Source organism: Myxine glutinosa, chromosome 11 (genome assembly GCF_964187855.1).
Source record: "Myxine glutinosa chromosome 11, kmMyxGlut1.1, whole genome shotgun sequence".
Classification (NCBI taxonomy): Eukaryota; Metazoa; Chordata; class Myxini; order Myxiniformes; family Myxinidae; genus Myxine; species Myxine glutinosa.
The window spans coordinates 22,886,857-23,175,214 of NC_136271.1; the positions used below are offsets into that span (position 1 = coordinate 22,886,857).

A 288,358-nucleotide genomic window follows, 5' to 3' on the forward strand; every position below is an offset into this window, starting at 1 on the left:
TCCTACTATCCCATGTATTCTCACATGAGTTTTATATCATAATTCTGGTAGAGCAGCGATTGGGTGTTCCAATGTGTAAATGGAAAAGCATTATTAATACTAAGCTTTTACCATAATCTTAAAAGAAGTGTTGGTGTCCCCGTATTTTTTTTCATTTTCTTTGTGACTTACAGTATAAATATATTATTTTGAAATGCAACTTCACTGCTGTTCTTGAATTCATGTATTTTTCATTGTGAATAAATACATTAATAATGTCAAGACTGGACAACCCTCCCATCCACTTTCTGAATAATCCTCTCCAAGAAGTTCTGTCACTCAAGCTTTTGGGTCTCACTATCTGCCATGATCTCTCCTGGAAAAACCACATTTCAAATCTGGCCTCCAAAGCCAGTCGCCGACTGGGCATCCTCCGTCGTGCGAAGTCCTTCCTTGGCACACCTGAGCTCCTCACCACATACAAGGCTTTCATCCGCAGCTCAATGGAATACTGCTCTCCCCTCTGGGCTGGTGCTCCTGCCTCACACCTAGCTCGCCTTCGCGCTGTTGAAACCAAACATTCAGAATCATTGGAATCTCCCGCGATGAAGCTAACTCCGAGGGCCTCTCACTCACTCACCGCAGGCAGGTTGGTGGTCTTTCCGTCTTCTACCGACTCCTCTCTGGCCTTGCCCCCCCAGCTCTCTCTGGGCTCTGTCCCGCAAATATTCCTACAGGTCGCACAAGATCTGCCTGCAACCCTCTTTTGGTTAAACTGCCAAAATCAAGACTCTCTGCTCACCTTCACTCCTTCATTCCTCTTTTCTCCCGCCTCTGGAACAAACTCCCTCACTCTCTTCAATCCCACTCCACCCTCCAAGTCTTTAAAACAGCTGTTCACCACCATCTCTTATCTTCCCCCATCCAAAACCTTGATCTTTTCTACCCCTGCTAATTTCGCCCCAATTCCCCTTTTTGAAATACCAACTTCTGTCCTGGAAGTCCTTGGTGTCCTTGTGTTTTATACTTCTCCCTCCCCCCCCCCCCCCCCATTCCCATGCCTCCTCCCCCTGGGCCCTCTCCCTTCCACACATCTCCCTGCTCTCGGATGTTGTGTTTGTGTGCTTCCCCTTTTCTCCTCATCTTGTCTTCCGCTCCCTCTTTTTGTGTATTTTGTTTGTCTGGTCGATTTGTTTGTGAAGTAAATGTTAACTCTTTCACGAGCCTCGATTCAGTATACGAAAAAAAATATATATGTATATATTAACAACAATTTGTGGATAGTTGTATAGTATCATGTGTTTGTCATTTTGTGTGCCATTGGTTTAACAATTATGACAACGTAAATCTTCGTGTCCCCCAGTTTTACGTATGAAACTCATTTCTATGAAGTGTAAATTCAAAATAAGTAGCCATGAGGGGAAAATGATAAATATATTCATGAGATTAATCATTCCACAAAATGATGATGAAGCATTTGGATAACAGTGGCATGTTGAAGAAGAAATTACGAACACTCGTGAAGAGGTTGGAAATCGCGTCCCTCGACATTTTTTACATTGTGAATTTTCCCATATAAAACTATCACATCAGATAAGCTCAAGATCTCGCGAGATCTCGCAGATAAGCTCAAGATCTCGCGAGATGTCGCGAGATCTTGGAGACGACGTCACGGATTTTCGAAGCTCCACACGGTCTCCACGTTTTCAAAGTTGTCATTGTTCACAATTGTATTTTGTCGAAACTGTATTTATCATTCGGTGTGTTAACCTATAGTGTGCTCCTTGGAGGTTTCTCGGTGTTTATCTTTCATAAATTAATCGTTTCTGTTTGCCGTGCAGAAACGATTGCAGCCTCAGGCTTCCCCCGTCGAAGTTTGTTCCTTCCTTCGCTGTTTTTGCTAGGTTTTTCGATTTTCCCTTCTCCCCCAAACTTCACCGAACATATACTCTTTGTCTAACGTTGTAACCCCCCCCCCACCCCCCCCCCCAAAAACAAAACTTGTATTTCCCTTTCTCCTCGTGTGCCTTTGTCCCATTGTGCGCCTCTGTCCATGTGCGCTGTCCCGCCCCGCCCCCATTATCCCCTTGCCTTCCACCTTTTGCCCTGTTCAAGTGACTCGTGGTTGTCCATCAAGGCCCTCTCCCCGTTGGTATTTCTGTGAATAGAAGATTGTTCTTCACGGTTCTGTTTAAATATGTTTAAACTTTCCCCCGCAGTGTTTTATTCAGTGGTTCATTACAACACGCTGTTTTTCTTCCTATTTAAAAGGCTCCTTTCAATTTCCTCTTCAACTCATTTCATTTCAAAAAAATATTCAATCTCTTATAATTCTTTCTCACTACATGCTCTAAATTCTCATTCATTCCACCCCTCCTCCATCGTTCTTAAACGGATCGCTAACTTGAAAATCACAACAAACCCAATTGGTTATAAATGTTCATCTTTCATTAATCATCCACTTTCTAAATGTCCCCCTTGCCCCTCCCCTCCAAATCTCCCCCCCTTGCCCCTCCCCTTCAAATCTCCCCCCCCCCAACCATCCCTCCAAAATTCTGCCTCCTCCCACCTCCTTCTCAAAGCTGCCTCCACCCCACTTCGTCTCCCTTCTATCTCATACCTCCAACTCCCCCAACCTTCTACTCTCCTCTGCCCCCCCTCAAACAACCCCTCACTGTGCCTCATCCCAGCACCATCAAACCTTTCGTCCTCCTCATCCTTCCCTTTCTTGTAACTCTTCTGTAATCTCTGACACACTATCAACTGCTCTTCCGACCCCCCCCCCCCCCCCCCTCTCATCCTTCATCTGACCTTACCGCTCCCCTCCCCTGTCCTGCACCCGATGCTCCTCCTCCCTCCTCATTAACGGTATGGACCTCAAACATCCGGGGACTTCGCTCAAACCTGATTGATTCAGGTTGCTTCTGACAATCCAGACTTGATCTGCTTAACAGAAACTTTCCTCCTTCAAGATGTCTCTGATTCCTTAATATCTCTTCCTGGTTACTCCCTCCTCCAGTATGATAGACCTGATCCTCGTCCTGGTGGTGGGGTGGCTATCTTTATCAAAAACTCTCTTCCTCACTCTCCTTGCACTGCACTCTCTCCACCCCACCCCCAGGAGTACCTCTGGCTACGGCTTCCTCTCCGCTCCCACCTTTTGTTCATATGTGTTCGGTACCGTCCTCCAAACAGTGATGACTCCATTTACATTTCGCTGTCGGACAACATGGACCAACTTCTATCAACTCATCCAAACTCTCTCTTCCTCATATGTGGCGACTTCAACTGTCATCATGCCAGCTGGCTGGGTGTGGGTTCATCTCTCACCAGCCATGGCAACTCAGCAAAGGACTTCTGCGACTCATTGGGACTGACACAATCTGTCAATTTCCTGACCCGGATCTTAGTCAATGGAGTATCTTCTCTTCTGGACTTGGTGTGACGAACTTCCTTGCAAATGTCTGCTGCTCTTCTTCTGCTCCAATCGGTACTTCTGATCATGTGCTTGTTAAAGTGGACATCTCTTTGGCTATTCTCAGAGAGCCTCCTCAGCGCCGACGAGTCTGGCATTTCACTCAGGCTGACTGTCACGTGTCACGGTCTGCAAGCAGCCATCAATCATCTGGACTCATCTCCCATCTCTACTGCCTCTGACATCAATTCTTCCTGGGAATCGTCCTGGTGGTGGGGTGGCTATCCTCGTCCTGGTGGCTATCACCTGAGCTCCCACCCCCCCCCCTTCACATGCCTCCCCCCCTTCACATGCCTCCCCCCCAAAGCCCTCTCCCTCCCACAGATCTCTCGATGTCTCCATGTCTCTCGGTCCCTGCTCTCAAATGTTGTGTTTGTGTCCTTCCCCCTCTCTCCCCATCTTGTCTACCGCTCCCGATGTTATTTGTTTTATGTGTCTGTTTGTCTTTCTGTGTGATTAATGTTCGCTCTTTCACGAGCCTCGATCTTGTATACAAAAAAAAAAAAAAAAAAAATTCTTCCAAAGCAAACTGATCTCTCTCATGCACAGATTTATCCCATCTCGCCTTCAGTTGTCTTACCCTTCCTCCCGTCCATGGTACACTGAATCTTGTGGTGAGGCAGTTGCCCTGAAACAACTTGCCTTTGCCTCTTGGAAGGCTAATCCAACTGAAGGAAATCTCAGTTCCTTCCACCAAGCTCGGAACAAGTGTGTGTCTACCCTCAGAAGTGCCAGGAAACACTATCTCTCCACACTCAAGATTGAATGCTCAAACCTGTCTCTTTCCTCCAAATCCTGGTGGCGTCTGGTCAAATCCGTTTCTGGTGTTTGTTCCCCCTCCATCCCCTCCCTTACCTCAAACGGCTACACAGTTGACACCGCACGTGACAAAGCCGAATGCCTCAACTCTGTGTTTGCCTCAAAATCTTGTGTCCCAAACCCATCTCTCTCTGTTCCCACCTTTCCCAGTCGAACCCAACTGCTCCTGGACTCTGTGTCCTTCCCTCCTGACAAAGTGGAGAACTTTCTGTCAAACCTCGTCTCTGATTCTGCAACCAGACCAGACGGCATCAGCCCACGGGACCTAAAATCCTGCTCTGCCGCTCTATCTCACCCTCTCTCTGTTCTTTTCACCCTCTCTTTTGCTCAAGGTCATCTGCCAGCATCTTGGAAATCAGCATACATTACCACTTTACACAAACAGGTGCAAAAACAGATCCTTGCAACGACAGACCAATCAGCCTGCTTCCAATTATCAGCAAAGTCATGGAATCCATCATTGCTTCGGATATCAAGTCCTTCCTCTTCTCCAATGGCTTGATCTCTGATCATCAATTTGGATTCAGACCAGGTCATTCTACTCCGGACATGCTGCTTCTGCTGTCTCAACAATGGATGGAGGTCCTCAATGCCAAACAGGAAATCAGAGCTGTCTCACTTGACATATCACGTGACTTCGATACAATCTGGCACCCAGCTCTGCTCACCAAACTCTCCTCCTATGGTATCCATGGAAATCTCCACTCATGGCTTGCGGACTTCCTCTCTGGTCGTAGGCAACGTGTGGCCCTGAATGGATTTCTCTAATCTCCCCTTCCTGTTCTGGCTGGAGTTCCCCAAGGTAGTGTTCTGGGCCCTGTGCTATTTCTGGTCTTCATCAATGATCTCTCCGACTCTCTGGAAAATCCTCTCTATCTCTTTGCTGATGACTCCACTATCTGCCACTCCATTCCTCATCCCTCAGATCGGCAGTCTGCAGCCTCCTCACTCTCTGCAGACCTGGACAAAATCACAGACTGGTCAAACAAGTGGAACATGTCTTTCAATCCTGACAAATCTCACACTCATACAATGTCTCTCCGAAAGGACCGACTGGAAAACCCTCCCATCTACTTTCTCAACAATCCTCTCCAAGAAGTTCTGTCACTCAAGCTTTTGGGTCTCACTATCTGCCATGATCTTTCGTGGGAAAACCACATTTTCAAGCTGGCCTCCAAAGCCAGTCGCCGACTGGGCATCCTCCATCGTGCGAAGTCCTTCCTTGGCACACCTGAGCTCCTCACCACATACAAGGCTTTCATCCGCAGCTCAATGGAATAAAGTTCCCCCCTCTGGACTGGTGCTCCTCCCACACACCTAGCTCGACTTCACGCTCTTGAAACCAAAGCTTTCAGAATCATTGGAATCTCCTGCGATGAAGTTAACTCCGAGGGCCTTTCACTCACTCACCGCAGGCAGGTTGGTGGTCTTTCTGTCTTCTACCGACTCCTCTCCTGCCTTGCTCCCCCAGCTCTCTCTGTGCTCTGTCCCCCCTCCCCCCCCCCCCCCCCCCAATATTCCTTCAGGTCGCACAAGATCTGCCTGCAACCCTCTTATGGTTAAACTGCCAAAATATAGGCACGGATTACCAAACGAGCTCTTACTCCGAGGCGTTCAATCAAATGGCGCATAATACGCGTGGGGGTGCAAGAGGGAGAGAGGAAACCTTACCTGAACGGCTTCCCCGATGCAGTCTTCACCTGTAATAAATAAACTCACACGAAAGGGAATTAAAATGTACAAAAATAAACAGGTTTATTAAAGAAAATAAATGCCAGCAAATAAAGAAAATGCACAATGAACTAAATTCCTAATTTGGAGTGCTCCCACAACCAGACTCATCTGCAGACAATGGTATAAAATAACTGGAAAACAAATGTGTAATTTATGTAGGACTGTGGAATGATCATGTCGGTTGTTATCTCCATTTGTGGGTTTCAAAAAGTGAGAGGAAGTTCTCCCAGAACTCAAAATATCCACCTTCTTTTTCGGTAAAGTATCATTATTCATGAACCAAATTGTCTAACTTCGTTCGGCCTTGGCTGCCAGCTTTGTTCGTTTCAACAGGTTCATGAATCTTTCTCCTCCAGCATTAGTCCCCCATGCTTCATGCGCAGAATACACTTTGTGGTGGAGGACGATTCCCTTCTCATCTGAGCTCCAGCTCATGTACTATTCTCCGATTCATTTGGAACCTGATAGTGGTTGATTATAGAATGGGCGACACCTTTTTAGGTTTGGTGTGAGCTCTGTCCTATCGTGAGGCAGGGATCCCCTCCCTTACTGGAGAAAGTACAGTCATTATCCTTTTCAGCTCACATTCCTGCTGCTCGGTGTGGCCGCACAGACTTATGCCTCAGCCTACGAGGGTCTGTGTCCCGTTCGTCATTTTCTGTGACTGATTGTCACTGTTTGGCATATTGTCACAGTCCCCCCGACACCCCCCCCCCCCGCCGCCCAAATGCAGAGCCACTCTTTAAAAATAACAAGTTAACTAGAGTGCTGCGATCAGAGGTCCCTGATGGTTACCGATATAGCCAACTCGTAATGTCAGCCAATTGGTCGCACTTGAAATTCGGCCTCAAAATGAAAACAAACGTATTTTGTTTACACTTAATGCCTCCCTTCGGGAACCATAATAAACTAGCGGGGTCACCCGTGGGAATCCCACGGGCATGGATGTGTGTGACATTTCGACATATTGAGTTAGATGCTGCACCTGCACATTCAGTTATATAAAATGGTTACTGGCAATAATTGATCACATCCACAAATGATGTAATCCACACAATTTATGTACTTTACATAACGTTAATAGGAATACATACATGCCCGTGTAGATGGGAAATACAGTTTGTTTGAAAGAAATCACAAATATCAGAAGAAAGTTTTAAAAATTTAGAACTATTCTCACTCAGAGTTAAACAACACCGTAATATTATGCGGTTGCTTCAACGTTTTCGTTGAATTATATGTCATCATTGTGAGATTTTTTTGGAATTTTTTTTTTTGAAATGAGATTTTTAGGCAAAACGGCAAAAAAGCATCAGAACAGCTGTGAAACAACATCAAAACAGCAGTGAAAAAGCATCAAAACAACAGTGGAAAGCGTCAAAACAGCAGTGAAAAAGCATCAAAACAGCTGAAAAAGCATCAAAACAGCAGTGAAAAAGCATCAAAACAGCAGTGAAAAAGCATCAGAACAGCTGTGAAAAAACAGCACTGAAAAAGCATCAAAACAGCAGTGAAAAAGCATGAAAACAGCAGTAAAAAGCATCAAAACAGCAACAATAGTCCGGTGATTTTTCAATCACCGCAACTAAATGTGTCGGAGTAATTAACTATTTTCCTTCGTGACCTCCTTTTGTTGCCTGAATGGTGTCACTGCAGGACCTCCGGGTAAACAACATTACGGGTGAAGATTCCACTGCGGCCATCAATTTTTCCCTGTTGGCCATTACTGACTACCTTTACCTTGACATCCTCAAATCGTTTAGCACGCGACAATGCAACATATAATTGGCCATGGCTGAAGACGGGTTCTGGTAGGTAAATCCCAACTTTGTGTAATGTTTGACCTTGACTCTTGTTTATTGAGAAAGAGAATGCCACACGAACTGGAAATTGATGGCGTTTGAGTACGAATGGTAGTGTTGTATCGGAAGGTGCAATACTAATCCTGGGTAAAAATGTGCGTGTTCCTTTGTGACTGCCAGAAATTATTTCTCCATCTATTATGTTTGGCAACAATCTTTTAACAACCAATCTTGCACCATTGCACAGTCCCTGTTTCGGATCAAAGTTACGGAGTAACATGATGACAGCACCATCTTTGAGACGAAGTTTGTGCAATGGCATTCCAGAAGGAGTTAATTGATTTAGGAATTCCATAGGATAATTTAGTGCCTCTTCAGGGTCATCACAGACAATGGAATCAGCGCTGAAGTACGTCTTTTCTTCCCCAGGAAATGCATCCAGTATCTCATCGTTGATCACAAATGTGGATTCATTCTTTGGACACAACACGGCTCGTTGTGCCAGCGCATCATAGTTTGAATGGATTTCGTTCAAATTACCAAAAACAGCCTCTGCTAAAGACATGTTGTCTTCTACACAGATACGATCAGGCAGTCGTATTAAATCTGAGTCAGGAATTGTTTCCACAGTCCCATTTCCAACCGACAGTAACCATTTTGAGAATTCTTCGTCATCATTAGCTCTCATGTTTGATTTTAAGTTCAGCAGTTTGAACTTTGGCCACAACTTGCTACGCTTGATGCATGTGGCGATGATTGCTGCAGGTGCAGCGCGAGGTACAACGGGCAAAACCTGCCTGAAGTCCCCACCAAGAAGTAAGACCTTTCCACCAAAAGGAATGTTGTTGCTGGTTACATCCCGGAGACATCGATCAACAGCCGCTAAAGCATATGCTGGAGCCATAGGTGCTTCATCCCAAATGAATAGGTTGGCCTTCCTTAGAGTATCTGCATCTTTACTCGTAGGTGATATGTTGCATGTGGAGTTTTCCAAAATGGGCACTGGCAATTTAAATCGATGGTGCGATGTACGGCCCCCTGCTAGCAATGTTGCTGCAATGCCCGAGTACGCCATTGGAAGAACCAAACGACACTGGCCTTGCAAGATGTGCAGAAGCGTATTATAGAGAAAGGTCTTGCCACTTCCGCTCGGTCCATCAACGAAAAACAACCGGTTGCCTGTGTACTGGTCCCTACAATGAACCTCATCTGTTTGTAGGACCTCATCTACAATTTTGATTTGGTCATCATTTAGTAGTTGTCTGTTGTTTTCACCTTTTTCATGTTCATCTCCCGGTACATACTGATAATCATCGCTCGAAAGATCTTCAACAGTGTCTGGAGGTACTGGTAACTGAAATGCTTCCAAGGTCTGTCCATGTCTCAGGAGGAAGGACTGTATTTCTCGCAATGCCATGAAAATACTTTGTTCCAAGATATGGCCGCTGTGCACAAAATCTTCGCAAAGGTCGTTTTTATATTTTTCCCACAGTGCCGACGTGTCTGTTGGTGTGCAGAATATGCATAGGGTTGCAAAAAGAGATCTCAATTGTTGTGGCATGGCAAAGATAACTCCATCAGCTAAGGACCTGTCCCATTCTGTATCATCTTCTGTTAAATGTAATTTCCTGGCTGCATCCTTGTATGTTTCACAAACTGCTCCATCTACGGTTCTGAGATCTTCAAATGATGTTTTAGCAGGGCAGTGCAGCAGGAGTACACGAAGATGAAAGCGCTCAATGTCCATAGGGCTTGCCGAAACCATGCGTCCGATAACCTTGTTGCCGCCCCGGCGTCGAAGTTTCCATGTCTTTCGTCCATCTTCAAATACGTAATATTTTGGAATGTCATGGTACAGATAACTTCGTGCCTCAGGGTCTCTCTGGTTTAACTGAAACCAAGCTGTAAGTGTTGTACCCCTATGTCGTACAATGGCTTCTTCCTCGTTACCATCCCTGAACACAACAGTCTGCAATTCAGGTAAGTGTACCGCAAGTCTGGTGATGGAATGGGACTGTTTGTGCATTTCAAATTCCATCAATCTCCATGCTGCCTCTGGGGCACTGACATATCTACAGTCCAAATAGGTCTTTATTTCGTCCACCTCCACTCTCCCGCGCTCTCGAATTTCGATGCTGGCACAGTCATGTCCCTTGTACACATATTTAAATAAGTACTTTATACTCTTTATGCTTGCGCAAACCTCAATGTTGATGTGTGCTCTGTACTTCTTCAGTAAATAAGCATTGAATGGGACGACATATTGGCAATCAACATCGGTTCCATGAACGGTTATGGTGGGTCCATTTGGGGGACGCTTGTAAAGGGCATAGCCATCTATGCTCGCAAGTGTCTCTGCAGCATACGCTTTTGGAAAGCCTTTACTGCACACTCCATCTTTCACACAAATCGAATGGCGATTTAAATTGCCACACGGACCATGTATCATGTGAGACTTCACCAAGGAATGGATCTCTGGTGACTCATTTGAATTAGGAATTTGTGCGGAAACAATTCTGTCAATGTCTTCAGCGGTACAAATTTTATCTTCTTGGCACAGCATGAGTAATATGTGGGCATGCGGTAGGCCACGCTTCTGATACTCGACGACGTAGAGAAATGCACGTACTTTGCCCAACACGTGCTTCTTCGTTATATCGTCGATTAACTCTTTTAATTTCAGATGAAACACGCGTGCCACTAAATCTGGTCTGCCTTCAGCTCGTTGGTGTTGGCCGATGTTTTCTTGTATCTCTGTCCATTTTGGATTACACGTGAACGTGATGAAAAGATCTGGTTTTCCGAATTTGCGAACAATGGCCATAGCATCTTGGTAGTTCTGCTGCATAGCTCTGGGACTCCCTGCAAAACTCGACGGCAAAATGACGATACGACCGACAGGACGTTGGTTATCAGCAGCAACGTTCTGGACGTGGTCCAGTAGTCCTCTGTATTCCATGGCTCTAAGGGTTTCCTGATTTTGTTTGAAGTATTGCAGTCGATTTGCTTCTGCCTTGCAATATCCGTCGACAACATACTGCTGGAACAATTTCCCCGAAGAATGGATAGTGCTGAATTCATTTCGAATAGCCAGTCGGTAGGCATAGAATTCACGATGAGTTACCTTGTTTCGAACCGCAGTCTGTCGCTGGTGAGGCATGTTTATCATCCATCCAGGCTCGCCATGTGGAAAGAGAATGGGATATGTCATGGGATCAATGTGAGAGGAAAGTGGAGAGAGATTGTGTAAGCCCTGGTCATGCAAATGAACCTGGAAATCCCTGTTTGCAGGTGGTTCACCATCTTGTCCACTAACGAAGACAGCAGCAATTTCATCAGCAGTTGGTATGTTGTAACGTCTTTGGTCGTCTGCACACAGTCGACGAAAATGCATTTCCAAGGTAGAAGGGAGGCGATCTTCAAGGACAGCTTTCCTGATTTCTTCCTGTTCACGCTCGAACATAGTCTTGTAACATGTGACATAAGGATTAACGTCAGATAGTATGTTGTGCAGTTCTGCCATCAATTCTTGCAAACATCTGTGATTCTCAGGTCGATTCATACGTTCCTTTGTAGCTTGAGCTGTATCCAAAATAAATAATTGTGCAAATTGTGCTTGTTCATGTACATGTGATGGATGTAATGGACCACAGCGATGGTAAATTTGACCGTGGATTTTGAAACAGTATGGTCCATTTCCTGGAGGAGATGAGATCTGAGCACCCATTGATGCAAAAGCTAATGCCGAATTGTAATTCCGGATATTGTCTCGGAAGTTGCGACATTTTCCATCGTCACCCTGATAAAGTTGTTGCAGTCGAGCAGGTACGGCAAATAGTGGAGGCAATTTAACTTTTCCCTTGGAACAACACAGTGTAAATCCATCCCCTTGTCCTGTTGATTCATTTGTGAAATGGTGTGCAGAACAGTACACACATGGTGACGTCATTGGACCGCATTTATGCTCTTGAACAATATTATCGGATACTTCGGCCGGATTCATTATGGCTGCGGTTGTATATGTTTGCTGAGCACTCCAACGTCTTTGTTGCTCAGCATGCCGTGCGAGTCTGTGTTGGCGTTCATCAACGGTCTCGTTCTCGCACCTCATCGTTGTTGCAGCAGCATCCTGTGCGAGTCTGTGTTCACGTTCGTCGAGGGTCTCGTTCTCCCTCCTCATCGTTGTTGCAGCAGCATCCTGTGCGAGTCTGTGTTCACGTTCGTCGAGGGTCTCGTTCTCCCTCCTCATCGTTGTTGCAGCAGCATCCTGTGCGAGTCTGTGTTCACGTTCGTCGAGGGTCTCGTTCTCCCTCCTCATCGTTGTTGCAGCAGCATCCTGTGCGAGTCTGTGTTCACGTTCGTCGAGGGTCTCGTTCTCCCTCCTCATCGTTGTTGCAGCAGCATCCTGTGCGAGTCTGTGTTCACGTTCGTCGAGGGTCTCGTTCTCCATCCTCATCGTTGTTGCAGCAGCATCCTGTGCGAGTCTGTGTTCACGTTCGTCGAGGGTCTCGTTCTCCCTCCTCATCGTTGTTGCAGCAGCATCCTGTGCGAGTCGGTGTTCACGTTCCTCAACTGTCTCGTTCTCCTGTCTCATTCGTTTTCTTGCTGCAACCTGTTCAAGTCTGCATTGACGTTCGTCGACGGACTCGTTCTCCCGTCTCATTCGTTTTCTGGCTGCATCCTGTTCAAGTCTGCATTGACGTTCGACGACGGACTCGTTCGCCCTTCTCATTCGTTTTCTAGCTGCATCCTGTTCAGGTCTGCGTTCTTCATCCATTTTGGAAATGGAAGTTTCCACGCACCGCATGAATTGTCACGATCCTCAATAGGAAGTGTCTCATAATTATCAAATGACAAATGGCAAGTAAATTACATTGTGAAAATTTAATATTTCAAATAGACCTATTTAAAGTGTATGCGCAAATAACTAATAAATAAAAAAACGAAGAAATATGTCTCGGTAATTTCCTGAACTCGGTAATTTCTCGGTAATTTTACTTCCGGCTAAAAATGTTGAATGAAATAAAAACGAAGAAATATATGTCGTTTTGTGACGACTGTCACCAAAGGTAAACGGTGAATTCACTCGGTTTATTCGGTTCGGCTCGGTTTAAAGAAAAAGCGATAATGTCGAAATGTTGACGTCTGTGTCATGTTGGGCGGTGTATGATACTTGTTGGCTGTTGGGCGGTGATATGGTGTATTTTTAAAAATATATCTCTGCGTTTTCCCGCGTTGCTGACACCGAGTCTAAAACCATGATGGTGAGTTATATTGGAGATAAAGGCGTGAGAGAGACTCAATGGCCTTGAAGTTACAGGCATTTGAGAATTCATTTCGTTCTATAAACGGCAACTTTCATCGGATTTTCTTCTCGTTTTTTTTCAACCGAGTCTAAAACTATGTTAGCGACTGTGAAAAATGAAATGATATATCGAATTTAAAATAGATATCGACACATTGCCGTCGGTGTCATGTTGGGCGGTGTATGATGCACCATGACGCGATTTTAAAAAATATATCTCTGCATTTTCCCGCGTGTGTGGAATGTTTGTGGAAAATTAAAGATTTCAAATAAACCTATTTAAAGTGTATGCGCACATAACTAATAAAAAAAACGAAGAAATATCTCTCGGTAATTTCCTGAAACATATTTTACTTCCGGCTAATATGTTGAATGAAATAAAAACGAAGAAATATATGTCGGCATCATTGTTGACGTTTTTGTGACGACTATCATCAAACGAAATAGTAATATATCATAACGGAAAAGCAAAAGCGAATTTTTAATATATATCGACACATTGCCGGCGGTGTCATGTTGGGCGGTGTATGATACACCATGACGCGATTTTAAAAAATATATCTCTGCATTTTCCCGCGTGTGTGGATTGTTCTCAATTATTGCTGACACCGAGTCTAAAAGTAAAACCATCGATAAAAATGAGATCATATGGTGAGTTAGATTGGAGATAAAGGCGTGAGAGAGACTCAATGGCCTTGAAGTTACAGGCCTTTGAGAATTCATTTCGTTCTATAAACGGCAACTTTCATCGGATTTTCTTCCCGTTTTTTTTCAACCGAGTCTAAAACTATGTTAGCGACTGTGAAAAATGAAATGATTTATCGAATTTGATTTGAAATAAAACTGGGGGAGAGCAAGACACCACGGGCCTACAAAACAGGACTCAAAGCTATGCGAGTTAATAAAATGGTGGATATTTGTTTATAGCCACTCCCAGAATGGGTGGAGCTATGGGTGGAGCTACTCTGCAAACCGAGTAAGCCACACCCCGGACAGACACCCAACAGATAGACAGACAGACAGACAGAATCATCTACGGCTATTATAATATAGACTAGCGGGGTCACCCGTGGGAATCCCACGGGCATGGATGTGTGTGACATTTCGACATATTGAGTTATATGCTGCACATTCATTTTTACAAAATGGTTACTGGCAAGTCATCAGATCCAGAAATGGTGTGAATTTAGTTATTTCACATAATATGTGACCCCTCACTCCTCTCCACCTGACACTCTCCTGTCTCCACCTGACACTCTCCTGTCTCCACCTGACACTCTCCTCTCTCCACCTAGCACTCCTCTCCTCTCCAAACCCTCACATCCCTCTCCTTTCCAATCCCTCACCTCTCCAATCCCTCACACTCCTCTCCTCTGCAATCCTTCACACGCCTCTCCAATCGCGCCTCACACTCCTCTCCAATCGCGCCTCACACTCCTCTCCAATCGTGCCTCACACTCCCCTCCAATCACTCCTCTCCAATCGTGCCTCACACTCCTCTCCAATCACGCCTCACACTCCTCTCCAATCGTGCCTCACACTCCTCTCCAATCGCGCCTCACACTCCTCTCCAATCGCGCCTCACTCGCCTCTCCAATCGGCTTTCCCCGTCTCGTTTCTCTCCTTTTTCTCCCGTCTCGTTCTTTTTCTTGCTCCAAATCGGCCCGTCGGAATCGGAAATCGGCCCGTCTCGCCCGTCGGCCCGTCGGAATCGGAAATCGGCCCGTCTTGCTTTTGTGCTTGTGCGTAAATAAATTGTGTTCATGACACCATTTCTGGTGTTGGGCTAGCGGCTAGGGTGCCGGCTTAGGATCCTGGGTTCGAATCTCGGTCGATCGCCGAATTAATGCCAGGGGGGTTGACTCAGCCTGTCATCCTTCCGAGGTCGGCTAATTGAGTACCAGTTCACTGGTAATTCCCTGTTTGTCGTTGAAGGCGGCAAAAAGGGTTGGCGTCAGGAAGGGCATCCGGCCGTAAAACATTGCTTCAAAAAGGGGACAAAAAAACAACAACTACCACGGTCCCCGAAAAGGCCAACCCCCGCTTTGCGGGGAAAAATGGCCTCTAAACGGTGGTTTTTACACCATTTCTGGATCTGATGACTTGCCAGTAACCATTTTGTAAAAATGAATGTGCAGCATCTAACTCAATATGTCGAAATGTCACACACATCCATGCCCGTGGGATTCCCACGGGTGACCCCGCAAGTTTGCATTGACGTTCGTCGATGGACTCGTTCGCCCGTCTCATTCGTTTTCTTGCTGCATCCTGTTCAAGTCTGCGTTCTTCATCGATCGTCTCATTCATTTTGGAAATAGAAGTTTCCACGCAGCGCATGAATTGTCACGATCCTCAAGAGGAATTTGTCTCGTAATCATCAAATGATAAATGGCAAGTAAATTATATTGTGGAAAATTAAAGATTTCAAATAAACCTATTTAAAGTGTATTCGCACATAACTAATTTTAAAAAACGAAGAAATATCTCTCGGTAATTTCCTGAAACATATTTTACTTCCGGCTAATAATGTTGAATTAAATAAAAACGAAGAAATATATGTCGGCATCATTGTTGACGTTTTTGTGACGACTGTCATCAAACGAAAAAGTAATATATCTTAACGGAAAAGCAAAAGCGAATTTTTAATATATATCGACACGTTGCCGTCGGTGTCATGTTGGGCGGTGTATGATACACCATGACGCGATTTTTAAAAATATATCTCTGCATTTTCCCGCGTGTGTGGAATGTTCTCAATTATTGCTGACACCGAGTCCAAAACCATCGATAAAAATGAAATCATATGGTGAGTTAGATTGGAGATAAAGGCGTGAGAGAGACTCAATGGCCTTGAAGTTGAAGTTACAGGCGTTTGAGAATTCATTTCGTTCTATAAACGGCAACTTTCATTGGATTTCCTTCCCGTTTTTTTTCAACCGAGTCGAAAACTATGTTAGCGACTGTGAAAAATGAAATGATATATCGAATTTTTAATATGTATCGACACGTTGCCGTCGGTGTCATGTTAGGCGGTGTATGATACACCATGACGCGATTTTAAAAAATATATCTGCATTTTCCCGCGTGTGTGGAATGTTCTCAATTATTGCTGACACCGACTCTAAAACCATCGATAAAAATGAAATCATATGGTGAGTTAGATTGGAGATAAAGGCGTGAGAGAGACTCAATGGCCTTGAAGTTACAGGCATTTGAGAATTCATTTCGTTCTATAAACGGCAACTTTCATCGGATTTTCTTCTCGTTTTTTTTCAACCGAGTCTAAAACTATGTTAGCGACTGTGAAAAATGAAATGATATATCGAATTTAAAATAGATATCGACACATTGCCGTCGGTGTCATGTTGGGCGGTGTATGATACACCATGACGCGATTTTAAAAAATATATCTCTGCATTTTCCCGCGTGTGTGGAATGTTTGTGGAAAATTAAAGATTTCAAATAAACCTATTTAAAGTGTATGCGCACATAACTAATAAAAAAAACGAAGAAATATCTCTCGGTAATTTCCTGAAACATATTTTACTTCCGGCTAATATGTTGAATGAAATAAAAACGAAGAAATATATGTCGGCATCATTGTTGACGTTTTTGTGACGACTATCATCAAACGAAATAGTAATATATCATAACGGAAAAGCAAAAGCGAATTTTTAATATATATCGACACATTGCCGGCGGTGTCATGTTGGGCGGTGTATGATACACCATGACGCGATTTTAAAAAATATATCTCTGCATTTTCCCGCGTGTGTGGATTGTTCTCAATTATTGCTGACACCGAGTCTAAAAGTAAAACCATCGATAAAAATGAAATCATATGGTGAGTTAGATTGGAGATAAAGGCGTGAGAGAGACTCAATGGCCTTGAAGTTACAGGCCTTTGAGAATTCATTTCGTTCTATAAACGGCAACTTTCATCGGATTTTCTTCCCGTTTTTTTTCAACCGAGTCTAAAACTATGTTAGCGACTGTGAAAAATGAAATGATTTATCGAATTTGATTTGAAATAAAACTGGGGGAGAGCAAGACACCACGGGCCTACAAAACAGGACTCAAAGCTATGCGAGTTAATAAAATGGTGGATATTTGTTTATAGCCACTCCCAGAATGGGTGGAGCTATGGGTGGAGCTACTCTGCAAACCGAGTAAGCCACACCCCGGACAGACATCCAACAGATAGACAGACAGACAGACAGAATCATCTACGGCTATTATAATATAGATAGTGAGGATGGGACATGGGAGGCAAACAAGAATAAACATAGGGGTAATACCCCTGGCGCACACCTGGTAGAATGAACAGCATCCTGCGCTGACTAAAGGTATTTTAAACCAATTTCAATGGTTGCTAGAAGACAGGGCAGCATGTAGAATCACACTAACATAATCAGAAGACTTTAAACAAACAAAAAATACCTATTTTGGGGTGCAACCCCCCCCCCCCCCCCCCCTCTCTCTACCACCCAGAATACCTCCTCAGACCCCAATTTTTCCAATACCTTGAACAAACATTGGTACATCATCGGTGATGAAGGTTGTGGTGAAGTTTCATCAAAATTGTGTGTGTAGTTTCTGAGAAAAAAAAGTCAATACCTATTTTGGGGGCCGAGTCCCCCCATAGACCACCTGAGACACCGATTTTTTCAATGCCAGGAACAAACTTTGGTACAACATGGGTGATGAAGGTTGTGGTAAAGCTTCATCGAAATATTGTGTGTAGTTTCAGAAGAAAAAGCAAATACCTATTTTGGAGGGTCAAACCTGGATGCACTTTGATCCCCGGTAGACCCCCTTAGACCCCGATCTTTTTTAATGCCGTGAAGAAACTTTAGTCACAACACAACAAATATCATTTGTGCCAAATTTGGTCGCAATCCCATCAGCGGTTTCAGAGAAGAAGTTTCAGGCGTTCACGGATGCCAACGCTTTATTTTCACATCATGCAGCATTGAATGACCCGGATGTATTCAACAATGAGTGTGGAATTGCAGACTTGCAAGTGCTGATACGGGAAGGAAGTTCAGACAGAGCAGACACATTCCAAAATGGCTTTCGTCACCTGGACATGTTCTCTTGAAACTTCATGTGCGGCAATCAAAGTATGACCCACTCATTGAGGAAGTGGAACTGCTTGAGGCAAACCCTCAGTATGCTCAGGTGCGTTACCCTGGTGGTAAAGAGACTCCACGTGACCTGGCACCACATGGTGAGATCCTCCTGTACAAAAAACACCTGGACTGTCACGTGTGCAATCAGGGGGTTCTATCACACGATCAGCTTGCTATTACAGGTTGTCAGGTACGGTATTACAGATTGTCAGGTATTACACTTACAGATTTACAGGTTGTCCTGTTCTTGCTGAATAAAGCATACTTCGAATGATATCTAACAATCAAGCCTTTTTGATACACCCTTCGGCTTATATCAGGCACACATCCGGTTGTTTAACAGAAGAAGAAGAACACGAGGAAGAAGAACATGAGGCAGAAGAACACGAGGAAGAAGAAGAACACGAGGAGGCAGAAGAAAACACGAGGACGAAGAAAACACGAGGACGAAGAAGACCACGACGACGAAGAAGACCACGAGGAAGAAGAAGAAGAAGAAATATTGAACAGCAAAGTGTGTGAAACAGCACGAGGGTCTCGTTGCCGGAGCAACAAACTATTTAAAGAACGAATAAAAATGATCTTTTTGTTGTGACAACAAAAAATATTCCTACAATGAAGACGTTGAGCGGATTTTAAAAACGGGATTGAAAATCGCCTTTTTTATCGATACAGAACATTTGATGAAGAGGTCGCCAGGTGACAGGAAAAGGAACGTTATTTGTTGTGTAACAATCGGTCATTGTGACACTCTGTGGAACCGCGTATTGTTGTCCCCCGTCGCACCGCGGAGCGAAAGGGGGACTATGGTTTTCCCGTCCGTGCGTGCGTCCGTGCGGGCGTGCGTGCGAACGTGCGCAAAGGACCGAATTCTAATTTGGTGTGCGGGTGCAACCCACGTCAAAATCCAAGATGGCCGCCACCATGTATGTCTCACACCATGTATGTCTGAACCTTGTGAGCGGAATATCTTGAAAAATAAGCGAAGTACCAACTTCTAATCTGGTGTGTGGGTGTATCTAGGCATAAGGAAGAACGCTATTGAAAATTCGGTAGCCACGTCAAAATCCAAGATGGATGTTGTTGGTTTGATGTTGGTTTGATTTGGTGTTGGTTTGACGGATGTGTTGGTTTGACGGATGTGTTGGTTTGACGGATGTGTTGGTTTGACGGATGTGTTGGTTTGACGGATGTGTTGGTTTGACGGATGTGTTGGTTTGACGGATGTGTTGGTTTGACGGATGTATTGGTTTGACGGATGTGTTGGTTTGACGGATGTGTTGGTTTGACGGATGTGTTGGTTTGACGGATGTGTTGGTTTGGCGGATGTGTTGGTTTGGCGGATGTGTTGGTTTGGCGGATGTGTTGGTTTGACGGATGTGTTGGTTTGACGGATGTGTTGGTTTGACGGATGTGTTGGTTTGACGGATGTGTTGGTTTGACGGATGTGTTGGTTTGACGGATGTGTTGGTTTGACGGATGTGTTGGTTTGACGGATGTGTTGGTTTGACGGATGTGTTGGTTTGACGGATGTGTTGGTTTGACGGATGTGTTGGTTTGACGGATGTGTTGGTTTGACGGATGTGTTGGTTTGACGGATGTGTTGGTTTGACGGATGTGTTGGTTTGACGGATGTGTTGGTTTGACGGATGTGTTGGTTTGACGGATGTGTTGGTTTGACGGATGTGTTGGTTTGACGGATGTGTTGGTTTGATGGATGTGTTGGTTTGACGGATGTGTTGGTTTGATGGATGTGTTGGTTTGGCGGATGTGTTGGTTTGGTGGATGTGTTGGTTTGACGGATGTGTTGGTTTGACGGATGTGTTGGTTTGACGGATGTGTTGGTTTGACGGATGTGTTGGTTTGATGGATGTGTTGGTTTGGCGGATGTGTTGGTTTGGTGGATGTGTTGGTTTGGCGGATGTGTTGGTTTGGCGGATGTGTTTGTTTGGCGAATGTGTTGGTTTGGCGAATGTGTTAGTTTGACAGATGTGGAGCAAGGGACCTTTCAGAATACAAGACTTAATGCCACCTGGACCACAAGCCTTCCTTTTACTAAACGCCCTATAACACCTGACGACATCAGGTTCACAAATTACCGGTATGAGACATGCTCGAGTATCTCGATGCTCACAGAGAGCTTCACCTTTTAAAAGGTTTCCTGGAACATCAAATCTCGCGTAAAAGTCACTCAATTCGTCCACAAATTTGGAATCTGGAATATTAGTGGGCAATCTACCATCCTTGAGCCTCTCATTCATTCCCATCATATTGATATGCCTGAGTCCCCTCCAAGCATTACGAGCATCACCATCATGTAGTTGTTCTTCAATCTTATCCTTGTACGACCGTTTACACCTGCCGATGACAGAGGGCGATTCTTTCTTCACCACCCTGAGGGCGGAGTCATCCTTCTTCAGGAATGCACGCTTCTTCTTCATCCAACAAGCCTTCACTTCAGCGGTAACCCAAGGTTTGTTATTGGGAAACATGTGAATGGTTCTCTCTGTGGTCACGAGGTCCTCACAGAACTTCACATAATCCGTGATCGTCTCAGTAAGTTCATCAGGGTCGTCACAAGAGTCGAAAAATACATCCCAGTCTGTGCATAGGAAACAGCCCTTCAAACATTCGTTATCCTCCGCCGTTCTGGTTTTAACCATCTTGCAAGGAACTGGCATTCTTTTCACCTTTGGTCTATACGTAGGTAAGAGATGGACCACCTTATGGTTTGATCGTCCGATCGCAGGAGCACATTTCGCCACGTAAGCATGTTCAATGTTATCATAACATTTGTCCAACATCCTGTTACCACGGGTAGCAACATCCACAAACTGATCGAGCTGAGGGAGTTCCTGATCAAGATCACATTGATTGAAATCCCCAAGAATCAGGATCGATTGATCCACTGAACGGGCGGTTGCTCCATTGTAACTTTCTGCGATTCGTTCCGATGTGTATTTAAAGTCCGGCCCCGGTGCGTACACCAGAATAATAGTGCATTGACAAAATTCCCGTGGCAGGTAGTAGGGTCGGAAAGACACCGTCAGCATCTCCACGTCCTTGGAACAGTATCGTTCACGTACCGCAAAATGTTTGGCCCAATTCAAATTCACCAGCATACACAAACCGCCACCTTTGGCCTTGCCTGATGACGCGCCTCTATCGGCCCTGATCATCTCGAATCCATCAAAGGACACGTCATCCCCTTCACCAAGCCATGTCTCGGTGAAACACACCACAGATGAGGTCCGATAGTACCAGTCGAACCTCAGGAGGGCATCCAGTTCATCAGTTTTGTTCTTTATCGAGCAAGAGTTAATCAAAGTCAAAACAGGAAGCGGTACCTTGTGGTTTCTGCGTTTAAGCCGCTGACGAAGTCCCCCACGAGAACCTCGTTTTTTCTTTTCCTTAATTCTGAAAACACCATTCAATGCCGAGTTCACAACTCTCTGCGTAGCACCACCAATACCATTGAAATGCAGGTTCAGCAAGGCCTCGTGAGTATACGTGATCACGCCATCTTGGAAAGAACGTCCGTGAAGTGAAGAACAGATACCAGCCAACATGTGCAGTAGCAGCAAAACCCCGAAGCCATTTCCACAGCTGCGGAGGCCGTGAATCTCCATCCTCCATTTACCAATAAAAATCCACTCATCGAAAGCAAAGTGGCGACCAAACAACAGAAGAGTAAACGGTGTCACACGGGGTCAGCTACAGTGCAGCGCCCCCTCTGGCCCTCTGGTTTCCAGGGGTCCAATCATGACCCCAACTTCTGGGCACCGACCAACTGCTTTCTGTAATATCGAGCCTTGATCCCTCTGTTTACCCGCCATGTGGCTCACAATGACAGGCTGCTCTAGTTTAAAGTATCTACTGGCGAAATTCCATCTTGCTGCCCAGATCTTCCCTGACGTGGACAGTCCCTGCGAAAATGTTCAGCTGACCCACAATCCCAGCAGCGTCGGGGGCCATCGTTCTGCCGGAATCGCCCATATTGCCGGCCAGCTCCACCTGATCTTTGTGAGTTCTGCAGTAGCTTCTCAATTTGCTGCTGTTGGGCTGAAAGCTGTTCACCTAGTCTCTTAATTTCCTTCAGCAGTTCACTTTCAGCACCAGCTGTTTCTTGGACCATGACTTCTTTCAGTGTGCTTGTCTTGACTTGCGGTTTCTGACTAACACCTAACCACTGTTGGGCTCTATCTCGAGTGTCAAAGTAGCTCAAATTAGGGGATTCCATGTTTAGACGGCGAATTTCTCTTTGTAGGTTTTCGTCTCTTACAGCACCAGCTAATCGTCCCTTTAGTGTGCTTTCTCTGCTCACTTTAAAAGACATATCCATACAGACTATTCTATCATAGATTTCGACCAGCTTAAGTGAAGACGTCAGAAGGTCTTCATTATCCCTTTGGCGGTATGCGAAAAACTGTTCTTGGAGTTGTGATAGGGTGTTACCATCGCCAAAGACTTTCAAATGAACTCCCAATATTTCCTCAGGATCTTCAACTAACTCCTCTCCCCTTCCAATAATTTCCTGTCGAGCTTTTCCAGATAAGTGGTCCAGTATAAAAGCGACTTGCTGTTTGTTGTTTAAATTCAGAGTAGCCATCTGACAACGAACATCGGACACCCATTCCAGTATTGTAAGGTCACTCGACTTTTCAGGTTTGTCATGGAAACGCTCCAATTTGCGAGGAGACGACACAAATACTAAGCGTTCTTCAGTTGAAGTTGAACCTGCACTTGAGGCTGGCATTGGTAGTCTATGCTCGTCTTTGACCCGAAGCTCTCAGACGAGGTTGCAATTCTCTGCTATTGCATCCGACGCATCTTTTTCTGCTTCTGCCGACTTCCGTCTTTCTCTACTTAACTCTTCCATTAACCTAGCAATAGCAGCTTCCAATTCCTCTGGGATCGCCATTATGTCACAACAATGACAAGTATCAAATATACAGTGGTGGGAAAATCAAATCACTAATAGTACAGAGCAATTCCAAATTAAATTCAACACAGGCAGATAATGTAGATTTCTCTCACCAGCTTAGAAGGAATTTATCCAATTTCAGGAGTAAAGCGTTCACCGTATACTTAACAGGGTCCAAACACGCAACCAACAACAACCTAAAGATCCAGAATTTCCAATTTATCAGGAGGAATCAGTTCACTCCAAAAATGATCGTATCACCTGGATGGTCCGTCTGATCATCAGTCTTCTCCAGGGACGTGGCTCGTACTGGTTGCCACACAGACAGGGGGTGTTGTTGCATATCCCACTTCTGACACCATAATGTGACGCGGGAAGAATTAAGCAAGACACAGGATGGTGGTTGATACTTGCTGTATTCGAATACGCAGGTAATGAAAGAACCCTAAAAGATACAAAAGCACTATTCAGCAAAGATACTGTTACGGTTTTTAGAACCTTCACTTTGTAAATTTAGTAGTGAATTTCCTGTGTACATTTCCCCTTAATTGGCTGTTAATTGATCGCACCTTAGTTAGTCCATCGCATCACGTAGCAAATCATAGGCTTCCCTCAATAGTTATTTCATTATTATGTGTATCAGTATAAGGCTGTGTGTCCAATAGTCGATCTTACGTTGCACCAAAATCAAATAAGATAGATCCCCTTTCAATGGCCCCAGAACCTCCATTGCCAACTGCATTGCCAACTGCATTGCCAACTGCATTACCAACTGCATTCGCCGCCATTGCCATGTGCTCTAACTCGGGGAAGAAGGGCGTGGCCCGCCCATCGTCATCAAGAGGAGGAGTCAGCCAGCCCCGATCAACCAATCAAGGCTCAGTGGGCAGGGCTTGAGAGGGCGGAGAGAGGAACATCGAGAGGTTCGCCAAGATTCGAGGGTGTGGCCTATATAACCCGTTGCGAGGAGCCCCCACCTCAGTTCTGAGGGAGATGTGTAAGGGGCCAGATGAGAGAGAGAGTTTTGAGGGAGGTGCGCTGGACCAGAGGCAGATTCTGTGGAGTGTTGAGAGAACTTCGGAGACGCATGAGTCAGAGGACGCGCATGAGGCAGAGTACGCCTGAGGAAGCTGCCGGTGTAGAGCCGAATACGTGGAGCTGCCGGCTCCTCGCTTCCAGCCAGGAGCGGACCTGCTTGCCGTGACCTGAAAAAACCTTCCAGCCCGGTTGTCCCACCTGAACCTTCTTCTCCCTCCAGCCAATCCAACCTGCAATTCCCCATTCGTGTGAGTGAGTTAGTTCTGTCTGTATTGTCCTGGGGATAAGTTAAGCCTGTGTAGATAAGCTTGCTCTGTGTCCTTCTGCTCCTTCCATTTTCCGTATATTACTTTGATTACTTTTCTTCTCTTTGATTTTGGTTTGTGTAAATAATTAATAAATACCTGTTCCTCCATTCTTTGATTTCTTCTTTCTCATCCGATTGTTTTAGAGATTTCCCCATTGAGTTCCTGTGGTACGATTCGTCCAACGCTCAGGATCGGGTTTAGTTCTCTGTTAATGGCTCGAACTCCGGGTTGCTAAAAACCGCTCGGCAACTTGTCCATCTAAAACCGTGGTTCGAGCGGGAGTCTCTTCCCTGCTTCACGGTCAGGGGTGGCACTCAGGTCATTGGGACTTTTCATTACCCTGGCTGCTCCCGACCGGAAGGAGCGTCGGGATTTCCAGGACTCACGTCGGTCAGTAACAGACAAGGGGCTAACCCCCCCTTGGTAAGGGGAAAAGGCCGACGTTGAGATCCGTAACAATACATTGCAGGTAGCAGATTAAATACCTCAATCAATGGATGATATAATGGTTCAATGTTTACAATAAATACATCGAGTATGCAACCACAGGTGCATCCAAATACAAGTCTAAATCTAAATTTGCCTCAAAATCTTGTTGCCTCTAAATTTGCCTCTAAATTGCCTCTAAATCTTGTGTCCCAAACCCATCCCTCTCTGTACCCACCGTACCCAGTCGTACCCAGCTGCTCCTGGACTCTGTGTCCTTTCCTCCTGACAAGGTGGAAAAGTTTCTGTCAACCCTCGACTCTGATTCTGCAACTGGTCCTGACGGCATCAGCCCACGGGTCCTAAAATCATGTTCTTCTGCTCTTTCACTCCCTCTTTCTGTTCTCTTCACCCTCTCTTTTGCTCAAGGTCATCTGCCATCTGCTTGGAAATCAGCCAACATCACCGCTTTGCACAAAAAAGGTGCAAAAACAGATCCCAGCAACTACTGACCAATCAGCCTTCTCCCAATTATCAGCAAAGTCATGGAATCCATCATTGCTTCAGATATGAAATCTTTCCTCTTCTCCAATGGCTTGATCTCTGATCATCAATTTGGTTTCAGACCTGGTCACTCTACTCTGGACATGCTGCTTCTGCTTTCTCAACAATGGATGGAGGTCCTCAACGCCAAACAGGAAATTAGAGCTGTCTCCCTTGACATTTCACGTGCCTTTGATACGGTCTGGCACCCTGCGCTGCTCACCAAACTCTCCTCCTTTGGTATCCATGGAAATCTCCACGCATGGCTGGCGGACTTCCTCTCTGGTCGTAGTCAATGTGTGGCCCTGAATGGGTTTCTCTCATCTCCTCTTCCTGTTCAGGCTGGAGTTCCCCAAGGTAGTGTTCTGGGCCCTGTGCTTTTTCTGGTCTTCATCAATGATCTCTCTGACTCTCTTGAAAATCCTCTCTATCTCTTTGCTGACGACTCTACTCTCTGTCGCTCCATTCCTCATCCCTCAGATCGGCAGTCTGCAGCCTCCTCACTCTCTGCAGACCTGGACAAAATCACAGACTGGGCAAACAAATGGAACATGTCTTTCAATCCTGATAAATCTCACACTCTTACGATGTCTCTCCGAAAAGACCAACTGGAAAACCCTCCCATCCACTTTCTGAATAATCCTCTCCAAGAAGTTCTGTCACTCAAGCTTTTGGGTCTCACTATTTGCCATGATCTCTCCTGGGAAAACCACATTTCAAATCTGGCCTCCAAAGCCAGTCGCCGACTGGGCATCCTCCGTCGTGCGAAGTCCTTCCTTGGCACACCTGAGCTCCTCACCACATACAAGGCTTTCATCCGCAGCTCTATGGAATACTGCTCTCCCTTCTGGTCTGGTGCTCCTGCCTCACACCTAGCCGTCTTCACGCTGTTGAAACCAAAGCGTTCAGAATCATTGGAATCTCCCGCGATGAAGCTAACTCCAAGGGCCTTTCACTCACTCACCGCAGGCAGGTTGGTGGTCTTTCCGTCTTCTACCGACTCCTCTCTGGCCTTGCCCCCCCAGCCCTCTCTGGGCTCTGTCCCCCAAATATTCCTACAGGTCGCACAAGATCTGCCTGCAACCCTCTTATGGTTAAACTGCCAAAATCAAGACTTTCTGCTCACCTTCACTCCTTCATTCCTCTTTTCTCCCGCCTCTGGAACAAGCTCCCTCACTCTCTTCAATCCCACTGCACCCTCCAGGTCTTTAAAACAGCTGTTCACCACCATCTCTTATCCTCCCCCATCCAAAACCTTGATCTTTTCTACCCCCGCTAATATCGGTCCCCTTGTGTTTTATACCTCTCCCCCCCGCCCCCCCCCCTCCCACGCCTCCTGCCCCCAAGCCCTCTCCCTCCCACACTTCTCCCTGCTCTCAAATGTTGTGGTTGTGTGCTTCCCCTTCTCTCCCCATCTTGTCTTCCGCTCCCTCTTTTTGTGTGTTTTGTTTGCCTGGTTGATTTGTTTGTGAAATAAATGTTAGCTCTTTCACGAGCCTCGATTCAGTATACAAAAAAAGAAAAAAGAAAAAAAAAGTCAGACAGGGCTATAGCTGGGCGGCTTAGCTAAAAAATTCGGATCGATTGTGCCTTTTCCCTTAAAAGCATGAAACTTGGCACATGGCTAGAATACCCGAAAAGAAAGATTTTTAGTCCGGGGGCATCCCCAATTTCACCCCATATGGCGGCCATCTTGAAATCCAAGATGGCCGTCATAAAAGACCTATTTTGATGAATATCTCCATAATTAGAACAGATATCAAAATGGTTGAAGTGCCTATACCTACAGATCACTTGTATCAGTTATCGAGGAGCTAGGTAATCCATTTCTTGAAGAAACCGCTGACCTTTTGGTCCTTGACACAAAGGATATAGCAAGTGCATCAGTCGTACAAAGTGTGAAAGACGTGCAGAAAGTGGGAAAGGAGGCTCTGGAGTCATTTGTGCAAGAGAGGCTGATTGAACGCTCAAAGCCTTTGAATGATGTCGTCCCGCGCAAAAAGTTACCTCTGTTTGGCAGCTCATCAGTAACAGACCAGCTGACAGATAAACACAAGGTAGCCTCATTGAAGAGTGATGTTCAACTGTTTTCTCGCCTCTACATTGCCTGTCAAACCCGCGAGGGAAACCTGGATGAATTTTTCCGTCATGAAAATCAATCTTTCCCTCCATCTCTGTCCAAGGATGGGAAGCTTCGACCTGGTACAAAGAGCGACCTTTTGGACTGCTTAGAGGAACTTTCACCATCAAGCACACAGATGCCAGAGGTGACATGTGTCATACTTGACGGGGCAGTAATTGTTCAAAAGCTAAAGCCCGATGTTGGCACAGTCAAAACATTTGGCGAATATGCAGAAAAGGTCTTCATCCCATTTGTTTTCTCACAGTACAAATCTGCAACCCGACTTGATCTGGTGTGGGACCGTTACCTACCCGACAGCCTTAAGAGCATGACCCATGAAAAGCGTGGCAAGGGGGTTCGCCGACGAGTAGATACCTCAGTTGAAATTCCTGGACAGTGGCAGAACTTTCTTCGAGTTGATGAAAACAAGCGTGAACTCTTCAGCTTCCTTTCCAATGAAACAATTAAATCATTTGAAGACCAGCGCAAGGAGCTAGTTGTCACACTTGATACAGAGGTTCTTACTGCTCCACCACGCATTGATCTAGAATCACTCTCCCCGTGCACTCAGGAAGAGGCAGATGGTCGGATGTTCCTACATGCTGCTGATGCAACACAGAGAGGGCATAGTAAGGTCCTCATACAAACTGTGGACACAGATGTTGTCGTGCTTGCAGTTACAGCATCCCAGAAGCTTTCAGTGATGATATGGTTACAATTTGGGACAGGCAAGAACATGCGATTTATCTCTGCACATGATATAGCCACAGCTCTTGTCCCTGAGAAATATAAAGCCCTCCCCATGTTTCATGCACTAACAGGGTGTGACACTTCTTCAGCGTTTAATGGGCGTGGAAAGGTAACTGCATGGAATGTGTGGGAATCATTCCCTGAGCTCACAGAGGTACTAGCAGAAATTTGCCACCAGAGCACAGAGATAACTGAAACCTGCATGAACGTCATTGAGAGATTTGTTATTCTGTTGTATGATCGCACAAGTACTGCTACTGACATTAACATTGTACGAAAGAAACTGTTTGCAAAGAAGGGCAGACCTGTGGAATCAATTCCACCTCCACCAACACATGATGCCCTTGTGCAGCACGTAAAGCGGGCAGTATACCAAGGCGCACTATGCTGGGGACAAGCTAAGCCTGATCTACCAAGCCCCACTGAATGGGGTTGGCAGAAAACATCTGCTGGCCAGTTCAAACCAATATGGACAACACTTCCAGAGGCTGCAAAGATCTGCAATGAACTTGTTAAGTGTGGGTGCAAAAAAGGATGTACTGGTCGTTGCCGGTGTAAGAAAGCTGCACTTCCCTGTACTTCTCTCTGCGCATGTGATGGAGAATGCAGCAAAGACTAGAAAACCACAAGATGGCACAGTTACAGTCTGCGATGTCATAGACACTTTTAATCACTGAAGAATGCCAACCTGTTAAGAGTATTTATATGCATTCCCAGTATGCATGATACTATGCAAAATTAATATTTTCATATGACTGCTTAATATTTTATGTTGCCATTGGATTCCTAGACCCTAAAAATGTAGGTGTAGGCACTGCAACCATTTAGATAGCTGTTCTAATTATGGAGATATTCATCAAAACAGGTCTGTTATGGCGGCCATCTTGGATTTCAAGATGGCTGCCATATACTATTGAATATTTTATGTTGCCATTGGATTCCTAGACCCTAAAAATGTAGGTATAGGCACTTCAACCATTTTGATATCTGTTCTAATTATGGAGATATTCATCAAAACAGGTCTTGTATGACGGCCATCCTGAATTTCAAGATGGCCGCCATATGGGGTGAAATTGGAGATGCCCCCTGGACTAAAAATCTTTCTTTTGGGGTATTCTAGCCATGTGCCAAGTTTCATGCTTTTAAGGGAAAAGGCACAATTCATCAGTTAAGCAGCCCCACTACTAGACGAATGTGCAACCATGAGATACATCAGGGGCAGACAATGTCTACATACTATTGCAAGACGTGCACCAAGGCACACCTGGACAACCAAACCCCTTTCTTTACTAACATCAACCAACAAATTCAGTAACAGAACATGAGGATTGTTTAATTAGTTAATAGTATCAAATCAACACGTGTGACTAACCCACACAATCAAACTGGATAACTTGTACTCACATAGAATAGATCACATAAATCATGTACGTTTCAGTTCCGTTTACAATTGAATAAACTGCTCGTTAAGACATAACCATATTAGTTTCATCACACTAATGACGTGAGTAATCATTAAGGATCCTTTTTTTTTTTTTTTTTTTTTTTTTTGTATACTGAATCGAGGCTCGTGAAAGAGCTAACATTTATTTCACAAACAAATCAACCAGACAAACAAAATATATAAAAAGAGGGAGCGGAAAACAAGATGGGGAGAGAAGGGGAAGCACACAACCACAACATTTGAGAGCAGGGAGAAGTGTGGGAGGGAGAGGGCTTGGGGGCAGGAGGCGTGGGAAGGGGAGGGGGGGGGGGAATTCCTAAAGGAACTTACCCCCGTCTGACCAGGGTACAGTGCAAAATGAGAATGCTGGTCGATCCGTTCGAATCTCATGTCAGCAAACAATTAAATCTCCCGTTTTCCTGACGATGATCAATCCATGCGCCCAACGACGAAATGGCGGCAGCGTTTCGAACATGCCGCATGTGACGTATGGGAGAAGGCGCATGGGAGGAGGCTAAATCTGTTTCAACCAGGATGTGACGTATGCCACGAAGCGTACATGCTCAAAATTAATCACTTACAGCAAGGACGAGAGGTGAAGGATGTGTGAAAATGATGAAATAAATGTGCGAGAATTGGAGGAAAGGTGAGTAGAAGAATGAAAGGCATTGAAAGAGAAGAGCGAGAACGGGAAAGCAAAGCGAAAGGAAAGATGGAGAGGAAAGCCGTTAAGAAAGCATCAGAAGCTTTCATGTGGATCGAGGTTTTGGCCCTGGTCTTCACCAAACCGGTTTGACGTGGTTTCTATCTATGAATATTTGCGAGGAGGGTTAGAAGCAGAGGGCATGGCCCCAGCACTGATATTCAATGGAGAAAGTGTTTGTGTTGTGCTATGCGAGAAACGGATGTAGGAAAGGATGTAGAATATGAAAATGACACTTATGGAATTTCTACCGACACACTCACAATGCATATCCGCTTTACAGAGTATGGTATTATGAAATAACTAGGTTTATTCCATGTGTGTGTATCTCTTCCTCAAAAACCGCAACAATATTCTTAATACCTCCCTGTAAGTTGACTTTCAGAAAAGTTTCATTCCACTGTTATTATGATAAAATTAAGTTCAATAGCTTTCAGAAATTTCAGAAGCTTTCAGAATCATTGGAATCTCCTGCGATGAGGCTAACTGCGAGGGCCTTTCACTCACCAACGCATGCAGGTTGGTGGTCTTTCTGTCTTCTACCGACTCCTCTCCGGCCTTGCTCCCCCAGCTCTCTCTGTGCTCTGTCCCCCAAATATTCCTACAGGTCGCACAAGATCTGCCAGCAACCCTCTCATGGTTAAACTGCCAAAATCTAGGCTCTCTACTCACCTTCACTCTTTCATTCCCCATTTTATCCTGCCTCTGGAACAAACTCCCCCACTCCCTTCAATCCCACTCCTCCCTCCAGGTCTTTAAAACAGCTGTTCACCACCATCTCTTATCTTCCCCCATCCAAAACCTTGATCTTTTCTACCCCCGCTAATTCACCCCAGATCCACTTTTTTGAAATTCCAACTTCTTTCCTAAAAGTCCTTGCAGTGTCCATATGTTTTATACCTCTCCCACCTCCCCCCAAGCCCTTTCCCTCCCACAGTTCTCTCGATGTCCCTGCTCTCAAATGTTGTGTTTGTGTCCTTCCCCCTCTCTCCCCATTTTGTGTACCGCTCCCCTTATTTTGTGTTTTATGTGTCGGTTTGACTTTTTGTGTGATTAATGTTAGCTCTTTCACGATCTTGTATACAAAAAAAAAAATTATAATAATAATAATAATTTACCGACTGGTGCATCGTTCTGGTGGTACAACACGGAGGGATCCAAACGCCTCAATGTGGATGTCATGTTTTGACGCATGGATGCCAACTCTCCGTTGGTCAACACACCACTGTCAGATCCACCACTCGTAACTTGCACGAGTGCAAGAAATACCTCAGGAACAACCCATACACAAGCCACAGTGGTGGTCTCCTGCAACAACCCTCTCTACAAGGCCTTTTGAATGCCTCCAAGTAAGCCTGACGCATCATCCATAAATTTATGTTCACAACACTGCTCGGGTCCATGAGCCTGTGCTGCTCACATACCTTAACCTGGTGAACATTCATTCTGCTGACTGCAACCTCATTGACCTTAAATTCTCTGATCCTGATCTGAAAATTGTATTCCAATGGATGACATACTGAAAATACCCCTGCTTTGGCAACTGCACAATGCCTCTCCTTACCTCGGGAAACTGTGTTTGGTTGTCTTACAGTAAAGGATGTTCTCCTGTGTAGACGGATCCGCTATTCACCTCTCGAAGTAAGTTGCTTCAAGTGTTTATCCCGAAGTCTTTAATTCCCCAAATGCTACAAAATGTCCATGGACATCCCATATCTGGACATTATGGCTAATCCAAAATATTGCACAAAGCCATTCAAGGCCAAAGCCAATCCCAAGGTCCTGAAACTTCTGTCCCTCCAGGTAATCCAAGTTTGTCAATATCTACCGGCTACGAGACCAAGGGGAGCAGGATGAGGGTGAGCATGGAGCAGGACGAGAGTGAATGAGGAGCAGGAGGAGGGCAGAGCAGAGATCAAGAGGAGGGGTGAGCGGGGAGCGGGAGTAAGGATGAGTGGGGAGCAGGAGGAAGGGTGAGTGGGGAGCAGGACAAAGAGTGAGTGGGGGATCAAGAGGCGGGTAGAGTGGGAAGCAGGGGTAAGGGTGAGTGGGGAGTCGGAGGAAGGGTGAGTGGGGAGCAGGAGGAAGGGTGAGTGGGGAGCAGGAGGAAGGGTGAGTGGGGAGCAGGAGGAAGGGTGAGTGGGGAGTGAAAGTGGATATGGGGTGAATTAACGGGGGTAGAAAAGATCAAGGTTTTGGATGGGGGAAGATAAGAGATGGTGGTGAACAGCTGTTTTAAAGACCTGGAGTGAGGAGTGGGATTTAAGAGAGTTAGGGAGTTTGTTCCAGAGGCGGGAGGAAAGAGGAATGAAAGAGTGAAGGTGAGCAGAGAGTCTTCATTTTGGCAATTTCACCAGAAGAGGATTGCTGGTAGATCTTGTGCGACCAGTAGGAATATTTGGGGGACAGAGCACAGATAGAGCTGGGGGAGATAGGCCGGATAGGAGTCGGTAGAAGACAGAAAGACCTACCTGCCTGCGGTGAGTGAGTGAAAGGCCCTCACTATCAGCTTCATCGCAGGAGATTCCAATGATTCTGAAAGCTTTGGTTTCAACAGCGTGAAGCCGAGCTAGGTGTGAGGCAGGAGCACCAGCCCAGAGGGGAGAGCAGTATTCCATTTAGCTGCGGAAGAAAGCCTTGTATGTGGTGAGGAGCTCAGGTGTGCCAAGGATGGACTTCGCATGATGGATGATGCCCAGTCAGTGACTGGCTTTGGATGCCAGCTTGGAAATGTGGTTTTCCCAGGGAAGATCATGGCAGATATTGAGACCCAAAAGCTTGAGTGACAGAACCTCTTGGAGAGGATTGTTGAAAAAGTAGATAGGAAGGTTGTCCAGTCGGTCTTTTCGGAGAGACATAGTAAGAGTGTGAGATTTGTCAGGATTGAAAGACATGTTCCACTTTTTTGACCAGTTTGTGATTTTGTCCAGGTCTGCAGAGAGTGAGGAGGCTGCAGACTGCCGATCTGAGGGATGAGGAATGGTGCGGCAGAGAGTGGAGTCATCAGCAAAGAGATAGAGAGGATTTTCCAGAGAGTCGGAGAGATCATTGACGAAGACCAGAAAAAGCACAGGGCCCAGAACACTGCCTTGGGGAACTCCAGCCTGAACAGGAAGGGGAGATAAGAGAAATCCATTCAGGGCCACACGATGACTACGACCAAAGAGGAAGTCTGCAAGCCATGCGTTGAGATTTCCATGGATACCATATGAGGAGAGTATGGTGAGCAGAGCGGGGTGCCAGACCGTATCGAAGGCACGTCATATGTCAAGGGAGACAGCTCTGATTTCCTGTTTGGCATTCAGGACCTACATCCATTGTTGAGACAGCAGAAGCAGCATGTCCAGAGTAGAATGACCTGGTTTGAAACCAAATTAATGATCAGAGATCAAACAATTGTAGAAGAGGAAGGATTTAAAATCCGAAGCAATGATGGATTCCATTGGGAGCAGGCTGATTGGTCTGTGGTTGCAAGGACCTGTTTTTGCACCTTTTTGTGTAAAGCGGTGATGTTGGCTGATTTCCAAGCAGATGGCAGATGACCTTGAGCAAAAGAGAGGGTGAGGAGAATAGAGAGAGGGTGTGAAAGAGCGGCAGAGCAGGATTTTAGGACACGTGGGCTGATGCCGTCTGGTCTGGTTGCAGAATCAGAATCGAGGTTTGACAGAAAGTTCTCCACCTTGTCAGGAGAGAAGGACACATAGTCCAGGAGCAGATGGGTTCGACTGGGTAAGGTGGGTACAGAGAGAGATGGGTTTGGGACACAATATTTTGAGGCAAACACAGAGTTGAGGCATTCGGCTTTGCCGATACATACTTACGAGATTGATGCAGGAGCAGGAGTAAGGATGAGTGGGGATCAGGAGGAGGGGTGAGCGGTAGGGTGGTTAAAAGCTACATAGGGCAAAAAAAAAAAAATAGAATTTTTTCACTCCTAACCATCAATTGTTTTAGTATTGAGGTAAAACTTCTGCCTGTGAAATATTATTTGAATACATCAAGTTCTAGGGGTTGCACAGTGACTCGTGGTTGCCAGCCACTCATTGTTGCCCGATAAGCGTTGATTTCCTGCAATTGGGGAACCTCTTGCGATGTTCTGTCACAACTTGAAGCAGATACTGGGTTTGCTGTTCATCCCTTGTCAGGAGACGATTGTACTCTACAATGAGAGCAACTGCATACACCAGAGTACAGCTGCACTGTATTCAATTAACTTAAAAACAACTTCAAAATGTGCAGTACATAGCAAGGTCATAGGTCATAGGTCAACTGTAATGGTCAAAATCACAAGTATAGCAGAGGAGAATAAATAACCAACTCCAAACATTTATGCATGCCAAATATGTGAAATTACAAACTCCATATGCAACCCCGAAATTTAGCAAACCCCAAATGGTTTAAAATTTCACCATAAGGGTTTTTTCATACATACAAAATTTTTTAAAGTGGTATGAGGATGACTTTTCTAACTTTCATTTTGAAGAACCATCCGAGTGAGCGGGGAGCAGGTGGAGTGTGAGATGACTGACTTTCACTGGCCATGACTCTTCAATCATGTAATGATGAGGAAGTGAGGATGAGATGATGAGGGGTTTCGCTGTACTATTTAAAAAAAAATTCCGGCCACTCAACAGAACCCAGGGCCCAGAGCCAGCAAACCCTGTGGATGCCTACCCGACACAATCCTCATCCCATGGGCCCTGTGGATGCCTACCCTACACAATCCTCATCCCATGGGCCCTGTGGATGCATACCCTACACAATCCCATCCCATGGGCCCTGTGGATGCATACCCTACACAATCCCATCCCATGGCCCTGTGGATGCCTACCCTACACAATCCCCATCCCATGGGCCCTGTGGATGCATACCCTACACAATCTCCATCCCATGGGCCCTGTGGATGCATACCCTACACAATCCTCATCCCATGGGCCCTGTGGATGCCTACCCTACACAATCTCCATCCCATGGGCCCTGTGGATGCATACCCTACACAATCCCATCCCATTGGGCCATGTGGATGCCTACCCTACACAATCCCCATCCCATGGGCCCTGTGGATGCCTACCCAACACAATCCCCATCCCATGGGCCCTGTGGATGCATACCCTACACAATCCCATCCCATGGGCCCTGTCGATGCCTACCCTACTGTTACGTGCTCCTCCCTGACCCCCTGGTCTCGGTATACCCCCGAACCCCGGGAAGAGCCACGGCAGAAAAGAAATATATAATTCCGTGTCGAAATCAATTCGGAAACCACACCAATGGGTAGAGACAAACCAATAATATATTACAAACCACACAAGAATAACATTATCAATAATGATAGCAAATCCAGACAATCAATATATCTTAGGATGGTACCACCACTAAGTCACAGAACTCACTGCGTTCCCGGTGACTGAAACAAAACCCCTCAATGTCTCTATAACTCAATGGAGATGAGGCGACGGGACGATGGCGAGTAAGGAGGTGTAGGCAAGGCATGGACTGTCACGTGATCCACACCAACAGCAAACGGGCCGTGGAAAGGGAACTCCCAAAGACGCGATCCAGACGTGCACATGCACCGTTCAATCAGCGAACCGCAGTGCAATCTTTAGACGCCGCTTTAGTACACACTCAGCCCCGGCAGACCACCGGAGGGTGAGACCAGCGGACACGGCAGAAACCTTTTCCAGGTGAATGACGCGCGAGGGTCCAAAATGGCGGCCGGCTCTTGCTCGAGCCCAAAGCCTCTAGGCGAGGATTCTCCGGAACCTCAAGCCTGTACCTGACTTCGCAGGCGTTTCCCACTCCTCCCGCGATAACACCAATCACACGATTCCTTTCACGGACTCAAAGTTCCCTCGCGACGTTCGCTCAACCACGCTCCGTACGGAGCTTCAAGACACGTCTTTTACTGTCCTCACGCCTTCCTCTTCTTCACCGCCTTTTTCTTCCGGGTCGGTTTCCTGTATCCTTTTACGTTAACCTTTTTAACTTTAGATAGCTGTTCCTGAATACTAAACCTTTTGAGAATAATAATAATACATGATATCAGAAACATGTCAAGTGGGTGAAAACCCCAACAGCGGAAGTGACGAATCCGTAACACTTACCCCCCTCAAGAAAGAAAGTTTTTGAACACAGCAAAAACTTTCTTTGCATGCAAACTCTTTAAACAAACAAAAATAAACTCACAAACCAAATCACCAATTCCCGTGAGCAGCAATTCTCAACATCTCAAAAATAAAGCAACAAAATTTCACACAACCCACAGAGATTTCCAAAGTTAATTGACTCTGGACAAAGCGTCAGCCACGACATTGTCCCTGCCCTTTACAGGTTCAATTTCCCAGTTAGACTCCTGCAAAGCCAAACTCCATCTCATCCCCCTCTGATTTTATTTTTCGTTTCTTTTGAATGAAGGTTAAGGGGTAGTAATCAAAATCCAAAGTCAAGCAAATCTACAACACTTTTCCCGGGAGGCCGAGCTGAAAGCCAGGTTCCATGGTGGTTGGGTGGTGAGGCCTGGAAGTATTCACTACACGGACGCCTTTAGGAATGCGGAGTTCACGGTTAGTCCGTGTAGGAAAGTCCACTACATGGACGCCTTTAGGAACGTGGAGTTCACGGTTAATCCGTGTAGGAATCTTGGCTCGGCGGCTCCGCAGCATTCAGTGCTTCAACTTTTCCGAACTTTCACAATAATTACGATGGGACCGCTTGTCACTGTCACACATGTCACATGAATAGCGGTCTCCTTCTCGGCCACTACTCTGATAATCCTTCCTTCGGGAGCTGCCGTAACTCTGGGAGCCTCCATAATAATATCGATTGCGGCCACCACCAACACTACTCCTCCATTGTCCTCTTCTGTAGCCCCCACGACACCTATGAAATGCCTTCCCTACTGTTATGGTCCGACCCTCCAACTCCTTGCTATTCAGATCCTTTTTTGCATCTCTGGCGTCCTTTGAGTTTTCAAACGTGACAAAGCCAAACCCTCTTCACTTTTGTGTCTCCCTGTCTTTCATCAGCAGCACTTCCAAAAGCGGTCCATATTTGCTGAAAACAGAGGTCAGAACTTCTTCTTTTGTGTTGAAGTTCAGTCCACCTACAAATAACTTGTCAAATTTGTCACCATCCCTAACTGGTGTGGGGTTATTTTCCCTGCTGGGCTTTTTACCAACCATCGGGTTACCATAAACTTGACCACCGGCCAAATCATTCCCGATAACCAAAGATACTCCCTCTACAGGAAGAGTGGCTTGTAAACCTACGGTGACCGGTCCTGACACCAAATCAGACTCCAAATGGATGACATGAAGTGGAGCTCTAACACAGCCACCAACCCCCTGTAAACGAACACTATCACCAGTGTTCAGGCACAGGGCCCATGATGGTTCGTCTCCTCTGACACTGGCAAAATGCCTTCAAGCATCAAAGACTGATGTGCTCCTGTGTCCCTCAAGACCCTAACCGGTTTCTGGTTAGTCGAGTCTCCATCCAAGGACACAAACCCCTCTGAAATAAATGGTTGGTAACCCTTTTGAGGGCGATTCTTCACATTTGCCATTGCATTCGGAGTTGTACTAGTCGAATTCCACTCCTGATTTTCCTTTCCCAGAGCATAACAGTGGGACATCAAGTGTCCAGATTTATGGCAAAAAGCGCAAGTAGGCCCGGAGGAGAACCTCGTGGTCTGCCTCGAGCCCCCCGGAAGATACGTCTGCCTTGGAACTGTTGTCTTCTGATTTCTAGAAGTCGTGGTATCAGAGTGGTCCTCAGATTCATCTCGAGGCCGCCCCCATGAAATTTCGTTCTCCGCCCCTGATGTACCATAGTTCCCCTGGCTAGGTCTAGGCGAGAAGTTAGGCTTGTGGAACCCCATCCTGTGGGTTAAGGCATAGTCATCTGCCATGGTTGCTGCCTCATACAGATTTGGTACTTTCCTTTCCTCCAGATGAACTTTAATGTCCTCGTGGACACACTGCTGGAATTCCTCCACCAGGATCAATTGTCGCAATAGTTCGAAGTCTTTCCCAACCCCTTTGGAATCACACCACCTGTCAAACATGGTTTCTTTCATTCGGGCAAACTCCACATGGGTCTCACTCTCCCTCTTCCTGGCATTCCGGAATTTTTGTCGGTAAGCTTCCGGGACCAATTCATAGGCTTTGAGAATGTTTTTCTTCAATACCTCATAATCTGCACATTGGTCAATTGGTAAAGCCGAATAAATATCTTGAGCTTTACCCACCAGAACACTTTGCACTAATATGGTCCAGGACTCCTCCGGCCAGTTTAGCAGTTGAGCCACCTTCTCAAAGTGTGAAAAAAAATTGGCTACCCTCCTTTTCATTGAAGGGTGGAACCAGCCTCACATGTCTGCCAACATCCCAGGTGTTCTGACTAGGTGTCGAACCAGTCGGCATGGATGGTACCTCTCCCCGTTCTTTCATTACATCCAGTCTAATTTCCTGCTGAAGTGCCAATTCACGGTCCTTTAACTCCCTGTCGGCTTTTCTCTCCTCTGCTTCGAGTTCCCTTGCAGCTCTCCTTTCCTCTGCTTTTTTCTCTTCTAACCTTTCCTGGAGTTCTCTTTCCTGTGCTGCTCTTCTTTCCTCGAGTTCTCTTTCAACTCTCTTTCCTCTGCTTTTTCCTTTTCTACCCTTTCCTGGAGTTCTCTTTCCTCTCTCCTTTCCTCTGCTTGTTTCTCTTCTCTTCTCTCTGATGCTTTCCTTTCCTCTGCTTTTAACCTTTCCTGGCTCTGCAATTGCAACTCCAGTTTCCGGAGCTCCACATCTTCTGGTTCCTCGGGTAACCAATCCCAGGCTACCTCTTCCCATGTTCCTAATCCCACCATAGATTGTATCACCACTGTCTGCATCTCTGCCTTCCTCATATTAGTTCGGACCTCCAAGCTAAAATGTTTGGCCAATTTCAAGAGGTCCGATTTTACTAACGCTCTGAACTGTGCTTCACTAGGGGTCACTGCAAACTTCTCTGCGTCAAACTCCATGGTGACTATTGTTAACACCTGTTAACCTTCACACAATAAATTTAAAAAAAAAAAATTGTTTGTTTATGGAAAAATTTGGGAATGTTGGAACAAGTTCCAAATTTGGGAATTCTGGGAATGTTAGGGAATTCTTTCCCAGACTAAATTTAGGGGATTTTTAGATCCCGGACGCAGACCCAATTTCGAGCCCACAAGTCAATTGGACGAGCCCCCAATTTCTGTTACGTGCTCCTCCCCGACCCCCTGGTCTCGATATACCCCCGAACCCCGGGAAGAGCCACGGCAGAAAAGAAATATATAATTCCGTGTCGAAATCAATAAGGAAACCACACCAATGGGTATAGACAAACCAATAATATATTAAAAACCACACAAGAATAACATTATCAATAATGACTAGCCGAAACCCGTGGAACATCCACGGAAGGGAGGATGTGGTGTATGGATAGAGTGTACCATTATGGATGGCATAGGGGAGCGCTCATGGGATCTTCTTCTTCCATCCCATGGGCCCTGTGGATGCATACCCTACACAATCCCCATCCCATGGGCCATGTGTATGCCCACCCTACACAATCCCCATATCATGGGCCCTGTGGATGCATACCCTACACAATCCCCATATCATGGGCCCTGTGCCCAGTTGAAGTCTGGGTGGATCAGTGTTGTGACTGTGCTTGTGAAGAATGGCTATCACGTAGTACGAGCAAAGGTAGGCCTGTAATACATCACTGACATGGACACGTGTTGGCAGAGAAGATAAGGATGACGTTATATATGTTAACATCACGCTTATCTGCTCTGCCATGTCCTTCAATCTCGGGTGTTTATCCGGCACCAAAGGTTTATCTTTTTGCCTGTGAAACACCAGGGTGACAGTTTATAGCTGGGTCGGGATTCGAACCCAGGCTCAAGAGCTTGGAGGCGAGCAAGCGTACCTCTCGGTTTCGGTCTTGGCCATCTTGTCATTTTTTTAATGTCAAAACTTGATGTGACGATTGTTCTGTCGATGACGTCACGGCCGACATTTTTTGCAGGACTCCGGCACCTCCAGATTTGTCACTACACGCCGATAACACCACAACCGCCACTACTACGACTGCAGTGCTACATACACTACGACATATCCTTTTAACAGCCTTAATTTTTCCCGCCTTCACGTGGGGTCGGCCGAGGAAGGTTTTTGTTGTTGTAAGTCTTTCACGAACCAGTCGGCCAGGCTCGTATGCAAAACGTGGTCAAATTGCAGCGAATAACGGACTTTTAATAAAGTTTTATTACCACATAAATAATACGTTACAGCTTTATTGATTCATATCATTGCGAAAAGATCGCATTTTCGAGAATGATTCGAACCTGACCCTTTAATGAACGGACGCCGTGAGTTTGACGTCATCGATTCAACGATCACATTCGCTTTTATCACAACCCCAGGGATATCCACGATGACGTTTGTGTTTAATGGATCGGTGTTTAATAACCCTCGCGTGCCATATATCCCAAAGGTTACGCTCGCCGTGGTCGATCCTTCGGCCATTCCTAATTTATTATTCCTTCACTGATCACCGACATTCACGGGCAAAGTGTGCGTTGCGGTAGCTCAGCTGAAACGAAGAGGGGGGTCCTTTAAGCGTAACCCCCACCACCTCACCGGCTCGTATTCCGTCCGACATTCGGCGCCAGCAGCCGCCGATCGGCTCTCTCTCTCTCTCTCTCTCTCTCTCCCCCCCTTTCCTCGCTGCCATTGTTTCCGTCGCGCCATCGGGCTCCCTCATTGTTATTCGCGCGCTTTTCTCGACCCGTGGAGGATTTTTTTATAAGCGTCTGCGAGCCGCACATGCTTGCTGGCATTTTTGTTTCCATTGTGCGCGCCGGTTGGTGCCGTTCATTCCACCACCTTTCTCTTCCAGTCAGGATCGACTTCGTTCCTCCTCTCCACCTCACAAAGTGCGTCTCCCGCCTTCGTCCTTCACCTGAGCCTTCCTTCACTCTCTCTCACTCTCCCTTTGCCCTTGGCTGTCTCGGCTGTCACACGCAAACTGTGCGGACGTGCTCGGCCGCAGCGGACGGCGGGGAGACACGGCGAGGAGGACAACGGGGTGGGAAACCGTGAGGAGGATCTGCGGCGATGGGCTGGTGAGGATGTGTGCCGTTTATTTTAAAAAATAAATAAAAATTCATTCAGAGATTGTCAGACGGTGGATCGGTGATGTAAAAATGGACGATACCGGGGATGCAGATATACGGTGATGGGTAAAGAGCAAAACGAGCGGACGGGTTTGGCATTCGCATCGATGGAGGGTGTGTTGAGGGGCAATAAATAGAACAAGGAGCCGGGAAAAGAAAGGGCTCAAATGGAATTGGGAATTATAAAGAAAGGCGGGAAATGTCAGGCAGGTTTGTGGGACACGGTGGATGGAGTTGGACCTATTTAATGTGTCGGGTCTTGGGCCTAGTCAGAGGGTTGTTTAAGGAGGTGGATGGAATGGAAAGGTTGGGGGTGTTAGATGATGTGTATCGTAGGTTGAGGGAAACTGTTATTATGAAGTATTTATGAAGGCACCTGTTGTCAATGAGGCTTGAGAATATCCTGATATGTTTTTGTTTCAATGTTTTTACAGCTTGGAGAAATGTCTAAGGAGGAGAGAACATTGAGGAGCCAACATTGAGGAACATTGTAGAACATTGAGGAACATTGAGGAGCCAACATTGAGGAACATTGTAGAACATTGAGGAACATTGAGGAGCCAACATTGAGGAACATTGTAGAACATTGAGGAACATTGAGGAGCCAACATTGAGGAACATTGTAGAACATTGAGGAACATTGAGGAGCCAACATTGAGGAACATTGTAGAACATTGAGGAACATTGAGGAGCCAACATTGAGGAACATTGTAGAACATTGAGGAACATTGAGGAGCCAACTTTGAGGAACATTGTAGAACATTGAGGAACATTGAGGCATTTGGCAATTTCCAGCACCACCTTACTGGACCCATCTGTAAAAAAACAAAACAAAAAAAAACAGACGAGGTGCAAGATATAGTACGGAAGTAGGAACAATTGTAGAACAACGGTTGTGAGCAAGGAGTGGATGAAGACGGAGAGAAAAGAGCAAATAGAAAGTGTCTGATATTGCAACTGAAGATTCTGCCAAACTGGGTACAAGAACCAGCCTTCGGACAAGGTTGGCGAGAATCTGAGGGCAGTCGTCCTCAAGGTTTCTCGTCCCTCTCTGGTTCCGCTGGTCGTCCTCATCGACAATGGCACAAGCTGGCGTTTTGGCAGGAGCAGCAGCGTGCGGCGTTACTCCGACATCAGGTAGATTGCGCTATCCTATGGCCTACAAGAGCACAAGGTCCACGCATGGGACCTCCACATCCAAAGAGCAACGGCCAAATGAAGGGAGCTGGCCCAAAGAGTTTTCTGTTACAGAAACGAATTTTGCTGAGGGACATCTGAAACTGAAGCTGCAGAGCACCTCAAGAAAAGGGCACAAACAATCTCGGAGCTCAAGCTCGTCCCAGGGTCCAGCCATCCGCATCACCATCAAAGCCCCCGTGAGCACTGCCGACAGCACCGAGCAGCAAGGTGTTGTGATAAATGAAAACAGCTGGAAGAAGGTGGGATAATGACAGCTGCAGCCTGAGTTTCAAACTTTAAAACTTGTAATCTCTGTTTAGAGGATTATTGAGTTGGATTTTATGGGTTTGGTAGAAGATACAGAAGATATATACGTAGTGGTTGTTAAGTTTTGTGGTTGTTTGTGGTTGTTAAGTTTTATATCTGATTGTATGGTTGAAGTTTGTTTTCAGTTACTTTTTCAGTTTTTGTCTGAGATTGTGCGACTTGGTTTTGCCTGGAAATTATTGAGGAAAAGGATGGAATTGTGCATTCCGTGGAGATGGATTTGTTTATTTATTTTTTTGTATACAGAATCGAGGCTCGTGTAAGAGCTAACATTAATCACACAAAAAAAAAACAGACACACAAAACATACAATAAAGGGAGCGGGAGACAAGATGGGGAGAGAGAGGGAAGCACACAAGTACAACAGCAGAGAACAGGGACAACGGGAGATCTGTGGGAGGGAGAGGGCTTGGGGGGGGAGGCGTGGGAAGTGGTGGGTCGGGGGGGGGGGGAGAGGTATAAAACACATGGACACTGCTAGAACTTCCAGGAAAGAAGTCGGTATTTAAAAAAAGTGGATCTGCAGTGAATTAGCGGGGGTGGAAGAGATCAAGGTTTTGGATGGGGGAAGATAAGAGATGGTGGTGAACAGCTGTTTTAAAGACCTGGAGGGAGGAATGGGATTGAAGAGAGTGATGGAGTTTGTTCCAGAGGTGGGAGAAAAGAGGAGTGAAAGAGTGAAGGTGAGCAGAGAGTCTTGATGTTGGTAGTTTAACCAGAAGAGGGTTGCTGGCAGATCTTGTGCGACCTGTAGGATTATTTGGGGGACAGAGCTTGGGGAGCAATGCCGGAGAGGAGTCGGTAGAAGACGGAAAGACCACCAACCTGCCTGCGGTGAGTAAGTGAAAGGCCCTCGGAGTTAGCTTCATCGCGGGAGATTCCAATGATTCTGAAGTATCCGGATATATCATGTTTGAGTTAAGATTTCATATATGCTTGAATGTGTTGGTTTTCACCCCTGTCTATCTGTTTGTCTGTGTGCAGGATATCTCTAAAGGTTATGGTTGGATTCGGACGAAAATTGATGGACAGGTTTGGTGTGTGACAAGGACTCATTTATTCGATTTTGGTGAAGAAACAGATGCGGATCCAAAATTTTTAAGTGATTCTGCACCATTCATTAATAAGGTCAAAACGATACATTAACAGGATAACTCCAAAAGTTTTGGATGGATTCGGATGAAACTTGGTGGACAGGTTGGGTGTGTGACAAGGACGAATTGTTTCGATTTTGGTGACGATCCAGATCTGGATCCAGATGTACCGAATTTTTAGCTCACCTGGAATGAAGTTCAGGGGAGCTTCTGCGATGGCGCATTGTCAGTCAGTCCGTCCGTCAGTCCGTAAACACTTGAAACTTCTCCGAAACCGCTGATGGGATTGCGACCAAATTTGGCACGAATTATATTTGTTGTGTTGTGAGTAAAGTTTGTTCACGGCATTTTAAAAAAATCGGAGTTTAAGGGGGTTTACCGGGGTCAAAGTGGATCTAGCTTTGACCCCCCAAAATAGGAATTTGCTTTTTTCCTCTAAAACTACACACACTATTTCGATGAAACTTGACCACAACCTTCACCACCCGTGATGTACCGAAGTTTGTTCACAGCACTATGAAAATAAAAGTCTTAAGGGGGTTTACCGGGGTCAAAGTGGATCTAGCTTTGACCCCCCAAAATAGGAATTTGCTTTTTCCTCTAAAACTCCACACACAATTTCGATGAAACTTCACCACGACCTTAATCACCCATGATGTACCAATGTTGGTTCAAGGCATTAGAAAAATTGGGGTCTTAAGAGGTATATGGGGTTGGGGGAGGTGGAGTTGCCCCTCAAAATAGGTATTTTTTTGTTTGTTTGTTTAAAGTCTTATGATAGTTAGTATGATTCTACATGCTGCCCTGTCTTCTAGCAACCATTGAAATTGGTGTAAAATACCCTTAGTCGGTGCAGTATACTGTTTATTCTACCAGGTGAGCGCCAGGGGTATTGCCCCTATTAGTCCATGGGCCAGACCAGATATCGGTACCACCCGAGGTGGCAAAAGTTCCATGGTGCCAATTTATTTGTTACACCCATATAAGTAAAATAATATGTGATAGCAATTCCAAATGGGTAGCTTTTTCATTTTTCTTGCAGGAAAGCTGTTTTTGCATTAATCGCGATACCGCAACTCCGCGCTGTTGTTACTAGTATCATCTTCCAAATCATTTTTTTAGCTGAATAGACAATGTAACATGCTTAAATATCTTAGCAAATGGATGTTTGTAATAAAGACATGTATGTTATACTATATAATACATATTCTTGTATTTATTCATGTGTGGAAACTAACTTTTCTTCAGTTTTAGTGTCTTAGTTAAGAACAAAATATATGTTGGATGCTGGCAGTGTCCAGTTTTCTTCCGTATTCCGTATACTTGGCCACTGGTGGATACTTCCTGGTAGGTGAGGCAAGAACAAGAGGCTCTGCAATAATTATGTCTATTTAGTTAAGCAGAAAATATATGACAGATATGTAAAGTGCTGATTTCCCCTCATCAGTGGTGATATACATTTGCAGCCTGCAGGTTAGAATTAGTCCAGTCATGAATGCTTGATTTGCTTTCAGATATCAGTCCACTGGTTTCACCAGTCTAATTAAGTGTAATTAAATATAATTAAGGACTGGCAGACTACTAATTTGTGCAACATAGTAATGTGGATTGATAATTCTATGTTGCAGGTGAAAACTGACTGAACATGGCCTCTGACGGAGCAAGCAGCCTGCCACTAAAGCGGCCACGAGTGGAGTGAATCATCCACTGTTCCAATGACAATACAGACAAGCTGGTTTCACTACAAGACATTGACTCATGGAGAACATTGCTGAGGGCAGCCCAGATCAGAAAACATGCAGCAATTTTGAAACTAGCTACGAACCTTCCTGATGGACAGATTCCAACAATCCAGTACCACAGAAAATGTCGCAGTCTCTTCACCATGAAAAGACATCTTGATGGCATCCTCAAATGTGCCAGTGCCAGTGAACCTGCTCAAGACACAGGATCACAGAGAGCAGCTAGACAATGTGCAAGCACATCAAGGACTTATGAGGCAGAGTGCATTTTCTGCCAGAAAGACACCAAGTATGCTAAAGGACAGAAGACGAGAGAAATCCTCATACAATGTCGAGAACTGCGAGCTGACGCCACAATCAGGAATGTAGCCATGGAGAAAATGGACAGCAGAATCCTTGCCATAGTCAGCAGAGACCTGGTAGCTGTAGAAGGTCACTATCATAGGTCGTGCTATCGGTTCTATACCAAAAGAGAGGTTCGCAGTGGACAGGATGCAAGCCAAGATGATGATGCTGAAGCTCAGTATGGCGCTGCTGTGGATCAGGCCTACAATGAGCTGTTCCTGTTCATCAGAAGGGAGCTTTTTGGCAATCCTCAAGTGATGACAATGACTGATCTCTCTTCTAGACTGGTGGCTTCAATGAACTCTCTTGGTATTGCCCATGTAAGGGAATCAACCAAGAAACACATACGACGGAAACTGGAAAGCGAGTTTGCAGACTCCCTGCACATCTTCTCTGAGGGAAAAGGGAAACTCCTCCTGTTTCCAGACAACCTGTCCATATACGAACTTGCCAAACAATACCAATCGCTACAAGCAGAGCTGCATACTCAGAAAGGCCTCCATGCTGAAGATGTGGTCTCCAAAGCAGCCCTGAAAATGAGAGCCGACATCAAGAACCAAGATGCCCCTCAAGCCTGGCCACCGGAAGTCAAACCAGAAGCAGAGGACACTACCATTCCAGAGTCGGTCATGGTCTTCCTGTGCTATCTACTTACAGGTTCCAATGACCCTGATCATGCATCTCAAAGAGTCCAGCGGCTTCTGTGTTCACTCGGCTATGACATGGTATATGCTGTAACACGTGGACTGATAAAGCCCCCGAAGCACATCGTTCTGCCATTCGCTATCAAGTCACTGACCGGGAATGTAGAGTTGATACACATCCTCAACCGACTCGGCCATAGTGTGTCCTATTCTCAGATGGAAGAGATCGACACTGCTCTGTGTCTCCAAAAGCTCTCGCTATCAGGGAGTGATGTTGCCCTCCCAGGTAACATCCATCCTGGCATATTCACAACCTTAGCCTGGGATAATATCGACCGTCTGGAAGAGACCACCAGTGGAGAAGGAACATCTCACAGAGTGAATGGGATTGCCGTACAAGCAAAGCCAATCACCCCAGTGTCCACCAGAACCATGCTGACTGTAGGAAAAACAAAGCAGAGAAGTATTGATGCACCACCACCAATGCTACCAGCATACAACGCTGGACAACGAGTGGGACCACCACAGAGCAAAAGTGCAGATGCTGAATGTAATGAAATCGTCATCCAAATTACGACACTGATGTTATTCGCCTCATGGCCGCTACGCGACCCTTTCTCGGTTCCTATATATATATCAGCGCGGACAGGCGATGTAGATCCGTCACCACGATGTAACCCTAGCGATGTACCTCTAGAGCTCTCTGGGCTTCCCTTAGAAAGGTAACGTGTCTGCAATATGTATCACAGCTTTTATAGTCATACAGCCTGTCCGCACCTGTATTCACCTGTATGTATTATTAATACCATGTTTATTGGTTTCTCTCTAGATGATGTTGAGAACGAATTACGATTAAACCTACTTTGGGGTTGCTGTTGAATCTTGATTTTCACAACACTTAATCGTAATTCTTCTCCTGACATCGCATCGCTCCTGCACTGCTCGCCTCGGAGAAGAATGCCCAGCGGAGGACCCGTCGAGCTAGCTCCAGCAACGGAGCTCCGACTACTCTCGCTGCCGGCCTGCCTCGAAAGACGGGACGTCGCAAGCCTTTTCGCGGGACCGCGTCGACAAAAGCGACCTGCTCTCATGAGACCCGAACGCCAGAGCAGGCGTGACGGACTCCGGCTCGATGCCTGGAGCACGATGCTACTGGGCAACGTCCTGCGGTTGAAACCCCGTCGGAACGACGGACCCGCTTGGAGCCGCCGGCCTACCCGTCCGATCGCAGCTCGGAAGCACTAACGGCTCCGTCCGAGGGATTCATCCTAGATATGCGTGCCTCGGCCCGAGTTGAGATTCCTACGCGAGTGATGACGTCTCCCAAGTCGGCTATGCCTCCACACGGACGGCACACTCCGACCACTCGCTACTCAGTGGCCCATCTACTCCGAGTCACATCTCTCTCTCACGACCGGCTCCACTCCGACCACTCGCTACTCTGTGGCCCATCTCCTCCGCGCGAACGCGCGCTGCTCGTCGGAATCACGCCGTGCCTCTCACGACCGGCTCCACTCCGACCACTCGCTACTCTGTGGCCCATCTCCTCCGCGCGAACGCGCGCTGCTCGTCGGAATCACGCCGTGCCTCTCACGACCGGCTCCACTCCGACCACTCGCTACTCTGTGGCCCATCTCCTCCGCGCGAACGCGCGCTGCTCGTCGGAAGCACGCCGTGCCTCTCACGACCGGCTCACCCCGACCACTCGATACTCGGTGGAACCACCTCCTCCACGCGAATCGACGTGCACTGCTCCCATCGCGTGCTACTATTCTGGGAGGCCCGCGATCCCATCCTGATTCCGATCACCTCCTACACGTGGCACCCTTCGCGTGGCACCGCACCGTCGCTGGAAGGAATCACTACAAATGCACGACGCGCCAGTTGCGCGCGCCGCCTCTTCACTGGATGGACCCCTTTGCATGCGGTTCCTCTCGCGGGCACTCTGTGAGGCCGGCGATTCTGATCGCGGCCCTCTCTGCGTTGCCGGCGATTCCTCGCTGCTCGTCGGATCCCCTCTTACACACGCATCACGCGCCGCACCGTCGCTGGATGGAATCCCTACTATGCACGACGCGCCCGTTGCGCGCGCCGCATCTTCGCTGGATTCCTCTCGCCGGCCCCACTGAGTAGGGGATCGCCCGGAAACGCCTCAATGGAGGCTCGCTTGGGCCCTGGCGAGGACTCGTCGCAGCACGGACGAGTTTCTATGGACGTCGAGCGGGACCTTCATAGCCTTTCACGACACACGGGCATATGCTTCTAATGGTTGATCGTATACCTGACTACCATGTGTATTCTATAAGTGATCGTGCTTCTTCGTCCTTTGTTTTACTTGATCAAACGGCGTATGCGTTAACCACCTGCGACCATTGTAAAAATGCTGTGCATGGAATGTATGTGGACCGAATGCTTTCATTCTTTTTTTTTTTATATACACCCCGCGTTTCACCCAATTATTTACTTCGATAAGCTGTTGGATTGCGTTATATTGCGTTTATGTAGTGTTGGTGTAGAGCAGGCTTGACGGACTGAAAGGCCTCCTCTTCATCCTTCATGCTCGATGCACCTCATATGCGATGCTACTTCAGGGCGTCGTATGTGATCGCTCCTTAGACCCGACAGCCAGGCAGGCGGGGCGCTGCTTCGGGTCGTGCGGTCTGTCGCTGCCAGGCGTGCTCGCCCCTCGGCTCGGCGGGCTCGCCCGCTCTGGATCACCGGGCCGAGACGCGGCTTTCGGTTTCCCTCGTACGCGGTGCGCCCTAGATGATGCTTTCGCCGTCGGCCGGGTTCGTGTGCTGTGTGCCGATCTCGGGCTCGCTCGGGTGCTGCTGCGCGCGAGACGTTGGATTTCTAGTCCATGGGCCCGGACCCGAAATTTCACTAATTGGTACCACCCGAGGTGGCAAGTTCTAGTAATGATTTTTGGAAAGGTGCATGTATGTGGGATACATGCTGATGTGATAGCAATTCTGGACTGGTAGCTTAGTGGTAGTTATCAGCTATTTTATACCCGCACCCGGTGAAAGGCGTTCGACGGTTCGGATTGATTTAGTCCATGTGTGAAATTTTGGGTACGGGCCCATGGACTAATTGGGCATATTAATCAGAAAGTACTGAGACAACGTAGATCCCAAAATTATCGCTTTATGTCTTATTTTAAACATACAATCTTCACATAGTGTAATTTTGGAATACAACAGCTACTATAATACACGTACGTGATTGTTATGGAAATTGTCACATAAACATGTCACAACATGAAAAGGTCACAACACATATTAATCAAACGGTTTTCTGAATCAAGGGAAAGAAAGTCCAGAGGCTGTACTGAGCTCATCTGTGAGCCCATCTCAAGTACATGTATGCCACAATAGCTATAAACAGTACTAGTACTCAAATGTTATACAAAATGGTTGGAAATCACATACTAACAGAACTAACAGACTGTAGGCTATGTACCCGGTATGGTCAGGTAGTGCTTCACATAAAGATGAAATGACACAACACATTATCAAAATGTCTACATGTCTACATGTATTCTGAGGGTGTTTCCAGGGAAAGCACGTCCTGTGCTCTTCAGAATAATACTGAGTATGTCAATGTACCAAACTAGCGATATCATAGTCAGTCATCGAACTGCTCGTCTTCATCGGAGTCTCCGAGTTCGAAGGATTCTTCATCTTCCTGTTGTTTCTGGTTACTGCAGGTTTGTAGCTTGCACATGTCTGTGCATGACAGTCCATTGGTCAGGCATGTGCATTTTGGCAATTTGCAGGAACGCACACACTTGCAAGCTAAGAGTTCCAAGACCACATCTGGTGCTGGTGGTGAACGCATCCAGTGGATGGCGAGCTTGCCATCTTCATCCACTGTCCATCCATGCTCGGTAGGGTTTGGCACCGCTGGGCGAGCCTGCAGACAGCACTTCCATATTGCTGCCTGGTAGTTGGCTCGTAGGACGTGCATGAAGAGACAGTCTCTACATGGTGGCAACTGGCTGGACTCTACTCCTCCCCTCTTTGCGCAGAAGAGCTGGTAGCGCAGTTCGTTGACCTCACCAGTCCTAGCAGCTGCACTATACATGCGACAGATGAACTGCTGTACCTTCTCAAATAGTTCTGGGTTGACATCCCATGACTGACCAAGCTGTCTAAACGTCTCCTGGTAGTTACTGTCGTTCCTCACCAGCTTCAGTGCTATCAGCTTCCCACGGCCAGCGAATGCGCTCACAGTGTCACACCCTGTAAAGGCGTGTAGCCCAACCAGGCTGTCACACATGCTGTCTCCAATTGAGGTTGCCAGTTTGCTGATGTCGACAAACCGTGTGCGGTTCTGTGTGCCACATTTCTGGTAGAGGGGGCAGGGGATCTCCTTCTGGAAGGCTACACAGAGCACCATGACATCAGTGTCCTCAGCTGTGACTACGACTGCCTTTGAGCCAGCATTTGCAGCATGCAATGCATGCAGGAGCAGACGGGTATCCGCTTCTTCTTGTGTCGACTGCAGCTCTGACACTTCCACCCATTCATTTTCTGTTATCTTGTAGCATGTTTCCTCACAAGTCACATACAGTTCCTTGTCATGCAGCATCTCTTGGAACCTTGGGAGTTTCCACTGCTCCACCAGGAACTTGATGAGGCTGGTCTTGTTGCAGGCGCTACACAGGAACTTTCTCCATTGCTGGATGTTGTGCCCCCCTGCAAGGCTCTTGTACTGAAGGGCTGTGCTTGCACCACGGTTGAGCCTTTCAGCATCTTTGATCGAAGGCTGGCGGTAAACATCAAATACCACGTCAACCCTCTGACTCTGTCCACACTCATGCAGGACCCTAGACAAGGCCACCTCTGCTAGCTGTGCAAAGGTTTTGTTGTTTCCATTAATCTTTTGCACCAGACTCATCCCATCAATGATGCACGTCGAAGGTGTTGGGATAGTGTCTGCAGGAGATACATTCTTCTCAAGCTCCCTGGCAACTGCGGCCTTGTTCGTCTTTCGTAGGGATCCATCAGCATTTGCCAGTGCCCACGGTAACGGACCTAGTGGGTGGGCCAGGACATCCTTCATGTTCACCTTTCTGCTCTCAGCGACAAGGATCATATGGCTGAACAGTTTTCGATCTGCCTTCAGAACAACATCTTGTGCTTTCTTTCCACGGGATGTCTTTGTGGTGACATTGGCGAATGTCTTCAGGCTTTGCTTGGACATCTTGTCGTGGAATTTGACAGATGGTTGATCCTCATCTAACCTTGTCTTCTTGAATGTCTGGTACGCTTCTTCTCCTATTTCAAGCGCCTTCAGAAGGTCCCTGGCCACGTCGGGTGGAGCCATGGTGCCAGTGGACAGACCAATCAGGTCAGTGTTGTCAGGGAACATTGGATTCAGCCAGTTGTTTTCCATGAGATCTATGAGGGACTTGACAGCAGTTTCGTCTTTCCTGATCCTTGGAGCATGTATATCTGGATGAGACAGTTTGGAACTGCCCTGACCTATCATGTCCCTCAGTGCTCTCAGATACATGGTCCTGTACTCAGCTGTCAGGTAGTACTTGCTCACAGCCCCTGGTTTCAAGCTGAACCCCTTTGTCCCTCCTGCCGTCTGGGTGTCTTTGTTAACTGTCTCTTCGGTCGTTTGGTCGACAGGGATTCTTCCGAAGGGGTTGTTGGGCACTGGCACATTTGAGGATGCCATCAAGATGTCTTTTCATGGTGAAGAGACTGCGACATTTTCTGTGGTACTGGATTGTTGGAATCTGTCCATCAGGAAGGTTCGTAGCTAGTTTCAAAATTGCTGCATGTTTTCTGATCTGGGCTGCCCTCAGCAATGTTCTCCATGAGTCAATGTCTTGTAGTGAAACCAGCTTGTCTGTATTGTCATTGGAACAGTGGATGATGCACTCCACTCGTGGCCGCTTTAGTGGCAGGCTGCTTGCTCCGTCAGAGGCCATGTTCAGTCAGTTTTCACCTGCAACATAGAATTATCAATCCACATTACTATGTTGCACAAATTAGTAGTCTGCCAGTCCTTAATTATATTTAATTACACTTAATTAGACTGGTGAAACCAGTGGACTGATATCTGAAAGCAAATCAAGCATTCATGACTGGACTAATTCTAACCTGCAGGCTGCAAATGTATATCACCACTGATGAGGGGAAATCAGCACTTTACATATCTGTCATATATTTTCTGCTTAACTAAATAGACATAATTATTGCAGAGCCTCTTGTTCTTGCCTCACCTACCAGGAAGTATCCACCAGTGGCCAAGTATACGGAATACGGAAGAAAACTGGACACTGCCAGCATCCAACATATATTTTGTTCTTAACTAAGACACTAAAACTGAAGAAAAAGTTAGTTTCCACACATGAATAAATACAAGAATATGTATTATATAGTATAACATACATGTCTTTATTACAAACATCCATTTGCTAAGATATTTAAGCATGTTACATTGTCTATTCAGCTAAAAAAATGATTTGGAAAATGATACTAGTAACAACAGCGCGGAGTTGCGGTATCGCGATTAATGCAAAAACAGCTTTCCTGCAAGAAAAATGAAAAAGCTACCCATTTGGAATTGCTATCACATATTATTTTACTTATATGGGTGTAACAAATAAATTGGCACCATGGAACTTTTGCCACCTCGGGTGGTACCGATATCTGGTCTGGCCCATGGACTATTCGGTGTGCTGCTTTGCTCCGTCTGGGGATGCCGTTCGGCTGGAGCTCGCCGTCAAACCCGCCCGACCTACTTGATGACGTCATCGACTGTATCACGCGTACGCTTTACAGCATCTTAGACGCGTTCGCTTCGCGGCGTCATTTCGCCCGCATTTCGTCATGACGCCCGACCTACTTGATGACGTCATCGACTGTATCACGCGTACGCTTTACAGCATCTTAGACGCGTTAGCTTCGCGGCGTCATTTGCGTGATGGCGTGCTTCCCGCGGTCTCATCGGGGATTCGTTACCTTTCTATGTACTAACTGTCCTTTACGTAACGACGTGTACAACGTACCGCGGCGCTCCCTCAGGGTCACCGCGGTGGGAGTACACGGTGACCTCGTGACATTGAGCGTCGCGCCCGACTCCCTCGTCGCCTGCGCATGTAACGAGGACACCGTACTGCGTGCTCGTCCTTGACTCTGGGCTCGTTGTTATCGGACAGAGCTCTTGCCTCGTACAGTTCGAGACTGCGAGACGCCTCGTCTGATTCCGTTTCCCTATGGCCCAGTCTGATTGTGACTCAGCCTGACCCAGACTGTGAAGGTCGTCTGTCTTCGGTATGCAGCGCACTGCAGCCACCTCTTTAACAGCTGTTTTGTCTACCTCGTTATTCTTGCGGTTTGGATAGTATGTCCCAGGGATATGACCATGTTGCTAATCTGCCGCGCTTCCGTGAGGTCGCGCTGGTCTCACTGGGTACACCGTGACCCATGGCCCCTGCGACCTTTTGTTTTCTCGACATGGCCCATCCCTGTGATCGGGCCACCTCGACTCTTGTGGGGACCCGGGAGGTTCTTGTTGCTCGCCCGACTCCCTCCTCGCCCCTTGTGGGTTAGTTATGCGATGCGCCAATTGATTATGAAAGTATTTTGTGATAATCTTTATTGATTTATTAATATAGAATTATTAATCAATCAGTTGGCGTTACCTGGATGGATCGGTCGGACATCCGGGATGGCCAATCCATCCGGGCCTTCTCTGTGCCATTGCGTCCGTGGATGGTCGATCCATCCGCGGTCCGGCTGGATCCGTGCCATGCAACGATGGCGTCAACTGGATGGATCCGGGACGACGCTGGGACAACATGGTTTGTCCAGCCGGGACTCTCTCGGTCTGCCGATCTTCTCCGCTCCTCCGCGCGCGGTGCAGATGGACAAGCTTGCCATATGCATCCCGGCGGTCATGCGCGCTTCGCTGGAGAGGCGCGTTTCGACCGTTTGTGCGTCGTCGTATCCGGCCATGCCGGTCGTCCAGGCAGCCTTCAGAGGCCGCTCGTGACTCGTGCGATCGCTGCCAACGGAAGATTCGCGTGCCGCTACATGCGCTTGTACTGCGTATGTACCCTTGGGAGCCAGGGCGGGTGCAGACCTACTGTAATGGTCTTCTTACTTACTGTTATGGTTTACTGACTTACACATCTGCCACACCGACATCTGCCTGTAATGCGTTGCTTTGCGTCGTATGGCCAGTCGCTCTTCGTCATGGCACACCTTATGTAATGAGTTGCGAATCTCAAAGGTACACCTTCTCCATCTAGCTACTGAGCCGTTTCTCGCTGTTCAACGAGGTACACTTATCTACTCAGACTACCCCACAGGAAGACTACTACTACCCACGGGCTCAACGTCTTCTCCCTGGGATGACCACTGCTTGCTCGGTCCGATATCTTCTTGACTGGGACTTCCTCCAGATGTAACACGTCGCCATGTCATGTGACCAGATCCTCAGTTCTGATTGGTATACGTTTGAGGGGACATACTTACATACATACATACATACAGATGGACCAGCACTGTTCTTGACGGCATTGCCCAATGGGCTACGCCATTAACATTAAAGTACCATACATAATAATAGTTTTCTATTCGATTGCAGAGGTTGATGTATACCTACAATTCATCCATCATCTCTCATTATCATGAGGGCTATATCTATAGCTGGAGATTGATTGCTAACCGGGCTAACTGGCTGAAATGCAGTAACCCTGCCATCGGGATTGATGGCCCCTTGGACGTTCGACCGGCAGTGACATCTTTCCAATGTATTTCGTTCATTGCATTCCTATGTATTCCTCTGTATGTGTCTGCTGTTCTTCACCGCCGAGTTTGGATCTAAGCGCGGGGAGAATGTAATGAAATCGTCATCCAAATTACGACACTGATGTTATTCGCCTCATGGCCGCTACGCGACCCTTTCTCGGTTCCTATATATATATCAGCGCGGACAGGCGATGTAGATCCGTCACCACGATGTAACCCTAGCGATGTACCTCTAGAGCTCTCTGGGCTTCCCTTAGAAAGGTAACGTGTCTGCAATATGTATCACAGCTTTTATAGTCATACAGCCTGTCCGCACCTGTATTCACCTGTATGTATTATTAATACCATGTTTATTGGTTTCTCTCTAGATGATGTTGAGAACGAATTACGATTAAACCTACTTTGGGGTTGCTGTTGAATCTTGATTTTCACAACACTGACACTGCAGCTGAGACTCAGCTCGCCAAAGAGAAGAATCTTGTCTGGGTCATGGCACGCATGTCGCAACAAGAAGAGCAATCAATCAGCAGCTGGACAGGCTTCAACATCCGGACTCGAGATGACGTGACAGTCATTCCAGACAATGTAGGCTACCTGCCTACCATTAATGCTCCAGCGACACAAATGTCGACTGTCAATGAAGTGCTAAACCAGTCACTGAACATCATGCACTCCTTGGACCTGACAAAGATTGTCTGTGTCTTTGACCAGGCACTGTATGCAAAGGCTGTGGAGATTATATGGAAACACCCTGACAAGTTCCAAAACACCATCATCACCAGGCTCGGAGTATTCCACACCATCTGCACACTGATGGGAATAATAGGGAAGCGATTTCAAGATGCTGGATTGCGAGATCTCTGCATCGAGTCTGGTGTGATCGCAGAAGGTTCCATTAATGGTGTCATGGATGGCCGCAAGTACAACAGGGCAGTCCACCTACACAAGAATGTCTATGAGGCACTCACTCGACTGGCCTGGAAGGGTTTCCTCTCGTGGCTGGAAGCCACTCACGCCAACGATGTGGTCCACATGGATGAGACACTGAGGATCATTGACAGCCTCTGCAAAGATATCTCACAGGCATCCCTGAAGCAGGTCCTCGGTGACCGCTCATGCGCACGCATCATGGAACTGTTTGGAATATACCTCGAGTTCCTCAGAGGTGGAAACGGCAGCCTCTCAGCATTCTGGATGTCGTATCTGGACATTGTCGAGATCTTGCTGGGTCTCATTCGAGCATCAAGAGAGGGAGACTGGGTGCTACACCTGGCATCAATTCGTGCAATGATCCCATGGTGCTTCGCATATGACAGGCTGAATTATGCACGCTACCTCCCATACTACTATGCCCAGATGTCCCAGCTGCCCACCACACACCCAGACGTGTATGCTGAGTTCATGCGAGGGGGATTCTCAGTTCAACTCGGTCCCAACAACCCCTTCGGAAGAATCCCTGTCGACCAAACGACCGAAGAGACAGTTAACAAAGACACCCAGACGGCAGGAGGGACAAAGGGGTTCAGCTTGAAACCAGGGGCTGTGAGCAAGTACTACCTGACAGCTGAGTACAGGACCATGTATCTGAGAGCACTGAGGGACATGATAGGTCAGGGCAGTTCCAAACTGTCTCATCCAGATATACATGCTCCAAGGATCAGGAAAGACGAAACTGCTGTCAAGTCCCTCATAGATCTCATGGAAAACAACTGGCTGAATCCAATGTTCCCTGACAACACTGACCTGATTGGTCTGTCCACTGGCACCATGGCTCCACCCGACGTGGCCAGGGACCTTCTGAAGGCGCTTGAAATAGGAGAAGAAGCGTACCAGACATTCAAGAAGACAAGGTTAGATGAGGATCAACCATCTGTCAAATTCCACGACAAGATGTCCAAGCAAAGCCTGAAGACATTCGCCAATGTCACCACAAAGACATCCCGTGGAAAGAAAGCACATCCACAAAGTGGATGAAGATGGCAAGCTCGCCATCCACTGGATGCGTTCACCACCAGCACCAGATGTGGTCTTGGAACTCTTAGCTTGCAAGTGTGTGCGTTCCTGCAAATTGCCAAAATGCACATGCCTGACCAATGGACTGTCATGCACAGACATGTGCAAGCTACAAACCTGCAGTAACCAGAAACAACAGGAAGATGAAGAATCCTTCGAACTCGGAGACTCCGATGAAGACGAGCAGTTCGATGACTGACTATGATATCGCTAGTTTGGTACATTGACATACTCAGTATTATTCTGAAGAGCACAGGACGTGCTTTCCCTGGAAACACCCTCAGAATACATGTAGACATGTAGACATTTTGATAATGTGTTGTGTCATTTCATCTTTATGTGAAGCACTACCTGACCATACCGGGTACATAGCCTACAGTCTGTTAGTTCTGTTAGTATGTGATTTCCAACCATTTTGTATAACATTTGAGTACTAGTACTGTTTATAGCTATTGTGGCATACATGTACTTGAGATGGGCTCAGCAGATGAGCTCAGTACAGCCTCTGGACTTTCTTTCCCTTGATTCAGAAAACCGTTTGATTAATATGTGTTGTGACCTTTTCATGTTGTGACATGTTTATGTGACAATTTCCATAACAATCACGTACGTGTATTATAGTAGCTGTTGTATTCCAAAATTACACTATGTGAAGATTGTATGTTTAAAATAAGACATAAAGCGATAATTTTGGGATCTACGTTGTCTCAGTACTTTCTGATTAATATGCCCAATTAGTCCATGGGCCCGTACCCAAAATTTCACACATGGACTAAATCAATCCGAACCGTCGAACGCCTTTCACCGGGTGCGGGTATAAAATAGCTGATAACTACCACTAAGCTACCAGTCCAGAATTGCTATCACATCAGCATGTATCCCACATACATGCACCTTTCCAAAAATCATTACTAGAACTTGCCACCTCGGGTGGTACCAATTAGTGAAATTTCGGGTCCGGGCCCATGGACTATATGTTTTTATGTATTATTTTGCAACAATGCCTTTGAGGTGAATAGGACATCGTGGACTGATAGAATGACCTCCACGTAGTCCAGATTTAATGCCACTTGACTTTTTTCTTTGGGGACACCTGAAATCAGTGGTTTATACCACAAGCCTGGGGCTGATAAGTTGGCCGAGGGGTATGCCCTCCCTACGCTCCGGTATGTGTGTGCCGACCCTCGGATGGATGTTAAACGGGAGTCCCGTTTGCTGCCATTAGTTGGTGGATGTTAAAGATCCCACAGAGTCCATCGCAAAGAGTAGGTGATTTATCACCGGCACCCTCAACAAGTAGCAAATTCCTGCCATAACTACTTAATTTGGACGTCCGGCATGGCCAGCTGGTTTGTAAAAGACTCGTGCCAAACTTCCCCGGCCAATTCCACAAAAATGTGGTAATAATTTTTGGATGATAAATACGAAGACGATACAACGAGAACTCAGACTATTAGTCAGGGCCCTTAGGGATATTTTGGGGCCGTTTGGTTCAAATTATTCTAAAAGCACCAAATTTGGCCCAGATGTTGCCCATGCCATACTCTTTCGATTTTTGACGGGCGCCAAGACGGGCGCCCCCCCCCCCCCCCCGGGGGCCCGTCTTGGCGAAATACTAAATGGCCGCCACCCGGATTAGAGGAAAATCAGTTAAATAACCAAAAGGGTTGGAATCATGTACGATACCACTTTTCAGGGGTTTTCGAGGTCGAGGAATCCAATTATGTTATTTTGATGATTCGAGGTCAAGGTCAACCCTCAAGGTCATCTTAAAGGTCATTTTTGAGTCAAACATGTCGGTTTTTGAGTTTTTTGTCAAGATTTACGCGAGGTTCACCATTTTATGTTTCTGGGATGGGTAATCGAACTCTGACCTTATTTTTGACAATTAGAGGAAATATTTACATGTCTATTTCCTAATTTTCAGGCACATGCAGTTCATCAGTCTAATTACAAAGGTACGGATTTTGATGTTTTATGAACTGTATGCCATATCCTTGTGTTTAATTTTTGTGCGATCATGATCCGGGTTCATGTATACATGATTGTATACATGTCATAAATATGACGTCATAGGTCATGTGACCTGGCGGCCATATTGGATTTTATGAAAACCTTAAAAATGGATTCCTGCCTTCATTTTTCGATCGATTCATTTTGAACTTTGACCACTTATATATATATATATATATATTTTTTTTTTTTCTATACTGAATCGAGGCTCGTGAAAGAGCTGACAACCGCGAGGGAAAGACAAAGACAGTACATGGGGACCGCGAGGGAAAGACAGTACATGGGGACCGCGAGGGAAAGACAAAAACAGCACATGGGGACCGCGAGGGAAAGACAAAGACAGCACATAGGGACCGCGAGGGAAAGACAAAGACAGTACATGGGGACCGCGAGGGAAAGACAAAAACAGCACATGGGGACCGCGAGGGAAAGACAAAGACAGTACATGGGGACCGCGAGGGAAAGACAAAGACAGTACATGGGGACCGCGAGGGAAAGACAGTACATGGGGACCGCGAGGGAAAGACAAAGACAGTACATGGGGACCGCGAGGGAAAGACAAAAACAGCACATGGGGACCGCGAGGGAAAGACAAAGACAGTACATGGGGACCGCGAGGGAAAGACAGTACATGGGGACCGCGAGGGAAAGACAAAGACAAAGGCAATATTACGCCATGTGATTGGATGCATATCCTAATTATGACGTCATAGGTCAGGTGACATGGCGGGATGGACCGGTATGGTCCCCGGATCATACCGCCCTTGGCGCCCGTCAAAAATCGAAAGAGTATGGCATGGGCAACATCTGCGCCAAATTTGATGCTTTTGGAAGAATTTGAACCAAAATATCCCGGAGGGCCCTGACGCTATTGAGGATGTCAGGAATTGAATCAGAAACGAATGTGTCAATGTTAAACGTTCAGAGAAACCTACATACAATAATTTATATGTTTATGCATGTAAGTGTCTCGCAGTTTGACCAATTATCATAATAAAACTGTAAAATAAATATCCACACGATTTTGGACTTTTGAAGCACCCTGCAATATGAGAAAGTGATGTTTTATGCCAGAAAATATTCATATAGTCATGGAACTTTACTTCCATATTAATACGGTGTTGCATGCATTATACATTCCTACTTTGTTTTTTGGGTTTTATTTCTTTATTCGAGTCAATATAGCCCGACATTATTGTACAAGTGTTGTAATTGGGACTCGTCAAAGCATTTTACCTCAAACGGCAGTTATTATCTTTCTCGGGCCTTGGAGACATCCTATTTGCCCCTCGGTGTACCTTGTAGCCTTTCTTGCGCATCAAGATTGCATCTTCTGATTTTCCGATCATCCGGCTTTGTGCATCCTGCCCCTTCCTTCCCTTTTAGTGAACTAATATGAGTTTGGTTTTGGTATAATTGAATGTCATGTAGAAAGGTTTTATTTTTCTTCTCGGTGCTGTGCAGTGCATCTCTTGGTGCTAAACCCACCTTTATTGCAATGTATTTAAGCAACCTTAAATATACAATATATTCCATGAGTTTTACTTTAATGGCTTCAGCTTACTAGCTCGTAATTCACTTCCACCTCTTACAGTTGTCCTTTATGTCCACAAATGTTTTTTTTGTTGTTGTTTTTTTGTCGTTTTCTATCTTCTGCAGATAATTCAATGTAATAAGTGATAATAATTTTTCCTGATTTGCTATTGGCAGTTACTAATTCACTTTTGAAGGTAGCATTGTATCTCAGTTGGAAGCGTTGTTACCTTTGAGCTGTAAAGCCTGCGCGTTCGATCCCTACGCTATGGGATAAAAGTACTGAAAAAAGGAACTGCTTTTCTGATGCAGTGCCAGTAGGGGTGCTGTTTCTTGGAGCATTCAATCCTTTGGAAGAAGATTTAAAAATCTGGTTGAAGGCACGACCTGGTTTTTTTTTTGTTTGTTTTTTTGTATACAGAGTCGAGGCTCGTGAAAGTGCTAACATTTATCAAACAAACAAATCAAACAAACAAGCAAACAAAGTATATAAAAAGGGGAGCGGTCAACAAGATGGGGAGAGAAGGGGAGGAAGCACACAAACACAACATTTGAGAGCAGGGACATCGGGAGATGTGTGGGAGGGAGAGGGCCTGGGGGGGGGGGGCAGGATAGGTATAAAACGCAAGGACACCAAGGACTTCCAGGAAAGAAGTCGGCACCTCAAAAATGGTATAAATGGTTATATATAGCTGGTATAAAAACCGAGTTGAAGGTTCGAAAATGAAGGCACGGCCAGCTCATAAAGCTGCCCAACAGGCAAGGCTCAGGTGCAGCGTTGACACTCACCGAGTGGTTTTCATCTAAGTCTGTGCAGGTATAACATTCTAGGTGTTACGTACTCTCCCAAGCAGTGGGGGAGGGGGAGGATGGCAGGGTGGTGTTGTTGGTCAGATCAAGTGATTTTAAATTTGCATGTGTTGAGACATAACGTCATTTGCATCATCAGCATGTTTGTGATATTGTGTGGCCAGGTATGCATGTGGATGGACTGAGCTTATTTTTTTTTTAATTCATCAAATCATCATTAAGACCTCAGCACTAACTTGTATGAATTTACAATATGCAATAATCTATCTATAATTCCAGCAATCTCTGTGTGTGTGTGTGTGTGTGTGTGTGTGTCTGTGTGTCTGTGTGTGTGTTTGTTTGTTTGTCTGTGACCGCTGTTTCTCGACAACCACGGGTCCGATATACTTTAAACTTGCCAGGTATATTGCTGGGGACCCGAGGATGTGCCTTTTCAAGGTTTCATATTAATCGGACAAGTAGTTACCGAGCTATGTCCAAAAAACGATTCAACCAATCAGAGAGCAGCGAGCTATCACGTGTGCCGAACGTGCCGAACAGACTCTGCCTCGGACGGCACATTTGAGAGCGTATTCATTTATTTCACGTTGGCAAACTATGTTGGCGTTAAACTATGTTTTAAAACTAATTAAAACTAATTTGCGATTCTTTCGCTTTCCTGCGCGTTTATGCACGGGGATTGCACGCTATGGCGATTTCTTTACCAAACTCCGCAAGCCGTTCGCTTTGGACCAAACCATTTCATGTAAATAGAGGGGGGGGATTGTCACCGTACTCGCAAGCCGTTCGCTTTGGACCAAACCATTTCATGTAAATAGAGGGGGGGGATTGTAACCGTACTCGCAAGCCGTTCGCTTTGGACCAAACCATTTCATGTAAATAGAGGGGGGGGGATATAATTTTAGATATATATATAGTACGGGCATGCCCTAGTATTACAAAATACAGCACGATTCAGGTCGGTGCACTTAGTAGCCAATTGTTCATTGGGTTGACACTCGGGTCTTATCGGTTTTTTTTGGGGGGGGGGGGGGGGGTTTGTATACAGAGTCGAGGCTCGTGAAAGAGCTAACATTTATCAAACAAACAAATCAAACAAACAAGCAAACAAAGTATATAAAAAGGGGAGCGGTCGACAAGATGGCGAGAGAAGGGGAGGAAGCAAACAAACACAACATTTGAGAGCAGGGACAATTGCAAACATTTAGTATCCATGGCACGTTGATATCTCACCTATCAGACAGATAATTAAAGTGACGATTGGAAGTAGCAATTAATTCCTAAGTCTATCAACACTGGAGCTCCAAGGAACTATTATTGGCCCCACATTATTTCTGATTTTGATGAATGCCATTGCTGACTCTTCTTTGAGCTGCCCTGCTGCATTGTTTTGTGATGACCTGACTGCACTAAAGATGATTTGACTTGGAAAAGAAGAGGCCACTGGTTTTTACTCTTCAGCGAAGAGTCTGATGTGGAAATGAACAACTCTCTCGATCAAATGAATGTGTGAGCTGATATTTGGCAAGTGTTGTTCAGTCATGAGTTATTCACAGCTTTCTGCCTTGATAATTCCAGGTGTAAAGCATTAATTTTCAACAGGGTCAAACAAACTCGTACAATACCATACTTTTATGGCTCCCTTCTGACGAACTGCAACACCCTTGATCTTTTCATTATCACGTTCACACCAAGTCTCTACACTCTACAGGAATAAACATAAAAAATACAGCTCATGGAAGAGTGCGGTGACAGAGGGTAGAAGGCAAAGTACTGACGGTGGGGTAATAGGACAGCGAGCGGATACAATGAACGCCCGATGAATGAACAGAAGGAGAGACGAGCAGGAAGGAAACATACCATCTTGCAAATAGATGGGGTGAGTTGAAGTTGGGAGGCCATTGGGGTAGTTAGGATTGACGACATCATGGGTATTGTTGAAGGATGACCTGAGGTGGTGGTATACAGATTATTTGAAACCCAGGAGGGGAGAATGTGATTGAACAGATTGAGGAAGGAGGTTCCACAAGCATATAATGCATCATAGAATACTTGAAGCTTTGGTGCTCTTTCATCGCACTTACCATCAAAAGGCACCTGACTATCTTGAACCACCTTAGGCCTGAACACATTGTGGAAGACACCCAGAGACCAACTCAAAGGATGGTAGCACTACCATGTAGACCAGTGGTGGGCAACCTAAGCTAATCAGAGAGCTGCAGGTCCAGCCGTCAAACAACTTAAAGGGCGGCAAGGGACCATTTGTTGCAATTACAATCCAAAATGACAGCCAAGTTTATTATGTTGAGTTGATCTGTGAACACAGTGAAAAATGCTAAATCCAGTATGTATGCACGCATTAAATTTAAACTGAATGCTAATATTATACACAACTAGAAAGTGTAAGTTACAGCCATTTATTTGCATTTGGGTAGGATCGTCATGGAGCATCACCTTTACATTTGTCGACGCAGTCTTTGTAAAGAGCTGGATTTTATGCCTACGCTCTACAACGGAATTAGGTAAAAGATTCTGTGGTCTGATGAGATGCAAAATTGAACTCTTTGGCCTGAATGCCAAGCACTATGTCTGGCAGAAACTGAGCACAGCTCATCACCCATCTAACACCATCCCTACAGTGAGGCATGCTGATGGCATCACCATGCTTTGGGGATGATTTTCAGCGGCAGGGACTGGAGACTTGTAACGACAGAGGGAACAATGAATGGAGCCAAATACAGGCAAATCCTTGAGGAGAAGCTGCTTCAGAGTGCAAAAGATCTTAGACTGCAGCAAAGATTTACGTTCCAACAGGACAATGACCCCAAGCATACACCAAAAGTTCATCTGTAGTGGGTCTATCTTGTCAGTATGGCATGGACATGTACATAGCTGTAGTACTAAGTTGAGGTTTAGGTGAACTTTTCCTTTAATATCATCAGAATGGAGATGCTTGCACTTCTAACAGAATACCTCTCTAGAGTTAGTAGAAGTCTCATTCACATTAACTGGTGATTCAGGACCTTGCAGAGATTAGTTCTGGTTCCTGTAAAGTGTAAAATCAGGGGGGAGGGAAGGGTGCGGCGAAATGTGTTGCGGGTCGTAAGCAATCCACGGATCGCGGGTTGCCCACCACTAATGTAGACTGCATCACATGTAGCCAAAATCAGAAATGGCTTACCTCCAGACCTCATCAATCTTTGCAATGACAGATACAAGAAAAAAGTTAATCAAGCTCTCAACAGCCAATGGGGATGTTGGTTATGCGATGTGACTGTGACGAAAATATAGAACACATATGACCTTAAGATGTGAACTGATTATATTATTTTCAATAACTGGCAATTAGGGATTAGCCAAATTTGAGTTTGTGCAAATACAACTCATAACGCTGTGATTCTAGCTTCAAATTTCGTTTACCATGGTAATTTGTCCATTGTGTACTCATGTTTTTGTAATTCATGCAATATATACATGCACTGATACCAGCATCCTTTTCCTGCCTGTGATAAATATAGTGTCTTCAGAAAGTATTCACATCCCTTGACTTTTTCACATTTTGTTGTGTTACATCCTGAATTAAAAATTGATACAATTTAATTTTTTGTCACTGATCTACACATAATGTCAAAGTGGAATTTTGTCTTTATGATTTTTTTTACAAAATAATTGAAAATGAAATACAGTACAGAAATTTCCAATTTACATAAGTATTCAACTCCCTGAGTCAATACTTCGTAGAAGCGCCTTTGGCAGTGATTACAGCTTTGAGTCTTCTTGTGTATGTCTTTATCAGCTTTGTACATCTGGATTTGGGAAGTTTCTCCCATTCCTCCTTGCAGATTTGCTCAAGCTCTGTCAAGTTGGATCGGGAGCATCTGTGAACAGAAATCTTCAAGTCTTTCCACAGATTCTCAATGGGATTCAAGTCTGGGCTTGGGCTGGGTCACTCAAGGACGTTCACATTCTTGTTCTGAAGCCATTCCAGTGTTGCTTTGACTGGATGGTTGGGGTTATTATCCTGTTGGAATGTAGATCTTCACTCCAGACTGAGGTCTTTTGCATTCTGAAGCAGGTTCTCCTCAGGTATTTGCCTGTATTTGGCTCCATTCATTGTTCCCTCTATCCCTACAAGTCTTCCACTCCCTACTACTGAAAAGCATACCCATAGCATGATGCTGCCACCACCATACTTCACAGTAGGGATGTATTAGATAGGTGATGAGACTGTGCTCGGTATCAATCAGACATAGCGCTTTGCATTCAGGCCAAGAGTTCAGTTTTCATCTCCTGACACCACAGAATATTTTGATCATGCTCTCTGAGTCTTTCGCGTGCCTTTTTGCAAACTCCAGGCGTGCTGTCATGTGCCTTTTCTTCAGGAATGTCTTCCGTCTGGCCACTCTCCCATAAAGTCTAGATTTGTGCAGCGCTGCAGATTATTGTCCTTCAGACAGGTTCTTCCATCTCAGCCAAGAAACTCTGTAGTTCTGTCAGAGTGGTCATTGGGTTCTTGATCACCTCTATGACCACGGTTCTTCTTGCCCATTTTCTCAGTTTGGTTGGAAGGACAGCTCTAGGAAGAGTCTGGGTAGTTCCATATTCTTTCCATTTCCTAATGATGGAGCTCACTGTGCTCTTGGGAACTTTCAACACTCTAGAAATTGTTTTATACCCTTCCACAGATCTATGCATTCTCGCAACTCTACCTCAGAGTTCTACGGACAGTTCTTTAGACTTCATGTTAGAGTTTCTGCTCTGACATGCACTGTCAACTGTGGGGCTTTATACAGAAAGGTGTGTTTCTTTCTCAATCGTATCCAATCAATTGTATTGGCCACAGGTCGACTCCATTCAAGTTGTAGAAGACATCTCAAGGATGATCAATGGAAATTGGATGCACCTGAACTCCATTTGGAGTGTTATAGCAAAGGGGTTGAATACTTTTTGGCTGAAGAGATTACGGCTTTTCATTTTTAATTATTCTGTAAAAATCGTTCTTACAAAAAAAATCCGTTTTGACATTTATGGGGTATTATATGTAGATCAGTGACAAAATAAATCTAAATTTTATCCATTTTAAATTAAGGCTGTAGCACAAGAAAAGGTGAAAAAAGCTAAGGCGTGTGAATACTATCTGAAAGCACTGCTGTACAAGTTCATTGGCCGTAGTTACCCTTGAAAAAAAAAATTCGAATTCACGTCGTGAACAGGTTTGCTTGGAATCCAAATTGCAGTGAGTGAACACAAACGTAGTCTGTCTGTCTGATAAAGTCTGAGATTGGCTCAGCCCGAATACATGTATATTTATCCCCACACTCCCACACACAGACAAAAAAAACCGGGGGATTTTGTAATTTGCTCTGTCTGTCTGTCTGTCTGTCTGCCCATCATGCTATCTCCTCCTAAATGGTTGTGCAGAAATTCACCAAACTTGGTAGTTATTATCACCACATGGCAAGAAGGTGTAAGAGTCATATCATTTTTGCTCTGTCCTCCTTGGGTGGGGTCAAAGGTTCAAATACTGAAAAATGCAATGACGGCACATTTTAAAACATTTAAAAATGAATCTTTGTATATGCAGTTAACATTTTGGGATGCATAAAGTATGCAACAATATTTTGTATTTGACGCCCCCCCCACCCCCCCCCCCCCCCCCCCCCCGAGTTCATGCCCGAGAGGCTGGAGACTTCGGATCACAGGAAAATGGGGAAAAAACGTTTTCAAACTCAAAATTTGATATTGGGTCTATCCTGGTAGAACTTTGTGCCATCTTTTGACTTTGCTTTAGTTGGGAAGCGTGGGGATTTGCGATGGCACACCATCAACTTTGCTCTATTTTTAAATTTAAATGAAAAGAGAAGGTGAAAAAACTTTTCGATGCTAGGCCAATAGATGGAAATGACGGGAACAATCAAATGGAAGGAAGAACACAGGTTTATTTACAATTATACAGGGCGAAGAGACACAGAGCAGATACTTATTCAATCTTACTTAATCCCCGGACAAGGGCCCACTCACTCACGCAGGGAAAATAAGGAAGGACAAGTTCGCGCTCCAAACGCGCCCTGGCACCGGTCGCTCCTGGACAGCTCGCCGGGCGTGGCCCTCGGATGTTCGCAGCACGTGTGCTGGGAGCGCAGGCAGGAAGATCGTGCGTCTGTGGCCCCGGAATGGATCGTCTTCACAAGCGTGTTATTCACAGCCACAGAGCGCAGGGCACAGGGAGAGTTCGTGCACAGAGAGGGCTATAACAAGCAACCGATTGCCTTCACTCGTGACTACAACGTCTCTTTCTCACTGGGACTTGGTCACAGGTCCTCTGACTGACTCGTTCACTGGGGCACTCTCTCTCACTCTGACTGACTCACAACGCTCTCTGGGGCACTCTGCACTGGTAGACTGAGGGGCTGGGCGACTCGTGACTGGCAACCACACCTCTCACTCAGCTCTGTCTCACGCGGGGGTCCCGGGGCAGGGTTTTATGGCCCCGCCCCAGAGTCTTACCCGAATGTTCCAAGCCCCTCCTCTCGCTGCCGTTGTGAGCCACTCCCCCTGAGCGCCGATTGGCTGCTCGCCGCTTACCGGCCACTCCCCTGCAGCTCCTCCCTTCGGCCTGCCAGACTTGTTCCAGGCCTAGCACGTGGCATTCTAGCCCAAAGAACACCTAACTCACTGGCCTGCTCAACCCATACTAACACAGGAAAGGAGACTATGCTTACATTTAATAAGAAATAGCTGAGCTAAAGCGACGCTACATGTTGTGGTGCAACTACCTACGGGGGGAGTTATCCTCTATTCATAAAACCGCAACAATATATATATATATATATATATATATATATATATATATATATATATATATATATACATATATACATATATATATATACAGTCATGTGAAAAAGTAAGTACACCCCATTAAAGTTTTGACTTTTTCAACAATATTGACAGATAAAGGTGATATAATATAACAAATATCATGAAACATTTACATTTTGTAGTCCATTATATAATTTAAACAAACATAAATGCAAATTTCGCATGTGGAAAAAGTAAGTACACCCTTGGCTCGAATAGGTGGTATTGCCCCCTTTAGCAGAAACAACATCAGGTAGGCGTTTCTTATAACTGTCTACCAGTCTCTGACATCGACTGGGATAAATTTTTGCCCACTGCTCCATGCAGAATTCTTTCAGCTGTGCGATCTTTGAGGGTTTCTTGCATGCACAGCTCGTTTCAAATCCCCCACAACATCTCGATGGGATTTAGATCCGGGCTTTGACTTGGCCATTCCAGAACCCTCCATTTCTTTCTTTTCAGCCATTCCTGGGTGGATTTACTGGTATGTTTAGGGTCATTGTCATGTTGCAAGGTCGACCTTCGGTTGAGCTTCAACTTTCCAACAGATGGCCTCACATTATCCTCAAGCACCCTCTGCTACAATGAAGAATTCATAGTGGATTCTATGATGGTGAGCTGCCCAGGCCCTGATGCAGCAAAGCTGCCCCAAACAATAATATTTCCACCACCATGCTTTGCAGTTGGTATCAGGTTCTTGTGTTCAAATGCTGTCTTTGGTTTTCGCTAAACATGTCTTCTGGTACTGTGGCCAAATAGCTCTACCTTTGACTCATCTGTCCAGAGCACATTGTTCCAGAAGTGCTGGTCTTTGCCTTGGTGTTCATTGGCAAACTTTAGTCTTGTCCTGATGTTCTTTCTGGACAGCAAAGGTTTCCTCCTGGCACACCTCCCATGTAGATCAAATTTGTGCATCCTCTTTCTAATGGTAGACTCGTGCACTTTGACATTAATAGTGGCAAGAGCTACCTGTAGGTCCCGTGAAGACATTCTGGGGTTCTTAGAGACTTCTTTCAGCATCTTGCGGTCTGCTCTCAGGCTGAACTAGCTGGGACGGCCTGGCCTGAACAAGCTGGCAGTTGTTTGGAATCTTCTCCACTTGTAGATGATCTTCCGGACAGTCGAATGATTGATTTCAAATTGTTTGGAGATTTTAAAAAATCCCTCCCCAGATTCGTAGGCATCTATAACCTTCTTTCTGAAGGCCTCAGAGAGCTCTTTTGATCTAGTCATGGTGACGCCGCACACTTCAACAACAAAGAGCAAACCAAACTAAATGTCTGAGGTTTAAATAAGACAAGTTCCTCCAAGATCCTCTCTAACGATGTTCTAATCATTTGCACCTGAGCTGGTGCACCTGATTCTAATTTTAGGTATTTGAAGTAGTGATAAATGTAGGGGTGTACTGACTTTTTCACATGTGAAATATGCATTTATGTTTATTTAAATTATACAATGGACTACAAAATGTAAATGTTTCATGATATTTGTTATATTATATCACCTTTATCTATCAATATTGTTGAAATGAAGATCAAATAGCTGTATGTTGAAATATGTTGAAAAAGTCAAAACTTTACATGGGGTGTACTTACTTTTTCACATGACTGTATATACACATACACCATACACACACACACACAGTATATATATATATTGCTTGAATGTAATATGAACCCCATAGACCTCACTAAACCTCTTTTTTTTTTTTTTTAATGCCCTATACAAACTCAGGTTGTGGTCAAGTGTCATCAAAATTGTGTGTATAGTTACTGATAAGAAAGCAAATACCTATTTTGGGGGGCTCAAACGTGGATCCACTTTGATCCTCGGTCGACCCCCTTAGATACCGATTTTTTTTATTTTTTTTTAATGAACAAACTTGAGTTGCAACATACCAAAATTATTTTAGCCAAGTTTGGTCACAATCCCATCAGCACGACGATGCACCATCCCATAAGCTCCCTGGAACTATGTTACAGGTGAGCTAATAATAAACATAAAAAGTCTATCAACATCAATTTACAAGAGAAACGGAACAGGGGGAAAAAGGGATAAGGTTAGAAAGAGAAATTTCAAATAGTATAAAAATTAAAACATATATGATGGAGAAAAACGTCAAAGTCTGAGATTCGTTTGAATCGTTTAAAGGACATCCACCGTTCAGATGGCGTATTTTGCCTCCATTGGCTGATCTTCGAAGTTTAGTCCAAATTATGTAACTGAAAAACCACACAGACATGCCTGGCTTCACTGCAGTCACTGATGGAGGAATGAAGTCACTGGCATTGCAGTGCCCTGACGCCCCCAACAAAACCAATTTACACGACTTCACAATCAGCAGTAGAGGACAAGAAAAAACCTATTTCATAGTACCCAAATGCTATATCGCTAATCTTTGGGTTTGGATCCAGCACCAGGAATGGAACAGGTAACACAGGCCTGATTGTTGTTAATTAGGGTTGTCTGCAGTTCACTTATGGCCATCGATGTTTGGCACCCTTAATTTGCTAATTATCTACAATAGGACCACAGAGAGGTTGAAGACAATGGGCAGCGTGCTCCAACATGCCATGCACTCTGCTGTTAATGCATGAGTGGGTGATATTGGAATCCTTTAATAATTGGAATTCAGGATCAGATGGCTCAAAGGTAAACAGGCTAATTTTGGTCCGCCATGCACTATTAAGGAAACAAATCCCAATATTCATACTGTCCTCTTTTGGAATGTCTTGTACTTTTTGCACAGAATTGTTGGACTACATATCCATTTCATTGTCAAATTACCATAATTGAATAGAAATGGAAGATGCATTATTATTATAGTATCTGGAATTAATTTAACAATCTCATTCAACATGGTACATGAGTTACCCATACAGTTGAAAGAAATTAGTGGAACAAGAAACGTTAAGGAAAGTAAACAAGTTGGGATTGTACGAAGGAGCATTGGCTAAGTGGAGAGGGTGGCAAGGTGAAGGAGAGAACAGCAGGCCTGAGCCTCAGCCTATGCCTCCTTTGATATGGAAATGAAGTGGCCAATTATGCCACAAACTTATTGGCACGACAGCTGCCGCATGCTGCACCTTTGTTGGTGTCTTAGGGGTACACATGGGCTGGAACAGAATAGCGGATATAATCTTTGATAGTGAATTAAGAAATAGAATTGATTTTAATGTGTCTGATCAGCATTATTTAACATACACGCAAATACAGACTTGGCATTTAATATGGAATATTTTTTCTTTCTTGACTTGGGTTTACTTTCTGAACTCGGTATATCAATCTGGTGAGTTTCTTTTACGCTTCAGTGATTTCTTTGTTAAAAGAACCATGTCACTGATTGTCTGTCGCAGCAAGAAGTCAATAACAGGATTATATCACAGGTGGCGTGACAAAATGTACAGACAGGTACATTTGACGATTGGCTTCACAATCGGGTATATAAGGGTTGTTGCGTTCTGTCTTAGTGGAAAACAACTGCTGCACATCTACAAAAGTTATTGCCGCTTCCCCTGGAGATGGTCCGTCAACTCGACAATGCTGTTTCTCATTTAGTGGTGGCTTTACGAAATTCCGACATGAAACAGCGTGCTATTGCTCGGCAGTATGGCATCACTCAAGGTCAGGTGTCAAAGATCCTGAAACGAAATGCTCAGAGGGGTGTCCTGACTCCAATACCGAGGTCAGGACGTCCCCGCAGAACCACAAGGAGGGATGATCCCCAGCTGCACCGGTTAGTCCGCAATGGCCGTACCAAGTCAGCTAATCGGCTTAGGGCTGAGTGGCAGCAACTGACAAATGTGCCTGTATCCAGAAGGCTAGTCAACCAACGACTGGTTCAAGCAGGCTATCGTGCCAGGCGTCCCCTGAGAAAGCCACGTCTGACCAGACAACACCGCCAGCGCCGATTGCAGTGGGCCAGAGAGCACCGTCAATGGCAGCCAGGACACTGGAATCACGTGATCTTCAGTGACAAGTCTAGATTTCTGGTCTATCGTCAATATGGCCGCGTCCGAGTGCGCAGACGAGTGCATGAAGCCTACAACGAAGATTTTATAGTGCCAAGAGTCCAAGCTGGAGGTGGTGGGGTGACCGTTTGGGCTGCTTTTCATGCAGGGGTCAAAACTGACCTGGCTGTTCTGAATGGAAACCTGAACCAGTTCAAGCACAGGGCCATTCTGGAAGAAACATTGCTTCAATTTGTTCGTGCAGCCTTTCGAGGAAACTTTGTCTTCCAAGATGACAATGCACGGCCTCATCATGCTCGCATGATCCAACACTTTCTTGCTGCCCATGGTGTAGAGCATATGGAGTGGCTTGCCATGTCCCCGGATATGAATCCGATAGAGAACTTGTGGGCAGAATTAACGCGTCAAATCGACAACTTGGACCAGCAGCCTGCCCCTGTGCGTGAATTACAACAGGCTATTGTAACTGCATGGCAAGCGATTCCTGTCCAAACCTTGGCAAATCTCGTGAACAGCATGCCTCAACGTGTGCGTGTTCTCCTGAATGCTCGTGGGGGTTACACGAAGTACTGAACTGTATTTTTACTGTCCGTAATCCCAGTCGTAATTTAACTTTTGTTTTTGTTAAAATAAATTTTTGGCTAATGTGCAAAATAAAGAGATAATTCTGGAAAATGCACAGAAGTTTAACACAGTACTGTCCGTGAATTGAGTTCGATATCAGTTTACATCACTTTCAAGGATCAATTTATTTGCTTCGAAATGTCAAATGTGTTTTTTGTTTCTTTTAAAGGTCACATTAACAAAATCTAGAATAATTTCAACATAATTCCAATGAACTTTTGGTTCGAAGTCATCTTGAAAAGTAAGTTCACCCCCACAAAAAAAATATTCCATATTAAATGCCGTCTGTATATATATATATATTGTAGGTTTTTAAGTTTCACCACTACTTGCAAGGCAGCATGCAAGAACATATTTCATCAGCAAACTCATGACAGATTGCCATACAAGGAGCCATTTAACTTAATTTAGAATACTAGGACGTGCCCGTACGTGGGTGCCCGTTCCTTGCCAAAATCGTGCACTACGTGCAGCTTCGTTCCTTCGTTCTCGTAAACGACGACTCGATTGGGGCATTGTCTTTATCTACAATCTATCTATAAGATAGACAGTAAGTATATAGACGGTAAGTATAGATAAGATAGAAAAGTTGATGTAACAATAAGACAGTGGGAAGATACAATCGAGACAGTAAGTCGGCACTTTCGTAAGGCCGGAAGTGACGTCTTCACTGTCCGAGTGTCCGGAAGTTCGCATATCGCATATCTATCTATCTATCTATTAATGCCCAACTATTCAATTTTCGCCAACGTATTTTGGCTTTTTGCAATTTAATCGCAAGGAAAAGGAGAAAGAGAAGAGGGAAAAAAATGAAAAGGAAAAACATTCCAAACCGCGAGGGAAAACAACACGGCACGTCGACACAACAACGTGTCCTGTGATTGGCCGTACGTGGCTGCCAGTAGCTGCCCCCAAAAAAAAGCTTTCACCGTCCGGCGACTGAATTTTAGGGGAAAAATAAAACGCTCTTCGCTTAAAACAACGCCCTTCGCTCTGACTGAATTGGGACAATGTTTTTATGTTTTTAATTGAATTACTATCCGTAATGGCGCACGCTCTCACAGGAGCTCCGGAAGGTCGCATATCGCAGGAAAGCGAAAGAATCGCAAATTAGTTTTAATTAGTTTTAAAACATCGTTTAACGCCAACATAGCGCCAACATAGTTTGCCGACGGGAAATAAATGAATACGCTCTCAAATGTGCCATCCGAGGCAGAGTGTGTTCGCCACGTTCGGCACACGTGATAGCTCGCTGCTCTCTGATTGGTTGAATCGTTTTTTGGACATAGCTCGGTAACTACTTCTGCGATTAATTTAAAACCTTGAAAAGGCACATCCTCGGGTCCCCAGCAATATACCTGGCAAGTTTCAAGTATATCGGACCCGTGGTTGTCGAGAAACAGCGGTCACAGACAAACAAACACACACACAGACACACACACACACACACAGACACACACACACACACACAGAGATTGCTGGAATTATAGACACATTGCCACATTGCCACATTTGTGGCAAAGTTATACATCTTTTTTTAACTTAAAATGTCAAACTGAATGAAGACAGTCAACATTAACTATTTCCTTTTTACTTAAACTTACTTTTCCATTAGCTTTAACGTCCATCTCACTTGTAGTCTTTTGGCAAGGTCTGTGTGGCAATGGCATGACATAAAGGCTTACACAAGTTTCACAAGACATACGCAAGCACACGCTGACAATGCTTTCAACTTTTTCACGTGGAAAATGTATTCACATGGTGCACGTATTTTAAGCACGTCGTGTTCTCGGAAAGTGAATTCAGACTCCCCCTCCCTCCTCTCTCTACAAACAGTCAAATAATACCTTCGTTGTATGGACTCAGCTATATTTATTTCTTTATTACCCTGCGCTTGCAATGCTAAAAGCAGGGTTAGGCATTCAGTTGCGTACGTGTGTAGGTGTGGCATACGTGTGTCTGCGTTAAAAAAAAAATCATTTTCTCGGCAACCGTTGGTCCGATTGACACAAAATTTTTACATAGGAGCACCTCTGCCTATATAATTTTTTTTACGGCGTAGCCCATCGGGCAGAGCTGTTTATAACAGTGTTTGTCCGTCTGTATGTATGTATGTATGTATGTCCCCTCAAACGTATACCAATCAGAGCTGAGAATCTGTTCACATGACAGGGTGATGTGATTACATCTGATGTCATTACGGCGGTGCTGCAGCTGACTCTCCATGCACCGCCATTTTGATTTATATGCCGTTCATGCAGGACATATCGTCAAACCTGTCATATATCACAATCGCCATGCTCTACCTTTACGTTTTTCATTCAGTGTGAAACACAAAAAAAACGATTGTTAAAATGACCATCAAATATCAAAGCATCGGCGTTACGGCTCTTCCAACAATCCGGTATGTATCGGCCTTCGGCGTTATGGCTCACCGTCCGCTTCAGACAAATTAAACCCAGGTTTCTTAATACAGTGGTATCGTTTCAGTAGTATCGTTTTCGTAATAATAATAATATTATTATTATAGTAAATATAACCATAACACTTTAATCCCAATGTCATGAATGAAAAGTTGATGGATTGAAGCGGTGTAACCGCGGAAGTAAAGAATTCACCTCGGTTTTTAAAAAATAATATAATTTTCGTAATAATAACGTAACGTTATTATTCGAGTAAATCTAATTGTAAGACTAATCCCTTTGAAGTGACTGCAACGTTACTGGAGGTTAAATATACTGTATATCTTATATATATATTAAAGTAGCGGCAGTTTTGTGTCCGGCCGTCATGCTACGTCATTACATATATGATGTCATTACGGCGTAAACACCCGCTCACTTCGAGAGCGGCAGGAAAGGTCATTCCTCTTTGGGGTATATAGATTACAGTCTATCTATGGTCGGGTCTCAAGAATATTGGGTGTGTGTTCATTTACCAAGTTTCTTGTGGAGAGATCACCAATTGGTTAAAGCATTCGAGCAAGCACTCCATTCAAAATCCTTAAGGAACGGCTGGCTTGGCAAGCGCTAGCTAGCTGCTTGGTAAATGAGCACACCTCCAACTCTTGTGGGGTATATAGATTACAGTAGATCTTCGCTCAGTTCTGTAAGTAAAACTTACCTCATGGATGTCGAGATTCCTCCAAATTTCTTTCTTTAATGTTATATACAGCATTACCGACTGTTTAAAAAGCTAATCAGGTGTGTTTGTGCTTTATAATATTTTACAAGCCTGGCTACGCCGCTGTTAGACTTTTAGTCTTGTTTATTCATAATTATGACGTCATAGGTCACGTGATACGGACGCCATCTTGGAAAAACGTTACACCATTATATCTCCCAAACCGCTCAATGGAAAAAATTGAAACGAGGCTCATTTTCAAGTACTCACCATGGGGAATAAGATATGACGATGATGACTCCATAGGTGCCTTCATTATGACATCATAATTCGACAAGTACAATGCTTGATCTCATCAGTATGAAAACAAAATTCCTCTGCAACTGTTTGTCCGGTGGACACGAAATTTGTACCATAGGAGCGCCTCCACCTGTGGAATATTCTAATAATTATTATGATGTCATATGTCACGTGGTACAGGCGCCATGTTGGAAAAATCGAAAAATGTTGTGCCTCCATATCTCTGAAACCGCTCCATGGAAGAAATTGAAACATGGCTCATTGTAAAGTATCCCCGATTGGGAATAAGATGTGTTAGTGATGATGCCATCGCTGCCTTCATTGTGACGTCATAATTCGACAAGTACAATGCTTGATTCGATCAATATGAATTGTTTTTCTCTGCAACTGTTGGTCTGATGTACACGAAATTGTCACCATAGAAGCGCCTCCTCCTGTAGAATATTTGAATGATAATTATGATGTAATAGGTCACATGGTACAGGCGCCATCTTGGAAAAACTGAAAAACGTTACACCTCTATATCTCAAACTGCTCGATGGAAAAAATTGAAACATGGCTCATTGTAAAGAACTCCACATGGGGAATAGGTGTTGTTAACGATGCCGTCATTGGTGTCGTAATTATTACGTCATAATGTGACATGGACTATGCTTAGTCCGATCAGTTTGAAATTTATTGAGTGTGATCTATGCAACAATTATATTAGAGAATAAAAATTTATGATGTAATCGTTCATGTGGTCTGGCAGCCATATTGGATCAAAGAAAAAAAACCTTGAAAAAAAAAAAGAGTTGGCTCGCACCAGTTGACTGTGCAAGGTGAGTATACTAAGAATACCATCTAGTTTTTTTTATTTATCTACATCATAGTTCATGGAAGAGCTTCTTGTAACACTTGAAACGTAGAAATGTCTTTTCGTTACTTATGACACTGACGTTTCCTCAGTGTTGGCGACGTTTACGCAGCGCACGATCACTGCAGAAGGAATGGTAATTTTTCGGGGAACAAGAATGGCATTTGCTGTGGGCAGGTTATCAGCCAACCTCACAGCCCCATTCACCTTCATCTGTGATCAGCTGGGAGTTAGAAGGAGATGAGGGGAACAGGAAGAAAAAAATAACAGATCACACACACACCAAAAAGGGAACTGGTGGAACAGGCAAAAAAAAGATTGTAGATGGGATGAGTTTTTAAAAATAGCAGTATATTGAAACATGTAAATTTGAAATACTAGTACACCCGTTCCCTATGGGAGCGGCAGGGGGAGCCATGTCATTATCATTATCATTGCCAATTATTATTACTACTCCAGTAGAAAAGCCTGCCAAAAATGACGGGTTGGAACAGTTTATTTGGTGGTACAGCCTCGTGCGCATGCCAAAGTCTGAAGCCTCAGCCTTACGAATTTTGGCTCTTTTGGGTCTTTAAAGGGGAACCCAAACGCTCAGACCACCTTGGCGCAAGTCTATCCCTTGATATCATACAAAAATAGACATGATGCGTCTCTTTTCGATTGCTGATTTAAAAGTGGTAATTTTGCAAATAAAAGCCTAAATCTTCTTCCTCACAAAATTGCCGTGACTTCGCACCAGGATGGCGATCGCCTCTTCCGTATTGTTTACAGATTACATCGTGGTACGATTGAACTCAAACAGCGTATAATTTTCGAATTTATACAAATATGCCGGGTTGATGCGTCCTTGATGGTTGTAGTAATATAAACTGAGATGGTTTCATACTGCACCAGTCACCAATGTCTGAAAGATCCGAGGGTTGCTAGAAATTGGACAAGATTTGTCCGAAATATCCGAGTGTGAATTGGGCCTACAAAATGTTCACTTTTGTGTTTGGAGCATTTAATAGAGCACTGTTATGAAACAACAGAGATGGCTAGATCTTGTGGTTATCCACCACGATTGAGAGAGGATGTCAAGCCCTTGACAAAGCGGAAGAAACAACCATCGCACAAATCTGTAACACCATCTCTGCCGAGCTACCAGCATTGGGCATGGGCGATGTGAGTGGCGAATCAAACATCTGTGTTGCTTTGCCGCGACCGATCTCACCTCGATGGATGTGCTGACTAACATTGCTGCCACTTTGCTCTACGCATCTGAAGAGCTCAAAACCCCTAGCTAACAATAACCATGACCACCCCACCCCCCCTCCACAATCCCCCCGCAATTACCCATCAACAGTCACCCTAGCAAACAATACCCACGACCACCCCACACTCCCCTCCCCCTTCCACAATCCCACATCAACAGTCACCCTAGCTAACAATACCCACGACCACCCCACACTCCCCTCCCCCTTCCACAATCCCACATCAACCGTCACCCTAGCTAACAATACCCACGACCACCCCACACTCCCCTCCCCCTTCCACAATCCCACATCAGCCGTCACCCTAGCTAACTAGAATGGCACTCAGTAGAGTGCATACCTCCGCCAGGCTGAATAGTTTGTTTTGTATCCCAATGCTAGGCCAGACCTGGATTCGGACCTGAACCAAAATCGGATTGGCTTGTTCTTGTCACCTAACTAACTCGTCCACCAAGTTCAGTCATAACTCGTCCATAACTTTTTTAAATATCGTGTTATTTATCACTTTTCATCCGATCTCTCAATGGTGAAGAATCACTTAAAAATCAAATAATTCAGATCATGTCCGAATCCATATTCAGATCTTCACCAAAATCGAACCGATTTGTCCTTGTCAGACACCCGACCTGTCCACCAAGTTTCGTCCAAACCCATCCACAACTTTTTGAGATATCGTGCGAAATATCGTTTTGGCCCCATCTCCCAATGGTGAAGAATCAGTTAAAAATTTATCTGATCCGGATCTGGATTCGGATCTTCACCAAAATCGAATCATTTCGTCCTTGTCACACACCTAACCTCTCAACCAAATTTCGTCCTAATCCTCTACCACTTTTTAAGCTATCCTGTTCAAAAACAGACAGACAAACAGACCTTCGGTGGCGGAGGTAATGCAGCACATTATGCAGAATGTTTGTGCCCCATCTAACGATGCAAATGACTTCACAACAGCCAAAATGTCGCAACAATGGAGAAATTCATAGAATTGGTGAAATAAGAAGGAATCTCAGGTATGTGAAGTAAGCACAAAGTGGAAAATAACTACCTTAAAGGTTAATTTGCATATGCATTCAAGATAAGCTTACGCTTGAAATGCACATGTTACATGCAACAACGGTATTGTGTATTGTGTTACATGCAACAACGGTATTGTGAATTGTGTTACATGCAACAACGGTATTGTGTATTGTGTTACATGCAACAACGGTATTGTGTATTGTGTTACATGCAACAACGGTATTGTGTATTGTGTTACATGCAACAACGGTATTGTGTATTGTGTTACATGCAACAACGGTATTGTGTATTGAAACATGAATTACCCAATTATTGCACAGAATGTGATTTGCAAATGCATGTGTCAGCCATGTGAGCTGGTTCGTGTCCCATGTAAGATGTGTGAGAAGCGATCAAGAGTGCCTGTCTAGATTTCAAGTTAAATGCTCTGATCATATCATGTTGCACTTGTTTGTGACAGGTGGTTTGGTGAAATCCATTCGGACCGTTCTGCACAATTTTTATCCATTCTTGCCTTCTCACAGGATACGAGGGAGATTTGTGGGCAGGAATATTGTACGCTGCATGTTCTCCTTACTACAATTTACGATCAAATGCTTGTTATTTTATTACTCCCGCCAGGGAGTAATGCATTCGCTCGTGTCCTTGTGTGTTCGTGTGTGTGTGTGTGTGTTCGTGTGTGTGTGTGCGTGTGTGTGTGTGTGCGTGTTCGTGTGTGTGCTCGTGTGTTTGTGAACAAGATATCTGGAAAAGTTCTGAACGGATTTGGATGAAAGTTGGTGGGATGATTGCCCTTGGGATAAGGAAGAATTGATTAGTTTTTGGTGAAGCTCAGGATATTATTCCAGATCCAGGAATTTTTTGAAGGATTTTTTTTACCATTGGAAGATAGGGCTCATTTTTTTTTTTACATTATCTTCTATATATTCTATATTTAACATTGTGATATGAAAATAGTTTTCATATTTGTTGTAAATGTAGTTTAAACTCGTGGTTATGCGTTAGAGCGGTGTATTTTTATTAGCAGCGTCGTCTTCCATGTTCATTTTTTTCTTTTCTAATAACGACATATTCTGTCATTTTAAAACCACCAAAGTGTGTATTATGTTTCCCCGTTTCATAAAATGTATCATTTGATAGTATAATGCTTTAAAACTGTTTTTTTGTTTGTTTTGTTTTTACCTCAGAAGAGATATCGACATTTACCTCAGCGAATGTCAATCGCAGTGTCAGTATTTGATGAACTTATAAAGACTTAGATGACTTATAAGTGTTACAAGCATGCGCACGGGATTCTTCCCAAAAGAATGAGTGATCGCATTAGCTTGTACGACTTAAAATGAGCGAGTTTTGTTTTGACGTTTGGGCCAGTTTTACATGTTGTATCCCTAAGGAATGAAACGAACGTTTTCCTGGCTTACAATTTTATTTGAAGTCACACATGCCTCAAAATACACTCACTTGTATAGAATTGAACGCTGAATCCGAAAATGTAAGTGAAATTGCCTTGTTTTCTTTTTTAACATTATCTTCTATATATTCTAAATATATATCTGTGCAGTGTCTGTCTTGTGTTGCCTTGTCTTGTGTTGTCAATGAACTACTCCGTCAAACCTTTGTGAAATCGTACTATTCCAACTTGACCCACGGCGGGAGTATGCGCTCTACTGAGTGCCGTTCTAGTTGTGCTTTGTTGTCCTACAATCTAGGACTCCAATTTATTATGCTTTGCCATTGCATAAAATTGTTCCAAATATATTTAGGTACAGTAGGCCAACTGAGCTTATGAATTTGGAAGGTGCTAGCACTTTCTGGAAGCAGGTAACTTAAATTGATGAAATAATAACCATGAAATGTTATAAACGATAATCATATAACGAGTCGTGGTGGTGCCTTTGGCTGTGGTTCAGCATAAACGGGTGAGGCAAAATGTGGGGGAGCATGGAGAAAAAAAATTGGTAAGTGAGTAGCTTGTGATTATTCCCCAGAGGACTCATTAAAGACTGCTCTAACTCAAGCTGCACGGGCCTTGTGGGAACAAAAAAGGCAGCTAGGGAACTGAAGCTGGATGATATGATAAAAAGGGGGAGTGGGCACCTGGAATTAGGACAATTGGTGGATGAGTTGAAGCAATAGGGTGAAAGGAAACTAGCGTAGGATCTATGTGCAAGTTCGGTAATTGCAGACCATGAGGGTCATCACAAAGCAAGTATTGATCTGTAAGCTGGTGCAGAGAGGGATTTGGGGGTTTTGTAATTTGCCAGATGGTTTCACCACTAAAATACTGGCATTTTTACATTGCAGTCCTTTGACCCTTCGAGGGAGATTAAAATTAAAACCAGCGTGTTGAAATGTTATGACAGCTCATTAGCTGAAGTATAAGACATGTAATTGGCATTCGTATATTTGCAACATTTTGGGAGATTGAGTGCCAGTTGTACAATTTAAACTGATAAGTTGTTGGTAACTGCAAAGTCTAGTTTCAGAGTTATCTGTCGTATAATTAAAATGTGGCAAGGTCTCACTGATGTACTTTTGGTCATTTCACCATACACCTTCTCTGTAAGCAATATTCTTATTAAATTAATAGAGAATAAAGCACAAAATTGCTTGGGCAGACAAATCTATACATGATGAGTGAATCCTCGGAGTGTCTCTCCATGGTGAAGCTAACTCCGAGGGCCAGAACACTGCCTTGGAGTTCCCCAAGGCAGTGTTCTGGGCCCTGTGCTTTTTCTGGTCTTCATCAATGATCTCTCCGACACTCTGGAAAATCCTCTCTATCTCTTTGGTGATGACTCAACTCTCTGCCACTCCATACCTCATCCCTCAGATCGGCAGTCTGCAGCCTCCTCACTCTCTGCAGACCTGGACAAAATCACAAACTGGTCAAACAAGTGGAACATGTCTTTCAATCCTGACAAATCTCATACTCTTACGATGTCTCTCCGAAAAGCCCGACTGGACAACCCTCCCATCCACTTTCTGAACAATCCTCTCCAAGAAGTTCTGTCACTCAAGCTTTTGGGTCTCACTATCTGCCATGATCTTTCCTGGGAAAACCACATTTCCAAGTTGGCCTCCAAAGCCAGTCACCGACTGGGCATCCTCCATCGTGCGAAGTCCTTCCTTGGCACACCTGAGCTCCTCACCACATTCAAGGCTTTCATCCGCAGCTCAATGGAATACTGCTCTCCCCTCTGGGCCGGTGCGCCTGCCTCACACCTAGCTCGCCTTCACGCTGTTGAAACCAAAGCTTTCAGAATCATTGGAATCTCCCGTGATGAAGCTAACTCCGAGGGCCTTTCACTCACTCACCGCAGGCAGGTTGGTGGTCTTTCTGTCTTCTACTGACTCCTCTCCGGCCTTGCTCCCCCCAGCTCTATCTGTGCTCTGTCCCACAAATATTCCCGACAGGTCGCACAAGATCTGCCAGCAACCCTCTTACGGTGAAACTGCCAAAATCAAGACTCTCTGCTCACCTTCACTCTTTCATTCCTCTTTTCTCCCGCCTCTGGAACAAACTCCCTAACTCTCTTCAATCCCACTCCTCCCTCCAGGTCTTTAAAACATGTTCACCAGCATCTTATCTTCCCCCATCCAAATCCTTGATCTTTTCTACCCCCGCTGATTCACCCCAGATCCACTTTTTTGAAATACCAACTTCTTTCCTGGAAGTCCTAGCAGTGTCCATGTGTTTTCTACCTCTCCCACCCCCCACCCCTTTCCCATGCCCCTTCCCCCCAAGCCCTCTTCCTCCCACAGATCTCCGGATGTCCCTGTTACCTGCTGTTGTACTTGTTTGCTTCCCTCTCTCTCCCCATCTTGTCTCCCGCTCCCTTTATCTTATGTTTTATGTGTCAGTTTGTTTTTATGTGATTTCTGTTAGCTCTTACACGAGCCTCGATGTTGTATCCCAAAAATATATATATATTATGTCATATATTCAAGCATACAGTATATGGTTCATGTTTATGGTCTGAGTAGTAGCTCATGGTTCATGTTTATGGTCTGAGTAGTAGCTGGCTCCCACCCTGACCCATTCCCCACTAATAATATTCATAACAAGCCCTTTTAATCCTTTACAGATGAAAACATTCTTACTCAGCTCGTTTTTAATGAATGGTGTGGACTCACCAACGTATGCTGTGCTGCCTGTCACAGCTCCCTGTAGGCACACACACAATGTGACACAATTATCTCTTGTAAAGAGCATTGAACTGCTTAGAAATGAACACTCCACTTACCACAACATCCTCTGAACTTAGATCTGTTAAGGTCAGTTAACTTTGAACGTCTGATAAAATAGTGTTATGCATACAGCCCCCTGACTGGGAGTAAATACCCAGGCCAGCGGACTCGTGTACGCCACGTGAATGGCTGATTAAATGCAATAATTGACGTGAACCGACATCAAGCTCGTCTTTATCAGTCCGGCTTCAGCAGCCTCTAAATGCACCGTTAATTATTATTGTAATTGCGTTACCCAATGTAATCCTCTCCGGGAAAAAGTGCAATGAACCAAAATGGTTTTATCTTGGCAGCATGGTGCAGAGCAAGATGGTCTTAAGAAATAAGAATCGTTTATGAGGACAATTCAACATCAACAGAATCCCAAATGAAGGAACACAATAGTGAAACAGGCAGGGAATTGACTCAAGAACACGAGGCTCCACATTCACACAAATCGGCCACACTATACAGGACCATCTTTTGAGCATATAGCCTCACAGGCCCACTCCAGCGTAGTGAGTGACCACACCACCGGCTACAGCCAATCATATCTGCCGGGAGTGAGCCACGTGTATGTGTATGCATACACATGGCCAATGTGAGCCTGCAAAGCCAATGGCCGACCCTGTGGTAGTGACATGGTCGCAAAAAAGCTCCGTGGTGCCAGCTTGACACTTTGTACCCTTGGACGAGGGGAGGCACCGGATGAGTTGTCTTACTTTTTCTACAACTTCCTGCCCTTTCTTCAGTTTCTTTATCTGTATAAATATGTTCAAGTTCCTGTTTGTTTGTTTATATGTGTTTGTTTGTTTGTGTTTGTGCGTTTGTACATCATTCTTTCACGGTCGAACCGTAACATCTAGAAACCCCAAGTTTTATGTGTAGGAACTTCAGAATCTGGGCAAGAATTTAGTCTACCACACCCAACTCCTACACCCCTACCCCCCCCCCCCCCCCCAAAAAAAAACTATCTGTACGTATGTTTGTGTCGTTCTGAAAATCGTAGAAAAAAAACTCGGCCAATCTCCAACTGATTTTGCATTAGTGCCGGGTCTACCCAGGTTAAAGTCAAGGGCAGCAAATTTTCCCCCCAAAATTACCCCCCTTCCCCACAAGGAAATTCTCTATGTATTTTGTGTACGTCTGCATATCATCAAAACCCCTCAATCATCACATCAAACCCCTCTCCTCCTACCTCCCCCCCCCCTCCAACACTCCCACAAGTGTTGCATTGAAAATTTTAAATGTTATAAATAATTTTGTGGGTGCGTTTTTTTGTGTGTTGGGTTGTTACTCTTTGACGGCCGAAACACCCAGGCAGGGCCGGGAATCCCCCTCACCTTTCCACGGGCAGCGACTGGTGGCCCCTGCTAGTTCATTCATATTTATCAATATATTATTAATTTTCTCTGTTTGATTAGTGTTTATTTACCTTTTTGCCGTATTCATTTCATGGTTGAAACTCCCTGTGACTGTATGTTTCTTCCTCAGACTAGCTCAAGTGTCTTCGACCTTTGACATTCAATGACGTCACTCCTCCCTTGTTAGTCCCACCTCTTGACCCTTAACGGCTCCTCCCTCCCTTTGACCTCTGACATTTCATATTTCAATCCTCCCTCAACCTGCACCTCGCCCTTCTGCTCTGCTGAAGAGCAACGCCTGAAACGTCAGCTTCATTTGTTTCTCATGTTGGTAAACTTGCACTTTCTCAGCTCTTTTGGGAAATCCATTGCTGTTTTATTTTCTATACATAAACCCTTCTCGCAGGAAAAAATAATAATCCCTTTGCATTTTGTTTTTTGTAATATTTTCTTAGCTTTGCATCTATGTTCTAAGCATAGATGCATTTGGGTACGTCGTCATCTAAGCTAAGCATCTTTGCATTATCCAAGCCTGGTGTTGGCTTAGCGGTTAGGGTGCCGGCTTGGGATCCTAGGATCCTGGGTTCGAATCCCGGTCGATCGCTGAATTAACGCCAGGGGGGTTGACTCAGCCTGTCATCCTTCCGAGGTCGGCAAATTGAGCACCAGCTTGCTGGGATGAATGATCCCGGTGTGCACCCCGGTTTAGAATAGGTACACCGTATCACTGCGCATCGGAAGAGGCGACCAAGTGTTGGCGTCAGGAAAGGCATCCGGCCATAAAAACATTGCCTCAAGCAGGGAACCATGATTGTCATGGGGCCCGCAAGGCTAACCCCTGCCCTAGTGGGGAAAATGGCCTTAAAACGTTCATTCATTCATTCATTCATTCATTCTTTGCATCTATGCTCTCTAATCCTATGCTCCAAATTCTGATTTTGTCTACTTTATCTATCCCCTTTCATGTTGTCAAACATCCATCATATTTCCAGTTAATCTTCTTTTCTCTAATGTAAAAGCCCTGTTTTTATCATCTCTCACATTGATTTAAAAAAAACATTTTGTCACCTTCTACCCTCAACTCTCTCTTCTGCCTTCATGTCTTCGGCAATAAAAAGATAAGAACTCGATGATGCAATATTCTCGACGTACCCAAAGCACATATCTGTATAGTGCTAGAACTTCTTCCTTTAGCTTAATTATTATCATATGCCTTTGTTAATACATCATATTGTTCTATTCACCTTACTTTTTGCTTTCTGACATTGAGCTTTACTTTTGGTTCTCTTCATTGTTCATTCTCACTGCGAGATCAGAGTGGCGAAGCCGTGCGGGTTGCGAGGCATCACCGGACATGACGAGAGGGGGGTGAATCCCTTAGGAAGCTGGGGGGGGGGGGAGGGATCTGAGGTGGTCCCTCCCATACACCTGTGATGGCTGTCTGGCAGGTCCACTAGGGAAAGGTGAGGCTGTGCCGCGCTTTGATGGTGGCACCTCCGAGGGCCAGTGAGGGCCTGCAGAGATGACTGCCGAGGCAGGTGGTCCATCAACCTCTCCCTGATGCTGCAGGACGGTCCAGCATATGGCGATCCACGGAGGTTTTGTGTAAGCAGGCCATGGCTGTCAGGAACAGCAAAGCTCGCATGGCAGATGTAGTGAAGATGGTACGGCATTCAGGAGGGAAAATTGTGCTGTAAGGTTTGTAGGTCGGGGAATGTTGTGTGTGTTTCAAGGAGATTGTGGTGTGCGCTCACCCCTGGCCTTGCCTCTTCCTCAGTTTGCCCAGTATGTGCCTGGGAATGGGATCCGCTAGGAGGAGGGTCGGGTTTGGTTTTTCCGCAGGGCTGGAGGATGTTTGCCAACTAAAGCATCAGTCACATTTGCTCTACAGCTAGGATACGGCGGCCGTACCCCCCCTAAATTGACAGAAACGTGCGGCGGCCGCAGAGTTTCTGAGGTGGCCTCAGGGTGGCCCTAGGGCGTATGGCTATATTTTACAGGCCGTAGGGGTCGCCGTGGAATTATAGCGCGGAGTTATAACTTTTTTCATTTCTTGGGTGGCCGTAGCAATTCGACAAGCCGTAGCCATGACAACTGTAAGTGCTGTTATACATATGAAAAAGAACTGGTATATATACCCACTCGTTACCGTCCGTCTGGCCGCACGTTCGCCTTAGGGCCCCCCTGCGGTCGCCTTGCGGGCACCTTGAGGCTACCTTGCGTCTGCCTTGAAAATTATATGGCCGCTGCAGGGACGCCCTAAGGTCACCGTGCGACATCAAATCAAAGACCGTACGGCACCCCCACATTTTCGGTCTCCACAATTTCTAAATACCCCGTGCGGCTACCCGAAAAATAAAAACATATGTGACTGCTACATTGTGTGGCCGTGGAAATACTGCGGCCGCCCTATAATTGCTAGTGGCCGTAGATTTTTTAGACCCTACGGCCGCCGAGCCAAATGTGACTGAAGCATAAGGAAGGTCATTTTGTGACCCCCTTCCTTGGGTGCTGTTTTGGTGCTGACAGGCTGGATGTCTGGGAGGGGCAGAAGGGGAGAGGAGGAGATAGTAAAAAAAAAAAAAGGGGGTTCAACCACATAGACGGATTTCACATTTTTGGAAAGCATCAGTTTGAATGGCATGGTGTGAGTGACTGCATTGGCCTGAAACTATAGGACAAGTGAGCAATGAATGGGTCTCACAACTGGGACTCCATGAAGGATGATATTGGAGTAATGGATCACTCAAATGGGAATATCGGGGCTACTAACATGACGTTGCTCAACCCAATACTGATGGTGACACCGAGACGAGCAAGCCTGGAGAGCTGAAAGAAGAAAAAGAAGAGGGTGGCGCCAAGCAGATGACACTGGATGAATAGAAAGCCATGCATAAGTGATTATATACAGTGTGGTGGGTGTTTTGTTTAGAGATCTTTCCTGTGGGAAATGTGTAGAGGTGGCACACCGGACTTTGGCGGATGGGTTGAGGAAAGATATTGCAGCTTTGTGGGATTTGTTGGGAGGTAGAGGATTTATTGAAGGGAGTTTGTCGTGTTTGTGGGGTGGTTCTACAGTGGGCATGGATGGTAGTAGGGATACGGTCAGTTTTGGGGGTGTGGGAGTTGTTGGGTGTGCAGGCGGTGTTGGGTGGTGTGGTTGCAGCATGTGGAGGTAGTGGTGTAACAGGTGCAAGTGGTTATTTGGGTGAGAGGCGCGGGTGGCAGTCTTGGTGCGTAGGGGTAGGTATGTGACGTATGTGAGTAGAGGTGCGGCGGGTGAGGGTGTGGATGTTCCAAGTGTGGTGATTGGAGTATGGCAGGTTCGGGTGGCGATGGGGATGTGGCAGTTTTACACTGGTTTGGTTTGGCGGGAGATGGTAGGAAAAAATGCCAGGACATTTTTTTTGTTGGTGATGAAACTAATAAATACGCAGATTCTTCATTCTGCACCAATGATTGGTCACAGATAATTGTACACCGCTCCATTCCTATGCCATCTCCAGGCGCCGCATGACGTCATTGCCGGGCACCGAAGGGGGCTCGGCAGTGACGCACGCTGAAAGGGAGTACTCAGTTTTCACTCTGGTTGTTTGTTTGTTTTCTTTCTTTCTTTCTTGTTTGTTTGTTTGTTTGTTTGTCCGGGCGATATCTCAGCCATCCTTTGAGCTCGGAAGCCGAAATTTCGGCACAATAGTGAGCAAGTCCTTTTTCAAAAACTTTATTTTTTGTTTTTTGATTAATCAATAAATTGAGGAGTTATTTAATTATTAGCGATTAATTAAGTACTTATTTATTTCCTTTCTCTTGTGAACAATATCTCAGGCACCTTTTGAGCTAGGAAGCTAATATTTGGACACGATCGTGACCAAGTGATGTGGCTATAAAGGATATTTTGGATTTATAGATTAATCAATTAATCGATTAATTATTTAATTATTCGATTAATGACATTTTGTTTTTTTCAGTTACAGATTGGGATAAAACGGTGGTGGTTTAGGTATTCTATTAGCTCATTGATTAATAATTTAATTAATTTACAATTATTATTTATTTATTTTCGTTATTAATGACTTCTTTTTTTTTTTTGTTGTATACAGGATCGAGGCTCGTGAAAGAGCTAACATTTATCACACAAAAAATCAAACAGACACACAAAACATATAATAAGGGGAGTGGTAGACAGGATGGGGAGAGAAGGGGAAGCACACAAACACAACATTTGAGAGCAGCGGCATCGGGAGATCTGTGGGAGGAAGAGGACTTGGGGGGAGAGGGGTGGGAAGGGGGGGGAGGGGTGGGAGAAGTAGAAAAACACAAGGACACTGCAAGGACTTCCAGGAAAGAAGTTGGTATTTCAAAAAAGTGGATCTGGGGTGAAATTAGCAGGGGTAGAAAAGATCAAGGTTTTGGATGGGGGAGGATAAGAGATGGTGGTGAACAGCTGTTTTGAAGACCTGGAGGGAGGAGTGGGATTGAAGACAGTGAGGGAGTTTGTTCCAGAGGCGGGAGAAAAGAGGAATGAAGGAGTGAAGGTGAGCAGAGAGTCTTGATTTTGGCAGTTTAACCAGAAGAGGGTTGCAGGCAGATCATGTGCGACTTGTTGGAATATTTGGAGGACAGAGCTCAGAGAGAGCGGGGGGAGCAAGGCCGGAGAGGAGTCGGGAGAAAACAGAAAGACCACTGACCTGCCTGCGGTGAGTGAGTGAAAGGCCCTCAAAGTTAGCTTCATCGTAGCAGATTCCAATGCTTCTGAAAGCTTTGGTTTCAACAGCGTGAAGCCGAGCTAGGTGTGAGGCAGGAGCACCGGCCCAGAGGGGGGAACAGTATTCCATTGAGCTGCGGATGAAAGCCTTGTATGTGGTGAGGAGCTCAGGTGTGCCAAGGAAGGACTTCGCACGACGGAGGATGCCCAGTCGGCGACTGGCTTTGGAGGCCAGCTTGGAAATGTGGTTTTCCCAGGAAAGATCATGGCAGATAGTGAGACCCAAAAGCTTGAGTGACAGAACTTCTTGGAGAGGATTATTCAGAAAGTAGATGGGAGGGTTGTCCATTTGGTCTTTTCGGAGAGACATAGTAAGAGTGTGAGATTTGTCAGGATTGAAAGACATGTTCCACTTGTTTGACCAGTCTGTGATTTTTGTCCAGGTCTGCAGAGTCAGGAGGCTGCAGACTGCCGATCTGAGGGATGAGGCATGGAGCAGCAGAGAGTGGAGTCATCAGCAAAGATATAGAGAGGATTTTCCAGAGAGTCATAGAGATAATTATTGTATTGATTAAGAAATTAATTATTTTACGATTATTATATATTTATTTTATTTTCACAATTAATCATTCAATTATTTTACACCTCTTCCTCCCAATACCGTCTCTATGCGCTACATGGCGGCCGAAGGCGCCCTGGCAATGCCGCACTGGAGGATGTTATTTATTTATTTGGCATGTGAGCGGTGTACTTTGAATATATCTGTACTTGTTTTGTGTTATTTTAAAAGAGTGGGTGTGATGGATTTTGAAAGAATGTTGGATGACATTGTGTCAGGTCATGGAAGAAAGATATTGGTTTTGGCAAATGTAGCAGCTGATGGTGTAGGAGAAGTTTACTCTGAGGATTTGAAAAATAGGTACAGGATGTTTGGGAAAAAACTGAAAGAAAAGGATTGTGATGTAATTATCCCATGCGCAAGGCGGGGTTAAGCAATTGGTTCACTCTGTTTGTCTGTGTCTGTCTGTCTGTCTGACTGCCGACATTTGTCTGTGATTGAGGGAGTATTTCGTTTCAGTTGAAATGTATATTTGAACACTGTAGAATATGAATCAGAACATGAAGTGGAACACAAACGTGCAACTTAGCAGTACTTTGGCTCTGAATTTGGCAAATTGTACGGAATCTTGTCCTGAGCACGCGTGCACACAGAGGAGTAAGGTGCCTGTCTGGCAGTCAAACAAAATTTAAAATCACTCAAATTGGAAACTTGCAGGTTTTAGCTTCATCATAAATGACACAATCAACTATCACAAATAACTAATTTAACATGTTAAATAAGGTGGTGTAACGGTACATCATCAGTAAACTTCCCCAAAAAAAGTTATATTGTTTTTTTTCTTCTACAGCCTTTAAAGCTTTTATTTTTATTTCAATTGAAGTATATACAAACAAATGTTTGGTACTACAGAACTTCAAAATACACGAAAACATACACGACATCATAAGATTAACCAAAGCTTTTCGTGCTGTACTCCTCAAGGTAAATCACAGCAAGAGAAAGAAGGAAGTGAAAGCGCGTGCATATATAAGCATGTCTATGTAGGCCTAAGTTCGACACTAATTGGTAATCTGAACACCCATTAGTTGGCTCAGTCACCACTATCTCTGGCTCCGGTTGGCTGAAGCGGAGTTGAGATCGATGGCTCACCATTTGCACCAACACCTCGGAGGGATGGGGGATGGAGTTCCCCCAAAGCCGAGGACTCCCCATTTGCATAACATACTATGGACAGGGGTTGGGGCAACAGCTTTGATCTTTCCTTGTTGAAAGAGAATGAGAGAATGTACAAATTCCTTTAGGTGACGCAATGTAGGGTCCGTGGAATGGATGGAGATTGCTTCCAACATACATAGATGTAACGCCAGGGGGGTTGACTCAGCCTGTCATCCTTCCGAGGTCGGCTAATTGAGTACCAGTTCACTGGTAATTCCCTGTTTGTCGTTAAAGGCGGCAAAAAGGGTTGGCGGCGTCCGGAAGGGCATCCGGCCGTAAAACATTGCTTCAAAAAGGGGACCGAAAAACAACAACAACCACGGTTCCCGAAAAAGGCCAACCCCCGCTTTGCGGGGAAAAATGGCCTCTAAAGGTGGTTATTATATTTATATATATACTTAGATGTAACATACACCGACCTAGGCTCAATATCTTGAACATATCTGCATTGTACTGATTTGCACGATCGGGGTTGGCTACCAAGTGCCGTGCCATGGCAGAAGAACAGGAAGAAATGGCCTACGGTCCATGAACGTTCCGATATGCTCGCATTGGTTGTGTTCTAACTCCCAATATATTTCCTCGAATCGCCAGGGGCACATGCTGTTTGATACGATCAGCCAACCTTTTGGTTGTGGCATGTGATAACTTATTGACGCAGTTCAACACTCTCAATCCAGCGCTGAGGTTTACCAGAGAGCTGAAATCTTCAAACGCTTTACCATTTTAACCGTCACTGGCCGATTTTTAAATTTTTTTAATCCAAAAAATCAACCTTTTTCTTCAAAATTTCCGAAGTTTTTTTTTTGCCTAAAACACGCCCATACACTCACTGATGAACCTCTGAAAGTTTGATGAAGATCCGTTTGGCCATCTCTTAAGAAAAATGGTGACAGACAGACAGGCAGACAAACACACAAATGGCTCTCTTATAGTATAGATAATTAGATAGTGTAGCAGCATAGCAAACCTGTTGTGCATTTTGTGATACAAGCACCAAATTTGGCACAAATGTACATTAATATGTTGCGAACATTTTCAGATATTGGGCCACTTGAAATTCCGTAATTTTTTTTTTCAAATTTTTTCAAATTTCGTAATTTCAAATTTTTCGGGTGACACCGTCACAATTTCGGTCTTCGAGGCCGGCCGATATAGTGGGGCGGCTTAGCCCAAATATTCAAAAGAATTGTGCATTTTGTGATACAAGCACCAAATTTGGCACAAATGTACATTAATATGTTGCGAACATTGTGTGGTCAGCAATGAAGACGAGAGTCTGAATTACATGTATGCAAAAGACCTTGTGAACCAGTGAAGCAAATACACGGGTAAGCATGAATTAAATCTAGGGCATGATATAATTTCCATGATGTTTACCTCTACACTCAATGGTGGAAGGAGGTAATGTTTTGATCCCAGCTTGTCTGTATGTCTGTTTGTCTGTTAGTCCACAAAATTCCAGACAAAGCTTGTAGTAGTGGTTCTGCCTCACTGAGTTGTTCAGGTATGATGTACTCAGCACAAGCTTCCGGTCGGCCCGGAGGTGGGGGTGCGGGGCCTGTCACGGAACGTCAAAACAAACGGCCTGCCGGGGCCGCCCAAAAGTCGGGCGTGAGGGGCGCGTCCACTAATGGAACGCCTCTCGCTTCCCAGATCGAGAGCCACGTGGTCAGGAGAACCTCGTCCCTTCCGGTCACACTTTGCCTATCGGCCGGCCTCGAAGACCGAAATTGTGACGGTGTCACCCGAAAAATTTGAAATTACGAAATTAGAAAAAATTTGAAAAAAAAAATTACGGAATTTCAAGTGGCCCAATATCTGAAAATGTTCGCAACATATTAATGTACATTTGTGCCAAATTTGGTGCTTGTATCACAAAATGCACAATTCTTTTGAATATTTGGGCTAAGCCGCCCCACTAAGAGTGGATTCAACAATCTGAAATCAGCAACCAAAATGGAACATCTGTGTTGAATGCAATCCATCCGACATCAATGAAGAAAAATGATCCTTATGTAAACCAGCATCAGGTTAGAGTCGGATGCAGAAATGTAGGCACCAGCAAAACAAATTGAAAGGAATGAAAGACCACAGCAGGAATTTGGCCAAGGATTGGCTAATCATAATGATGTCTGCCACCAGCATGCAGAGTCTAGGTTTTCTCTCATCCTTATCTTAACTGTGCAGCCTTTCACCATCTCCCTGCTTTCTTTTTCTATGTACTTTTTATTATCCACATCCATTCTCCTGGCTTCCATTCCAAACATATTTACCCTCCCAATAAATCAGCAATCGATTTGCGGAATGTTCGTTTTTTTAGCCATTTCAGCTGCTGTCAACAAATATTATAGTCCACTGGAATATAAGACCCATTGCTTCGCTGACAGAAATACCAATCTTTGCTGCGATGGCTATAGTCTATGGGGTAAGAAAAAAATATGATTCCTGGGAGATCCTGCTCTCCGCGCAGGGATAACCAACAGTGTAACTCCGCGCAGTGTTGGCATTTGCAGTTTTGACACGCGTGTCCATGTACCCATAAAGAAAATAAAGAAAAAAAATTGGGATCACAAAAACTCCCGAGAGTTACCCGAATCCACCGTAGTTTGATTTATTGAAATCTTATTTTTATTGAAATGTATTGAAAAAGTTGGATAATCAAGTTATATATAGCACAACAAACAGACAGACAGACACGGCTCCTTTTATAATATAGATTCTTTGTGAAAGCAATTTCCTGTACATTATTTGAGAATTGACGAAGCAAATACCTGCTGTTAATAGTTTACAACGATCATAAGTTGGAAATGGACTTTGGTGTGTTCAACCGAGGGGCAGTATAATAGCAGAGGAGGCAGTTTCCTCATCCTTCAGATTTCCCGTCTTGAGGTTTGCAGGTTCGATCCCTGACAAGGTATAATTTAACTATAACCCTCTCCCCCAACCCCCGCCCCATTCTGATACAGCGCTAGGACCAAGTGTTGTTTCTGCATTCGGTTGTTGACATGATCCCACATAGACTCTCAAAGAGTAGGCCATTGTTGGCTGGTACCCTGGCCACATTCCCTGCCTCGATATTAAATGTGATATACAAGGCAGATTTTTTTTTTTTTTTGATGACGAATTGTTCTTTCCAACTGGCAATGATAAAAGTTTGTATAAACACAAAATTGCTTTGGTTTAGTTCTAATATACATCACGTTATTTTGAAAACTATGATTTGTGTCGCACAGCCTTTAAAGCAATACAGCAGCCCCAGGCAGCCAGCAAAGTAATCTCAATGTAGTTTTCTAGTACTACTAACATTATCGCATAAGTCATTAAGCCGTGGGATTGATTAATTATATCCTTTAGTGTTTGAGAGTCTTTGCCCATACTTTTCAAAAATATGGATAACCTTAATGATTGAGAGTAATAGTTTTATATGTTTATTACATTTCTGAATTGTTTTGAGTTGGATAATATTTATAAAACAGTTTTCATCGAGTTATTTATACTCTTGTTTTCATTACTGTCATATGATTGGAAAGTTTATTAAAACCTAAATGGCTGAAGTGAATTTGAGTAACGTGGTTTGGATCTCTCCCACAGGTTGGTTGTCTGGTGCAGCGTGAGGCGAAGAGACCATGGAAACGTGGCCGGACAGGCACTAGCTCCAATGGAGCCTTTCATAGTCATTCGGCAGCTATAAGTGGGATTTCTTCCATTGGCACAAACCTTCATGATTGCCAGAATAAAGAGGTTGTAAAAGAGCAAGATGATAACAAAGACAAGGAGGAAGAAGTAAAACGATTTAAAAAGTCATGCGTAATCGCAAAGAAGGATAGCAGCATGCATAAAGGTTGTTCTCGTGAATTGTACACTGACCTAATAATCAATGACTTCCACGGCAAACAATATGGTGCTTCGAATGAAGAAGAAATTAAGAACTTATACTTTCACAGAGATAAAAATAAGGTGGAAGAGGAGGAGGATGCAGATAATAAGTTTGAAGATGAACACCAACGGTTGTCGATCACAGCTGGGAAAGATAAGGCCACCTGCAATGTTTCAGCACCGTCATGCTCTATCCCCACTCGCCTTTTCTCGTCATCCTGTTCTTCAAGCTATCAGGACATACAATCCTCTCCTCACAAAACACCAGTTGCAGAGGCAAGCACACTAAAAGCTATGGGGGAGAAAGGTACTGATATAATGAGAATAAAACAGGGATGTCCACCATGTGAAGCAACTGCAGACACCTTTCCATTTGAGAATGCATCTGATGCTTCATCCCAAGCCGTGGTTGCAGAAGAAAATGTTTTCACTGCTACCTATGCAAGTGGAAATCACAGCAGCCTGTTTACAAATGATGCCACATCGTGCATGAATGTCTTGGAAACAGAATCAACAGCCAAGGCTTTTCTTGGGGAAATAACACTCCAAGCATCACCATTAACAGAGTGCTCAAGTGACCTGCCTTCTGACTTCGTACAAGTTTCTAGAGGAAATGAAAAATCAGTTGACGTTTCAGTGCCAGGTGAAAAAGGATGGGATAGAGAATATGCACTAGCAACAGCTTGGTCTGACAAATGCATGAGTTTCAATAGCAGGTCTGAAAAGGACAACTCTTTCCTGATGAAGCAACAACGAAGTCTACATTTGAACAGAGAAGCACGACCTGGCCAGTTTCATCTTCATGAAGGGCTTTCTCAATCTCGAAAGTTTGTTTTGAGCCAAAGGACATCTCATTGTGCTCAAGGCATTCGCAATATTGGCAAGTCCCACAGCAATCACAGAATAACCAACAATCGCTCATCAAAGAACCGAAAAAGAACAGCACATAATGAAGATATCGGCACACGAGACCGAGCCAACAACCATGATAAACAGACATTGACTGCTGACCCATTGTTTGATAATATAGCTGGCCTCACAGTATTGGTGCCAGACCGGAGAAGAGGGAGACCAAGAAAAGTGCACCCTGTAGAAGACCTTAGAGGTCGCATTAGACATTCACCGAGAAGCGTGGGATGCAAACGATCAAATGCAGCTAAACATAATGATTGCAGAATAAAGGTGCATCCTAATGTTTGTGGAGGTCAGCCTGTGGCCACAGTAGACTCGGATATGCTTCATAAGATCAACAAGCTCCCAACTCCGACACGTGAACGTGTCCTGCAGCAGTTGGTACTAACAGCACAAAATGAGCAAGCGAAGGTTATTAGCTCACCCGTTTCTGTATCACCCTCCAATAGTAGATGCAGATCTCGGCGCGAAATCCATGTTAGCAAACGTGGAACAATTTATGTTGGAAAGAAACGAGGAAGAAAACCCAAGAGTACTTTAATTGGTGAAAATACTATAGCTTCTTTGTCTGCCCCTATCCCATGGGCTACTTCACACCAACCCGGATTTACATCAGGCTGTACATCACAGCTTTTCTTGCCAGTACACAGCCCTGATCATGATATCACTTCAATGGAACCGCCTCCACTGGTGTCTAGCCACCGGCCAACCCGGGGCTTGCCCACCAAAGCCATGCTTAAGTTCTCAGTTGAAAGGCCTGGGAATTCTCCACAAGGGTCTCTACTATCAAGTTCTCCATCACATCTCTCAGAAATATCTTCATTAAAGGTACTCTTCAATAGGAACTATGTTTCTTTCTCCAATTACAGTACTGTGTAACATTCACCGATATCTATATTATAAAACTGAGTTTGTTGGATTGATGCAAGCTCCACCCCTCTCCTCACCAAGGTGGGTGGAGCAGGAGTAAACTTTGGGCAAAAGCGCACGTGCAGTCCACACTCCATCCCTATCCTCAATAACATGGCATGGAGGACATATATACAGTCGGACCCCAACATTCGCAGGTTCCGCATATTCATGGTTGATAAATTGCGACCTGCTTCTGCATCTGCGACCCTGTATCCCGCGTATCCACGGTTTTTCGAGAGCACAAAAAAAGAATTTCCACAAGCTGTGCGCATGACAGTTCTGAAACATATCTTCCACCAGCCACTCCTAAAGCAACTGGACATAACGCAAAAAATCATATCTTTCACAAGTCGTGTGCATGACCTGCTTCTACATTTGCAGCCCTGTGCTTCGTGTTTTCCCGGCTTTCCACAAAATACATAGATATTTTAGCAACGCGATAAGCAAGCTTCGTGGGATATCCCACCATTCACACCATAAATATAGCTTTGCCAGATATCCCACCATTCACACTGTGAACATTGTTTCACGGGATATGCCACCATTCACACTGTGAACATTGTTTCACGGGATATGCCACTATTCACACTGTGAACATTGCTTCGCCGGATATCCCACCATTCACACTGTGAACATTGCTTCGTGGGATATCCCATCATTTACACTGTGTACATTGCTTCGCAGGATATCCCACCAGCTGCATAACAAGTCATCCCCCACGAGTTACTGTGCAGAATGAAAACACTCCACCGCATCTATTAATGCAATTAGCTGTCCCTCTTTTCCCCATTGAAACAATACGCCAACATACACTACCGGTCAAAAGTTTAGGTACACCCAACATTTTTTTTAATTTTACTGTTTCATGTGCAAAATGAGCATAATATGTGAACCAAACTCTTCCCAAAGATATATCTGCTGATATCTAATGATAATATATTGTGCTTCAATGCATCTTTCTTGTGTGAAACGTAGGTTGAAAGCAACTTTTGAAAATAGGTTGAAAAGTGTAATACAAAATCCAAACTGAAATGCGAAGTTAATATTATTAACGTTTCATCTCAGGAGGAAAAACTGTTTACAAATACTCTGCTCTGTGTGGAATGAATGTTGGTGCTTAGTTTCTTCATCACGTGCAATGTCTATTTTTGCCAGCCGTTGCAAAAAATGTTCACAGAAAGGCCAGCCATACAATCTAATGAGTGTTTTTGTGTTTCAGATTGCATGAACATGGGTGCCAAAGCTCAGCTAACGCCAGAAAAAAAGACGGGCAATTGTAACTTTGAGAAAAGAAGGCCTTGAAACAGTTGCAATGCTGGAGCTGTTTAGCTGGGCTCCAATTTCCGGTGCTGTAAGACGTCTTTTGCGCAGACTGGTGACTCGGATTACTTGTCCTGTGATTCTGTTGTGATTCTTGGTTGACCAGAATGTTTTCTATCTGCATTTTTACCAGTTTTGTTGTGTCGTTTAATGGCACAAGCAACTGCATTTACTGACACAACTGCATTTTTTTGCAATTTGTCTCAAGGATTGGCCTTCTTTTCTCAAAGTATCGAACAAATCAAAAGTTAATGATTGATGTATACAGTCGTGTGAAAAAGTAAGTACACCCCATGTAAAGTTTTGACTTTTTCAACATATTTCAACATACAGCTATTTGATCTTCATTTCAACAATATTGAGAGATAAAGGTGATATAATATAATAAATATCATGAAACATTTACATTTTGTAGTCCATTGTATAATTTAATTAAACATAATTGCAAATTTCGCATGTGGAAAAAGTAAGTACACCCTTGGCTCTAATAGGTGGTATTGCCCCCTTTGGCAGAAACAACCTCAAGTAGGCATTTCTTATAACTGTCTACCAGTCTCTGACATCGACTGGGAGAAATTTTGCCCACTCCTCCATGCAGAATTCTTTCAGCTGTGTGATGTTTGAGGGGTAGCTTGCACGCACAGCTCGTTTCAAATCCCCCCACAACATCTCAATAGGATTTAGATCCAGGCTTTGACTTGGCCATTCCAGAACCATCCATTTCTTTCTTTTCAGCCATTCCTTGGTGGATTTACTGGTACTAGGGCATGCCCGTACTATATATATATCTAAAAGTATATCCCCCCCCTCTATTTACATGCAATGGTTTGGTCCAAAGCGAACGGCTTGCGAGTACGGTGACAATCCCCCCCCTCTATTTACATGAAATGGTTTGGTCCAAAGCGAACGGCTTGCGAGTACGGTGACAATCCCCCCCCCTCTATTTACATGAAATGGTTTGGTCCAAAGCGAACGGCTTGCGAGTACGGTGACAATCCCCCCCCCTCTATTTACATGAAATGGTTTGGTCCAAAGCTAACGGCTTGGCGCTTGCGGAGTTTGGTAAAGAAATCGCCATCGCGTGCACAAATGCGCAGGAAAGCGAATGAATCGCAAATTAGTTTAAAAACATAGTTTAACGCCCGAGCGAGTTTAACGCAATCGCAAATCGCATCGCAAAGCGAAAGAATCGCAAATTAGTTTTAATTAGTTTTAAAACATAGTTTAACGCCAACATAGCGCCAACATAGTTTGCCGACGGGAAATAAATGAATACGCTCTCAAATGTGCCATCCGAGGCAGAGTGTGTTCGCCACGTTCGGCACACGTGATAGCTCGCTGCTCTCTGATTGGTTGAATCGTTTTTTGGACATAGCTCGGTAAGTAATTGTCCGATTAATATGAAACCTTGAAAAGGCACATCCTCGGGTCCCCAGCAATATACCTGGCAAGTTTCAAGTATATCGGACCGGTAGTTGTCGAGAAACAGCGGTCACAGACATACAAACAAACAAACAAACATACACACAGAGATTAGTGGAATTATAGATAGATGTTTAGGGTCATTGTCATGTTGCAAGGTGCACCTTTGGTTGAGCCTCAACTTTCCGACAGATTGCCTCACATTATCCTCAAGCACTCTCTGGTACAATGAAGAATTCATCGTGGATTCTATGATGGTGAGCTGCCCAGGCTCTGATGCAGCAAAGCTGCCCCAAACCATTATATTTCCACCACCATGCTTTACAGTTCGTATCGGGTTTTTGTGGTCAAATGCTGTCTTTGGTTTTCGCCAAACATGTCTTCTGGTACTGTGGCCAAATAGCTCTACCTTTGACTCATCTGTCCAGAGGACATTGTTCCAGAAGTGCTGGTCTTTGCCTCGGTGTTCATTGGCAAACTTTAGTCTTGCCCTGATGTTCTTTCTGGACAGCAAAGGTTTCCTCCTGGCACACCTCCCATGTAGCTCAAATTTGTGCAGCCTCTTTCTAATGGTAGATTCGTGCACTTTGATATCAACAGTGGCAAGAGCTACCTGTAGGTCCTGTGATGACATTCTGGGGTTCTTAGAGACTTCTTTCAGCATCTTGTGGTCTGCTCTCGGGCTGAACTTGCTGGGGCGGCCTGGCCTGAACAAGTTGGCAGTTGTTTGGAATCTTCTCCACTTGTAGATGATCTTCCGGACAGTCGAATGATTGATTTCAAATTGTTTGGAGATCTTTTGTAAATCCATTCCCAGACTCGTAGGCATCTATAACCTTCTTTCTGAAGGCCTCAGAGAGCTCTTTTGATCTAGGCATGGTGACGCCGCACACTTCAACAACAAAGAGCAAACCAAACTAAATGTCTGAGGTTTAAATAAGACAGGTTCCTCCAAGACCCTCTCTAACGATGCTCTAATCATTTGCACCTGAGCTGGTGGACCTGATTCTAATTTTAGCTATTTGAAGTAGTGATAAATGTAGGGGTGTACTTACTTTTTCCACATGCGAAATTTGCATTTATGTTTATTTAAATTATACAATGGACTGCAAAATGTAAATGTTTCATGATATTTGTTATATTATATCACCTTTATCTACCAATATTGTTGAAATGAAGATCAAATAGCTGTATGTTGAAATATGTTGAAAAAGTCAAAACTTTACATGTGGTGTACTTACTTTTTCACGTGACTGTATATATATACATATGTATACATACACTGTATATACATACTATAATCTCTTTTGCAGCATTGCTTGCAAAAAAAAGGTAAGATTTTTATTGCAAAGTTCTTCTCCATATTCAACGTTTTTTATTTTGTTGAATGGCAAATCGAAATGACTCGTCAGTGGGCTGTATTGTATGTTTTCAACAGTATCTGAGGCTCGTTGTGGAGCTGCCACACACATGGGCATATAGACGAATACAAGACACAGAACTTAGTCGAGACAACACAGCCACTGTGCTTGGTGGAAGTGAAGCTCTGATTTGGTCTCATCTGTCCACAGGACATTCTCCCAGAAGGATTTTTTGCTTGTTCAGGTGTGTTTTGGCAAACTCCAGTTGGGCTTTCTTATGTCTCTCTCTCAGCAGTGGGGTCGTCCTGGGTCTCTTACCATAGAACCCACTTTCATAGATTTGGCGACGGATGCTGCGAGTTGAAACTGTTATACCTTGTGTCTGAAGGTCAGCTTGAATCTGTTTGGCAATTGATCGAGGTGCTTTCTCCACCATTCGAACAATTCTTCGCTGCAATCTTCGATCAAGCTTTCTCTTGCGGCCATGTCCAGGGAGGTTGGCTACAGTGCCATAGGCCTTAAATATCCTGATAACATTGCGTATGGTGGACACAGGAATATCAAGGTCTCTGGAGGTGGACTTGTAGCCTTGAGATTGTCCGGTCCATGCTTGATCTTATGTCTGACTTCCTCAGACAATTCTCTGGTTTTCTTTCTTTTCTCCATGCTCATTGCGGTACACACAGTGACACAAAACAGCAGAATGAGTCCTTTTCTCCATTCAAACTGGTTGAATGAGTGATTTTTTATATTGCAGGCACCTGCAACTCACCACAGGAATAAATGCAAGGGTGCCAATATTTTTGGCCACGACTGTATATATTGGTACCCTTGCAGTTTTTTCAAATAATGCACCATTTCTTCCAGAAAATTGTTGAAATTAAAAAATCTTTTGGTACCCACATATGTATTTCTTTAGTATGTAGTAGAACCAAACAAAAAACTCTGAAAAAATTACTAAATCTTAGCTTATTCCACACAGAAATACTAAAATGTCCCGGACAATATTATTGGCACCTTTTAGAAGTTGTTAGAAATAATTACATTTCAACCAGGTGATTCTCCTTTACTTTGGAATGGAACTGACCTGTGATGAGTTTCAGGTGTCTGCAATATACAAATCACTTATTCAACCAAGTGGCTGCGTGCCGGCCTCGTCTCCTCGTTCCCCTGTTCGTTTGGCATCTGGGATTGAGACAGCCGACGGGAGAGGCGGCGCGTGGGCGACAGTACGAGCACTGCGGCGTGTGAGGACATCGAGGCCTGTTTCGCGCCAACGGCCGAGCGGTTCCCGCGAACACCGGAGCTACGTCCGGACTGTGCTTGAGCCAGACGATCCCTGACACTGCAGACAGAGATAAGCCGCACCACACAGAACACAACGGTTCCTTTAATTTATCCTCTTCCTTTGTCTGTTGTTGAAATCTGATGTAGGAGCACTCATTAGGGGGTTGTAGTATTTATCGTTGCGTTCTTTGTTATCGGGTTCCGTTTAATAAATATTATTTTTGTACATTTTACATCCATCTCGGGTTGAGTTTCTTTTTGAAGGGCGAAGACATCATCGAGGCCGTCCAGGTAAGTCGGCATTCCTCATTCCTTCTCGCGTATCATCTGCCATCCATTGAAGTGAACGCCTTCATTAACACTCGTTTCCATCCGTGGCTTACTCTCGGTCTTAACTGAGAACCAAGCCACACGACAATATATATATATTGTTGCGGTTTTGAGAACCCACACAGGTAACATCATTAAAGGTTAAAGGTTGCACCCCATAGATAGGCCACAAGCAACACGTAGGTCACCTTAGGACGTTAGTTATTTCATAGTGTGTGTTTAGATAAGGACATGTCCAGTAGTTGCATCTGCGTTGTGTAAAACAAATAAGAGTAGGCCCCATTCGTTCATTTTTGCAGCCTCCCTTCCATTGACGCCATTAAGCGCTAGCCAGTCTTTACATCGCCCTTGCCTTTTAGGTTGCCAGCAGCCGTCACGACCTCGTTGGGCTTCCGCTCAAACCAGCCCAAAGGCCACGAGGTAAGGCCCGAAAAGGGAGCGGAACGCAAGGATGGAGGTGCGGCCACGTCAAGCAGCCATCAAGGCGGAGCCGGTAAGCCCTCACCAGCCAACCAGGGCTCGAGGGAGATCACCTGACAGGGTGTGGCTAGAGATTCGAGAGGGTTTGCTGGGCGTGGCAATATAACCCCTTGCGCGAGGCCCCCACCTCAGTTATGAGGGGAGGACTCGAGTTATGAGGGGAGAAGCACTCGTTGAACATTGTAGTTGAGCCATGATTGTGAACGAGTTATGAGGAGAGAGAGGGCTTGATCAAAGCTATGAGACAGGCGCTCGAGTCTTGACCTGATCGGAGTTGAGTAGTTACGAGAGGGAGAGACGCGCTGTGGCAAGCATTTTACAAAGGGCGGGCGCGCGGCACACGCTGCAGAGGACTGCAGCGTGAGAAGGACGTTGTTGAAGGGCGCTTGGATCGATCATAGTAATACCGGGAGCGCGTGTAAAGGTGCCGGTACACATATTACGTACGCCGTCTGATCGCCAGCTTACCTATCCCCCGAGATATAATTGTCCACATCGCGCCTACGTCATGGGGAGAGCTGCCTGCCGTATTCCACCATCTGCACGGTATGAGTTGGGGACCGGACGAGCTGTGTACCCTTGGACCCTCAACACCACCATCTACAAACCCCATGTGAGTGACACTGAGAGTGAGTCTGAGAGTGAATGGGCCCGTGTCCAGGGATAAGTTAAGACTGTTATTAAGGCTGCCCTGTGTATCTGCTTCTTCCTCTTCCCTGTACATTCGTCCTTTTCCTTCCTCTTCTTATTAGTGTACAAATTGTTAATAAATTACCTGTTCTTCCTGGTTTTCCTCTTAATCCGATCGTCCTAGTCATTTCTCAATTGGGTAAGCGTGGCACGATTAGGAACCGCTTAGAATCGGGTCTAGTGCCTGTTAACGGCCCGGATCGCGGCTCGCTTCGCTCGGCGTGTCCACTAACGCCATGGTTCGGGCGGAAGTTATTTCCTCGTTTCCGGTCAGTGTTAGTACTTAGGTAATAGGACCAAATTCGACCAACAACCCTATTTAACGCTGCCCGGGAAGGACGTTATAGCCCTCGGGATCGCGTCGGCCAGATAAAAGACAAGGGGATTAATCCCCCCTTGATGAGGGGAAGGCCGACGTCGGAGATCCGCAACAATATATATATATATATATATATATATATATATATATATATATATATATATATATATATATATATATATATATATATATATATATATATATATATATATATACAGTATATATACAGTCATGTGAAAAAGTAAGTACACCCCATGTAAAGTTTTGACTTTTTCAACATATTTCAACATACAGCTATTTGATCTTCATTTCAACAATATTTATAGATAAAGGTGATATCATATAACAAATATCATGAAAAAATACATTTTGTAGTCCATTGTATAATTTAAATAAACATAAATTCAAATTTTGCATGTGGAAAAAGTAAGTACACCATTGGCTCTACTAGGTGGTATTGCCCCCTTTGGCAGAAACAACCTCCTCAAGTAGGCGTTTCTTATAACTGTCTACCAGTCTCTGACATCGACTGGGAGAAATTTTTGCCCACTCCTCCATGCAGAATTATTTCAGCTGTGCGATGTTTGAGGGGTGTCTTGCATGCACAGCTCGTTTCAAATCCCCCCACAACATCTCGATGGGATTTAGATCCGGGCTTTGACTTGGCCATTCCAGAACCCTCCATTTCTTTCTTTTCAGCCATTCCTTGTTGGATTTACTGGTATGTTTAGGGTCATTGTCATGTTGCAAGGTCCACCTTCGGTTGAGTTTCAACTTTCTGACAGATGGCCTCACATTATCCTCAAGCACCCTCTGGTACAATGAAGAATTCATAGTGGATTCTATGATGGTGAGCTGCCCAGGCCCTGATGCAGCAAAGCTGCCCCAAACCATAATATTTCCACCACCATGCTTTACAAGTTGGTATCAGGTTCTTGTGGTCAAATGCTGTCTTTGGTTTTCGCCAAACATGTCTTCTGGTACTGTGGCCAAATAGCTCTACCTTTGACTCATCTGTCCAAAGCACATTGTTGCAGAAGTGCTGGTCTTTGCCGAGGTGTTCATTGGCAAACTTTAGTCTTGCCCTGATGTTCTTTCTGGACAGCAAAGGTTTCCTCCTGGCACAACTCCCATGTAGATCAAATTTGTGCAGCCTCTTTCTAATGGTAGACTCGTGCACTTTGACATCAACAGTGGCAAGAGCTACCTGTAGGTCCCGTGATGACATTCTGGGGTTCTTAGAGACCTCTTTCAGCATCTTGCGGTCTGCTCTCGGGCTGAACTTGATGGGACGGCCTGGCCTGAACAAGTTGGCAGTTGTTTGGAATCTTCTCCATTTGTAGATGATCTTCCGGAAAGTCGAATGATTGATTTCAAATTGTTTGGAGATCTTTTTAAATCCCTTCCCAGACTCGTAGGCATCTATATCCTTCTTTCTCAAGGCCTCAGAGAGCTCTTTTGATCTCGGCATAGTGACGCCACACACTTCAACAACAAAGCGCAAACCAAACTAAATGTCTGAAGTTTAAATAAGACAGGTTCCTCCAAGATCCTCTCTAACGATGTTCTAATCATTTGCACCTGAGCTGGTGCACCTGATTCTAATTTTAGGTATTTGAAGTAGTGATAAATGTAGGGGTGTACTTACTTTTTCCACATGCTAAATTTGCATTTATGTTTATTTAAATTATACAATGGACTACAAAATGTAAATGTTTCATGATATTTGTTTTATTATGTCACCTTTATCTATCAATATTGTTGAAATGAAGATCAAATATCTGTATGTTGAAATATGTTGAAAAAGTCAAAACTTTACATGGGGTGTACTTACTTTTTCCACGTGACTGTATGTATATATATATATATATACAGTATATATATATATATATATATATATATATATACAGTATATATATATATATATATATATATATATATATATATATATATATATATATATATATATATATATATATATATATATATATATATATATTAGCAGAAGTACCCGGCATTGCCGGGCGGGGGAGGGGAGGGGAACGGGGGGAAGGGGAGGGGGGAAGGGGTAGGGGGAGGCCTGAGGTAGGGGGGCGGGGGAGGTAGGGTGAGGGGGAGGTAGGGGGGAGGGGGAAGGGAAGGGGAGGGGGGAGGTGGGGGAAGGGGAGGGGTAGAGAGGAAAGGGAGGGGGAGGGGGGAAAGGGAGGGAGAGGGAGGGGAGGGGGGAAGGGGAGGGGGAAGGGGAGGAGGAGGGGGGAAGGGGAAGGGAAAGGGGAGGGTGGAAGGGGAGGGGGAAGGTTAGGGTGAGGGGAAGGGGAGGGGGGAGGTGGAAGGAGGAGTGGAGAAAGGGGAGGGCCAGTCAACAATGATGTTGCAGTTCTCATGGTCGGAGAGCAGCACAACAATTGCGACATCGTCCTGCATCTTCGCAACAACAGCACGAAGCGGATTTTGGAGACTCACCAATCCTATGACGCCCTCCAGTACCGGCGTTGCCAGGCGTGGGACGGGAGACCCGTACATTCCCAACCCGTACATTCGCCCTCTCGACTCAAGCTCACTCGGACAAAAGCCTCGCACAAATTACACCGTGAAGGCCCAATGGCCATGTCTATGCCACAAATCAAGTACGTGAGCGAGTCTGGCGCACTGAATTGACAATATATAGAACACTCATACTCCGTGAAAAGTGTAGCCGCCGTGTCGCCATCTTGGTTCGCACAACTCGACCAACTCGCTTCGCGGATCTCGTTTGTTTTTAACGTGTCCCAGATTTTAAAAGCCAGACAACTGTTAAAATGCCATTTTGTGTGGCAATAAACTGCTCCAATCGGTTAAGGAAGGGTTGTGGAAAGATGTTTCACAGCTGTTTCACAGACGTTTAATTCATATCGCACAAAATCGACAAACATCGACACAAAACACGATCACACAAAAGGTGAAAAAATGCAATCGCTTTTCGCTCTGAATTACGTGCAAACGTGTGACGGAAATCACCATCGCCCAGCATCGCGTGCCAACCAAGACGGCGCCCGGTAGCTGCATCTCCACCTATGTGGTGTGAATGGCAATGGTCATTATATATATTTTCAGTTCAATGGTCTGGCGGCGAGGTTTGGAACATCACGTGATCGCTCTGAGCGAATCAGCGAGCTGCTCTGGCACAGGCTTTGATTCCGTGTATAATGTTCCTCGCTGAAATGCGCTGAGGTAAATATTAATAAAAAATATGGATCTCGTCAAATATTTTTAGGTAGGCCATGTCCTTCCCAGGCTCAATGGCCATGTCTATGCCAAATATCAAGCATGTGAGCCTCTCCGTTTAGGAGTCTATAGGTAACATACACACACACACACACACACACACACACACACAAACACACACACAAACTGTGTTTTATTTATAGAGATATATATACTGAAACGCAAAAGAAACTTACCACCTTTGAAACCTTTAAATATCAACAATAACACTGCGTGTAGTAAATGTGTGAACTTATTTGTGGACAATAGTGTCCTCACTGTCAGACAAAACGGTCACGGATGGTCACTTGAACCTTCAATGGTCACTTCATAGCACAGCTGTTGAACAGCCGTTTTGACTGTCAGTGATTAGCCAAGAGGTACGGGATGATTTTAATGAGCTGCACGTGATGTCTTGATATTGGCTTTAAAAAGGCCAGTGCAAAATGGGCATTTTGACCGAAAAATTTGACCATTTTGACCAACTTCAAAAAGACCGAAAACACAAAAGAAACTTACCACCTTTGAAACCTTTAAATATCAACAATAACACTGTGTATAGTAAATGTGTGAACTTATTTGTGGACAATATTGTCCTCACTGTCAGACAAAACGGTCACGGATGGTCACTTGAACCTCCAATGGTCACTTCATAGCACAGCTGTTGAACAGCCGTTTTGACTGTCAGTGATTAGCCAAGGGGTACGGGATGATTTTAATGAGCTGCACGTGATGTCTTGATATTGGCTTTAAAAAGGCCAGTGCAAAATGGGCATTTCAATCAACATGGCACGATTGTCAAGGGATCAACGGCAGCGTGCCCTGGGCATGCTGCAAGGTGGACTGAGCTACCGTGAGGTGGCACGTCGCCTTGGCTGTTCACACCAGACGATATCGGCCCTGGTGGACAGAGACACCCTCCACAACTCTGCAGATGACAGACCTCGATCAGGGAGGCCAAGAGTCACCACTGCAAGGCAGGACAGGCAGATGGTCCGAAGTCACCTGCGGGATCGATTCCGTCCAGCATCCCGCACTGCGGCAGAAACTCCGGGGCGTGCAAACCCACGGATCTCCAATGATACTGCACGAAGACGACTGCATGACTATGGTCTGACTGCCAGAAGACCATACAGAGGCCCCGTGATGACGGTTGCCCATTGCCGCAACCGTCAGAGATGGAGCCAGCAGCATCAGCGGTGGACCTTGGCGCAGTGGAACGAGGTCGCTTTCAGCGATGAGTCAAGGTTCTGTGTGGACAGTCCTGATGGGCGTGAGTGTGTCTGGAGAAGAACTGGCGAGCGATATGCCGATTGTTGCGTGCGTCAAGCCAACAGGTGGGGTGGCCCAAGTGTGATGGTGTGGGCAGCCATATCAGGCCGGTACAGGACGCCACTGGTGGTTGTGGATGGGAATCTTAACGCCCAGTGGTATGTGGATAACATCCTGCGACCTCATCTGCTGCCATTCCTGCTAGACCACCCAGAACTGAGAACCTTTCAGCATGACAACGCTCGTCCCCATGCTGCTCGCTTTACCACTGCATTTCTCCAAGGCGAGAACATCAACACCATGCAGTGGCCTGCGCTCTCCCCTGACCTGAATCCCATAGAGCACCTGTGGGATGAGCTTGGGAGACGCGTAGTTGGCAGGGCCAGGACACGGGCAGAGCTGCTTCAGACATTGAGGACTGAGTGGGACAGAATCCAGCAGCAATCCATCCAAAGACTGGTAGGCAGTATACGCCGACGATGCACTGCCTGTATCCAAAACAATGGTGGCCATACACGCTATTGAAAGGGGACTGACATTGCACCCTGTGCTGTTCTGTACTGTAGAACAAACTGATGAGATGGTGTATCTTGGTCAAAAACTTGACATGTCATCAATAAAATGCCAATGTTTCAATTAGCAATTGTTGGTTTGTTTTATTTTGAACTGTTACAATTTTATTACATTTCAAACAAGTGGTAAATTTCTTTTGCGTTTTCGGTCTTTTTGAAGTTGGTCAAAATGGTCAAAATGGTCAAATATTTCGGTCAAAATGCCCATTTTGCACTGGCCTTTTTAAAGCCAATATCAAGACATCACGTGCAGCTCATTAAAATCATCCCGTACCCCTTGGCTAATCACTGACAGTCAAAACGGCTGTTCAACAGCTGTGCTACGAAGTGACCATTGAAGGTTCAAGTGACTATCCGTGACCATTTTGTCTGACAGTGAGGACACTATTGTCCACAAATAAGTTCACACATTTACTATACGCAGTGTTATTGTTGATATTTAAAGGTTTTAAAGGTGGTAAGTTTCTTTTGTGTTTTCGGTCTTTTTGAAGTTGGTCAAAATGGTCAAATATTTCGGTCAAAATGCCCATTTTGCACTGGCCTTTTTAAAGCCAATATCAAGACATCAGGTGCAGCTCATTAAAATCATCCCGTACCCCTTGGCTAATCACTGACAGTCAAAACGGCTGTTCAACAGCTGTGCTATGAAGTGACCATTGAAGGTTCAAGTGACCATCCATGACCGTTTTGTCTGACAGCGAGGACACTATTGTCCACAAATAAGTTCACACATTTACTACACGCAGTGTTATTGTTGATATTTAAAGGTTTCAAAGGTGGTAAGTTTCTTTTGCGTTTCAGTATATATATATAGATATATATATGGGTGAGACCCTAACCCTAACCCTAACCCTATATATATGTTTGTGTGTGTGTCCCTTCGCATAATCAGATAATCAAGCACTCTTCGTTCATCTGATTGGTTTTTACAGTCCTGAGAGAACCCTTCTTTGCTATGATCAGATGAAATGATACATTGTATGACGATTAGGTACTATGGACGACGTGACATTTAGTTATTTTCATGAGTCTGATACCAATACCTTCACATTCAGAAATGTCACCTTTGATCATAATTACTGTCTGGTACAAAACTTTTTGATGATTTGTCTGTTCAGGAACTACAGACTGGTCACCTGTATTCTTTCCAGACACAGCTGATGTAGCTACGAATTTTGCATGGACATTTATGTGCCACATAAATCTGCATGCTAATAATTATTCTGGCAATTACATTTGAAAGGCCCGGATAACATGGAAGTTATCATGTCTGCCTCCTTATGTTTCGTCACTAACTCTTGGTTTTGCAAAGCTTAGAAATAAGCTACTTTCCTATCCATTGTTTAGCAAACTATTCGGCAATCATCTTGTTTCCAAGGTAGTAGCCATCCTGCATGATGACATCATACATGCCCAGGTTGTTATTGTGTGAGCAACACTGCATTTATGGCCAGTTGGATTGTCCAAATTAAGATCCAACAATTTGTATGTCTATTGGCTTTCTATTCACAGAGATCCCCAAAGAGCCATTTGCCTTTCGCTAAACTTCCATATGTATAAGAGATTTGCCAAAAGCCAGAAAGATGGCTCTTTGGGCACCTGTGTGCACTGAAATTCGCCAATATATAGGTTAACTTGTTTTCTATTCACGTTTTTTAATGTGTATTTTTGGAATTTAGTTAATTTTTTTTTGGTCTTGTGCTCCATAACAATGACATTTTTGCCCTCCACCAACTATTTTTTCTATTGCCCTTTTATTGCCCTTTTATTGATTTTTTTGATTTTTTTTTTGATTTTTTTTTTTTAATTTTTTTTAATTTTTAATTTTTAATTTTTATTTTTTAAATTTTTTTTTTTAAATAAATTTTAAATAAAAAATTTAAAAATTTTTTAAAAATTTTTTTTATAATTTATTTTTTTATTTTTTCTTGCCCTCCACCAACGAATATTCAGTGTAAATTAATGAGTTGGTTTGTTCAGGAAGCTGAACAACCTTGGCACTTCTGAAGCTCAAAGCAACTGAAGCACGAACTTCATGTGTTTTGCCTCCTTCTAATATAGCAGCTCAGGCAGATCCATGAGGCCCATATCATGAGCCTCCATTGGCAGTTTGGTTCAACTTGCAAGGAGGCTCCTGGTCTAATGCAAAATCTAACGATTAATTACGAGCAAAAAAAATTGCACTGCTCAAAAATAGTTGTTTTTTTTTTAGCAGAACATAACTCAAAAGCTATTTCATAATTTTCCCATTTTAATATCTCAGAAAAGCTTTTCCCTGGCACACGTAAGCCAACCAACCTACAATTCCTCACATAAGTGGTTTGTTGAAATATGATCAAGAGGGATTTATGCAGTGTGAGAAGTGCCAACATCCCTTTAATAATGTCAATTTGGGTTGGCTTGTTTAATGTTTTTACCTGAATGTTCAGAACCCAGGTCATGTATTTATTTCTCCAGTGTCTGCGAATGTCAAAGTACACTGATGTCTACCAATGCCTTTTGCTGATATAAAGACCCAGTCACGTCTCTCACCCATAATTGGAGGGAACAAGCAATCACCTCTCACCAAAAAAATAATTCCCGGGTGACTAGGATCTTTATCTAATGACACATTTAGGGATATGGCCGATCAGTCAGGCTGTTTCATGTTACGGCAAGTAAAAATTAACTTTTATTATGCCTCCGCCGACTAAGTCGCCGGAGGCATTATGTATTTGGGTTGTCCGTCCGTCCGTCCGTCCGTACGGGCAAACCTCATATTTCTCAGCAACCATATGTCCAATTGAGACGAAACTTTCAGGGAAGGAGTGACACCCATGCAGAATGTTTTTATGATAATTGTGACATCATAGGTCACGTGGTATGGCAGCTATCTATCTTGGATTAAAATCAAATAACAAAAGAATTATTTCTCGGAAACCGCTGAATGGAAAAATTTGAAACTTGGCACATTGTCAAGTACTCCCAATGGGGAACAAAAGCATGATAATGATGACATCATAGGTGAAGTGGTATACCAGCCAATAATGTTTTAATCGAATTCCTTATCCTAAAAATCTGAAATTGCATGTACATGATCTATTGATCTATGACCCATTTGTATTGCAATATTACATTTATGACATCATAGGTCACATGGTTGGCAGCCATATTGGATTGAAGGAAAATATTAAATAATTATATCTCTGAAACCGCTCACCCTATCGATGCGAAATTTTGCTAATATCATCCAACAACACTGTTGCATATAGTTTGAAAATTGATGATGTCATAAGTCATGTGGTTTGGCAGCCATCTTGGATAGAAAAACGAACCTTATCTGATCAACACAAAACTTCACAAACGTGATCCCCTACCCATACATATGCAGAGTGATGGCATCTACCCATTGTGGGACTATGCGGAGGCATATTGGTGACACAGTCGCATTGTTCTAGTTTTGGATCTAAAATAAAATGAAATTCTAGCACAAGGACTGTGATGTCAGGACGTTTAAAATTATGCAATTTAAATTCAACGTCTGTTTTCGTATGACAAGACAGAATACCGCATCTTCTTCTTCTGTTTTATGTTCGAGGCTGCTGAGAAATGGTTTATACATGGCTCGTGGAAGATTGTTTTATAACTGTGTTATGTGCACGGCTAGTGATAGATGGTTGGTGAGAGTTGCTTTGTATTGATGCGCTTCTGACAAAGATGGTTTTAGAACTGTGTCATGCGCACGGCTGGTGGGGGATGTTTTTGCACCCATGAAAAACCGCGAATACACGATGCACAAGGCCACAAATGTAGAAGCAGGTCACATTTTATGAACCCCGAATACACAGAGTCCGCGAATTTCGGAACCTCGAATGTCAAGGTTTTACAGTATGTAATATATATATATTATATTATATTATATTATATTATCTTGTATTATATTATACAAGTACAGTATACAACAGCTGTGGTCAATATAATAGTTATGGCGACAGTTACTATCATGGTTAACATTGAGTGAGAGACATGGTTAACATTGAGTTTATTGTTGTGATTGTAGTTTTTATTCTTGGCAGGAAGCAACACCATCTCCCATTAGCACGGCATCACACAGTGATGAAGCTAACCCCAGCGATAGTGGCATCGGGACTGACAACAACAGCACATCTGATCGTGGTGAACGAATCACACGCCTCAGACCAGCACTACGACGTCGATCAACACGGTCCAACAGATCAGAACCACCTTCGCCATCATCTCTACAAATGTCACCAGGGTCAATGCGGATTTCGAGAGAGGCAGTAGCCCCACAGACCAGCACAAATCGGTCCAAGCACCGGTACCGCAGTGACAAAACAAGGAGGCGCAAAAAACCCACGTCTAACAGAGTCTGTACAGATGCAGGGTTTGGAGTGTTACTCGAAGAAATTATAGCTCAACTAGCAGAATGTAGGATCTCCCGGAAGTCCCGCACAAGCCACTCTGTTACTCAAGCATCTGACTCTGTCCCTGATATCTTCCGCTTGAGATATCTGCTGCCTACCCGGTGGGACACATCACTAAAACCAGCTTCCAATTGGAGCTCTGCTGCTGCTGCAGGAGACTTGCCACCTTTTTCTTCCGGCCTTTACTTTGGTCCCTATGGCCTATCATTTCCAACAATTGCCTCAAGTACCCCCCCTCGCTATTTATTTGGAACACCATCTCTCATCAGCCAGTCCAATTCACCTTCACTGCTCTGTGTCTGTGGTTGTGCACCTGTCATTCCAACCTCAAATTCTGTCTCATTGCAAAAATCCTTAGCTTCTCGTCGCAAGCAAAAACAAGGTGCCAGGACGATGAGTGGATTTGGAAAGTGCAGTCACAACGCTGCTTTGGAACAAGTGGAGTCTGAGATTTCTAGGTACTGGTCTTGCCAAAAAAAAGAACTGCGTGGACCTCTTCAAAGTCGGATGACCTGGTATGGTAGTTCTGGCCAACCCCATAGCAGACCTACTACTATATCCTGCCCAACAACGTCAACCTGTAACCAGCAGCTTCCTGTAATTTCAGCAACTGGGAGAAATGATCTGGTGCCTGGCAAGAGTGAATCAGAGATACAAGCTCCACACAGACTAAAGCGAAGGAAAGATTTAAATAAAAACAGTGAGTTGTGCACCTCCGTTTAATCACTCTACCTGTCAGAAGCATCTGGTGTAATGAATGATTTTCTATGTCCTAGTTATGATTGACCTTTGTGGACCACCATCCCTCCTTTTCACTGAAATATCCAAACATTTTCTAGCGAGCATAGCCATATTACTTTTAGGGTGTTTTTCACAGTGTCTACACACATACGTACAGCACAGTACATTTGAAACTATTACTCATGGCTCGGGTCAGGATGCATGGCCATTCCATCAAAGTTGGGGATCACTGGCCATCAGAGAGTGGATTTCCCCCACAAATTTATTGGTCCTATGTCTTTTATCGAGCAAGCCTGCCTTGATTTTCCGTTCAGCTTGCTCGCGTTTGTCTTGAGCTCGTTGTACGGCTTGTTGGCATTACAGGTTATCTTTCGGGCGTTTTTGTTGAGCTCAAAGTACAGGTTGTTGTCTTTTCTGTTCGTCTCTCTAGCATTCTCTTTAGTGTGTTGACGTTGCTCTTCAGATTTCACTTTGCTGGCGTTGTTGGCTTTGTGATATCTGCAGTCCGTCAGTTCTGATTCTACGAGTAATTTCCTGGTGTATCTCTTCGTATCGCTGGCATTTCTGCTTCTGGGAGATCCTACATATTTTGCTTATCAAGGATTTGGTTTTAAGATCCTGATTTCAGTTCCTGCCCCCAAAAGCATTTTTGGAATGGTTATTACTATTTATAATCATGCACACCACATACTTCCACATCAGAACAATTGCAGTCCAAAATTTATTATTTAAACATGTATGTCTTATACTGGATCCACAAATGCCTTCACTTCAATATGTGGAATATTAGGAAATCAACATATACCAAACAATTGCTTCAGGAGGTACATTTTCTATATATCTATATCTATCTGTTTGTTCATCTTTCTAGATGCCAAAAAGAGGATTGCAGGCCTAAGGACTGGTTACAGCACACCTTGGAATGTAGCCAGTCTACCTTCAACACAGAGCTACACAAGGACCGGCCACAAACATTTGGATGGTTGGACGATGGAAGGTGGAAGTGACCAACGAGGCATAACAGGCGGCAGCAAGAGGGGAAAGAAAGCACGGCAGCACAGGAAAGCTAGTACTCAAGAAAAAGCAACAGATCTGTGAGTTTTCATCGATATGATATTTTAGAAGAATGAAGGGTTCGTGCTTATTTACATTGTGGACTTCAAAAGATGATGCATCTCCCATCAGGTTTCCATTGATTAGTCAATCCAATCTAAGATCGGTGATCATATGTTGGGTCATGAAAGTCATTCATTTTCTAAAAGTATCCCTCATTCAGTGGGGAGCCAAACAGTGTACAAGCAAAAGGTCTTGCATTTCAAAAGTTAATTTTTTTGTTTTGCTCATGATGCCATTCAGGCAGGAAAATGTATCCAAGACTGAGCTTTCCTATACTTGGTGGGTGAAACACTGCCCCTTATTGTTTTTTTTTTTGGTTTTTTTAGATATCTCACTCTTGCACCTCTCTCCTCGAATTTGTCCCTCCACCCCAAAACTCCATTCCTCCGTCCTCCACACTCATCACAATACGTGTAATCGGGATGGGTGAGCTGCCTCTGCTTGCCTTTATGACCGAGCCCCTGCACCATCATTTACCAAATAAACAATGGATGTTTGGGATGATGACAAAAAGATAAGCCGACAAATTTTTAATTCTTTCCGCTTTAATTGATTACTGCTTATGTTATTGCCATCAACATGCTCAATAAGTACTGACATTGTAATCAGATTTTGGTGAAGAAGCAAATTACAGGCCGTCATGTGATTTTTTTTTTGGAGGATGTTCGATAAAGTAAGTGGTAAGCAAGAACTGATAATCCTCTTGTTATTGCTCATGACAAAGCTGAAATCACTTACGGATCTTAAAATGCATTGAAATGGAGACGGTCAATATGATGTTCATTAAAACCAGTATCCATTGCAGAATCCCACTTTGTGCATTTCAGTGGAAAGATATTATAATTATTGCATGAGCACGAGCTAATATTCAGGAAGTAGGCTGATATATTGAATTTCAGGGTTTCATTCTGCTAAATGACAATGTGGAATCATTACACCTGTGAGTACATGATGACAAGTCAATCACTACCTGGAAGGAATCTGGAAGTTTCTGTAGAGAGGTGCTAACTCGATTGTATAACTTTATCTTGAATCAAAACAACTTCAGGGTAAGGATACACATTCGCCTGGCTATTGCCAAATTTTCTATTACACGTGTCACTGAACCCCTCTTGGCATTCTTCATGTTTGAAAGGGCTACCAAATGTCATGTCGTGGAATTACTGAATGTACATTAATCGTGACTTATGCACAAAAGTGCCCATAACAGGTAAGAGAAGCCTGTTCAAATGTGTTTAAGAAACCATCCCTAATAATATTGTTTTTATGACTTTTATGTCACTCCACATATTGCTGAAGACGTTTTATATAGTTTTTATCCTTTTATAAGTTCGATATTGAACAGTAAAGAAGGGAGGGAAGTTGATGTAAATGTCTGTGCTAAAATTGTATGCTTTGTAATGTAATAAATATCATGCTTTTAATTGTTTCATTTATTTGCCTTTCATTTATATCACAAGTTGGATCACCTGATCATGATGGGGTTATTTAGTCTTTCGCAAAGCATCAAGAACGCTGTTCTTAACTAAGATGAAATCATAAACAGGCAAAGCCATAAATGCATGAACACAAAGGGGAACACACCAACAGCAGCAGCATAGAGTGTAGAGGGACAACAACAGCAGCGTAAATAAAGGGACACTTGGAGGAATAATGGGCGAGGATAAAAACATCGGAGCTCAGAAATGGACGTTTTACACCTGTAGCAAAAATTAACTAAAGAGTGCAACATGGCAATAATAGGCCAGGTGGCCTCATTTCGTTGTTTACAGTCTACAGAATCATGGTAACACTCGTTAGACTCGGTGTAGTCCTGCAGAGACTGTGGATTCACTTGTATAGAACCACCTTTAGAGGCCATTTTTCCCCACAGAGCAGGGGTTGGCCTTTTTCGGGCACCATGGCCCCCTTTTTGAAGCAATGTTTTATGGCCGGACGCCCTTCCTGCCGCCAACACTGTTAGTCGCCTCTTGCGACACACAGGGAATTACCAATGAACGGGTACTCAATTTGCCGACCTCGGAAGGATGACAGGCTGAGTCAAACCCTCCTGGCGTTAATTTAGCAATCGACCGGGATTCAAACCCAGGATCCTAGGATCCCAAGCCGCACCCTAACCGCTAAGCCAACACCAGGCTACCATGGATTCACTTGTATATTAATTTATATTGTGCATATGTAAAAATATATATTTAAATGAATGACCAATTTACATTGGAATGTGCAGGTGCACTCTAAAAGTCGCCTCTCTCTCCAGATAGTGACATCTCTTACGGATGAAAAATCAAAATCATAACTGGATTAATTTATGAAACCTCCCACCCACCTTTGGATGGTTAAAAGTGGCGTCATTTGAGTGGAAACTCAAAATCATAATTGTATTGAGGAATTAATGAAACCTCATACCTACTTTGCGACACCCGCTGGAACCCCGAAACGTTCCACAGAAGGTTTGGCGGGGCTAGCCCCAAAACTGAGGGAGTTGTTCAGGGACGGACAGACAGAAGGACACTCCTGTTTTTATAATATAGATATATCGGAGTCTCAGGGCTACATGAGTTTGAGTGTAAAAAAGAATAAGAAAATTGTTTTTGTTGTTCAGAACTTGGATAAATGCTCAGTAAGTTGTTTGTAGCGACAGCAGCATGGTAAATTGTAAAGATTACTGCAACAATGTGGGGTTCCACAATAGGAACTTGTCTAAATTGGATTCATATATTCAGCCTGTTTTTAAAGGGCCATGGTTGGTGGAGCAGAATATAATTCCTCAAGGAAGAATATATTGGAAAAAAAATTCACAGCATGCTGATGAGACAAAATTGCAGAATTAAAATAATGATTTGGTGAATTGTAGGGAAGATAATGCCTCAAGAAGATGAAGATTAGATAAGTTAGAAAAGAGCAGAGCCATGTATTTGTGAGAAATAAATTAACCAACATTGAGTTATGGCGATATGGTCGTTACATCCACAGCCCGTCCCAAATTACCTTGAGGCCTAATGGTGAACCACAAGGTGTGTACTGGTTGCCACAGTAGCCTGTGGAACCAGTACACAGTTGGAGGGACAACGACACAAGGAAATTACCCCGTGCTGAAGGTCAACAGTTACCAGCTGGGTTTTTATTGACAATAACAAGGTAGTTTTTCTGAGACGAACTCAACTTCCTGAAGCTTAGAATTGAAATTTTGAAAACAGCAGTATGAAGAATTTCCATTTTTATCTCTGGGATACCAATGTGATGTCCTTACAACTGCACCCCGTATCCAGTGTTTATAGTCGGTCCTTCCATATGACCTTTTGATACGTTTTCAAAAGGACAAGTAAAACTATGGGCTACAAACCACCTTTGGGCTTGAATATTAGAGGGATGCTTCTTGATCAAAGCGAGTAATGACCATTATTTTTCCACTCTGCATTTTTGTCGATGTGTTGCCTCCGCATCATAGTGACTTTTCAAACGTCATTGGCATCTAAATATATTCACTGCTCATCAAAATGTACAGATCATTTGTTTTCCATTTAATGAACTCAGAGACATCAATCATTCATAACCAGAATCAATGCCATGTCATAACTATATAACTTTTAAAATGTTCCTTTGTAATTGAGTCATTAAGTATAAGACTGGTTGAAATAATGGCTGTCTAAAGAGTAAATGTGACTGGTTTTTACCACGACACGCAACCACACCCTCACTGTGGGCTATAAGTGTGCCCGCACATTGGGAGCATTTCTTGGAGCCCCATTGATTGCGAGTTGACAATTTCACTTGAGACAGGTTGCTACTGCATCACAGGTTAAAAGGAGAAATTATTATTCTGAAGGTAATGCGTTGTCACACACCTCAGTGCAGCAGTTTGAAACATATAACAATCAACCCCGCTTGACGTAGTAATGTAATATTTACATTCTTAATGGTCATTACCATAACAGAAGTACACTAATAGACAACATTGTGTAACTACGGTAACTATAACTAGAGCTTCCAGGGAAGCAGAACTCAACTGAACTGACTGGACAACTTCACACACCAAGTTTGATCAAAATCCATAAATATTTGTGGACGTTAAAGTCTTAACGTCGTTTCGGAGCTGAAAACGATATGGCGACCTTTGGCGGCCATTTTGTGACGGATCGGGTTGGAATGCAATAGCAACCTACCTTGTGTTGTAAGGGTTAAACATTCTAAGTTTGATCAAAATCTGTTAATATTTGTGGACGCTAGAGTATTAACGTCGTTTTCATGACCAAAAACAAAATGGTCGCCTAAGTCCGCCATTTTTCAACCGATCGGTCTGAAATGTAATACCAACCTGGTCCTTGGGGTAAGGATGCTGCTTGTCAAGTTTGATCAGAATCGGTTGATATTTGTGGACGCTGGAGTGTTAACGTCGAAAAGTTGACGACAGACGACGACGACGACAGACGACGACGACAGACGACGGATGCCGGAGGGTTCAGTATGTGATGAACTCAACTGGACGGTAGTCCAGTTGAGTTAAAAATGAAAACCACTATTTTTGTGACATTGCCCGAACCCCATCCTTTGGCATCCCTCCAAAGTTTATGCAAAATTTCAGCTAACCTTATACCTTCATAGAAAGTCTGTGTACACAAGATGAGGAGGAACTAATTCACATTGATTCATCCTTCTTCAGACATTTTCTTTTTTTATGCTGCCACCACTGAAGGTCTGCTATTGTCCTGCTTCTTACTCATTGTATCATTTCGCAAATACGTCGTCACGTTATTAATACCACTTCTTGATATTCGTCATCTCACGTCACACCTCATTTTAAAAGCCAAGCCTTTCCTTCTCGAGCATTTTCAGAACTTACAAGACTGAGAGCAACGCCAGAATACATCAATAAAGTAACAAATTGGACGATTGCAAAATTGCTGAAAGAACTACTGTACAGTACTTTGCTTCACACATAAATATACTGTAGTGTAGATTGGCCAAGAGGAATTGTAAGAGTGTTACCTTAGAAGTGTAACGAGTTGTTATTAGTCGAATGGATGCTGGTATTAATGGATTTCTGGGTTATTAAGTTTGCCTCCGATCGATAAATATGCCCACATTCATTGAAGGAGAAAGAAGATGTACCACCACCTTCAACCACTTACTGAAGAGATTTATTTTTATTTTAATATGTCTGGTAATTATTTATACTCCTCCGTGGTGAAGTTGCCGGAGGCATTATTTATTTTATGTATATGTATTTGTACTTGAATATAACTGTCATTTATCAAAAAAGAGTAATATCATAGTTAACTAGAATGGCATTCAGTAGAGAGCATACCTTTGCCAGGCTGAACAGTTTACGTTTTATATTCCACTGATAGGTCATATCTGAATCCGGATCTGAACCATAATCAAATTGGCTTGTTCTTGTCCCCTTATCCTCTTGTCGGCTTGTTTTTGCCGCTGAAAAGCATCCCCCTAGCATGATACTGCCACCACCATGCTTCAGGTAGGGATTGCGTTAGATGGGTGATGAGCTGTGCTCGGTTTCCGCCAGACATAATGCTTTGCATTCAAGCCAAATAGCTCGGTTTTTGTCTCAATAAACCACAGAATATTTTGCCTCATGTTCTCAGTCTTTCACCTGCCTTTTTGCAAACTCCAAACATGCTGTCATGTGCCCTTTTTCTCAGGAGTGGCTTCCGTCTGGCCACTCTTCCATAAAGCCTAGATTTATGAAGTGCTGCAGAGACTGTTGTCCTTCCGGCAGGTTCTCCCATCTCAGCCAAGGAACTCGAGTTCTGTCACAGTGGTCATTGGGTTCTTGGTCACCTCCCTGACCAAGGTCCTTCTTGCCCGGTTGTTCAGTTTGGTCGGACGGCCAGCTCAAGAAAGGGTCTGGGTAGTTCCATATTCTTTCCATTCCCTAATGATGGACTCACTGTGCTCTTGGGAACTTTCAACACACTAGAAATTGTTTTATACCCTTCCACAAATCTATGCCTCCTCACAATTCTATCTCGGAGTTCTACGGACAGTTCCTTGGACTTCATGGTAGAGTTTTTGCTCTGACATGCACTGTCAACTGTGGGACCTTATATAGAAAGGTGTGCTTCTTTCTTCATCATGTCCACGAATTGGCCACAGGTGGACAACAATCAAGTTGTGAAGATATCTCAAGGATGATCAAAGGAAATTGGATGCATCTGAGCTCAATTTGGAATGTCATAGCAAAGTGGTTGAATACCTTTTAAAGCAAGACATTTAAACTTTTCATGTTTAATTCATTTGTAAAAATAAAAAATTGCACTTTGACATTATGGGGTCAGTGTAGATGGGCAGATCAATGACAAAAAATCTCATTTTAATTCATTTTAAATTCAGGTTGTAACAACTGAATGTGAAAAGTCAAGGGGGTGTGAATATTTTCTGAAGGCATTGTAAATACAAGTGAATTCTTTGTATTTTAAATGAGAATGCCGTGTATAAATGGAACCAAAAAACTCAAATTTTTCTCCTAATAAAATGAAGCTTACAAACTCACCTCAATACTTTCAATAGCGATATAGCTAAACCTAATTTTAAGAAGCACTTGTACACCTGCAAATAAAAAATAAACCCTTGAGATTAAATTTTATTTTCATCCAAGATTAAACACCGTGATGTTTATAATAAGGATGTAAATAAGTACAACTTTAAAAACCACCGAAATCATGCAAACAAAACAAATGCTGGAGATGAAAATCTATTTTTAGCACACTCAATTTAAGACTATACATTGTGATATTTGCAACAAAGACGTTAATAAGTATTATTACAAAACAAACACTGGGAACACATGCAAGCATAAAAATAACATTAGTGATAAGGTAGGATTTGGAATTGAATCACATATCAACGCCTACAATGGAAATATTAGAACATTACTTTATTGATACAAAAATCAAGAAACAAGGTCAATAGCTGAAGGAATCATTAAGACATCCTTTTATTGAAGAAGGAATTAAGCAAGTATTAAGAGAACATTATACTGTTGAATTATATGTAGGAACGAAGGTAGTCATTTGAAAGAACTCTGTGGAAGATGTTGAAACCAAGGAAAAAATACATGTTCGAACAAATACCTATTCTATATCAACTTTTGAAGATTTTCTAACTTGTACGCTTTATAGAGAATTAGATAATTTTGAATGGAAAGTACAGCAAACAGAAGGAAGTGATTTTAATACTGACACACTTAGTTTATGCACATTCATCTTATTAAGTCTAACCCTTTAACCACTTTTTATATTGAACTCCCAAAATCAATCAATTTTTTTTATTTTTTTATATGCAGTAATTGATATTTAAAAATAACGCTCTGTACTTGCTCACTTCTATCCTCTGTAATGTGAATACGTCTATTAAGTACATATTAGAATGTAGTTATTGCTACTCGGGCACTCTTGTCACATACATGTGGCAAACCAATTTGGGTACAGAAATTACACTGTATCAATTTATTGAGTTATTTTGCCTCAGCAAAGATTGTACTCCACTTCAAATTCACATTCTATATCCACCCTATTGGGTGGGTAAACACCGAGTGATTTATAAAACAGAACATTGATTACCTTCAATAAAAATGGACATAAATTGTACACATTCTGTAAGAGTTTGCTTTTCATTCGTTCATTTGCATTAAATGAACATTTGCACTCTTTTATTAATCTTAAATCGTAAGCTTTTCATCAAGTTCATTAAAACATGCAAAATCACATGTGGTATATAAGAAACGTGCACATAAAATACGTAATATGTATATTGTATACCCTATTTTAATCCAAATCTCATTTACTGTACATTTCTGACTAGCGGACAGACAGCAAGATTGGCATCAATCACCGAGGAAGGAGTGAGGTGGCTTTTACTGAGGAAGATCATTATAATGATAACCAGAGCGAAGTCGATGGCATGCCATCGCAAATTCACATGCTTTCCACCTAAAGCAAAGTTAAAAAATGACAAAAACTTCCACCAGGAATGACCCAATATCAAATTTTGAGTTAAAAAAAAACATCCTCTGTTTTTTTTTTTTTTTTGCAAGCATGGGGATAATAATGTGAATCTGTAGCAGAAGGTAGTGTTTAGACACTAGGATGTGAAGAAAAACTGCAGTGGAGATTTAAAGTAATGGAAAACTAGCAGCGCTGGCAATTCCACAGTTGTTGTTTCGTCCTCGTGCCATCAGAATGTAGCCATTATCACCCCAATCACGACTCCAGCTATAAGGGGATAGAAGAGATCAATAAAACGAAATAAGGTGTTAGAGGGTAAAATATAACCATACTCACATTTTATTAATTGTATGTCTGCCTGTCTTTCTCTTGACCGTAATAATTGTTGGGGTGCCATGAAGGCCATAGCAATCAGGAGCCATCTTTTTATGCTGTGTACAAAAACTAGGCTCATTGGAGAGGTAGGTGAAGAAGGTAGGAAGGCAACGCACTGACAGTAGGGTAGTCGGAAAATATGTGGACATAATAAGAGGATAAACAAACAGGAGAAAGAGACAGAAGAGAGAAAGAAACATAGCAACTTGTAAGTAGAAGCCGAGGGTTAATGAGGATAGGAACGATCACGGTAGGGACGGAGGATGGCCTGACTTGGTAATACACTGACAATTTTGTGGCTCGGGAGGACGATTTGGATTGAACATACTGTGGAACATGATCCCACAAGTGGGAGAAGACAAAATAAAGAGAAATGGAGAAGAAAGGAACAGATCTATTTATTACATACGCAAAGAAATGTGGGGGTTTAGGTCGAAACATACACAGTGTATACTCGGGGTGGGGGAGGGGTCTTCCACTTGACAGACGCACAGATAGCCTAAATACTTGGAAGTGTGGTTTTTTGGGAAAGGTGGAGGGAAGTGCAGAATACCACAAAGAAAAACTCAGAGAAATTAGACTTATGCAAGAGAACCTTCCATAGCAAGACATTCATATATGCAACGAAAAATAACCCAAAGGGGAATAAAGAGTAGACATTATTGTGAGGTTAATCCGTCATTAAAAAGAAATTGGCAAAATATGCTCCATCCCACTCACAATACAATGTACATCACCAAAATTTCTAATACTCTACACAACTGCCATTGATGCTACATATGTCGTTTTATCACTGTCTCAGTCAAACTCTGCTATCTGCCCAAAAGCAGCTCTACGACTATCTTCACTGTTCCTGTCCCATCTTTACTCTATCTGCCCTTCCTCAGCAGTCCTGCGGCCAAGTAAATCTGTCTGCACTCTTTTATTAATATTTCTTTCCTGTCTCGAGAACCTGCTTCCTTATATGTTCGTGCCTCCTATCAGGCCTTAAAGGTGACCAATTCCAACTCAATTTGTAACCTATATAATGCTTCATAAGTCTGAATATACAGTGCCTTCAGAAAATATTCATGCCCCTTGACTTTTTTCACATTTTGCTGTTACAGCCAGAATTTAAAATGGATTGCATTGAGAATTTTTTGTCACTAATCTACACATAATACTCTATAATGTCAGTGGATTTTTTTTTAGAAACTTTTACAAAATAATTAAAAATGAAAAGGGGAAATGTCTTGAGTTAATAAGTATTCAACCCCTTTGCTTTGACACTCCAAATTGAGCTCAGATGCATCCAATTTCCTTTGATCATCCTTGAAATGTCTTGATTGGACTTGATTGGAGTCCACCTGTGGCCAATTCAATTTATTGGACATGATTTAGAAAGAAACACACCTTTCCATTTAAGATCCCACAGTTGACAGTGCCTGGCAGAGCAGAAACCCGAGTATGACGTCCAAGGAACTGGCCGTATAACTCCGAGATAGAATTATGAGGAGGCATAGATTTGGGGAAGGGGATAAAACCATTTATTGAATGTTGAAAGTTGCCAAGAGCACAGTGAGGTCCATGATTAGGAAATGGAAAGAATATCGACCTACTCCGACTCTTCCTAGAGCTTCCCATCTGACCAAATTGAGCAACTGGTAAGAAGGGTCTTGGTCAGGAATGTGACCAATAACCCAATGGCCACTCTGACAGAACGACAGAGTTCCTTGACTGAGATGGGAGAACCTGCCGGAAGGACAAGAGTCTCTGCAGCACTTCTCGAATCTAGGCTTTCTGGGAGAGTGGTCAGATGGAAGCCACTCCTGAGAAAAAGGCACATGACAGCACGTGAAAGACTGAGAACATGAGGCAAAAGATTATGCGGTCTGAGGGGACAAAAATGTAACTCTATGGCCCAAATGTAAAGTGTTAAGTCTGGCGGAAACTGAGCACAACTCATCACCCATCTAACACCATCTCTACCGTGAAGTATGGTGGTGGCAGCATCATGCTACAGGGATGCTTTTCAGTGGCAGAAACTTGGGAGACTTGTAAGGACAGAGGGAACAATGAATAGAGCCAAATACAGGCAAATTCTTGTGGAGAACTTGCTTCACAGTGCAAAAGACCTTACACTGCAGCAAAGATTTACGTTCCAACAAGCATACAGCCAAAACAACACTGGAATGGCTTCAGAACAATAACGTAGAAGTTCTTGATTGGCCAAGCCAATGCCCAGGCTTTGATCCCATTGATAATCTGTGGAAAGACTTGAAGATTGCTGTTCACCGATGCTTCCCAACTAACGTGACAGAGCTTGAGCAATTCTGCAAGGAAGAATGAGAGAAACTCCCCAAATCCAGATGTGCAAAGCTGATACAGACGAACCCAAGAAGACTCGAAGCTGTAATCGCTGTCAAAGGCACTTCTATGAAGTATTGACTCAGGGGTCTGAATACATATGTAAATTAGATATTTCTGTATTTCATTTTAAATTATTTTGTAAGAGATTATTTTTTTAATTCCACTTTGACATTATGGGGTACTATGTGTAGATCAGTGACAAAACATCTCAGTTTAATCCATTTTAGATTCAGGCTGTAACACAGCGAAAAAAGTCAAGGGGTGTGAATACTTTCTGAAGACACTGTATGAAGAAAAAAGCTAAATGCACAGTATAAGGAAGTATTTTGGACTGTAATTTGAAAGGGAACAACAGCTGGAACTATAACGGCACTCGGCATAGAGCATACCTCCGCCAGGCCGATCAGTTTGTTTTTTAACCCACTGATAAGCCAGATCTGGATCCGGCCCTGAACTAAAATCGAATCGGATTGTTCTTGTCGCCTAACCAACTCATCCAGCTAGTTTTGTCTTGAATCGTTGAATTTATTTATTTATTTTTTTTGTGAAAATTTTCACAAAATCGTTTTGTCAATCGAATTGAAACATAATGCTTAGTATAGTTTTGGCCCTATCACTCAATGGTGAAGAATCACTTAATGATTTTAAAAATTCTCGTATCTGGATCCATATTTGGATCTTCACCAAAATCGAATCGATTCAACCTTGCCACAATCCAACCTGTCCACAAAGTTTCTTCCGAATCCATCTATAACTTTTTGAGATATTGTGCTATATATCGTTTTTAGCCCTAATGCTCAATGGTGAAGAATCACTTCACCAAAAATTCTCAGATCCAGATCCGGATCTTCACCAAAATGGAATCATTTTGTCTTTGTCACATGTTCAATCTCCCCACCAAATTTCGTCCAAATTCTTCCACAACCTTTTGAGATATCCTGTTCACAGACAGACAGACAAACAGACAGACATAACCAGGGGGGGGGGGGGGGGGGTGAAAACATAACCTCCATCCACTTTTGGTGGCGGAGGTAATGAGGAGTAAATATAGTGACCAGTGGTTCATTAGAAATGTCAACGGCAGTAATTTGCGAGTTGAATAGCAAAGCCTGATAAAACAGTTGATCAATGAAGGCTTTATTATATATTTGAAGGTGCTATAATAAAAGTTTGCTTAGGAGCTGAGACTGATAACAATGGGCGAGGAAGGAATAATATTAGGCTGTCATAGATGTCCAGTGGCATGGCTATGAGATCTGTCTGACATTGAAGCTGAAGATTCTCCTTAAAAATGAGCGAATAGGAATCTTCAAATTGACTCTGAATATGATGCTAGTGTTGGTTGTTAACGCCTCCAGGAGAATGGGAGGAGGCAGCATGCTGTGGGATCGCAGACCATTTTACCTGTTTTTAATGATCCAATACTTGTGCCCGTTTTGCTCTTGCTCCACCTTGCCATAGCCCACAGCCAGCACCGCGTGGTTCAGGAATGAGCTGTTACAGTTTGGTTCAAAGTATACACCTGTCGGCAAGCAGTGAAACATTCCCATGATCAAATTCATGTATATGTCATGCCAGGATTGTTGACATCATTATGTCTCGTCCTCCTCGTACTGTAGGAGATGTATGTTTTTTTTTGCTGTGTTTCTTTATTCTCCCCTTTCTTTCCAATAAATTACAATTGCACACCATTCCATCATGTCTGAGTCGATCCTCTTCAACTTTGGTATGAAGATATGTTGGTCCAATACACCCAAGACCCCTATTCATTTTTGAGGTTGAGGTCTCTGTTCCGATTTAAAGGAATCAAAGGTGAAGCACTAAAATTACACATATTGCCTTGGCATTCCCTTGTACTAGCATTGAACCCATCGCTTTGCTGACGGTAGTTGAACAACATAACTTACTAGTGGGGTCACCCATGGGACTCCCACGGGCATGGACGTCTTCATTTAGATATTGCACATTCAGTTTTACAAACTGGTTACTGGCAATTTATCAGATCCACAAATGATGTAATCAACACAATCTATTTACTTCTGATAACATGTGAATGCATGTGCGTGCACATGGGAAATACAGTTTGAAATGTGTGATTACATCTCATGTAAAATGTGACTTCAAGAGCTCAAATCCTCTCCCTACCCGCCCCCATCCCTCCCACATCACGCACACTGCACCAGGGAGTGGATCACACACAGGGGAGTGGGTCACACACACACACACACACACGGAGGGGGGGGGGGGAGGAGTGGGTCTCACACACACACACACACACACACATCTTGTTTTTTCATTTCTGTTCCTCACAATTCTGTGTCTCTCTTATACACACACACACACACACACACACACACACACACACACATCTTGTTTTTTTCATTTCTGTTCCTCACAATTCTGTCTCTCTCTTATCCACACACACACACACATCTTGTTTTTTCATTTCTGTTCCTCACAATTCTGTGTCTCTCTTATCCACACACACACACACACACACACACACACACACACACACACACACACACACACGGGAGTGGGTCACACACACACACACACACACACACACACACACCCGGGAGTGGGTCACACACACCTGGTTTTTTCATTTCTGTTCCTCACAATTCTGTCTCTCTCTTATTCACACAGACACACACACACACACACACACACACACACATATATATATATATATATATATATATATATATATATATATACATATATACACATTTATACATACACACACACACACACAAACACACTGGGGAGTGGGTCACACACACACACGGGGGGAGTGGGTCACACACACACACACACACACACACACACACACACACACACACACACAGGAGTGGGTCATACACACACACACACACAGGGGAGTGGGTCATACACACACACACACACACACAGGGGAGTGGGTCACACACACACACACACACACACACACAGGGGAGTGGGTCACACACACACACACACAGGGGAGTGGGTCACACACACACACACACACACACACACAGGGGAGTGGGTCACACACACACACACACACACGGGAGTGGGTCACACACACACATCTCGTTTTTTAATTTCTGTTCCTCACAATTGTCTCTCTTATTCACAGACACACACACACACACATATGCACACACACACACACACACACACACATACACCCTACACACATGCACACACATGAGACACACATGAGACACACATGTCTTGTTCTCCCGACTCATTCTTTTTCTTGCTGCATCCTGTTCAAGTCTACGTTGACGTTCGTCTATGGTCTCGTTCTCCCGTCTCATTCTTTTTCTTGCTGCATTCTGTTCAAGTCTGCATTGACGTTCATCAAGCCATTCATCGACCGTCTCGTTCATTTTGGGAATGGGAGTTTCCACACAACGCATGAATTTTCATGATCCCCAAGAGGAAGAGGAAGTGTCGCCGCGTAATCATCAAATGGCAAGTGAATGACATTTTTAAAATTAAAGATTTCAAATAAACTTATTTAAAGTGTATGTGCACATAACTTATCAAATAAGAATGAAGAAATATCTCTCGGCAATTTCCTGTCTGTGTTACTTGGGCGGTGTAAGATATATCGAGCCGTGAAAAGCCGCAATTATTCAATATATCTCGGCAATTTGCCGTCTGTGGTGATACGTGAACAAAGCTTCGCCCCTCTCCCCACATTGTTGACTACGTAAAGTTAAACATTTAATCTTGGCGATGGAAACGTCCGCCGCGAATTCTTCATAAATCTCAGCAATTTCCTGTCTGCGTCATCTTGGGTGGTGTAAGATATTGTTGTGGATATGAGGATTGTGGTTTTTTTTATTGTGTTTTTTATTATTAGTGCTTTATTCTGGACCCTCCTTACTCCAGTTATGTATAAAGGTCAAAGGGCGTCCCATAATTAGGTCATAAACAATCACGTCAGCCAATCATAGATTTCCCCCTTTGTTGATAGTTATATCTTTATTATGTGTATTAGGGTAAGGCCTTGTCTTCCATTAAGATGACACTCCATTGCACCAAGTGAAACAAGATAGATCCCCTTTCATTCCCATTCCCAAAATCTCCATTTCCAGCTACATCCCCTCCAAGTCTCCATTGCCAACCGCACTGGGCAGTTTGCCAGGTTTGTTACAGCGGTGGGTTGCTGATTTCGCCCCAAAGCCGCCATTAAGCATGTGCTCAGCTCGGGGAAGAAGGGCGTGCCCGCCCATCGTCATCAAGGGCAGAGCCAGAGGGCCGTGCCGACCAATCAGGGCCGAGGCGAGCTGACCGATGGGCGTGTCCTGAAGGCCGGCGGCTTGATTGCTGGAGGCGCTATAAAAGCGCGCGCGCAAGAAGCAAAGACGTTGTTGAGTTGACTGGTTGGACCAGATGAGCTTTTACAGAAGTGGTTGGACCAGATGAGCTTTTACAGAAGTGGTTGGACCAGATGAGCTTTTACAGAAGCAGATGAGCTTTGACAAGACGAGAGAGACGAGTCCTGGAGAAAGCACGTGACGTACACAGCCGCAGCAGCAGCAGCAGCCACAGCAGCAACAACAACAGCAGCTTGGGGCCTGGACGGCAGTTTTGAGCAGGGCCGCGAAGGAACGGCGGCTGCTAAACACGCCGATCGTGCTGCAGTACCCGTTGGACCTTCCTCTCCCTCCAGCCATCCACCTCCTGCCTTTCCATCCTTTTGTGTACGTGAGTTTGTTCTGTGTGTCTTGTCCCTGGGTTAATTAAGACTGTAGGTAAGCTAGCGTTGCACTGTGTCTCTGAATTCTTCTGTAAATTATTTTCTTATCTTTCCTTCTTCCTTGGTTACTTTTGGTTGTAAATAGTAAATAAATTATATTCATATTCCTTACCCTTTGTCTTTCTTCTTCTTCACATCCTTCGCTTTAGTCTTTTCCCCATTGAATATCTGTGGCGCGATCCGGCCAACGTTCAGGAATCGGGTTAGTCGGGGTAACTGTTCGGCCGCGGTGCCATCCGCTCGGCAAACCAACATCTTATCCGCGGTCCGTAACAATATATCGAGCCGCGAAAAGCCGCGATTATTTAATATACCTCGATTATCCTAAGATATTTTCCGAGATTATTGCGAATTAGAGTCAAAATAAAACTGTGAGAGAGAGCAAGACACTGCTGGCCTAACAAAAGAGGCCTTGAAGCTATGTGTGTAAACAAAATGGTGGATATTTGTTTTTGAAGCCCCTCCCAGACCGGGTATAGCCACACCCCCGGACAGACTCACAGAATCACCTACGGAGAATATAATATAGAATATAGATTATAACATATATGTTACAGTATAATAATATAGTTTATTGACAGTCAATATTTGAATCTTTTTTATTCCAGAAACATTTTGTTTACTGCTAACAACCCAGCATTAATTTTAGTAATACACATACTTGTTTGCCAAAAAAACAATATTATGAATTTGTTTGATGTTCCCAAACGAACTTGGCTAAAGGTAGTGGAAGAAGAAATGTAGTCAAGGGGGTTAACAAGGGGAGATGCAGAAAATAGGGCAAAATGAAGAAGATTGTCATGGGGCCCGCAAGGCTAACCCCCGCTCTCGCAGGGAAAATGGCCTTAAAATGCCTGTTGCTGTTGTTGTTGTAGTTATATGTTCCCAGGGATCAGACGATGCAAAATGCAGTTCTCATTGAGTCATGAATCATACATCGCCATAAAGGCCAAGCCTAGCACTAGACGTAACGCTGTAATAATGTCCCATACATAACGCCATCCGACTACACCATAGTCTTACTAAATGCCTATACTAGCTTCTGGCATTCAGTCCATCACCTTCAGACGTCAGACAGTCATATAGTGTCAGATATATGGGTTCTGGTATTCAACTGCCGTCAGAGAAGTGATGGGACGAGTTGATTGCTGGATGCCGGGATGATGTGCACATCCGTAGAGGCCTACCCTAGCACAAGATGTAACACCGTAATGACATCCCAAGGAAAGAGCGTGACAGAGAGAAGGACGGACGGAGAAATCCAGTGAATTTAATGCATGGATTTGAATCACTAGAGATGGCAAACAGCCTCTATCGGGATTCTTTGAAAAATTAGGATTAGAGTTGTTTTTGGGGATTATATGGGTCTCAAAGATCTACATTGGTCCCAATATTAAGTTTTCTGGCTTGCCAAGTATTTGTATTTCAAACAATTAATCCAGACAAGACTTGCCTCAAGCAGGCAGCCATTGGTCTGGTGTATTAATGTCTTAAATTGGCAAAAGGTTAGTATTTATATGTCGTTGATGCACCTTCGGGTGTCCTCGAAGCCATTTTGCAAACTAGATAATGCTGACTTATTTCTGGCCTGATCTGACCTTTGACCCATTTCACTCATTATAAACCTTGTGGCCAAAATATTTGGCATTTAGGTTTCTATTGAGCAATATTTTGCCATTCAATAACCCTGAGTATGTGGCCACTCAGCAATACTCCTTGCATTGATCAACATTTTGTAATCGTGTACTTGAAAACATCCGTTTGCTCCGGGAGTGGCAAGGGAGGGCAAGGAAAAAGAGGGGAGGGGAGAGATAGGGTAATTTTATTTTGTCCCCGTCACTAGTAATCCTCCTCCCCCCCCCCCCCCTAAGTTTCAGACATACAAACATTATACATACTAGTGAGATACCCGTTCTACACATGGGTGGGAGGCTAGAAGCAAACAGGCAATGCAGATACGGCGAATGCTAAAGCATGAAACCAATAAATTCCACATTCCTGTAGCACCTTCAGTCACACATCAGACATGGACAGCAAGTTCGTGAAGGACTTCCATGAAAAACGTACCCGTTCGCAAACAAACGGGTATGTTCACGTATAGAAACATCGATTGTGGGTCCGTCGCGAATCTGCATATGGCGATCCGCGAAGTTCACGTTTAGAAAGTAGAAACCATCACGGCATGTCATCATTCACTTGAACTCGATATCTCTTTTTTCATTCCAAACAACATAACCCCAATCACAAATTAATCACAAAATAAACTTTTAACAACATTGTTAATGTTTCCTTCATTGTAAAAACTACCAAGTCAACAGTTAAAAGGATTTTGAGCTGATAGGTGTTACGGCCTTGGCAAGATCGAAGGAGACAGCGATCTGTTAGCTTTTACACTGCCCAAATAGCTATGTGGAATTCTCTGATGTAGAGATTAAACTCACATCGTTTGAACTTTGGCCGAGGTCATTATTTACTTTTAATGATGTTTACATACGAATCAAAAAGATAATTGGTTTTGGGTCGTCCTTCCGCATATCTCGTGGGATTGCGAGTTGGAGAGACGACCATGATGGCGGGGAGGGGGTTCGCATTCTCTCAAGCAGGGATTCAACTCATGTCCTTATAAAAGGTCTTTGTCCGAGGTCACTGAGTTTGATCGGTGCAGCTTTGCAGCGATCGGTGCAGCCGTTTGTGCGGCACCCAGGAAAATAACGTTATGCGGGAGTCCAAACCTGAAAATGCTGGAGGCCAAAGCTGAAATAGGAAAAACAATATACCCTATTTTACTCCAGGGGATCCCAGGATTACCCACCCAAAATATAGTTGCGATCGGTTCAGCCGTTTTTGCGGTACCTTCAAATGGACGGTCAGACGGACGGACAGACAGGCGGACGGACTTTTGGTGAGTTATAGTAAGATATACTTACTGTAATGTTGAAGGGGGGATTCATAGCTTGAATATGGGAAGAATAGTATGGACCATGTGCTCGAGTAAGTTAGATATATCCTTGTATTAGATATCTTTCAGAGCTAAGTTAGTCGTATGGTAAAACGTGCACTGAAGAGGAGGTGATTGTAAACCTTACAGCAGAAGAGTAAGATTTTGTTGTGTAAAACATTCTGTACAGGCAATGCCATGTGGAGGATTTGGGCACAAAGGCACACAGGAAAGCGTGACTCACTTTTAATGGGACACATCACGGGCTATCTGGTCAATGAATTGTAGGTCATGATGGTGATGTGAGCTGCAGAGCCTTGGACAGGACAGAATACTTTTGTGAGGGGCCGCCCCATAGGGTGGCACAGCCCGAAAGATGGCACGACCCACAGTCGCGGGTGGGCGATGTGAGGGGCTTGCCATGCATGAGGACATTCCAAGAGGTGATAAAGGCCATGTCTGTGTATGTGTGAGATCACATTTGGTTTTCCGTGGAGATAACACAGCTCTCTGTTTTGTTTGTCCTTGGCAAAGTAGGCCCGTGGCCGTAACATCATCACCAATGTGAATGCTATTGAGTGGAACAGGTAGTGTTCTCACAATAGTATTTTTAGTAGATGTTTACCGGTGCCTCATCCAGAACCTGATATTAAAGGTCATAATCCTTGGGATATAGAATAATAGAAAATAGATGTGACTCGACTCTTCCCCTGACTCGGCTCTGTAGTTAACCAAAAGTGCTAATAAATTGTTTCAGTAAAATTAATGTAAAAATGACTAATTACAGCGAAAATAAACTCCTTTACTGCTATGGCACGAGGAAACGTATGCCACACTGGCAATTGCCGCATGGATCCTCACCAAGAGGATATTGCCATGTGGATCCTGACCATTCTTGTTTCTGGCACACACACCATCCTGTCTGTGGTCAACACAAGCAGGTCTGGAGAGGCAGCCAGGACAATTACACATTAAAAAGCACAAGCTCTTCCGGCTTGATGTGTAATTATAGCGGATCTCGCACTGTTATGAGGGTTTACATCAATTCACCTGTACGTCCTTCTGAGCTTGGATTTAATTCAAGCCATCTCAATTGTCCAAGCGTATTTTATCAGTTAGTCCCAAGTCATTTTTAGATTAGGTCGATAGGTTCTCATAGAATGCAATGTAATGACAGAGCATAGCATACATGGACTTTAAAGAAAATACATTACAGGTAAAAATCATCATTGATGTACAATGTGATCATTACACCAACAGGTACTTCCACTCTCACTAACTCCGCTTCTTTTGCATCTTTCCCCTCCGAGCCTTCGCTATCTATGGTCTTTGTATGTTATTAGCCCCTCTTCATCCTCTTTCTTCCTCCTTTAATATGCTTTTCTACTTCAGGACTCCAAATACCTAACTACTCTCTCCCCTCGTTCACATCATCCCAATAAATGGCGTAACTGCTATCCCAAAAGCAGCCAATTCTTCCAAACACATCATAACTCTGGAAATGTATGCAAATGCCATAAAAATTACTGTATATTAATTTTATAATTGTCCTATGTAGGCTACTTGCCAATGGAAACAAAAACTTAAAAGGTATGTGTACTGAAATAAGTTTGGTGCAACTGAATGATGGGTTCCATGGCCTCTTCCTGCATATATTTCCTCATAAGATGCCATCCGCACTCAATGATGTTATGTTCATTTACTCACCTGAACTGTAAAACTGAAATGATGGGTTACTGGCATCAATGGCAACAGAAACCGGTCCTTCTGAGGCGACTGCCATTTTCAGAGCAGTTTCATTATCCTTTGGGATGTCCACATATGTAGAGAGGGAAGCAACAGAAAGACGCGGGTCGAACAAGCATTGTTGATCATCCTGTAGGGCGATTCAGGGGGCGGGTGGGTTGAGAGGGGAAGCAAAACCTTATGTCGATATACAAATACATTGGGTGAAGCCAATTTTCAAATAAAAAATTTTTTTCTATTGAGGAAGGAATCAGACGTAAGGATGACACATCGGTAGCACACTTTCATTGAGCTGTCTGTTGTGGGTGTGGTTCTCAACCACACCATAAAATTATCAGATTTGTACACCTCTTCGAGGTGGTTGTACCCCCCAACATCAGTTGGGGGCCAAATCTTCACCATTCTTCCCTGTTGCCCAGACTCGTCAGGGCAACGCGGTCAAGGTCCTCAGGCCCTTTTCCTCTTTTTCTTCTCTCTCTCTCTCTCTCTCTCTCTCTCTCTCTCTCTAACTCTCTAACTCTCTAACTCTCTAACTCTCTCTCTAACTCTGTTGTGGTCCTGGCTTCATGAAGGAGGGGGTTACACCACCATAGATGTGGGGGAAATCTGGGTCACTACTGGGGGATCGATAGGCTGTCTCCGTGCCGCGGGCTTGTTCAAGAGAACTGTCCGGGGCTAAACAACAACTATCAAATTTGTGTTTTCACATTTGGGGTGTTGCATATCGATGTTTGTCACTACCATCTTCCACTGTCCCTCAGATGAATGTGAAGTTTGGGGCCCATCTGCTCGCATTAGTTTTAACAGACTCCACAGTGCGGATTGATGAAGAGAGGATGACTTATTGCTGGGTTTCTGGTCAAATTACAAATTCCTGCTCCAGATTACAGGGGGAACTAATAAGCGACACACAACTGCGACCCTCACAAAACGGTGCACACCTGTGTGCCCAATCCATAATTGACTCCCAATACATTTTGCATATACAAATGGGGAAAAAAATTGAGGATACCTCCTGGCTGCAACGGATTCACCATAAACATGCTATTATGTACAACATTCACTGGTGAAATGTCAGCTGGAGTTCTTAATCCGCACTGCATTTCCACGACCATTAAAGAGAGATGTAACATGATGATTGTATTTCACACATACAGAGAAACCAGGTAATTATTCATCATAGCTGTGCTGTAACTCTGGCTGTATTCCAAATACAGGGAACTCCTTGTGCTAAGAACTCACACTGAGTTCTAAATATTCCGTGAATGTTAAACTCTGGCTGAGATCTAAAAGCTTTCCCAAGTTTGGATAAAGCTGCTTGTAATGAAACCGAAAGACGAGAAAACAACAGATGCAAGAGGAAAATTAAAAGTTCCAGGTACCCTGGCACTGTATGGATATGACTGCTCTGATTCAATTCCATTGTTGTCACGTATGTACATGAACGCCTGGTCCATCCATCCACCCCCGCAGCCCTCATTCCCCTCCGTCCTTGAACAGTCCACCAGATTCTGTTCGCTCAGTGACACCAAGGTTGCCTTTTCTCTAGTATTCGCCATATTCCGGTGACTCGGAGATGCTGATTTCAGGCTGTGCCGATAACGAGCAACTTGTCCCTCTAAAGCTCCGGTGGAACTGAAGGCCCAACAAGATCCACACGAGCCCTGCATACATGTACATATAAACCAAAGATCATGGAGGACCACACACCGAATCTTTGCATTCTCATCAAAAACATTGCAAGTGATCATCACCATATATTCCTTCCAAATTTACATGGACAAGCACATTGTCATATTGCATATGATGAAACAGTCGTTCAGAAATAGGTTTTGCTTACTTGACCGTGTGCAGCTTCCATTTCATACGAGTAAAGGAAGTCGGCAAATTTAAGCTGCAACTTAAGGGAAAAGATTGGTTTTAAGTCAAGACTGAAGGGACCAATCACAGTCAATGGAGAACGACAAAGGTATCAGATCATATATTCTTTTTTGGGCCAAGCAACAAGACTGTAAAACATTGGTATGTAATTTAAAGTTGAAGAAGGATCTGATTTATTTTCCTGTGCTAACAGTTCTTGTTAACATGAATAAAGAACATTTTCCCAAACAGAAATTTTTTCCCAATTTCCCATTTTCTCAATAGAAAAATTAATCATTTTCACCAAAAGTTTGTTTTCCATGAAAATACAATTGATATTAATATCTAAATCAGAATATGAGGGATGGAAGGGGTGGTCCACTCATTTAGTATTTTGGGACAAGTGCCTTAACAATTAGAGATAATAATGATAAATTAATTGATATACAGTCATATGAAAAAGTAAGTACACCCCATGTAAAGTTTTGACTTTTTCAACATATTTCAACATACAGCTATTTGATCTTCATTTAAACAATATTGATATATAAAGGTGATATAATATAACAAATATCATGAAACATTTACATTTTGTAGTCCATTGTATAATTTAAATAAACATAAATGCAAATTTCGCATGTGGAAAAAGTAAGTACACCCCTACATTTATCACTCCTTCAAATACCTAAAATTAGAATCAGGTGCACCAGCTCAGGTGCAATTGATTAGAACATCATTAGAGAGGATCTTGGAGGAACCTGTCTTATTTAAACCTCAGACATTTAGTTTGGTTTGCTCTTTGTTGTTGAAGTGTGCTGCGTCACCATGCCTAGATCAAAAGAGCTTTCTGAGGCCTTCAGAAAGAAGGTTATAGATGCCTACGCGTCTGGGAAGGGATTTAAAAAGATCTCCAAACAATTTGAAATCAATCATTCCACTGTCTGGAAGATCGTCCACAAGTGGAGAAGATTCCAAACAACTGCCAACTTGTTCAGGCCAGGCCGCCCCAGCAAGTTCAGCCCGAGAGCAGACCGCAAGATGCTGAAAGAAGTCTCTAAAAACCCCACAATGTCATCACGGGACCTACAGGTAGCTCTTGCCACTTTTCATGTCAAAGTGCACGAGTCTACCATTAGAAAGAGGCTGCACAAATTTGATCTACATGGGAGGTGTGCCAGGAGGAAACCTTTGCTGTCCAGAAAGAACATCAGGGCAAGACTAAAGTTTGCCAATGAACACCGAGACAAAGACCAGCACTTCTGGAACAATGTACTCTGGACGGATGAGTCAAAGGTAGAGCTATTTGGCCACAGTACCAGAAGACATGTTTGGCGAAAACCAAAGACAGCATTTGACCACAACAACCTGATACCAACTGTAAAGCATGGTGGTGGAAATATTATGGTTTGGGGCAGCTTTGCTGCATCAGGGCCTGGGCAGCTCACCATCATAGAATCCACTATGAATTCTTCATTGTCCCAGAGGGTGCTTGAGGATAATGTTAGGCCATCTGTCGGAAAGTTGAGGCTCAACCGAAGGTGGACCTTGCAACATGACAATGACCCTAAACATACCAGTAAATCCACCAAGGAATGGCTGAAAAGAAAGAAATGGAGGGTTCTGGAATGGCCAAGTCAAAGCCCGGATCTAAATCCCATTGAGATGTTGTGGGGGGATTTGAAACGAGCTGTGCATGCAAGAAACCCCTCAAACATCGCACAGCTGAAAGAATTCTGCATGGAGGAGTGGGCAAAAATTTCTCCCAGTCGATGTCAGAGACTGACAGACAGTTATAAGAAACGCCTACTTGAGGTTGTTTCTGCCAAAGGGGGCAATACCACCTATTAGAGCCAAGGGTGTACTTACTTTTTCCACATGCAAAATTTGCAATTATGTTTAATTAAATTATACAATGGACTACAAAATGTAAATGTTTCATGATATTTATTATATTATATCACCTTTATCTCTCAATATTGTTGAAATGAAGATCAAATAGCTGTATGTTGAAATATGTTGAAAAAGTCAAAACTTTACATGGTGTGTACTTACTTTTTCACGTGACTGTATGTGGGAAAATTACACGGCTAGATCAGGTATCGAACCCAGGTCCTCTGGTGAACCGCCATCTGAGCTATCTGGGCGACCCTATAATAATGATTATCAATTTTAAGTGTAAAGGTCATCAGGCTGATGGGGGGGAACCTGTACATCAGATGTGTCATGTTCTGGTTGTTGTTTGTAGCTAAAGATTGCCGCTTACATAAGAAATGAACATCTGGGCACGTGAATTTGTGTCTAGTGGAGCACCTGCGGCATATATAATAACCGCATTCTAGAGATAGCAAGGTGTGTAACTTGGTGTCAAGGAATATCCAAGAAGATCAGACCACTTGGTACCCGCAGTTTATGCATTAATTCGCAATTTGTTCAAGATGCTGGCAATAATTCAACTACTTTTTGTGAAAGACACCATGAGATCTTTAACTTCCACCATTTTAATGCCCATCTGAGGGACGGCATACTTTGTGATGCAACACCGTGGCTGCAAAGCTCCAATGCAACAGCTTATAGTTGGGCTGAGAAATGGACCCAGTCTACACAGCTCAAAGGCAAGCATGGATCCCTTTGAGCTATCCAGCCAGCCCACCTGTACAAATTAGGCATTATCCCAGCAGGTAACTCAAAAGCAAGACCGATAGGATAGTCTAATAACGGCGTAGCCGGGCTTGTTTGATACTTTAGTTGGTGAGGATAGTATGACCTGGTTGAGGATAACAGTTAACAAATAATGTAAGAATTAAATTATTTTAACTTCAGGCATGGACAGCCGGTTCGTGAATGACTTGGGTAAAAAAAATCAGCAAATGGCAAACGATGATCCAATAAATTCCACATTACTGTGGCACCTTCAGTCGAACGTCAAACTTTGACAGCAGGTTCGTGAAAGACTTGCACAAAAAAACGTACACAGTCTGTATGTTGCTATATCCAATCAATGGCGAAACTGGGGAATCCGCAAATGTTATCCCCAAATCCGCAAAAAATATAATGTTAAATCACGATTGTATTGAGATATCATGAAACCAGCAAACCTTCATCATCTGTTCACTTCTGGATTCGGGAGCAAGGTCCGTGTCGATCGCATTTGAAAATCATAATTTTATTGAGGAATTTCTGAAACCTCATACCTACCTTACGACACCCACTGGAACCCCAAAACGTTCCACAGAAGGTTATTATATTTCCTTTTAGTAAAATATGCAACTGGAATGGTTACTAAACACTGTACCCCTGTCATGTGACCAGATCCTCAGCTCTGATTGGTGGAAGTTTGTGAGAGACATCCATACATACGGACAGACAAACGCTGTTCTCGACGGCATTCCCCTACGGGCTATGCCACTGTAAAAATCAAGGTGCTCAAAAACATACTATGTCTACACTGTCTACACAATAGTCATCTGACAACTTGCCAGAAATACGTTAGACCTTTAAGTACTCTTTAAAAACAAATCAGTAACTCGCCTGATCTTTCACTTTGGTCACAAATCCATAATCACGCCAGTCAATGCTAGGTGGGGGATGAAAGAATATGGGTGGCAGGAATGTAGCGTGAGCTCCATGTAGTTTTCCAGCTGGATGGCGGTATCCATTCATTGTCTTGTGAAACTCTTCTGGTATCTGTTGGACAACGCTGTGATAAAATTAATGAAAAACTGAAATATTTTTAAAATCATACAGTCCTTTTATTACGTAATCTTCATCATTAAATGATGTCTTTATTACGAGTACGTCTTTGGGCCAATTCCATATTGCTGCCTGTGGATCAAATGTGGAGGTGGATAATGTAAATATACTGTAACGTGTAACAACACTATCAAATATTTCAAGAATATGGCAGAGAGTCTGGTGTATTTAATAAAGCAGTCACAATACATCGATATATACCAGCAGATAACCTGGATCCATCGGGCTGTTGTTAGGGAATTCGGTCTCAATACAGGAGTTTGCTAGGAATATTTAGAGAGTTTGCTAGGAATGTCCTTTGACAGCATGATAGTCATTAACTGTTAAGACTGCTCTAAAGTATAGATATGATATAGATATCATATAATGTGATGATTTATGCAATCGCACAGCAATCCATATTTGTAGTCATATATGATGATTTATGTAATCGCACAGCAATCCATGTCTACATACATTTATGGTGACACAATGATATATGCAATCGCACAGCAATCCATATCTAAACTCGTATTTATGGATGCAATGATTTATACAATAACACAGCAATCCATGTTGACACTCATCGATGATGAGGCATTGGTTTATGGCCAGCACCCATGGGAAACCCACAGGCATGGACATGTATGACATTTGGATATCTTGAGTTGGATGCTGCATGTAGCGTTTTCCAAAATGGACACTGGCAATTCACCAGATCTAGAAATGATGTAATGTAATATGTGAATACTTGTTGAAATTTTAATGTGTGAATACATGTCCATGCACATGTGAAATACAGTTTATTTCTAAATCCGAGATATCTGAAATGTGAATTATAGTTTCCCTCTGGTGGTTACCTGGAATGGTGTCACTGCAGGACCTCTGGGTAAACAATATTGTGGGAAAGATTCCATTGTGGCCATTTATTTTTCCATGTTGGCCACTACTGACTACCTTTATCTTGACGTCCTCAAATTGTGACAGAAATGACAGGTTGGAGTTGTTTTATTAAAGACTTCAAATATTAGCATTTTAGTATTTGTAATATAAACATGTAATACGTTCCTATTTTTTTTTTTTTCCTCTGTATGGGTTATAATCAAAACGTACCTTTCTTTCATGATGGACAACGCATTGTTCAGTCTTTAAATGTACATATTGTAAACTCGGAGGTTCTCTTGAGCGTACGAAAATTCCGTACAAAACCCATCCCTTTCTTTGGGCGGTGTATAGGCAACAGACCACTGCCTGGATTACTCCTGAAAATAAAAAGAACCCTACTTATATAGCTAGGATAGATTCCAATTGCAATGGCCAATATGCTGACACAGAGGCCTGAAGCATGAGGCCAACATGCAGTGTCGCCTTTTCAAGGCCTGTGTCACCTATCGACTCCAACCTTTCGATACCGGTATTTGATTATTATTTTAACAGTCACCTTGGTTGTTTTACACTGAATGGAAAATTTACAGGGAGGGCATGGTAATTGAGAATATAACAATACTAGTACACCCGTTCCCCACATGGGCGGCAGGAAGGGTCATTCCTCTCTGAGATATATCGATTACAGTAGATCTACTGTCGGGCCCCAAGAACAATGGGGGCGGGGGGGGAGGTGATAGGGGAGGAGGGATCTGTCCAGTTACCAAGTTTATTGTAGAGCGCTCATCAAGTGGATTAAACATTTGAGCAAGCACTCCATTCAAAACCGTTGATAAGGAACAGCAGGCTTGGCAAGCACACACGAGCTGCTTGGTAACTGAACACACCTTGGACTTCCTCCCTTTACGGTTTCATGTTAAACAGCAGTAGCAACTGTTTCAAAAGGCCGCCACGTTAGTGGCAGGAAGGGTCATGGTATTAACTCTTGTAGGGTATATAGATTACAGTAGATTACAGTAGATCTTTGCTCAGTTCCATAAGTATAATTTGCCTCACGGATGTTGGGATTCCTCCACATTTCTTTCAATTTCATGTTAAACAGCATTAGCGACTGTTTAAAAAGGTAATCATATGTGTTTGTAGTTTATAATATTTTTATGGGGACCGGCGCCCCCACGAAAATGGTGCAATAAGCTATTTATTAACATTAATACAGCGTTTGTTCATTGAGGAAACACCCTTGGTGAGGTGGGGATATTATTAGTATTAATTTTGTTTTGTAATAACATTAATATTATGCTTCTGTTATTAGAAGCGTCCTTGGAAAAACGTCACGATAAAGCTATTTTAACATGGATATACACCTCAACATGCAACCCCAATGGCGAGGAAAACCCCCTTGGGGAAGGGGGCAAATGAATTCGCTACAACCTTCATTGTGTAACCTTTAGTCGTCCTATCAAGTATGGTTGACATTGGATGAGTAACGACCGAATGTAGCGCGGTCAAAAATCGACAGACAGACAGACAGACACCAAATTGTGTATTTTATTATAATGACACTTCTGACGATGTTCTAAGCTTACCAAAATGGTGGACATATGATTTGATTTTTCACGTCACATTTGCAGGTGGAGTCAGGCCAGTAAGCCAAGCTCTGTCCTAGATGGACAGAGCTTCAGACAGGCTGGCAGAGAATGTTATAGTGGAAATATCTATAGCCTATAATTCCTATATATTTTGTGAGAATAAAACGGCTCCTTTGACAGCATAATAGTGACTAACTGTTAAGACTGCTAAGATTTTTTGGAGAAGCAAAATCAACAAAAACGTAATTATATGTTGGACAAAATTGACTGAATAGTTTGTGGATATATGGCCTTAAAACGATCATTCTTTCTAGATATATAGTTTGTGGATATATTGACAGGATGTTTCAAAAAGAGTGATACAACTTTGACTTCCTGCCATTTCTTTGTTTTTTGACCGATAGCATTTTCGTTTTCAGGGTTTGGTGGTGTTATCATGGTATTTGTTCCCTGGGATTTCTAGCTCCGTAGCTCAACTATGCCATTGACAGTGGAGCAGAAGCCAAAAGTGGTAGATCACTGAGAAGTACCTGAAAGAGCCTAAGGTCAAATGCCTCTGCGCCTTCAATGCCAGATGGGGAATGCTAGGGCCTTACTGGTTTGAGAATGACAACAGCAGGACTATGACGATCAACGGTGAGCGCTACCGGGCCGTGGTCGAGAAGTTCCATCATGATCCAGCCCGAAAGGTTACCTCAAACCAGCTCAGCATGACCTGGTTTATGCAGGATGGTGCACCCCCGCATACAGCTGGTGACACCACCACTTTCCTGCAGCAGCTCTTCAGAAACTGCCTTGTTTCCCTGGGTACCGCACTGTCTATGTCAACCGCCCTGCCACACTGGATGGTCTGAAGCAGGAGGTGTCAGACTACCTCCAGGCAGTGCCACATGAGACCGACAGGAAAGTTGGACAGAGCTTTGGAGTCAGGATCAATACCTGTTTGAACCGCGGAAAGGCACACATCGAGAACGTCGATTACAAGGATTTTGCATAAATGCCAATTTCAGACCTTGGCCTCTAACTAACTCTAGCAGTGACTTCCTGCAATAGCAATCAGTGATAGAAAATACCACGCCATAAGCTTTCAATACATGTTTGGTTCACATTCCTGAGGTTTCTGTTTCTTTTTAAATAAACATTTAAAGTTGTATCACTCTTTTTGAAACACTCTGTGTGTGTGTGTGTGTGTGTGTGTGTGTATATATATATATATATATATATATATATATATATATATATATATATATATATATATATATATATATATATATACCCTTTGCTTCTTTGTGAAACACCCTGCTTCTAAGGTAATCACGGTCTACCCCCTACAAAAATAACACAGCCCCCCCCCCCCCCCCCTCCGGAACCGTAGCTCCCGCATGGTTCATTGCAGGCACTACCATCCCAGTCTTAACACTTACCGACTCACACTTAATTAGCCTATGAAATAAATCAGAAGGGCTGTGAGAAGCGAGCCATGGCTACTTACCTATTATCCTTATCATTCTACCCCCTTAAGCAACAATGCACATTTCAAATATTTGCAAAACTTGAAGTCTTTGCTCCTAACTTCTGGGGCAGGAAGAAAAATGTCAAAGCACACAAAAACCTACCTTAACCACAAAACTTAACCAAAAATTTAAAAACGTTTCTACAACCCCAGTCTGCAGACCACGTCCCCCTGGTGGATGCCACAATACTCAACGTTACCTGCGGAGCCATCCCAATGTGCCCCAAATTTCCATGGGCCCTATCCTGGTGTTACAGGTGAGTGACATGGCTAGGTGTATTTCTCCCCCATTCATTCACACAAATCCCATAACCATCCACACACATTTCAATAATCAAAGCATGTATTTCACCCCCCTGCAAGACCATGGCATGGATGTTATTACACATGTGTGTGTGTTTCTACTGGACAGCGGGGAGGTACCGTACAAGCAAGATGGTGGGGGCGCTTCTGGCTGTGGTGCCCGCAGTCCAAAAACAAGTCGCTCGACTCGACTCGACTTACGACTTCTTCCCCCCCTCCCCCCACCCCCTCCCCACCACCCCTTTAACACTTGGCCCCGTGACAGCCAAACAGCTCCTTAGCTGTCGTCCCACCAGGAAGGTCTCCACACCAGGCTTCATCGCCTCAGGCTTTCACACAGCCTCACGGGTCGCCAAGGGTCTCCACACCACAGGGCGCCCAACCAGACCCCACAGCCGACGGGTTCCCAATTTCCAGACACCACTGGCTGCCAGGGGCAATTACCGCAGAGGGGGCCACAGTCACTGCTCCTCCAGAGCTTGATCCGTACCTGCGAATACACACACCTTCCCCACCCACAAAATCCACAAAAACATGTCCTCCCCCACTTCCATTCAATTCTCAACCACATATTTCCATAAAAAGATGTCACAAAAACATGGTATTCATTTCCATGACTGCCATGGCCTGCTTACATGTGAAATCCCCATTCACATTTCAAAAACACATTTCAACCACAATTCAATCTCCAACCTCACAACCACACAAAAACACAAAAACCTCGACACATAAACAAACGCCACCCACAAGACACTTTGTAGCACACACACAAATCCCCTCACCAGCCATGCCATCACTCTCACCCGCCCCCCAATCCAAATTCTCATGTTCCAATTTCTAAAAGCAAGTACTGAACACCTGGGACACTAAACATCAAGGCACTTACCTTTACCCTGATGTGCAGGTTGGGTGGGTCCAAGAGTGCCATCCACCCACCTGAATCACATATTTATCCCATGGGGCCCATCAAATTTCACCAAATTTTCATTTATCCGACTGCTGGCAAGTATGTGGATCCACCACCTCCGGTGACCTTTACTACACAACTTCATTTGGCTACGACAGCTCCGCCCCTCTACCGTGCAAGAGCCATTGGGATAAGTTGAGTAGTCCAAACGCCAACACGGCCCATGAGTGTCCATAAGGGTGCGAGCCACCATCCATCCTTCGGCCCCCTGCGAGGAACACTGCTCCACTAGCCCCAGCTGGCCAATGTGGTGAGCACCTGCTGCCAACTCCACCATTCCCAAGGCCTCGGACCTGGGGAGCACGGTCACAGTGCGTGGCATCCACATCACGTCCCCTGCACCTCTCACATCTCCCAGTCCACTCACATGCAGCCCCCAGTGCCCACCCACACTTGACCATGCCCAAGGTCGAGCCGACAGCCATGCTCCACCAGGAGACTCATCCCAGAAGACATAGTCCACACACCTCGGACACCCATAACACCACCTCGACCCCCAGACTACCCAACTCCATCCCTCCAATCCCGTGTCCAAATATTGGCGTCGGCGCCCCCGTAGCCAGTTGAAGGCGGTGCCCTGCTACTCTATCCATTTTTTTGTCCCAGCCTCCAACACTGTGGTCTAATGCACCTGGATCATTGGATCAATAATGGTGCCACTGTGCATTGTCCACCATGGCCTCACAAAATTCACCCTTAAATTTACATCTAACCCTCAGATTACCTGTGATAATTATTGTTTTTTACATTTCACTATCTTCACCAAAGAAGGGTGCTTCTCAATACACATGCCAGCCGAACATGGCCCCATATGCTCGGCTCGTTCCAAATTTCCCGATTCCATCAAACCCATGGCTCTCTTCCCAAGCCGAGAGTCCACAAATCACAACAGATCATCTGTGGAAGATCATGCTCACACCATCACGTTCCACAGATGCCCCAATGGTTGTCCGGTGGGATATAATCCATCCCTGTCCATGCGGATCGACTCACCATGTCTCCAAATTTATTCATCTCCATTGTCCAGGAATGTTTTCCCAAAGAGTATTGCAGGTTGTGCTTTAGAATTCGTTCCAGGTTTTTTTCCCAAACCAGGTGACGTTGATTCTCTTCTGTTGCCTACATGATTCAGAGAAAAAGACAAATGTAGGTGTCAATTGATTTTTGGATATCCCGGCCCCAGCCAAGCAGAGGATAACCATATAAAGAGGTAAGACAATATTAATGACAAAATACACTTCTTGCATATTTCGGTCATTGGAGTCCATGCTAACCATAGGGTAGAAGCAGGATGTCCAATCTATGACGACACATGCAAGAAAGAGGGCAAAGGAGAAAGGGATGTAAATTTAACTTGAACTCGTCATCTATCTATCTATAATTCCAGTAATCTCTGTGTGTCTGTGTGTCTGTGTGTTTGTTTGTCTGTGACCGCTGTTTCTCGACAACTACCGGTCCGATATACTTTTAACTTGCCAGGTATATTGCTGGGGACCCGAGGATGTGCCTTTTCAAGGTTTCATATTAATCGGACAATTACTTACCGAGCTATGTCCAAAAAACGATTCAACCAATCAGAGAGCAGCGAGCTATCGCGTGTGCCGAACGTGGCGGACACACTCTGCCTCGGATGGCACATTTGAGAGCGTATTCATTTATTTCACGTTTGCAAACTATGTTGGCGCTATGTTGGCGTTAAACTATGTTTTAAAACTAATAAAAACCCCGGGGGGATTGTCACTGTACTCGCAAGCCGTTCGCCGTTCGCTTTGGCGTTGCGAATGGACCAAAACATTTCATGCACCAAACCATTTCATGTAAAGCGTTCGCCGTTCGCTTTGGCGTTGCGAATGGACCAAAACATTTCATGGACCAAACCATTTCATGTAAATAGAGGGGGGGGATATAATTTTAGATATAGATATAGTACGGGCATGCCCTAGTACCGATAAACGAAGCTTGGGTGCTGACTAAGCTCTCATACAGCAAGTAACGCAAAGGCTTCTTTAACAATGTCTTCCTGCTAGTAATTACGTGGAATTTGGCCAAGGTGTCAGCACACAATGGCCTACTATTTTCAAAACATACTTCGGTGTTTAATGCCAACCAGCCCAGCACAAGCAAGACTAGACAGCTGGTTTAACATTTAATGGAAAAGGATGGTGTACGTTATGATGCAATGTCCTCCCCAAAAGCATCAGACTGAAAGTTCAGACAATATAGCTCAAAATCAAGTACAGTACTCCTACTTTTGAGCTCTTCTGTCAGGATCTTGAACTCTTCTTACTGTCGTCCAGAAACATGACTGTCCATACACTCAACATCACTTAATTTCTGCAGCAAGCAGAACGTACCATTTTCAAGTCTTTGGTGTAACCAGGCTGGGGCTGGGTTCAAACCACCGACCTCCCAGGCTTAGAGCAGACACTTTTAATGTCATTACTCTGATTGTCTGACTTATGGATTTCACTCAAATGAGCTACCAGGACGTTCTCAAAGCAAAACGAAATCTTGTTGTACCCAAACAGATTTGGATTGACTAAGAAAACTCGTATTGATTGTATTTCCAAAATAAGAGCTTTCTTTGCAATGAGTTCTCATGCATGTTTGTTTTCATAAAAACTAAAACTTTTTTTTGTATACCTTGGTCGAGGCTCAAGATAATGACTCAAAAACTACAACACGATGGACACTACTGGGGATTTCAGGGGGAAAAAACAGGGATTTTGAAGGAGGTTTGGCGGATTAACTAGGAGAAGATCATTAGCGGGGGTAGAAAAGATTGGTTGTGGATTAACGGGGGTAGAAAAGGTCATGGTTTTGGATGGGGGAAGATATGAGATGGTGGTGAACAGCTGTTTTGAAGACCTGAAGGGAAGAGTGGGATTAAAAAGAGTGTGGGAGTATTGTGTCTTGTCCCAAAATATCCTGAGCCTCAAAGAAAAATTATTGGGTGTTTTTTTAGCGAGAACACAGAACAAATCAGGACACAACATAGCAAAGGGAACAGCAGGAGAAATGGGAAACACCAACAGCATGGCGGAGGGAGAAGGTAGATGGAGATGGACAAACAAGGGTTGCAGGTAACGATGAGGGTAAGGGGAGAAAGGAAAGGTGGACAAGATGGATACATATGCAATTTTTTGGGGATGGCGGATGGCCTGAGATGGTGGTGAGCAGCTGTCTTGAAGGCCCTGAGGGACGAATGAGATTGAAGAGAGTGTGGAAACTTGTTCCACAGGTAGGAAAAAAGGAATAAATGAGTGGAGGTGAGCAGTGCTTCTGGATTTAGGCAGTTTCGCTACGAGGGGGTTGCTCATGGACCACATGCATTCAGCTGATACTTGGGGGGGTGGGGGGGGGGGGGGAGGACAGAGCACGGAGAGGGCAGAAGATACAGGACCAGAAATAGGAAGGAAGAAGACAGAGAGACCACCAACCTGTTGGCGATGGCAAAGTGATAGGCCCATAGATCAGCTTCAGCGTGGGAGATTCCAATGATCTTGAAAGCCTTGGTTTCCACGTCGACCTGAGCAAGATGTGAGGCAGGGGGAGCCAGCCCAGAGGGGAGAGCAGTACTCCATCAAGCTGCAGATGAAAGCCTTGCATCTACATAGGAGCTCAGGCTTGCCAACAAAGGACTTTGCATCATGGAGGATGCTCAGTCGACATCTGACTTTGGAGACCAACTTTGAAATGTGGCTTGCCAAAGATAGATCTTAGATTGAGAGTGAAACCCAAGAGTTTGAGTGACAATCTATTTGAGATGGGTGTTAAGAAAGTTGATGTGAGGGAGGGGTTGTCGAACGGTCCTTTCAGAGAGAGTGAGTGTGTGGGATTTCTTAGGGTTAAAAGGCATTTCAAGTGTTTGACCAGTTTGTGGGGAGGAGGGGGGGTGAGGAGAGGAGGGGAGTGGGGAGGGAGGGGAAGGGGAGAGGGGGAAAGGGGAGGGAGGGGGGAAGGAGTTGGAGGAGGGGAAGGGGGAGAGAGGGGGTGGGAGGGGGGAGGGGGCAGGGAGGCGGGGTAGGGGGGGAGCGAGGGAAGGGAGGCAGGAGAGGAAGGGGGTTCATATATATGATGGTGGGTGAATGTGGCGTTCGTCACGTTTCTGAGTTAAGTGTGTTGCCGATCAGGAAGAAGAAGAAGCCGTACTACAAACTTCGTACACTTCCGGAATTGTTTGATTTATTTGTACTAGGGAGATACCCTTGCTCCGCATGGGTGGGAGGCCAGAAGCAAACAGGCAATGCAGATATGGCGAATGCCAGAGCATGAAACCAATAAATTCCACATTCCTGTAGCACCTTCAGTCGCACGTCAGACATGGACAGCAAGTTCGTGAAGGACTTCCATGAAAAACGTACCCGTTCGCAAACAAACGGGTACGTTCACGTATAGAAACATTGATTGTGCGACCGTGGCGAATCTGCATATGGCGATCCGCGAAGTGCACGTTCAGAAAGTAGAAACCATCACGGCATGTCGTCATTCACTTGAACTCGATATCTCCTTTTGCATTCCAAACAACATAACTCCCATTAATCACAAAATAAACTTTTAACAACATTGATAATGTTTCTTTCATTGTAAAAACTACCAAATCAACATTTAAAAGGATTTTGAGCCGATAGCTGTTACGGCCTTGGCAAGATCGATGGAGACAGCGATCTGTTAGCGTATACACCGCCCAAATAGCTATGTGGAATTCTCTCATGTAGAGATTAAATGTCGTTTGAACTTTGGACGAGGTCATTATTTACTTTTAATGATGTTTAATGATGTTTATATTGGTTTTGGATCGTCCTTTCCGCATATCTCGTGGGATTGTATGTTGGAGAGACGGCCGTGATAGCGGCGAGGGGTTTAGAATTCTCTTAAGCAGGGATTAAACCCGTGTCCTTATAAAAGGTCTTTGTCCGAGGTCACCGAGTTTGATCGGTGCAGCCGTTTGTGCGGCACCTGGGAAAACAACATCGTCACAATGAAAACATCATCACAATGAACGTTATGCGAACGCGAATGTTATGCGGGAGTCCAAACCTGAGAATGCTGGAGACTAAAGCTGAAATTGGAAAAACAATTTTGCCTATTTTACTCCAGGGGATCCCAGGATTAACCACCCAAAATATCGTTGCATCGGTTCAGCAGTTTTTATGGTACCTTCGAACGGACAGACAGACAGACAGACGGATGGACATTTGGTGAATTATAGTAAGATTCAAATGTCTGGTGATTGTTTTGTATTTATTTATGTGAATGTGTACTTCTATATAACTGTCATTAATTTGAAAAGGCTTCGGCACTATCGAGCGCTTTTTTTTTTTTTTTTTTAACTGCAAAACTAAACGAACTTTTTTTTCCTTTTTTTTTGCCTAAAACACTCCGAGGCACTCACTGATGAACCTCTGAAAGTTTGATGAAGATCCGTTCAGCCATCTCTGAATAAAATGTGGACACACACACAGACAACTCACGTTTATATATATATATAGATTATGTCTGCATATGGTCAAACACCCACACAATCGAACTCGACGACAATCTACACTTGTATCTGAGCTTGGTAATGAATTCCTACGATGTGTTCAGACCATTGAAACTACCGTATGTGACTATCAGGCTATGTGCTGAATGTATGACTGGTTGATTCTCTGTTAAAATGACCTTGAGTGATTTGAGATATGGTGGTGCCATAGTGATAAGGCCAGTAGAGTACATTAGTATATCAGATGTTGTCACATTGAAGACAGTATAAAGGTGTTTGAATTCTAAGCTTGTGGAAACAAGCTAGCCTCAGGAAATTACAATATCACTATTGAATTGTTAAATTTACAAAACTCAGCTGGTACACCAGTGACCTTCATGCAGGAGCTAATTATCTGGCTCTGTCGGGTGTCGTCTATATATGGCACCAGTCTATATATTGTGATAGCAAGGTGGCACAGCTTTAAAGGCACCTTGGACTGGACCTTGAAAATGCTACTTCTGACATGGCCGTACTATCTAAATCTCCCAAGCCAAATGGGAAAAAAAAATTGGCATATAAACATAGGTGAGAGGTCTTTTGGTTGGCTGGCGTTGTGATTCGTACTGAGTATTCCTTCCCATAGTACTGCTTCCAAGTCTCCCAGGAGGGATTCAGCGCAGGATCTGGAATATGGGCAGATGCAACACCTAGCACCAGCACAAGTATTTTCAGAAAAACCTGCACAGTGAGGAGGAGACAAAACAAGAACTAATTAGATTTGGCTGAAATTCTCACATTTTTGTTTTATCGTGTAAGTGGCAATCACAAGTAGCTTAAGGCCTACATGCCAATTAAAGGAAATTAAAATAGCGAAAAGCTGTTTCAGCATCACCAATATCAATAAACCTACAATATAAAAAACACACAAACACAAACATCCTTCCTGGCCACTTGATTAGAAGTTAAAGCGAATGTTGGGTTTTATGATGATGTGACATTCTTTATGAGGTGATATCGCAGCCATTCCATTCCTCGCCCATTGCATTTAAAGGTTTCATTTTTAGAAGCATTTTATTTTTATGCCTCCGCCAACTAAGTCGCAGGAGGCATTATGTTTTCACTCTGTCCGTCCGTCCGTCCATCCGTGATAGGTGTTCGTTTCCGCAATAACTTGAGAACGGCTGAAGAGATCCAAGTCAAACTTAGTGCAGGTATGTATAATGAGGTAAAGATGAACTGATTACATTTTGGGGTCACGAGGTAAAAGGCCAAAGGTCAGAGGTCATGTGAGGTTAAAAAAAAATCCTCTTCCCACAATAACCTGTGAACCAGTGATGGGATTCTGAACAAATTTGGTAAAATTATGTAGAATGATGTAAAGATTAAGTGATTAGATTTTGATGTCAAGAGGTCAAAGGTCAAAGTCTGTAATAGGTCTATAACTTGAGAACGACTGAAGTTATCAAAATCAAACTTAATACAGATATGTATTATGATGTAAAAATTAACTGATTTTATTTTGGGGTCCAGAGATCAAATGCCAAAGGTCAGAGGTCATGTCAGGTAAAAATGTGATAACTTGTGAACAACAACAACAACAACAACAACATGCATTTTAAGGCCATTTTCCCTGCTAGAGCGGGGGTTAGCCTTGCGGTCCCCATGACAATCTTCTCCATCTTGCCCTATTTTCTGCATATCTCCTTGTTAACCCCCTTGCCCGCATTTCTTCTTCCACCATCTTTAGCCAAGTCTTTCTCGGTCTTCTCCGTCCTCTACTTCCTTCTACATTCATTTCCATCACTCTTCTCAACCAGTCACTTTCATCCTTCCTCAACACATGACCAAACCATCTCAACCTGTTCCTCTTCAGAGCATCAATCACAGGCTCTATTCCCATCATTTTTCGCAATTCATCATTTGTCTTCCTCTCTCTCAACGATACTCCGCACATCCACCGAACCATTCGCATTTTCACCCTTTCCAACCTTCGTTGCTGCTCTACGTTGATTACCCATGTCTCGCTCCCATAAATCATAACACTTCTCACACATGCAGCATACACCTTTCCCTTCAGCTTCAACGACACTCCCCTCCTCATCAGCATGCCACTCAGTTCCCGAAACTTCTTCCATGCACATCTCACTCGAGCAACCGTTGCCGAGTCTGATCCACCTTCTCCATTCAGCATGTCTCCAAGGTAGCAAAATGTTTTCACACCTTCCAGCTTAACGCCGTCTCCAAGATCCAACTCAACATTTCCTCCATGTGCAGCTCCCTCTGTGCACACCTTACATTTGAATGTAGCTGCCACACTGGTTAATGACCCTCTCAGACCACTACATTTTTGATGAACCCACTCAGCGCACATTGTACATTGAATGGAGTTCACTCCGACACCGTTCCTGCACACAGCACAGGGCCACTTCCCAGTTCTTTCCACCTCACCACATGCTTTACCACATGCCATCACCTTCGTCTTTCCGATATTCACCTTCAGACCTTTTGTCTCCATACATTCCTTCCACTTGTTCATCTTTTCCTTTAGTCCATCCATACTTTCCGCAATCAACACCAGATCATCTGCATACTCCCACGGTAAACCCTCCTTTACGTTCTGAGCCAGCACCTCCATCACAGCTACAAATAGTAGTGGACTTAGTACCGACCCCGGATGCACTCCCACCTTCACCTCAAACTCACCACTGTTCCCGTCCTTCGTCCTTACAGCTGTGCGCGCTCTTTTGTACATTGCCATCACTACTCTGATCAACCATTCCTCCACTCCTAACTTCCTCATTGCCCATGTCAATACTTTGCGTGGAACCCTATCGAATGCTTTCTCCAGATTAACAAACCCAAGAAACAACTTCTTCCTCTTCTCCATGTACTTCTCCTGCAACTGCCTCACAATAAAAAGCGCGTCTGTCGTTCCTCTTCCTGGCATAAATCCAAACTGCATTTCGTCGATCTTCATTTTCTTCCTTATCCTCCTCTCCAACACCCTTTCTAATACCTTCATTCCATGCTCCAATAACTTTATCGCTCGGTACGAGCCACACTCCAGAGGGTCACCTTTCCCCTTGTATAGAGGGACGAGGGTACTCAGTTCCCAATCCATTGGAATGTGGCCTTCTTTCACCACCAGATTACAGATCTCTGTCATTCTCTTCACACCCCAACTTCCTGCTGCCTTCAACATATCTCCCACAACTCCTGTCGGCCCTCCCACTTTTCTACTCTTCAATGCTTTTATCGCTTCCTCAACTTCCTTCTCAGTTATCTTCTCTGCCGGTCCTAAAACTGGGTTACTCTCTATGTTGCCATCCCATTCATTCTCTGTATTCAACAGCATTTCCATATATCTTTTCCATCTTCCTTTAATTCCATCTGGCTCCACAACGATTTGTCCCACTTCATCCTTCAAGCAACTCACCCACATCACATCACACCTCTCTTTCGCTATCTGCTTTGCAATCCTGAATACTGCTCTCTGACCCTCTTCCGAATCCAAGCGTTCTCCGAACATTTTCCTACATGCCTCCTGCGCCTTTGCTACCTCTTTCTTTGCAGCCTTCTTGGCTGCCTTATAACTTTCATGCTCTGCTGTTTCTGCTCCCGTACCCTTCGCCTTCTGCCACTCCTTGAATTTCTTCCTCTTCTGGTCAATCCTCTTTCCAACTTCATCATCCGACCACCATGTTTCCGAGTGCCTCGGTGGTCCTTTTGTCCATCCACATACCTCACCAACGGCTCCCAACAGACTAGCTTTCATTGACATCCAACCACTTTCAAGCTCAACCACATCATCCTCTACCCTACTCAGCCTCTCTTTTAATGCCTCCCTTACTGTCACGTCTTTCAACCTCCACACCTTCATCCTCGGTTGGTACTTCACCCGCCGAGCTCTCCTCGCACTTTTCACCCTTATGTCGCAGACAACCAAGTGGTGCTGTGAAACAGCCTCCACCCCCGGGATCACCTTTGTGTCCCGGAGGTGCCCCCTTTATCGCCTACGCACCATCAGGTAGTCAACGGTTGTCGTCGACCCACCTGACGTGTATGTAACAAGCTTATTATCCTCTTTCTGGAACTGAGTATTACAAATCAACAAATCAGCTCCATCAGCAAACTCCAAAATCCTTTCACCTTCTCCATTTCTCACACCATATCCGTAACCCCCATGAACTCCCTCAAAACCATCCATACTCCTTCCCACATGTCCATTTAGGTCTCCTCCTACCACAACAACTTCCTCATCTTTCACGTTTTCCATCAGCTTCTCTATCGCACACCAGAACTTGTCTTTCTCTTCATCGCTCCGACCAACCTGCGGAGCATATCCCGAGATGACGTTCACCAAGAGCTTTCCAATCATCATTTTCACCATCATCAACCTATCACTCACTCTAGTCACACTCACCACAATGTCTACAAACTCCTCAGAAAACAGGACACCAACACCATTCACGCCCTCCGGGCACCCTTGCCACACAAACTTGTATTTCTGTCCCTGCCTACCCTTCACCATTCTCACACCACTTCCCTTCCATCTCGTCTCTTGCACACAACATATGTCCACTCTTCTTCTGACCATTACTTCCACCACTTCTCCTGATCTCCCTGTCATTGTACCTACATTCCATGTCCCAAACCTCAGAAACCGATCTCCACTTCGGGCTGTACCCTGCCCACATGTAGTTGTAATTGTCATGGTTCTCTTTTTTGGATTTATAGGAACAGCTGAATGGATTTAAATCAAACTTGGTACAAGTGTTATAATGATGTAATAATATGGGTCGCGGCATATCGGACGATGTCGTGATGTCGAAGAGTGCCGTTCTAGTTAATTTTGTTATTCTTCTTCCGTGAAGTAGATGTATTACTTACTGTATTAAAACTTACAATAAATGATGAATGTATTAAGTTTTTATAATCAAAAATCTTCATAAAATTAATGGGCCATTCATTGTAGCAAAACTTGATTCAGTATCAGAATCATTGTGAGGCTTAAATAAAATAAATAAGATGTCTCACAAAATTGAGCCATCTGGGTTAAAGAGCTCTTATTATCACCAGTCTTGACTCATAACAAAGATAATGTTTGTTGAAAAGCGGTGCACAATGCCTGTTGAGACATTTTTGAATAGCATTGTATCTTTTAGACTCGGGTAGAGAGTTTAATGGCAATGATAGTCAGTTCTGTGAGGCAGATGAAGGTAGATTGAATTAAACTGAAAGCAAAGGCACACAGTAAAGACAAGAACAAGTACAATGCAGACTTTACGAAAATTCTAAATATCCCCTGAAATGAAAGGCTAATGACAGGCAGCAACAATGAGAGATAAATAGATTTTGTACAGTATTTAATATTGATTTCAAAAAGAAAAGCCTATCCACCTACAAGGCCTTCATTCACAGCTTTAAGGAGGACTGCTCTCCCTTCTGGGCTGGCTCCCCTGCCTCACATCTTCCTCAGTTTGACACTGTGGAAACCAAGGCCTTAAAGATCATTGGAGTCCATGTGCCTATCACTTTGCCATCGCAGACAGGTCGGTGGTCTCTCTGTCTTCTGCCGCCTCATTTCAGGGCTTTCCCCCTCTGCTCTTTCCGTGCTTTGGTCCTATCCCAGGTTTCTGCAGGGCTCACATGGTCCACCATCAACCCCCTTCTCGTGAAACTACATAAATCCAGGATCACTGCTCACCTTCACTCATTTGTTCCTCATTATTTTTCACCTGTGGATGATGATGATGTCGAGTCTCCTCGGGAAATGATGGTGTGTGCCATCACATTGCCTTTCTATGGCTGGTACACACGAGTAAGTGTGTGGTATAGACGGGAGGTCGCCACCCCTCTCCGTCCCTCTGCTGGCCGTTGGGGAAATCACCCTCTTCCGCCCGTGCTGTTGGCGTCGACTGGACTCTCATCCACCAGGTGTGCAGAGCCATCTGCCATTTAAACCGCATGGCTGCGGACCGTTACCCTGGTAAGGGGGGCTAACAGGTACTACACCTTGCCCACAGGTGACCTGGGATTATGCAAGGCAGGGGCACATCCCCCTGAGGTATCAGAAGACACCCACATACCCTATTCCACCTGTGGAATCAACTTCCACATCCTCTTCCATCTCAATCTTTCCTCCAGTCCTTCAAGACAGCTGTTCACTACCATCTCTGATCGTCCCCAATCCAAAACAAATGATCTTTTCTACCTTCATTAACCCTACCCAATGCCCCTCTCCTTCCAATTTTCCAGTTTTTCCTCCTTGGAGTTTCCTTCTTTATCCATCTTGTCCACCCCATGCATGTATGTTTTGCATCTTGTTTTTGACTGTTACGTCCTGATCCATTCAGTGTACTAGCTTTTCTTTGATCATCGACTATGTTTACAAAAAATAGCCCGAAGTGGGCTGACGATCTTCTCTTGTGGTTGTAGTTCAGACCTCTGCTTATTTTGGGGGACCACCCTGTAAGCCCCCTGATCCCCTGGGATTCCCCCTAATAGGAAATCGAAGAATCTAAGATGGAGCGATCCTGCGGAGCATCGAGTAGAATGGCTGTATCGGGTTTCAGAGCAATCGGTTGGTAAATAAGGGACGAGTAGGGATCTGGAGTTCCAGGATGTAACCCACCCCTTGGAACACCCCTTGATCCAAATTCGAAAAATCTAAGACCTGGCGATTGTGCGGACCATCGAGTAGAAGGACATTATCACGTTTCAGAAGCTAACTCCGAGGGCCTTTCACTCACTCACCGCAGGCAGGTTGATGGTCTTTCTGTCTTCTACCGACTCCTCTCCGGCCTTGCTCCCCCAGCTCTCTCTGTGCTCTGTCCCCCAAATATTCCTACAGGTCGCACAAGATCTGCCTGCAACCCTCTTATAGTTAAACTGCCCAAATCTAAGCTCTCTGCTCACCTTCACTCTTTTATACCCCTTTTTCCCCGCCTCTGGAACAAACTCCCCCACTCCCTTCAATCCCACTCCTCCCTCCAGGTCTTTAAAACAGCTGTTCATCACCATCTATCTTTCCCCATCCAAAACCTTGATCTTTTCTACCCCCGCTAATTCATCCCAGATACACTTTTTCGAAATTCCAACTTGTTTCCTGGAAGTCCTTGCAGTGTCCATATGTTTTATACCTCTCCCACCTCCCCCCAAGCCCTCTCCCTTCCACAGTTCTCTCGATGTCCCTGCTCTCAAATGTTGTGTTTGTGTCCTTCGTCCTATCTCCCCATCTTGTCTACCGCTCCCCTTATTTTTTGTTTTATGTGTTGGTTTGTGTCGATTTGACTTTTTGTGTGATTAATGTTAGCTCTTTCACGAGCCTCGATCTTGTATACAAAAAAAAAAAAGGGTTGGTAAATAAGAGATGAGTAGGGATCCGAGATTTTGGGGGGTTAAAGTCACCCCCCCCCCCCCTCCTGTGAGCCCCCATGATCCAAAATTGAAAATTGATGCCTGAGCTATTGTGCAGGCTACTGTCATGTACTCATGTGTCAAGTTTCAGAACAATCAGCCACGTGATAAGGGAGGAGTAGCAAATATAGCAAAATGTTAACGTACAGACGGACAGACAAATTATTGCACAAATCACCAATCCCATGGAATCTGCGTACATGTCTGCACACAATCCGTCTGAAATCTTAATTATTGTACAATTTTGTTAAATTTAACAACACATTATTGTTAAATTTTGGGGTCAAAGGTCAGAGGTCATGTCTCTATAAATTGACCATTAATACTCTAATACTCCCTCTAAATCTAAATTGACCACCAATATATCTGTCAGTTTAGAAATGACAGACTTAATTTAACACCAAAAAAGTTTGCTCACTCCATGGCAATGTTGAGCGGGTTGGGAGAGAGTGGGATTGACTGCCATAGTTTCCTAGTACAATGTTCATTTCTGGGGCACTCATATGGTGCAGTCAGTCTCGACACTTCACAGAGAGACCTTGTTCAGGTCGCCTCAGAATTACACCCACGCCAGAGGTTTGTTGTCTTGTATCCCTTTTGCCAGAAGGAACTGCTTCTCAGAAAACTTTGAAGATCGATCAACCATCGAATTTTGGCACAGTTTGGGACAGGATTCATGCAAATGGTTTGAGATGCAAAAGGACATTTGCTCCACATCCTTCCAACACAGCACATGCAGTTGGTGACAGCACAAGTGGAGGGTGAACTGCTGGCACTATGTTCTTTTCACCAATACATCAAGAGAATATTTCGAGGTGAGGAATGATTTGCCAATTGTGCCATTAGGCACCATTTTGGTTGGGGAAGCCTAATGGTATTCAGTTTGCCCGAAAAATTGAACTCGTCATCATTTGGAGGGGGTATGACTTTTGTGAGATATAGACTCCTGTAGTCATCCCTCGGGCCCAACAGCAAGGTCTCAACATCATCCTGAATGACAACACCCATCCACACCATGCACATGCTGTCAACGCTGCACTTCAAGCCAACAACATCACGAGCTTGCCCTGGAAACTTAAAAATTTACACCACCTCCAGACTTGAATCCAAGTAAACAATCTTGGGACATCCTAGGGAGCCATGTTTGTTGTTGCCAATTGTCTGCTCAAGGTATCATCACAAATGGAAGAAGCCATGGTCTCACAATGGCGAAACATCCCACAATGACAACTGGATTGTCTGATTGGTTGATATCAAGAAGTGTGCAGACCTCAACTTTGGCTTTCATTGCCATCACATTTGTTTTTTGAGTGTGGAGGACAATAGGCTGGCCCTCTTCAACCATAATATGAGCACATTGGAATCCTCGTTTCAATTGTGCAATTTTCCATGGTTCACTCTGGCTTGTGCATCAGCAATTGCTTATCACAAGCACTATTTCAAGCAGTACCATGTTCAAGGGTCTCTGGAGTCCAAATGACTGTTCCGCAAAGCAAGTAACCACTGTAAAAGAGTTCTTGAGGATGCCAAGCAACAATCTGCTGTTTCTGGAGCTGATTCCATGGCGACTCAACGGGACTTTTGGCGGATTTCCAACAATGTACTCAACTGCAATATATCTTCCATACCTTTCATGGACCTAAAGTTGTTACTTCACCTCTGGATAAGGCTAACCTCTTTTCACGAACCTTATCCGATCAACACGAAACTTCACAAACGTGATCCCCTACCCATACATATGCAGAGTTATGGCATCTACCCGTTGTGGGACGATGCGGAGGCATATTGGCGACACAGTCGCTTTGTTCTAGTTTTTATTTTGTTTTGCTTTATCCTTATCTGTTTCTAACCTTCCCTTAGCCCCTTACCTAGAGTGGTTTTATGCCTTGTTTGGGGTGATTTCCATTAAAGAAAATGTTTTAAAAACGCTTGACGGTCCTAATGTGTTTCCGCTTAATTACCAGCATAAGCATTATTGAACTTTTCAGGATTCCTCCACTAAATTTTTATCTGGTCATTTAAACGTCAATTCCTTTCATTTGGGTGCAGTTCACAACAGATGCATATTGAAATGAATGAATGATTGAACGATCATTTTAAGGAAATTTTTCCCTGCTAGAGCAGGCCCCTTGCGGGCCCCATGACAATCATGGTTCCCTTTTTGAGGCAATGCTTTTATGGCCGGATGCCCTTCCTGACGCCAACCCTTGGTCACCTCTTATGATGCGCAGGGATACGGTGTACCTATTCTAAATCGGGGTACACAGCGGGATCATTCATCCCAGCAAGCTGGTACTCAATTTGCCGACCTCAGAAGGATGACAGGCCCAATCAACTCCCCCTGGCGTTAATTCAGCGATTGACCGGGATTCGAACTCAGGAACCTAGGATCCCAAGCCTGTGCCCCAACCGCTAAGCCAACAACAGATGCATATTGTCAGCACATAAATGTAAACGTGATATAAAGTACATTTTAAATCCGACAATCTGTGTAAAGCAAACCAGACTGCAAGTTTATTCCGCACAAGCCTCCGCCCTCCCCCTCCTCCAGGTCCTGCCTGTTCTTCAATCTCGTTCACATCTGGCAATTCACCGTCAGGAGCACACGCAGCACTTGGTCATGTGCCTGTGTTTTCTGTTTGTCCATGAAAAGCCTTGCTCAGCATTACGTGACATGCCTCGTGGATCCAATCAAGGCAAAGTAATAACAATAATATATATATTTTTAAACCAGGTTGAACAAAGCAGATGCTGAATATATATATATATATATATATATATATATATATATATATATATATATATATATATATATATATATATGTATATATCTATATATGTATATATCTATATATATCTATATCTATATATATATATATATATATATATATATATATATATATATATACATACATATATATATATATATATATACATACATATATATATATATATATATATACATACATATATATATATATACATACATATTATATATATATATATACATACATATATATATATATACATACATATATATATATATATATATATATATATTATATATATATATATACATACATATATATATATATATATATTATATATTATATATATATATATATATATATATATATATATATATATATATATATATATATATATATATATATATATATATATATATATATATATACATATATACATACATACATACATACATACATACATACATACATACATACATACATACATACATACATATACATACATATACATACATATACATACAAACAACCCTGGTGTTGGGCTAGCGGCTAGGGTGTCAGCTTAGGATACCTAGGATCCTGGGTTCGTAAACCCGGTCGATCGCTGAATTAACGCCAGGGGGGCTGACTCAGCCTGTCATACCTTCCGAGGTCGGCTAACTGAGTACCAGTTCACTGGTAATTCCCTGCTTGTCGTTAAAGGCGGCAAAAAGGGTTGGCGTCAGGAAGGGCATCCGGCCATAAAACATTGCTTCAAAAAGGGGACCGAAAAACAACAACTACCACGGTTCCCGAAAAAGGCCAACCCCCGCTTGCGGGGAAAAATGGCCTCTAAAGGTGGTTTTTTTTTTTTTATATGTATATAATATTATATATTTATTTTTTTATTTATATATATATATATATATATATATATATATATATATATATATATATATATATATATATATATATATATATATATACAGACTTGGCATTTAATATGGAATATTTTCTTTTCTTGACTTGGATTTACTTTCTTAACTCAGGATATCAATCTGGTGAGTTTCTTTTACACTTTGGTGATTTATTTGTTAAAAGAACCATGTCACTGATTGTCTGTCACAGCAAGAATTCAACAACAGGATTATATCACAGGTGGCGTGGCAAAATGCACGGACAGGTGCATTTGACGATTGGCTTCACAGTCGGGTATACAAGGGTTGTTGCGTTCTGTATTAGTGGAAAACAACTGCTGCACATCTACAAAAGTTATTGCCGCTTCCTCTGGAGATGGTCCATCAACTCGACAATGCTGTTTGTCATGGAGTGGTGGCTTTACGAAATTACGGCATGAAAGAGCGTGCTATTGCTCGGCAGTATGGCATCACTCAAGGTCAGGTGTCAAAGATCCTGAAACGAAATGCTCAGAGGGGTGTCCCTACTCCAATACCGAGGCCAGGACATCCCTGCAGAACCACAAGGAGGGATGATCGCCAGCTGCACCGGCTAGTCCGCAATGGCCGTACCAAGTCAGCTAACCAGCTTAGGGCTGAATGGCAGCAACTGACAAATGTGCCTGTATCCAGAAGGCTAGTCAACCAACGACTGGTTCAAGCAGGCTATCGTACCAGGCGTCCCCTGAGAAAGCCACGCCTGACCAGACAACACCACCAGCGCTGATTGCAGTGGGTCAGAGAGCACCGTCAATGGCAGCCAGGACACTGGAATCACGTGATCTTCAGTGAGGAGTCTAGATTTCTGGTCTATCGTCAAGATGGCCGCGTCCGAGGGCGCGGACAAGTGCATGAAGCCTACAACAAAGATTGTATAGTGCCAAGAGTCCAAGCTGGAGGTTGTGGGGTGACCGTTTGGGCTGCTTTTCATGCAGGGGGCAAAACTGATCTGGTTGTTCTGAAAGGAAACCTGAACCAGTTCAAGTACAGGGCCATTTTGAAAGAAACATTGCTTCCATTTGCTCGTGCAGCCTTTCGAGGAAACTTTGTCTTCCAAGATGACAATGCACGGCCTCAGCGTGCTCGCATGATCCAACACTTTCTTGCTGACCGTGGTGTCGAGCATATGGAGTGGCCTGCCATGTCCCCGGATATGAATCCGATAGAGAACTTGTGGGCAGAATTAACGCGTCAAATCGGCCACTTGGACCAGCAGCCGACCTCTGTGCGTGAATTGCAGCAGGCTATTGTCACTGCATGGCAAGCGATTCCTGTCCAAACTTTGGCAAATCTCGTGAACAGCATGCCTCAACGTGTACGTGCTCTCCTGAATGCTCGTGGGGGTTACACGAAGTATTGAACTGTAATTTTACTGTCCGTATTCCCAGTCGTAATTTGACTTTTGTTTTTGTTTAAAAAAAATTTGGCTAATGTGCAAAATAAAGAGATACTTCTGGAAAACGTACAGAAGTTTAACACAGTACTGTCCATGAATTGAGTTCGATATCAGTTTACATCACTTTCAAGGATCAATTTATTTGTTTCGAAATGTCAAATGTGGTTTTTGTTTCTTTTAAAGGTCACATTAACAAAATCTAGAATAATTTCAACATAATTCCAATGAACTTTTGGTTCTAAGACATCTTGAAAAGTAAGTTCACCCCCACAAAAAAAATATTCCATATTAAATGCCAAGTCTATATATATATATATATATGTGTGTGTGTGGTATATGTATATCGAGTCTATCATTGGAATGAAAAGTTCAGTAGGTATAACTGTCTTTCATGACTCATCACCTACATACCGAGCCCTGAGGATGTTTCAAAGTTTGAACAAGTAATTATAAAACACGTTCCTCCTGACATCACGAAATGGAAAGTTATGAATAACGGAAGAATAACAAGAATGGTACAGATTTTGTGTCTAGTTTGCAACGAATACCCCTTCGGCGGCAGGTGTACTCACCTCTGGATTGCACATCGTCGGGTACGTGGCAGGTCAGACACAAGTCGAGGTGCTGCTTCGGGGGTCTGTGTCCTAAAGGCGAGCAGCGAAGCCCTTCCTGGAAGACCCCAAAGGGGGCGTGTATTTGTGTCGATGTGGCGAATGGCCGGCCGAGTGCCAGACAAAGGAGAAAACACTTCGTTTATATTTAACTCTCTTTCTCCAAACATATAAATAATGTCATCTGTCTCTCTACATTTCACTGCATTCTCCATGGTCTTGTCTTTTACTGTCTAGTTCGCTCCTTCATTATCAACCACCCACCTTCAATGTACTTTAAGCTTCTTTACTTAAACCTTTTCAACAACCTCCCCTTTACATAGCTCCTCTCACACCCTAATGTTAGTTTAATCGTTAATGTTAACATCTTCAGGTATTGAGTTTCGAGCCCCTGTCGTGCCGTTGAATTAACATCAGGTGGGTTGATTCAGCCTGTCCATCTTCCCGAGGTCTGCAAAATGAGTACCCGCGTACTGGGAACAGGGGGCACTGCATCTGCATAACAGTCACTCGCTCCCAGCAATGACGTAACCAGCAGCCCCAGGCTACATATGAAATAATAATAATATTAAACCTTCATCAACTGTTCACCCTTTCTCTGTTTCTTGTGACAAAAAGGTGTGTGTGTGTGTGTGTGTGTGTATGTGTGTGTGTGTGTGTGTGTGTGTGTGTGTGTGTGTGTGTGTGTGTGTGTGTGTGTGTGTGTGTGTGTGTGTGTGTGTGTGTGTGTGTGTGTGTGTGTACATGTGTGTGTAATCCTTGTTCAAACTATTGCACATTGACCTGAAAACAACATGGAAATCAGTGAAGTTCCTCTCATATGTATTTAATTGGATGAATATGTGGAGAAGTTGTGAGCATCTGGATCTCATCGTGCAGCAACATCCTTATTTGTGGCAGACATAGTGTGCAGTCGGGCATTGTGTCTGGCACACGAATAAGTTAGTACACTTCCAATGGTGACGAAGGACACTTTTTATGTATACGGCTTAAGAGCCTTGCATAACAAGTAATGATCTGGATCAGGCTACGTTTGTCATCCCAAGATTTTTGCCATTGCGCACACTGTAAGGATGCGTTTTTGGACCCGTTGTTGGAATACTGGAATACCGTTCATTCGAGCATTCCACCGCACGCACAATGTCACATTCCACCCAGAGATTCCTGCCTTTTTACAAACTCTCACCTCCATTTATACTACTAGTCAACGTGGACTTCTGAATACAGTTACCATAAGAATAATGGAATAGTTCGTTAGTTTTCAAAAATAGTTACTTTTTATAGTTAGTATTAATAGTAATAATAGTTTCTAAGTAATAGTTTTAATAGTTGAAAAGTCTATCAGTTAATATTTTAAATTAGTGTAAAAGTCATAGCTTTACTAGTTAGTTTTAAAAGTTAGTATACGAACTAGTTTTTAAAAATAGTTACTTTTTATAGTTAGTTAGTAGTTCGTTTTAATAGTAATAATAGTTTCTATGTAATAGTTTTAATGGTTGAAAACAGTCAATTATTAGTTAATATTATAAATTAGTTTAAAAGTCATAGCTTTAATAGTTAAAATAGTTCGTTTTAATAGTTAGTACACTAACGAGTTTTAAAAAATAGTTACTTTTATAGTTAGTAGTTAGTTTTAATAGTAATAATAGTTTCTAAGTAATAGTTTTAATGGTTGAAAACAGTCAATTATTAGTTAATATTATAAATTAGTGTAAAAGTCATAGCTTTAATACTTCGTTTTAATAGTTAGTATACGAAATAGTTTGTAAAAATAGTTACTTTTTATCGTTAGTTATTAGTTCGTTTTAATAGTAATAATAGTTTCTAAGTAATAGTTTGAATACTTGAAAAGTCAATTATTGGTTAATATTGTTGCGAATATGGAATTTGGCCTCCATATCCGCTTGTAAATATTCCCCTATTTCCCCAATACTCCCCAACTATCCCCAATCCCCCATTCCCTAGTCCCATTGCCTGTAAATAACACTCTGTAGAACCGACCTTCCCCTTTTTCCCCCATTAAATGTCGTGCCCAGGTCCACCGCATCACACGTAGACAACTTTCGGACATCTTGCTAGTTATTCTTAGTCTATGTCAGTTAAGGACTCGTTTCCATTAATTATGACTCTTCGTTGCACCAGAATGTGATTATATGGCACCAGTAGTGAGTTTAGGACCTTCCCATACCTCCTTCCATCTTCTTCCCCAAACAACAACAACAACAACAACTACAGCTCCAACAACAACTACAACCACGGCGCGCGGGGGGAGTGTGCGTCCTCCCACCAGCTCGGTTAGCCGCCATGACCATGCGCTCCACGGGGTTACCACGAAGGGGCTGGCTGTCAGCTCCTCGTCAAGGGCGGAGCCTGGTAAACCCCCCGCACGCACCCAATGAGAAGCAACGTGCCGATTCCACGAGGCGGAGCTAACGAGCCGAGGGCGTGTCACTCCCCGCCGGATATACGCAGCCACTTGCCGGATGTGAGGTGAGATGCGCCCCGAGCTTGAGAAGACAAGAGAGCCACCTCCGAGCGCTGAGAGACCTCCTGCATCTTTTGGGCCGCGCTATCCTGTCCCTGAGCACAAGGTGCACCTTGTGCTGGCCATCGAATACCCGCTTTCCTTGCCATCAATCCCCGTGTGAGTCAGTTTTTGTCCTGTTTATCTGTGGTCTGTCGGGTTAATATAAGATTGTGTCTAAGTGCCTATCTTCCTTTGCTGTCCCTCTTGTAGTTGTAATCTAACCTTCCGAACGAATATAATCTCCTCCGGAGGTCTTGAGAACCGTATCCCTGGTGTCGTGTCATTTTAATCCCAGCCGTGTGTCCTTTTCCTTCATTGATCTGGCGTAGCGCGATTAGTCAACGTTCGGGTATAATCGGGTAACTTGTGCAGACGTGGTCATACCAAACCGCTCGGTAAATAACATCTAAGCCGCGTCTGTAACAATTGGTGTCGAGGAGTGGAATTCGGACCCGGGACTAAATTTATTAGGCCCAAATTTGTAGTAGAATCGACGATTCGGAGCGCGTTTCCCGCGCGAAATTATAACGGCGAAATTTGAATTTGTTATACGAAAATAAAAACCCGAATTTTGAAAGTCGCGCTATGGCAGACCAAGACAGCTGGGGTCCGGTAGTGGAGAGTGAGGCAGGGTCGGTCCAGGACCAAATTGAGGGACGCGAGGAGAGCGAAGCAGTGAGGGCGGCAGGGTCGCAAAATAGCGTTGTCACGCACGAGGTGGCCACGGCGTCCACGCCCGCGGCAGCGCCCCTGGTGGATTAGAACCTTTTCCTCCTGCAAATGAGGGCCCTTATGGAACAAATGGTGGGAATGAGGGCTGATAGTGAGCGGTTGGGAAACCAAATGGGGGTAATGGGAAACGAAATGGGGGTAATGAGGGACGAAGCGAGGGGTACTGGTGAGAAGGTAGACAAAAATTTTGAGGGGTTAGAAAACGGGATAAAAGAGGTGAGAAATGGGTAATGGGGGTAGAAAACAGAATGGCCGCTCAAGAGAATCAAATGGAAGGGATGCAAAAGGGGTTAGAGGGGGTAGAAAATAGAATGGCTGCCCAGGAGAATCAGATAGAGGGAGTGAAAAATGGGTTAGAGGGGTTAGAAAACACCATGGAAGGCAAATTGAGGGACATGAGGGACCAAGCGGAAAGGGAAGTTAACCAAGTGGGGCAGCAGATAGAGGGGGTCAGAATGGGGGTAGAAGCCAAACTGGATGCTCACAGGGAGGAAATGGAGCAGATGAGGGTGGCATCTGGGCAGGAGATGCAAGTGATGGGAGAGGAGATCAGAGGAGGAGTGAGTGAGGAGGTCGGAGGAGTGCGCGAGGAGGTGAGGCACTGTAAGGAGCACATGGAGAAGGAGGTGAGAAAGGGGACTGTAAAGTTACAAGGGGGCATAGAGGAGTTGACGCTGGGAGTAGAACAACTGACAGTGGGACAAAAGGAGTTAGGGGACCAGGTAAAGAAGAACACAGCGGTAATAGAGGGTTTAAAATCGACACAGAAGGAGATGAAAAAGGACGTAGGGGTAATTAAAAAAGAGTGTCAGACGGTACATGAGGACCTGACGAGGAAAATGGACAAGGTGGTAGAGGTGATGGAGGTTAAAGAGCGGGAGGTGCGGGAGCACATAGAAAAAAATAAAGTGGAGTTAGAGGAAGAACTTAAAGGGGCGCACGAAGAGATGAAGGAGGTGAAGCAAAAATTAGAAGAAGTGGAAGAAGGGGTGAGCGAAATTAAGAAGCGACGGAGAGAGGATAAGAAAGAGATAAAGGAGGAAGTAAAAGAATTGGTCCAAAGTCTGTGTTCGGATCGTGATGATGTGCTCATTAACCGGATGAGGGATTCGCAGGTGATGGAGGAGAAGCGAAGAGAAAGAGGACCCGGTGTAAGTGGTGACCAATATGGTCGTGCGTATGATGCGCCAGGGGATTTAAGAAGCTTGGGGGTCGAGATGGACCCGGGTGTTCGTGAGAGGCCGTTGGTGAAGTGTGCGACAGGTCTGGTGTGCGAAAGAGGAGGTGTGCGAGAAAGTCCGACTCTGGGGTGTGTGAGGAAAAAGTGCGTGCCAAGGAGTGAGGGTGCTGGCGAGAGTGAGTCGGTCGTAGCGCGTGTGCGAGGGGGCACATGGAAGCGCGGTGTTGTGAGTGTTAGAGAGGGTGTGACGGGAGAGTGTGCGCGAGAAAGGTGTGTGACAGACAGGTGCATGAGGAAAGAGTGCGCTGTCAGAAGTAAGGAAGAGTGTCCACCTGTGGTGAGTGTTACAGAGGGTGTAACGGGAGAGTGTGCGCGAGAAAGGTGTGTGACGGACAGGTGCATGAGGAAAGAGTGCGCTGTCAAGAGTAAGGGTGAGTGCGCGGTCAAGAATGGAGGTGAGAGTAGTGAGAGTGACAAGGAGAGTGAGTTGGTTGTGACAGGTGAGCGAGGATGTACACCTGGGATGGAAGGATGCACACCTGGAATGGTAGAGCGTGAGTGGGAATGCACGCTGGAGTTGGTGGTGAGGCACTTGGTTGGGTGTGCGAATGAGAGCACACCTGTGATTGTCACAGAGGAGGTGACCGAGGAGGGGGCGCGAAGAGGTGTGTTGGTGAGGTGTGCGAGCGGCAAATGTGTGCCAAGGTGTTCGGTGGTCAGGTGTGTGACCAAGGCTGTGAGTGGAATGGGTGTACCTGGGTGTGTAAGGAAAGGTACGAGGAGCATGGGAACGGCTGGATGTGTGAGCAAGGAACGGGCTGCGGGGTGTAAGCGTCCAGGTGAAGCATCGACGTTAGACGGGGTAGAGTTTAGAACGACTTATAGCCGAATCGGGCCCTCGGTGTGTGCCGGGCCTCGCTTTGAACGGCCGCGTCCGTGCTCCACTAGGCGGAGCGGGCAGCCCGATAGAAAGGGTCGTCATGGCGACCACTTTTTGTTGAGGCAGTCCAGCAGGTCGAGATCGGGACATTGGATGGCTCCGTGCCGAGATGGTGCGTGGGATCTCGGCCCGGGTAAACCCCCGTCCCTGCACCGAGTGCTGGACGGGTCCAGCCGCTGGCACAGAACAACCCGCATTCATGGCTTGGCTTTATGAAGCCGGGCTTTGGACAGGGATTGGCGCACCGAGAGGTATTAGTGAGTAGACTGGGTGATGAGGTTAGTGTTTTGGACCCAAAATTAGAGAAGAACAAAATTTGATGATTGGCAAGGGATTGGCAGTAGTGATTGGCAGATGATGGGCAGTGATTGGCCAAATTTTTGATTTGTTGAAATTTGATGTGCAAAATTGGTAGTGAGCGATAGGCCCGGTGGGTAAGGGTGGCAGGGATGCCACCCTTCCCATGGTGGGGGCAAAGGAGCACTAGATTATGGGGTGTATGGCAGTGAAAACTAGCCCGGGTGGGTTAGGTTATATTGATAGGGATCTAGCGAAGATGACATTAGGTGACGTTAAGTTTAGTTAGTGACTGATACCTGTAGTGGGGACGCAGGTAGATTAGTGTGGATGATAATGACGTGGGAGCGCAATAGTTTAAAGGGACGACTGGGAAGCGCAAGTTTCAGAAGGGAGTAGTTAGATGAGATGATGCTGTGTGAGAATTGAACAGGTGTGATTGCACAGGTGTGCAACTGGACAGGTGTGTGGAGCAGTGTGTGAGTAGTGAGTGTGTGGATCAGCGCGAATGCGCTTGGGGAGAGAAGGGTGCAGGTGGCACCAGGTGGGAGAGCACAGGTGTGCAAGTACAGGTGTGTGGAGTACATGGAGTAAGTGGTACGGAGTGGTGTGCATGGTGCGAAGGTGTGAATGGGAGAAGAGTGGACCCCCATCACGGATAACCGGGGCGGGTAGTGTAAGTGTTAGGTAGAGGGTATAGGTAAATTGTGGTTGGATATTGGCATCTGTGGTGCGGTTGCAGAATGGTGTTGTGAATGGGTGCATTAGTGTTGTGGAAATGGCTGGGCGTGTAGCCTGTTAGTGTGTGTAGTTGGTTGGGCACTCCACCACTGTGAGGATGTCGGCCAGGTGAGGCCGCAGGTGGGCTCTGGGAGCCGGTAGAGTTGTGGATGGGGCCCGAGGATCCGGAGGATGGACCCGGGTAGCCCAGTGCCAGAGAGGGCACCGAGTGGGGAGAGTGCCAGAGGGCCTTCCCCAGGTAGTTAGGTTAGGGTGAGGAGCAGGTAAGCTCGGAGGCAACTGCAGTGGTGGAGGTGTGCAGGTGGGTAGACCCACTGGGAGAGGTACACGCCACAGCCCAGAAATTGTGCGAGGGCACCGGGAGATGAATCGGGGGAGTGAGACCCCAAATTGAAAAGCACCACAGTTGGCCAATGGGAATTGGTTTTTAGAACCCATAGTGTAAGAGGGCCAATGGTTTGGCCGGAGAAAGACCCCGGGTAGTGTAAAGTTGTTAAAGTCATTTAGGAAATAGTTAGGATTGATGAACCTGTCGCACCATACGCAGCCACTTACCTGTGGTGATGATGATGACTCCACACCTGTGTTTTCTTTGTTCTGTGTGCAGGAAATGAGAATTGCTGTGTGGATCGGTGAGACGCATCACGACGTGGATGAGACATTGGGGTGATTCCATCTCTCCCTCCTTAGGAGGGACTGATGATGAATTGGTGATGGCAAATTATGATGTTGAGTTGGAGATGGCAAATTTTGAGGAAAGTTGGAAATAGCAAATTTGATTGGTTAGGAGGGAGAGAAGACGAATTTGGTATATGGGAGGAACGGGGAAGACAGTAGGGATGTTTGTTGATTTGTAAAGTAGATGTTTATGGGTAGTGTTGTGTTTTGTGGATGCAGTAAGGGGTAAGGGAGGGGCCATGTAGGTTACCTGGTGGGGGCGGGGGGCGTACGATAGGAACGTACCTGTCTCACCTGGTTCCCATGTGCCCCCAGTGTGCATCATCTTGTATTGCGTGCACTTTTGCGCCCTTACCACCTTACTCACTTGTCTGCTTCTTTTGTCTCCCACCTCCGAGGATCTGGCTTTGGGGTAGAGAGAGAGGAGAGAGAGGTGCTGGCTTCGCAGTTGTGGGCCTGCACTTTCGCTGTTTGCTGCCTGGATCGATACACCATATGGACCGCAATGTTTGTGGCCACCCACCATGGACCGCAGCTCTTTTGCGGCCAAGCACCACCCGTGGATGGACCTATGGGTCAACGTGGCACCTATGCCATACAAGGTGAACCACTAACAGTTGGCCCCCTGACGGCCACAATAGAGAAATGGACGCGGTTGGCGCCTTTCTTTATTTTTTTGAAGGAGGCAGGAACGCCAAGTGCACCAAACGAAGGCAAGACCAGCGGCAGAACATCGGCCGGCTGCGACACCACCGGTGATTTATAAACACTTTATTGGTGCACCGGATGGTGCTCACTGTGTGATGGGGTGGTGCTTTTGATGCTTGGAAGGGGTGCTCTGCACATTATTAAAGGCCGTAGGCCACAGAGCACTCGTGGGTTGGTGTATCGATGCTGGCATGCGTGCTCTCTCTATGCATAACATCTGCATGTGTCCCTCCAAAAACAGGTCCTGGATCGTAGTGTAAATATCAGCGTAGTCTTGTAAATAATGCTCCCTACCGGCTGTATGTTTAGTTTGCGAATTCTTTCCGGATTCGGTTATCCTGTGGGTGTGTTTCTGAGAGGAGAAGGGTGCAACGTCGCAGGGGGACATATTTACTCATTTGTGAATATCTGTAAAACTGTCGCACTCAGGGTAGAGTTAATAGTAGAGGGAACTACATCTGAGTGCCACACTAAAATAGGTAAAAATTTATCGGGTCGGGACGCCCCGAGGGTAGAGAAGGGTGCAATGTTGCGAATATGGAATTTGGCCTCCATATCCGCTTGTAAATATTCCCCTATTTCCCCAATACTCCCCAACTATCCCCAATCCCCCATTCCCTAGTCCCATTGCCTGTAAATAACACTCTGTAGAACCGACCTTCCCCCTTTTTCCCCCATTAAATGTCGTGCCCAGGTCCACCGCATCACACGTAGACAACTTTCGGACATCTTGCTAGTTATTCTTAGTCTATGTCAGTTAAGGACTCGTTTCCATTAATTATGACTCTTCGTTGCACCAGAATGTGATTATATGGCACCAGTAGTGAGTTTAGGACCTTCCCATACCTCCTTCCATCTTCTTCCCCAAACAACAACAACAACAACTACAGCTACAACAACAACTACAACCACGGCGCGCGGGGGGAGTGTGCGTCCTCCCACCAGCTCGGTTAGCCGCCATGACCATGCGCTCCACGGGGTTACCACGAAGGGGCTGGCTGTCAGCTCCTCGTCAAGGGCGGAGCCTGGTAAACCCCCCGCACGCACCCAATGAGAAGCAACGTGCCGATTCCACGAGGCGGAGCTAACGAGCCGAGGGCGTGTCACTCCCCGCCGGATATACGCAGCCACTTGCCGGATGTGAGGTGAGATGCGCCCCGAGCTTGAGAAGACAAGAGAGCCACCTCCGAGCGCTGAGAGACCTCCTGCATCTTTTGGGCCGCGCTATCCTGTCCCTGAGCACAAGGTGCACCTTGTGCTGGCCATCGAATACCCGCTTTCCTTGCCATCAATCCCCGTGTGAGTCAGTTTTTGTCCTGTTTATCTGTGGTCTGTCGGGTTAATATAAGATTGTGTCTAAGTGCCTATCTTCCTTTGCTGTCCCTCTTGTAGTTGTAATCTAACCTTCCGAACGAATATAATCTCCTCCGGAGGTCTTGAGAACCGTATCCCTGGTGTCGTGTCATTTTAATCCCAGCCGTGTGTCCTTTTCCTTCATTGATCTGGCGTAGCGCGATTAGTCAACGTTCGGGTATAATCGGGTAACTTGTGCAGACGTGATCATACCAAACCGCTCGGTAAATAACATCTAAGCCGCGTCTGTAACAATATTATAAATTAGTTTAAAAGTCATAGCTTTAATAGTTAAAATAGTTAGTTTTAATAGTCAGTATACGAAATAGTTGTTTTTTTAAATACACATAATTGTCATTTTTTTCTGGTTTTATTAGTTTCTACCTTTTCCCCACAATAGTCTGATAAAAGCAATGCACAACGTTTACGTCATCTCCATTGGTAACCACTGTGTTCTTCGCGAATAGGTATCGGCAGCACCCTCAACAAAGTCGAAATTACTCCTCTCCCCTACAGGGGGCACTGCATCAGTGGCACAGCTGCACTCCCAGCAATGATGCAAACCCACCATTAAATAGTTAAAAATAAGCATATTATTGTAATTTTTTCTGGTGCAGTCCCTTAACTACCAACAGTCGTGGATGTACCATCACTTGTGATCAAGTTGACACCATGAATTAATAATCTTGCTCATATAGGAATTTTTACCCTGCGCTCGCGAAGCGAAAAGCAGGGTTAGGCGTTCATGTGCGTATGTGCGTGTCTGCATTTCATTTTTCAAAGTCAATTTCTCAGCAACCGTTGGTCCGATTGACACGAAATTTTCACCATCGGAGCGCCTCCTCCTGGAGAATATTTTAATGGTAATTATGACGTCATAAGTCACGTGGTACAGGCGCCATCTCGGAAAAAAACGAAAAACGTTGCATCTCGCCATATCTCCAAAACCGCTCCATGGAAAAAATTGAAACGTGGCTCATTGTAAAAAAAAACTCTGCGTGGGGAATAAGTATTGTTAAGGATGATGCATTGAATCAAAGATGCGTTTATTGCCATATTGAATCAAAGAACAAAACCCGATAAAAACAGAAGAGTTGGCTGGCACCAAGTTGACTGCGCAGGGTAAGTATTCGATGAATACCATCTAGTTTCATTTAGCTTTCAAAACAATGTCTTCATTTGTCTTTTTTTTTTAAATGAAATCGGTCATTGAAATTGGCCATGATTCGATAACTTACCATCATGCAAAAGTTGGTGGATGAGTGGGTTAGGTGACAAGCACAAGCCGATTCGATTTTGGTTCAGGTCCAAATCCAGAACCTGTCCTTTCATTTTAAAATGGCAATCTTTATCATGAAACAGACATGGATTTCTTTCGAAGTAAATCGATTATTAGCTTTCTGACCAAGGAAATCGATTATTAGCTTTCTGACCAAGGAAATCGATTATTAGCTTTCTGACCAAGTAAATCGATTATTAGCTTTCCGACCAAGGAAATCGATAATTAGCTTTCCGACCAAGGAAATCGATAACTAGCTTTCCGACCAAGTAAATCGATTATTACCTTTCGACCGAGTAAATCGATTATTAGCTTTCCGACAAAGTAAATCAATTATTAGCTTTCCAACCAAGTAAATCGATTATTAGCTTTCCGACCAAGTAAGTCAATTGTTAGCTTTCCAACCAAGTAAATTCATTATTAGATTTTCAACCAAATACATCGATTATTAGCTTTCTAACCAAGTAAATCGATTATTAGCTTTCTAACCAAGTAAATTGATTATTAACTTTCTAACCAAGTAAATAGATGATTAGCTTTTCAACCAAGTAAATCGATTATTAGCTTTCTAACCAAGTAAATCGATTATTAGCTTTCTAACCAAGTAAATTGATTATTAACTTTCTAACCAAGTAAATAGATGATTAGCTTTTCAACCAAGTAAATCGATTATTAGCTTTCTAACCAAGTAAATCGATTATTAGCTTTCTAACCAAGTAAATTGATTATTAACTTTCTAACCAAGTAAATAGATGATTAGCTTTTCAACCAAGTAAATCGATTATTAGCTTTCCAACCAAGAAAATTGATGATTAGCTTTCAAACCAGGTAAATTGATTATTCGCTTTCTAACCAAGTAAATCGATTATTAGCTTCCTAACCAAGTTAATTGATTATTATCTTTCCAACCAAGCAAATAGATTTTTAGCTTTCTAACCAAGTTAATTGATTATTATCTTTCTAACCAAGTAAATTATTAGCTTTCTAACCAAGTTAACTGATTATTAGCTTTTTAACCAAGTAAATTGATTATTAGCTTTCTAACCAAGTAAATCGATTATTAGCTTCCTAACCAAGTTAATTGATTATTATCTTTCCAACCAAGTAAATTGATTATTAGCTTTCTAACCAAGTTAATTAATTATTAGCGTTCCAACCAAGTAAATCAAAGTCAATGAAATATGTCAAATATGATGTCAATGAAAGATAGTCTGTTGGGAGCCGTTGGTGAGGTATGTGGATGGACAAAAGGACCACCGAGGCACTCGGAAACATGGTGGTAGGATGATGAAGTTGGAAAGAAGATTGACGAGAAGCGGAAGAAGTTCAAGGAGTGGCAGAAGGCGAAGGGTACGGGGGCAGAAAAGGCAGAGCATGAAAGTTATAAGGCAGCCAAGAAGGCTACAAAGAAAGAGGTAGCAAAGGCGCAGAAGGCATGTAGGAAAATGTTCGGACAACGCTTGGATTTGGAAGAGGGTCAGAGAGCGGTATTCAGGATTGCAAAGCAGATAGCGAAAGAGAGGTGTGATGTGATGGGGGTGAGTTGCTTGAAGGATGAAGTGGGACAAATCGTTGTGGACCCAGATGGAATTAAAGGAAGATGGAAGATATATATGGAAATACTGTTGAATGCAGAGAATGAATGGGATGGCAACATAGAAAGTAACCCAGTTTTAGGACCGGCAGAGAAGATAACCGAGAAGGAAGTTGAGGAAGCGATAAAAGCAATGAAGAGTAGAAAAGCGGGAGGGCCGACGGGAGTTGTGGGAGATATGTTGAAGGCAGCAGGAAGTTGGGGTGTGAAAAGAATGACAGAGATCTGTAGTCTGATGGTGAAAGAAGGCTGCATTCCAGTGGATTGGGAACTGAGTACCCTTGTCCCTCTATACAAGGGGAAAGGTGACCCTCTGGACTGTGGCTCGTATCGAACGATAAAGTTATTGGAGCATGGAATGAAGGTATTGGAAAGGGTGTTGGAGAGGAGGATAAGGAAGAAAGTGAAGATTGATGAAATGCAGTTTGGATTTATGCCAGGAAGAGGAACGACAGACGCGTTTTTTATTGTGAGACAGTTGCAGGAGAAGAGGAAGAAGTTGTTTCTTGGGTTTGTTGATCTGGAGAAAGCATTCGATAGGGTTCCACGTGAAGTAGTGACATGGGCATTGAGGAAGTTAGGAGTGGAGGAATGGTTGATCAGAGTAGTGATGGCAATGTACAAAAGAACGCGCACAGCTGTAAGGACAAAGGACGGGAACAGTGGTGAGTTTGAGGTGAAGGCGGGAGTGCATCAGGGGTCGGTACTAAGTCAACTACCATTTGTAGCTGTGATGGAGGTTCTGGCTCGGAACGTAAAGGAGGGTTTACCGTGGGAGTTGTTGTATGCAGATGATCTGGTGTTGATTGCAGAAAGTATGGATGAACTGAAAGAGAAGATGAACAAGTGGAAGGAATGTATGGAGACAAAAGGTCTGAACTGAAGGTGAATATCAGAAAAACGAAGGTGATGGCAAGTGGTAAAGCATGTGGTGAGGTGGAAAGAACTGGGAAGTGGCCGTGTGCTGTGTGCAGGAAGAGTGTCGGAGTGTATTCAATTCAATGTGCGCTGAGTGGGTTCATCAAAAATGTAGTGGTTTGAGAGGGTCATTAACCAGTGTAGCAGCTACATTCAAGTGTACGGTGTGCACAGAGGGAGCTGCAGATGGAGGAAATGTTGAGTTGGATCTTGGAGACGGCGTGAAGCTGGAAGGTGTGAAAACATTTTGCTACCTCGGAGACATGCTGAATGGAGAAGGTGGATCAGACTCGGCAACGGTTGCTCGAGTGAGATGTGCATGGAAGAAGTTTCGGGAACTGAGTGGCGTGCTGACGAGGAGGGGAGTGTCGTTGAAGCTGAAGGGAAAGGTGTATGCTGCATGTGTGAGAAGTGTTGCGATTTATGGGAGCGAGACATGGGTAATGAACGTAGAGCAGCAACGAAGGCTGGAAACGGTGGAAATGCGAATGGTTTGGTGGATGTGTGGAGTATCGTTGAGAGAGAGGAAGACAAATGATGAATTGCGAAAGATGATGGGAATAGAGCCTGTGATGGATGCTGTGAAGAGGAACAGGTTGAGATGGTTTGGTCATGTGTTGAGGAAGGATGAAAGTGACTGGTTGAGAAGAGTGATGGAAATGAATGTAGAAGGAAGTAGAGGACGGGGAAGACCGAGAAAGTCATGGCTAAAGATGGTGGAAGAAGAAATGCGGGCAAGGGGGTTAACAAGGGGAGATGCAGAAAATAGGTCAAAATGGAGAAGATTGTCATGGGGACCGCAAGGCTAACCCCCGCTCTAGCAGGGAAAATGGCCTTAAAATGCATGTTGTTGTTGTTGTAACCAAGTAAATCGATTTATTAGCTTTCTGACCAAGTTAATTGATTATTATCTTTCTAACCAAGTAAATTGATTATTAGCTTTCCAACCAAGTTAATTGATTATTATCTTTCTAACCAAGTTAATTGATTATTATCTTTCTAACCAAGTAAATTTAAAACCAAAACCAAGTCCAAACCAAGTAAATTCTAACCAAGTAACCAAATTAACCCTGGTGTTGGGCTAGCGGCTAGGGTGCCGGCTTAGGATCCTAAGATCCTGGGTTCGAATCCCGGTCGATCGCTGAATTAACGCCAGGGGGGTTGACTCAGCCTGTCATCCTTCCGAGGTCGGCTAATTGAGGACCAGTTCACTGGTAATTCCCTGTTTGTCGTTAAAGGCGGCAAAAAAGGTTGGCGTCAGGAAGGGCATCCGGCCGTAAAACATTGCTTCAAAAAGGGGACCGAAAAACAACAACAACCACGGTTCCCGAAAAAGGCCAACCCCCGCTTGCGGGGAAAAATGGCCTCTAAAGGTGGTTTTTTTTTTAACCAAGTAAATTGATTATTATCTTTCTAACCAAGTTAATTGATTTATCTTTCTAACCAGGTAAATTGATTATTAGCTTTCAACCAAGTAAATCAATTCTTAGGTTTCTAACCAAGTAAATAGATTATTAACTTGCCAATGGTACCGTTTTTATTTTTCTACAATAGCAGGAAATTATTTGCATGAAGTGTAGTAAAACCGACTTTGATAATGTTTACATGGACAATGCATAACATTGGCACATGTCATTCAATTGTTTCTGAAATGTATTAGGTGACCGACTGAAAAAGTGACCGAAAAAGAGAAAAAAAAAACCTTTGGCATTGATCATTTCCATTTATTTCTTCAACGAATCAAGGCCTTGTTGACATGCCCTGGAAGTTATCAGTTTAAAATGAGAACTCCAATCTCAGCTGCCTTGCAATGTCCTATTCCACAGCTCTGCCGTAATATTTTCCACTTCCGTTGCAATGGAATCTAGATCTTTCCTCTTCATCTCAAGAACAGTTTCAGCTTTCTGCAAATCCTTCGACACCAGCACCATCTTGCGTGCACTCACAAAGCACTCCAAAACCTCACTTTGGTCCACATCAACACCATCTCCTCCCACGTCTAGAACAAAAAAACAAAAAAACAGGTAAGGATTTCATGAAAATTAAATATATTTGCAGCAGACGTGCTGTCATAGTTTTGCTCGTTACGAAGACAGGTCGATAAAAATCTTTGAGCTGCCTCCAAATGGCATTCAGTAAATATGCTTCCTTTCTGATCCGATCTACCTCACGACCATGAAGATCATTGAGGCATTGTGTAAACCTCATTTGTAAACATCCAATACAAATAAACCACAACTAGACTAGATGGTGTAACCATTAGGAGCGTCCTCTCCGAATCCGGGAGGTCAGCGGTTTGAACACTGGCTGAGTCATGCCAAAGGCTTTAAAAGACACTCAGCATTTTCAGGATAGAGCATGGACCAACCCCATAGGTTTGAAATCCATGGGGAGGAGGGAAATTCCTCCTTGACTACCCACTACCCACCCAAGTGACATCATAAAGATGATGTCACTGGTACCCGAAGCTTTCCAATGTTGTCAACAGTTCCTCCTGTCAAATTAGTGCGTGCACCCCACTTACATAGCTCCCTTTCCGACTTGCGTACGTAATATGTAAATGCTCCCTGAACTGTTTGCCATCTGCTTCTCCCATCCCCATTATACCAACTAGAGAAATACCCGTGCTATGCACGGGTGGGAGGCCAGAAGCAAACGGGCAATGCAGATACGGTGAATGCTAAAGCATGAAACCAATAAATTCCACATTCCTGTAGCACCTTCAGTCGCACGTCAGACATGGACAGCAAGTTCGTGAAGGACTTCCATGAAAAACGTACCTGTTCGCAAACAAACGGGTACGTTCACGTATAGAAACATCGATTGTGGGACCGTGGCGAATCTGCATATGGCGATGGCAAAATATCAGAAATTGAAGGCTTTTTAATTTTAATCGATTCATATAAACATCCGTTATATCATATCACACGCAAATCATCAAAATCTAAACAGTATCTTGAGAATTTCAATAAAAGCCACATCACTGTTCATATCGGTAATTATTATTCCATCGTGTTTCAAATCGTGATCGATACACTATGATCGTGATGACCGTGATCGTGAATCGTGATCGATAATCGTGTTCACAATCGCTATGTCGTATGTACTCGCGATACGTGTACCAAATTCCCAATACGTGTAACTGTACCAAATAAACAGTTAAAAGGATTTTGAGCCGATAGGTGTTACGGCCTTGGCAAGATCGATGGAGACAGAGATCTGTTAGATCTGATCCTCCTTCATGCCGAAGTGCAGATCCTCCTTCATGCCACATCCGATCGATGCAGCTGTGCAGCGATCGGTGCAGTCGTTTGTGCGGCACACGGTGCAGCGATCGGTGCAAACGTGGACTCCCACATTGCCACATCCTGCTGATACTTGCTCCCGCATGACGTTATTTTCCCGGGTGCCGCACAATCGACTGCACCGATCGCTGGACCGTGTGCCGCACAAACGACTGCACCGATCGAGATTTAACGGATGTTTATATAAATCGTTTAAAAGAAAAAAAAGCCTTCAATTTCCGATATTTCGCCTTTTCATTTGGGCCTCCCAATTGAAGCCCCGCCCTTAGGGCGGGTACCGTTGCTCGACGTAAGAAGACGTCACAATGAACGTCATGCAAACGCGAATGTTATGCGGGAGTCCAAACCTGAGAATGCTGGAGACTAAAGATGAAATTGGGAAAACTAAATAGCCTATTTTACTCCCAGGGGTCCCAGGATTACCCACCCAAAATATCTTTGCGATCGGTTCAGCAGTTTTTACGGTACCTTCGAACGGACAGACAGACATTTGGTGAATTATAGTAAGACTACGACCACTCATTTCGGTTTTGTTTTCATGACGACATTCGTACAGATGACGTCACAATAAATCAAATATGTTTAAACGAACAGACATTTGTGCCTAAAAATGCTTTTTGTTGCAATTGCCGGTACAAATGTAAAGACGTGAAGAGCGATGAACGGAAACAATCGCGACCTGAGCTGGCGATTCGAGCAGGGTCTGCTGGGTACATCGATAGTAGACCGGAGATCTCCTCAGCCGGGCAGAAAACACGATCCTCGGGTGCAGCAGCATTCACGTCCTCTACCATGTCCTGCACACTCGGAGCTGGGGGGCGGCTCGGCAATATGCCCTTCTTCCCTCTCAGAACCATGATGCGATATCGCGCCCGTGCCGATTGTCCGACTCGACTAGCGCCTCTCGTGACTCTCGTCTCGTTACTAGGCCACACCAGTTCAAGAAAGAAAAAATAAAATATATTTTCTGTTATCGTTTGGCGTTTACATGTCTACGTGTAAAAATAACTTTGGTTTTTATTACATTTTAAATCGGAAAAACACGATGTAAAAAGGATGGAAGCATCCAAAGAGCGAAAACATGAATTGATAATATACTCCCTCATCGGCAACGCTTCCGCATTCGTTAACCTCGTGTTTTCCTTCTCTAGTCCTCTTTCACCAACTTTATGAGCGGAAAACATTATTCAATCAATAATTATATCGTTACTAGCTATACTCCCACGTAACATACGCGACCTAATGTTTTTGAACACGTTTATTGATATATCTCACTGCAAGCACAATATTATTAACAATCTCGTTCTTCTCAGATACAACACGTAAATGAGTGTAGTGGGTGTTATACTTATAGCGGGCGGTGTGGAGGACGTTATAGTGAGCGGTGTGGAGGACGTTATAGTGAGCGGTGTGGAGGACGTTTCAGCGGGCGGTGTGGTGGGCGTTGTAGCGGGCATTGTAGATTTGTAGTGGACGATGTCAGCCGTTATAGCGGACGGTGTAATGGGCGTTATAGCGGGCGTTGTAGTGGACGATATGGGACGTTATAGCGGGCGGTGTAATGGGCGTTATAGCGGGCGGTGTGGAGGACGTTATAGTGGGCGGTGTGGAGGACGTTTTAGCGGGCGGTGTGGTGGGCGTTGTAGCGGGCATTGTAGTGGACGATGTGGGCCGTTATAGCGGGCGGTGTAATGGGCGTTATAGCGGGCGGTGTAGTGGACGATGTGGGACGTTATAGCGGGCGGTGTAATGGGCGTTATAGTGGGCGGTGTAGTGGACGATGTGGAGGACGTTATAGCGGGCGGTGAAATGAACTGAAGATACCGATTTTCGTGGCGTGACCTCGGTTTCCGGTGGGAGTGGTTAAACAGCTTCAAAGTTGGGCTCTGAATGAGCGCAGGACCTTGGGTTGCGCTTTGCGCAGTTGTAATGCGATTCGGCAAGTCATTAGATTAGAGGATCAATGAAGTAATGTACTATTTTACTTATTACTTGTGGCCAGGTTTCATCAAAATCGTGTGTAGTTTCAAGAGCACATACCTACTTTGGATGGGATCTAAAAAATAAATAAAACCCCTGTAGGTCCCCTTAATGGGCAAAAAATTTTATGAGGTCAATACACCTTCATAAGGCATATCATATGAAGCTTGTCAAGCTTCATCAAAATCATGTGTAGTTTCAAAGGGAGCACATACTTTGTGTGGGGTCATTCACTGCGGCACGATATTCATCACAAGAAAGTACACTATTAAAACTGAAATTGGGCTTCGGCTTGGACGAACCAGACTTCGGCCTGGGCCTCCCAAAATTCGGGAAGTTTAATCGACATTGCGTTGTTGGCCATGGCAATGGCGTCGTGTGTGGAAGGATCGCTCCGGCAGATCCAACGTCGGGGTCACCAGTAAAGCGCGGCGTTACGCGCGCTGCTTGCGAGCAAGGAGGAAGCGGACAAGCGGTAACTTATAAGCGTCTTTATTTGAGGAGCTCACTGTAACACTAGCGCGCTCCGGGCTGCGCACCCCGTGTATATCCTCAGGCCACGCCTACCCCTTGGGCGTGGCCGCCGCCCACTTGGTGCGCGGAATGATGTCACCACACCAGTGGGCTTTCGTGTCCACCACACTATATTTGTGCTGACATGTACGAATAAATAACTATTCTAATCTATCCGTTACCCGAAGACCAGATCCATAATAATAATGGCATCAAGTACTGCAGTAACTTGTAGCCGGCGAAGCCGGTGTTGTGAATGAACGCGTACATATGTTGAAAAGCCAGATTTTGCTGGATTCTTTGAGAATTTCGAAGCTTTGACGCACCAAATCGCTCCATGGGGGCCGCCATCTTGCGGATGTGGAGGCATGCATAAAAAATTGCGAAAAAGTTCAATAGGAGTTTGTTTCACCCGTCTTTTTTTGATTCACAATCTTATGCACCTCTAATGTGTAATTAAAATACTTTAAGACCAACCTCGTTCCCCGCGCCCGCATGGGTCCTGATTTTCTTCAACGAAAATCGTCACCAAACACCGGAACCAATGAGATTCGAGCATTTGAAAAAATTTCAAAAACCAAATCACTCAATGGAGGCCGCCATCTTGTGGATGCGGAAGTATGCATAAAAAAATTGAGAAAAAGTTCAACAGGAGTTTGTTTCACCCATCTTTTTTTGATTCACAATCTTATGCACCTCTAATGTGTAATTAAAATACTTTAAGACCAACCTCGTTCCCCAGCCCCCCTACAGGCCCTGGTTATCTTCAACAAAAATCGTCACCAAACACCAGAACCAATGACATTCGAAAAAATATTTCAAAAAAGCTTATTACCGCGTTTGAGGCTGAAAACGGCGTCAAATATTCTAAAATTGACGAAGAATTATTTTTTAGAAATCCTGTGGCTGTAGGGGATAGTTTTCACGGCCGGAAATATTTGAAGTTGAGACGGAAATATTGGCAAGAGGCTTTGCCGGCTCATAGCGGCTTTGCAGTCGGGTACTAGTAGCCGGCGAAGCCGGTGTCGTCAATGAACGCGTACGTATTATGTTGAAAAGCCAGATTTTGCTGGATCCCTTGGCTTGAGAATTTCGAAGCTTTGACGCACCAAATCGCTCAATGGAGGCCACCATCTTGCGGATGCGGAAGTAGGCATAACAAATTGAAAAAAGTTCAATAGGAGTTTGTTTCACCCATCTGTTTGATTCACAATCTTATGCACCTCTAATTTGTAATTAAAATACTTGAAGACCAACCTCGTTATGTTCAACGAAAATCGTCACCAAACACCGGAACCAATGAGTTTCGAGCATTTGAAAAAATATTTCAAAAAAAGCTTATTACGCGTTTGAGGGTGAAAACGGCATCAAATATTCTAAAATTGACAAAGAATTATTTTTTAGAAATCTCGCGGCCATAGGGGATAGTTTTTCACGGCCGGAAATATCCGAAGTTGAGACGGAATTCACCGAATTAATCAAGAAGGAAATTTTATAAATTTTAATCTCATCCAGAATGCAAATGGTGTCATTTTGTCTGAATTTGAAAAATTTTGTGAGCTGACCAATCAGCGATCAGCTTAGGTCAGCCAATCAGCACAATCGACACGGTTTGATTAACGACAGTCACACTGCCGTTGAAACGGCGCTATCATCTGATCTGTCGGCACTGATCTTACTGCAAGCTAACTTCTTCTGGTGGAGGAAGCCGCAGTGCCCGAAGAGAACCAGTCCTGACAGCGACTGAAGTTAGAAGACTACACACATACTGTGAAAACGTATATAAAGCCCAGATAAAATTTCTTAAAATACTTAAATAGGCCCTAAGCTAACACATCGTATAGTTACTTCCTTAAGCTTCTTGTGACATTTATTGTATGTAGGTATTGGGGAGGACTGTCTGCTCTTCTCTTTTACCAAGTCTTACCAGGTACGGTACCTACTTACTACCAACTACCTAACCTACTGATGCCATAGTGATGGGTAAAATAGTGGGAAGAGGCTTTGGCTTCGCCGGCTCATTGCGGCTTTGCAGTCGGGTACTAGTAGCCGGCGAAGCCGGTGTTGTGAATGTACGCGTATTATGTTGAAAAGCCAGATTTTGCTGAATCCTTTGAGAATTTTGAAGCTTTGACGCACCAAATCGCTCCATGGAGGCCGCCATCTTGAGGATGCGGAAGTATGCATAAAAAATTGCGAAAAAGCTCAATCGGAGTTTGTTTCACCTGTATTTTTTTGATTCACAATCTTATGCACCTCTAATTTGTAATTAAAATACTTTAAGACCAACCTCGTTCCCCGGGCCCGCACGGGCCCTGGTTATCTTCAACGAAAATCGTCACCAAACCCCGGAACCAATGATTCGAGTATTTGAAAAAATATATTTTTTAAAAGCTTATTACTGCGTTGGAGGCTGAAAACGGCGTCAAATATTCTAAAAGACGAAGAATTTTTTTTTTTAGAAATCGCGGCCATAGGGGATAGTTTTTCACGGCCGGAAATATCCGAAGTAGAGACGGAATTCACCGAATTAATCAAGAAGGAAATTTTATAAATTTTAATCTCATCCAGAATGCAAATGGTGTCATTTTGAACTAGGTACGGTACCTACTACACCTACCTACTACCAACTACCTAACCTACTGATGCATTAGTGATGGGTAAAATAGTGGCAAGAGGCTTTGGCGGCTCATTGCGGCTTTGCAGTTGGGTACTAGTACAATATATGACCAAAGCATGAAGTTGTCAAAGTGGATTTTATTTATTCTCACATTATATCAGTGCAAGGATCTATGTAATCTTCAAAACAATTCAACAGCCCAGCCGAGCCATTAAAGACAATAACAGTTGGATCAATTAAAAGGAAAACAAACGTACAATCCAGACAAGTGTTTCGACCAAGTCTATTGGAGGGAATGGGGGTGCAGGAGGCATCACCAAACCCAAGGCCACAAAAAAAATAAAAAATAAAAAATAAAAAAAACCACTAAATCAATCACAGTATTACATTTGGTTGCAGCTTCAGGCTTTGAAAGAACTCGACAAGCTATACATGTTGTTGTTCAATATAGAAAAGAAAAGATACACAGATAAAATCCAATCTGGGAAATGAATAAGCCGTACCATCGCAACCAGTTCTATTAAAGGCAAAACGAAAAGGTAGTTTCCAATGTTGTGACTGGATATTACCTGCCAGACAACTTAAAACCAGCTGTGTGCCACATTACAGGTGCATTTTACTCCACCGTTCATGCAGGGAACAGAGTGGATCCATGGGAGGCAAGGATAATAATCTTTCCATCTCCGGCCTAAGTTTGCGTTTCATCACATACAAATTCAAATCTCTGCTCGCTCCAGCGCACCTGGACAGTTGAAGACACCACCGTTAAAACCAAAACACCAGTAAACAACAATTGTATTTTCACATGCTGCTCATGGAATATATGCATTGGCCGACTCATCCTATTAATGTCTGGCAAACAGATGGTATCTTTCAACTCGAGGATGGATCAAATACACCTGAAATTAATCTTGCTCTAAACTGGCCACGTCAAATCAGATGCTTCACCACACTCGCATGACAGAGGTGTTGTATTACAAACAAAGAATGTAGAAGAGTTGGTGTTTCCAAAAATATATAAAAATAACACGTGATGACCTCAGATGGGGAGGAAGAGGGAGATTCCACAGGGTAGTGGAGTAGAGGTAAAATGGGGAAAGAGAATGGCAGCCGGATGGAAGAGGAGATAAATGGTTTAAGTAGTCTTGTGTTTGTCGGCAGTGAGGGCGCTCGCTGCAGCTTGTCTTGCAATCTTGGAGGCTGTAAAGCAGGTAACAAAATCAAATAATGCAATAACTAGCTGGCAAGATAAATAAAAAGCAACATAGCAACAGGGAGCACATTTGGATAAAACTTCCGCATCCTGCAAGTCAGACAAAAAGTGTCCCCATCCAGTGGAGAACCAAAAAATAAAAAAAATAGAAAAAACATCTTTTTAATCGTCTCCTTCCTCAAAGTCATGGGTGGCACCTTGTAAAGTACAGTTCTGGCATTTACTCTACGTCATCCCGTACCTCACTTAACGCTGCTTCAGTGATAGGCCCAGATGTCATCAGTGCCCATGTTCTCACATCCTGCTCTGCCGCTCTTGCCACCCCCTCCAACACCAAGTATCATTCTCATTCACAAGAAGGGTGCAAAAACCGATGTTACCAACGATCGGCTCGTGAGCTTGCTTCCCATTACAAGCAAAATAGAATCCATAATTGCTTCTGATGTCAAAGCTTTCCTGTTATCAAACATTCCGATCCATGACCGAGTTTGAATTCCATCCAGGTCACAACTCTGGACTTGCTACTGCTCCTCAGTAATGGTTGAAGGTCCTCAATGTAAAGAGTTTGGACCATCTTCATGAACACATCAGATATTCGGCACAGTCTGGTATCCTGCTTTCTCCTCCCCCTCTCACAATGAAGGCTGGAGCCATGGTCGCGTTTTGGGCCCAGTCGTGTTCCTCGTGTATATCAATAACCTCCGATGCCCTGGAAACCCTCTTCCTTTTTGCAAACCACTTCACATTGTCACAGTACCACCATCCCTCTGATAGAGATGCAGCTGCTGTGTGCCTGTCGATTAGAGACTAGTCGAAGAAAAGGAACACTTCCTTTAATCATTGAAAATCTCAAGTATCACCTTATCGCTCCACATGATTGATCAAACGAACCCACCTATCCATTTCCTTGGTTATCCACAGAAATGGGTTCAGAGTCTCGCGCTTCGTTGCCTCAATTCAGCTATGACCTTTCCTGGGCCGACCATGTATCAATGCTGGCCTCGGAAGCCAGCCAGACTGAGCAGTCGCCATCGCTGAGTCTTTAGATAATGACAGCTCCATCTACAAAGCCTTTGTCCATCGCTGAATGGCATACTGCTTTCTGCTTTGGGCTGCTCCTCTAGCAGCCCGTGTCTCTTGGATTATTTGGAATCCAATGCACTCAACATTGGAATCTTCCACAACGAGACCAAAGCACAAGGTCTGTTGCTTTCACATTGTAGGCAGGTTTGTTTGGTGGTCTATTTACTGCCTCTTCTCCAATGTTGTTCCTTCAGCTCTGTACTCCAACTCTCCCTGCCGACTCCAGGATGCATGCGTTCTTCCAGCAACCCCTCCTGGTTAAAATTCCAAAATCCAGGATGACTGCCCACCTCAACTCTATTTCTCACTTCTCCTGTCTATGGAACCACCTTCCAGAGGATGTTCTCACACTTCCCTCGGGTTTCAAGGAAGTCGTGCACCACCATCTTGTCATCTTCAATTCTGACCCATGATCTTTATTACCCCGAGCTTGGTGCTGGCTTGGGATTTGAGTATCCTGAGTTTGAATCCGTCGATTGCTGAATTAACGCCAGGAGGGGCGGTTGACTCAGCCTGTCATGCTTCTGAGGTCGGAAAATTGAGTACCAGCTTGCTGGTATGAATGTGACGGTGTGTGCCCCGGTTTAGAATAGGAACACTGTATCCCTGCGTGTCGTAAGAGGTGACTAAAGGGTTGGCGTCAGGAAGGGCATTCGGCCATTAAATTTTTTCCCTCAAAAAGGAACCATGATGATTGTCAAGGGGCCCGCAAAGCTAACCCCCACTCGAGCAGGGGAAAATGGCCTTAAAAATGGATTTTTTTTTTTGATCTTTCTTACTCCGATTTATTATTATTACCTTTATTACATTACCTTACCTAACCCCACCATATTACTTGCTAGTTTGTGTTTATCAGACACACCCTCTCCCTTTGGGAGCGTTGGCAAATAATCATCTGGATAGTTTGCCATACCCTCATCGCGCACGTTCCCAGCAGCTTCAGAAAACTCCGTGAAGAATCCATCAAGCCGGGCTGCGTGCTTCAGAAAGTAAGGCCGCAACACTTGGTTGTAGATCACGTTCGCACCATTCCAGCTCACCGGTGCCATGCACCACATCAAGAAAGCACACTGCAATAATTAAATTAAACAGCTATAGTGCATACAACAAACAAGAAAGAACAATCGGAGATTGCAGACCGTCGCCAGGACCTGCTTTCAGTGGTTTTGAAGTCTTTCGTAATAAAACCAATGCCGGCCAAACAAACATAGGGGCAAAACCCGGCCGAACCAATACCGGCCGAACCATGTGACCGATGACATCACAATTTTTTTTTTCTCCACCAATTTATCCCTAGACGGCGCTCAAAAAAATTTCTTCTTAATCAGATGAAGTTTTGTACTTGTCCAATTATGACCTCATAATGGAGGCACCTATGACGATCAACATTTTATTCCACATGTAGAGTTCTTTACAATGAGCCATGTCTCAATTTTTTCGATGCAGCACTTTTGGAGATAGGTGCAAAAAATTTCGGTTTTACCAAGATGGTGCCCGTACCACGTGACCTATGACGTCATAATTTAAAAAAATTCTGCAGGTGGAGCTGCACCTACGGTGAAAATTTCCTGTCAATCGGACCAACAGTTGCAGAGAAAATCCTATTTATTCTGTGCGCACAGACAAACATACGGACTCAAATGCAATACCCTCTCCTCTGCCAAGGGTAACAAGTGTTACGCCTAGGTCCCTCGTCGGTGAAGTGATGCCAGTTGACAAAATGGAAGATGCAGAAAACATGCTACGATATGATATTTCACTCACAAGGTTCAGACATACATGGCGGCGGCCATCTTGGATTTTGACATGGCGACCCAATTTTCAATAGCCTTCTTCCTTGTGCCTAGATACACCCAAACACCAGATTAGAAGTTGGTACTTTGCTTATTTTTCAAGATATTTCACTCAAAGTTCAGACATATAATATATATATGGTGGCGGCCATCTTGGATTTTGATGTGGCGACCCAATTTACAATAGCGTTCTTCCTTATGCCTAGATACACCCACACACCAGATTAGAAGTTGGTACATCACTTATTTTTCAAGATATTCATCTCACAAGGTTCAGACATACATGGCATCAGACATACATGGCGGCGGCCATCTTGGATTTTGACGTGGGTTGCACCCACACACCAAATTCGAATGCGGTCCTTCGCTTACGCATGCATGCACACCCGCACGCACGCAAACACGCATGCACGGACGGACGGGAAAACCATAGTCCCCCTTTCGCTCCGCTGTGCGACGGGGGACAAAAACTAGATTTTTGCAGTAAAAGGAGGAAGTAGATACCGATCTGCTGGAAGCTTTGTTGCATTTCCTTTCTAATAAACACGTATCTGCTTGGTCAGCCATTGCTGAAGAGGGCATACCTTGCCAAAGTAGTAGAAGGGAAACCAGAAGAGCAGGATGTCAGAAAAGAACTCGCCAAAAGAGAAGAAGGCGTAGACCACCCAGTAGGTCAGCCATTGGGTGTCATCTTCTTTAAGGTTGCTCTCTATCGCTTTAATACTGCCAATGGGAAGAGGTACCATTTACCACGAGGTTATGCATTCCCCTCAAACATTTTAATACCACATCAACTCAAACGGTTCTTACTCCAGGTAAAGCAAACAATTACAAGTTTATCAGAAGGCCAAATAAATGGTGGGGAGAGGACATACTTACGAGCAATAAGCAGGATACAGGAAGCCAATGAAGCTACAAAGCAACGAGGCTCCATAGCCAAACAGCAGGTACAGGAAAAGTATCACCAACAATCCTGTGGGAGAACACGTCATCCATATAATACAATCACCAAAACATTTTACAATGTAATCCAAAAACATCACTCCCAAGAGGTATCTTCAAATTCCCCAAAAATACATTGATCCAGATCATGCAGAAAGAAGGTAGTTCGATGGATATAGAAGGGTGGTCAACTTCCTTTGAACTCAACATTCACAGCTACTGGTGTAACGAGTGACCAGACTAGAGAAGTTTGCATCATCTGTCTTTTAAGGTACTTAAGACAAGCCAAGTGACCCCACACCATCAAATATTGCTCTCCTCACGGACATTGGACATTTTGCATTGATCAATGATCAGTTCATTTTTCTACCCAGAATGGCATTGGGTAGAGCACATACTTTCACCAGGCTGAACAATTTACACTTTGTAACCCATTAATAGGCATCTGGATCTCTACCAAAAATCAATCCAATTCGGCCTCGTCACACACCCAAACTGCCCACCAAGTTTCATCCGAATCCATCCACGACTGAGATATCGTGCTGCAATATCGTTTGTGGCCCAATCTCAACGATGAAGAATCACTTTTTGTAAAATAGTAGCTGGATCTTTACCGGAATCTAATCAATTAGTTCTAGTCACACTCCCAATCCGTCCACCAAATTTCAACCGAATCCATCCACAAATAGACAAACGGGTGCAAACTACCGCCGTGCACCTTCGGTGGCGGAGGCCATAACGCTTCATGTGCTGGATTTTGAAAATCCCAAGGATAATTTGCAGATCAGAAATCAATGCAATTATAGAGGCAAAGGCAGGGACCACTCATGGTCTGAGGTGAAATCTGCATAAATTTGTGGACTACATAGATCTTATTGATCTTTCCACATGCAGAGTTGAAAGTTCGAGGATTCAAATGCATGGAGTATTGGATCCTGTAGAGAGCTTTTTTTTCTTTTCTTTTTTTCCAGAGTACCCCGATTGTTCGCAGTATCACATTTGAGTGTTACCTTTAAGTCCAACAATGGAAAAAGGTAGGGTGGCCAAAAAAAAAAAAAAAAAAAAAAAAAAATCTTACATCTACAACACCTTCAAAGACGCAAGGACAATAAGTAAACCTATTTAAGAGTGCATTTCCTTCCATTCGGTGCTCTATTATTTTCTACCTTAAAAAGGTTTGAAATATAGCACCTCTATTACAAGAACCCATTATTACATAATACCACCATATTTTCAGAGCTAGGTAATCGAGCATCCACTCCGAGTCTTGGAGGTCGGCGGGTCAAACCCTGGACGAGTTGTACCAAACATGAAAAATGGTACTTGCTGGTTCCTTGATGCTCAGCATTTAGAAAGGATAAGAGCATGGACAAAAAACACAAGTTGGCAATACGAGTGCAGGCCTTAGTGGGCCATCAAGGAAGTAGCCTCTTGAAGTTCTTGTAAAGGAACTCGTAGTATGTCCAAGTTAACTTTTGTACTGAATTTGCCTTTTTTTTTTTTTTCTATACAACATCGAGGCTCGTGAAAGCTAAAATTCAATGATTATATTGCTAAAGTAACAAATTAGAGTGCATTCAATCAGATTCATCAAAAAAAAAAAAAGTATCGAATGACAATCTGCAGATTATTTTTCTTTACAGGACCCAGGCATATCCGGCTGATAAAACATCAAGGGGGTTGTAAGAGCAGGATAAGAGGAAAGGGAGGAAACAAACCAACAAGATTGTTGGGTTAGTGTTACGGATTCGTCACTTCCGTTGTTGTGGTTTTCATCCACTGTAAACATTTTTGATTCCATGTACTATTATTGTTGTCGTTTAAGGGAAATAGAGATTACTATTTTCAAAAGGTAAAAAAGTTAAGGTTTTAAATGAAACCGGAACCGGACGACGACGAAGAGGAAGAGGAGGAAGAGGAGGAAGAGGAAGGCTGAGCGAGTGAGTCGGACAAGAAGCCGAGTTGCTTCAAGGTCCTGAGCGAACATTGACGAACGAGGGTCACGTGTGAACTTTGGGTTTCCTGGGAAAGGGATTCCTGCGACAGAGTTGTTATCGCTGTGACAGATAAACCTGCGTGACAGGTTTTGCGGTTGATTCCGGAGAGAATCAGTGCCGTTTCGCCACGAGAACGGGCCGTCGGCCATTTTTACCTCGCGCAGCAGTTGCGCTTCGCTCAAGGTTTTTCACTTCGCTTCAACCATTTTCACCGGATTCAGACATTAATCTGGTGTGTGTGTGTGTGTGTGTGTGTGTGTGTGTGTGTGTGTGTGTGTGTGTGTGTGTGTGTGTGTGTGTGTGTGTGTGTGTGTGTGTGTGTGTGTGTGTGTGTGTGTGTGTGTGTGTGTGTGTGTGTGTGTAACGTGGCTTTTGAGTGGGAAATCTGCGGTTCGCCGATTGGGAAATCAAGGCGACTTGTATAGACATTCCACGGCTCCCAGCCGCCTTGAGGGCACCTTTGCGCAGCTTTGGCAGCGTGACTGTCATCCAAACGGGATTCTGGTCTCGATTAGACATCGTTCTGATGATTACTGGAGCGGATCGACTTTGGCTTGATGCCAGAATAGACACATTGGGAATGTTCTTCTTTTCGCTCACTTGGAGCACAGTGAGTTATATTGTACGAACCTGATGGTACCATCATAGGAAATATATATTGGTTGTACAATTGATTACTATTGTTGTTGTACTGTTATTCTTGTGTGATCTTAATACAATACTTGTTTGTTGGTAACAATTGGTGTGGTTTCACCATTGATCTAAGACATACAGAATAACACATTTTTCTGCCGTGACTCCTCTCGGGGCTCGGAGGTACACCGTGCCCGGGGTTTGGGGAGGAGCACCTAACAGTTAGGAAAGGATAATGAGGGCCATTCAGGCAAAGGCGTTTTTTTTTTTGGTTTAATAGTCTATGCAGATTAATGGCTCATGGAGCTAGAAAAGAATGGATCAGGATGCAACAGAACAAAGGGAACAGCAGAAAGAGGGGGAAAACACCAACAGCAGGGACGAGGCACAAAATGTTTGCGGGCAGCGATGGAGTATTCCAGGTGAATGCAGGGGGTGGACAATATGGATACAGAAAAATGCAGAAGGAAAACTGGAAAAAGAAAATTGGGAAGAATAAGTGGGGTGTAATGGGGGTAGAATTTTTTTTTTTAATCCGAGATGGTGGTGAACAGCTGCATTGAAAACCGGGAAGGAAAGACGAGATTGAAGAGCATACGGAAATTGGTTCCACAGGTGGGGAGGGGAGAATTAAAAAAAAAAATTTAATAAGGGGCACCAAATTAGTTGAGGTGATCAGTTAGTGGTTTAAAAGAACAAGACTGATAGTCCAACAGCAAATCCAGGGTTGTTTGATACATTAGATAAAGTAGATAGTATGACCTGGGTGGGGATAATTTTTTGGACTTCAGGCATGGACAGCCGGTTCGTGAATGACGGATAAAAATCAGCAAATGGCAAACTATGAACCAATAAATTCCACATTCCTGTGTCACCTTCAGTCGAACGTCAGGCATCGACAGCACGTTCTCTATATTTTCATTCCAAACAGCATCATTCATCATTCCAAACAAAAATTAATACTAGACGATTAATGTATCAAAATATAATGTTAAATCACGATTGTATCGAGATATTATCAAACCAGCAAACTGTTATAATCTGTTCATTTCCAGATTTTGGAGCAAGGTCCGTGTCGATCGCATTTCAAAATCATAATTTTATTGAGGAACTTCTGAAACTTCCTACCAATCTTACAACACCCGCTGGGACCCCAAAACGTTCCACAGAAGGTTATTATATTTCCTTTTAGTAAAATATGCAACTACAATGGTTACTAAGCGCTAAACGCGTCCCCGTCATGTGACCAGATCCTCAGCTCTGATTGGTGTGCGTTTGTGGGGACATATGGACAGACAAATGCTGTTCTAGACAGCATTACCCTATGGGCTACTCCATAAATATGTGGGGTCATGGTAGGTAACATGGATATATATATATATTTCTGGAAGAATTCCAGAATGAAGTGGGTGGGATAGGAGGAGACAAATATGTCAAACCATATATCATTATTTGGGAAAACCTCTGGAATCAGGGATGAGATTGAAAGATTATGATTGGGGAGGAAAATGTTTTCTGGATACACAAAGCTGTGTTGCAATGCTTTCTGGGGGAAAATGTTTAACATTGATGCTTAGAGAAGTCAATCAAATAACTCCAGATCCCAATCAATTAAATACCCTCTCCTCCCCAGGCCACAATCGTACAAGCAACCCTCTGCCGCACCGAGTACCGATCCAATCAACCCCCCCCCCCCCCCCGCCAATCAAACCCCCGAGTCCCAATCCACCAATCAAACCCCCAACCCAACCCCGACCAAGTCCCAACAATCCACCAAACCCCGACCAAGTCCCAATCCACCAATCAAACCCCAACCAAGTCCCAATCCACCAATCAAACCCCGACCAAGTCCCAATCCACCAATCAAACACCCGAGTCCCAATCCAATCAAACCCCCACTAAGTTGCAATCCACCAATCAACCCCCTAGGGTTCCAATCACCCACTCCCCAGATCCCAATAAATGCAATGTATTCATGTCAATCCCTGAGAAATAAAAAAATAAAAATTCAGTTAAATTCAATTGTTAGCCTACATGTTGAATTGATTTAAACCACTCTTCCCCTCCACCCTTTCTCCCTCCCCTTCAATAGGGTCCAAGTCTCAATCAAAAGCCAGTACTCAAAATGTACACAGGTAAAAGACAAATACATGGGACTCTACTTCAGCCAAACAGCGACTGACAACTTGGGGAAAGTGACCACTTCCCAGAACAATTCAGGTACCAACGCTTATGACGTCACTTCCTTCCCTCTCCCTCTCCCTCCCTAGCACAGATGAGTAGGAAATCCTCATCACCAAGCCACGTGGAAGGCAGTTGCCCCTTCATTTCAAACACCGGGTGGGAAACAAGTGTGGCCCAAACCTTCAAAGATCAGAAATAGTTCGACAAAATAATCACCAAGAGCAATGAATTCCAAATGAAGATTAATGTTAAATCGACAACAACCCGGATTGGCTGAAACTGGGAAAGAACACTTTGAACCTGGTAATGAAATATGACCCACTGAGCAAAGTCCCAACTTACTTGGTAAATAACTCCGGGTGGAAACAGCAAGAAACTCACACAATACCTTCCCTTGGAGATATATATATATATATATATATATATATATATATATATATATATATATATATATACACACAACAAGTCAATCACTCATTTAACAACTCAAATTATTCCCAGAGTGTAATCTCCATTTCGTGGTTTCACAAGGTAGAATCGAGTCCTCCTAGGACTTATATTATCCACCGCCATTCAGGTAAATAATCACCTTTCATGGACCTATTTATGAAGTAGCCCAGACATCCTCCAACTGTACTAATACTGTATTCCCACGACCAACAAACGTTTTCAACCAAAGCCTTTCACGAACCGGCTGGCTAGGCCTGCCCCGCGACAAGAATTTGTAATTCGTTCAAGGTGCCTGGAAAACTCAGGGGGGGGGGGGGGGGGGAAGACACCTGGACAACTCAGAAGGGGGGAGGGGTGTGTGGGACACCTGGACAACTCAGAAGGGGGGAGGGGTGTGTGGGACACCTGTACAACTCAAAGACGGAGCCTGGATAAGTCAAAGGTAATTGCGTTACCTCAATCACCTTGTCAGACAATAAAGCAAAACAGGGGACACCACTTCGGGGGGCTGGGGAGCACCTGGATACCCCAATACCCTAAAATATAAAAAAAGCCGCAATTTAATATTAACCACAAACTCCACCAACGCGGTCATAACTCCATTCGCTGATGCTGCAAAGCCAGAACCCACAACCCGTTTTGATGCCCGCGAGCATCATTATTATTATTATTATTATAATGCGATTCAAACACGTCGCGGGTTCAAAGCCCACAAAGCGCCGCCGCCGCACCCACACCGCTCGTTCACCTGCAACAATACCTGGATCAATACCTGGATAACTAAACGCGATCCCAACTAAACCCGGACCGCGGTTACGGTGACGATGCCATAGTGGTCACGACCTCCCGAAACATTCGCGCAAAGACGCAACTCGGAACCCACCGATCGCTTGGTAACGCTTCGACACCCCGGTACGCGCCTCCACCTTGCCCAGAGCCTGGGTGAACACCGAGCCATGTAGCAGACACCGGTCGAGCCAGTCGCCCTCATTCGCCATATTACTCCAAACAGGAAAAGCCGCCACCGAATCCCACGAACGAAGAACCCGTTAACCGCCTGTCAACCGCAACACGTCTCGCGATTAAATAGCGCTTAGCTGTAATTGGCTAACGTTGCCTGAAGTAGGCGGGGCGTACACTATCTCCCTTCAACCATTGGTCGATTCTTTTATCGATTAGGCAATTTGCTTTTGCAATGCGTTTATTGGTCAATATTAAGCCCCTCCTTCTTCCTGTTATATGCCACGCCTCCCGATACACGGTGCAGCTGAACCAGCGGTTCGACTCGATCAAAACTGTTACACATACTTCGATTTTTGTCCCCTCCGACATTCAAATGAGCTCCGTCCGACCGATCATCCGTCCATATACTTTTGTTTCCGCGATATTTCAAAAAAAAAATTGAACATTTACCTTTTATCTTACGGACGTCTATTCGTCATGACATGACCTTGTCCAGATTAGATGACGGTCGTGATTGGCTGAATTGTGTCGCCATGGCAACCATCTCAGGCGACTTGCCTTGTATACAGTGATATTTGAAAGAAAAAAAACCGTTCACGAAAGCCTCGTCCATAACTGACATAATTCGTAATGTATTCAAAACGGACAAACTGAGAATGTCAAACAGGTACAAAACCCTCATTAAAACGACGAAATCAGAAATAACAAATTCGACTTTACAATGGAAATAATAATCCTGACGAGTGACGACAGGTGTGTGTGTGTGATGAACTAGATTGGGCAAATGTGCATCAGGTAACCATTGGGTCATTTATTAAGGGGTAGCCCATGACTAATACATGGTGGAACAAAAGGTAGATCAGTCCATGGTCGAGCTAGCTCCCTTTGAGATGTGGGTTGCTTTAATGGTTAACCTGGCTCAATTTACAAGACCTCAGGGTCTTGAGTTTAAGCCCTTGTCAGCCGTTTAATTAACACCAGATGGGTTGACTCAGCCTGTCATCCTTCCGAGGTCTCCAAATGAGTACCTGCTTGCTGTGGTGAATGAGACATTCGGGTGTCCTGTGTCGGACAGGCGACCCGTCCAGGATTGTGCCGAATAGCCAATGGAAAACTACCTCGGCACCCCCACACGTCTGAAGATGCGAGAGGAGTTGTTATGCTTCTTCTTCTTCTTCTTTTTCTATCCCCCTTTGTTCTCTCAGCCATTCCCAAACTACTCCAGTACACTCACCTTCCTGGTTGAACGCCCAATATGCGGCTTACTGCACACCTCCAGCATTGTGTTCAGTCTTTCTCTCGTTTGTGGAACTGCCTTCTTCAAATGGTTCAAATGCCCTCTTCCCTCTTGGGCTTCTCATAAAGTGAGACAGGTACTGCCATCTCATGCCACGTCCCCCTCCCCCCCCCCCCACTGCCATCTCATGCCACGTCTCCCTCCCCCCCCCCCCCCCCCACTGCCATCTCATGCCACGTCCCCCTCCCCCCCCCCACTGCCATCTCATGCCACGTCCCCCTCCCCCCCCCCCACTGCCATCTCATGCCATGTCCCCCCTCCCTCCCCACTGCCATCTCATGCCACGTCCCCCTCCCCCCCCCCCCCCACTGCCATCTTATGCTACGCCGTCCCCCTACCCCCCCTCCCCACTGCCATCTCATGCTACGCCGTCGCCCTACCCCCCCTCCCCACTGCCATCTCATGCCACGTCCCCCTCCTCCCCCCCCCCCACTGCCATCTCATGCCACGTCACTCATCCTCACTGCCATCTCATGCCACGTCCCCCCTCCTCACTGCCATCTCATGCTACGTCCTCCCCCTACCCCCCTCACCACTGCCATCTCATGCTATGCCGTCCCCCTACCCCCCCCCCTCCCCACTGCCATCTCATGCCACGTCCCTCCTCCTCACTGCCATCTCATGCCACGTCCCCCCTCCCCACTGCCATCTCATGCCACGTCCCCCCTCCTCACTGCCATCTCATGCTACGTCCTCCGCCTACCCCCCTCCCCACTGCCATCTCATGCCACGTCCCCCTCCCCCCCCCCCCCCCCACTGCCATCTCATGCCACGTCCCTCCTCCCCACTGCCATCTCATGCCACGCCCCCTCCCCCACTTCCATCTCATGCCACGCCCCCTCACTGCCATCTCATGCCATGCCCCCCCCCCCCTGCCATCTCAGGCCACGTCCCTCCTCCTCCTCACTGCCGTCTCGTGCTACGTCCTCCCCTACCCCCTCCCCACTGCCATCTCATGCCACATCCCCTCCCCTCACTGCCATCTCATGCTTCGTCCTCCCTCTCCCCCCCTCCCCACTGCCATCTCATGCCACGTCCTCTGCCATCTCATCTCCCCCTCCCCCACACCTCCCCAATTTTTCTACCCCATTAACCGGAGCCCACTCGACCCTCATTTATATATACTAGGGCGTGCCCGCACGTACGTGCTTGCCCGTACGTGCTTGCCCGTACGTGCGTGCAAAAAAACATGCGTGCAAACAACAACAACAAAAAAAACTTTGAAACCACGTGGCAGTAACGACCACAGAACCCCCCCCCCCCCCCTCTATTTACATGAAATGGTTTGGTTCATTCGCAAAGCCAAAGCGAACGGCTTGCGAGTACGGTGACCATACCTTGGGAACCACTTGTCCGATTAATTTCAAACCTTGAAAAGGCACATCCTCGGGTCCCCAGCAATATACCTGGCAAGTTTCAAGTAAATCGGACCGGTAGTTGTCGAGAAACAGCGGTCGCATACAGACAGACACACACACACACACAGAGATTGCTGGAATTATATAGAGATGTGTACCAGCAAAAGTACCCGGCATTGCAGGGTAACAATAAGTCGCTTCCTGAAAGGAATATGAAGAGAGGAGGTAAGAGGAGGGAGGAGAGGAGAGGCGAGGAGAGAGGGAGGGAGGGAGGGAGGAGAGAGGGAGGGAGGGAGGGAGGAGAGAGAGGAGAGAGAGACAAGAGGGAAAGGGCCGGTTCAGGGGATCGATCAGCACTCTGACTGTGACCGTGCTGCCCTGACGAATCCGGGCAGCAGGGAAGATTGGGGAAGATTTAGGCCCCGACTCGCATTGGGGGGGGGGGGGGGGGTACAATCACCGTGAAGAGGCATCCCCGGTTGTCGTTGTCGATTTTGCATGTATCGTGCTCCGCATGACGTCTTCTTGTCCGTTTGTTACTTGCAAAATCGAAGATTTTTCAAGTATATTGGTCGGTTGTGTTTGTGACTCTGTCTGTTTGTTTGTTTGTTTGTCACCGGCCTACAGGTCACAATTTTCAACCGATCTTCACCAAACTTCCCCAAATGGTAGAGTTGGTCAAAAGCCAGAAGCCTATTGTTTTGGGGTCAATAGGTCAAAAGGTCAACATAGGCCAAAGGTCACCAAATTTGCTAAATTTCTAAAATCCCCAATTTTCATCCGATTGACTTGAAATTTGAAGACCACTTGCATATCTGGTCACTGAATTCAACCACCAAGTATTTTTGAGGTCAACGTAGGCCAAATGGTCAACATAGGCCAAATTTCTAAAATCCTCAATTTTCATCCAATTGACTTGAAAATTGAACAGCATTTGCACATTGAGTCACTAAATAGGGAAACTAACTATTTTTGAGGTCAAAAGGTCAAAGGTCACCTCAAGGTCAACCTTCCAAAATCATCATTTTTCATCTGAAAAATCGTCACTTTTCATCCTGTTGACCCGAGCTTTGATCAAGATTGTAAATTTTAATCTTCATGAAATGGACAATTTGCTGTATCAATGGTAAACGTTTGGGGGAGGGCGTATTTTGCAAGTATCGTGCTACGCATGACGTTTTCTTGTTACTTGCAAAATCGAAGATTTTACAAGTATACACAAAGAATTAAGTTAAGCACCCCCCCCGTTTTTTTACAACCTCGCACATTACAAGTTTGTTGTCGTCAAAACAGTGTAATATACCCATGTTATTGCTATATTTTCTGGAGAAGTGATATTATGGTCACATAAAAACATAACAATCATGCCGTTTTCAATATTTTATTCTGAATAATTTAAGGTGAAATTTTTTGGGAATTTTAGGCATATTTTCACCTCAATTTAAGTATGGAGCTATAGGTCCATCACGGACAGTGTGGATGACGTTTATGTTTTCTAACGTACAGTCATTGTTCTGAGAAGACCTCTAGCGATCTTTGCGTCAATAACGTGTGTAGGACCCACGTGATCGGATCACTGACTCAACCCTACGTCTCATAGACCCTGTAAGCCGTCGTATGCGTTGCTGTGGCAGGTTGTTCCATTCCCGATGTAATGCACGTTCGGGACATGTTGGGACGACAAATTGCGAAGATGGTCCCTCCAATAGCCAATCTGGATGAATTGAATGACTTCCGCTTCCGGTCCGGTCTGGAGAGGACGCTGGCGTTACTTGTTCGCCGCTTCTCCGACTGGGCCATTGTACATAGTTTGTTTTTCTGGTGGTCGTGGCGGATTTTTGACCGTTGGGTCTGCCCTCTGCTCGGTCCCGGCTCTGCTCCTGGCTTCGCCTGCCCGGCTCCTCCACTATTTCCTCAGGCCCGCTCCCGTTGTTTGTGGCCGTTGTTTGCGGCGGTGGCTGTTTGCCGCTGTGGTCTTGATTAGCGGCTGCAGTCGTTTGCCGCTGCGTTTGCCGCTGCGTTTGCCGCTTTACCTCCTCGACCTTGGCCTCGTACTCGTCCCTTCGCTCCTGCCTGGCATGGCTCTGAGGTACTCCGCCGCAAGGCTTCTTCTGCTCAATACCCGCTCCACCCCATCATGCATCTCTGCCATCAAATCAAATGGACTCCTCCGACGACCCAGGTACATTCACCGTGGCTCCGGTCGTAAGTTTGTTTATTTGCAATCAGGTCACTCCATCCCCGTCCTCTGGTCGGCTCTGCGCACTCTCACTCTTCGTCCCAGCGCACCTGGTCACAGCAACCCACACGATCGCACCTCCTGCCTACGAACCCTGGCTAAATCACCTGAATTCATCCCTGCTGTTCAAAACAACATCAAGCTCACCCTGTTCAACACCCGGTCCCTCAACAACAAATGCCTCATCCTGAACGAATACATCCTGGATAACAAACTGGACTTTCTCTGTCTCACCGAAACCTGGCAACAACCTCTGGACTACTACACACTTAACCTCACCACACCCAATGGATATTCCTACGTCAATAAACCACGCTCGGAGGGCTGAGGTGGTGGAATTGCCGTTATCCACCATCAAGACATCAAGACCAACCTCATCTCCATCTCATCTGCTCCATCATTTGAACACCTGGCTTTAAAACTCTCTGGTCACACGCAGTCAGTCATGGCTGTCGTCTACCGCCCTCCCAAACCACACCCATCATTCCTGTCTGACTTCTCCTACTTTCTGACCCAGCTATGTTCCCTCTCCCCCTCAATCCTCCTCCTTGGTGATTTCAATATCCACATGGACTCCACTGACTCCACAATAACCACTGACTTCACTGATTTACTCACCTGCTTTAACCTCACTCAACATGTCGACTTTCCTACCCATATCCGTGGTCACATTTTGGACCTTGTCTGCTCCACTGGATTAAGTTTGCACCATCTCTATGGCTCCGACCTCACCCTCTCTGACCACTTAGCCATCACTCTGACCATCAACATCCCCGCCCCAACACCAAGGCATTATCGCACAATCAACTTCCGTAAGCTAAACGCTCTTTCACCTACCTCATTCTCATCCACCCTCTCTGAAAAAATGTCCACTTCTCCCTTCATTGACCTCCACACCCCTTCCGACCTCACTGACTACTACAACCACACTCTCTCCTCCTGCCTTGACCAGCTTGCACCTGTAAAAACCAAAACAGTTTCTTTCACCCATTCTGCTCCCTGGTTTACCCCTGAACTCCACCTGATAAAAACTCGTGCTCGCCAACTTGAAAGACTCCGCAATAAAACGGGTCTCACAGTTCACTCCCAAGCCTACAAGGACCACATACAACACTACAAAGATGCCCTCTCCCGCGCCCGCTCTGCCTACTACTCTCAAATTATCCACTCTGGCTCCGGAAACCCAAAAGCACTCTTCTCGACAATAAACAAACTCCTCCGCCCCCTGAACACCACCACCCAGTCATTCGCAGTAGACAACTGCATCTCCTTCCTCTCTTTCTTCCAACGCAAAATTGACAACATCTACAACAGCTTGACCACCGCCGCACCCGCTCCCCCTCCAACCACCTGCCCCCCCTTGTCCTGCCATCCCCTGTCTCGGTTCTCCCCAATCTCCCCTACTGACCTCTCTGAACTCCTCATAGGAATGAAAACTGCCACCTGCACTCTTGACCCCATCCCCTCCAGCTTTGTCAAAGCCTCCCTCCCTGCTCTCTCTCCACTTATCATCGCAACAATAAACTCCTCCCTGTCTACAGGCATCGTCCCACCTTCCCTCAAAATTGCTGCTGTTACCCCCATTCTAAAAAAACCTGGTCTAAACCCTGACACCCTAAACAACTTCAGACCCATCTCCAACCTACCCTTTCTGTCAAAAGTTTTGGAACGCGCTGTAGCCACTCAACTCAAACATCATCTCTCTGCCAATAACCTGTATGAAACATTCCAATCCGGATTCCGCTCCAACCACAGTACTGAAACTGCTCTCCTCAAAATCACCAACGACCTTCTCCTCTCCTCTGACGCTGGCAACCTCAACATTCTCGTCCTCCTCGACCTCAGCGCTGCCTTTGACACCATCGATCACACTATCCTCCTCACCCGACTCGAATCCACCTTTAACGTTACCGGCACTGCCCTCTCTTTGATTAAATCATACCTCTCTGACAGATGCCAGTTCATCTCCATCAATAACTGCAAATCCCCCACTGCTCCCCTCCCCCAAGGTGTCCCCCAAGGTTCAGTTCTTGGCCCCCTCCTCTTCATCCTTTACCTGTCCCCGCTCGGTCACTTAATCCGCCGTCATGGTCTCCAATTCCACTGCTTCGCCGATGACATCCAGCTTTTCATCTCCACCAAGTCCGTCTCCACCGACACCCACTCTATCCTGACAAACTGCATCACTGAAATAAAATCCTGGCTTCAAATCAACTTCCTCAAGCTTAACTGTGATAAATCTGAAATAATCATCATTGGCCCAAAAACGCTCACAAAATCCACCCATAACTTTGCCCTCAACATCGACGGTATCCCAGTATCCACCTCCCCTCACATCCGGAATCTTGGCGTCATCTTTGACCAAACCCTTTCCTTCGACAAATACACTAAACAGATCACAAAGTCAGCCTTCTTTCACCTGAAAAACATTGCCCGTCTCCGCTCATCCCTCTCCTCCACGGCTGCAGAAACCCTCATCCACGCCTTCATCACCTCCCGTCTGGACTACTGCAATAGCCTCCTCTATGGTTCACCCTCAAAAATCACCAATAAACTCCAATACATTCAGAACTCCGCTGCCCGTCTACTCACCCATTCCCGGACCCGTGACCACATCACCCCCGTCCTTTACAAGCTTCACTGGCTCCCCATCCCCCAGAGAATCCAGTACAAAATCCTCCTCTTGACATACAAAGCCCTCCATAACCTGGCCCCATCCTACCTGGCTGACCTCCTCTCCAGACACACTCCCACCCGCAACCTCCGCTCTGCTGGTACCAACCTCCTGACCCCCTCCATCCGGACCAAATTCAGATCCTGGGGGGACAGGGCCTTCTCCATCGCTGCTCCCACCCTCTGGAACTCACTACCTCACACCATCAGAGACTCCTCCTCACTCACCACATTCAAAACATCACTAAAGACCCACCTGTTCAACACTGCATTCAACATTCAACCCACAGCATTTAACCCCTGACTATCTCTTCTCCTTCTCCCTCCTTTTGCTTTAAATATTTCCCTATTGATTCTTGTCTTTTTGCAATTGTTGTTTTCATGTATTGTTATGCATTATGTTTGCCACTCTGTCAAAGCGCCTTTGGGCTTCTGGAAAAGCGCTATACAAAATAAATGAATTATTATTATTATTATTATTATGTCATAGGTGCCTCCATTATGACGTCATAATTCGACAAGTACAAAACTTCATCCGATCAAGATGAAATTTCTTGAGCTTCATCTTGGGATAAATTAGTGGAGAAAAAAATAGTTATGACGTCATCGGTTTCGTGGTTCGGCCGCCATATTTGTTTTTAACACAAAAGCCTTAAAAACCACTGAAAACACATCCTGGCAAGGGTCTGCAATCTCTGCTTGCTCTTTCTTGTTATTGTTTTGTTTTTTTGGGTTGCAGATTGTGCTGCGTGAGGATGCAATCACGAGAATAAATCAGACTTGCTTCCTGTGCGATCGGCGAACAAGGTCGGCAAATCTACCAAACACATGCTTTGGAGGAAGGAGATAAAGAAGACCCGGAGAAAGTGCTCGACAAATTTCAGAACTAAGTGCAGCCCAGGAAAAACAAGATGGTTGCCAGACACCGACTGAAGCAAAGGCGCCAGTGGTGTGGTGAGTCTTTTGACAATTTTATAAAAGATCTGAGGATAATTCTTATGGATTGTGATCACCGAAACCCGGATGACATCCTCGTCGATTATATCATTGATGACAGTCATAATAAGAGGGTCCAATAAAACTCCTCGATAGGGGAGAGGAGCTCACACTGGCCAAAGCCATAGAAATCGGCCAACAGCTTGAGCTCTCGCAAAAGAATTGAGGATAGTTCGGGATGAGGAGACTCTCATCTCAGCTCTCAAATCTGGAAACGAGCAAGGTCAGCACCAGACTGAACGTTCTAGGAGCAACTCTACCAAGCATGGTCAAGCAAAAGGTCCCTGCAGCAGATGTGGTCAGTCAGTGCACAGTCAAGCCAAGTGTCCAGAAATCAACTCTGACTGCTCTTACTGGAAGAAGCCCGGTCACTGGCTGGCAGTGTATCGGATGAGACTTCACAACCTAAAGTTCCTTGATGTAGAGACTGATCCAGACCATGTGGATCTTCCTCAAGAACGAGTCGAGGAATCTGACGTTCAAAGAAATCGAAGGTCACATCACAAAGGTAGAATGCCCGACCGAGTGGGTGAGTTCCATGGTAGTAGCTCTTCGCAAAGGCAATCTGCATCTGTATAGACCCCAGGGACTTGAATAAGTGCATAAAGCATGAGCACTACCAGATGAGAACTATTCAGGACGTTTTGGCTCAAATCCCTGGAGCTCAGGTTTTTTCAGTGCTTGATGCCCTTATCGGATTTATGCAAATCTGTCTTGACGAGTCATCCTCATTCTTGACCACATTCAATACACCGTTTGGGGAGTTACCGCTGGTTGCATCTTCCCTATGGTTTGAAGTGCTCTCCTGAGATATTCCAGCGAATTATGGACCAGATGCTGGAAGGGATCAAATGGGCAACAGCAGTAATGAATGACATCCTAGTCGCCAGTTGTGACATCAGACACCATGACCATGTCTTGAAGCAAGTTATGCAATGGGCTGCAAGTTATAACCTGCAGCTAAACTTTAGGAAGTGCCAGATCCAGAAATCTTCAGTCCCTTACGTAGGCCACCTGCTCACAGCGGCAGGAGTGCGGCCAGATCCGCTCAAGACAGAAGCTGTTGAGAAAATGCCACGTCCAACAGACAAACATGGAGTCAAGCGTTTCCTTGGGTTGCTACAGTATTTAGCGAGGTTTATCCCCAACATAAGCGCCATGAGCAAACGTCTCGACAATCTCTGCAAAACTGATGTGGAGTTCACCTGGCAGTTAGCTCAGGAGCGATCATTTGAGAAACTGAAGCATGCGTGTATTTTTGCCCTGGTTCTCCCGTACTGCGATGTAACTCATCCACTCGAAATACAAACTGATGCCAGCCAGAATGCCATGGGTGCCTGTTTGCTCCAGAACGGCACCCCCATAGCGTTCACATCACGCAGCCTAACATATCCCGAGTGTCCGCTACGCCATGATTGAGAAGGAAATGCTCTCCATCGTCCATGCAACAGAGACCTTTCACTACTACATATTTGGGAAATTAGCAGTGGTATACAAGGACCATAAGCCGCTCGAGGAAATCTTCAAGAAACATCTCCTATCTTCTCCCATGCGTTTACAACACATGTTGCTAAAGCTTCAGCGGTATGATTTGGAGGTTAAGTATTGCCGTGGTTCTGACCTAGTGCTTCCAGACACATTGTCCCCCCTGCACTTCTACCGGCTCGGAAGCTGGCAAGGAGCTTGAGTCTGTCAACATGTTCCAGTCTCTCACAATCATGAGTGAGAAATACCTCGAATTCCAAGAAGCTACTCTGAGAGAATTGAGCCTTCCCTGCAGTGTAATTCAAAGTGGATGGCCTGACTCCCGAAAGGAAGTTTCTGGACCGATCCGTCCTTACTTTCATCCCAGAACACAATTTGCAATCTTAGACGGTGTTGTCTACAAAGGCATAAGTCTTGTCATCCCACCAAACCTCAGTCGCAAAATGCTTAAGCTGGTTCATGAATCACACTTGGGAATGTCCAGGTGCAAACAGTGTGCTCGTGAAGTCATGTGTTGGCCCTCAATGAACTCTGAGATTGAGGAAATGGTCCAGAATTGTTAGCATTTGGGAATGTCCAAGTGCAAACAGCTTGTACTCATGAAGTCATGTGCTGGCCCTCAATGAACTCTGACATTGAAGAAATGGTCCAGAATTGTTGCAAGCATGCGGAGTATCAAAGGGCTCAACAACGGGAGACCCTCTTGCCAACTTATGCACCTGATCTTCCATTTATCGAAGTTGGGAGTGACATTTTAGATTTTGAAGCAAAGCAGTACTTGCTCACGGTCGATTATTACTCCAAGTTTGTGGAGGTAGACCGCCTCAAGGACGTTACGACTCGCTCGCTGATCGAAGCTGTCAGGCAGCAGTTTTGGCGTCATGGCATTCCAGAGAAACTGCGAAGTGATTCTGGAAGTCAGTACATGTGTTACGTGCTCCTCCCCGACCCCCTGGTCACGGTGTACCTCCGAGCCCCGAGAGGAGTCACGGCAGAAAAATGTGTTATTCTGTATGTCAAAGATCAATGGTGAAGCCACACCAATTGTTACTCACAAACACATATTGTATTAAGATCACACAAGAATAACAGTACAACAATAATATGAATCAAAAGTACAATCAATATCCTATGATGGTACCATCAGTTTTGTAATATATAACTCACTGTGCTCCAAGTGAGTGAAACAAGAACATCCCCAATGTCTCTCATCCCCGGCTTCAAGCCAACGTCGATCTGCTCCAGCGATCGATAGATCAATGTCCAATCGAGACCAGAATCCCGTTCGGATGATAGTCACAGTCACGTGGCCAAAGCTGTGCAAAGGCGCCCTCAAGGCGACTGGGAAATCCAAATGTGCCCTCCAGGCGACGGGGAAATCACACCCTCGGGTATGGACGTTCCACAGCTCACAGTCGGCGACACGCAGACTTTCCACTCAAAAGGCACGTCACACACACACACCCCAGATCGACGTCTGAATGCGGTGAAAATGGTCGAAACGAGACGAAACCGTGAGCGAAGCGCAAGTCCTGCGCGAGTCAAAATGGCCGATGGCCCGGTCTCGTGGCGCAATGGCACGACGATGATTCTCTCCTGAATCGAATCGCAAAACCTGACACGCAGGTTAATCTGTCACAGCGATAACCACTCTGTCGCAGGAATCCCTTTCCTGGGAAACCCGAAAGTTCGCTGGTGACTGTTGTTCGCCAACGTTCGCTCCAGACCGCAAATACTATGCTTCTTGTCCGACCTCACTCGCTCCGCCTTCTTTTTTCTCTTCTTCCTCTTCGTCGTCCGGTTCCCGATCCGGTTTCCGATTTCTTTTAACACTAACTTTTTCACCTTTTTAAAACAGTTCATAAACAATAAACCTTTTGAAAACAATAATAGTACATGGAATCAGAAATGTTTACAGTGGATGAAAACCACCACAACGGAAGTGACAAATCCGTAACACATGTCAGAGGAATTTTCTCTGTTTTGTAAAGAATACGGCATCACACATAATATTGTGTCCCCCAAATTCCAGAGTGCCAATGGAAAGGCAGAAAGAGCGATCCAGACAGTTAAAAAGCTCGAGAAGAAATCAACTGATAAGTAATTATCCCTGCTAGACGATCATACCACTCCATTTGAAGGAATAAACTTGTCCCCAACTCAACTCTTAATGGGGAAATGCTCCAGAAACCCACTGCCCTGTAACCGTGCCCTTCTCAAGCCTGCTCAGCATGACCATCACATCGTGCAATCTCGCTTGGATGTACAGAAGGAGAAACAAAAGCCCTATCACGACAAGCCATCTATGTCAGGTCTGCCACCACTTCAGCCAGGAGACAGTGTTCGGATGTTACCAAGCCAAGATGCCAGGCATTGGATCCCAGGTGTGGTCGAGGCACATCACAACAGCCCCCGTTCGTATGTGGTGAGGACGGCAAGCAACATGTATCGGCATAACAGGCGTCATCTCTGTGGTGTACCCCCATCAGCCAACTTTAACCCTTCGGAAAGTCAGCCATCCTCTTGCTCATATGTTTTCTCGGATGTGAATGATGTCCCTGCTCCTGTTCCTCAACAGAATACCCTAGTGGAGAATTTATACGAGTCCCCAAGTCCCAATGTACAAGTATCGGGATCCTGGAGTTTACCAACAGCGTCTTCTCCTCAAGGCGCTGCATCACCCAGAAACGCCAAGTACACCACCAGGAGCGGCAGGGCCGTGAACCCTCCCAGACGTCTGGATGTTTAAGAACAATAAAAAAAGGAATGTGAACCCTCCCAGATGTCTGGGTCTTTAAGAACAATTAAAAAAAGGAATTAACTCACCTGGAACGAAGTTCAGGGGAGCTTATGCGATGGCGTGTCGTCCGTCCATCCGTCAGTCCGTCCGTCCATAAACACTTGAAACTTCTTCTCCGAAACCGCTGAAGGGATTGCAACCAAATTTGGCACAAATTATATTTGTTGTGTTGTGACTAAAGTTTGTTCACGGCATTAAAAAAAAATCGGGGTCTAAGGGGGTAAACCGGGGTCAAAGTGGATCCAGGTTTGACCCCCCAAAATAGGAATTTGCTTTTTCCTCTGAAACTATACACACGATTTCGATGAAACTTGACCACAACCTTCACCACCCGTGATGTACCAAAGTTTGTTCACGGCACTAAAAAAATCTACCCCATTTGGGTGTCTACTGGGGGTTGCCCCCCAAAATCGATGTTTGCTTTCTTCTCAGAAACTACACACACAATTCCGATGAAACTTAACCACAACCTTCATCACCCGTGATGCACCAACTTTTGTTCACAGCATTAAAAAAATCTGCCCTTTTGGGGATCTACGGGGGTGGGGGGTTTTTCCCCGAAAATAGGTATTTGCTTGCTTCTCAGAAACTACACATGCAATTCTGATGAAACTTGACCACATCCTTAATCAACCGTGATGTACCAAAGTTTATTCCTGGCATTTAAAAAATCGGGGTCTAAGGTGAGCTATTGGGGGGGCTTGCCCCCCAAAATAGGTATTTGCTTTTTTTCTCAGAACCTATACACACAATTTTGATGAAACTTCACAACAACCTTCATCATCCATGATGTACCAATGTTTGTTCAGGCATTGGAAAAATTAGGGTCGGTTGCCCCCCAAAATATGTATTTTTTTGTTTGTTTGTTTAAAGTCTTATGATTGTTAGTATGATTCTACATGCTGCCCTGTCTTCTAGAAAGCATTGAAATTGGTTTAAAATACCTTTATTCGGTGCAGTATAGTGTTTATTATACCAGGTGAGCGCCAGGGGTATTGCCCCTATGTTTATTATTGTTGTGGTTTTTGGGGTTGCGGATTGCGCTGCGGGATGACGCAATCACGTGAATATATCAGACTTGCTTACTGCACAATGGCGTCTGCTTGAGTTCATTACACCATCACCGGCACCATATATAAATTCCAAATTCTGCCATAAGTAATGCTAGCAAGTCAATGGCAAACAACCCAATATGCCCCCTGCCAACAAAAAAAAATGTTTTTTTAAAATGTGAAGCACCCTCAATTTTTAGTTTGCGATTATACAACGCCTAATACACTCGAAGCAAATGTATGGTAAAAACACAAAGGTGAAAAGAAAGTAAAACGAATGGAAAGTGACAAAAAAATGTTGATAAAATGTTATCGTTTTATCGTTTAAAAATTGGACTAAAATGACATGTCGAACGTGAAATACTTCGGATGAAAGCCCAAACCCAATATTAGCTTTCATTTAATTTATTATCTCGCGGGTACATCAATAAAAACAAACACATAGAGTAAATTAGGACATATACATTGCACTCCTGAAAGATTGCTAAACGGTAAACTAAATCATGATGGAGTAGTTCGGGGGTGTGGTCCGTTACCAATCGGCATGTTCAATGCTCGCCAGAGGCGCGTGCGATTTGCAATTGCACCTCTGGAAGAGGAAGAGCCTTCCGGAAGACTCTTCCGGTCGTTCAATTTGGACTCTTCTCTTCTCGGAAGCTCTTCTGCCTCTTCCGTTATCCAGCAGAAGAGGCCGTTAGAAGAGGAAGAAGAGGCGGAAGAGAAGAGGTTATACTTACGCAGCAAAACTTGCAAGTGAAAACACAATCTAGATATTTGCATCAACTTGTGATGTAGTGTCATCTTTGTCTAATTCTTCCATCATGAGCGCGAGTAATACATGTTTGGGCGCCATCTTGCTTCTCTTCTGCCTGTTCGGCTTCGGCGCAAAGCAATATTCCGGAAGTCTTCTGTCTTCGGAAGAGACCAAATCGCACGCGCCTCAGGTGACTTCAGCACTGAATTCCAACCGCTCAATTTTTTTGAACTTTTTTTGCTTGGGTAAATGTTTTTCTCTGATTAATTTGATTGAGAAATAATGGAAAGTGGTGACGACAAAGAAAAATCTAAATGCCGACTCATGAAAATGCTGTCTCTTTGTGCGCGTCGCTTTGCCTTAGAGGAATAGTTAGCATCAGAGCACGGAATTTGTTTGTACTGCTCAAAAATATCAGTTTTCTTTTCGGAATAGTGTTTTTAAGTATACGGAATATATATTTGTGATCGAAAAATACACTTACATTTGAATAAAAGAACACAAAGTCACAAACATACGTTTTATTTTCCGTGGGTGGGCGGGGAGGGTTCACTTAGTGACATCATTTCCGATTTCCGCCTATAAAGCGTTGTTTGGCCTCCATTTTTTTCTTTTCTTTCATTGTCATGTTCAGGTAGTTATGGTTGGTGGTCGGGTTTACTTGCATTTTAAAGTTTGACTTGGGCGTTTAAACTTTTAAAGGATTTGAAGAACACGTGTGCAAATCTTATTTTGTTTTTTAATCAAATAATTTTGAAATTACTCTTTAGAATGTTGGTTTATTTGTAAGCCTGGTTTTAAACGTGGTCTCCCCTTTTTTTTTATTTTAATCCGATGAATTGAAGTGTTTTTGCTTTTACCATTTTTTTCGAACATATTTGGAGCATCTTGTGAAAGATCGTGCTAATTATTAAAGTTTTATTCGTAGAGAGATATATAAATCAAAAGTCTTAGTTAATATTAACGTGACCGGAATCTAAATGACGATGAGGCCTGCTCGAAAATTTTATTCGGTAATGTAATGGCCGCCGCGTCCGGTTATCTGCCGTGTCGGCAATTTGGCAAAGAGCGACCACATTCAGCTGAGTAGCGGATTGAGGGAGAGTGTGGTGGTTAATTGCGAGGGATCTGATAGATATTTGGTGTTATAGGAGGGGGTGGTGCTGGTCGATTGTGAGGGATCTGAGTGATATTTAGTATTGCAGGAGGGAGGTGGTGGTCGATTGTGAGGGATCTGATTGATATTTAGTATTGCAGGAGGGAGGTGGTGGTCGATTGTGAGGGATTTGAGTGATATATAGTATTGCAGGAGGGAGGTGGTGGTCGATTGTGAGGGATTTGATTGATATTTAGTATTGCAGGAGGGAGGTGGTGGTCGATTGTGAGGGATCTGAGTGATATTTAGTATTGCAGGAGGGAGGTGGTGGTCGATTGTGAGGGATCTGAGTGATATTTAGTATTGCAGGAGGGAGGTGGTGGTCGATTGTGAGGGATCTGAGTGATATTTAGTATTGCAGGAGGGAGGTGGTGGTCGATTGTGAGGGATTTGAGTGATATATAGTATTGCAGGAGGGAGGTGGTGGTCGATTGTGAGGGATCTGAGTGATATTTAGTATTGCAGGAGGGAGGTGGTGGTCGATTGTGAGGGATTTGAGTGATATATAGTATTGCAGGAGGGAGGTGGTGGTCGATTGTGAGGGATTTGATTGATATTTAGTATTGCAGGAGGGAGGTGGTGGTCGATTGTGAGGGATTTGAGTGATATATAGTATTGCAGGAGGGAGGTGGTGGTCGATTGTGAGGGATCTGAGTGATATTTAGTATTGCAGGAGGGAGGTGGTGGTCGATTGTGAGGGATCTGATTGATATTTAGTATTGCAGGAGGGAGGTGGTGGTCGATTGTGAGGGATTTGAGTGATATATAGTATTGCAGGAGGGAGGTGGTGGTCGATTGTGAGGGATCTGATTGATATTTAGTATTGCAGGAGGGAGGTGGTGGTCGATTGTGAGGGATCTGATTGATATTTAGTATTGCAGGAGGGGGTGGTGGTCGATTGTGAGGGATCTGATTGATATTTAGTATTGCAGGAGGGGGGTGGTGGTCGATTGTGAGGGATCTGATTGATATTTAGTATTGCAGGAGGGAGGTGGTGGTCGATTGTGAGGGATCTGAGTGATATATAGTATTGTAGGACGAGGTGGTGGTCGATTGTGAGGGATCTGATTGATATTTAGTATTGCAGGAGGGGGGTGGTGGTCGATTGTGAGGGATCTGATTGATATTTAGTATTGCAGGAGGGGGGTGGTGGTCGATTGTGAGGGATGGATCCGAGTGATATATAGTATTGCAGGAGGGGGTGGTGGTCGATTGTGAGGGATCTGATTGATATTTAGTATTGCAGGAGGGGTGGTGGTCGATTGTGAGGGATCTGAGTGATATATAGTATTGTAGGACGAGGTGGTGGTCGATTGTGAGGGATCTGATTGATATTTAGTATTGCAGGAGGGGGGTGGTGGTCGATTGTGAGGGATCTGATTGATATTTAGTATTGCAGGAGGGGGGTGGTGGTCGATTGTGAGGGATGGATCCGATTGATATATAGTATTGCAGGAGGGGGTGGTGGTCGATTGTGAGGGATCTGATTGATATTTAGTATTGCAGGAGGGGTGGTGGTCGATTGTGAGGGATCTGAGTGATATATAGTATTGTAGGACGAGGTGGTGGTCGATTGTGAGGGATCTGATTGATATTTAGTATTGCAGGAGGGGGGTGGTGGTCGATTGTGAGGGATCTGATTGATATTTAGTATTGCAGGAGGGGGGTGGTGGTCGATTGTGAGGGATGGATCCGAGTGATATATAGTATTGCAGGAGGGGGTGGTGGTCGATTGTGAGGGATCTGATTGATATTTAGTATTGCAGGAGGGGTGGTGGTCGATTGTGAGGGATCTGATTGATATTTAGTATTGCAGGAGGGAGGTGGTGGTCGATTGTGAGGGATCTGAGTGATATTTAGTATTGCAGGAGGGGGGTGGTGGTCGATTGTGAGGGATCTGATTGATATTTAGTATTGCAGTAGGGAGGTGGTGGTCGATTGTGAGGGATCTGATTGATATTCAGTATTGCAGGAGGGGGGTGGTGGTCGATTGTGAGGGATCTGATTGATATTTAGTATTGCAGGAGGGAGGTGGTGGTCGATTGTGAGGGATCTGATTGATATTTAGTATTGCAGGAGGAGGGTGGTGGTCGATTGTGAGGGATCTGATTGATATTTAGTATTGCAGGAGTAGGTTTGTGACTAGGACTAAATGATTAGATTTAGGTGAGGATTCGTATCCGGCTTGTATAATTTTTTAAGTGATTCTTCACCATTGCCATTGGTAGATGGGCCAAAAACGATACTTGGCAGGATATCTCAAAACGTTAATGATGGATTTGGACGAAACCTGTTGGACAGGTTGTGTGTGTGACGAGGACCATTCGATTTTGGTGCATATCCGGATCCAGCTCGTATAATATTTTAGTGATTCTTCTTGTATAATATTTTTAAGTGATTCTTCACCATCGAGTGATTGATACGGCCAACCACGAGTTTTCCCAGGTACGTAAATGATGAAAATAGAGACCTGTTCTGAACAGTAATGTGTATGATAAACGCTGCTGATACGTCCTGGGTTTAACTCTACGATATGCTCTGCTGAGTGCCGGTCTAGGTTTTAAATTGATAACACTGGGCTGCATTTGAAATATTTTTTTCAGAGGGCTAGGTTATCTCAACGTTGCTTATGTTTTTTGCATGCTGAATTCAGAAATGTATCTAATTTCGCTCAATCAGGTCAAGCTATCTCAATTTTAAGGAAAAAAATAATCAAAATTTTTTGTTTTTTTAATTAGCATTTTTTAAATTCAAAATCAGACTTGCATTGACAGAAAATGTACAAACTATACATATAATGACACACAAGTACACTTAATGTGGAAGAAAGTGCTTTCTCAATTACTTTCATTTCAATTTCAGAAAAATATAGATAAATCGTTTTCTGGCAACACCCAACTTCAGTCGCTCCAGCAGCTGCGTGGCTCAGTCTGGTGTCTCCTGTCCACTTAGGTGCACGTGAGCGGCAGTACGTCCTGCGTAGTGTCCTTACTATAACATTACTGTGATTCGCGATGAATCGAAAGTGCAAGAATGACCCAAACAAGTTCTGCTATATCTGTGGTAAAGTGACCATGCCAGACCGGCAGTCTAACATCACACGTTTTGTAAGGAAAAGCTATCGCGCATACTTTGGAATGAAACTTGGTGACCAGGACAAAGCCTTTGCCCCTCACATATGCTGCAAAACGTGCGTTGAGTCTGCGGCGCTGGAGCCACAAGATCGAGTGTCTGCCTTTTGGTATCCCAATGGTGTGGAGGGAGGGAAGAGATCATACTAATGACTGTTATTTCTGTATGACAAACCTACAAGGTGAGTTTATCAATTTTGTTTGAGTTTAACTTTATGTTTAATAAATTCCCAAACATTCTAAATTGTTTAACTTTATATATCATGTCACCCCCTTGACAGTATGTCTATCTTTCATTTTAGGCATAAATCGAAAAAACAAGCAACACTTAAAGTATCCAGACGTGCCATCTGCCATTAAACCAGTGCCTCATGGACCAGGAATTCCAATTCCAGCATCGCCCGAAAATTGCAGACATTCGGCGTCCGATTCCGATGAACAAATGGAAGATGGTGACATATCTGGTACATATCAACCTACGGGCGAGACAAGTCAACCCAAACTCTTTAGCCAAGCGGAGTTGAACGATTTGACACGAGATTTGTGTTTGTCCAAAGAATCTGCTCAGTTGCTAGGGTCACGACTTCGTGAAAATCGTTTGTTAGCTCCTGAAACTACATTCTCCTGGTAGTCCAGTAAATCTAGCAATCATTTAACTGGACCTAGAACAAATTGCAATAGAAGGTTTTTTGGCTTTAACTTGTTTATTAGGTCCCTCTGATGAACATATAAAAAGTCTTCAACTTTTGGACACCGGGAAAGTGGTTAATTTGCATAAATTCAAGATGGCCGCCGTCCAAAGCTTCAATTTTGCCTTGGCCTATACTAATCCCATCATCTTGTTTCTTGTTTCAACAGATTGGACCATGTCTAATGGTGCGACATCTACCGAAGCCATGGAAGAAGAGGTGGTGCATAATCCCTGCGGCATTTGCTCAAACACGTTAGACGAAGGAGAAACAGTCAAGCTGAGGGCGAAGGGAGCAGATACTATCAACAAGGCCAGTACTGAACGTGGAACGCCGTCAATTACCGTGTCCGAGGGCCAAACGGTGCACATTGATTGCCGAAAGATGCATGTCAATACGAAGCCAAATAGAATCCCTGGGAAGCAGAAGAAACGTCCTGAAAAACCTGCTCTTCGTTCTCAGGAACCACACTTTTGTTTTACAGAGAACTGCTTTTTTTGTGGTAGAAAAATCTATTTGGACACAAAGCATGCTTCAAAAGAAGTGTATCCAGTACGCACCTTCAACTTTCAAAGGACAATACTTTCTGCATGTGATGCCAGGGCTGATGAGTGGGCTGAGACTGTTAGAGGCCGAATTAACTTTGCACGCGATCTTCCAGCAGCTGACGCAATATATCACAAGCAGTGCAGCTCAAATTTCCAGACACATAGGCAGATCCCCTCTAAATATCGTGATTCCGCAGACAGTGAACCTCCTCGCAAGGGTCGCAAAGTAGATGCGTCACGAGAGGAAGCATTTCTGCTCGCAATCGAGGACCTAGTCAGTGGCAATGATGATGAACAGACTACAGTGGTTGATGTCGTTGATAGAATGTCCCAGTTGTGCCCTGATGTTGAAGCGTATAGTGTAAAGTACATGAAACAGAAACTTATTTCATATTTTGGAGATGAACTGGTTATTAGTAACGTGCATGGACGCAGCGATGTTGTAACTGTCAAAGAAACTGCTGCAAAGATTTTGCAACAATTCAAAGACTCACCACAGACTGATGATGAGGAAGCAGGAAAAAGAAAGATCGTCAGGGCTGCGGCACAGTTGATCAAAGCAGATATAAAGAACATTGATACTTGTAGAGATTTCTATCCAGATCCTTCTGAACTCCGGTCGCTGGAAAAGAATGTGGCGTACGTTCCGCAGTCCCTTCGTATATTTCTGCAAGAGACGTTCAGTGGCAAGTCATGTGATCTTGAAGTTGCATCAATTGGACAAAGTATCATGCAACTTACCAGACCAAGGGCCATTGTAGCACCCATTCAGTATGGATTGGCGGTTCAAATGCACCAGCACTTTGGTTCCCGCTTCCTTGTGGACAGTTTACACAGCCACGGCTTCTGTCTGCCTTACGCAGAAGTTTTGAGGTTTTCGAAGTGTGCTGCCAATTTCAGGGGCACCAACATATCCACTGCAGGCAGGTTTGGACAGTTCGTTGCAGACAATGTTGATCACAACTTGCGTACGCTTGATGGGCGAGGAACATACCATGGTATGGGTATAATTGTTGCTGTCACCCCTGGAGTAAGAGACACAACATCAATACCAAGATTGCAGTCACCTGAAAACAACTTCACGGCAGCTCAAATTGAAATCAAATACTACCGCAGTGTTCGTAAGAAGGGTGGGCCTCTCGAATTTAGAAAGCTTGACCCCATTTCAGCATCTGACAAGCTTGAAAATCTGGACATACTGTGGAAAACGTCATGGTTGCTTCGACCAAAACGACCAGGCTGGTCCGGCTTAATGCAGAGTGTATGCCATGGACCACACCCAGGGAAATCATCCGTCCATTTCTTGCCCATGATTGACATGGACCCTACTGACATGAGTTGTATTTACTCAACACTTCACTTCGTTGCTGCGGAAAGCCATCGCCAAGGAACGACGCCAATGCTGACATTCGACCAACCGCTTTATTGGAAAGCGAAGACGATCATTGTTCATGAGAAGGAAGGAAGCGAACTGAAACCCATTGTTTTGAACCTTGGTGGCTTTCACTCTGTGATGAGCTTTTTGGGATGCATGGGCCATGTTATGGAAGCATCTGGGCTTAAGGAGGTTTTGGAACTTATATATGCTGAAAATGCTGTGACCCAAATGCTGAGTGGGAAAGCCTATGCACGAGCAATCAGAGGCCACTTCTTGGTTGACACAGCCTTGAGTTTGATTGTGTTAGGCAGGGCATACGGTCTCAACCTCTCAATGGTAGATGAGGAAAGTGACGAATGCAAGGACTTCCAGGAGGCTGCAGATCTTTTGGATAAGCTGTTGCGTGAAGACGTTTCACCGGATGAAGTCTGCAGTAAAGACGTTTTCAACAGAATTTGTGAAAAACTTAAAGCTGAGAAGAGCTCCTTAGCAGAGCATAAGATGGGAAAGCTATGGATTCAATACATGGACATGATTGACTTGCTGCGTCGCTTCCTGAGGGCACTGAGAATGGGCGATTTCCTACTGTACCTCAGAACACTCCAGGAGATGTTGCCGTACTTTGCAGCGTGTGGTCATAACAATTATGCCAAGTCAGCCCATGTGTACATTCAAGACATGATTGAACTTGAGCAGCTCAACCCAGACATGTTCTGCCAATTGAACTCCGGTCTATTTGTGATCCGCCGAAGTGATCGGCTGTGGGCAGGACTGCCAAGCGACTTGGTTATAGAGCAGGTTTTGATGCGCTCTTTGAAAACGAATGGTGGATTGACACGTGATAGGGGCATGGAGGAAACGCAACGCCTGCGCTGGTTACTTGCTATGCCAGCCTGCGCTGAGGTGAGTGAAGTTATGCAAGAACTCACAGGGAAGCATTTCCACACCTCTGAGCAGCACAAAGAAATGACTGAAGCAAGGCGTGAACGAGATAGGAAGGACACAGAGAAGGTTCTCGCATTCTTCAAGGATTATGATCCATTTCAAGAATCAAATGAACTCAGGAATACTGCCAACGGTGTGACAGGACCAGCCTCGGCCAATCCTCATTTACTGTATGAGGTTGGTATGAACATTGTGCAGAAGATGGAAGGTAGCAATGCTTTTGACTTTTCATTTAGGAAGAAAGATCAAGTTGCGTCGTTGGGTAAAAAGGTTACAATCGGTGCTGAAAAAGTAGCAATCGACCCACAGCTCCTTTTCCAGAGGCTCCTCATCTTTGCTAATAACAGAGAGTTAGGTGTTGAAGAGGTCTTTGCGTATGAGTTGTCTAGCTACCCTACTGCTCTGTTCGATAAGTGGGGGAGGCTCAGGGAAGCCAATAAACCACAGCTAGGAGATGAGATAGCTGCTGTTGCTCCCAAGTCGGCATTGGAATCATTTGAGGAAGAAAGGACTGTGACCCATGTTCTGGATGGTGGTTCCTTATTGCAAAGGATTCCATGGAAGAAGGGTGACACATTTGAGGACATTGCAAACATGTACATGAAGCATGTTTCCAAAAACTTTCTCAACCCGGTGGTTGTAGTCGACGGTTATAAATCAGGACCTACTACCAAGGACATGACACACAATCGACGATCAAAAGGAGTCTTTGGTCAAAAGGTGATGTTCACTCCAACCATGCCCCTTAGGTCAAAAAAGGAAAACTTCTTGTCAAACTCGGACAATAAGCAAAACTTCATTGACTTATTGTGTGAAACATTCAAGGCAAATGGAATTGACTGTGTCAATGCGCCAGCAGATGCAGATGTCATGATTGCGAAGAAGGGAATTGAACATGCAAGGGAAACCGTGACATATGTGATAGGTGAGGGCACAGACTTGTTGGTGCTGTTGTGTCATTATGCGGAACGAGGGATGAATGATTTGTACTTCAAGTCGAGCAAGGACGGTGGGAAATGTTGGCATATTAACTCTGTAGCAGAAGCTCTGGGTGAAAGCATCTGCCGTGTCCTGCCAGTTGTCCATGCACTCTGTGGATGTGACTCAACCTCACGACTGTATGGTATTGGTAAAAGGGCTGCCTTGAGGAAAGTGAGGGAAGAGAACGGTTTCTTGAAATGTATAGAAGCATTCTGTTGCCAAAGTGGAACTAAAGACGCGATATCATCAGCTGGTGAAAAGGCCTTGGTTTATTTGTACGGGGGAAAAGGAAATGACACCCTTTACGGACTGCGAAAGACAAAGTTTTGCAGCAAGGTGGCAAAAAGTTCAACTACCGTTGAAGTTCAAAGCCTTCCCCCAACAACCGATGCAGCCAAATACCACTCGTTCCGAGTTTATTGTCAGGTCCAGGAATGGATGGGGAACAGTGTGGACCCCGAGAAATGGGGCTGGTGTCTGCGGAAGGGACAGCTTGAACCGAAGACGATGGATTCGCCAGTGGCTCCTGATTCACTACTGAAATTGGTCAGATGTCAGTGTAAGGGCAACTGTGACACTCAACGCTGTAGTTGCAAACGGAATGAGCTTGAATGTTCCAGTGCATGTGGTGAATGTAAAGGACTCTGTCAAAATAGCAACTTTGATGCAAGCACCGATGATCCAAGTGAATACGAACTCCTATCATGAATGACATCATTGCCTCTGAATGACGTCATACTACGTCATGGTGACGTCATATCACATTTGCAATGCCTCATTCTGTATTTTGATATCATATTCCACTTGTTTGTAATACATTTATAGGGTCTAGGAGCAGCCAGAAAAAAGTTAGCTGTAAATTGAAGCTTTGGACGGCGGCCATCTTGAATTTATGCAAATTAACCACTTTCCCGGTGTCCAAAAGTTGGAGACTTTTTATATGTTCATCAGAGGGACCTAATAAACAAGTTAAAGCCAAAAAACCTTCTATTGCAATTTGTTCTAGGTCCAGCCCTACTTTGACCGCAGCCGTGAAGAAGAGTTTCGAGAATATTTTAGTTCGGACGATGAAGTTTCTCTGGTTTACTGTAGCAACATCACCGGCCTCATTGCAGCTATGGGTTTAGCGTATGATCCTACAGAATGGCGGCTCTTCATCGACTCCAAGTAGAAGCTTGAAAGCAGTATTACTCTTCAATGGCAACAAGATCGCGTCTGTTCCGGTGGGTCACTCGGTACAGATGACTGAGAACTATAGTAACATGGAGCATTTGCTAACTGCTTTGAAGTACAAAGATCACAATTGGATGATTTGCGGAGACCTAAAGAAAGGTATGTTCGTGTCAACCTTGTTACATATATTTTTCTACTTTATTTATTGAAATATTCTTAACATGGATTAAAATATATATTTTTAATAAACTGGAATAACAAATTTTAAAACATGTGTGTTCTTTATTTTTATTTATAGGTTGTTGTGTCCATGGTGCTGGGTCTACAAGGCGGCTACACCAAATACCCCTGCTTTCTCTGTCTGTGGGACAGCCGAGCAGACAAGCAGCACTATGTACAACGCAACTGGCCAGAAAGATCTTGCCTGGAACCAGGTTCCCACAACGTTGTCACACGCTCTTGTGAATCCCCAGAAGATTCTACTTCTGCCACTGCACATCAAGCTCGGACTTGTGAAGAATTTTGTCAAAGCACTGAACAAAGAAGGTCGAGCTTTCGCTTTCCTGAACAAGAAATTTCCTCGCGTAAGTGAGGCCAAACTGAAAGCAGGTATTTTTGATGGCCCTCAGATCAGGGAGCTTATGAAAGATCTTAAATTCGACGAAAGTATGGAGAGCAATGAGAGGAATGCCTGGCTCTCATTCAAATCCATTGTGACGAACTTTCTGGGCAATCACCGAAGTCCAGAGTATGAATGTGTTGTGGAAGGGCTCCTGCAGAGCTTCCGCATGTCCATAAAGATGCATTTTCTCAGCTCGCATTTAGACTACTTTCCGGAAAACTGTGGTGATGTCAGCGAGGAGCAAGGAGAACGGTTTCACCAGGATATTCGAGTGATGGATGAGAGGTACCAGGGCCGATGGGATGTCAACATGCTTGCAGACTACTGTTGGTGCCTCAAGAGAGATGTTACAGATGCGACACACAGACGAAAATCTTTGCAAAAGCCATTTATTCCGCATTAATTGTTTTCCTTTGTCTTTTTAATGTTGAATTTCACATTAACGGTACTTGTGCGTCATTTTATATATAGTTTGTACATTTTCTGTCTGGCCAAATACGATATATAGCATAATATCTTAAAGTTGTGGACCGATACGTATGAAACTTTTTGTACATGTTTGGATGGTTTATGTACAAGAAAATTGATTCGATTTTGTTGAAACTCCGAATCTGAATGTGAGGGTTTTACAAGCAATTCTTCACCATTGAGATGGGAACAAAAACAATATTTCAAGTTGTGGACGATTTATGACAAAACTATGAGTTGATTAAGTGACGAGAACAAGCGATTACATATTGGTTTGGGTCCTGATCCAGCATGAATTGTTCAGCCTGGTGGAGGTATGTGCTCTACACAGTGTTGTGCCTTAAACAGCACTTAACAGCTGCGTGTTAACTGCAGTACTTTTGCTTTGCCACAAGAGGGATTGTTTAACTGTAGTTCCTTTGCTTTGCCACAAGAGGGATTGTTTAACTGTAGTTCCTTTGCTTTGCCACAAGAGGGATTGTTTAACTAGTTCTGTTACTTGGGAGGTTTTTTTTTCCTTATTGCACTGTTGCTTTGTCACTAATTTAACGACAGTGCTGTCGCTTTGCCACTCGGCAAAGCCAGCCGCTGGTATAATATAAACACAATGCGGTTGTTTAGGGCCACAACCGCTAGGGGGGTTGTCTGATCCCAACTCAATGTGTAGCCATGTAACGCTGGGGTAACGTTGCCGTCACCGTTTTGTTATGTCGCAGCGCCATCGCCAGCACCTGCCTTCTCTCTCTCAATCTCCCATTTGCAACTTATTTTGACCAAGAGCACACAAATGGCTCCTCAAAGAAAATTTATGTCTGGCGCTCAAGGGCGGAAGAAGAGAAAATTGGAGATTGTAAACAGAACACAGGATAAAGGTATGTGATTGTTTGTTTGTTCTGATTGAATGAATCTGACAGTCGTTTTTATTGCAACATTAAAGTCGTCTTTTAAAATAACTCGTGCAGTGCCCGACTGCCCGTTCAAAACATGCCTGTTCCAAATAGGCATTAATTAATACACTTCCAATTAATACACTTCCAATTCATTAATACACTTCCAATTGTGTCTTGCACTGATATGAATCTCTTGTTCCGAGAGAGTGTAGGGGATAGAATGCCATGACACATCTATGCTATGCATATATTCAGGTAGTATATATTCGGGTAGTTGGATAAACTGACCATATAAATAGGCCTGGAAGATACATATAACATACCCATGTAATGTCGTCCAGCCTGTATTAAAAAAAAAAAAAATCTCATGTATAATCTTTTCAGGGGCATTATTGAAATGTTTTGGAGCAACCTCCGCTGCACCAGGACCATCTACCTCGTCGGCTGACATGCCTGCTGCTGAGGGAACATCGTCAGATTCAGAGACTTCAGGGGCATCTACTCCCTCCTCTGACGTGACTGCGTCTGCTGCAGAGGTCGTAACTGAGGTACCACAGCCTTCTACATCATCCACTGATATTCCATCTGCCACCTCCCAATATCCAGTTGCAGCACAACAGCAAGATCCATTTGACTGGACATCTATCCTGTCAGATGCAGACAGGACAGATATTGTATGCAGAGGGCCGTTTCAGGTTGACCCAGCATTCACCTTTCCCAGAAGGCAGGATGGTAGACGGTTTCATCACCACTACACATGCAGGACACTGGTAAATGAAACAATTAAGCGGAGCTAGCTCGTCTACTCCAGGAAAAACAATGCAGTTTACTGCTTCTGTTGCAAACTGTTCTCCAGCAAGACATACAAGTTGGTTAAAGAGGGACTGTCAGACTGGATGAACATTGGGGCCTTGTTGAAAACCCATGAAAACAACTGATCACACAAAGCATATGGTCACATGGAAAGAACTGGAGCTTCGACTCAAGAAAGGGAAGACAATTGACCAGGTAGAAATGTCCCTTATAGAAGCGTCACAAAAACGCTGGAGGGAGGTTCTCAATCGCCTGGTCGCCATTATTCAGTCATTCGCAGAAAGAAACCTGGCTCTCAGGGGAACTGTTGACACTTTGTACAGTCAGAATAATAGCAAATTCTTGAAAGAGGTGGAACCTTTAGCCAAGTTTGACCCAGTAATGAGGCAACATGTCAGCCAAGTTGAAAGTGGAATGAATTCTCATGCCACCTACTTAGGCAAAACAATTCAAAATGAACTGATTACTTGCATCAGTGACAAAATGATGGAGAGAATGGTGGCTGAAATTAAACTGTCCAAATATTATGCCATAATTTGGGATTGTACCCCAGATCTCAGCCACCTGGAGCAAATGTCTGTTGTGATCAGAACAGTCAAGCTGGAAGAAACACCTGAGATCAAGGAGCACTTTTTGGGCTTCCTGGTTGCACCCGAATCGACAGGTCTTGGGTTGTCTGATCTCATTTTGAGTTTCCCTTCAGTGATTGCAGAGGGCAATCATACGACAATGGTGGCAACATGAAGGGCAAAAACAAAGGAGTGCAGGCAAGGCTTTTGGTGAAGAACCCTCGTGCCCTGTATGTCCCCTGTGGGGCTCATACATTGAATCTTGTTGTGGCTGATGCTGCCAAGAACTCTATAGATGCCACCAGTTTCTTTGGAAATGTTCACACGATCTACACTCTATTCTCAGCTGCTCCCCAGAGATGGGCCATTTTGAAATGGCATGTCACCATTACTGTAAAGTCCTGGAGTGAGATGAGGTGGGAGAGCCGTGTCAACAGCATCATCCCTTTGCGCTACCAGGCATCTGGGATAAGGGATACATTGTTAGAAGTCGGGGAAAAGGCAACAAATGCCATCACAAAAATCGAGGCCCAATCTTTGGCAGAGGAGGTTGGGTCATTCAGATTCCAGATTTGCACAGTTGTGTGGCATGACGTCCTCTCCAAGATCAAGTCAGCAAGCTACTGCAGTCTTCCACAATGCAGTTGGATGTGGCAGTCAACCTCCTGGAGAGTACTAAGAGCCATCTGTTAAGCTACAGAAACGATGGCTTTGCTGCTGCACAAGCTTCTGCAAAAGATGCATGTGAGGAAATGCATGTGGAGACCGTACTCAAGGAGAAGAGACCGCGAAGCACGAACTCATTTTGCCTATGAAGCACCAGATGAGCCAGTCAGGGATGCCCTGAAGAGGCTAGAGACCGCATTTTTCAATGTGTTTGTCGACTCTGCCATTGCATCTTTGGACGACCGGTTTGATTGGTTTGAAACACTTGGACAAGTTAAAAGCAAGTTTGGGGTACTGCAAAACTTCCCAACCTTGGATGATGAAGCACTGGAGAAACAATGTGTGGAGCTTGAGAACATACTGAGGAGTGGAGAGGAAGCTGACATTGATGGGAGAGAGCTGGCCATGGAGATCAGGAACCTTCCTCGGTTACCCACAAACAGGATGACTGCATTTGAACTGCTGGACTTTGTCCACAAGAAGGAACTGACAGTTTTATCCAAATCTTTGGATATCCCTGAGGATTGCCTGTACCCTGCCAGTGACAGTGGCATTAGCTGAAAGAAGCTCTTCAAAGCTTAAGCTGATAAAGACACCTGCGATCATCAATGGCACAAGACAGCCTCACTGGACATACCATCATTGGTATTGACCATGAGGTTGGCAGGCAGGTGTCTTACGATGTCATTCACGATTTTGCTTTAAGGAAATCAGAGGCAAAGATTTTGAGGACTTTCTCACTGATGTTGGATGGTGGTGCAAGGATGGATAGCTATAGTTTCTACACTCGCCTATAACTGTTTTGTACAATAGTTAATACTTTTGTAGTGTTCACTTTATTTATTTTGAATATTTTGCACTCGTATTGATTTTTCATTGCTATTTAATTGTCAAAATATTTTTGTTTTTATTGGTGTTCATTTGTCATTGTCTACTTAATTGTTTCTTAACTTCTCAAATTTTTATGTATTTTTACTATACATTGTTTTCAAATAAAGTAGTGTGTGTGTGTGTGTGTGTGTGTGTGTGTGTGTGTGTGTGTGTGTGTGTGTGTGTGTGTGTGTGTGTGTGTGTGTGTGTGTGTGTGTGTGTGTGTGTGTGTGTGTGTGTGTGTGTGTGTGTGTGTGTGTGTGTGTGTGTGTGTGTGTGTGTGTGCGCGTGTGCGTGTGTGTGTGTGCGCATGCGTGCGTGTCCGTCCGTGTCCGTCCGTTTATGAGCAGTGTGTGATTTGGTGGTTGCGGAGTGTTTTGGGGCCACAAAATCTTGTTTAGGGCCACCAAAATCCTAGGGGCGGCCCTGCCACTCGGAGTTTGTTTACCTGCATTCTTGTCACTGGGCATTTGTTTAACTGCAGTACTGTTAGTGCAGCTGCTAAGCTCTTGAAATGGGTTCAATTGTGCAGTTTATGGTAAAAGCATGAAATCTAACACGTGTAACTGGGACCAAGACATTACCTTTCCAGATATGGCCCACTTCCTCGAGTGCCCAGGGTGGCCATAAGAGGTCAATGACCTTTGGCCCTATAATTTGCACAAGTGATATTTAGGATTATAGGAGGGGGTGATGGTTGATTGTGAGGGATCTGGGTGATATTTAGGATTTGGGGGGGGGGGGGGGGGCTGGTCGATTGTGAGGGATCTGAATGATATTTAGTGTTTTTGGATGGGGTGGTGGGGGCTGGTTGTCGATTGTGAGGCATCTGTGGTATTTCGTATTGTAGGAGGGTGTGCAGATTATTATATCTCTGCAGAATAGAGCATTGTGGTCAGGAGTAATAGCTGGCGAGAAAATAATTACAAGGTATTAAGGCAAGGGTTTTCACTTTAGAGTAGTTTGTGCATGGAATGTTCTCTGGAAAGCCAGCAGAGACTACAGGGTGTCATCTGTCCCAGGAAATGGTTTAGCTGCTTGTGCAAGATTTGTTTGTAACCATGTATTTACAATTTTTATTTTTTATGTGGTTTTCTATGTATATATTTTTCTTCAGATAATACATGAAACCAAGATGGCAGACACGAGTCCATTTACAGTTGAAGAGAGGCTGGTAGCAGTGGTGTGGTGCCACGAGAGGAGAAACACAAACAAGACTATGAAACAGGTGCAGAAAGACTTTGAGGAGCGTTTTGGGAAGACAGCACCGTCAAGATCAAATCTTCATCTTTGGGAAAAAAAGGCTTTTCAGACTGGAAGTGTACTCGACAGCAAGCGCAGTGGTCGACCAAAAATTCGTGATTTGGGAATGCAAAACATTAAAACATCCGTTCTCAACTCTCCGGAAAAATCATTACGGAAGCGTTCTGCAGAGTTGGGTGTTTCGTATTCATCGTTGCGTCGCACGATGAAAGACCTTCACATGGAACCAAATACACCAACTGACATTTGTGAATTGTCAGATGCAGATGATGAAAACGGGTTGACATCTTGTGACAACGGCGGAGATCATACGGAGGCACTCTATATCTAAGGAGGTACTGCTATTACTCCTGTTATGTATTACTGTTGTATATTGCCCTGAGGCTTATGGCAGATACACCCTGATGGATGGTATAAACAAATATTGCATAAGCAGCTGAAACACTGTCCTGGGACTTGTGGCTCGCCCTGGAGGTTCAAATCCCACGCTTTTGTTCCGTCCCACACGTACTTGCCTATTGAGCTATGGCAGGAAAGTGTAGGGTGTCCTGCAAGTCACTTTACCCCTGCTAAATTTCTCCCACCCACTCCCATCCATTTTATACATGGATTACTTCATTGCTGATGCAGCAGTCCATAGGGAGTTGGATGGCATGGCAAACATGACCTTTATTTATATTTTTATTTTTTGCTCCAATGAGGATCAATGCCTGAATCGTCACTTTCCTCTTCCCATGGTAGTTTGCATAGTTCAACGGCATTTATTTCATCCATTTGTTTGAAAAGTTTCCTCTTGTAATTTCAACTGAACAGTTCAGAATAATGTTATTGTGTGCTTTTATCTTTCTCAATGTAATTGGAGGGGTGTGGGGGTTTAAGGTAAAATTTTAAATGTTGTTTCCCCCATACTCGGATTTGAATGGAGGAGTTTACACGTTGTCATTTGTGACGTGTTTGACTTTTATTTGCAGGCCGAGTGATGTGTGTGTTCCACTGCTATGCTGCCTTTGTGCCTGAGATGTTCCATTGGCCATTTGCATTTGTTTTCACTCTGTAAGTGGCATTTTCGTGTTTGCACCTATTTTCTTTGGCTTTATGATGATTTTATGACAAGCATATATCTGATTGTTTGTGATGCTCAAACTTTTTACTGAAAGCTGTTTTTTGTGTTTTTGGTGTTTTTTTCACATTGCCATAAAATTAGCATAATAGTTCGTTTTTTTTTTCCATTTTTCTTTCTGCAGACCTCCAAAGGACATGGCTAACTTGATTGGGTGAGTTGTGGAATTTAATTACTTTATTGCACAGTTTGTGGGCAGTTGACCTTTTGTGGGAAACAAAATCTTTAATTTTTATGCAGGTGCAGATCCATCAATCTCAACACACTGCTCACTCTGTATGCCAAATGTAACTTTATCTATGGTCCTTTCCTCTGAAAGTTAGTCTTGTAAAAAAAACAAAAAAAAACGTGCTGTTTGCGAGGGTGATATTTTCCATAAGTACAAAAGGAATTTTCCAAACAGCTCCACAATATGTTCAATTAAGAGTAGGGCTTTCTCACCTGATAGTCATTGGGTTATGGTGTAGTTTTAGCTTTGCCATCCAATTTGTTATCTTGCCAAAACGAAGTTTTTGCAAGATGTATCAGTCAGCTTGTATGTTTGTTTTTTTGTTTGTGGTTAATCATTTTTTTTTCACGTTTAGATCACTCTGTAGACCACAGTTATTATTGGAAACTCCTGTAACTTCGCATATCAGAGTCCTATAGAGATACCCTTCAGCACACAAAATTTTGAAGGTCAAGGTCAAAGGTCAAGGTCACTTTGCGGTCAATCATGGAGGTCAACGAAACCCTTATTTTTTGAGTAACTTTGATCGGATCGTCTCCAAACTTCATGGGAATCTAGTATATGGTCCGGCGCTCAGCTGATTAGTTTTTGGTGGCGATCGGCCTTGACCTTCATGGTTAGCGCTGGAGGTCGAAAATTATTGACCCCAAGGTCAAATTACGAAACCCTTATTTTTTGAGTAACTTTGATCTTATGATCTCCAAACTTGGTGGGTATATAGGGTGTGGTATGGCGCTCAGCTGATTAGTTTTTGGTGTCGATCGGCCTTGACCTTCAAGGTCATTTTGAAGGTCATTCAATTTTGACCAAAAGGTAAAATTTTCAAGTTTCAGTTACCATATCGAGTAGTACCTCAAATTGAAGCCCTTGTTGAGTGCTTTCCAAACATATAACTAGTTTGACAATGTGACGTCATTTGACGGCGTTATGACGAAAAAACTGCACTTTTCATGTATATTGTATTGCTTTAGTTCGCATTGTTTAGGTCACTCTGTAGAGCACAGTTCCCTTTGGAAACTCTTGTAAGTTCGCATATCAGAGTCTTTTAGAGATACCCTTTAGCACACAAAATTATGAAGGTCAAGGTCAAAGGTCAAGGTCACTTTGCGGCCAATCATGGAGGTCGACGAAACACTAATTTTTTGAGTAACTTTGATCGGATCGTCTCCAAACTTCATGGGAATCTAGTATATGGTCCGGCGCTCAGCTGATTAGTTTTTGGTGGCGATCGGCCTTGACCTTCATGGTTAGCGCTGGAGGTCGAAAATTATTGACCCCAAGGTCAAATTTTGAAATCGTAGGTACCATATCGAGTAATACCTCATATGAATGCCCTTGATGAGTGCTTCCCAGATCTGTAAACAGTTTGACGCTATGACGTCATTTGATGACGTCATGACGAAAAAACGGAATTTTCATGAAAAAATTATTTCCTCAGTTCTCATCAAAATCTTTCAATATTTCATGTGCGTTGGTCATGAAGACATACTATCCACCATACGAAATTATTAAGGTCAAGGTCAAATGGCAAGATACGGTTCACCCTGTGGGTGACATATGTTCATTTTGTTTGTGGTTAATCATTTTTTTTTCGCGTTTAGATCACTCTGTAGACCACAGTTATTATTGGAAACTCCTGTAACTTCGCAGATCAGAGTCCTATAGAGATACCCTTCAGCACACAAAATTTTGAAGGTCAAAGGTCAAGGTCACTTTGCGGTCAATCATGGAGGTCAACAAAACCCTTATTTTTTGAGTAACTTTGATCGGATCGTCTCCAAACTTCATGGGAATCTAGTATATGGTCCGGCGCTCAGCTGATTAGTTTTTGGTGGCGATCGGCCTTGACCTTCATGGTTAGCGCTGGAGGTCGAAAATTATTGACCCCAAGGTCAAATTACGAAACCCTTATTTTTTGAGTAACTTTGATCTTATGATCTCCAAACTTGGTGGGTATATAGGGTGTGGTATGGCGCTCAGTTGATTAGTTTTTGGTGTCGATCGGCCTTGACCTTCAAGGTCATTTTGAAGGTCATTCAATTTTGACCAAAAGGTAAAATTTTCAAGTTTCAGTTACCATATCGAGTAGTACCTCAAATTGAAGCCCTTGATGAGTGCTTCCCAGATCTGTAAACAGTTTGACGCTATGACGTCATTTGATGACGTCATGACGAAAAAACGGAATTTTCATGAAAAAATTATTTCCTCAGTTCTCATCAAAATCTTTCAATATTTCATGTGCGTTGGTCATGAAGACATACTATTCACCATACGAAATTATTAAGGTCAAGGTCAAATGGCAAGATACGGTTCACCCTGTGGGTGACATATGTTCATTTTTATATCCCTTTGACCCTGAAAAAAAAAACATTGCACCTCTATATCTCTGAAAGTGCTGCATAGAAAAAAAAAATGAGACATTGCTCATTGTAATGAACTCTGAGGATTAACACATGTTAATGTCATAGGTGCCTCCATTATGACGTCATAATTTGACAAGTACAATTTCATCTGATGAAGATGAAATTTCTTGAGCATAATCTCGGGATAAATTGGTCAGGTGGTTCGGCCACCATATTTGTTTTAACACAAAAGCCTTAAACCATTAAAAACATGTCCTGGCGATGGTCTGCAATCTCTGCTCTTGTTACCCTCGCCATAGGAGAGGGTATTACATGTTTGTCTGTTTGTCTGTCCGCACAGAATAAATATGATTTTCTCTGCAACCGTTGGTCCGATTGACAGGACATTTTCACCATAGGTGCAACTCCACCTGTATGTTTTTTATGATAATTATGACGTCATAGGTCACGTGGTTCAGCCGCCATCTTGGAATAATCGAAAAAATGTGCACCTCTTTCTTGGAAAGTGCTGAATAGAAAAAATTGAGACATGGCTCATTGTAAAGAACTCCATGGGGAATAAAATGTTAATAATGATGTGATAGGTGCCTCCATTATGACGTAATAATTCGACAAGTACAAAACTACATCGATCAAGATAATTTCTTCAGCACAATCTAGGAATAAATTAGTTTTGGAAAAAAATAATGATGTCATCGGTCATGTGGTTCGGCCGCCATATTTGTTCTAAAACAAAAGCCTTAAAAACCACTGAAAATTGATCCTCGTGAGCGTTTGCAATCTGATTGCTCTTTTTCTTTTTTCAATTGAATATTGTATCTTCTTGTCCCTAACAGGGGTTGAGGCATTATAGTACCAAGCCCCTGTCCTGCCTTGGCTATGATACAACTCCACTTCCCCATGTCCTCAGCCAACTCGTTCAGCTCTCCAATCACCCCTACCTTATTTGATATCCCTCTTCACACAATTTTTCCATCTCGACTGCCATCTACCTTTTCCTCCCAACTTGTTCCCTTTTATTTATTTATTTTTCTTTCTTTTTTCCCTTCTCAAAATTGTGTGGGGTAAGGTGTTCTATGAGCTCTAGTTTGAAAGCATGTTCCCCAATACATTTTTTGACACCTGAATAAGTGCTTTATCTAATTTTCAACAAAACAATGAAAAAGCCTTCTTGAGTCTAATATGGCCCTGTTTTGTATGTGTGTGGTGTGTGGGCCAAATGAAACATTTCCTTAGCTTCAGATCTTCCATGTGCTAACATGGACATGAAAAACCTCAAGGGTGTCTTCTTTTTTTCTTTTTTCTTTTTTCCCCAGGCACGTAAATGATGACAAATAGACCTGTTCTGAACAGCAATGTGTATGATAAACGCTGCTGATACGTCCTGGGTTTAACTATGTTCTCTAAGGTTATGCTCACCTGTTGTGCCTTAAAATTTCAACACGGACTCCTGAAACCTACGTTACTTCTTGTCTGTTCATTACAGTGCCTTTGGTTTGTGAAACTGAAAATTGACCTCATTGAATCGAGATCCCAAAGCTGGAATAACTACTTCAGCTATATGTGGAAGTATGCATTACAGGTACTGCTTTGCTGACATTGTGTAGCAGATAAAGCCCAAATGCAGGTGTAATCATTCAAAATGTGATTGAAGCATAAAATTTAGCATTTGTCTGAAAAGGAACATTTTTCCAAAAATGCATTGGTAGTCAAAAAAATTCATTATGGCTGCCACTTTCAGGATGATGGCCATCTGAATCACCAAATCGAGTGATGAGGTATTGGCAATTAAATTGTGAATTGAAATTTGTCTGAGGTTGCATGTACCAATTTAAGACTCTATTCTATTCTCAATATTGAGAGGCCTTCTCCCTTCTAATCGAATCCCTGATAATACCCCCTTGCTGTGACTTGGTCCTTTTTCTTTTCTTTTTTTTGTATTGATGCAAGATATAGTGAACTAGCTGAAACCCATGGAGCATCCACAGAAGGGAGGATGTGGTGTATGGATAGAGTGTACCATTATGGGTGGCATAGGGGAGCGCTCATGGGATCTTCTTCTTCCGTTAAGCTCCAATTTTTTCTCTTTAAGTCCAATCAGTCCTTTCTGCTCGAAGTGCTCAGGCCATGCCTTCCCGCTCTCATACTTTTATTTCCGTTCGGTGTAGAAAGAGATCGACATATCGTTCGTCTGTTTTCAGCTCGTTATCTTTAAGCTTCCTTACGTCTCGCCACCTGCTACACCTCTCTGAGTTACGAGGATTTATGCAACGCACCCCGAGTATCGCAACGTCACTCCATTCAACTTTATTGAAATGACGATAAAGTCGTTTCCTTATATATCCTAATTTAAAATGTTCAAGGGAATAAAAAGACCATTTGGTTCACACCGCCCATGTTCACACCCCTCGACTGTCCAATCAGCGGACGGCTCGCTTCGCCTTCGCCCAGCAGACGCCAATACGATGGCGTCGTATCGGCAGTTAATCGGATGCTTTTGGGCCCCAACGTCGGCTAATTCAGATTTTTCGAGTGTGGCTGTACGTGATAAACAGAGCGCGGTTCGTAGACGGTAAATCCATTAGTGCCGTGGGCATCGGGTCACTGGGTGCGGCGTTAAAGGGATAACAAAGTCGAGTCCTTTCGGTATTATTATATAGATGATAAATATACATTGCTCAAAATGAGGTTAGTGTGGAAGATGTCAGAAATGGAAAGGAGGCTAAAGCACATGTTTTAGGCCCATTCATCTTCATGGTGCATGCAACTGTTTAGTCGTCATAAGGTGTGTAACTTGTAGCTCTATTGTCTTGTAACCTGTTCTGTCATCAATTTCAGGTTTTACTTGCTGTATATCCCTAAATGTGCCGATGAAACATAACTTTGAGTAATGAAAGCCCAATTGCAGAAACATGCAGGGAGCTTCCAAAGTGCAGTAGTAAGATCTGGGCTGGCAAATGCAAACAAATGTCTTTGCTCCAGCCAAAAGTGTACTTCCCTGTACATGCCCTTGGGAACTCAAATAACTTAATGAAGGAATAGAACGCCCATCCAACTGAAGTAATAACATTTTGACTTGCATGTTTAAGCAATGTTTGGGGTGGTTCATCATGGTTAAAATAAATAAATAAATCCATTGGTCCCATTTGTGGATGTGTTGGAAAGCAATTCTTGCTCTTGTTGCAAATAATTTACGATTTGAAATCTACCATCTTGAAATTGACATCATATTAAATTAATGTTCCCTTTTGGAAATTTTCTAATGTGGAATTATTGTGGTATGCACACTTCAGTGCTTTGCTGTTGTGTGAATTATGAAAAGTGACTGGCACAAGAGGCAGTTGAGATTTTGTTGGTCACAATTTATTATATTTTATATGCTGCCATTTTTTTTTTGATGTCGAATGGGTTATTAGTAAGAGTATCCTCTTTGAAGTGCTATCTCAATTTCATGCTTCTGTTGCAATTTGAGTGATTTCCCCCCCCCCCCCCCCCCCCTGTTATCCCCTCACTAACTGTCATGGACGAACTTGGTGCTTCGATGATGATTGTTTGAACTCTCTCTTCCAGAGCTTTGATGATGCAATTTTTTTTTCATTCTGAGTTGCACTGTACAATGATAATTGTGTTAATCGGTAAAATACTGAAAACTATTGATTATCCATGATGCTTTGCAGTAAATTACAGCTTTGCCCCTTTTCCAGATCCTGCCTCACCATCCCTCAGCCGGTTGAAGCTGTTGAACCGGGTAAGACGAATACTTGCTGTTTGAGGTTTATCGTTGGACACGAGGATGATTTTCAGCTCACACTGATTGTACAGTGATGTTAACAAATTTCCAATATTTTTCTGAGTGTTCGTTTTTATTGGTGGGTTATGGGCATCATCATCATCATCATCATCATCATCATCATGTCATTTACTGATGGTCTTTCTACCCTTGCACTGCAGGTTTCAGCTGAAGATCTTTCACTTTATTGGTGGGTACTGCCTTTACATGAGGCCTCGTCTCCTTGAGCAAGTTATGCAACTCGTTGAGGATGGGACCCAAATTTTTTTATTTTTTTTTGTATGCAAGATTGAGGCTCGTGAAAGAGCTAACATTAATCACACAGAAAGACAAACCGACACATAAAACATATAACATGGGGAGCGGTAGACAAGATGGGCGAGAGGGGGAGGAACACAAACATTGTTACGGTTACGCAGGAACACATTGTTATGGATCTCAGAGACGGCACTCCCCTTAGCAAGGGGGGGGGTTAATCCCCTTGGCCTGTTAAGCCGGCCGTCTCTGGTCCTGGTACTTATAACGCACTTTTGCGGGGTGAAACTGGTCAGGGTTATTGGTCAAGGTGTTCTCCCGAATACCTTTACCAATCCCTCCGCAAAACAGGGAGACAAGTACCGCTCGAACCACGGACATGATGGTATTTGCCGAGCGGTTTAGTAATCCGCGATTCGAGCTTGGTGTCCAATTTAAAAAAAAAAAAAAAAGTCTGATTCGGGTTTATCTTTGTGTTTTCTTCATTATTTTTTTGTTTTGCTTGTTCAGCAGAGGATCCTATGGTATTCTGGGTTAAATATGCTTTAAATCTTCTTTAAACCTGACCACAATTTGCTGATCACATTGCACTGGAGATGTCACACGTATCTTGAGCCGATAAATTTTATCTGCCAGACTTTGCTTGGCCTGTGATGAACCATCCGTTTCTGATAGTTAATGCTGTTTCCTGATGTCGGAGTTCTGAGGCCGTCCAAACTTTTAGTAGTTTCCTTGAAGTACCTTGTGAATGCTCACAGTGAGTGAGGGAGGAGGGGGTGATGTAGCTTTTGAAACTCAAAATGCACATCAATCTTGTTTTTCAGGTTGAAGATCTGATCACCTGTATCCTGGCCTTTGCCACAATGGCTCGATATTGCAGGTGCTCTTTGCTGCTTTTTGAATGGGATGATCTTGACCCGAAAACATTAATTGCATCCGATTTACTGTCCCCGAGTCCCTGATGATGATTTTTTAAAAATTTTTATTGCTGAGGAATGGGTGCCACTGTGGAGCTTAACAAGCTGAACCCACCACAGTCCCCACTCCAAAAGAGGCCAAATGTTCTCAGAACAGTCTGAGGGGATATGTGGAGTGTGAGTTACTGTAGTTATTGCCGATGTTACCAGGAATAACTAATGGAAGTGCTTGAAATGATTGTTTTTGTGCAGGGATTGAAGGAGCTTGTGTGGGGGCAAAGATGTGAAAGTGGTTTCAAGATTTCCCGACATTCTTCTTGCTCGTTTGTTACTATTTTTAGATGTTTGGTAAAGTGCAATGTTGGTGAATGGACCTGTTGCTTGCAAATAAAATGACATTTGCACATGATTGATAAATTTGTCCAGTTGAGGCTGGCAAGATGGCTTCGGCTCTGGAGATGTTAACTTGCCTCGAAGCTCCCCTCCCTGGGGTTTGAATTCTGACCCATCTTCAAACTCTTCCTGGTGTTTACCAGGCAGGGCAATACATCAGTTTCTGTCCTATTTACCGGTGCATTTCTCTGGGCTTCCAATCTGCTCCCATTTGTTTGTGACTTATCAATCCCACGGTGTCCTTTTCAGAGTAGGTGAGCATTCGCTGACATTTTTTATTTATTTTTGTATAAAAAGCCGAGGCCCGTGAGCTAACACCAAAACTAAACTAAAAATAAAACTTTGCCTAAAGTCCTGCCTTATTCCTGCCGAAAGGCAAACCGCATAGTATAATCCATTGTATTTAGTTGGTGGCAGCAGTGACCCAAACACCTCATATAGTGGGGGGGGGGGGGGGGGGGGGGGTGGGATATCCTAATCTGATGCAAATAGGTGTGCCGCTCCCAGTCGGAGGGGTTGTAATGCGCCGTTCTCATGTATGATGTTTCACGTCGTTCCACCGGGTTCGATGCAACTTCACCAATTTTTCATCTTTTTCGTGCTGGCTTTGTTCATGTTACAGTGGTCAACATTGGGTTTAACTACAGTCACAAAATAAAATAGTACTAAACTGGTGGCAGCCTCATGATTGACAAATACCTGCACACTACAACAAACTACTCGACCACCCGGCTGCATACATCTTGAAGTATGTTTTTCCATGGTTGAACCATAGCACCAAGGCCTCAAATATTGGTTGCAAGTTATCAGTGCTTAAGAATATGGGTTCTGTTTTAAGGTCACACAATGACCTTGACGGCTGCTTTGCCCATCCGTCTTGGGATGTAGTGTTGCCACCGGCCTTCAGGCAAAAGTTGACCACCATGTGGCCAATGACGTCTTAGCTTTTCAATGACTAAGTAGTCGTGAAACCACTGGGAAAAACCCAGCTGGTTGCGCAGTGCCGGGTAGCCCCTGAGTATATCTATAATCACGAGAACGACACTCGGTGCACACCTTAACCCACCTGAACAGTTTGTTTTGATAGGCCGGTTCTGGATTTGGAACTGAACCAAAATATAATCTGCTTGTCACCTAACCTATTCATCCCCCGAGTTTTGTCATAAGTCTAATATCATTTTTGACCCCATCTCTCAATGGTGAATCGCTTAAATAAAAAATAAAAAAATCATAATTTGGGATCTGGATCTTCATTAAAATCTTATTTCGTCCTTGTCACGCACCCCACTTCCAAGTTTTTTGTCTGAATCTGTCCACCTTTTGAGATGTCCTGTTTACGGATAAACAGACTAGTAAGACCGTGCAGAGCATGATACTTGTGATAGACCTTAAACAAATTTGACCGTAAAAATAATTGGTGGTTGAATTCAATGACCAAATATGTAAATCATCTTTGAGTCAATTGGATGAAACTTGACTTGGGAATTCACGGCAGAGGTGTTGCTGTTGCCTTGGAACCAGTTCCAGTGTAAGCTTTGCTTTGGTCATGTGACTCCCAGTGAGAAGTTGGTGGCTGCACTGGCTGACTTTGCTTTTGCACCAAAAGTGGACGGAGGTTATGTTTTAATGTCCGTCTTGGACAGAATGTCTCAAAGCTGTCAGATTGGTATGACATTTGGTGGAGGTTGGGAATGTGACGAGGACGCAATGATTAGATTTAGGTGAGGATTTGGATCTGGCTCGTATAATTTTTTTTTGTGATTCTTCACCATTGGGAGATAGGGGCAAAAACAATACATGGCAGGATATTATGGATGGGTTTGGACGAAATTTGTTGGACAGGTTTTGTGTGTGACGAGGACGATTCGATTTTGGTGCATATCTGGATCCAGCTCGTATAATATTTTAGTGATTCTTGTATCATATTTTTAAGTGGTCCTTCACCATCGAGTGATTGATATGGCCAGCCAGGAGTTTTCCCAGGTACGTAAATGATGAAAATAGAGACCTGTTCTGAACAGTACTGTGTATGATAAACGCTGCTGATACGTCCTGGGTTTAACTCTACTATATGCTCTCTACTGAGTGCCGGTCTAGTTTATTTTGTGATTATTCAGCATTGAGTGATCGGGCCAAATACGATATATAGCATATCTTAAAGTTGTGGACCGATATGTACGAAACTTTGTGTACAGCTTGGGTGGGTTGTGTACAAGGAAAGTTGTTTCGATTTTGTTGAAACTGAATCGGAATGTGAGGGTTTTAAAAGCAATTCTTCACCATTGAGATGAACAAAAACACAAGTTGTGGACGATTTATGACAAAACTATGAGTTAATTAAATGACAAGAACAAGCGATTAGATATTGGTTAGGTCCTGATCCAGCACGAATTGTTCAGCCTGTCTCTTTCCCTCGTGGTCCCCCTGTACTGTCTTTCTTTCCCTCGTGGTCCCCATGTGCTGTCTTTGTCTTTCCCTCGTGGTCCCCATGTGCTGTCTTTGTCTTTCCCTCGTGGTCCCCCTGTGCTGTCTTTGTCTTTCCCTCGTGGTCCCCATGTGCTGTCTTTGTCTTTCCCTCGTGGTCCCCCTGTACTGTCTTTCCCTCGCGGTCCCCATGTGCTGTCTTTGTCTTTCCCTCGCGGTCCCCCTGTGCTGTCTTTCCCTCGCGGTTGTCAGCTCTTTCACGAGCCTCGATTCAGTATAGAAAAAAAAAAAAAAAAAAAAAAACCACACACGCCTGGTGGAGGAGGTATGTGATCTGCCCAGTGACTGCTTTGTGTTAGCTGTAGTACGTTTGCCTTGCCACTCGGAGGGAGTTTGTGTAACTGCAGTTTTGTTGATTTTGGGGAGTTTGTTTAGCTGCAGTACTGTTGCTTTGCCACGAGGAGGAAGTTTAACTGCAGTGCTGGTGCTTTGCCACTAGGAGGGAGCTTAGCTGCAGTGCTGGTGCTTTGCCACTAGGAGGGAGTTTAACTGCAGGACTGGTGCTATGCCACGAGGAGGGAGTTTAACTGCAGTACTGGCACTTTGCCACGAGGAGGGAGTTTAACTGCAGTGCTGGTGCTTTGCCACTAGGAGGGAGCTTAGCTGCAGTGCTGGTGCTTTGCCACTAGGAGGGAGTTTAACTGCCGGCATGGTGCTTCGCCACTAGGAGGGAGTTTAACTGCAGGACTGGTGCTATGCCACGAGGAGGGAGTTTAACTGCAGTACTGTTACTTTGCCACGAGGAGGAAGTTTAACTGCAGTACTGGCACTTTGCCACTAGGAGGGAGTTTAACTGCAGTACTGGCACTTTGCCACGAGGAGGGAGTTTAACTGCAGTACTGACACTTTGCCACGAGGAGGGAGTTTGTGTAACTGCAGTATTGTTGCTTTGTCGCTTTTAGGGAGTGTTTCGCTGCAGTAATGGTGCTTTGCCATGAGGAGGAAGTTTGTGTAACTGCAGTATTGTCGCTTTTAGGGAGTTTGTTTAGCTGCAGTAATGGTGCTTTGCCATGAGGAAGTTTAACTGCAGGACTGGTGCTTTGCCACGAGGAAGAAGTTTAACTGCAGTACTGTTGCTTTGCCACGAGGGGGGAGTTTAACTGCAGGACTGGTGCTATGCCATGAGGAGGAGTTTAACTTCAGTACTGTTGCTTTGCCACTGGGAGGAAGTTTAACTGCACGACTGGTGCTTTTCCACTAGGAGGGAGTTTAACTGCAGTACTTGTGCTTTTTTTTTTTTTTTTTTGTTGTATACAGAGTCGAGGCTCGTGAAAGAGCTAACATTTATCTGGTGTCGTTTGTGGTGTCGGTGTCGCTTGTGCTTTTATCTGGTGTCGCTTGTGCTTTGCCACAAGGAGGGAGTCAAGTTATTGTCCCCCGTCGCACCGCGGAGCGAAAGGGGCACTATGGTTTTCCTGTGCGTGCGTAAGCGCAGGACCGAATTCTAATTTGGTGTGGGTGCAACTAGGCATATGGAAGAACCCTATTGAAAATGAGGTCGCCATGTCAAAATCCAATATGGCTGTCACCATATCTAAACCTTGTGAGCGTGATATCTTGAAAAGTAAGTCTTTTTTTTTCTTTCTTTTTTTCTTTTTGTATACAAGATCGCGGCTCGTGTGAGCTAACATTAATCACAAAAAGACAAACGGACACATAAAACATAAGATAAAGGGAGAGGGAGACAAGATGGGGAGAGAGAGAGAAGCATACAAGTACAACATTTGAGAGCAGGGACATCTGAAGATCTGTGTGAGGGAGAGGCCTTGGGGGTAGGAGGCACGGGAATGGGGGAGGAGGGGTGGGAAAGGTAGAAAACACATGGACACTGCTAGGACTTCCAGGAAAGAAGTCGGAATTTCAAAAAAGTGCATCTGGGGTGAATTAACAGGGGTAGAAAAGATAAAGGTTTTGGATGGGGGAAGATAAGAGATGGTGGTGAACAGCTGTTTTAAAGACCTGGAGGGAGGAGTGGGATTGAATAGAGTGAGGGACTTTGTTCCAGAGGGGGAAGAAAAGAGGAATGAAAGAGTGAAGGTGAGCAGAGAGCCTTGATTTTGGTAGTTTAACCATAAGAGGGTTGCTGGCAGATCTTGTGCAATCTGTAGGAATATTTAGGGGACAGAGCACAGACAGAGCTGGGGGGAGCAAGGCTGGAGAGGAGTCAGTAGAAGACAAAGACCACGAACCTACCTGCAGTGAGTGAGTGAAAGGCCCTCGGAGTTTGCTTCATCGCGGGAGATTCCAATGATTCTGAAAGCTTTGGTTTCAACAGCATGAAGCCGAGCTAGGTGTGAGGCAGGAGCACCAGCCCAGAGGGGAGAGCAGTATTCCATTGAGCTGCGAATGAAAGCCTTGTATGTGGTGAGGAGCTCAGGTGTGCCAAGGAAGGACTTCGCACGACGGAGGATGCCCAGTCGGCGACTGGCTTTGGAGGTCAGATTGGAAATGTGGTTTTCCCAGGAAAGATCATGGCAGATAGTGAGACCCAAAAGCTTGAGTGACAGAACTTCTTGGAGAGGATTGTTCAGAAAGTGGATGGGAGGGTTGTCCAGTTGGTCTTTTCGGAGAGACATAGTGAGATTTGTCAGGATTGAAAGACATGTTCCACTTGTTTGACCAGTCTGTGATTTTTGTCCAGGTCTGCAGAGTGAGGAGGCTGCAGACTGCCGATGTGAGGGATGAGGTATGGAGCGGCAGAGAGTAGAGTCATCAGCAAAGAGATGGAGAGGATTTTCCAGTGAGTCGGAGAGATAAACCTTGTGAGCCTTGTGAGCTTGAGTCTGAACCTTGTGAGCGAAATATCTTGAAAAATAAACGAACTACGAACTTCTAATCTGGTGTGTGGGTGTATCTCGGCATAAGGAAGAACGCTATTGAAAATTGGGTCGCCGCGTCAAAATCCGAGATGGCCGCCTTGCGTCTTCCACTTTGTCAACTCGCATCACTTCACCGACGGGGGACCTCGGCGCAACGCTTGTTTTCTCTGAAATAACCTCAGTGGGTCCTGTTTGGCCGTATGTACGGCCGTTAACATTTGACAGTCGATCTCCATGACTGATATGGACCAAGTGTGGTATGATACATCAGAACAGTTAGGTGCTCCCCATCCATATCTGCCCCTGGAAGAGGCTGAAAAGCGGATTCACCTTAGATTGTCATTTATTTTAAAAAATATTCACAGAAACCAGTGGCCAGATGCAAGAAATACAAGGACCTTGCCATTAACTTAAGTTGTGCTCCCCATGACCTACCACTTCAGGAAAGGAAGTGCCATTCAATGAGGGCGAGTACTGTCCTGTTGAAAAATTATATTGGGCCGCAGGTCTTCAATCTGTGGGAAGGCGAATCCTTCCAAAATGTTGAGGTCACTATCTTCCACAAATAAAAACGGACCCAACAAGCAGTCATGGAGAAGTGCACACCACACATTAACATTTGGACTGTCGTGTGTGTGTTCAATGACCATGTGGGGGTCTTCAGAGCCCATATCCATCCTGAGGGATGACAGACAGCCTTGCTTCTATAAATACACTTGGTTATACTAATTGTTTTCTCAAAATTTTTTAGATATCACAGATCGTTCCGTCCATGAGATCCGATCCTCAAACACGGATTTTGATTATGTCCTTCAATTGATCTGAGAGTACATGATGTATCCCAAGGCAAGGCACGTTTAAATAGGTCGAAACAACATGGCAGCTAAAGACACCTCCCCCTCCACAAAGGTGGGATGATGGTGGCCGTTTAAAGAAGTGCTTTGGTATTATCGTGAAACTCAGGATCTGTCATGTCATAACCCAGGTGTAGTAACATCTCCTGCCCACTGAAGTGCTCTTATAAATATCCGTCCGCTGGAAGCGAGGGGCACACCTGTGACCATTACGTGCTTACTTCGGAAGGTGAGGAAATCATATTTGAATGAGGCTTGCTTAATTGTTCCCGATATTTATATATATATATATATACTCCTGGTGCCTGTTAGTGTATATGAAATGATGGCTGTCACGTGTTCTTTTTTAGATGCTGTTATGAGATCGATTCTGATTGAAGTCGGAACGAGAAGCGGTTGTGAGATTCTGATTTTACAACACTTAATCAGAATCGACTCCTGTCACCGTTCTAGATGAACAAGCTCTTGCAACTACCTACTTTTAGTGGGGATCCTCAAGCTGATGATGCGGCGAGCCAGCTTACACATTGGTTATTTTTGCTCGACAGGTACATGGAGCCATGTCCTGAAATCACGGACGCGCAGAAACTCGCTGTCCTCAACTGTCACGTGACTTTCACCATTTCCGACTACATCTCACATTGTCCCACGTATGAGACATCGGTGGCGGTGCTTCGGAGTATCTACATCGAGCCTCGAAGCGTGGTCTATACCCGCTACAAGCTCGCTACTCCGAGGCAAGATCCCTCAGAATCGCTTGAGCAATTCTTTCAAGAACGATGTCGGCTGGGAAAGGAATGTGCGCATGAGGTCCGAACTCATGAACAAATGTGTGACGATCTTATGCGGGACTCTTTTGTGTCCGGGTTACATGCACCTTCGATTCGTCAACGTTTGCTTGAGAAACCTACCCTGACCCTGCAAGAGGCATACGATCAGGCGTGTGTACTGCAGCTGGCACAGGCCCAATCGGAGTCGTATGGTCGACCTTGTACACATGCCGGACTCACTGGGGAGAAACCTCTGGAGAGAGCCTCTACCATGGGACGTGACGTTGCTGATACCCCTACGGAGCCGAGCCAGCCAGAAGTCCTCGGAGCCGAAGGTACGAGCCTAACGACTGCCTCTTTCGGAGGCAACACCAAGTGCTATTTTTGCGGGCATCGGAGGCACCCTCGAGCCACATGTCCGGGACGTGATGTGTCACACGTGTGCCGGGAAAGGTCATTTTGCGAAGGTTTGCCGTGCCTCGAGAGGGCGGCGTTTGGCTGGGGTCACCGCGGCGCGTGAGGCCCGACCCGGGCCTATAGAAGTCCCGGCACGCTCCGGACCGCATGGTTTGGCAAGCGCTGTGGTACCGGTGCTGATCGAAGGTCGGTCTGCTAACGCTCTTGTGCACACTGGGTCCACGGAGAGTTATGTCGACATGGCTCTTGTACGACGGCACGGATGGCTGGTTGTGGGGACCTCGCGAAGAATTTTCATGGCTTCGCAGTCGCTCTGGATACGCACGAAAGGGGAATGCCGTGTCGAGTTAGTGGTTAATGGCACGATGTATCCGGATGTCCGTTTGATGATTTTGTCTGCTCTATGTGCCGACGTGCTGTTGGGACATGATTTTCTCCATCGGCATAGTCGTCTGGAGGTGACGTTCAATGGGGAAACTACACTACTCACAATAAGTTAGGGATATTGGCAGGTTCTTCGGTGTGGTTGATTTTGTGTATTAATTATGTTGAAAAAAGTTGTTGGTCCTAATTCTATGGTTATTAATGTGTGAAAAAACACAGCATTCTTGATTTCAATACCATAACCCTAACCCCTATAAAAAAATTAACTCACTCCCACGATATCCCTAACTTATTGTGAGTAGTGTCCACTGTGTGCTTTGACCGGCATGTCTATAGAGCCGCTGTCATTTCCGAGTCTCACCTCCAGCTGCACGCCTGTCGCGATGAAGTCGAGACGACACTCATGGGCCGCAGTGAGACACATGAAAGCCCACAGAATCTTGTTTCTCAGTCGGTCCTTTTGGTTATTTTTTGCAAACTCCAAGCAAATTTCATGTCTTTCACTGAGGAGAGGCTTCTGTCTGGCCACTGCCATGAAGCCCAGATCGGTGGAGTGTTACAGTGATGGTTGTCCTTCTGGAGGTTTCTCCCATCTCCAAACAGGATCTCTGGAGCTCAGCCAGAGTGACCATCGGGTTCTTGGTCACCTCTCTTACCAAGGCCCTTCTCCCCCGATTGCTCGGTTTGGCTGGACGGCCAGCTCTAGGAAGAGTCCTGGTTGTTCCAAACTTCTTCCATTTAAGAATTATTTGAGGCCACTGTGCTCTTGGGAACCTTCAATGCAGTGGAGGATGTTTTTGTAGGCTTCTCCAAATCTGTGCCTCGACACAATCCTGTCTCAGCTCTGCAGGCAGTTCCTTTGACCTCATGGCTTGGTTTTTGCTCTGATATGCATCGTCAGCTGTGAGACCTTATATAGACAGGTTTGTGCCTTTCCAAATCATGTCCAATCAATTGAATTTACCACAGGTGGACTCCAATCAAGGTGTAGAAACATCCCAAAGATGATCAAGAGAAATGGGAGGCACCTGAGCTATATTTCAAGTGTCATCGCAAAGGGTATGAATACTTATGTCAATGTGATATTTCAGTTGTTTTTTTTAAATAAAGTTGCAAAACTTTCTAAAATCCTGTTTTCTCTTTGTCATTATGGGGTATTGAGTGTAGATTGATGAGGGGAAAAATGAATTTAAAAGATTTCAGCACAAGGCTGCAACATAAAATGTGAAATAAGTGAAGGGGTCTGAATACTTTCTGAATGCACTGTAATTGCCAAGGAGGAATTAAAGGATGTGTTTGTGCATCTTGTTAAACTCAGTGTGCGGACGAGATCAAGCGGACCACGACGCTAATCTGCGGCGGTTTTTACAGGTCGCGCGACAATATAATTTAACTTTCAACGAGGAAAGATGTCGCAACTCCGCAAGGTCGATTGATCTTTTTGGGTACACGGTGACCCAAGGGAAGATAACTCCCGACAGAGCGTCTGCGACCCTTGCTCGACATGGTGGCGCCGCATGATCGTGCGTCCTTGAGACGAGCTCGGTTTGTTTGCACATTATTCTCGCTGGGTCCACAATTGCTCCGAGAAGCTTCGTCCACGTGTTGATTGCCAAACATTTCCAATGACCAAGGCCGCCTTTCAAAGGCCGAAGGTAGACATAGCTCGCGTGGCTGCAACCTCGGTGGATGAGAACATACCCTTTGTCTTGGAGAGTGACGCGTCCGACTGTGTCATCGCGGCGACCCTGACTCAGGGGGGGTTGGGACCGGATGAGGGGACTTGGGTGTTACCGGAGGCTCTACATGCTATTCACGCCGACAGGTAAACCCAGGTAACACACCTGACAGCCCGAGTGTATATAGAACCCGCACGAACCCGCACGCCGAATGATAGCAGAATACACAATACTAATCAGCAATCAATGTACCAACTCATAAGCCGTCGTCCGGAGCGTTTTGGATGGTAGTAACTCTTTGCTCGGTGTTTTGTTTTTGGTATACCGCTATCATTGCTTGCTGATTCGTGGTACATTGATTGCTGATTAGTACTGTGTATTCTGCTGCAATGGCTTGCTAAGTTTTTACTCCCTGGGAGGATTGTAGTGAAACGCAGGAACTCCAACTCATAAGTTATAACCCAGGTGTAGTAACATCTGCCCACTGAAGTGCTCTTATAAATATCCGTCCGCTGAAAGCGAGGGGCAGACCTGTGACCATTACGTGCTTACTTCGGAAGGTGAGGAAATCATATTTGAATGAGGCTTGCTTAATTGTACCCGATTATATATACATATTGTTACTGATCGCGGTTTAGATGTTACTTTGCCGAGCGAAGGCTCCGCGACCGAACAGTTGTTCCCCGACTCACCCGATTCACCCAGAACTTTGGCCGTATCGCACCGCAGCTGCCCAATCTGGAAAACTCTAAAACGACGAAATGCAAAGAGGAAAAGGAATAAAACGAGAAGACGGACAGAAGAGTAATTGGATTTATTGTACACACAAGCAAAAAGAAAGCAGTCACGTTTATTTACAACACATAAGACGCAGGTGACACAGTGCAAATACTAGCTTATACAGACTTAATTAACCCAGGGACAGAACAAACAAAACAAACTCACGTACACAAGAAGGGTGGAAAGGCAGGAGGTGGATGGCTGGAGGGAGAGGAAGGTCCAAGGGGATCCTGCGGCACGATCGGCGCGTTTAGCAGCCGCCGTTCCTTCACGGCCTTGCTCAAAACCGCCGTCCAGGCCCCAAGTGGCTGTTGGGTGTTGTTGCTGTGGCCTCCGCTGCTTTCCCAGGACTTGTCTGACTCGTCTGGTCCAAACCCTCAACTCTTTCTTGGTCCACTCACTCCTCACCACCGACTCCTCACCGCAACCAACGCAACCAACTGACCACCACCACCGACTCCTCACCACAACCAACGCAACCAACTGACCACTGACCACCTCACCACCGACTCCACTGACTCCCCTCCTCGCTTCTTGCACGCGCGCCTTTATAGCGCCTCCAGCGATCAAGCCACCGGCCTTCAGGACACGCCCATCGGTGTGCTCACCTCGGCCCTGGTTGGTCATGCGACCCTCTGGCTCCGCTCTTGATGACGACGGGCGGGCACGCCCCTCTTCCCCGACCCGAGCACTTGTTCAATGGTGGTTTTGGAGGGAAGGTAATTGGCAATCGAGGCTCGGCAATGACGAAAGGGGATGTGAAAGGAAATGGAGATTTTGGGGATGGGAATGAAAGGGGATCTATTCTCTTTCACTGGTGCAATGGAGTACTTCAATTAATGGGAGACACAGCCTTACCCTAAAACACAGAATAAGAGATAACTATCAAACAGGGGTATTCTATTATTTGGCTGACGTGTATGGTTGTGGACTAATTATGGGATGCCCTTTCACCTTTACACAGCTCCGGAGGCAGGGGGCGCAGAATAAACAATAATAATAATTCACACAATCAAAAAAATATACATACAGTCCTCATATCCGCAACAATATATATACTCCTGGTGCCTACTAGTGTCCATGCAATGATGGCTGTCATGTATTCTTTCTTGGATGCTGTTTGAGATTGATTCTGATTAAACTCGGAACGAGAAGCGGTTGTGAGACTGATTTTACAACAGGTATTGTGCAGAAATATTCATACAAATTAATCATGGCATCCACAAAATACAGAACCTTAAAGTTTATACGTTGTTCTGACTCACCCTGTGAAGTTGGGAGGGAAGAGTGATCTGGAATTGGTGTTGGGACGGGGGAGGGCTGTGAGAGTGGAGAGAGATTTGGAGTTGGTCGGGTGTAGGGATGCAGACTTTGAGTTGGGATTGTGATCGATATGGACTTGAAGAGGAAAGGCCTTGAGGAACCAGTCACATTTTGCATTACGTGGATTTGCAGCATTTCCACGGGTCCCTGCCATTACGATGTCAAAGGACATTCCTTTTAAACTCTCAAATCATTCCACACTCTATTCTATTGGGAACGAATTTCCTCACAACAGCCTGGTGGAACCAGGTTATCTGCTCGTGCATACTAAAAGTGAAATTGTATATTTGTTTGTTTACATAACGGGGGATATGCCTCTGATCATTTCGTTGGTTGTGGTATCGATTTGAATCGGACTACGCTGGCCATAAGGAACCACCTCTGTTAATCTCATGCTCTATTTGGCGAGCGGCTTGCGAAGCGGTTGTTACGGAACGACCAGCTTGGAATGCGATAGCAAGCCGCTTGCTTACGGAACACATCACAATATCAATGGTAATAATGACCATTCCTTTCATGCCATGAAGCACATGGGAGCTTCCGAGTAAGATTTCATTGGCTGAGGAGTGAGGAGTTAAATCCTGGATGGGTCAGAGGTTTATCAGTGGTAATAAATGTGCAGTTCTGCATCAGGAAAATTGGTTTCCGGTGAATTCGATGACTTATGTTAAAGCGGACCCATCACATCCACCACACATTGCTGAAAAGACTGCACCACCTTAAACTTGGCCCTTTCGGTGGCCCCTCTATGTCCACCACAAGCAGCCGTGATCAATGAACGACGAACTGTTTTAAAAGTTGTATAAAGCACGCACAAACCGGCCATCTTTATTATCAAACACTAATCTGCGAATTAAATCATAATTTTTTATTATTATAGAGCAAACGTATATGATTATGTATGATACATGTATGTTTATATGCGACCAAAACGGCTTCTTCTTCAAATAAAATTAACACCCAAAACGGTCCGTGAACTCTTAATTACTTTTGGCAGCTGAGACCCCTCAGACCTTTGAAGGCTCTTGAAGTCCACCAAGACCCTTGAAAACCCAAAATACCCTTCAAGGCCCTGAGGATCCTAAAGACCCTAATGGGCCCGAAGACCCAAAATTTTTTTAAGACTTAGAGGAACTTGAAGACCTAAAAGACCCTTCAAAGACCGAAAACACCCTGAAGACCCAAAAGACACCGAAATGGTCAAAGATGCCTGTCCCTCTGAAACGATGTGTGGTGAGGTGCGCGGAGCCTGCCGAGTGACGCTCGTTTTGTGAATAATATTCATAATGCTTGTAATGTATGTTGAAAGTCCCTACAAATCAGAAGAAACTACAGTATTGTTGTTGGTGTTGTTATTATTATTATTATTATTATTATTATTATTTTTTTATTTTTACAAGCAGCGGTACCCGCCCTACGGGCGGGGCTTCAATTGGGAAGTCGAAATGAAAAGGCAAAATATCAGAAATTGAAGGCTTTTTTTATTTTAAAGGATTCATATAAACATCCGATGAATCACGTCTTTCTCAGTCGCACGTTTATGTGTGAAGAGTGCGCGCCGAATCTGTAACACTTCTTCAAAGTGCTGGACATCAAATACTGCTCTAATCCTCTTTTGCGTTAGAGCCACTTTAAGCTGGACTTTCCTAGCGTTCTGGTGTGCAGCTGTGTTACGATCTTGTTCACCAGATCTGTATTCCTCGGACTGCCTCCGAGACTGGTGTGCAGCTGTGTTACGTCCTTGTTCCTGCTTCCGAGAGTCCTCGTCTCGCCGAGCCTTCTTTCTTGCAACAGCTTCTTTGGACGTTTTCGTTAATGAGGCTTTCCGTTTGGGAGGCATTTTACCGGTTTATCTGAAACGGTACCCGCCCAGAAACACGTACCAGAGAAAACAAATCGTTATGGCAATGGCCTCTCCAATATTGTACCCGTTTGTGACCTTTGGCACATTGTCTCCAGTATCCGTTTGTGACGATGTTTTCATTGTGACGAAAATATTCGAATTTCAGGAATATGTCAATTGTGATTGTGTTTCATTGTGATGTTGGTACAAAATCACAAAAGGTACATTCACCGTGGCTCTGGTCGTAAGTTTGTTTATTTACAATCAGGTCACTCCATCCCCATCCTCTGGTCGGCTCAGCGCACTCCCACTCATCGTCCCAACACACCTGGTCACAACAACGCACAAAATCGCACCTCCTGTCTGCGAACCCTGGCCAAATCACCTGGATTCATACCCGCCGTACAAAACAACATCAAGCTCACCCTGTTCAATACCCGGTCCCTCAACAACAAATGCCTCATCCTGAACGACTACATCCTGGAAAATAAACTGGACTTTCTCTGTCTCACTGAGACCTGGCAACAACCACTGGACTACTACACGCTCAACCTCACCACACCCAATGGATATTCTTACATCAATAAACCACGCTCGGAGGGCCGAGGTGGTGGAATTGCCGTTATTCACCGACAAGACATCAAGACCAACCTCATCTCCATCTCCTCTGCTCCATCATTTGAACACCTGGCTTTTAAACTCTCTGGTCACACACAGTCAGTCATGGCTGTTGTCTACCGCCCTCCCAAACCACACCCATCATTCCTGTCTGACTTCTCCTACTTTCTGACCCAGCTATGTTCCCTCTCCCCCTCAATCCTCCTCCTTGGTGATTTCAATATCCACATGGACTCCACTGACTCCACGCTAACCACTGACTTCACTGATTTACTCACCTGCTTTAACCTCACTCAACATGTCAACTTTCCTACCCATAACCGTGGTCACATTTTGGACCTTGTCTGCTCTACTGGACTAATTTTGCACCATCTCTCTGGCTCCGACCTCACTCTCTCTGACCACCTGGCCATCACTCTGACCATCAACATCCCCACCCCAGCACCAAGGCATTATCGCACTATCAACTTCCGTAAGCTAAACGCTCTTTCACCTGCCTCATTCTCATCGACCCTCTCTGAAAAAATGTCCACTTCTCCCTTCGTTGACCTCCACACCCCTTCTGACCTCACTGACTACTACAACCACACTCTCTCCTCCTGCCTTGACCAACTTGCGCCTATAAAAACCAAAATAGTTTCTTTCACCCATTCTGCTCCCTGGTTTACCCCTGAACTCCGCCTGATGAAAACTCGTGCTCGCCAACTTGAAAGACTCAGCAATAAAACAGGTCTCACAGTTCACTTCCAGGCCTACAAGGACCACATACAACACTATAAAGATGCCCTCTCCCGCGCCCGCTCCGCCTACTACTCTCAAATTATCCACTCTGGCTCCGGAAACCCAAAAGCACTCTTCTCTACAATAAACAAACTCCTCAGCCCCCTGAACACCACCACCCAGTCATTCACAATAGACAACTGCATCTCCTTCCTTTCATTCTTCCAACGCAAAATTGAAAACATCTACAACAGCTTGACCACCGCTGCACCCGCTCCCCCTCAAACCACCTGCCCCCCCTTATCCTGCCATCCCCTGTCTCAATTCTCCCCAGTCTCCCCTACTGACCTCTCTGAACTCCTCATCGGAATGAAAACTGCCACCTGCACTCTTGACCCCATCCCCTCCAGCTTTGTCAAGGCCTCCCTTCCTGCTCTCTCTCCACTTATCATTGCAACAATGAACTCCTCCCTGTCTACAGGCATCGTCCCACCATCCCTCAAAATTGCTGCTGTTACCCCCATTCTGAAAAAACCTGGACTAAACCCTGACACCCTAAATAACTTCAGACCCATCTCCAACCTACCCTTTCTGTCAAAGGTTTTGGAACGCGCTGTAGCCACTCAACTCAAACATCACCTCTCTGCCAATAACCTGTATGAAACATTCCAATCCGGATTCCGCTCCAACCACAGTACTGAAACTGCTCTCCTCAAAATCACCAACGACCTTCTCCTCTCCTCTGACGCTGGCAACCTCAACATTCTCATCCTCCTCGACCTCAGCGCCGCCTTTGACACCATCGATCACACCATCCTCCTCACCCGACTTGAAACCACCTTTAACATTACCGGCACTGCCCTCTCTTGGATTAAATCATACCTCTCTGACAGACGTCAGTTCATCTCCATCAATAACTGCAAATCCCCCACTGCTCCCCTCCCCCAAGGTGTCCCCCAAGGTTCAGTTCTTGGCCCCCTCCTCTTCATCCTTTACCTGTCCCCCCTCGGTCACTTAATCCGCCGTCATGGTCTCCAATTCCACTGCTTCGCCGATGACCTCCAGCTTTTCATCTCCACCAAGTCCATCTCCACCGCCACCCACTCTATCCTGACAAACTGCATCACTGAAATAAAATCCTGGCTTCAAATCAACTTCCTCAAACTTAACTGTGATAAATCTGAAATAATCATCATTGGCCCAAAAACGCTCACCAAGTCCACCCATAACTTTGCCCTCAACATCGACGGTTTCCCAGTATCCACCTCCCCTCACATCCGGAATCTTGGCATCATCTTTGACCAAACCCTCTCCTTCGACAAATACACTAAACAGATCACAAAGACAGCCTTCTTTCACCTGAAAAACATCGCCCGTCTCCGTCCATCCCTCTCCTCCGTGGCTGCAGAAACCCTCATCCATGCCTTCATCACTTCCCGTCTGGACTACTGCAATAGCCTCCTTTATGGTTCACCCTCAACAATCACCAATAAACTCCAATACATTCAGAACTCCGCTGCCCTTTCTACTCACCCATTCCCGGACCCGTGACCACATCACCCCCGTCCTTTACAAGCTTCACTGGCTCCCCATCTCCCAGAGAATCCAGTACAAAATCCTCCTCTTGACCGACAAAGCCCTCCATAACCTGGCCCCATCCTACCTGGCTGACCTCCTCTCCAGACACACTCCCACCCGCAACCTCCGCTCTGCTGGTACCAACCTCCTGACCCCCCCCCCCCATCCGGACCAAATTTAGATCCTGGGGGGACAGGGCCTTCTCCATCGCTGCTCCCACCCTCTGGAACTCGCTACCTCACACCATCAGAGACTCCTCCTCACTCACCACATTCAAAACATCACTCAAGACCCACCTGTTCAACACTGCATTCAACATTTAACCCACAGCATCTAACCCCTGACTATCTCCTCTCCTTCTCCCTCCTTTGTGCTTTGAATATTTCCCTATTGATTCTTCTTTTTTTGCAATTGTTTTTATGTTTTGCTATGCATTATGTTTTGCACTCTGTCAAAGCGTCTTTGGGCTTCCTGAAAAGCGCTATATAAAATAAATGCATTATTATTATTATTATTCCATTTTTTTGTTAAAGAAAAGTGCACAGTTGATATCACGATTTGAAACAGGATAGAATAATGAAATAAAATAAAAGGTCTTTAATTAAAAAAATTAATAAAAGGTTGAAAGGAATATTTAAATTTTTTAATTTAAATTTAAATTTAATAAAAGGTTTCAAGAAATCATAAAAGGTCTTTGTCCGAGGTCACCGAGTTCGATAGGTGCAGCTGTGCAGCGATCGGTGCAGCACCCGGGAAAACAACATCGTCACAATCTTACTATAATTCACCAAATGTCCGTCTGTCTGTCTGTTCGAAGGTACCGTAAAAACTGCTGAACCGATCGCAAGGATATTTTGGGTGGGTAATCCTGGGATCTCCAGGAGTAAAATAGGCTATTTAGTTTTCCCAATTTCAGCTTTCGTCTCAAGCATTCTCAGGTTTGGACTCACGCATAACATTCGCGTTTGCATAACGTTCATTGTTCTCATTGTGACGATGTTGTTTTCCTGGGTGCGTGCACATACGGCTGCACTGATCGCTGCACAGCTGCACCTGCCACGATCAGGACACGGGTTGAATCTCTGCTTGAGAGAAATCTAACCCATTTCAACTGAAGGAAACACGTATCGGGAGTACATACGACATAGCGATTGTGAACACGATTATCGATCACTATTCACGACCACGATCATCACGATCATAGTGTATCGATCACTGTGGGACATTTGGTGAATTATAGTAAGATACTGTTTAGATTTTGATGATTTGCATGTGATAATGTGATATGATTGAATGGATATTTATATGAATCGTTTAAAATTTTAAAAAGCCTTCAATTTCTGATATTTTACCTTTTCATTTGGGCTTCCCAATAGAAGCCCCGCCCATAGGGCGGGTACTGTTACTAACATTCGCGTTCGCATAACGTTCATTGTGACGATGTTGTTTTCCCGGGTGCCACACAAGCGGCTGCACCGATCGCTGCACGGCTGCACCGATCAAACTCGGTGACCTCGGACAAAGACCTTTTATAAGGACACGGCTTGTTAGAGGACACGGGAGTACATACGACATCGGGAGTACGAACTGCACGCGTCTTCAGTATCAAGCTTAAATCTGTCATGGCGGATCTGAAGAGCGGAATGCTTAGAGAAGTGGTGGGCCACTTCGGCATGAAGGAGGATCAGAAACGTGGACTCCCACACTGCCACATCCTGCTGATACTTGCTCCCGCATGACTTTATTTTCACGGGTGCCGCACAAATGGCTGCACCGATCGAGATTTAACGGATGTTTATATAAATCGTTTAAAATAAAAAAAAGCCTTCAATTTCTGATATTTAGCCTTTTCATTTGGGCCTCCCAATAGAAGCCCCGCCCGTAGGACGGGTACTGTTGCTCGTGAGAACAATGAACGTTATGCGAACGTGAATGTTATGCGGGAGACCAAACCTGAGAATACTGGAGACCAAAGCTGAAATTGGAAAAACTAAATGGCCTATTTTACTCCTGGAGATCCCAGGATTACCCACACAAAATATCGTTTCGATCGGTTGAGCCATTTTTGCGGTACCTTCGAACAGACAGACAGACATTTGGTGAAATATAGTAAGATTGCTGTTGGTGTTCTTGTTGTTAATGTTTTGTTCTTCTCGTTGTAGTTATTACCTCCTCCACCGAAGGTGGATGGAGGTTGTTTTCACCCGTGTCGGTCTGTTTGTGAACAAGATATCTCAAAAAGTTGTGGACGGATTTGGACGAAACTTTATGGACAAGTTGTGTGTGTGACAAGGACGATTTGATTATATTTTGGTGAAGATCTGAATGTGGATTGGGATATGAGTTACTAAATTTTTTAAGTGATTCTTCACCATTGAGTGATAGGGCCAACCAGGCGGAGGTTTGTTATCGACTGATGCCGTTCTGGTTGTTGTTTTTGTTGTTCTTGTTCTTGTTATTGGTGTTATTGTACACCGCTCCTTTCCTATGCCATCTCCAGGTGCTGCGTAACGGCATTGCCGGGCACCGAAGGGGCTCGGCAATGACGCACGATGAAAGGGAGTACTCAGTTTTCACTCTGGTTGTTTTGTTTGTTACTTGCAAAATCGAAGATTCTTGGTCGGTTGTGTTTGTGGTTCTGTCGGTCTGTTTGTTTGTTTGTCACCGGCCTACAGGTCACAATTCTAAACCGATCGTCACGAAACTTCACCAAATGGTAGAGTTGGTCATAAGCAAGAAGCCTATTGTTTTTCGGGTCAAAAGGTCAACATGGTCCAAAGGTCACCAACTTTGCCAAATTTCTAAAATCCTCAATTTTCATCTGATTGACTTGAAATTTGAAGAGGACTTGCATATCTGGTCACTGAATTCAACCACCAAGTATTTTGAGGTCAACATGGCCAAGTTTCAAAAACCATCAATTTTCGTCCAATTGACTTGAAAATGTATCAGCATTTTCATAGTGCCTCACTGAATTAGTCTACTTGCCAGCAATGTGAACCCGGAAATGTTGAGTATGAAGGAGCTCGGGCTCCCACGTCGATCGGAAGAATGGACGCGACAAAAAGCTGGAATTCGTCCGAGTTGCTTTATTCAAACAAAACACTCAGGTACTCTGAAAAGCCCGTTTATCGGGCAGCAATATATATACACACATTATCCCGGAGCGTTTGCCCAGGAAAGGCGAGAGGGGGCGTGGCCGAGCGTCCTGGCTGCGGCCTGGCAAGTTGAGGGCGAGCCTGCCCGGGCATGCCCGGGCATCCCGACCGAGGCCTGGCAAGTTGAGCGTGGGCCTGCCCGGGCCTCCTGGACGAGCCCGGCATGGTGATCGCTCCGCGTCCTTGATAGGTGCAAGGCGATTGTGAAAACCCAGCGGTAGCCGCTACACACGTCCCCCCAGAATCGACTTGCACCGGCAGGGTCAATTTGAGGGGGGTCCTGATGACCCGGCCGAAGCGACCCCTGGCGGGTTGTGGGGGGGGGGGGTCCGGTGTGGTGGTGGGCGGTCGAGTGGGGGGCACCGTGGACGGGGGGCGGCCTCGCCGCGGCGGAAGGGCCACCCGTGGTGGTTGGTAGACGTCCACGTGCGCCGGCTTGAGGCGGTCCACCGCAATCCGGTCCGACCTGCCGCCGATGTCTGACGAACGACTTGTCGTCCCGTTGCAGGACCCGGAAGGGCCCGTCGTACGGCGGCCGGAGTGGCCCCCGATGTGCGTCGTGACGCACAAAAACATACTCCGCTGTGCGAAGTGCTGGGGGGACGTAGGACTGGGGGTCACCATGGTGGGATGTTGGCACGGGGGCAAACCGTCGGGCGGCCTCCTGGAGGTCCGAGCGCTGGTGAGCTGCGGACCAGGGACTGATAGCGTCGGGCACGAATTCGCCCGGGACGCGTAGCGCCTGGCCGTAGACAAGCTCGGTGGTGGATGCCTGGAGGTCCTCCTTGGGGGCCATGCGGAGGCCCAAAAGGACCCACGGCAGCCGGTCGGCCCAACCACCGTCTTGAAGGCCGGCCATGAGCGCGGCCTTCATGGAGCGGTGGAATCGCTCGCACAACCCGTTTGCTTGGGGGTGGTAGGCCGTAGTACAGTGGAGGAGAAGGGGGGAGGGGAGGAGAGGGGGGGGGAGGGGAGGGGAGAAGGGGGGGGAGGGGAGAAGAGGGGGGGAGGAGAGAAGAGGGGGAGGGGGGAGGGGAGGAGAAGGGGGTAGGGGAGGAGAGGGGGGAGGAGGGAGGGGAACGGGGGAGAGGGGAGGAGGGAGGGGAACGGGGGAGAGGGGGGGGAGGGGAGAAGAGGGGGGGGGAAGTACCCGGCATTGCCGGGGGGGTAAGAGGAGGGGAGGGGAGGGGAGGAGAGGGGCGGAGGGGAGAAGAGGGGGGGGGGGAAGTACCCGGCATTCCGTGTATAAACGTGAGGGAGAAGAGGGGGGAGGGGGGAGGGGAGGAGAGGGGGGGAGGGGGATGGGAGGAGAGGGGGGGGAGGGGGAGGGGAGGAGTGTGGGGAGGGTGCGCGAATCGTCGAATCAGTGCGCTGCTCTGCCACCGATTCAGATTCCGTGTATAATATTCCTCGCTGAAAAAAAATATGGATCTAAAGATGAAAGAAAAAAAAACCTATGTGATGTGAATGGCAATGTTCCTCGCTGAAATGTGAAAAAACGCAATCGCGCGGCAAGGAACATCACGTGATCGCTCTGAGCGATCGATTGCAACTCTGCGTCGTGTCGTGGGCGTGGCCAACGTGGCCTCATGCTCCCAGGTGATTGGCTAACTCGAGCTCGAGAGAGCCATAATGCGCTACGTTATGGCAAAAAATATGGATCTAAAGATGAAAGGGAAAAAAACATGTGGTGTGAATGGCAATAATCCTCGCTCAAATGTGAAAAAACGCAATCGCTTTTCGCTCTGAAATACGTGCGAACGCGTAACTGAGTTAATGGCGGCAAGGAACATCACGTGATCGCTCTGAGCGAATCAGCGTGCTGCTCTGCCATTTCGGTCATAATATTCCTCGCTGAAATGCGCTGAGGTAAAAATATGGTTTTAAAATATTATGAAATAAATTTTTAGGTCGACCATGTTCTTCCCAGGCTCAATGGCCATGTTTGTGCCAAATATCAAGTACGTGAGCCTCTCCGTTTAGGAGTCTACCGGTAACATTACACACACACACTGTGTTTTATATATATAGATGGGCGCATGAAATCTCTCAGGAAGTGATGAAGAGAACAGTGTGCTCATGTCCTGTCCGATCTTCAATGCATCTTGCACATTCACCTTTTCATCTGCCACCTGGCCATTTATGATATGGTGGACGGTCGCGGTCTCTATGGTGAGTGGATGGGAGTTTTCCTGTAGCACTCTCAGGATTTTAGCCCGGTCCTCCGCGTCCAATTCCCGCCGTCCTTTACCATCTTCTTTGTGTCTGTTGGGCTTCATTGTCTTATCCGGTGCTTCAGCATCGTCGTAAATCTCATCCAATGACTTGGAGAGATAGGAGCAGATGCCGAAAGATTGGATCCACACGGCGACCTGCTCAGGGTTGGTGGAGATGCCCTTCATGCCTCCTACTCCCTTCCCTTGCTTGATGCATGTCTGCTCCCCAAACATGTCTCCACTCACTGCAGTTGCACCATCAGGGTGGCGGCACACATGGCTTCCAGCGTAAAGGTCATCCTTGGCAGTAGCAGGAAGGTACTTTGCTCACACGAAGCATTCAAACGGAGCAATAGAGCGAAACAGAAATTTCAGTGTCCCAGGCCTATGTTTGATAGGGTTAATGCTATTAATGCTAATTTTGCTAATTGCCCAACATATGCAAGTTAGCATCCGGCAGTTTCTAAGTGCTGGGGACCCATACTGTACATTTCTAACTTAAAACTTTGGGGTACTCAACATTTCCGGGTTCACAAGAGGGCTCTATAGGCTTGGCAAGTAGACTAAATTGGGAAACCAACTATTCTTGAGGTCAAAAGGTAACCTTATAGGTCAAAACGAGACCTCGCGACCTAACGACCTAACGGACGAGATCTCGCGAGATCACGGCGAGGTCACGTCTTTTCGAAGCTGCTCCATGCGCTCACGCTTTCGAAGCTAAGTGATATTTCTCAATTGTGTTTTGTCGAGACTGTATCTATCTTTCGGTGTATGTACCTATAGCGTATCTTTTTGAAAATTTTCGGTGCTAATTTTTCGTACATGTATACACAATCGTCGGTTAATGGTATCGAGTATTCTGCGGCCTAGTACTCGTAGGCTTAGACTACCATACCGTCTCCGACCTTGTGGTTTGTTTTTCTCTCAGCGATTCGTCGAATGCGCTGAAATTATTTTCGTTCACTGTATCGTCCCAGTCGTTCACCCGTACCTCCTTGTTTAATATCTGTGCTCACAAAAAAAAAAAAAAAAAAAACCCCAAAAAATTATTTCCTTCCCAGGTCTTATTCGTTTATTTGTTGTTTTTTGTTCGTTCGTTCTTCGTTCGCGATCACGCGGTTAGAAATGTATAATCTCTCCCCTGAACAACTATTTTCTCTCATATATTATAACACCCTTTTCTTCTTTTCCTACAAAAGGATGCTTTCGTCTTGCTCACCAAATCTATTCATTCCAAAAAATATATATAATACCATCTCTTACAGTTCCTCCTTTCTACATTCCCTAAACTATCCAGAACTCCATCCCTCCTCCAGTGTCCTCAAACGTATTTTTGACTCGAAGGTCTCAAACTCATTTTGCAAAAAATGTTCGTTTCCCATGAATCATACACTTTTCAAAATCCAATCTCACCCCTCCCCTCCAAATCCTCCCCATCACCCATCCCTTTCAAATCTCCCCCCTTGCCCCTTCCCTCCCCTCCCTCCTAAACTCCCCCCACACCCCTCCCCTCCGAGACTCTCACTCGCTCCTCCCCTCCTAGACTCCCCTCTCACCCCTCCTCCTCAAAGCATCCTCCCTGCTTCTTCCTCCTTCCAACTTTCACCTTCATCTCCCCAAACCTTCTGCCTTGCTCTTCCCCCTCCTCAAATAACACCTCACTGTGCCTCACCCAATCTCCATCAAACCTTTTGTCCGCCCCATTCTTCCCTTTCTCCAAGCTATTCTGAAATCTCTGACACACCTTCAACAGCTCTCCCTACCTCTTCCTCCTCTTCCACATCTTACCCTACCCCTCCCTCCCCCTGTTCTGGACCCGATGCTCCCCCTTCCTCTTCATTAACGGTATGGACCTCAAACATCCGGGGCCTTCGCTCAAACTTGACTGACCTCTCCATACAGGTTGCTTCTGACAAACCAGATGTGATCTGCTTAACAGAAACTTTCCTCCTTCATGAATGTCTCTGATGCCTTGGTATCTCTCCCAGGTTACTCCCTCCTCCGGTATGATAGACCTGAGCCTCGTCCTGGAGGTGGGGCTGCTATCTTTATCAAAAACTCTCTTCCTCACTCGCCCTCCACTGCCCTCTCTCCACCTCACCCCCAGGAATACCTTTGGCTACGGCTTCCCCTTCGCTCCCACCTTTTGTTCATATGTGTGTTGTACCGTCCACCAATCAGCGATGACTCCATCTACATCTCACTGTCTGATAATATGGACCAACTTCTATCTACCCATCCCAACTCTCTCTTCCTCATATGTGGTGATTTCAATTGTCACCATGCCAGTTGGCTGGGTGTGGGTACCTCTCTCACCAGCCATGGCTCTTCAGCAAAGGACTTCTGCGACTCACTGGGACTGACACAATCTGTCAATTTCCCGACCCGGATCTCAGTCAACGGAGCATCTTCTCTTCTGGATTTGGTTATGACAAACTTCCCTGAAAATGTCTGCTGCTCTTCTTCTGCTCCAATCGGCTCATCTGATCATGTGCTTGTCAAAGTGGACATCTCTCTGACCATTCTCAGAGAGCCTCCTCAGCGTCGACGAGTCTGGCATTTCACTCAGGCCAACTGGCACGGTCTTCAAGCAGCCATCAATCATCTGGACTGGTCTCCCATCTCTACCGCCTCTGACATCAACTCATCCTGGGAATTCTTTCAAAGTAAATTGCTCTCTCTCATGCACAGATTTATACCATCTCGTCTTCAGTTGTCATACCCTTCCTCCCGTCCATGGTACACGGAATCTTGTGGTGAGGCTGTTGCCCTGAAACAACTTGCTTTCGTCTCCTGGAAAGCAAATCCAACGGAAGGAAATCTCATTTCCTTTCACAAAGCCCGAAACAAGTGTGTGTCCACCCTCAGGAGAGCCAGGAAACAATATCTCACCATTCTCAAGACCGAACTCTCTTATCTGTCTCCCTCTTCCAAATCCTGGTGGCGTCTGGTCAAATCTGTTTCTGGTGTTTGTTCCCCCTCCATCCCCTCCCTCACCTCAAACGGCTTAACGGCTGACTCCGCACGTGAAAAAGCTGAATGCCTCAACTCTGTGTTTGCCTCTAAATCTTGTGTCCCAAACCCATCCCTCTCTGTACCCATCGTACCCAGTCGTACCCAGCTGCTCCTGGACTCTGTGTCCTTTCCTCCTGACAAGGTGGAAAAGTTTCTGTCAACCCTCGACTCTGATTCTGCAACTGGTCCTGACGGCATCAGCCCACGGGTCCTAAAATCATGTTCTTCTGCTCTTTCACTCCCTCTTTCTGTTCTCTTCACCCTCTCTTTTGCTCAAGGTCATCTGCCATCTGCTTGGAAATCAGCCAACATCACCGCTTTGCACAAAAAAGGTGCAAAAACAGATCCCAGCAACTACAGACCAATCAGCCTTCTCCCAATTATCAGCAAAGTCATGGAATCCATCATTGCTTCAGATATTAAATCTTTCCTCTTCTCCAATGGCTTGATCTCTGATCATCAATTTGGTTTCAGACCTGGTCACTCTACTCTGGACATGCTGCTTCTGCTTTCTCAACAATGGATGGAGGTCCTCAACGCCAAACAGGAAATTAGAGCTGTCTCCCTTGACATTTCACGTGCCTTCGATACGGTCTGGCACCCTGCTCTGCTCTCCAAACTCTCCTCCTTTGGTATCCATGGAAATCTCCACGCATGGCTGGCGGACTTCCTCTCTGGTCGTAGTCAACGTGTGGCCCTGAATGGGTTTCTCTCATCTCCTCTTCCTGTTCAGGCTGGAGTTCCCCAAGGTAGTGTTCTGGGCCCTGTGCTTTTTCTGGTCTTCATCAATGATCTCTCTGACTCTCTTGAAAATCCTCTCTATCTCTTTGCTGACGACTCTACTCTCTTTCGCTCCATTCCTCATCCCTCAGATCGGCAGTCTGCAGCCTCCTCACTCTCTGCAGACCTGGACAAAATCACAGACTGGTCAAACAAGTGGAACATGTCTTTCAATCCTGACAAATCTCACACTCTTACAATGTCTCTCCGAAAGGACCGACTGGACAACCCTCCCATCTACTTTCTCAACAATCCTCTCCAAGAAGTTCTGTCGCTCAAGCTTTTGGGTCTCACTATCTGCCATGATCTTTCTTGGGAAAACCACATTTCCAAGCTGGCCTCCAAAGCCAGTCGCCGACTGGGCATCCTCCGTCGTGCGAAGTCCTTCCTTGGCACACCTGAGCTCCTCACCACATACAAAGCTTTCATCCGCAGCTCAATGGAATACTGTTCCCCCCTCTGGGCTGGTGCTCCTGCCTCACACCTTGCTCGGCTTCACGCTGTTGAGGCCAAAGCTTTCAGAATCATTGGAATCTCCTGCGATGTAGTCAACGCCGAGGGCCTTTCACTCACTCACCGCAAGCAGGTTGGTGGTCTTTCTGTCTTCTACCGACTCCTCTCTGGCCTTGCTCCCCCAGCTCTCTCTGTGCTCTGTCCCCCCAATATTCCTTCAGGTCGCACAAGATCTGCCTGCAACCCTCTTATGGTTAAACTGCCAAAGTCTAGGCTCTCTGCTCACCTTCACTCTTTCATTCCCCTTTTCTCCCGCCTCTGGAACAAACTCCCCCACTCCCTTCAATCCCACTCCTCCCTCCAGGTCTTTAAAACAGCTGTTCACCACCATCTCTTATCGTCCCCCATCGAAAACCTTGATCTTTTCTACCCCCGGTAATTCACCCCAGAGTCCTTGCAGTGTTCATATGTTTTAATCCTCTCCCACCTCCCCCCAAGTCCTCCCGATGTCCCTGCTCTCAAATGTTGTGTTTGTGTCCTTCCCCCTCTTCCCCCTCTCTTTTGTGTCCTTCCCCCTCTCTCCCCATCTTGTCTGCCGCTCCCCTTGTTTTTTGTGTTTTGTGTGTCGGTTTGTCTTTTTGTGTGATTAATGTTAGCTCTTTCACGAGCCTCGATCTTGTATACAAAAAAAAAAAAAAAAAAAAAAGGTAACCTTTGGTAAAAAGGACCTTTGGGTCAATTCAAGGTGAAACGTATAAAATCGTCAATTTTCATTTGAAAAAATCGTCACTTTTCATCCTATTCACCCGAGCTTTGGCCAGGATCGTCAATTTTAATCTGGATGAATGGATCAATGGCATCCTTTTTTGGGGGGAGGGGAAAGGGGGGATTTTGCAAGTATCGTGCTCTGCATGACGTCTTCTTGTTTGTTTGTTTGTTTTCTTGTTTGTCCGGGCGATATCTCAGCCATCCTTTGAGCTTTGGCAAAAAGGGTATTTTTTGTTTTTTGATAAATTAATTAATTGATCAATTACTTAATTATTATCGATTAATTAGGAACTTATTTATTTCCTATCTCATCTGGGCAATATCTCAGGCACCTTTTGAGCTAGGAAGCTGATATTTGGACATGACAATGACCAAGTGATTTGACTGCAAAGGCTCATTTTGATTTACCTATCTATTCACCTATCTATCTATAATTCCACTAATCTCTGTGTGTATGTGTGTGTGTATGTATGCGACAACGATTTCTCGACAACTACCGGTCCGATATACTTGAAACTTGCCAGGTATATTGCTGGGGACCCGAGGATGTGCCTTTTCAAGGTTTGAAATTAATCGGACAAGTACTTACCGAGCTATGGCGATTTAGCCGTTCGCCGTTCGCTTGGCGTTGCGAATGGACCAAACCATTCCATGTAAATAGAGGGGGGGGTTCTGTGGTCGTTGCGAATGGACGAAACCATTTCATGTAAATAGAGGGGGGGGGATTGTCACTGTACTCGCAAGCCGTTCGCCGTTCGCTTTGGCGTTGCGAATGGACCAAACCATTTCATGTAAATAGAGGGGGGGGGATATAATTTTAGATAGATATATAGTACGGGCATATATATAGTACGGGCATGCCCTAGTATCTATAATTCCACTAATCTCTGTGTGTATGTGTGTGTGTATGTATGCGACAACGATTTCTCGACAACTCTACCGGTCCGATATACTTGAAACTTGCCAGGTATATTGCTGGGGACCCGAGGATGTGCCTTTTCAAGGTTTGAAATTAATTGGACAAGTACTTACCGAGCTATGGCGATTTAGCCGTTCGCCGTTCGCTTTGGCGTTGCGAATGGACCAAACCATTCCATGTAAATAGAGGGGGGGGGTTCTGTGGTCGTTGCGAATGGACGAAACCATTTCATGTAAATAGAGGGGGGGGGATTGTCACTGTACTCGCAAGCCGTTCGCCGTTCGCTTTGGCGTTGCGAATGGACCAAACCATTTCATGTAAATAGAGGGGGGGGGATATAATTTTAGATAGATATATAGTACGGGCATATATATAGTACGGGCATGCCCTAGTATAAATAAAACACAGTTTGTGTGTGTGTTACCTATAGACTCTGAAACGGAGAGGCCCACGTACTTGATTTTTGGCATAGACGTGGCCATTGGGCCTGGGAAGGACATGGCCTACCTAAAAATGACCTCCGATGACGAGATCCATATTTTTTATTCATAGTTAACGTAGCGCATTTCAGCGAGGAACATTATACACTGAATCTCAGCCTGTGCCAGAGCAGCTCGCTGATTCGCTCAGAGCGATGACATGATGTTCCATCCTCGCCGCCAGACTCGCTCACTTCCCTCCCTCCCCGTCCCCCCCTCCCCTCCCGTCCCCTTCCCCCTCCCCTCCCTCCCCTCCTCCCCTCCCATCCCCTTCCCCCCTCCCCTTCCACCCTCCTTCCCCTCCTCCTTCCCCCCCTCCCCCCTCCCGTTCCCCATCCTCCCCTCCCCTTCCCCCCTCCACCCCCTTCCCCCCTCCGCCCCATTCCCCTCCTCCCCCCATTCCCCCCTGTCCCTTTCCCCCCTCCCCTCCCACTCCCCTCCCTCCCCTTCCCCTTCCTCCCCCTCCCCTCCCGTCCCCTCCCCTTCCCTCCCCTCCCCTCCCCTTCCACCCCTCTTGTCCCCCTCCCCCCTCCCCCGCCCGGCAACACCGGGTACTTCTGCGGGTTGATTAATAAAGCCCCAGTCACACCGGGCCTGCGACCAGGTTACGACCAGCTGCGACCGAAAATTTTGTGAACCGCGGGCAAATCGTAGAAAGAGCGCGCGACTGGTCACAGAGGTCGTGGGTGATCGCCAGAGCAAAATCAGTCGCAGCAAGGTCGATGGTCATGTTCAAAACTTCTGACCTGCGATTCCAAATCGTAAGAGGTGGCAGACAGGTCTTATATGGTCATACCACCAGTTGCACATGGACGCACCACCAGTCGTGCATGATCGCGGGTCAAGTAGTCGCACGATTGGTCGTGCTACTGGTCCTGCCACCTGACGATTGGTGGTGCCACCTGTCGTTCAACCTCACGATCGGTAGTGCGAGCATTCGCAGGTCGCCACGATTGATTGTCCGAGCGGTCGCAAGTCGCCACGATTGACCGTACGATTGGTCACTGATCGCCACCACTATTCGCACGATTACCTACGATTGATCTTGCGATCGATCTTCTCCAATCGTTGGTGATCGCACAACCACGCGTACCACCAATCGTACAATGACCCCAAAGACCAATCGCTGTTTGCGATCGCAAATGGAGAGCGGAGCAAACATTGACGATTGGTCGTACCTCGGCCCGATTGCCATCAATCGCACGATCCAGAAATCGTACGATCCAGTGTGACTGAGGCCTAAATTAATCGATTCATTATTCGATTAATGACTTCGTTATTATTATTTTTTAAGTTACAGATTCGGATGAAACGGTGGTGGTTTCGGTATTCTATTGGCCAATTGATAAAAAATTTAATGATTCTATGATTATTATTTATTTATTTTCAATTATATATTTAATCATTTATTTACTTTCTTTCTCATCTGGGCAATATCTCAGGCACCTTTTGAGCTAGGAACCTAATATTTGGACACGATAGTGAAAAAGTGATGTGGCTATAAAGGATATTTTTGATTTATTGATAAATCAATTAATCCATCAATAATTTTTTTAATTGATCAATTAATTATTTAATTTTTGCTATTAATAGCTTATTTAATTTTTTTTTTTTAAAGTTAGAGCTTCGGATGAAGCATTGGTGGTTAAGGTATGCTATTAGCCAATTAATTAAGAAAATATATTATTGTGGCGGACACGATGGCTCGCTGGTGCGATGACATCATTCCGCGCTCCAGGAGGGTGTCGGCCACGCCCGAGGGGTAGGCGTGGCCTCGGGCTATACACGGGGGGGGGGGGGGGGCACACAGCCCCGAGCACGGCGGTGCTATAGTGTGATCCTTGGAATAAAGACTCTTTTGATTACGTTCGTTGTTGCTTCCTTCATTGGCAAGACAAGTCGTGCGCATAGCACCGCACTACATTATGATCATTATTTGTTGATTTTAATTATGCAATTAATCAATCAATTATTGTACACCTCTCCCTCCAAATACAGTCTCGATGAGCTGCACGGCGTTAATGCCGCGCTGGAGGATATTTCTTTATTTGGCATGGGGGGTGGTGTGCTTTGAATGTATCTGTACTTGTTATTGTACTTCTTGGTCTATTCGTATTCTTCTTCCCTCCTCCTCTTCTTCCTCTTCACCTGCTCCCTCTTCTTCTTCCTATTCTTCTTCTTCTTCTCTTCTTCTTCTTCCTCTGCTTCTGATTCTTCTTCTTCTTCATCTTATGGTGGTCGTTGTCGCCCTGGTGGTGGTTCATGTTGTTATTGTTGTTGTTGGTGGTTGTTTTTCTTCGGACCTAAAAAAATTAACAGCCTTCGGGTGATCCGGAAGGCCGAAGGTTGTGGTCCTGCTTTTGCTACATTTCTCATTGCAGTTAAATTTGATTAAAAATCGGGAAAAAAACGGAATTCAACATGACGTTTGTTAAGGCGTTATCAGATATATTTATTGATAATGAACAAATAAATAGGTATTTTACGAGAAGGTTATCATTATTATTGTCTAGATAATACAGTGTAAGCGACTACTGTACACTCTTTTTATTTCAGGAATTTTTTTTATTTTACAATCAGGAAAAGAGACAAATGGCAGCTGCTCGAGATCCGTCGCCTTTGCCCACAGATTCGTCCCTCCCGTCGACACCTCCCGCTTCTCCAGAATTCCCCGTTTTGCCGGCCTCTTGTCTCGTTTCTCCGGACAGCACGGAATGTCCGACGGAGGTTGAGGCCGTCCTGCAGAGTGCGGCAGAGGAGATGGCGGCCGACGTGACTGTGGATTGCAAGGCGCAGGCACGGAGCGCGAACTGTACCCGCACTGTACCCTTACTGTTCGCTGTGTGCCCGCACTGTACCCGTACTGCTTTGTGCTTGACCGCACTGTACCCGTACTGCTTGCTGCGTGCCCGCACTGTATCCGTACTGCTTGCCACGTGCCCGCACTGTACCCGTACTGCTTGCTGCGTGGCTGCACTGTACCCCTACTGCTCGCTGCGTGCCCGCACTGTACCCCTACTGCTTGCTGCGTGCCCGCACTGTACCCCGACTGCTTGCTGCGTGCCCGCACTGTATCCGTACTGCTTGCTGCGTGCCCGCACTGTATCCCTACTGCTTGCTGCATGCCCGCACTGTATCCATACTGCTTGCTGCGTGCCCGCACTGTATCCCTACTGCTTGCTGCATGCCCGCACTGTACCCCTACTGCTTGCTGCGTGCCCACACTGTACCCGTACTGCTTGCTGCGTGCCCACACTGTACCCGTACTGCTTGCTGCATGCCTGCACTGTACCCCTACTGCTTGCTGCATGCCCGCACCGTACCTGTACTGCATGCTGCGTGCCCGCACCATGCCCGCACCATACCCGTACTGCATCGTGCGTGCCCGCACTGTACCCATGCTGTGTGCGCGCACTGTACCCGTACTGCTTGCTGCGTGCACACAGCCTTGGGATATCAGTTCAGATCCATCATTGTAACTTGTGATGTGACACGAATGGTGCAAGAAATAGGTTGTGAAAACGATTTTTGGGGAAATGTTTGTCAATTTTCTAAGGGGTCTAAAGTGTTTTAATGGTATTAAAAGGTAACAAAGAGTCGAAAGGGTATAAGCGGTGCAAAGGTTCTAATGGGGCCTTGGCTTGATGTGAAATGGGTGTGAAGGGGTCTAAAAGGTCTTAACAAGGTCTAAATGGGTATGAAGGAGTCCAAAGGGTGTTATGGTCTCAGAGATCTTGAGTGTCTAAAGGTTGTAAAGGACTGAAGCTGCACCAAACAAATTAACTCGGGAGTGCAACACTGAAATAACGTGCCAAATGACCTTCTTATGACTCGAAACCCCTATTTAGGGGCAACGTGGTAAAAAATGTGATCTTATAAAGTTTCGTCATGATTAACCTTGGGAGCTCAAAGTCGTAAGGTCACAAACAAATGTTATGCATATCTATGTATATATTGTCAGTCGGATGTGGCTTGCGGAGTGCGGAAAGTTTACTTGAAGGAATTTTAACATGAAACGTCCAGACAACTGGAGATTGTATTGGGATGTACAGTTAAGTTTTTTGGTGAAAAGTAAGTGGACGTCCCTTGTATTAAATCCAGTTCATTTTAATTTGATAGGATGGATGAGATAAACTTATTGCTGAATTCTGGGGATCTAAGGTTCTCAGCTGGCATCAGATACCTGCTGAATGATTGAGTTAAGTGCATTAAATAGTGGTGCCCGTTTGTTGTTTGATCCCCATCATGGAATTCATCCAAGACCTCGTTCACAGAAGTGAGGTTTTATTGAAATCGATTCACACAAGTCCTAGGCACACAAGCAATTAACGTATTAGCTATTGAATCATACAAACAACAACAACAGGCATTATTTTAAGGCCATTTTCCCTGCTAGAGCGGGGGTTAGCCTTGCGGGCCCCATGACGATCTTCTCCATTTTGCTCTATTTTCTGCATATCCCTTTGTTAACCCCCTTGCCCGCATTTCTTCTTCCGCCACCTTTAGCCAAGTCTTTCTTGGTCTTCCCCATCCTCTACTTCCTTCTACATTCATTTCCATCACTCTTCTCAACCAGTCACTTTCATCCTTCCTCAACACATGACCAAACCATCTCAACCTGTTCCTCTTCACAGCATCAATCACAGGCTCTATTCCCATCATCTTTCGCAATTCATCATTTGTCTTCCTCTCTCTCAACGATACTCCGCACATCCACCAAACCATTCGCATTTCCACCCTTTCCAGCCTTCGTTGCTGCTCTACGTTCATTACCCATGTCTCGCTCCCATAAATCATAACACTTCTCACACATGCAGCATACACCTTTCCCTTCAGCTTCAATGACACTCCCCTCCTCGATAGCACGCCACTCAGTTCCCGAAACTTCTTCCATGCACATCTCACAATAGCAACCGTTGCCGAGTCTGATCCACCTTCTCCATTCAACATGTCTACTAGGTAGCAAAATGTTTTCACACCTTCCAGCTTCACGCCGTCTCCAAGATCCAACTCAACATTTCCTCCATCTGCAGCTCCCTCTGTGCACACCTTACATTTGAATGTAGCTGCCACACTGGTTAATGACCCTCAGACCACTACATTTTTGATGAACCCACTCAGCGCACATTGTACATTGAATGGAGTTCACTCCGACACCCTTCCTGCACACGGACACTTCCCAGTTCTTTCCACCTCACCACATGCTTTACCACTTGCCATCACCTTCGTCTTTCTGATATTCACCTTCAGACCTTTTGTCTCCATACATTCCTTCCATTTGTTCATCTTCTCCTTCAGTCCATCCATACTTTCTGCAATCAACACCAGATCATCTGCATACAACAACTCCCACGGTAAACCCTCCTTTACGTTCTGAGCCAGCACCTCCATCACAGCTACAAATAGTAGTGGACTTAGTACCGACCCCTGATGCACTCCCACCTTCACCTCAAACTCACCACTGTTCCCGTCCTTCGTCCTTACAGCTGTGCGCGCTCTTTTGTACATTGCCATCACTACTCTGATCAACCATTCCTCCACTCCTAACTTCCTCAATGCCCATGTCAATACTTTGCGTGGAACCCTATCGAATGCTTTCTCCAGATCAACAAACACAAGAAACAAGTTCTTCCTCTTCTCCATGTACTTCTCCTGCAACTGCCTTACAATAAAAAGTGTGTATCTCGTTCTTCTTCCTGGTGTAAATCCAAACTGCATTTCCTGATCTTCACTTTCTTCCTTCTCCTCCTCTCCAACACCCTTTCCAATACCTTCATTCCATGCTCCAATAACTTTATCGCTTGACACGAGCCACAGTCCAGAGGGTCACCTTTCCCCTTGTATAGAGGGACGGGGGTACTCAGTTCCCAATCCACTGGAATGCGGCCTTCTTTCACCACCAGATTACAGATCTCTATCATTCTCTTCACACCCCAACTTCCCGCTGCCTTCAACATATCTCCCACAACTCCCGTCGGCCCTCCCGCTTTTCTACTCCTCATTGCTTTTATCGCTTCCTCAACTTCCTTCTCAGTTATCTTCTCTGCCGGTCCTAAAACTGGGTTACTCTCTGTTGCCATCCCATTCATTCTCTGCATTCAACAGCATTTCCATATATCTTTTCCATCTTCCTTTAATTCTATCTGGGTCTACAACGATTTGTCCCACTTCATCCTTCAAGCAACCCACCCCCATCACATCGCACCTTTCTTTCGCTATCTGCTTTGCAATCCTGAATACCGCTCTTTGGCCCTCTTCCGAATCAAAGTGTTCTCCGAACATTTTCCTACATGCCTACTGCGCCTTTGCTACCTCTTTCTTTGCAGCCTTCTTGGCTGCCTTATAACTTTCATGCTCTGCTTTTTCTGCTCCCGTACCCTTCGCCTTCTGCCACTCCATGAACTTCTTCCTCTTCTCGTCAATCCTCTTTCCAACTTTATCATCCCACCACCATGTTTCCGAGTGCCTTGGTGATGCTTTTGTCCATCCACATACCTCACCAACGGCTCCCAACAGACTATCTTTCATTGACATCCAACCACTTTCAAGCTCAACCACATCAACCTCTACCATACTCAGGCTCTCTTTTAATGCCCCCCTCACCGTCGCCTCTTTCAACCTCCATGCCTTCATTCTCGGTTGGTACTAGAAATAATTGTATATTTGAATTATCTATTTGAAAAACATCGGTTGGTACAATCGAATTGAATCGTATGAAGTTTACTCAAGCAAAGTATGAAGACCAAGCCATCGATCTGGTCTTACCAAGATGAATGCAGCGCAGACCAGAACATGGTGCGGTCAGAACGCGTAGTTCTCTCTTCACACATAAAGAGTGCTTGACGCAATATCTACTATATGAGAGATGTCTGTCTGTCTGTGTGTCGCCATTTTTCTCAGAGATGGCTGAACGGATCTTCGTCAAACTTTCAGAGGTTCATCAGTGAGTGCCTGGGAGTGTTTTAGCCGAAAAAACAAACAAAAAAAAAAAATTGGGGAGCAGCTTTTATTTTATTTTTATTTTTATCGCTCGATCGTGCCTAAGCCTTTTTAAATTAACTCTTTGAATACGGGTGACGTCCAGTGCCGCCACCCGCGAAAACGTTTTGTGTACAGATGACGTTGCTACATGTCATGGACTATACCTATAAATAGATCGTCAGTACGTTGTTGCATTCCCGTACCAAAATGCCAAATTAATCCCGTACCGGGGGTATTTTTATCAAAAAAAATCCCGTACTCAAAGGGTTAATGACAGTTATATACAAGTACACATTCGCATAAATATATACAAAACAATCACCAGACATTTGAGCACAAATAAACAAACAATTCCGGAAGTGTACGAAGTTGGTAGCAAGGCTTCTTCTTCTTCCTGATCGGAATCACACAACTCAAACGTGATGAACGCCACATTTACAAACCAGCATATATATATATATATGAACCCCCTTCCTCTCCTCCCTAACCCCCTCCCCTCCTCCTCTCCCCTCCCCTTCTCCCCGTTCCCTCACTCTTCCTCCCCTCCCTCCCCCGCCCCCTTCCCTCCCTCTCCGCCTCACCCTCCCCCTCTCCTTCCCTTCCTCCTCTTCCTCCTCTCCCTCCTCTCCTCCCCTCCCCTCTCCTTCCCCCTTCCCCCTCCCAACTCCTCCCCCCTTCCCTCCTCCTCCCCTTCCCCCTTCCCCCTCTCCCTCCTCCCCTTCCCCCTCTCCCTCCTCCTCCCCTTCCCCCTCTCCCTCCTCCTCCCCTTCCCCCTCTCCCTCCTCCTCCCCTTCCCTCTCTCCCTCCTCCTCCCCTTCCCCCCTCTCCTCCTCCTCCTCCTCCTCCTCCTCCTCCTCCCCCTCCCCCTCCTTCCCTTCCCCCCTCCCCTGCCCGGCAACGCCAAGTACTTCTGCTTATATATATATGTATGTGTCCAGCATGCATTAGATCACCACACCCCAAGTATTCCCCTCTTCTTCTTCTTCAGTTTCAATGCAATCCCTGCCTGGGAAATAAAAATATAGTACAGCCTTTCCTCCCTCCTCGGGAATAATGATAATTAGAATATAACAGCGGTGGTATTTATTTCTCTTATCATATTTGATCATGGTGTTTATGAGATCCCGACCCAAGAGTCTGAAGGTGCCAATGTTATGCACCATCCTGTACTCATAATGGTGCCCATTCTGCAGGCAGCAGGCGTCGAAAGAGACATTGAGGAGATGCTCATGTGGCTGGAGGAGTTTTGTGGAATTCTGGATGTTGTAAGTGTCATGTGATCCACAGATGTCACAAATCACAAATGAACACTAAGGCTTGAATGGAGCAGGTTCTCATTATTAAAAACACAAGCAATGCGATGCTTGTAGAATAAAGGTAGATAAACAAAGATAGTTTGGCTCAAGAATGAGCATGACATGTACCTTGATGAGAAAAACAAAAAAATACATAAAAAGTGATGAAAGGGATTCATGTAAGTAACCAAGGAAGCAAAAACTGCACATCGGTGGATAATTATCACAACTAGCAACACCTACACAGTTTGGGATTATTTTGTTGGGACACGTCACTTTGCCATGTCCTTCAAAATCCCATGTGTTGAACACGATCTTTTCCGTCTGGTTTGCACAGGTACGCCAGTCATCAGGGGAAGTGTTCACACATTTGCCAGCGATACAGTCCCATGCAGCTGCCATGCGCACCGTTTACAGCCGCATCGACCGCCTGGAGGTCTTGCATTGGGATTTGTAGCCTTTGGGAATTTTACAGAAGGTGTGGGTATGTGCTGTTGTGTAAGGTGGTGTGAACTATCAATAACCAAAAAGGCTTTCTGTGGTGCGTTCCAGGTTTTTGTGAAGGTGGCGGCTAAATCCGTGGCAGGCCTGGAAACTGCGGTGACTCGGGCTGAGCGAGAGCTGAGCGGCCCACTCCCACGCACTCTGCGAGGCCTTCTGCGCTCCATCAGTGTGCCGACCTTTCGCACTGTGAGACCATCCACACATGAGATTGTCTACGTGCTGTTCTTATACCTTTTTGTAAACGCCTCAACAACCTAAGGCAATATGTTGTTGGGTTGTCCGTCCGGCCGTTTGTCCGTCCGTCCGTCCATCCATGTGTGCGTAGCAGATTATCGTTGCTGTGGTAACTTGTGAACTGCTGAAGGGATTTTAACCAAACTTGGTACAAGTATGTACGATGATGAAAAGATGAAGTGATTATACTTTGGCTCAAAGATCAAAGATTGAAGGTCATGTGACCTTTATTTGAAAGGAGCAGATATTTGTTTGGACAAAGCTTGGTACAAGTATGTCAGATCATGCTCTATACAGTGTCGGTTCTGCCAAATCAGTTTATATGGTTAGGGTTACAATCCTGGACGGGTCGCCGCTCTGGCACAGGAAGTCATGGCAGGGATTTGGAATTTGTTCATGGTGCTGGCGATGGTTTGCCTACTCTTTGCAAAGGACACCGTGGGATCTTTAACCCCCATCAACCAATGCCCGCAGTCTGGACACCAAATTAAACGTCCATCGGAGGGACTTTTGGCTCGAAAGTCCCAACAATGGACGGGACAGTTTGGGATTCTTTTGTTGGGACACGTCGGGCACTGTTATGGCGTCCGGGCCATAACGCACATTGACCAATTATCCTGCCTGTGAAAAACCGGGATGACAGTTTATAGCTGGATCGGGATTCAAAACCAGGCTGGACTGTTTAGAGGCGAGTGTGCGTACCTCTATGCTATGCTGCCAGCCTGCACAAGCACGTACTGTAATGCAAAGATGAACTGATTAAATTTTGGGTTCAACAGGTCAAAGGTCATTTGAAAATCATTTTGGAGATCGTAACGTATTCCCGTCAAAATTTACTTTATAGTTATTTATTTACTTGTAAGTTTAACTCTCCTTTTCACTGCAGTAGTCAAAGCAAAACGAAACTTTTGTCTCCAATCTATTGTTTAGCTCTGTGTTATCTTATCACAATGTTTCTTAACTCACCCCTTGACACAATAATAGAACACTCTCTATTTTGGAATTGCAAAATTAGACGAACATTAATGTATTTAGAATGATTGGCAAAATTTGAACAAACACCAAAGCATCATTGATTGTGATCTGTCTTCTTTCCTGGCTATGATTTGCCGTCAGGGCACTGGACCAAGGGAGGAAGCCGTTGCTCCCCATTTTGAGGCTCCACCAATCCTCTGCACTGATGACTTTTTCCCATCCTCTGATTGGGCGCAGCAATGATGAATCTCTTCTTTTGTGATTACGTCCTGTTGGCCAATTGACTTTATATCATTTTAACCGATTGCTTCAATGCACACACGGCATCTTGTTTCGTGGAGAATTTTCAAAAGGCAACCAGCCATCTTGCTACAATACAAACGTGTAAGTAAATCTGTCCAAAAGTGGCTGCCGTCGTACAAATGAAGTCATTTCGAGAAGTCATTCACATTTTACTTTCGTATTAAAATTTTTCTCTTTGCTCAGAAAAGATAATTTCTTTTGTCAAGTTATATTGAATAATGATACGGTGTAGGATTTCTACTTTTGTTTACATGATCGCAAGCATGCAATTGCAAGTGTTTGCATTCTGACATTATTTTGCAGTTTGTTCGTGAATGGCTCGATATAGTTGATTATTTAAGGCATTAAATTTGATTCGAAAAGTAAAATTTGCAAGTAATACAGAGTTGTCTTGGCAGACCCTGGGTCTTGGCATTCTTTTGAGAGATGTTAATAAATTGAAAACCGTAGACTTTCCTGCCTCCATGAGAGAAAGATGGGGGAACAGCTGAGCCATCCCAGATTTGGGACCCATATTCCATGGTCCTTCGGGTAACGTCCTTGTCTGCAGTGATGAGCTTCCATGGCTAATGATTGGTTCGGCCGCTGAGACCATGTGACTTTCCTCATTAATAGGCATGTTGCAGGTAGCTGGCCAACGTCTTTTTGCCAGCTTTTCAGGTGGGAATGTTACAAGAACCTCCTTTTGATGTCTGGTGTACTATTTTACGCAGGATGGTGTTAGCAATAAAATGTCGGATTGTTTTATGGGGAGGCACAGAGGTCATTAATGTAGAGTGAGGATAGGATTGGTCCAAAAAGAGTCGTGCGGCACACCAACCTCAGAGGTGGCGTACAAAACAATACCACTCAGAGACCCGGTGATTGTGCTCTGTGGTGAAAATTGGATAAGCATTTTGGGAAGACCTTCGGAATACAATTATTGGCTGGCAGATTGGAAAGCAAGGCTGCGGTTCCAGACAATATTGAATGTGAGATTTCCAGAGGAACGGGCGAGGGCCCTGTTCTCTCCGGGAGAGTGCTCGCCTGTGTGTGTGTACGCGCATGCGTGTCTGAGTGTGTGCGTCCAGGCCATAACCTTTTTACCATTTGAGCTTTTTCAACAAATCTTTATCAAATTTTCAATAAGCTTTTATTATGAAAAAATGGAGAAAATAATTAATAAATGGAGCATTTTTTTTCAGCTGTTGTTTTTGTCAAGTTTAGTTTGTGTACAAAGCGGACAGGCTCCAACCATTACATCAGCAAGCCTGGTAGTATTGTGCGAAAATGTGCGAATTTTGGTCCAGACTGGCTGTATTACCAAGACCCAAATCATTTTTGTTCCTGCAATCAATCTGTGCCTGAAAAATCCATCAAATGCAGATTTTAATGTTAATTACTTGTAATCTTTAAGTACAGATTAATTTGAGGTTTAGTAAAAAGAATACATATATATCTATATATATATTTAGGCAAAAGTGTTGTATAATATGAGCAAAAAGCAACTGGTACACATCTTTAGAATGTTTTCACAATAAATTTATTAATAATAAATGAAGAATTTCATGGAAACAAATTATCAGTAAATCACCAGATACGTGAGTATCTCTTGTTCAAATTATTTTTTAAATGGTATATTCCAACAAAAGCGAAGCAAAAGCTGGAGCATGACAAGCAAGGCTTGGCGAGTCAGCATTGGGAAGCTGGATGGCGTAATCACAGCAGCGATGCACAGTTTGGGGCCACAGAGCAGCCAACCATGTTCATGCACAGCAGGTGCAGCGCTCAGCCTTGGGTTCACGACATACGCAGCGTAGCGCACACTTGGAACAACCAACGGGGCAGCATCGACAACAAGACCCTGGGGCTGACAATGTAAATGGGACAAGGGTAACATCTAAAGGCAAGGGTAACATCTGAAGGTAAATCCAGGGTAAATTAGGTTTGTCTTGACAGTTTGCAATGCCATTAAGGATGTTTATGTTTTGGTAAAATATGCAATTTATGTTATCCATGAGAGGCCATTTGAGGCCTAGTCAAATATAATGTGTATTGTGTATTCATATATTTTCGGTATTTGGGATATTTAAGGTAATATGACCCTACTGCAAAGCCACAATGAGCCGGCGAAGCCAAAGCCTCTTGCCACTATTTTACCCATCACTATGGCATCAGTCACTCCATCATGTCTCAAAGTATTTTAATTACAAATTAGAGGTGCATAAGAATGTGAATCAAACAAAGACGGGTGAAACAAACTCCTATTGAACTTTTTCGCAATTGTTTATGCATACTTCCGCATCCGCAAGATGGTGGCCTCCATGGAGCGATTTGGTGCGTCAAAGCTTCGAAATTCTCAAAGTATCCAGCAAAATCTGGCTTTTCAACATAATACGCGTTCATTCACAACACCGGCTTCGCCGGCTATTATTTAATGGGAGATAAATCGTTAGGACTTTTATTTATTTGCATTTTCCAGTCAAAGCATGTCAGGATATGTTGCTAGAGAAACTCTCTAATTTGTCATTTCTTAAACAAACAACAACGACACTTGGTAGAGCGCACACCTCCGCCAGGCTGAACAGTTTATGTTTTGTATCCCACTGATAGGCCGGATCTGAGCCAGAATCGAATCGGCTTGTTCTTGTCACCTGACCAACTCGACAACTCGTCCACAACTTTTTGAGATATTGTGCTATATATAGTTTTGGACCCTATCTCTCAATGGTAAAGAATCGAATTATTGCCGGATCTTTACCAAAATCGAAACAATTCTTTCTTTTCACACACTCCACCAAGTTTTGTCCGAATCTGTCTACAACTTTTTGAGATGTCCTGTTCTTAGACAGACAGCTAGGAGTGAAAACACAACTTCCGTCCACTTTTGGTGGCAGAGGTACTAACCTATTATCATGCACACCATGTACCTTTATACCTCAAGAACACCTTTATCAGAAATTTTTTTAATAGAAATGTGTAGCATGTACGTACAATTGAGGAAAAGGCAATTTTTAATTTTAATTTATATAAATAGTTTATTTAAAGTGAACATAACCTGAAGAATTAAGTTGTGTTTCCTGTCATCTTTGGCTCTTACTTAATGCAACTTCACCTTTTGCAGCAGCACTATATTTCTCGGCATTAAAGATATATAGACTATGATGGTTCCTAACGTACCCTCTCTGGCCCCTCCTGCTGTCATCACCCAACTACATCACAAGCAGCAATACAACAATACTACATCACAAGCAGCAATACAAGTTGACATGTCAGTCAACTATCCAGACCCACTCCCACCCCCACGCACACTACCACGGCTGGTTCTGAATGTATCTCAGGCATTTACCTCTTACATGAATCCTCGTCATTTTTCATTCCCGGAGGGAGGCATTAAGTGTATAGTCTTGGTGTCTTGTGGTGTCCTGCTTTTTGAAGAATTCTTTTAATTGCAATTTTTATTTATTTCAATTTCAATTTTTTTTTTCCCCAAAATTAAATTTGTTTTCTTCCAATTTTCAATTCTTTAATTTTCCAATTATTTAATGTATCCTTTTTCAATTATTTGTTTAAATTTTTTTCAATGTTTTTTCAATTATTAAAATTTTCAATTTAATTTTTTTATTCTTAAAAAAAATAAAATAATTGAATTATGAGAGAATTTCAAGTGCTCCCGATTGGCTAATATAATGGGCATAACATGAGGAAAAAGAAAAGTATGGGAAATGCAACGTCACTATGCGGGTAAAATCCACTTTATACGGCCGCTCATGGGAGATCGCGGTCAAATTAAACTTTGCAATCCTTTGTTGCCTGAAATATAGCAGGAAGAAGCTGAAATAAAGCTAGAATACTGTGGATAAAATGATGGGATTTGTTTGTGCCTCCATGATTGAAGACAGTACAGCCAATGTGAAAATCCCTTCCTCAGGTCTGTGTACTCTTCGGCCCATGAGGTAGGGTAGGTAGCAAGCAACCCTTATAGTATTGCACCAGGTGAAACATTTAGTCGGATTCAATTTTAGTAACAATTTCAGGATCAGATCGCCAAAAGGTAAGAACATCAATGGTGAGGTTGTGTGTGAACCAATAAGTGACCATCTATGGATTGTATATGCAAAATGGCAAGATTTAATCCCCCCACCCTCAACTCCACAATGCCTATATATTCCCTTGTTCACTCACTTTCTTTGTTATAGTATGCAAGAGGGTCATGGAGGAGCTTTTACATATATTGAATGCAGGAAAATTACATTAGAAGACACAAGTACATTTCTCATTATTACAAGGACAATAGACAACGAAAAAAATCAACACAATATAAAGTATTTGAATCTGCTTTCAGAGCATCATGAGTGAGCGGGAGTGCTCAGATGGGAACACCAAACATGCCAAGTTACTATCACACATAGTTAAAATGACACCGCTTTTATACTCTTATACAATAATGCAGGAGAATATTCAAAGAGAACCAATATGCAAATGTGGTATTATATGCTCTAACCTCATTCAGGAGGTGAATATTGTATGTGATATGTGCGTAATACATCATGTTCTCGTCTCACCGCTCTTGGGACACGCTTTGCATTTGCAGCGGCTGCACTTGCACCCGACACCACAATTACAGTTGTCTGCCAGAAAATCCACACAACAACCCATACTGAATCGAACCTATCCGACAAACAATCTGTGTACCACAAATATGTTACCATGCACAGTATTACTCATCAATGAAGGGGAAAAAAAACCGTTAAACATAATGCAACATACAGAAACATACAAAAGCAAAATTCCATTTGCCCCTTACAATCACTGCTAATGACCTGGAAGATGACCTCACAATTCCACTTGCCCCTTACAATCACTGCTAATGACCTGGAAGATGACCTCACAATTCCACCTGCCCCTTACAATCACTGCTAATGACCTGGAAGATGACCTCACAATTCCACCTGCCCCTTACAATCACTGCTAATGACCTGGAAGATGACCTCACAATTCCACCTGCCCCTTACAATCACTGCTAATGACCTGGAAGATGACCTCACAATTCCACCTGCCCCTTACAATCACTGCTAATGACCTGGAAGATGACCTCACAATTCCACGTGCCCCTTACAATCACTGCTAATGACCTGGAAGATGACCTCACAATTCCACCTGCCCCTTACAATCACTGCTAATGACCTGGAAGATGACCTCACAGTTCCACTTGCCCCTTACAATCACTGTTAATGACCTGGAAGATGACCTCACAATTCCACTTGCCCCTTACAATCACTGCTAATGACCTGGAAGATGACCTCACAGTTCCACTTGCCCCTTACAATCACTGTTAATGACCTGGAAGATGACCTCACAATTCCATTTGCCCCTTACAATCACTGCCAATGACCTGGAAGATGACCTCACAATTCCACTTGCCCCTTACAATCACTGCTAATGACCTGGAAGATGACCTCACAATTCCATTTTCCCCTTACAATCACTGCTAATGACCTGGAAGATGACCTCACAATTCCACCTGCCCCTTACAATCACTGCTAATGACCTGGAAGATGACCTCACAATTCCACTTGCCCCTTACAATCACTGCTAATGACCTGGAAGATGACCTCACAATTCCACTTGCCCCTTACAATCACTGCTAATGACCTGGAAGATGACCTCACAATTCCATTTGCCTTGACCTCATATTTAAACGTTGAACCATACCTCTGGTGGTCTTCAGACCGCCATTTATTTCAGTTCACTGCTTCAGCAATAATGCGCAAGCCATAAATCCAGAAGCAGAAACCACCACCTGGAATGAAATATCAAGTGGATCTTGATTTTACTCCCCAGCTGGTGATTTCTGTCTCTTCCACCCCGGAGACACGAACTCACCACCGATGCAAACGCAGGCTTTTGTGTCCGACATGATGCAGGGAGGAGGTTGTAAAACGTGTCCGAAGCTTTTACTGCAGGAAGCCTGTCTGCTCCTCCCAAGCTGCCTGTATTTATGGACGAACACCACACCGTGACGTCACTCGCAGTGACCCTAATAACAGCCCGAGGTTAATTTGCACGTAATTGCGCAAAAGCTTGCCTAATGGACAGATTTTCGCCTTACAAGAAATTAAATAACACAATTTTGTATTTTGTTGGAAGTTTTATTTATTTATTTATTTCCTTTTGCATAATTATATATTTACCTCTGCCACCAAAGGTGGATGGAAGGTTATGTTTTCACCCCTGTCTGTCCGTTTGTGAACAGTATATCTCAAAACGTTGTGGACGGATTCAGATGAAATTTGGCAGAGATGTAGCGTATGTGACTCGGACAAAATGATTAGATTTTGGTGAAGATTCGGATTCGGATCCGGCTACTAGAATTTTAAAAGTGATTCTTCACCATTGGGAGATAGGGCCAAAAACGACACATGGCAGGATATCTTAAAAAGGTGTGGACGGATTTGGACAAAACTTGGTGGACAGGTTGGGCGTCTGACAAGGACGATTCGATTCGATTTTGGTGAAGATCTGAATATGGATTCGGATATGAAAATTATTTAATACTAGCAGAAGTACCCGCATTGCCGGGCGGGGGAGGGGAGGAGAACGGGGGGGGGAGGGGAGGGGAACGGGGGGGAGGAGGGGAACGGGGGGGAGGGGAGAAGAGGGGGAGAGGGTGAGGGATGGGAGGGGGGAGAGGGGGGAAGGGGGAGGGAAGAGGGGGGGATTGGGAGGGGGAGAGGGGGGAAGGGGGAGGGAAGAGGGGGGGATTGGGAGGGGGAGGGGGGGACCCGGCAGAAGTACCCGGCATTGCTGGGCGGGGGAGGGGAGAAGAGGGGGGGAGGGGAGGGGGAAAAGGGAGGGGGAGGGGAGAAGGGGAGGGAGTAGGGTGAAGGGAGGGGGAAAAGGGAGGGTGAAGGGGGAGGGGGAAAATGGAGGGGGAGGGGTAGGGTGGAGGGGGAAGGAGGGAAGGGGATGGCCAGTCAACAATGACGTTGCAGTTCTCATGGTCGGAGAGCAGCACAACAATCGGACATAGTCCTGCATATTCGCAACAGCACGAAGCGGATTTTGGAGACACCGATCCTGTGACGTCCTCCAGTACCGGCGTTGCCCGGCGGGGGAAGGGAGACCCGTACATTCCCAACCCGTACATTCGCCCTCTCGACTCAAGCTCACTCGGACAAAAGCCTCGCACAAATTACACCGTGAATGCCCAATGGTCATGTCTATGCCACAAATCACGGGCGCACTGAATTGAAAATATATAGAACGCTCATACTCCGTGAAAAGTGAAGCCGCCGTGTCGCCATCTTGGTCAGCACGACTCGACCAACTCGCTTCGCGGATCTCGTTTTGTGCGGCAATAAACTGCTCCAATCGGTTACGGAAGGGTTGTGGAAAGACGTTTCACAGCTGTTTCAAAGACATTTAATTCATATCGCACAAAATCGATACAAAACACGATCGCATAAAAGGTGAAAAAACGTGTGACGTGTGACGGGATGGAACATCACGTGATCGCTCTGAGCGAATCAGTCTGGCGGCGGGAATGGAACATCACGTGATCGCTCTGAGCAAATCAGCGAGCTGCTCTGGAACCGGCTGAGAATAGCGGGTACTTCGCTGAAATGCGTTGAGGTAAATATGAATAAAAAATATGGATCGTCAAATATTTTGAGTTCGGCCATGTTCGTCCCAGGCTCAATGGCCATGTCTATGTCAAATATCAAGCACGTAAGCCTCTCCATTTAGGAGTCTATCGGTAACATTACACACACACACACAAACTGTGTTTTATATATATAGATTGCTAAGCGATTCTTCGCCATTGGGAGATCGGGCCAAAAACGATATATTGCGGGATATCTCAAAAAGTTATTGATGTATTTGGACGAAACTTGTTGACCAGGTTGTGTGTGTGACAAAGAAGAATCGATTCAATTTTGGTGAAGATCCAGATCCAGCTAGTAGAATTTTTTCAGTGATTCTTCACCATTGAGTGTTTATGGCCAACCAGGTGGAGGTGTGTGTGCTCTCCACTGAGTGCCGTTCTTGTTTATTTTCTGTTCCTGCACTGAAATTTTCAAGATTGGTTAAATTTTTTCCGAGATCAAGATGGATCATATTGGTTGTGCAGCGAAGGACTTTTTATTAAATTAGTGATGGTCATTTCGAAGCAGCGGACAGACAGGTGACCATCATAATTGTTGAGACCTTTATGAAGACCGATTCCAGAGTTATAGATGGGTAAAAGTGCAAAAGTTTACGTATGGAGGAAAGCAAGAAGTCCAAGTTGTATTGTCGTTTGGCTTGATGCGTATATGGTGTTTGTACAACTTACTTTTCATTTGATACAGTATAACATTTTTTCACATTTCAGTACACCTGGTTTTAATAAAGAAGCCAAGCTAGAAGGGGAAGAAACGAAGATAAAAGTGTACAATTAACTCTACTGATGGCCTATGTGCTGCATGCGGTTTGAAAGATTTGTGAAGAAGTGGTTTTAATGACGTCAAATGTAATTGTCGGGGTAATTATGGTTGCTTTTGTAATAAACCTTTATTCTCAGACCTTTAATCAAGCTTTTCAGTAATTTATTTTTCTTAACCAGACTCGGTGGTGTAATGGTTAGAGCGTCCGCCTTAGTCTGGTAGGTCAGCGGTTTGAACCCAATCCTCCCAGTAGTCATCTCAAACATCAAGTTCAAACCGAGGAGTCAAACTCAGTCAGCTCCTATTTCTCACTGTTAATAAAGTTCTGAAAAATAATTAATTGATTGCTATTCTGAACACAATCTTCATTTTTTAACGGAAATTCCCTCCAGTAAGTTGAAAATTCAACTTGGAGATGGTTCGGTAGAAAATCGTTATTCCTACTATTTTGACCAAATGTAAGCTTATTGTATCGTTTGGCCTACGCACCAATTTATCCACATCTTGCCTTGAAATGAACTCCTGACGAGAATGAGTTGTTCGATAAATGATTTTTTTTAGGTGCTTCTACCAATATCATGGTATTGTAACGGTTTTGAGAAGTGTAACGAATTTGAGAAGTGTAACGGTTTTTTGAGAAGTGTAACAATTTTGGAGGAAGTGTAACGAATGTGAAAACGTTACAATGTGAACGTTACAAAAGTATGGTAACACCCTGGTAATGTAAATAATGGTCGCAGCCGTCCTCCTAGTTAATTCCATGAAACTTACACGCAGGCCACGATATATCTTTTTAAATAGTGTATTTCCTTATTCTATGTAGACTAAATATGTGTTTCCCACTAGATTGACTTTGCATTGTATCGAACAAAATAAGCGTAGGCCCTTCCAATTTCCCCAAATCATCTCCGCTCTCCAAAGTTCCTTTCAAAAGGGTGCGAGTTGTGTTCAATCCCGCAAGCCGCCATTGCCCATGTGCTAATCTCGGAGAAGAAAGGCGTGTCTCCACCTCGTCATAGAGGGGAGGAGTGAGCCAGAAGGTCGCATGGCCAATCAGCACCGCGGTGAGCGACCCGGTAGGCGTGCCCTCGCAGCCGGCGGCTTGATTCCGCCCCGAGTTATAAAAGCGACTGTAAGGGACTGCTTCACGAGATGACCTGGGAGATGAGCGAAGAGGTGACATATGTGAGCTGAGCTGTGAGCGGTGAGATGCGAGACGCTCCAAGCCAAAGGGGAGAGGTACTCGGAGAGGAAACCAGCTTTGGAGGGACGCGCTGAAAGGAGGGAGACGGCTCCACCAGAAGGAGAGGAGCAGGTGTGCCCGAGCCAGCGCGTGACGTCTACAGCATCGGCAGCGGATACGCGACGAAGGGTTTTCCCGCCAAAAAAACCGCGAGGAATTGAGAGCTGCTGCCTCCGACCCTGCCTCCCTCTCCAGCAATCCACCTCAAGCCCTACCTGCCTGCAATATCCCCTGTAGGTTTCCCGATTGAATATCTGCGGTGCGATCTGGTCAACGTCGGGTGGAATCGGGTTCTAATCGGGGAGTAACTGTTCAGTCGCGGTTGGACCATCCGCTCGGCCCATCATAACATCAAAACCGCGTCTGTAACAATTGGTGTCAGGAGTGGGATTCGGACCTGGGACTAAATTTGTTAGGCCCAAATTTTGGAACACCAATTGTGTTATTAAGTAACAATTGGTGTCGAGGAGTGAGATCGGACCCGAAGCGCGCTTAACGCGCTCAAAATTACAAGCTGCCGAAATTTATTTTGTTTTATAAAACCCGAATTTTGAGATCGCGCCATGGACAATCAAGGCGATCGGATGTCGGTGGGAGAGATAAACAGGGTGGAATCGACCCAGGACCTCGGGGAAATGTATGGGGAAGAAAGGGAGGAGGAGAAAAATGGCAATGTGGTTGCGGAGGTATCAGGCGCACAAAATGGCGCTCTTGCGCACGAGGTTGGGGCAGCTGCGGCCGCACCCTTGGTACTACCAACGGTGGCCCAAATGCAAGCCTTCATGGCCCAATTCATGGTGGAAATGCAGAGAGAAAACGACATTATGGAACGAATGGAAAGCAGAATGATAGGGGTAATGAGGGCCGATAGGGAGGAAAGGGAGCAGAGGAACAGAGACCGCAAGTTGGGCGAAAGGGTCCCAGGGGTGCACGAGGAGGTAAAGCGGGTCGAGAAGCGCTGGTTGAGCGAAGCGGAGAAAAGCGCGGGTACAATGACGGGGGTAGAAATCGCGACACGGGGTTTGGAAAAGCCGGCGACCGATGAGGTAGAGGGAATTTTATTAAAGCCAACGGTCGTCGAGGTGAGTAAAGAAAAAGCGGAAGTGGGCATTGAAATTGAAGAGATGACGGAGGTAGCCCGGGAATTGCAGGGAGAAATGGATTATGTACAAAGTCCCTGCTCACATCACGATGCTGTGCTTAACCCGAATGGAAGTTTGCAGGTTCGCGTGGAGAAAAGGATCCCCCAGGTGAGTCGTGCTGTATATTGTGCGGGTAGATTTTGCAGGAGGATGTTTAGCGACAAAAGAATTTTCGCGCGCTTGGGATCGAGGAAGCATCCGGGCGTTGGTGAAGGGTCCCGTGTGAGTGGAAATGGCACGCGTGGGAGGAAAAAGTGTGCGTCGGCGAGTGGGTGTGTTATAAAGTGTGGGAGTGAAGCCGAGTGCGAGCGAGAATGCACGTCGGGGTGTACGGAGTGTGACACGAATAGTGAGTTGGTGATGGCGCAGGTGCGAGAGGGCACATCGGAGCGCGAGTGTGAAACCGAGTGCGAGCGAGAATGCACGTCGGGGTGTACGAAGTGTGACACGGAGAGTAAGGTGGTGGTGGAACGTGTGCGAGAAAGCACACCTGAATTGGTGGTAGCGCGGGTGTGGGAGAGCCCATGTGAGCGCGTTAGTGGGTGGATGCAAGAGTGCACGCCCATGGTGAGTGTTACGGAGGACGTAACGGAGG

The 288,358-nt window shown here is 44.6% G+C and overlaps 7 protein-coding genes and 1 long non-coding RNA gene across 12 annotated transcripts; 4 read left to right on the forward strand and 4 right to left on the reverse strand.

Annotated features, from left to right (window-relative positions):
- The first annotated feature begins 41,176 nt into the window (after positions 1-41,176).
- LOC137416273 (uncharacterized) lies at positions 41,177-117,966 on the forward strand. The gene is made up of 5 exons (XM_068101801.2): positions 41,177-41,653; positions 42,139-43,143; positions 95,857-97,881; positions 114,317-115,385; positions 116,298-117,966. The coding sequence occupies exons 2-5, from the start codon at positions 42,784-42,786 to the stop codon at positions 116,522-116,524; spliced, it is 3,681 nt and encodes a 1,226-aa protein (XP_067957902.2). The 5' UTR covers positions 41,177-41,653; positions 42,139-42,783; the 3' UTR covers positions 116,525-117,966.
- LOC137416259 (uncharacterized) lies at positions 78,076-87,103 on the reverse strand. The gene is made up of 3 exons (XR_010982239.1): positions 87,030-87,103; positions 84,324-84,354; positions 78,076-78,139 (listed from the first exon to the last, which is right to left on the reverse strand). It is a non-coding gene; the product is annotated as an uncharacterized LOC137416259 (long non-coding RNA).
- A 5,456-nt stretch (positions 117,967-123,422) lies between the features above and the next one.
- Positions 123,423-166,212, reverse strand: LOC137416272 (procathepsin L). The gene is made up of 8 exons (XM_068101800.2): positions 166,077-166,212; positions 153,611-153,724; positions 148,513-148,638; positions 142,062-142,217; positions 138,056-138,337; positions 136,635-136,803; positions 128,635-128,752; positions 123,423-124,773 (listed from the first exon to the last, which is right to left on the reverse strand). Exons 1-8 carry the CDS (start codon positions 166,089-166,091, stop codon positions 124,674-124,676), a joined length of 1,080 nt encoding a protein of 359 aa, XP_067957901.1. The 5' UTR covers positions 166,092-166,212; the 3' UTR covers positions 123,423-124,673.
- A 14,553-nt stretch (positions 166,213-180,765) lies between these two features.
- Positions 180,766-183,303, reverse strand: LOC137416260 (uncharacterized). The gene is made up of 2 exons (XM_068101794.2): positions 183,047-183,303; positions 180,766-181,061 (listed from the first exon to the last, which is right to left on the reverse strand). Exons 1-2 carry the CDS (start codon positions 183,222-183,224, stop codon positions 180,859-180,861), a joined length of 381 nt encoding a protein of 126 aa, XP_067957895.2. The 5' UTR covers positions 183,225-183,303; the 3' UTR covers positions 180,766-180,858.
- A 4,294-nt stretch (positions 183,304-187,597) lies between these two features.
- On the reverse strand, positions 187,598-198,880 carry LOC137416271 (receptor expression-enhancing protein 6-like). The gene is made up of 5 exons (XM_078786477.1): positions 198,659-198,880; positions 192,449-192,542; positions 192,154-192,292; positions 190,690-190,846; positions 187,598-188,680 (listed from the first exon to the last, which is right to left on the reverse strand). The coding sequence occupies exons 1-5, from the start codon at positions 198,771-198,773 to the stop codon at positions 188,616-188,618; spliced, it is 570 nt and encodes a 189-aa protein (XP_078642603.1). The 5' UTR covers positions 198,774-198,880; the 3' UTR covers positions 187,598-188,615.
- Positions 198,881-217,010: 18,130 nt separating this feature from the next.
- LOC137416268 (uncharacterized) lies at positions 217,011-239,295 on the forward strand. 4 transcript variants are annotated; one of them, XM_078786479.1, is made up of 13 exons: positions 217,011-217,861; positions 217,982-218,161; positions 218,538-223,552; positions 223,692-225,355; positions 225,758-225,921; positions 229,409-229,519; positions 229,815-229,889; positions 230,799-230,828; positions 234,753-234,848; positions 236,971-237,014; positions 237,218-237,246; positions 238,136-238,191; positions 238,481-239,295. In XM_078786479.1, the coding sequence occupies exons 1-3, from the start codon at positions 217,798-217,800 to the stop codon at positions 222,926-222,928; spliced, it is 4,635 nt and encodes a 1,544-aa protein (XP_078642605.1). In that variant the 5' UTR covers positions 217,011-217,797; the 3' UTR covers positions 222,929-223,552; positions 223,692-225,355; positions 225,758-225,921; positions 229,409-229,519; positions 229,815-229,889; positions 230,799-230,828; positions 234,753-234,848; positions 236,971-237,014; positions 237,218-237,246; positions 238,136-238,191; positions 238,481-239,295. The 4 variants fall into 4 exon arrangements, with proteins under 4 accessions (XP_078642605.1, XP_078642607.1, XP_078642604.1 ...); XM_078786481.1 differs by adding an exon at positions 230,526-230,607 and having other exon boundaries at positions 217,982-218,143; positions 229,409-229,889; XM_078786478.1 differs by having other exon boundaries at positions 229,409-229,889.
- A 3,636-nt stretch (positions 239,296-242,931) lies between these two features.
- Positions 242,932-247,466, forward strand: LOC144894245 (uncharacterized). The gene is made up of 2 exons (XM_078786482.1): positions 242,932-245,007; positions 245,129-247,466. Exon 2 carries the CDS (start codon positions 245,232-245,234, stop codon positions 246,066-246,068), a length of 837 nt encoding a protein of 278 aa, XP_078642608.1. The 5' UTR covers positions 242,932-245,007; positions 245,129-245,231; the 3' UTR covers positions 246,069-247,466.
- A 21,448-nt stretch (positions 247,467-268,914) lies between these two features.
- On the forward strand, positions 268,915-277,419 carry LOC137436485 (biogenesis of lysosome-related organelles complex 1 subunit 4). 2 transcript variants are annotated; one of them, XM_078786483.1, is made up of 6 exons: positions 268,915-269,023; positions 269,235-269,474; positions 274,853-274,924; positions 275,292-275,390; positions 275,507-275,644; positions 276,809-277,419. In XM_078786483.1, exons 2-6 carry the CDS (start codon positions 269,271-269,273, stop codon positions 276,908-276,910), a joined length of 615 nt encoding a protein of 204 aa, XP_078642609.1. In that variant the 5' UTR covers positions 268,915-269,023; positions 269,235-269,270; the 3' UTR covers positions 276,911-277,419. The 2 variants fall into 2 exon arrangements, with proteins under 2 accessions (XP_078642609.1, XP_067986415.1); XM_068130314.2 differs by lacking the exon at positions 268,915-269,023 and having other exon boundaries at positions 269,228-269,474.
- Positions 277,420-288,358: the final 10,939 nt, after the last annotated feature.

Coding starts and splice junctions, on each gene's coding strand:
- LOC137436485 (XM_078786483.1), top strand. CDS start 269,271: ATGGCAGCTGCTCGAGATCCGTCGCCTTTGCCCACAGATTCGTCCCTC. Junction 269,475..274,852: donor CTGTGGATTGCAAGGCGCAG/GCACGGAGCGCG, acceptor CCCATTCTGCAG/GCAGCAGGCGTCGAAAGAGA. Junction 274,925..275,291: donor TTTGTGGAATTCTGGATGTT/GTAAGTGTCATG, acceptor TGGTTTGCACAG/GTACGCCAGTCATCAGGGGA.
- LOC137416273 (XM_068101801.2), top strand. CDS start 42,784: ATGGCACAAGCTGGCGTTTTGGCAGGAGCAGCAGCGTGCGGCGTTACT. Junction 43,144..95,856: donor ATGAAAACAGCTGGAAGAAG/GTGGGATAATGA, acceptor TCTCTCCCACAG/GTTGGTTGTCTGGTGCAGCG. Junction 97,882..114,316: donor CAGAAATATCTTCATTAAAG/GTACTCTTCAAT, acceptor TATTCTTGGCAG/GAAGCAACACCATCTCCCAT.
- LOC144894245 (XM_078786482.1), top strand. CDS start 245,232: ATGAACAAGCTCTTGCAACTACCTACTTTTAGTGGGGATCCTCAAGCT.
- LOC137416268 (XM_078786478.1), top strand. CDS start 217,798: ATGGTGTGGAGGGAGGGAAGAGATCATACTAATGACTGTTATTTCTGT. Junction 217,862..217,981: donor CTGTATGACAAACCTACAAG/GTGAGTTTATCA, acceptor CTTTCATTTTAG/GCATAAATCGAAAAAACAAG. Junction 218,162..218,537: donor TGGTACATATCAACCTACGG/GCGAGACAAGTC, acceptor TTGTTTCAACAG/ATTGGACCATGTCTAATGGT.
- LOC137416260 (XM_068101794.2), bottom strand. CDS start 183,224: ATGGTTCTGAGAGGGAAGAAGGGCATATTGCCGAGCCGCCCCCCAGCT. Junction 181,062..183,046: donor TGCTCGAATCGCCAGCTCAG/GTCGCGATTGTT, acceptor TTTTTGTTCTAG/ACGTGGGAGGAGATGGTGTT.
- LOC137416272 (XM_068101800.2), bottom strand. Junction 148,639..153,610: donor ACTATGGGAAGGAATACTCA/GTACGAATCACA, acceptor TGAATCATGTAG/GCAACAGAAGAGAATCAACG. Junction 124,774..128,634: donor TATTGGATCATTAAAAACAG/GTAAAATGGTCT, acceptor ATCCCCTTATAG/CTGGAGTCGTGATTGGGGTG.
- LOC137416271 (XM_078786477.1), bottom strand. CDS start 198,773: ATGGCGAATGAGGGCGACTGGCTCGACCGGTGTCTGCTACATGGCTCG. Junction 190,847..192,153: donor CCTTCTACTACTTTGGCAAG/GTATGCCCTCTT, acceptor TAATTATTGCAG/TGTGCTTTCTTGATGTGGTG. Junction 188,681..190,689: donor TGGGAACGTGCGCGATGAGG/GTATGGCAAACT, acceptor CCTGCTTTACAG/CCTCCAAGATTGCAAGACAA.